At 39.7% G+C, this 270,944-nt stretch overlaps 6 protein-coding genes across 10 annotated transcripts; 3 read left to right on the top strand and 3 right to left on the bottom strand.

The window, feature by feature from the left end:
* The first annotated feature begins 31,005 nt into the window (after positions 1-31,005).
* On the top strand, positions 31,006-91,567 carry LOC149323136 (DNA polymerase theta-like). 2 transcript variants are annotated; one of them, XM_089487768.1, is made up of 30 exons: positions 31,006-31,165; positions 33,230-33,412; positions 34,461-34,591; positions 36,513-36,669; positions 38,761-38,866; positions 41,844-42,063; positions 45,191-45,332; positions 45,414-45,560; positions 46,145-46,357; positions 47,759-47,901; positions 50,050-50,248; positions 50,582-50,721; positions 54,377-54,570; positions 56,793-56,917; positions 58,757-59,000; positions 61,361-63,789; positions 65,266-65,412; positions 65,992-66,185; positions 67,419-67,659; positions 69,032-69,225; positions 71,399-71,536; positions 72,761-72,935; positions 73,783-73,912; positions 75,174-75,289; positions 75,900-76,084; positions 76,733-76,844; positions 85,752-85,876; positions 87,675-87,828; positions 89,442-89,557; positions 90,148-91,567. In XM_089487768.1, the coding sequence occupies exons 1-30, from the start codon at positions 31,018-31,020 to the stop codon at positions 90,259-90,261; spliced, it is 7,062 nt and encodes a 2,353-aa protein (XP_089343894.1). In that variant the 5' UTR covers positions 31,006-31,017; the 3' UTR covers positions 90,262-91,567. The 2 variants fall into 2 exon arrangements, with proteins under 2 accessions (XP_089343894.1, XP_089343904.1); XM_089487778.1 differs by lacking the exons at positions 73,783-73,912; positions 75,174-75,289; positions 75,900-76,084; ... (3 more) ...; positions 89,442-89,557; positions 90,148-91,567 and having other exon boundaries at positions 71,399-71,552; positions 72,761-72,911.
* Positions 91,568-94,400: 2,833 nt separating this feature from the next.
* LOC149323135 (syntaxin-binding protein 5-like) lies at positions 94,401-182,068 on the bottom strand. 2 transcript variants are annotated; one of them, XM_089487736.1, is made up of 27 exons: positions 180,390-182,068; positions 166,822-166,919; positions 163,350-163,431; positions 160,635-160,735; positions 154,415-154,549; positions 150,666-150,729; positions 147,967-148,050; positions 146,179-146,302; positions 143,849-143,927; positions 141,204-141,358; positions 138,696-138,768; positions 137,334-137,481; positions 134,808-134,875; positions 133,715-133,755; positions 131,261-131,475; positions 126,434-126,606; positions 125,006-125,131; positions 116,531-116,682; positions 113,439-113,510; positions 110,209-110,277; positions 108,198-108,368; positions 103,803-104,042; positions 102,332-102,689; positions 100,222-100,387; positions 96,815-96,926; positions 95,868-96,088; positions 94,401-95,357 (listed from the first exon to the last, which is right to left on the bottom strand). In XM_089487736.1, the coding sequence occupies exons 1-27, from the start codon at positions 180,555-180,557 to the stop codon at positions 95,316-95,318; spliced, it is 3,537 nt and encodes a 1,178-aa protein (XP_089343862.1). In that variant the 5' UTR covers positions 180,558-182,068; the 3' UTR covers positions 94,401-95,315. The 2 variants fall into 2 exon arrangements, with proteins under 2 accessions (XP_089343862.1, XP_089343870.1); XM_089487744.1 differs by lacking the exon at positions 113,439-113,510 and having other exon boundaries at positions 94,402-95,357; positions 180,390-182,067.
* An 8,496-nt stretch (positions 182,069-190,564) lies between these two features.
* On the bottom strand, positions 190,565-205,860 carry LOC149323134 (general transcription factor IIE subunit 1-like). 2 transcript variants are annotated; one of them, XM_089487712.1, is made up of 5 exons: positions 205,740-205,860; positions 201,058-201,515; positions 195,634-195,835; positions 193,270-193,511; positions 190,565-192,522 (listed from the first exon to the last, which is right to left on the bottom strand). In XM_089487712.1, the coding sequence occupies exons 2-5, from the start codon at positions 201,503-201,505 to the stop codon at positions 192,089-192,091; spliced, it is 1,326 nt and encodes a 441-aa protein (XP_089343838.1). In that variant the 5' UTR covers positions 201,506-201,515; positions 205,740-205,860; the 3' UTR covers positions 190,565-192,088. The 2 variants fall into 2 exon arrangements, with proteins under 2 accessions (XP_089343838.1, XP_089343846.1); XM_089487720.1 differs by lacking the exon at positions 205,740-205,860 and adding an exon at positions 205,604-205,727.
* A 120-nt stretch (positions 205,861-205,980) lies between these two features.
* LOC149323133 (rab-like protein 3) lies at positions 205,981-230,960 on the top strand. The gene is made up of 8 exons (XM_089487699.1): positions 205,981-206,070; positions 211,705-211,796; positions 217,648-217,777; positions 220,209-220,323; positions 223,586-223,736; positions 225,076-225,147; positions 227,931-227,969; positions 228,621-230,960. Exons 1-8 carry the CDS (start codon positions 206,025-206,027, stop codon positions 228,684-228,686), a joined length of 711 nt encoding a protein of 236 aa, XP_089343825.1. The 5' UTR covers positions 205,981-206,024; the 3' UTR covers positions 228,687-230,960.
* Positions 230,961-234,801: 3,841 nt separating this feature from the next.
* Positions 234,802-258,256, top strand: LOC149323132 (homogentisate 1,2-dioxygenase-like). Of its 2 annotated transcripts, none has more exons than XM_089487689.1 (14): positions 234,802-235,949; positions 242,180-242,251; positions 242,797-242,885; positions 244,492-244,597; positions 246,331-246,390; positions 246,989-247,080; positions 248,088-248,122; positions 249,346-249,425; positions 250,449-250,548; positions 251,744-251,868; positions 253,965-254,069; positions 254,376-254,502; positions 256,970-257,151; positions 257,975-258,256. In XM_089487689.1, exons 1-14 carry the CDS (start codon positions 235,926-235,928, stop codon positions 258,098-258,100), a joined length of 1,323 nt encoding a protein of 440 aa, XP_089343815.1. In that variant the 5' UTR covers positions 234,802-235,925; the 3' UTR covers positions 258,101-258,256. The 2 variants fall into 2 exon arrangements, with proteins under 2 accessions (XP_089343815.1, XP_089343807.1); XM_089487681.1 differs by lacking the exon at positions 234,802-235,949 and adding an exon at positions 240,792-240,930.
* Positions 258,257-261,423: 3,167 nt separating this feature from the next.
* NDUFB4 (NADH:ubiquinone oxidoreductase subunit B4) lies at positions 261,424-266,387 on the bottom strand. Its single transcript, XM_089487672.1, has 3 exons — positions 266,145-266,387; positions 263,326-263,472; positions 261,424-261,580 (listed from the first exon to the last, which is right to left on the bottom strand). The coding sequence occupies exons 1-3, from the start codon at positions 266,337-266,339 to the stop codon at positions 261,518-261,520; spliced, it is 405 nt and encodes a 134-aa protein (XP_089343798.1). The 5' UTR covers positions 266,340-266,387; the 3' UTR covers positions 261,424-261,517.
* Between the last annotated feature and the right edge of the window lie 4,557 nt (positions 266,388-270,944).

The following is a 270,944-nucleotide window of genomic DNA, read 5'->3' as shown; positions in this document are numbered from 1 at the left end:
TAACAAGTGGTTTAAGACTTTAATTACAGAAGGAAAGAAGAAAGAAAGAAAGAAAGAAAGAAAGAAAGAAAGAAAGGTAAAAGACAATGCTTTGGTTTTTTTGAAAGGAAAATGTGATTTCTGCTGTTGTTTGGTTTCCCAAGTGTCTGTTGATTTCTGCTATAGTTAGTATTATCTACTACAATTAGGATTAACAAGTGTTTCAAGACTTATTACAGAAGGAAAGGAAGGAAGGAAGAACGAGAGAAAGAAAGAAAGAAAGAAAGAAAGGTAGAACACTTTGGTTTTTTTGAAAGGGAAATGTGATTTCTGCTGTTGTTTGGTTTCCCAAGTGTCTGTTGATTTCTGCTCTGATTAGTATTATCTACTACAGTTAGGATTAACAAGTGGTTTAAGACTTTAATTACAGAAGGAAGGAGAGAAAGAAATATATGTAAGAGGTAACACTTTGGTCTTTAGAAAGGGAAATGTGATTTCTGCTGTTGTTTGGTTTCCCAAGTGTCTGTTGATTTCTGCTATGGTTAGTATTATCTACTACAATTAGGATTAACAAATGGTTTAAGACTTTAATTACAGAAGGAAGGAAGGAAGGAAGGAAGGAAGGAAGGTAAAAGACAACACTGTTTTTTTTTAAAGGGAAATGTGATTTCTGCTGTTGTTTGGTTTCCCAAGTGTCTGTTGATTTCTGCTATGGTAAACATTATCTACTACAATTAGGATTAACAAGTGTTTCAAGACTTTAATTACAGAAGGAAAGAAATGAAGGAAGAACGAGAGAAAGAAAGAAAGAAAGAAAGAAAGAAAGAAAGGTAAAACACTTTGGTTTTTTGAAAGGGAAATATGATTTCTGCTGTGGTTTGCTTTCCCAAGTGTCTGTTGATTTCTGCTATGATTAGTACTATCTACTACAGTTAGGATTAAGAAGTGGTTTAAGACTTTAATTACAGAAGGAAAGAAGAAAGAAAGAAAGAAAGAAAGAAAGGTAAAACACTTTGGTTTTTTGAAAGGGAAATGTGATTTCTGCTGTGCTTTGGTTTCCTAAGTGTTTGTTGATTTCTGCTATGATTAGTACTATCTACTACAGTTAGGATTAACAAGTGTTTTAACACTTTAATTACAGAAGGGAAGGAAGGAAGGAAGGAAGGAAGGAAGGAAGGAAGGAAGGTAAAAGGCAAAACTTTGGTATTTTGAAAGGGAAATGTGATTTCTGCTGTTTGGTTTCCCAAGTGTCTGTTGATTTCTGCTATGATTAGTATTATCTACAACAATTAGGATTTACAAGCTTTTTAAGAGTTTGATTACAGAAGGAAAGAAGAAAGAAAGAAAGAAAGGAAGGAAGGAAGAAAGAAAGGTAAAAGACAATCCTTTGGTTTTTTGAAAGGAAAATGTGATTTCTGCTGTTGTTTGGTTTCCCAAGTGTCTGTTGATTTCTGCTATGGTTAGTATTATCTACTACAATTAGGATTAAGAAGTGGCTTAAGACTTTAATTACAGAAGGAAAGAAGAAAGAAATAATGAGAGAAAGAAAGAAAGAAAGAAAGGTAAAACACTTTGGTTTTTTAAAAGGGAAATGTGATTTCTGCTGTTTGGTTTCCCAAGTGTCTGTTGATTTCTGCTATGATTAGTATTATCTACTAATAAGATTAACAAGTGGTTTAAGACTTTAATTACAGAAGGAAAGAAGAAAGAAAGAAAGAACAAGAGAAAGAAAGAAAGGTAAAAGACAACGCTTTGGGTTTTTTGAAAGGGAAATGTGATTTCTGCTGTTGTTTGGTTTCCCAAATGTCTGTTGATTTCTGCTATGATTAGTATTATCTACTACAATTAGGAGTAACAAGTGGTTTAAGACTTTAATTACAGAAGGAAAGGAAGGAAGGAAGGAAGGAAGGAAGGACGGAAGGAAGGAAGGTAAAAGACAACACTGGTTTTTTGAAAAGGAAATGTGATTTCTGCCGTTGTTTGGTTTCCCAAGCGTCTGTTGATTTCTGCTATGATTAGTATTATCTAGTACAGTTAGGATTAAGAAGTGGTTTAAGACTTTAATTACAGAAGGAAAGAAAGGAAGGAAGAATGAGAGAACGAAAGAAAGAAAGGTAAAACACTTTGTTTTTTTGAAAGGGAAATGTGATTTCTGCTGTGATTTGGTTTCCCAAGGGTCTGTTGATTTCTGCTATGATTAGTACTATCTACTACAGTTAGGATTAACAAGTGTTTTAAGACTTTAATTACAGAAGGAAAGGAAAGAAGGAAGGAACGAAGGAAGGAAGGTAAAAGACAGCACTTTGGTTTTTTGAAAGGAAAATGTGATTTCTGCTTTTGTTTGGTTTCCCAAGTGTCTGTTGATTTCTGCTATGGTTAGTATTATCTACTACAATTAGGATTAAGAAGTGGCTTAAGACTTTAATTACAGAAGGAAAGAAGAAAGAAAGAATGAGAGAAAGAAAGAAAGAAAGGTAAAACACTTTGGTTTTTTAAAAGGGAAATGTGATTTCTGCTGTTTGGTTTCCCAAGTGTCTGTTGATTTCTGCTATGATTAGTATTATCTACTAATTAGGATTAACAAGTGGTTTAAGACTTTAATTACAGAAGGAAAGAAGAAAGAAAGAATGAGAGAAAGAAAGAAAGGTAAGAGATAACACTTTGGTCTTTAGAAAGGAAAATGTGATTTCTGCTGTTTGGTTTCCCAAGTGTCTGTTGATTTCTGCTATGATTAGTATTATCCACTAATTAGGATTAACAAGTGGTTTAAGACTTTAATTACAGAAGGAAAGAAGAAAGAAAGAAAGAACAAAAGAAAGAAAGAAAGGTAAAAGACAACGCTTTGGTTTTTTTGAAAGGGAAATGTGATTTCTGCTGTTGTTTGGTTTCCCAAATGTCTGTTGATTTCTGCTATGATTAGTATTATCTACTACAATTAGGATTAACAAGTGTTTCAAGACTTATTACAGAAGGAAAGAAAGGAAGGAAGAACGAGAGAAAGAAAGAAAGAAAGAAAGAAAGAAAGGTAAAATACAATCCTTTGGTTTTTTGAAAGGGAAATGTGATTTCTGCTGTTGTTTGGTTTCCCAAGTGTCTGTTGATTTCTGCTATGGTTAGTATTATCTACTACAATTAGGATTAAGAAGTGGCTTAAGACTTTAATTACAGAAGGAAAGAAGAAAGAAATAATGAGAGAAAGAAAGAAAGAAAGGTAAAACACTTTGGTTTTTTAAAAGGGAAATGTGATTTCTGCTGTTTGGTTTCCCAAGTGTCTGTTGATTTCTGCTATGATTAGTATTATCTACTAATAAGATTAACAAGTGGTTTAAGACTTTAATTACAGAAGGAAAGAAGAAAGAAAGAAAGAACAAGAGAAAGAAAGAAAGGTAAAAGACAACGCTTTGGTTTTTTTGAAAGGGAAATGTGATTTCTGCTGTTGTTTGGTTTCCCAAATGTCTGTTGATTTCTGCTATGATTAGTATTATCTACTACAATTAGGAGTAACAAGTGGTTTAAGACTTTAATTACAGAAGGAAAGGAAGGAAGGAAGGAAGGAAGGACGGAAGGAAGGAAGGTAAAAGACAACACTGGTTTTTTGAAAAGGAAATGTGATTTCTGCTGTTGTTTGGTTTCCCAAGCGTCTGTTGATTTCTGCTATGATTAGTATTAGGTAGTACAGTTAGGATTAAGAAGTGGTTTAAGACTTTAATTACAGAAGGAAAGAAAGGAAGGAAGAATGAGAGAACGAAAGAAAGAAAGGTAAAACACTTTGTTCTTTTGAAAGGGAAATGTGATTTCTGCTGTGGTTTGGTTTCTCAAGTGTCTGTTGATTTCTGCTATGGTTAGAATTATCTACTACAATTAGGATTAACAAGTGTTTCAAGACTTATTACAGAAGGAAAGAAAGGAAGGAAGAACGAGAGAAAGAAAGAAAGAAAGAAAAAAACACTTTGGTTTTTTGAAAGGGAAATGTGATTTCTGCTGTGTTTGGTTTCCGAAGTGTCTGTTGATTTCTGCTATGGTTAGTATTATCTACTACAATTAGGATTAACAAGTGGTAAAAGACTTTAATTACAGAAGGAAAGAAGAAAGAAAGAACGAGAGAAAGAAAGAAAGGTAAGAGATAACACTTTGGTCTTTAGAAAGGAAAATGTGATTTTTGCTGTTTGGTTTCACAAGTGTCTGTTGATTTCTGCTATGATTAGTATTATCTACTAATTAAGATTAACAAGTGGTTTAAGACTTTAATTACAGAAGGAAAGAAGAAAGAAAGAACAAGAGAAAGAAAGAAAGAAAGAAAGAAAGAAAGAAAGAAAGGTAAAAGACAATGCTTTGGTTTTTTTGATAGGGAAATGTGATTTCTGCTGTTGTTTGGTTTCCCAAATGTCTGTTGCTTTCTGCTATGACTAGTATTATCTACTACATTTAGGAGTAACAAGTGGTTTAAGACTTTAATTACAGAAGGAAAGGAAGGAAGGAAGGAAGGTAAAAGACAACACTGGTTTTTTGAAAGGGAAATGTGATTTCTGCTGTTTGGTTTCCCAAGTGTCTGTTGATTTCTGCTATGATTAGTATTATCTACTACATTTAGGATTAACAAGTGGTTTAAGACTTTAATTACAGAAGGAAAGAAGAAAGAAAGAAAGAAAGAAAGAAAGAAAGAAAGGTAAAAGACAATGCTTTGGTTTTTTTGAAAGGAAAATGTGATTTCTGCTGTTGTTTGGTTTCCCAAGTGTCTGTTGATTTCTGCTATAGTTAGTATTATCTACTACAATTAGGATTAACAAGTGTTTCAAGACTTATTACAGAAGGAAAGAAAGGAAGGAAGAACGAGAGAAAGAAAGAAAGAAAGAAAGAAAGGTAGAACACTTTGGTTTTTTTGAAAGGGAAATGTGATTTCTGCTGTTGTTTGGTTTCCCAAGTGTCTGTTGATTTCTGCTCTGATTAGTATTATCTACTACAGTTAGGATTAACAAGTGGTTTAAGACTTTATTTACAGAAGGAAGGAGAGAAAGAAATATATGTAAGAGGTAACACTTTGGTCTTTAGAAAGGGAAATGTGATTTCTGCTGTTGTTTGGTTTCCCAAGTGTCTGTTGATTTCTGCTATGGTTAGTATTATCTACTACAATTAGGATTAACAAATGGTTTAAGACTTTAATTACAGAAGGAAGGAAGGAAGGAAGGAAGGAAGGTAAAAGACAACACTGTTTTTTTTTAAAGCGAAATGTGATTTCTGCTGTTGTTTGGTTTCCCAAGTGTCTGTTGATTTCTGCTATGGTTAACATTATCTACTACAATTAGGATTAACAAGTGTTTCAAGACTTTAATTACAGAAGGAAAGAAATCAAGGAAGAACGAGAGAAAGAAAGAAAGAAAGAAAGGTAAAACACTTTGGTTTTTTGAAAGGGAAATGTGATTTCTGCTGTGGTTTGCTTTCCCAAGTGTCTGTTGATTTCTGCTATGATTAGTACTATCTACTACAGTTAGGATTAAGAAGTGGTTTAAGACTTTAATTACAGAAGGAAAGAAGAAAGAAGAAAGAAAGAAAGAAAGAAAGAAAGAAAGAAACACTTTGGTTTTTTGAAAGGGAAATGTGATTTCTGCTGTGCTTTGGTTTCCTAAGTGTTTGTTGATTTCTGCTATGATTAGTACTATCTACTACAGTTAGGATTAACAAGTGTTTTAACACTTTAATTACAGAAGGGAAGGAAGGAAGGAAGGAAGGAAGGAAGGAAGGAAGGAAGGAAGGAAGGAAGGTAAAAGGCAAAACTTTGGTATTTTGAAAGGGAAATGTGATTTCTGCTCTTTGGTTTCCCAAGTGTCTGTTGATTTCTGCTATGATTAGTATTATCTACAACAATTAGGATTTACAAGTGGTTTAAGAGTTTGATTACAGAAGGAAAGAAGAAAGAAAGAAAGAAAGAAAGAAAGAAAGAAAGAAAGAAAAAGAAAGAAAGGTAAAAGACAATCCTTTGGTTTTTTTGAAAGGAAAATGTGATTTCTGCCGTTGTTTGGTTTCCTAAGTGTCTGTTGATTTCTGCTATGGTTAGTATTATCTACTACAATTAGGATTAAGAAGTGGCTTAAGACTTTAATTACAGAAGGAAAGAAGAAAGAAAGAAAGAAAGAAAGAAAGAAAGAAAGAAAGGTAAAACACTTTGGTTTTTTGAAAGGGAAATGTGATTTCTGCTGTGCTTTGGTTTCCTAAGTGTTTGTTGATTTCTGCTATGATTAGTACTATCTACTACAGTTAGGATTAACAAGTGTTTTAAGACTTTAATTACAGAAGGGAAGGAAGGAAGGAAGGAAGGAAGGAAGGAAGGTAAAAGGCAAAACTTTGGTATTTTGAAAGGGAAATGTGATTTCTGCTGTTGTTTGGTTTCCCAAGTGTCTGTTGATTTCTGCTATGATTAGTATTATCTACTACAATTAGGAGTAACAAGTGGTTTAAGACTTTAATTATAGAAGGAAAGGAAGGAAGGAAGGAAGGAAGGAGGGAAGGAAGGAAGGAAGGAAGAAAGGAATGTAAAAGACAACACTGGTTTTTTGAAAGGGAAATGTGATTTCTGCTGTTGTTTGGTTTCCCAAGTGTCTGTTGATTTCTGCTATGATTAGTATTATCTACTACAATTAGGAGTAACAAGTGGTTTAAGACTTTAATTATAGAAGGAAAGGAAGGAAGGAAGGAAGGAAGGAGGGAAGGAAGGAAGGAAGGAAGAAAGGAATGTAAAAGACAACACTGGTTTTTTGAAAAGGAAATGTGATTTCTGCTGTTGTTTGGTTTCCCAAATGTCTGTTGATTTCTGTTATGGTTAGTATTATCTACTACAATTAGGAATAACAAGTGTTTCAAGACTTTAATTACAGAAGGAAAGAAATGAAGGAAGGAAGGAAGGAAGGAAGGAAGGAAGGAAGGAAGGAAGGTAAAAGACAACCCTTTGGTTTTTTGAAAGGAAAATGTGATTTCTGCTGTTGTTTGCTTTCCCAAGTGTCTGTTGATTTCTGCTATGATTAGTATTATCTACTACAATTAGGAGTAACAAGTGGTTTAAGACTTTAATTACAGAAGGAAAGAAGTAAGAAAGAACAAAAGAAAGAAAGAAAGAAAGAAAGAAAGGTAAAAGACAATCCTTTGGTTTTTTGAAAGGAAAATGTGATTAGTACTATCTACTACAGTTAGGATTAACAAGTGTTTTAAGACTTTAATTACAGAAGGAAAAGAAGGAAGGAAGGAAGGAAGGAAGGAAAGAAGGAAGGAAGGTAAAAGGCAAAACTTTGGTATTTTGAAAGGGAAATGTGATTTCTGCTGTTGTTTGGTTTCCCAAGTGTCTGTTGATTTCTGCTATGATTAGTATTATCTACAACAATTAGGATTTACAAGGGTTTTAAGAGTTTGATTACAGAAGGAAAGAAGAAAGAAAGAAAGAAAGGAAGGAAGGAAGGAAGGAAGAAAGAAAGGTAAAAGACAATCCTTTGGTTTTTTGAAAGGAAAATGTGATTTCTGCTGTTGTTTGGTTTCCCAAGTGTCTGTTGATTTCTGCTATGGTTAGTATTATCTACTACAATTAGGATTAAGAAGTGGCTTAAGACTTTAATTACAGAAGGAAAGAAGAAAGAAATAATGAGAGAAAGAAAGAAAGAAAGGTAAAACACTTTGGTTTTTTGAAAGGGAAATGTGATTTCTGCTGTGCTTTGGTTTCCTAAGTGTTTGTTGATTTCTGCTATGATTAGTACTATCTACTACAGTTAGGATTAACAAGTGTTTTAACACTTTAATTACAGAAGGGAAGGAAGGAAGGAAGGAAGGAAGGAAGGAAGGAAGGTAAAAGGCAAAACTTTGGTATTTTGAAAGGGAAATGTGATTTCTGCTGTTTGGTTTCCCAAGTGTCTGTTGATTTCTGCTATGATTAGTATTATCTACAACAATTAGGATTTACAAGCGGTTTAAGAGTTTGATTACAGAAGGAAAGAAGAAAGAAAGAAAGAAAGAAAGAAAGAAAGAAAGAAAAAGAAAGAAAGGTAAAAGACAATCCTTTGGTTTTTTTGAAAGGAAAATGTGATTTCTGCTGTTGTTTGGTTTCCTAAGTGTCTGTTGATTTCTGCTATGGTTAGTATTATCTACTACAATTAGGATTAAGAAGTGGCTTAAGACTTTAATTACAGAAGGAAATAAGAAAGAAAGAAAGAAAGAAAGAAAGAAAGAAAGGTAAAACACTTTGGTTTTTTGAAAGGGAAATGTGATTTCTGCTGTGCTTTGGTTTCCTAAGTGTTTGTTGATTTCTGCTATGATTAGTACTATCTACTACAGTTAGGATTAACAAGTGTTTTAACACTTTAACTACAGAAGGGAAGGAAGGAAGGAAGGAAGGAAGGTAAAAGGCAAAACTTTGGTATTTTGAAAGGGAAATGTGATTTCTGCTGTTGTTTGGTTTCCCAAGTGTCTGTTGATTTCTGCTATGATTAGTATTATCTACTACAATTAGGAGTAACAAGTGGTTTAAGACTTTAATTATAGAAGGAAAGGAAGGAAGGAAGGAGGGAAGGAAGGAAGGAAGGAAGAAAGGAATGTAAAAGACAACACTGGTTTTTTGAAAAGGAAATGTGATTTCTGCTGTTGTTTGGTTTCCCAAATGTCTGTTGATTTCTGTTATGGTTAGTATTATCTACTACAATTAGGAATAACAAGTGTTTCAAGACTTTAATTACAGAAGGAAAGAAATGAAGGAAGGAAGGAAGGAAGGAAGGAAGGAAGGAAGGTAAAAGACAATCCTTTGGTTTTTTGAAAGGAAAATGTGATTTCTGCTGTTGTTTGGTTTCCCAAGTGTCTGTTGATTTCTGCTATGATTAGTATTATCTACTACAATTAGGAGTAACAAGTGGTTTAAGACTTTAATTACAGAAGGAAAGAAGTAAGAAAGAACAAAAGAAAGAAAGAAAGAAAGAAAGAAAGAAAGGTAAAAGACAATCCTTTGGTTTTTTGAAAGGAAAATGTGATTAGTACTATCTACTACAGTTAGGATTAACAAGTGTTTTAAGACTTTAATTACAGAAGGAAAAGAAGGAAGGAAGGAAGGAAGGAAGGAAGGAAAGAAGGAAGGAAGGTAAAAGGCAAAACTTTGGTATTTTGAAAGGGAAATGTGATTTCTGCTGTTGTTTGGTTTCCCAAGTGTCTGTTGATTTCTGCTATGATTAGTATTATCTACAACAATTAGGATTTACAAGGGTTTTAAGAGTTTGATTACAGAAGGAAAGAAGAAAGAAAGAAAGAAAGGAAGGAAGGAAGGAAGGAAGAAAGAAAGGTAAAAGACAATCCTTTGGTTTTTTGAAAGGAAAATGTGATTTCTGCTGTTGTTTGGTTTCCCAAGTGTCTGTTGATTTCTGCTATGGTTAGTATTATCTACTACAATTAGGATTAAGAAGTGGCTTAAGACTTTAATTACAGAAGGAAAGAAGAAAGAAATAATGAGAGAAAGAAAGAAAGAAAGGTAAAACACTTTGGTTTTTTGAAAGGGAAATGTGATTTCTGCTGTGCTTTGGTTTCCTAAGTGTTTGTTGATTTCTGCTATGATTAGTACTATCTACTACAGTTAGGATTAACAAGTGTTTTAACACTTTAATTACAGAAGGGAAGGAAGGAAGGAAGGAAGGAAGGAAGGTAAAAGGCAAAACTTTGGTATTTTGAAAGGGAAATGTGATTTCTGCTGTTTGGTTTCCCAAGTGTCTGTTGATTTCTGCTATGATTAGTATTATCTACAACAATTAGGATTTACAAGCGGTTTAAGAGTTTGATTACAGAAGGAAAGAAGAAAGAAAGAAAGAAAGAAAGAAAGAAAGAAAGAAAGAAAAAGAAAGAAAGGTAAAAGACAATCCTTTGGTTTTTTTGAAAGGAAAATGTGATTTCTGCTGTTGTTTGGTTTCCTAAGTGTCTGTTGATTTCTGCTATGGTTAGTATTATCTACTACAATTAGGATTAAGAAGTGGCTTAAGACTTTAATTACAGAAGGAAATAAGAAAGAAAGAAAGAAAGAAAGAAAGAAAGAAAGGTAAAACACTTTGGTTTTTTGAAAGGGAAATGTGATTTCTGCTGTGCTTTGGTTTCCTAAGTGTTTGTTGATTTCTGCTATGATTAGTACTATCTACTACAGTTAGGATTAACAAGTGTTTTAACACTTTAACTACAGAAGGGAAGGAAGGAAGGAAGGAAGGAAGGTAAAAGGCAAAACTTTGGTATTTTGAAAGGGAAATGTGATTTCTGCTGTTGTTTGGTTTCCCAAGTGTCTGTTGATTTCTGCTATGATTAGTATTATCTACTACAATTAGGAGTAACAAGTGGTTTAAGACTTTAATTATAGAAGGAAAGGAAGGAAGGAAGGAGGGAAGGAAGGAAGGAAGGAAGAAAGGAATGTAAAAGACAACACTGGTTTTTTGAAAAGGAAATGTGATTTCTGCTGTTGTTTGGTTTCCCAAATGTCTGTTGATTTCTGTTATGGTTAGTATTATCTACTACAATTAGGAATAACAAGTGTTTCAAGACTTTAATTACAGAAGGAAGGAAGGAAGGAAGGAAGGAAGGTAAAAGACAATCCTTTGGTTTTTTGAAAGGAAAATGTGATTTCTGCTGTTGTTTGGTTTCCCAAGTGTCTGTTGATTTCTGCTATGATTAGTATTATCTACTACAATTAGGAGTAACAAGTGGTTTAAGACTTTAATTACAGAAGGAAAGAAGTAAGAAAGAACAAAAGAAAGAAAGAAAGAAAGAAAGAAAGAAAGAAAGAAAGAAAGGTAAAAGACAATCCTTTGGTTTTTTGAAAGGAAAATGTGATTAGTACTATCTACTACAGTTAGGATTAACAAGTGTTTTAAGACTTTAATTACAGAAGGAAAAGAAGGAAGGAAGGAAGGAAGGAAGGAAGGAAGGAAAGAAGGAAGGAAGGTAAAAGGCAAAACTTTGGTATTTTGAAAGGGAAATGTGATTTCTGCTGTTGTTTGGTTTCCCAAGTGTCTGTTGATTTCTGCTATGGTTAGTATTATCTACTACAATTAGGATTAAGAAGTGGCTTAAGACTTTAATTACAGAAGGAAAGAAGAAAGAAATAATGAGAGAAAGAAAGAAAGAAAGAAAGAAAGGTAAAACACTTTGGTTTTTTAAAAGGGAAATGTGATTTCTGCTGTTTGGTTTCCCAAGTGTCTGTTGATTTCTGCTATGATTAGTATTATCTACTAATAAGATTAACAAGTGGTTTAAGACTTTAATTACAGAAGGAAAGAAGAAAGAAAGAAAGAACAAGAGAAAGAAGGAAAGGTAAAAGACAACGCTTTGGTTTTTTTGAAAGGGAAATGTGATTTCTGCTGTTGTTTGGTTTCCCAAATGTCTGTTGATCTCTGCTATGATTAGTATTATCTACTACAATTAGGAGTAACAAGTGGTTTAAGACTTTAATTACAGAAGGAAAGGAAGGAAGGAAGGAAGGAAGGACGGAAGGAAGGAAGGTAAAAGACAACACTGGTTTTTTGAAAAGGAAATGTGATTTCTGCTGTTGTTTGGTTTCCCAAGCGTCTGTTGATTTCTGCTATGATTAGTATTATCTAGTACAGTTAGGATTAAGAAGTGGTTTAAGACTTTAATTACAGAAGGAAAGAAAGGAAGGAAGAATGAGAGAACGAAAGAAAGAAAGGTAAAACACTTTGTTCTTTTGAAAGGGAAATGTGATTTCTGCTGTGGTTTGGTTTCTCAAGTGTCTGTTGATTTCTGCTATGGTTAGTATTATCTACTACAATTAGGATTAACAAGTGTTTCAAGACTTATTACAGAAGGAAAGAAAGGAAGGAAGAACGAGAGAAAGAAAGAAAGAAAGAAAAAAACACTTTGGTTTTTTGAAAGGGAAATGTGATTTCTGCTGTGTTTGGTTTCCGAAGTGTCTGTTGATTTCTGCTATGGTTAGTATTATCTACTACAATTAGGATTAACAAGTGGTAAAAGACTTTAATTACAGAAGGAAAGAAGAAATAAAGAACGAGAGAAAGAAAGAAAGGTAAGAGATAACACTTTGGTCTTTAGAAAGGAAAATGTGATTTTTGCTGTTTGGTTTCACAAGTGTCTGTTGATTTCTGCTATGATTAGTATTATCTACTAATTAAGATTAACAAGTGGTTTAAGACTTTAATTACAGAAGGAAAGAAGAAAGAAAGAACAAGAGAAAGAAAGAAAGAAAGAAAGAAAGAAAGAAAGAAAGAAAGGTAAAAGACAATGCTTTGGTTTTTTTGATAGGGAAATGTGATTTCTGCTGTTGTTTGGTTTCCCAAATGTCTGTTGCTTTCTGCTATGACTAGTATTATCTACTACATTTAGGAGTAACAAGTGGTTTAAGACTTTAATTACAGAAGGAAAGGAAGGAAGGAAGGAAGGTAAAAGACAACACTGGTTTTTTGAAAAGGAAATGTGATTTCTGCTGTTGTTTGGTTTCCCAAGCGTCTGTTGATTTCTGCTATGATTAGTATTATCTACTACAGTTAGGATTAACAAGTGGTTTAAGACTTTAATTACAGAAGTAAAGAAAGGAAGGAAGAATGAGAGAACGAAAGAAAGAAAGGTAAAATCCTTTGTTTTTTTGAAAGGGAAATGCGATTTCTGCTGTTTGGTTTCCCAAGTGTCTGTTGATTTCTGCTATGATTAGTATTATCTACTACATTTAGGATTAACAAGTGGTTTAAGACTTTAATTACAGAAGGAAAGAAAGAAAGAAAGAAAGAAAGAAAGAAAGAAAGAAAGGTAAAAGACAATGCTTTGGTTTTTTTTGAAAGGAAAATGTGATTTCTGCTGTTGTTTGGTTTCTCAAGTGTCTGTTGATTTCTGCTATAGTTAGTATTATCTACTACAATTAGGATTAACAAGTGTTTCAAGACTTATTACAGAAGGAAAGAAAGGAAGGAAGAACGAGAGAAAGAAAGAAAGAAATAAAGAAAGGTAGAACACTTTGGTTTTTTGAAAGGGAAATGTGATTTCTTCTGTGGTTTGGTTTCCCAAGTGTCTGTTGATTTCTGCTATGATTAGTATTATCTAGTACAGTTAGGATTAAGAAGTGGTTTAAGACTTTAATTACAGAAGGAAAGAAAGGAAGGAAGAATGAGAGAACGAAAGAAAGAAAGGTAAAACACTTTGTTCTTTTGAAAGGGAAATGTGATTTCTGCTGTGGTTTGGTTTCTCAAGTGTCTGTTGATTTCTGCTATGGTTAGTATTATCTACTACAATTAGGATTAACAAGTGTTTCAAGACTTATTACAGAAGGAAAGAAAGGAAGGAAGAACGAGAGAAAGAAAGAAAGAAAGAAAAAAACACTTTGGTTTTTTGAAAGGGAAATGTGATTTCTGCTGTGTTTGGTTTCCGAAGTGTCTGTTGATTTCTGCTATGGTTAGTATTATCTACTACAATTAGGATTAACAAGTGGTAAAAGACTTTAATTACAGAAGGAAAGAAGAAAGAAAGAACGAGAGAAAGAAAGAAAGGTAAGAGATAACACTTTGGTCTTTAGAAAGGAAAATGTGATTTTTGCTGTTTGGTTTCACAAGTGTCTGTTGATTTCTGCTATGATTAGTATTATCTACTAATTAAGATTAACAAGTGGTTTAAGACTTTAATTACAGAAGGAAAGAAGAAAGAAAGAACAAGAGAAAGAAAGAAAGAAAGAAAGAAAGAAAGAAAGAAAGAAAGGTAAAAGACAATGCTTTGGTTTTTTTGATAGGGAAATGTGATTTCTGCTGTTGTTTGGTTTCCCAAATGTCTGTTGCTTTCTGCTATGACTAGTATTATCTACTACATTTAGGAGTAACAAGTGGTTTAAGACTTTAATTACAGAAGGAAAGGAAGGAAGGAAGGAAGGTAAAAGACAACACTGGTTTTTTGAAAAGGAAATGTGATTTCTGCTGTTGTTTGGTTTCCCAAATGTCTGTTGATTTCTGTTATGGTTAGTATTATCTACTACAATTAGGATTAACAAGTGTTTCAAGACTTATTACAGAAGGAAAGAAAGGAAGGATGGAAGGAAGGAAGGAAGGAAGGAAGGAAGGAAGGAAGGTAAAAGACAACATTTTGGTATTTTGAAAGGGAAATGTGATTTCTGCTGTTTGGTTTCCCAAGTGTCTGTTGATTTCTGCTATGATTAGTATTATCTACTACAGTTAGGATTAACAAGTGGTTTAAGACTTTAATTACAGAAGGAAAGAAGAAAGAAAGAACGAGAGAAAGAAAGAAAGGTAAAAGAAAATACTTTGGGGTTTTTTAAAGGAAAATGTGATTTCTGCTATGATTAGTATTGTCTACTACACTTAGGATTAACAAGTGGTTTAAGAGTTTGATTATACAAGGAAAGAAGAAAGAAAGAACGAGAGAGAGAAAGATAAAAGACAGCACTGGTTTTTTGAAAGGGAAATGTGATTTCTGCTGTGATTTGGTTTCCCAAGGGTCTGTTGATTTCTGCTATGATTAGTATTATCTACTACAGCTAGGATTAACAAGTGTTTTAAGACTTTAATTACAGAAGGAAAGGAAGGAAGGAAGGAACGAAGGAAGGAAGGTAAAAGACAGCACTTTGGTATTTTGAAAGGGAAATGTGATTTCTGCTGTTTGGTTTCCCAAGTGTCTGTTGATTTCTGCTATGATTAGTATTATCTACTACAATTAGGATTTACAAGCGGTTTAAGAGTTTGATTACAGAAGGAAAGAAGAAAGAAAGAAAGAAAGAAAGAAAGAAAGAAAGAAAGGTAAAAGACAATCCTTTGGTTTTTTTGAAAGGAAAATGTGATTTCTGCTGTTGTTTGGTTTCCTAAGTGTCTGTTGATTTCTGCTATGGTTAGTATTATCTACTACAATTAGGATTAAGAAGTGGCTTAAGACTTTAATTACAGAAGGAAAGAAGAAAGAAAGAAAGAAAGAAAGACAGAAAGAAAGGTAAAACACTTTGGTTTTTTGAAAGGGAAATGTGATTTCTGCTGTGCTTTGGTTTCCTAAGTGTTTGTTGATTTCTGCTATGATTAGTACTATCTACTACAGTTAGGATTAACAAGTGTTTTTACACTTTAATTACAGAAGGGAAGGAAGGAAGGAAGGAAGGAAGGAAGGAAGGAAGGAAGCAAGGAAAGAAGGAAGCAAGGAAGGTAAAAGGCAAAACTTTGGTATTTTGAAAGGGAAATGTGATTTCTGCTGTTGTTTGGTTTCCCAAGTGTCTGTTGATTTCTGCTATGATTAGTATTATCTACTACAATTAGGAGTAACATGTGGTTTAAGACTTTAATTATAGAAAGAAAGGAAGGAAGGAAGGAGGGAAGGAAGGAAGGAAGGAAGAAAGGAATGTAAAAGACAACACTGGTTTTTTTAAAAGGAAATGTGATTTCTGCTGTTGTTTGGTTTCCCAAATGTCTGTTGATTTCTGTTATGGTTAGTATTATCTACTACAATTAGGAATAACAAGTGTTTCAAGACTTTAATTACAGAAGGAAAGAAATGAAGGAAGGAAGGAAGGAAGGAAGGAAGGAAGGAAGGAAGGAAGGAAGGCAGGCAGGTAAAAGACAATCCTTTGGTTTTTTGAAAGGAAAATGTGATTTCTGCTGTTGTTTGGTTTCCCAAGTGTCTGTTGATTTCTGCTATGATTAGTATTATCTACTATAATTAGGAGTAACAAGTGGTTTAAGACTTTAATTACAGAAGGAAAGAAGTAAGAAAGAACAAAAGAAAGAAAGAAAGAAAGAAAGAAAGAAAGAAAGAAAGGTAAAAGACAATCCTTTGGTTTTTTGAAAGGAAAATGTGATTTCTGCTGTGCTTTGGTTTCCTAAGTGTTTGTTGATTTCTGCTATGATTAGTACTATCTACTACAGTTAGGATTAACAAGTGTTTTAAGACTTTAATTACAGAAGGAAAGGAAGGAAGGAAGGAAGGAAGGAAGGAAGGAAAGAAGGAAGGAAGGTAAAAGGCAAAACTTTGGTATTTTGAAAGGGAAATGTGATTTCTGCTGTTGTTTGGTTTCCCAAGTGTCTGTTGATTTCTGCTATGATTAGTATTATCTACTACAATTAGGAGTAACAAGTGGTTTAAGACTTTAATTATAGAAGGAAAGGAAGGAAGGAAGGAAGGAAGGAAGAAAGGAAGGAAGGAAGGAAGAAAGGAAGGTAAAACAAAACACTGGTTTTTTGAAAAGGAAATGTGATTTCTGCTGTTGTTTGGTTTCCCAAATGTCTGTTGATTTCTGTTATGGTTAGTATTATCTACTACAATTAGGATTAACAAGTGTTTCAAGACTTATTACAGAAGGAAAGGAAGGAAGGAAGGAAGGAAGGAAGGAAGGAAGGTAAAAGACAACACTTTGGTATTTTGAAAGGGAAATGTGATTTCTGCTGTTGTTTGGTTTCCTAAGTGTCTGTTGATTTCTGCTATGATTAGTACTATCTACTACAGTTAGGATTAACAAGTGTTTTAAGACTTCAATTACAGAAGGGAAGGAAGGAAGGAAGGAAGGAAGGAAGGAAGGAAGGAAGGTAAAAGACAACATTTTGGTATTTTGAAAGGGAAATGTGATTTCTGCTGTTTGGTTTCCCAAGTGTCTGTTGATTTCTGCTATGATTAGTACTATCTACTACAGTTAGGATTAACAAGTGGTTTAAGACTTTAATTACAGAAGGAAAGAAGAAAGAAAGAACGAGAGAAAGAAAGAAAGTTAAAAGAAAATACTTTGGGGTTTTTTAATGGAAAATGTGTTTTCTGCTATGATTAGTATTGTCTACTACACTTAGGATTAACAAGTGGTTTAAGAGTTTGATTATAGAAGGAAAGAAGAAAGAAAGAACGAGAGAAAGAAAGGTAAAAGACAGCACTGGTTTTTTGAAAGGGAAATGTGATTTCTGCTGTTGTTTGGATTCCCAAGTGTCTGTTGATTTCTGCTATGATTAGTATTATCTACTACAATTAGGAGTAACAAGTGGTTTAAGACTTTAATTACAGAAGGGAAGGAAGGAAGGAAGGAGAGAAAGAAAGAAACGTAAGAGGTAACACTTTGGTCTTTAGAAAGGAAAATGTGATTTCTGCTGTTGTTTGGTTTCCCAAGTGTCTTCTGATTTCTGCTTTGATTAGTATTATCTACTACAGTTAGGATTAACAAGTGTTTCAAGACTTTAATTGCTTAAGGAAAGAAGAAAGAAAGAACGAGAGAAAAAAGAAAGGTAAGAGATAACACTTTGGACTTTTGAAAGGGAAATGTGATTTTTGCTGTTGTTTGGTTTTCCAAGTGTCTGCTGATTTCTGCTATGATCAGTATTATCTACTACAGTTAGGATTAACAAGTGGTTTAATAGTTTGATTACAGAAGGAAAGAAGAAAGAAAGAATGAGAGAAAGAAAGGTAAAAGACAACAATTTGGTCTTTTGAAAGGGAAATGTGATTTCTGCTGTTGTTTGGTTTCCCAAGTGTCTGTTGATTTCTGCTATGATTAGTACTATCTACTACAGTTAGGATTAACAAGTGGTTTAAGACTTTATTTACAGAAGGAAAGAAGAAAGAAAGAAGGAGCGAAAGAAACAAAGGTAAAAGAATGTACTTTGGTTTTTTTGAAAGGAAAATTTGATTTCTGCTATGATTAGTATTCTCTACTACAATTAGGATTAACAAGTGGTTTAAGACTTTAATTACAGAAGGAAAGAAAGGAACGAAGGAAGGAAGGTAAAAGACAACAGTGGTTTTTTTGAAAAGAAGAAAGAAAGTAGGAGAGAAAGAAATATATGTAAGAGGTAACACTTTGGTCTTTAGAAAGGGAAATGTGATTTCTTCTGTGGTTTGGTTTCCCAAGTGTCTGTTCATTTCCGCGATGATTAGTATTGTTTACTACAGTTAGGATTAACAAGTGGTTTAAGACTTTAATTACGGCTTCCGGGCTGGAGCGGTGGCAATGGCGTCCCGTCTCTGAAAGTCTCTCGGAGACGAGATCGCCGCGCGGCTTTCCCCCCCTAGATCTGACACCCCAGAGTCTTTTAAATTGGGAATCCGACGTGGGAAAAGGGGGCACCCCCATTCTTAGTGTAAAAAAGAAGGGGAAATCAGGCTCACAGAGAGCACCGAGAGCCTGCTTGTCAGGCGGAGAATGGAGACGGAGAAGCCGCCTCCGCCGCCTGTGCAGGGAGGGTGACAGAGCCGAAGGGAGCCGCGCGGTTTGAAGCCGAGGAGAGCGACCGGCACAAAACCACCACCAGCAAGAAAAGCAACAAAGTAAGCTAACAATTTAATTTAAACTCTGTGTTCGTGAGGGGACTTAAAGGGGAAAGATTCCTACATAATAGCTACGAAACAAAAGAAAGAGCGACAGAAGTACTAAAAATCCCCAAGAAGAAACAATAGAGGAAAGAGAAAGAGAACTACTGGGAAAAAGAAAAAAAATTGACTACTGGATACAAGACAGTTAACCTCTAACACACTGCCACAAAAGGATATAAAATATCACCTTGTAACAATGATGAGAGCTGCCTAAACTAAAAATTTACTGGATTAACTGGAGAAAATAGAAGCAGCTTTGGAAACTGGAAAGTACCCCTGCTGGAAACTTTTGCAACAAAACTGAAATATAAAATTTGACTCTTTATACAGCATTTTCCACAGGCATACACAGACTTTATATACATTGATTTTATACTTATTTAGGGATACTGGCAGATACTAATATAAGACTTTCTAAAATTGTGGCTGTTGCAACGTAAGGGACTACATAAAGATACAGAAATACAGCTGTTAAATATTAAGATCAATAATAATAAATATATATATATATATACATATACATTTAAAAAAAAGCTGTATAGTAATTAAAAAGCTGTATAAAAACCAAAAAAAAAAAAAAAACTGTTGAGAAATCCCACAGTGAAATAAAAATTTGTAACCCTATTGCTTGCTTATCTGCCAAAGCAAAGTAAACACCTCTTGGAAGGCTTATAGCGTAAAGGAGAAACAGCTGTGTAATTTCTTTCTTTGGTCCAATATCTCAAGGCCATAAGAAAAGGAAGACAAAATAAAACACAAACTAAGTAAACATTTCAAACTGGTACTTATAAAGCGACTCCTGCTGGAGAAAGCAACGAAATAGACACAACCCAATACAATTAAAAAGTAAAGGACTTTGGCGACGACTAGTGGTGGCTGATGATACAAACTTTCTTAAAGAAATAAAAAGTAAGAATTACTATGGCAATGTCTCTTAGAAAATATACTACATCCCAACTACCGCAATCTAGCACCCAAAATAGAAGACCATCTCTAGAATATGCTACTAAACAAACAGAACAATCTATGATATTAGAAGAAATAAAAAAACTAAGTCAACAACAACAACAGATGTTTCAAGGAATGCAGGATATGAAACAAGAAATGAAGGAGATGAGGACAGATTTGAAGAGGGAATTCAAATCTGAAATGAAAGGATTGAAACAGACGATTGAGAAAGTGACGAAAGATTTGAAAGAAACCAACACAAGGGTGGAAATATTGGAAACACAAACTAAAGAATTGGAAGATAAAACAATACATCTGTCTCTAGAACAAGAAAAAGAGCGTGACCAAAGAGCGATTGCCGATCTAAAGGCCAGGGAACGTTGCCTCAAGATAAGAGGCCTTAAAGAACTTCCAAGTGAAGATCTTTATCAATACTTGATTCCCATACTGGCTGATTTTGCGGAAATACCATGCTCTGAGTTACTGAAAGAGGTGGACAAAACCTTCAGAATAAATTCGAAAACAGCAAGAGAACGAAATTTACCGAGGGATATTTCTATTTATTTTATAAGAACTAGAACTAAAGAATTGATCTTGGAAAAAAGCTATCAAAAAAGACTTGTTGTTGACAAAGAGGAGTTAATGATATTGAAAGACATCCCCGCGAGGATTCTTAAAAGGAGAGCAGAATACAGACTTCTGACATCATCCCTTAAAAGACATAACATCCCATATAGGTGGGAGGTCCCGGAGGGGGTTTCTTTCACCTATAAGAAGAAAAGACTACGAATTAATTCACAGGGAAAAGCAAGAGACTTCTTAAGAACTCTAAAGAAAGGTTCTCCACCAGAAGAGACAAGTGAATCAAACCAAAATTTAGACCAGTTAGAAGAAGGAGAGCGAAGGAGTGACCAAGAAGAAGAAAGAAGTGAAGAAGAAGGAGAAGATAGAGAAGACGGAACAACGTTGGACTAACGAATAGATAAGCAGTATCCTTTTTCTATTTTGTATATCTGGGTGAGTAATATATTTGGGTGGGTCCCTCTTATCTCTTAAACTTAATTAAAGAAAAGTAGAAATGAAACTAAAGATAATTTCTCTGAACATCAAGGGGCTAAATGCCCCTACCAAGAGGAAAAAAACTTTTCACTTTTTAAAAAAAGGAAACTGGGACATAATATGCCTTCAGGAATCTCATATAAAAAAATCAGAGACAAACCTACTAAAAAACAAAAGACTCGGCAAAGAGTTTGTATCGGCAAATGAAGAAAAAAAGAAGGGCGTAGTCTTGTATATAAAACCACATATACCGGCTAAGGAGGTGATGAAAGATAGTGAACGTAGCTATATTGGAATAGAAACAAAGATAGGAACTCAAAAAACGCTAATAGTGGGAGTATATGGTCCGCTTTTTAAAAAAGAAAAATTTTATCTAGATCTAATGAACGAAATTTTGGACCTAAATTATAACGATATAATCATGATGGGAGACTGGAATGGGGTAATTAAACCAAAATTGGATAGGAAATCAGGCAAAACAATCAAAAACAACCAAGGTAAACTTCCCAAAGCGTTTATGAATATGATAGACAATTTAGGATTAATAGATGTATGGAGATTTAAATACGGTTTGAAGGAAGATTATACGTTTTTTTCACATAGACATAAATCTCTATCTAGGATAGACATGATCTTTATCTCTAAAAATTGGGCAAAAAATATAACAAATATGAAAACTATGGTAAGATCTATATCAGACCACAATCCCATTGTAATAGAACTGAATATAGGAAAAAAGAACTTTTCATGGCGCTTAGACAATAATTTACTAAAAAAGAAACAAATACTTGAAAAAACGAAAAATGCACTAGGAAATTATTTTAAAGAAAACTCAACAAAGGATATAAATCCGAATATAATATGGGATGCCAGTAAGGCAGTTATAAGAGGGATACTTATACAAGAGGATATACAGGAAAGAAGAAAGAAAAATCAAAAAATTGACAAAATTTCTGGAGAAATTAAAAAGAGGGAAGAGACCCTTAAAAATGACCCTGATAATGAAGAAATAGAAAAAGAAATAAAAATCTTACAAAAACAGATATCTATATGCTTAGTGGAGGAAGCTGATAAGAAATTAAGATATTCAAAACAATATTATTTTGAAAACGCGAATAAAATAGGTAGATGGCTGTCTTATAAGACTAAAAAAGAAAGGGAAAAAAATTTAATAACACAAATTAAATGGAAAGAGGACTTAGTAACAGACCAAGAAAAAATAAAAACAATTTTTTATGACTATTTTAAAAAATTATATGAAGAACAAAAAGTAGATACATTCCAGATTAAAAACTATATTGATAAAATAGATCTCCCACGAATTGATGAAGAGCAAATAGATTATTTGGAGAAACCAATAACTATAGAAGAAATTAAATCAGTTATAAGAGAACAGAAAAATGGGAAAGCCCCAGGACCTGATGGCTTTCCAGCAGAGTATTATAAAGAATTAGAAGATCAATTGATAGAACCATTATGCAAATTAATTAATGGAATAGAGGCAAATAATATACCCCAAACTTGGAAAGAAGCGAACATCACGCTTATCCTAAAACCAAACAAAGACCCACAGGATTTAAAAAGCTACAGACCAATCTCACTGATAAACTCTGACTACAAAATTTTTGCTACAATATTAGCTAAAAGACTAAAAAACATTTTACAAAATTGGATAGGGGAAGAACAAAATGGTTTCCTACCTCATAGACAATTAAAGAAAAATATAAGAATGATGATTAACATAATTGAACATTTTAAAGATAAAAGAGACAAAGGATTGGCCATCATATTAATAGACATGGAAAAGGCTTTTGACAAAGTACACTGGAATATAATATTTGAAGTTCTAGAAAAGGTAGGATTTAAAACTAAGTTCATTAATTGGATAAAAGCCATTTATAAAAATCAAGAAGCCTGCCTTATAATTAATGGAGAAAAAACAAAACCGGTAAATATTATGCAAGGTACTAGACAAGGCTGCCCATTATCCCCACTACTATTTATTATGGTAATCGAACTATTAGTTAGGAAAGTAAATCAAAACAAATCAATTCAAGGAATTTTTAATAAGGGCCTAAATATTAAAACATTGGCCTTCGCAGATGATTTAGCGTTTTTCTTAGAAAATCCACAAACAAGTATTAATGAATTACATAACGAATTAGATGAATTCGGAAAAATATCTGGATTAAAAATAAATGTAGGTAAAACGAATATTTTAACTAAAAACCTAAACAAAGGTGAGGAAAAAGAAATAATAAAGGTGACAGGATATAAAATAGTAAAAAAAGTAAGATATCTAGGAATAGAGATTACTACAAATAATGCGGACCTATTTAAAAATAATTATAACAAATTATGGACACAAATTAAAAAAGATATAGAAAATTGGAAATCTATAAAATTATCCCTTTTAGGAAGAATTGCCTGTATAAAAATGAACATCTTACCAAAAATATTATTTTTATATCAAACAATTCCAATAATAATAAAAGACAAAATAATTCAAAATTGGCAGAAAGATTTGACAAAATTTATCTGGATGGGCAAAAAACCTAGAGTACGGATGAAAATACTTCAGGACGCGAAAGAAAGAGGTGGACTAGATGTCCCAGATTTAAAACTTTACTACCAGGCGACTTGTCTAGTTTGGATTAAAGAATGGTGGGAACTAAATGACAAAAAACTCTTAAAGTTGGAAGGTGGAAACATAGCATTTGGTTGGCACGCTTATCTATACTATAACAAAGAATCAGTAGACAGAGAATTTAATAATCATTGTATAAGAAGGCCTCTTCTCTGGATCTGGAAAAGAACTAGGAAAAAAACTGGGGAAAAAATTACGTTGGAAACTTCTCCTCAAGAAGCTTTCCTTTGGCGTGAAAAAGGATCTGTAAAAAATTGGTTAAGATACAAAGATTTATTAACTAAGGATAAGAACGAACTAAGGTTCAAAACTGAGGAAGAATTCAATAAACAAAACCACAAAATCCACTGGTACTTAAGATGGCAACTAAGAGAGAGATTTAAAATGGACCAAAAAGAAAAATCCATTGTTACAGAGGAAACCCAACTAGAGAAACTGTTAAAATCAGGCAACAAAGGATTATTATCAAAGCTTTATAAATATCTTTTAAAAATTGAATTAGAAACTGAAATTATTAAGGCTAATATGACAATTTGGGCCCAGAACATTGGTCATAATATTGAATTAAAACAATGGGAGTATACATGGAATAAGAGGTTAAAATATACAAGAAGCCAAAATATCAAAGAAAACTATTATAAGATGTTTTACAGGTGGTATATGACTCCTGATAAATTGGCAAAGATATATGGGACCAAAAACCAATGTTGGAAGTGTCAAAAAGAGACAGGAACTTTTTACCATAGCTGGTGGACATGCTCAAGAGTAAAAAAATTCTGGCAGGAAATTCATAGGATAATACGTGATTTGTTCGGATCTAAAGTGAAATTTAGGCCGGAAACCTACTTGTTAAATATATTAGACTTTGATTTAGAAAAGGAACATGGCAGAATTATTTTCCTTTTAATTACGGCGGCAAGATTAACGTTGGCTCGCAGGTGGAAAGAGGAGAATATACCAGAGATGAACGAATGGATCACAAAGCTATACGAACTGGCAGAAATCGACAAACTATCACGCTTACTGAAGAATGAAAATCTGGACGAATTTTATAGAGACTGGAAAGATGTGTTAAGTTACTTACAGCAAGGAAGAAGTGATGTGTTTGTAGAGGGTTTAAAAAACTGAATAATCTAGATAAGTAAATTACAATTTTTGTTTAATTTGTAATAAGATGTACTTTATGACTTCCCTTATAACTGCCTCTATAAATATATAGTAACTAATTGTAAAAAATAAACTTCAAAACAACTGCCTAAAAAACATAACAAAATTGGGGTTATTTTTAGAATTGCAAATAATTGATAAGTAGCTAACATATTTTGGTTTTTTTTTTAATATTTACTACATTATTAGTAATAAGGAAACAAAGGAAATATTGAATAAAACTCTCATGCACAGAGTAGGAAGAACAGTCTTGTCTTAGTCTAATATTGTCATAGTCGTGTTTTAGATTTATGTTTAGAAATATAAAAATAGAGTAATATAGTAGCAAATAGATATTATTTTAGAAAATGATAGTATGTAGTTTGTATTTTGATAGTCTTGTTGAAATAGATACCTGAACATCTGTAAGAAAATGGACTATGTAAGAAGTATGGTAAATTAATATCTTTGTACAAGCTTTGGTTACGGAAATAATTTGTACTTCAAAGAAAATCTTTTCTCAATTTTAGTATTTTTATGTATGTGTTGTTATGTGTTTATGTGTGATTCAATAAAAATTTTTTTTAAAAAAAGACTTTAATTACAGAAGGAAAGAAGAAAGAAAGACAGACAGACAGACAGAAAGACAGACAGACAGAAAGGTAAAAGACAATATTTTGGTTTTTTGAAAGGAAAATGTTATTTCTGCTGTGGTTTCGTTTCCCAAGTGTCTGTTGATTTCTGCTATGATTAGTATTATCTACTACAGTTAGGATTAACAAGTGGTTTAAGACTTTAATTACAGAAGGAAAGAAGAAAGGAAGAAAGAAAGAAAGAAAGAAAGAGAGAGAGAGAGAGAGAGAGAGAGAAATGCTTTGTTTTTTTTGAAAGGAAAATTTGATTTCTGCTGTTGTATGGTTTCCGAAATGTCTGTTGATTTCTGCTATGATTAGTATTATCTACTACATTTATCATTAACAAGTGGTTTAACATTTTAATTACAGAAGGAAAGAAAGAAAGAAAGAAAGAAAGAAAGAAAGAAAGAAAGAAAAGTAAAAGGCAATGCTTGGGTTTTTGAAAGGAAAATGTGATTTCTGCTATTGTTTGGTTTCCCAAATGTCTGTTGATTTCTGCTATGATTAGTATTATCTACTACAGTTAGGATTAACAAGTGGTTTAAGACTTTAATTACAGAAGGAAAGAAAGAAAGAAAAGTAAAAGGCAATGCTTTGGTTTTTTGAACGGAAAATTTGATTTCTGCTGTTGTTTGGTTTCCCAAATGTCTGTTGATTTCTGCTGTGGTCAATATCATCTACTACAGTTGGGATTAGCAAGGGGTTTAAGACTTTATTTATATATCTATTTCTGATGTTCTTGGAAAGAGGGGAAAGTCCCTTATCTAGTAGGTCTTGCTGGCTTGCCCTTAAGTTCTGGAGGAAGTTTATAGTATTTGAGGAGGGCTTAGATCTCCTTAAATATCTGGCACAAGAGAAATATGTTCGTTTCTGGTCCAGGTGGGTTGCAAAGAAAGCTGCATCTCTTGACCTCACCTCATCTCTTCTGTCACATCTGGGATTGAATCTTGCTCCTAGGTCTGTCATACATACTAAGGCTAATGGAGATAGCTTTCTGTGAATTGTGTTTGCGTTCTTAGCTCTCTCATTCTCCCAGTATTTCATTTATTTATTTATTTATTTAATTTATATCCTGCCTTTCTCCCCAGAAGAACCCAATGTTGCTCACAGATAAAACCTTTAAAATCGTTATAAAATTCAAACAATGAAAACATAAATATTTAAAATCGTCAAAAATGCACACAATTGAACCTGCTGAAGTTTCTGGACAGTTTCCAATGGCAGCCCCACATAGGGTGCCTTGCAGTAGTCCAAATTGGATATAATCAAGCCATCTGTCACTGTACCCACTTCTGACATCTCAAGGAACGGGCGCAGCTGGCACACAGGTTTAAGCTGTGCAAATGCACTCCAGGCCACTGCTGAGACCTGGGCATTCAGGCTCAGTCCAGTCAGATCTGACGTCTCAAGGAATGGGCACAGCTGATGCACAAGTTTAAGCTCTGCAAATACACTCCTGGCTACTGCTGAGACCAGGGCATCCAGGCTCAGAGTGGAGTCCAGGCAGATCTTACGTCTCAAGGAATGAGCACAGCTGACGCACAAGTTTAAGCTGTGCAAATGCAACCCTGGCCAGTGCTTAGACCTGCGAGCCTGAGATTTCAGGGGGAGAGTGACTCCATCCAGCACAGGCAAAGCCCCAATTCCCTGACCTGCCTTACGACTGACCAGGAGCACTTCTGTCTTGTCTGGATTAAGCTTCCATTTCTTTGCCCTCATCCAGTCCATTACTGACAGCAGACACTGGTTCAGTACAGTGACAGATTCCTTGGAATCATATGGAAAGGAGAGGGAGTTTCACATACTGGTGAAACCGCATGCCAAAACTCCAGATGTCCTCTCCCAGCGTTTTCATGTAGATGTTGAACAACATGGGGCACAACACAGAACCCTGAGGGACCCCATAGGGCAGCGGCCAAGGTGTCGAATAGAAGTCCCCCAACACCACCTTCTGAGTCCGTCCCCAAGTCCCATCCCAGAAAGGCAGCCCAGAAGAATACCATGGTTGATGGTACCTAAAACCGCTGAGAGATCCAGCAGGACCAACAGGAACATACTCTCCCTGTCCAGGTCCCTGTGGATGTCATCCATCAAGGTGACCAAAGCTGTCTCCGTCCCATAGCAAGGTCTGAAGCCAGGTTTAAATGGATCTAGATAACCCATTTTGTCCAGAAACCCCTGAAGCTGGGAGGCCACCACTTGCTCCAGAACCTTGTCCAAGAATGGAATATTAGAGACTGGCCTATAGTTATCCAAAACCGTGGGATCAAGGATCGTCTTTTTCAGCAACCGTCTCACTGCAGCCTCCCTGAGACAAGATAGAAATCTGTCTTACTGAAGTGAGGCATTTGTCACACCCCTTACCCACTCGGCCTGCCTTCAGAAGCCACAAAGGGCACAGATCCAGTATTCAAGTAGTGGCCCTCATTTGTCCAAGGATCCTGGCCCCTCAGAATAGCTACACTGGACGACATTGTGCAAACACAATGATGGCAGAGAAGTATCATTTCTTCACTGCCTCTGTTGCCTTGGCATAGGCCTTCCAATGGGTCTTAGCCCATTTTCAGTCGGATTCACTCCGAGTCTTCTGCCATCGTTGCTCTAGTCTCCATCCCACTGGTTTTGTCACCACCAGCTCCCTAGTGAACCAGACAACATGTTTGGCTCCGCTTCATGGGAGGGGACGGTTCGAAGCACTCATGTCCACTCTCCTGGCCATTTCCCTATTCCACAGATGTGCCAGGGCTTCGACAGGATCACCTGCCAAGGCAAACTCCCCAAGAGCCATCAGGAATCCATCCGGACCCCCAGCCCTGCAGAGGTTCTGAGTCCCAGTGAGTCTAAACTCTCCTAGGTAGTGACCAGTCCATGACAAGGGAACTACCAAGAGTTCCTCCACTCCCAGATCACTGTCATCCTCCCCAAAACAGAAGACCAGGTCCAGAGTGTGCCCTGATGGCTGCTTCCCCTCACTTGCCCTACCTGTAGCCCATATTGCTATTACTGGCTGGCCTATTGTTTCAAACACAACAACCCAGCATACCCTCTCCTACCACCCAAAAGGACTGGCCCTCACCCTCGCTCCCCCCAAAGCGGCTCCCCCAAAGGAGCGACCCCACCAGCAGCATATCCAGTGCAGCAGGCACCCAGATTTTACCTCCCTCCCAAGGGGAAGAAGTTTTACTGGCTGGGTACCTGGGGCCTCGGCCTGGCAGGAGGCAGTCTCTGAGGCTAGTAGTCCACCGGGTGAGATGAGTCAAGCAGCACACAGGCCCTTTCCATATTGCCAATTATTTGATCAGCCTGTCTCTAGGCAAGTATCGCTGTATGCAAGTATACATTGCAAGGTGCAATGTATATTCTATACAACTACTTCATGGCAGACTTGCCGGTGTTCTTTATGCTGAAAGAAGATGCCCATGTAATAACTTCAAAGTAGAGTCTATGGAGTTTATCGCAGACATATCGTATAAGGTTCTCTGATTTGAATGAAGACAGAATGGAACGGATTTTATCTCAAAACCTTGTTTCCATAACGTTCCCCTCCAGGGCTCTTTCAGTCCCGTTCGCGTCATCTTGCTCCAATGATAGAATTTCATCTTTCCTTCCCAGAAAACGTTATGAGGCCGTTAGTCATGCTGTGTGCAATATTTCTGGCGTCCCAGTTGCATCCCCATCTCAAACTTTGCATTATGACATGGCGTGAAACCCCTCTTCCTGTCTTATCTTCTCCTTTTCTTTACTACTGTTCCTGTCAAGACGGGATGGTCAATTCCCATTGTTCCCCTTAATAGTACTGAAGGTTTTTGATTAATGTCATTCTGTCCTTAACAGCTTTTGATGTATCCAGAGTGGAAATGCTTCCTCTATGGCCAAACTGCCGCTTTTATTTTTCTTATCAAGAAAGCAGGATTCATTTGAGGACATAATGATAGCAAGTGGATGTAAGGAAATCACTATGTGAAGATTGACCTTTGTTTAAAAAACATATCTGTATTTTTACTGCTTTTCTGTTTATTTTACTGTTTCGTATATGGAATAATAACACTGTGAAGAAGCAATAAAGAAAATCCATAAAATGCTGGTGTTAAATACAGAATATAAGGTAAGTGTATAAGAATGTTACAGGTAATGCTATCATATGTTCATAATGAAATATTCCCAGTATGTTTACATACAATGCGGTAACATTAGCCTTCATCTCGTTTCACGACCTGTCCCCTTTAGGAACCTGAACGGAACGGGGGAAAGTGAGTGTGATAAGCTGCTATGATACATATTTTATTGCACTGTTGTCTTTATAATCTGATTTTATTTTGGGGGATTTGATTACATATGTACTCTGATTGCATGCTTAAATTTTGGGTCTGTAATAAATTATGGCTGGCTGACTATTTATATTTCAGACAAAAGGATGAAGGAATTTCATGTGAACTGCTCTTGCAAATGCCAGAAGCCTCTGGGGATTCTGCTGTGACCACTAGGCATTTGCTACCAGCCAGCAGCTTTTTGCTTCCATGCAAGTAAGTGCAGCAGCTTCTCCCCTTCCATTTTCTCTCTCTTTATCTGTGGGAGGGACCAGGAGACCAAGGCTGCATCTATACTGTAGAATTGATGCAGTTTGGCACTGCTTTGACTGCCATGGCTCCGTTATGGAGTTCTGGGATTTGTAGTTCTGTGAAATGTTTAGCCTTCTCTGCCAGAGAGCTCTGGGGGCCACAGCAAACTACACATCTCAGGCTTTCATGCGGCATTAATCCTGCAGTGTTGCAACTACCCAAGAGCGAGGGTTCTGTGATTCCTTGGCAGCGCCAGAGTGATGGGCATCCTTTGTTGGCCTTGCAAGACCCTTTCTGTGGAGCAACTGCTGCCTCTTTGGGACGGATGCTCCTTGTGCCAATCTCTGGGTGCTCCTCTGGATTTCCACAGGCGAAGGCAACTGAACAGTGAGTGACCCTCCGACGCATTGCCGCGACTGTGCTTTGAATGCATTTGGGGACCTTGTTCTAGTGCCTTCCTTTGCAGAGATGTCATAGCAACAATTGTGCGGGAAATGTGTCACTTCAAATGCTGTGTTTTTGGTAAAATGCTCTTTTTCTGGTGCCTCTTTGGCAATAGTGGGAGGGGGGCACTGAAGTCTTTAGTGTCTTGTTTCACATGCCTCTTGAGATCACATACATACAAGAAAGCAAACCTTCAAGGAAAATAATCAGGATTTGATCCCTTAGTGAGCTTCTTTAGTGCATTGCTTTTGTATTGTAGTTGTGGTGGTGGTTTCCTCCCTTTCCTATTTCAAGTTGCAACCAAGAACACATGACCCTCAAAAGAAAGCCAGAGAAAGTCCCAACAAATACCAACAACAGTGTGTTAGGAAGAGATTCCCCAAGAAAACCAATCTCTAGGATGCATATTAAAAGCAGTAATGATGCTAATAAGCAAGTTTCTACAACATCTTATTGACTGTTTTTAGGTTGCAAAAAGTGAATACCTGAAACAGCTGAAGCTTTACGGCACAAATGTTCTTGTTCTAACTCTGTCAGGTTTTGCTTTTCCCCTTGTAGCATTGCCAGAAAAATCAAAAGGCGCTGGTGGTTGGCGCTCCTGGTTTCCTGGATGGGGTTCAAGTACCTACAGTGCCCTAGCTTTGCTCCCCAATGCAGCTCTATGAGGGTTTATATCTCATCTCCTCTTTCTACCTTTTCCTAGTTCACATATATTTGCATTGAGGCGGTTTAAGGGATAGTCAAAGAATCATTGGAGAACACTTGCCCATAGGGATAGGGGAGCCCTTGCCCATAGTGAAAGATAGGAGAACACTTGCCCATAGGGGATCATTGGGGAATAACTGACCATAGGGAAACATAGGGGAAGACTTGCCCATAGGGGATCATTGGGGAATAACTGACCATAGGGAAGCATAGGGGAAGACTTGCCCATAGGGGATCATTGGGGAATAACTGACCATAGGGAAACATAGGGGAAGACTTGCCCATAGGGGATCATTGGGGAATAACTGACCATAGGGAAGCATAGGGGAAGACTTGCCCATAGGGGATCGTAGGGGAAGACTTGCCCATTCCCTATAGATCCTGTCCTTTGTTTCAGTGCGTCCTAATGAACCCCTATATTCTCCTTCATAGGGGGAACCCCCACTGGCCTAGCCTCCTCAGAATCGGGGCGGGAAGGGAAGGAGGGCCAGCTCCTCCGGAAGAGAAGGGAGTCCCCGCCTCTCTTTCTCCCTCAGCGGCGCCTGAGAGGCCCAGGGCCCAGGCCGCCCTCCCTCCCTCCCTCTTTGAACGCCTGGGCGGGAAAATGGCGTCGTCTGAGGCGCCTCCGTGGGCCCCTTCTTCTTCTCCTTCTTCCCTTGCTCGGGGAGCGGGCCAGAGGAGCCCCGTGTTGAGCCCCCCTCCGGGGCTGACCCACCCCCGCCACTGGCGCCTCAGCAGCCCCGCCGCCTCAGGTGAGGAAGGACTGGGCCTCACTGAGGGGGAACTGGGCCCCGAGGCCGTGACTGTCAGGCTGCATTATCCGCCACCTTAACCGCCATGGCTCGGGAGCTATAGGATTCTGGGAAGTGTAGTTTTCCGAGACATTGAGCCTTCTCTGTTAGAGAGAGAGAGAGAGAGAGCTCTGGTGCCACAATAAACTACACTTCCCAGGATTCCCTAGCACTGAGCCAGGGAAGTTAAAGCGGTCTCAGACTGGATTTATTACTTCTGCAGTGTGTTTTGGACCTATAGCTGCATCCACAGCGCAGAAATCATCTGGTTTGACGATACCACTTTGGTTGCAGCCGCACTGCAGAAATAATCCGGTTTGATACTGCTTTGGTTGCATTCGCAGTGCTAAATCCGTGCAGTTTGACACTGCTTTAACTGCCATGGCTCAAGGCTAGGGAATACTGGGATTTGCAGTTTGTTGTGGCACCAGAGCCCTCTGACAGAGAAGGCTCAATGTCTCACAAAACTACAGTTCCCAGAATTCCATAGCTTTAAAGCAGTTAAAGCATTGACAAACTGCTTCATTTCTGCAGTACAGACGCAGCCTTTAACCACCGTGGCTCAATGGCATTGAGTCCTGGGGATTGTGGTTTGTTGCTGGTGCCACAACAGGCACAAATTCCATAGCATTGAGCCAGGGCAGTTAAGGAGGTGTCAAACCAGATTATTTCTGCAGTGCAGATGCAGCCCTGGTTGCCTGAGGTTGCTTAAATCCCCTGGCCTTCGTTGCTGTGCGCCTTCAAGTCATTTCTGATTTAAGGCAACTCTCAGGTGACCCTATCATGGGGTTTCCTTGGCATGTTTCTTCAGAGGGGGTTTGCCATGGCCATCCCCTGAGAGAGTGTGACTTGCCCATTAGATTTCCATGGCTGAGCTGGAATTCAAACCCTGGTCTGCAGAGTCCTAGTCTAGCCCTCAAACCACTGGTCCCCTTGACTCTTGCAGGTCTTAAGACCTCCTCCTGTTGACACCTGGGTCCTTGCAAGGTGCCCTCAGACCCCTTGGTGCCTCTGTTGTGGTCAATCCAGCTCATTTAGAAGATGCCAGCTCTTAAATCCTTGGCATGGTATGGCTTTGGAGGCATTTCATGGTGTGGTTTCCCCTGCTGCTTTAGTTTTTCAATTAGTGTAGTTGAATTGCCATAATTGCCATGACCTTGGGCAAGTCACACTCTCTCAGCCTCAAGGGAAGGCAATGGCAAACTCCCTCTGAACAAACCTTGCCAAGAAAAGCCCATGATAAGTTTGCCTTTTGTGTTTGTGTGTGTATCTTGTGTGCTTTCAAGTCATTTCTGACTTATGGTAGCTTGTCTGATCAAACCTATCATGTGGCTTTCTTGGCACGATTTGTTCAGAGGGGGTTTGCCTTTCCCTTCCCTTGAGGCTGAGAGAGTGTGACATGCCCAAGGTCACCCAGTGGGTTTTGTGGCTGAGCAAGGAATTAAACCCTGGTCTCCAGAGTCATAGTCCAACACTCAAACTACCACGGCATAAGTCAGAAATGACTTGAAGGCACACAACGATAGCATGGGTCCAAAACACACTGCAGAAATAATCTAGTTTGACACCGCTTTAACTGCCTTCGCTGAATGCTAGGGAATTCTGGGAACTGTAGTTTTGTGAGACATTTACCCATCTGTGTCAGAGAGCTACAATTCTCAGGATTCCCTAGCATTGAGCCAGGGCAGTTAAAGCAGTCTCAAACTGGTTTATTTCTGGAGTGTTTTGGGCCATAGGGGCATCCACTTGTGCTTTCTAGATTTGAGCATGAAATGCCAGAAATTACCTTTTTATTGTTTTCTAGTAGCACTTTGGTTCTGTGCCAGTGTCTGTGCCTGCATGTATCTGAGAGCTGGAACTAAGACCATGCATTTGAGGAAGTGGGGTCTAACCAGTGGTGGTTTGGGCTACTTTTATTTCAGTCTTTTAAAGTCTCATGCAGAGTCTGGGGTTTGGGAGCCTTGTCAACGACAATATTTCTCCTCCCATGGAGAAGTTGCTAACAGATGCCGAATTTTCACCTAGGACAACTCCCATATGTGGGTCTTCCAGATGACTTAGCCGACAAACTTCTTTTAGCAAACTGGGGTCTTCCCAAAGCCGTCCTGGAGAAATACCATAGCTTGGGAGTAACTCAAATGTTCCAGTGGCAAGCGGAGTGTCTGATGGTTGGACAAGTCCTAGAAGGGAAAAACTTGGTCTACTCAGGTAAGCCAGTACAGTGGGCCCTCTGCATTCTCTGGGGTTAGGGGCACAGGAGCCCCGTGAAAGTGGAAAACCCACAAATAAAGATACACAGTTTATCTTACTTGAGAGAACACTTCTCTAGAAATCACTAGGTCCTCCTGTGCAACTCTGTGCTCAGCATCTGTCAGACATTGACCATAGAAATGCAAAGGAGGATGTATGTCTAGAGAAACATTCTCTCTCAGAATCTCTAGGTTCTCCAGCATAACATCTGGCAGATGTTGACCACAGAGTCATGCTGGAAGACCTAGAGATGATTCCTAGAGATAAGTTAGGGTTACTTTTCATTTTGACAAAAGGCTAATTTGTAAGTTTAGAAAAAGCACAGCTCATAACGAGTAAGTGGCAACGCTAATGTTTCTTATTCACCTTATGCAAAAGTGTTCACAGTCAGGAACTGCTGCATGCTTTGATTCCAGTTAATGAATGATTATCATAACTATAGTTTTTTGGTGGGTTTTTTGGGCTATGTAGTCATGTTCTGAAAGAGTTTATTCCTGACATTTTGCCAGCAGCTTTTTAGGTTCAAAACACACTGCAGAAATAATCCAGTGTGAGACCACTTTAATTGCCCTGCTTCAGTGTTAGGGAATTCTGGGAATTGCAGTTTATTGTGGCACCAGAGCTCTGACAGAGAAGGCTAAATGTCTCACATAACTACAGCTCCCAGAATTCCCTAGATTGAGCCAGAGCAGTTAAAGCGGTCTTAAAGTTGATTATTTAGTAGTATGTTTTGGATCATAGATAACAAAAAAACCAAAACTAAATTGTTCATATTTTAGTATGCCCATTATTATTATTATTTATCATATTTCACCACAGTTTTGCCCAAAGCAGGTTTATCTTATCTAAGGTATGCATACTTGCCCTGCTGTGACATGTCAGGTTCTTTATTGTTTATATTGATTTATATATTGAAAATCCTCAGTAATCAAGCTTATATCTGTAGTCTTGCTTTGTTTAAACTTGAGTCATTCCAGGTTAACATCTTTCTTTCAATGACTTTCAGCTCCTACAAGTGCTGGGAAAACGCTCGTTGCTGAATTGCTTATACTGAAAAGAGTTCTAGAAACTCGCAAAAAAGCTTTATTCATTCTACCTTTTATCTCTGTGGCAAAAGAAAAAAAATATTACCTTCAGGTAAGTAGTTTTCGTAGAGTAAGGTTATAGTTCAGAAATAAGACTGGGTCTAGTATGTTGGGGTTACAGTCTAAGAGGGTCAGAGTTTCCAAGAATATAGCTCCTCTCTTTCTCTCTCCTCCTGTCTCTCTGCCGCCCTTCATGAAATTAAGATGAAGGTGACAGGTTCCCCATCTAGACTTAGGGCATTGAAACTTTTATTTGGATTACTAGTAAGAGAATTGGATAAATTACAAATGTTTTCTTCTGTCTCAAAGACTCCAGAATTTAGTCCCTCCAAGAAGGTTTACAGCAGGAGTGGACAAAATGTAGCTCTAAAACCATATGTATCCCCTTAATCTGTTTTTCCAGTTCCTTTTTCTGTCCTTCCTCAACAGGATGAATTGATTTTCCTGGAAGCATCTAGGAATGATGATTCATCTTCTAAATAGGTTGTTTGTCCCCCCCTCCCTAGTGCTGTTTAACATTATACAGTTGGCTCTTTTTCCTCAGTGGTGGCATGTGAATCGTCTAACTAAAAGATTGTATGTACAGCGCTGTGTAAATTTACAGCGCTTCATAAATAAAGGTTAATAATAATAATAATAATGTGCACACAGCCATGTCAATGCTGTTGTGCACATGTTGCAGATTGAGGTCCTGCAAAATTTGCTATCTCATGGTGTGTGTGTGTGGAATGGAAACCCCGTGGATATGGAGGGCCAGATGTATAAAGACTGCCTTTTAGAATGGGAAATTGACTCCCCCTGTTGCTTTTGGCATTCCCTGTGATTCCTGGGGCAGAAAATTAGCTCCATAACCCTCTACAGTTGCCCACTCCTGGTTTACAGACAATCAGGGGTGTCGTTAAGAGAGGTATGGGAAATGTATCCCAGGGGTGGTGCTGTGCAGCCACTGGGGCAGTATAACCGGTGGGACTGGCGTAGTTGCTGGGCAAACAGGAAAATGCATCGCCTCTCTTTCTTGCTCGCGCCACAGCTGCACCAGACCCTGAACAGGCTGTCCAGAGGCAGCAGTATCATACCTCTAGTAGTGGTTTGGCTGGTGGCCAGCGGCCCGGCCAAGAAGCAGGTGAATGAATCAGAGGGAAGAGCAGTTCACATAACAAGCTTTCATATAAATGGAATAGTTCCTCTCGCCAGGTCTAATAACATAGGCTCATGAAATTTTTTTAGTTAGGAGTATTTTGACTTTTTTTGTCTGTATTTTTGAGTTTTCTTATAGGATTTGTATGCCTCAGAGCCACTCACTTTTTGACAATCTGTGAAATAAATCCACATGAAAAGAGGCTTCATTGAGCCCCAGTCAACTTTTAATTTAAGAGTTAGGGCCAGAACAGACAGGCCAAAATAAAGCGTCTTCAGGTCACTTTGGAGGTATGCTGTTTAAATGACATACACATCTTAAGAGGCCAGAAGCTGTGCCAAAGCTACGCTCCAGCCCATATGCAGAATTTAAACAGCATACTTCCAAAGTGACTTGAAACAGCTTTATTTTGGACAGTCTGTTCAGGCCCTCAGTTATTAAACTATCTATGATATCTCTTTTGTGTTTTAACCATTTTATTATCTCTCTTTTTAGCTTCTTAACTGTGACCCATTAATCATTTTTTATATAAAAACTTGTACTGGTTGGAAAGAATTGAGCTGGAAATGTTTCACTGGTCTTTCCACTAATCACAATATGCGGAATATGTGACACCTGGTTCTGGCTCCTTTCTAGCGATTAGTTAAAATGTTCTTTAGTAAGTTTTTGTCTTAGTGGGCTGACATCCAATCAGATGAAAACTGTGTTGATTTTTATCTCTTGATTCTATCTTTATGCTTCATGTATTTATATGTTTTTCACTTTATATTTTATGACTGTAATATTTTAATGTAAATCTGTGACAGTGAATATGTATCTTATCTCTGGCAAATAGGCTATCTTCCGAGAAGCAGGTGTGCAAGTAGAAGCTTATGTAGGAAGTATCTCTCCTGCTGTCCGCTTTTCTGCCCTGGATGTTGCTGTCTGTACCATTGAGAGAGCCAATGGTCTGATCAACAGACTCATAGAAGAGAAAGCACTGGACTCACTAGGTAAGCTATGAGAACAATTCAATAATGTCAGCAAGTGAGAAACTAAATGGTTTACTACTTGACCACCTGTTGTTGCTGTTGTGTGCCCACTTGTACAGTTTATATTTCAATAACAATTGGGATTGTATTCAAATAATCTGATTTAAAAATTATATGCTAGAACATATAACCTCAAAGGAACGAGTGTGGCATACTGGCTTGAGTGTTGCACTATGACACTGGGGACCTGGGTTTTATTTCCTGCTTGGCATTGGAAATCCACTGGGTGGCCTTGGGTGCATCAACACACTCAGCCACAGAAAACCCCAAGATGGGGGCACCTTAGGGTCTCCATAAGTCAGAAATGACTTGAAGGCACACAACAATAACATATCTCTCAAATTTGAATATGTTAGTCCTGGATACATGACAAAATTTTATGTTTAAATCTATTGACATGTCTACATTTGATTATTTAGCATAGCTAGGCTACCAGCTTTCAGTTCCAAAGAATTATGTTAGGAAATAACCTGTGGATTTAAATGGTTTTGCAGGCTTTCCATGTTTTTACATGGAAGTAAAGTAAAGTGGTGCCTACTCCACTATTGTAGCCTTATGCATACAAATGTATTTTGGAAGAGCCTATGGACATGATACCTGCATAAAGACACATAAAATAGTATTTATGTCTTAGAGAAACATGATTTCTAAGAAGAATTCAGTAACATACAACGAAAAGGGAAATGAAATGTTCAGACTGCATAGTCATGTTAGAATGCATAATTTATAGAAGTATGCAAAATATGGAAAGGATTAATAAAAATGTTTTTTATCCATTAAAAACATACAACAGCACCTGTTTTCAGAGGTAGAAAAAGAAGGGCAGAATACAACTATGAAGAAATTAGAATGAACATTGATCTGTTTATCTGCTCAGAAAAACATTCCGCATTGCAAGGATACACTCTACTTGTTTGCCAAATATTCTGTGAAGGAGTAAATACTGTACATTAATTTGCTACATTAAGGAGTCACACTTCAACATAATACATCAATTTATAACAGTTCTTCTTTTGAACTTCAAACACCTGCTTTACAGACTATTTGCAAATTGGTAATAGAAATAAAAAACAAATTGTAGTTTAGCATATACCCTGAAGGATGATTGGAATGAATTGTAGAATGTGTTTGGTGAACCTAAGTCTCTCTCTCACAGACACATACACACACTCCCCCCCCCACTTTTTTTGGATGTAACTATCAGTTTATTAATGCAGCTCTTCCTTTTTAGATATCTTAATGTTACGTTGCTTTTCTGACCTATAGGAAACTTCTCAGCTGTCACATATGCAGATTGATGTGAGAGGTTCATAACCAGAATAGAAAAACTGCCCTAAAATTTTCACATATTCAATATTGAGAAAAATAAAAGGTTCCCTTATCCTACTTGTCTATTAAATATGAAGGTGTCCCATCCCCAGATCAAATTATTCTTGTTTAGCAATCCAACCCTGGTATATAAGTTTGTTTTTGATATTTCTTTCGGCTGTCCAGTGTACTCTGGAGGATTTACTAAACATAACAATAATGCAAATGGCAACACAAAACTGATCAAGTTTGTAATTTTCCTAATACGTTCTTTCAACTGGGGATATTTTAAGAAACTTATATTTTCTTTGTATCTGAAATTAGATATTTTAATATTTTAGACAGTATAGAAACTAAAATACAGTCGTCCCTCCCAGTTCACTGGGGATCCGTTCTGAAACCCCCCCCCCCTGCGAAATAGAAAAAATCAATGATATTCAAGTCCCATTCCGTATAATAGTGGCACGCTCCCTCCTGGTTTCCCGTCTGTGGAAATTCAAAATGCAAATGGGAAGTCCACGAACAAGGAAGGACAAGTGTATTTTGAATGATTGTCAAAATTCAAAAGTATAGTTAACTGGGGTGGGGCTTTATTCAGTTTCAGTCTAGTTAGTTTCTCTTGTCTCTGTGCAAATTATAATAAACTTTTTTTAAACGTATGTGTGCTTTAGAATGTGCTTTGAACAACAGTTTTAAAAGGATAATAAATGAAATGCCTGTAAACCTCTTCCCTCTGTTTAATAGGAATAGTGGTTGTGGATGAGTTGCACATGTTGGGAGATTCTCAAAGAGGCTATCTCCTGGAGCTCCTGCTGACAAAAATTAGCTTTTTGGCTGAAAGAATGAACAAGTGAGTAAAAATTATTAAGGCGAACATTCATCTCTTTAAGATCTGAAACCTTTTCATTTTAAAACAAAATATAAATTCTGTGTCAGATTAAAATGTTTAAAAGGCTCCTTTGGCAATGAGATTTTGGATGTGTCATCCCTTTCAGTGTACTGACCTGCTAACACGATAGCCTTGTATTGCATACCGGCTGCCTGTCATCTTGACTTCTGTTAAATTACCAGTTCCATTTAGTTATCTTTTCTAGGTGGATCATTTTGGCATGGATTCAGGCCAAGTGAACTGACTTGGATAAAGAATTCAAAGACGTAGTCTGGAATATCCCTTTGCATGCTGATTTAGGTGAACTCTCCAACAGGAATGTGACATAGTTCTGTTTTTAAAAGCTCACTTTAAAATCAACTTTTAGGACATTTCACTTTAATTTCATTTCTCCAGTCCTCAGGTTTTTAGTAGGAAATCTGATTTGTCAACATTTCTCTTCAGCCACAAGCATCATATCTAACAGAAAAGATGAAAATATTCGGATCACTTTAGAGATTACTGCAGAGTGTTGAAATTCAGGATATTCTGTGGGAATGTCCAAGATCATGGTATACCTTCTCTCTTTGGACTAACACTTTCAGACTGTACAGTAATGTTACCATGTTTGAAGAGGCTCTGGACAAGAATAAAATGCACAGATGTAGGATGGATGACACCTGGCTTGATGGCAGTACATATGAAAGGAGCCTAAGAGTCTTAGTAGACCTCAAGTTGAACATGAGTCAGCAACATGGTGCGGCAGCTAAGAAAGCAAATGTAATTCTAGGCTACATCAATAGGAGTATAGTATTTAGATCAGTGGTTCCCCATACGTTGGTTGTCCAAGTGATTTGGACTTCAGATTCCAGAATTCCTGACCATTGGACGAGATGGCTGGGGCTTCTGGGAGCTGAAGTCCAAAACTATCTGGAGGATCAAAGTTTGGGAACCACTGGTCTAGATCAAGGGAAGTAATAATGCCAATCTATTCTGCTTTGGTCAAACCTCACCTGGAATATTGTGTCTAGTTTTGGTTACCATAGTTCAAGAAGGATCTCGACAAGCTGGGATGTGTCCAGAGGAGGGCAACCAAATGGGTCTGGAAACCACCAAACCCTGTGAAGCGCAGTTTAGGGAGCCAGGAATGTTTAGCCTGGGGAAAAGAAGGTTAACGGATGGCATAATAGCCATGTGTTTGAAAGGATGTCATACTGAAGATGAAACAAGCTTCTTTTCTTCTGCTCCAGAGTCTGGGACACAGAGCAAAGGGTTCAAACTACAGGAAATTAGATTCCAGTTCAACATTAGGAGGAACCTCCTGACAGTAAGAGCTGTTTGACAGTGGAAAACACTTCCTCATAGTGTAGTAGAGTCCCCTTCTTTGGAGGTTTTTAAACAGAGCATGGATGGCCGTCTGTCAGGGGTGCTTTGATTGTGTATTCCTGCATGGCAGGGAGTTCAACTGAGTGGCCTTGTGGTCTCTTCCAATTCTATGATTTTATGCAGATGCCTTCTGCCCCTCTCCCTAGCCACCAATGGGTCCTTCTTTACAGAAAACATGCAGAAGCTCTTGCTTTTCACACTTGGTATACCTGACAAGCTGTATAAAAATATTTGTAAAGGAAGAAAAGAGTACTTGTTGGTTGTCTGAGAAGCAGCATGACAGAATGAATGACCAGACATCAGATGCCATGCCAGGGGGAGAATTTTCTTTTTCCAGTTTTTTTTTTTTCATAGAAGAATTTGGTGAATATTCCTGGGCAGTGAAACTCCAGTTGCTTTGGTTGTCCAGTTCCTCTGGCAGTGACCTTTGTAAAAAGGTAAAGAAACAATAAGGAAGAACAGAGATGTACATATCTGTAACAACTGGCTTCCTATTACTATGAATTATTGTCAGAAGTGGCAGATGAACACCAGAAGACTTGTTAGTGAAAGTTATGTCGATGCTCATGTGATGCTTGCTGACCAATATAGGAGAATCCTGTAAGTGGAGATAGAAGTTGAGGAAGGGAGAGAGTACATGTAGAAGGGAAAGGGGCTGTTCTGTACCTTAATTGCATCCAACTCTGCTTTTTGCTTTTGTTTAGTAACAAAAGCCCAGATTGATCTTGCAGGTAGTTGAGCTTCTTTTGGCTAAACAGCAGAAATTTTTGATGCCTGAGTAAAGGGCAACAAGAGGCAGTTCCAAGAATGACTAGCCAGTGGTCTGTGATGATGAAAGCAGTAGCCAGACAATATCTGGAGAGTCATAGGCCTGTTACAGACTGCCAAAATAAAGCTGCTTCGGGTCTCTTTGGAGGTATGCTATTTAAATGATGCATGGGTCCTAAGAGTCTGGAGGTCGTGCCAAAGCCACACTCCATTCCTAAGCACTGGAGTGCAGCTTTGGTGCAGCTTCCGGAGTCTTAGGTTGCATGCATCATTTAAACAGCATACCTCCAAAGAGACCTGAAGCAGCTTTATTTTGGCAGTCTGTAACAGGCCATTGTTTACCTGCCTTTGCTGTATTAGAAAGTAACAAGTATATTAAAGTAAAGTCCGTGTTCATTTGCACCACAGTACTCTATTTTTCAGTAGTGGTTGGTTGGCTGTTTCCTGGAAACCTGCAAGCAGAATATGATGTAAATAAACTGAATATTTGAATATTTCTCCAACTGGCATCCCTTTAAGCTGTGGGGTAGCCAACTCTTTTGCCCTCCAGATGGACCTTATCTTCTACAAACCCAAGACACAATGGCCAGTAGTCCAGGATTAAAGGAGCTGAAGTCTAACAGAGATTGAGGATAGCATGTTGCAAATCCCTGATTTAGAAAATACTGGTTTGTCTTTTAGAAGTTTGTGTAGATCCCTTTTAAACTCACTGATCATCATGCATGAGTCTCCGTGGTTATACAATGGGTTGACTTTGTTCAGTATTCAAATATGTTTTGGCTGTGTGTTTCCCTCCCTCTTATAGACAAACAAGCATGGGCACCCCTCTCTCTAATGTGATACAAATTGTTGGTATGAGTGCTACCATTCCTAATCTGGGTCTGCTGGCCTCCTGGTTAAATGCAGAGCTATATCACACAGACTTCCGTCCAGTGCCACTTATGGAACAGGTGAAAATTGGCAGCAAGATTTATGATGATTCAATTAAAGCTTTGAGAGAAATTCAGCCTTTGATTCATATAAAGGTAAGCTTATAGCACAAAGAATCAGCCTATTTAGAAAAATACTGCTTTACATAGATATAAGATGAGATATTTTATTAATAGATATGTAAGGTTTTAAGACAGCTAGCATGGCATAGTAGTTTGAATAGTTTGGACTACAATTCTGGAGACTAGGTTTCAACGCCTGGGTCAGCCGTGGAAATCTACTAGGTGACCTTAGGCAGCCATGGAAATCCACTAAGTGGCCTCACATTTTTTCAGTCTCAGAGGAAGGCAAATGCAAACTTCCTCTGAACAAATCTTGCCAAGAAACCCCTGTAATAGAGTCATTTAATGGTTACCATGTCGGAAGTGTCTTGAAGGCATACCACGAAAACAACAAAAATTGTGTTTAAGATTGAAACTGAAGCTTTGATTGGGCAACACATCACCCAACCTTAAAAATGCTTATTCAACCAAAATAAACTACAGTATTCCTACTTTATTCAGAAAATTTCAAATAGTGGACTGGAGAGGTACACAGGACACTAGACATTTCTGGCTGGCTTCAGGCACAATTCTGTCAGACTGGCATTATTCTGTTACTGATCATCTAAGTCCATAATGGTGAACCTATGGCACGTGTGCCAAGGATGGCATACAATGCTGTTTGACCCGGCACCCAGCGGAGAGAAACGCTGTTCTTCCTCCTTTTATACCCCAAAGGCTGCTGGAAACCGGGAAAGGCACGGGGAGAAGAAGGAAGGCCTGTTGCTCCCCCTCCCAGACCTTTCCTGGCCTCTCTGGAGGCAGCTGGAGGCTGGGAAAGGTACGGGAGGAGAAGGAGGAACAGGTGTGGGCCTGTTCCTCAACCTCCCAGACTGCATCTGTGGAGACAGAAGGAGGCTGAGAAAGGCACAGGGGAGAGGTCCCACCCTGGATGTTCTGCCCCCAGCATTGGGTAACATCTGGTGCTGGAAAAACTTAATTGGGGCACTCGGCTGCAAAAAGGTTTGCCATCACTGATCTAAGTTGATAAAACTGGAGGTAGGGGCGAAGCAGGCCACGTCTTTGCGCCAGTGTCTGGGCTGCTTCAGAGTGTGGTGTTTTGACACCGCATGCTCTGAAGCCACATGGAAGCTGGCTGCCAGCTGCCTGGCTGCCCACACGTGAACCGGCTTTCAGGCACTCTGGTGGTGTGGCGTTTACCACCAGAGCACCATAAAAGGAGAAACATTATTTTCAACTGAGGGAGTTAGACAGGGTGAAACTGTTCAAAAACTTTTAAAAGCCTTTCATTCTACTTCCACTATGAATTTATTTTTTAATGAAAGAGGCAGATTTTACTTTTTGTATGAATGGAAAACATGTTTGTGATTAATGGGATTAGTTCACTATTTGTAAGTTGGCCCTTGAGGAAATTTTACAGCATGAATAGCTTCTATTAAGTGTTGTAAACCCTCCTTGTCATTCTAGATGTGGATCATTGTGGATGAGGTACAGAGAGCTATTCTTTTTCTCCATCCAAAAACCTCCTGACCCAGTAGCATCAAGCCCCAGATCTGGCTGCTCTGAGCTACTGGGGAAAAGGTGGTTGCACTCCATTTGAGAGATCCACCTCATTTTTACCCCAGTCGAGTTGAGACCAGCAGCTTCTTTATCATTTGAATTGTATCTCTCCTTCCTTACTAGTTAGTGACAGCACTGGGGTCCCTCTTAGGGCTTGATGGTGCTGGGAAATGTGAAGATGTAGAACTAGATATGTCAGCTACATATAGGATCTCAGTCTCAGTGTCAACTAGGAAGTGACCTACTTAGGAACAATAACAGCAACAATAATAATTGTTATTATTTCTTACCCGCCTCTCTTCATGAATTGAGGCGAGGAACAAAAACAGACAAATACGCATCAGTTAAAAACACAATTCAGTTAAAAATACATTGGTTTAAAAGAACAAACAAGACACATGTACTGTATTTAAAAAAATCTACATTTATAATTCATCATTTAAAATTTACAGTTTTAGAAATAGTCTGGATAGGCCTGGCAGAAGAGATTAGTCTTCAATACTGTTTTAAATTCAGATAGCATATTCAGCTATTGAATTTCTTCTGGCCAGTCTAGGTGGCTGAAGTTAAAACATGTCAGCTTAAAAGAACAAACAGGACACATACGTATTAAAACAATTTATGTTTAAACAGTCTAGGGGTGGCTGAAGAAAATGTCCTCTGTCTGACAGTCACCAGCCTAGTCCTGGCTGACTGGAGTAAATGTCCCCCAGAGACCCTGAGTGTATGGGGAGGACTATATGGGAAGAGGTGATCCTGTAGGTAACCTGGACTCTATGTAGGGTTTTAAACATGGAATGGTAATGGAAAAAAATAAAGTTAAAAGCTGACAGCCTTTGAAAGTAAGCTGGGTTAAATTCAGTAAGCTGAATTAGTCCACTTGTGGTTAATTAAAAGGTTATTGGATTGGTGAGAAATGTGCAAAGTGTGACAAATTGCCTGTTAGCAGAATGTATGTTGTGTGGTGGTGGGGATTCAAGACTAGGTTCCCTGAGACAAGAATAGGCATAGAAAAATTATAGTGCAATTCTAAATTCAGCCTATTGAGTTCAGTGGTGTCTTTTGTGATTGTGAGTGAATATGAGATAGCAACTTTAATAATTACTTTTTACTGGGAGTGTAAACACAAATGGACACTTGTATGTCATGCAAAAAGGCACTACTAACATTTTTAATATGCATATTTATTTCAGTTAAGAAATATTGTGATGTGTGTATTTTAATAATATTTATTATTAAAATATTATTATTATTATTAAATATTATTAATAATACATTATTATTTCAAAAATAATTCTAAAATGTTATTACAGAATCTTACTAACTTAAATTTCTGATCGATTTATAAACCTATAGATCAACTTTTACATTTTTCCAGTTAAATATTTGTACTTTACCCAGTCTCAGGTTTCCCATAGTCTTCTCAATACCTCCCACCTATGAGCTGGTGGTGCAGATTGGCCTACATAGCAGTAGCACCCATCCTTACAAGTTGGAAGTCTGTGAAGAAGTCCATGAAGGGGCTGAACAGGCTGCAAGAGCATCACTTCCACACAAATACAAAACTCGCTTGCTAAAAATATTGTCTGTTTCTTTTTAGAACGATGAGGATCACGTGGTGACTCTGTGTTATGAGACAGTTCAAGATGGCCATTCTGTTCTTGTTTTCTGCCCATCAAAGAACTGGTGTGAGAAACTAGCAGACATCATTGCCAGGGAGTTTTATAATCTCCAGCAGAATTGTAAGTTAAAGAAGGGGTTGAAAAAAAGAAAACAATTAGAGTCCATAGTCAAAATTTTAAGGTCTTTTTCCCTATCCAAAGATCTTCAGAAGATTTCTACGCTTGCTCCAGTTACACTAGACATGCCGAGGATAGATCTGTTGATGAGTCAGCTAAAGAATTCTCCTTCTGGCTTGGACTGTGTGCTTCAGCGAACAATAAAATGGGGCGTTGCTTTTCACCATGCAGGTATATTTTTTGTTATCATATATTACTGTATATAACTATGCTCATCAGTATACATATATCTGAGAGGGCATATGCATGCACTCCCATGACTCATGTGAGTAACTGACACATTCATGATTTCCCTCAATGATGTCATTACTGAGTGAATTATGCATCATGAATTAAACACTGTAGAATTTTGTATTGCTTCAGATGTGGTGCTTGTCTATGTAGAAGTTCATACATGCAGACTGCATCCTGCTGATAAATGTCAGTTCATCAGGGCAAAGGTCTAGCAATATACTCTGTCAAGTAGGAACATTAAAGTTGTATATAGATAGAATGGCTTTAATTATACTGTAAATCAATGTTCAGTTTTGTTGTTTAGTTATGTTTTGTTGCAAGAAAATGGCAGATCTAAATAACACTGTTTCTATTATATTATCTTTAAAAAATTAGCCAGGAAGAGTTTGACTGAATTTGGGTTTGAATCCTGTTCCAAGATGTATAACTCTCTGGATGAAATTATATCACTGGTTTTTCTGTTATTAGTATTGGTGGATACTGCCAATGTTTAATGAGTATTAATTTTAATTGCATTTCAGGTCTTACATTTGATGAACGAGATATAATTGAAGTAGCTTTTCGTCAAGGAGTGCTTCGAGTATTAGTAGCAACTTCTACTCTTTCTTCTGGAGTGAATCTGCCAGCCCGTCGTGTAATTATCCGAACTCCTATGTTTGGTAACAGATTGTTGGATGTCTTGACATACAAACAGATGGCTGGGAGAGCTGGAAGGAAAGGAGTAGATACCATAGGTAAGTGCAATGAAAGACTCAACAAATTATGCCATAAGATTTCTAATTCCCATTTTATCAGAAGGTTGATATTGATTGAGAGGAATACTCAAAAGTCTTAAAAAACGAGCAAAATAATAGTAGATATGCCACTGTTTGTCAAACATGGAACGGAAGATTCCCTGCCTCCAAATACAATAAGGGAAATTCTAATGGTTCCTTAAAATAGAAATATTAGATAGAAAAGTTCAAAAGTTTCCCAGCAACACATTCTGAGGCAAAAAGTGAATGCGTATCAAACTATATATAATGTAAAGCTGTTTTCTCTAGCCATTTTGTATCATAAAATCTGAAAGGAATACTTTAAGTTTATTTTATCTTAAACTCCATCAGATTTTATCACATTTTTGCATACATTGCTTGTTTTTCTTGGATCTTTTGTAGGATTTGCATTCCACGCTTTCCCTACCAACACCTTGGCCAGTTTGTCATGTGTGTAAGCATTAATTCATTAGAATAATAACAAAAAAGCATTCAGAAACATAGCTCTGTTAATATGGAATACTAGTATTCCAGTATCGGTATTAGATCTCTTTGCAAACAAAAAAGGAGTTACATTAATAATTCCAAGAAGATGTCAGAATCTAGTTTTATTCAGAAGTTGTACAGTTTGAAACTGCTTCTTCTTACCACAAACAGAATTGATTAAATAGTCTTAATTCCTGAACAGTTTTGATCGATGCCATTGTTATGACTGCTTGTTTTCCATCCTCCAACTTCTGACTGACATTGGCCCTGTTTTGAAATGCCTAGAAGTGCAGTAGATATTTGGCAGAAGAATCTGGGCTGTATGTCTTAACTGAGCAGGCAGAAACTATTTGATGGGAGTAGCTGGTATACAGGGACATGACCCTGACTCCTATGAAGGGAAGGCAGAAAGCAAATATAATAAAAGAGGAAAAAGATAGCATATTTGATCATGGTTAAACAAAAGGAGGTCAGTAGAACAAGCCATTGACAATGTTAGATTTGTTCCTTTTCTAGTTTCCATATTCTCATTTTGTGCTGCAATTGTATGCAAAGTAAGATGAAGTGAATATCCAGTCAGTACTAGTGTGCCTGTTACCTATTATAGTTGAAGACTACAAGTTGTGCTCAACCTATAATTCCAAATGATAAATCTGCCAAGGCTTTACCACATGTTACTTGCTTTGCAAATGGTATCTGTAGGAGTCAAGTTTTCTTATGAGACAAAATACACAAACTGTAGCAGTCCTTTAGACCCTTATGATCCTTTCTAACATTAATTTGGTAGTGAGGCTGCTTAGTTGTTAAAAATGCACATTATGATCTCTGCATGCACTTGTTATTAAATCAATACAAATTTCCTCTGTCATAGTTTCAAATGATATGTGTTGCTAGGTGAAAGCATTCTGGTTTGCAAGGCTGCTGAGAAATCAAAAGGCATTACTCTTCTTCAGGGTCAACTCAAGCCAGTGCGCAGCTGTTTGTTCAGCCATGAAGGAGAGGGGATTACTTCCAGTATGTTACGGGCAATCCTTGAGGTATGTAATAGAAATGACAAGAGAATAAGCCTCTACTCACAGAACACACATGAATAGTTAATTGCTTTTAATTTTTTTGGTTGTGGGACCACTGAATGTTTTTGGAAATCCTCCCTCTTCTCCAGATCCACAGTCAATATAAAGTTTTACTGCTGCTGTAAATTAGGGCTGGTACAAACTGCTGGAAAGCGGCAGTCTGGGGCTGATTTTAGGGCTCGGGAGTGCGGAGCGTCCACATGCTCCCGAGCCCTACCGCACACTGTTGGCGCCATCATGGTATGGCACTGTCCACATAGGGACCACCATGATGGCGCGAGCGTGCCACAGTGCACAAACAGCGGTGGCAGTTTCACAACTCTTTTAAAGTAATTTGGGGCTCAACAGACCACCCCAAAGGATGGGGCCGCAGCAACCTCACACTGTGACCCCGATCCAGCCTTTCGAGGGTGCAAAAAGGAGCTGCAAAAGCAGCTATATGGGGCTCCTTTGAAGCTGAGTTGTATGGATGCAGCGCCAGAGGAGTGTCATGACCATATGCTGTGTAGAGCAGTGCGCGGCATCATGGCACCCTGGGGGCAGAGTTAGGGGGAGCGTCATCTGGACATGACACCCCAACTCAGACCCCAGGCTGGCCTTTCAGGCCGGTCTGTACAGAGCCTTAATGACTTTAATGAGGTGTACTGGTTTATGACTTCCCATTCTGGTATATTGTTATCAGGCAGAGCTGCCAAATGGATTTTTAAATTGCTGATATGATTTATTGCCTTTGTCCTGATGATGCTATCTCCACATTAGAAGGACAAGTAAATGCTATTCCTTATGTAGTAAAAGCTTGCTTTTTGTAATTAAGGTCATATCATTTGATCTACAATTGTCTTAGAGAAATCTTACAGTTACATTCCCTTAATGCATAGCTGGCTCAGAATGCTCAAGAACCTTAGGACAGGGTTGAGTGGTTTAAACCTGGGTTTAAACTAAAGACTTTAAAAAAACCACTCCCGTTTTTTTTAAAAAAATGATTATTCATTTTAAAAAATATTTGGCTATTATTTCTATTTTCCAATCCTCTTAACGGAACAATGACTGATTTTTTTTATAGTGCAAGAAATGCCATTTAGAAACAAATACCCAATTAACATAAGTTCAACCAAAACATCTTGCTTTAAAAAAGCACTTTATAAAGAACAATTATTATTTTAGTGATCATAATATTGGAAAGGCGTCTAAACTAGTATTTTTATTCAAAGTGTTTAATACCAGTGCTAATGATTAAATTCTTTTTTTGTGTGTGTTTCTCTGAAAATGCTTTTGCATTTGTGTATTACTATTTGTTCAGATTTAATTATAAGTAGTAAGTAGGACTAATGCTTAATGTTAACATTCCTGTTTTCATCTATCTCTGAGAATACTTTGTATGTTTTATTATATATAGTCTACATATACTCAGGTTTAATAGGAATAATAAGCAGTAAAATTGGTGTTTTATTGAGATATAAATCATATCAAAGTCTAAACTTTGGATTGTTAATATTAGAAAGCATTAAAGCATGGTTGATCAAGCTTGGTAGTACATAAAATAATGTTTCACAGTATTAATATAATAAGCAGGATTCAGTTTTTTTCATTTAAACATAAAGGCAAAAACCTAGTTTAATCCAAAAAAACCTCCAGTTAAACCAAAAAGCCTAGAGGTTTTGGTTTTTTGGGGTGTGTTTTCTTCCAACCTACCTTAGACATATGTGACAATGTGAAACAACTGTCCCCCGCTGATATTCACTGGTATGCTACTTCTGAAATTGAAATTTACATTTAATTATCGTTGCTAATAGTTGATAAACCATGTTATCTTATATATCCTGTTTCTAAAGCAAAGATCCAGCAAACTCTGTAACTGTTTTAAGATAAGTTATCTGTTATTCACTATTCTGGAAAAATAAATAATGGGGAGCCGTTACTCCATGGGTGTAAAAGTATGAGCGTATGAGTGAATGTCACAGCAGCTGCATTATTCACAAATATTATTGGTGCATCAATAATTTTTAGAAGGGCACTGTGTCTGTCATCCCTGTCCCAAAAGAGTCCCACTTCAATTTGACTGCAGTATCATTTTACAAGTATGATTATTATTTTAAATTCTTATTCTAACAGATCATAGTAAATGGTGTAGCTAACTCTCCAGATGACATCAAGCATTATGCTTCCTGTACACTTCTTGGAGCTACTTTGAAAGATTTCCAGGATACTGAGAGAGAGCAAGAGGGAACTTGTCTTGGGTCTATCAATGCTTGTGTGAAGTGGCTACTTGACAATGAATTCATCTTTATTTCAGTCTCTGATGTTGGCAAAGGTAAATGCTGATTTGCATTTGAATCACATGCTCTTGTTTTTACTGCAAATATGTAGATTAAGCATATTTGTGGCGAATTAAGTTCCTGATTCATATTACATTGCTGTGTTTGTCTCTTGAGAAGCCATGTGTATGACAACACATTTCATTGGGCTCACTTCAGCCTTCAGTTTGTTGTTCATCCTACTGTCATAGTTTTCTATTATGAAAATTTAGAAAAATTTGGTATTCAAAGGGTTGCTATATTAGTCTGTTGCAGAAAAACACAAATTAATATTTTAATCAAATGAACAGTGAAACATTTAAATATGACAAATATATTTCTCTTGACAGAAATTTATTCTGCAACACAGCTTGGCCGTGCTACTCTGTTCTCCTCATTTTCACCCACAGCAGCACTAGAAATTTTTGCTGATCTTCAGAGAGCGATGAAGAGCTTTGTCCTAGAGAATGATCTGCACAGTCTCTATTTGGTAAGTTTTTTGTTATAAAGTCTGAAGCTTAACAAGACAACTCCTTCCTGACATCAGTGGTTCTTTCAATTTACTCCAGTCTGGAAGTTAAGTATTTACTTCTGTAGCCAGCCCAGATATACTGGTGTACAGCCTTAGCTAAAGTTAGTTATAGTTTATCCTCAATTATGTTCGAATGCTACATGTACAGAGAAACTAAATGCTGAGTGAAATTCTGCCCTGGTGCTTGTGGATATTTTTTCTACAAATAGTCCCAGAGAGGCCTTTCTTGGATATATTGGCTAGGGGATTCTGGGATTGTATCCCAAAGTATTGTAGTAACTTTTCCAAACTCCTGATTTTTATCATGGTGGCAAAGATGACTGGGAAGTTAATTCATAAGAACTATGCTTGGACATGATACTGCTATTTCGGAACTCCTCTTTGTTGCAATAAGGATTGTGCAAGACACTTTCTCTATTACAAGTGCATCTGAAGGATTATTTTTTGCGTTTTTTGTCTTAGGCATCAACATTCCTTGGGCTATGCTTTTACATAGATGCTTTTGTTCTGTCTCTCTGTCTAGCTATCTAGCTATTATTTTTATTTTACACCTAAATACTATTATGCCAAACACACACACACACACAGAGAGAGAGAGAGAGAGATTTAAATAGTCATTGCAATGTATTGGATTACAATGTATTAGAAAAAGTGTCTGATTGGATTACTGTATATACTCATATATAAGTCAACCTCATGTGTAAATTGAAGGCAGGTTTTGGGCCCAAAATTATGGATTTTGATATGAGTTGTGGATGTTGCGGTTAAAACCTGGGGGCATGTAACAAAGGTAAACTATGTCAAAGAACTTACACAGTTCATCAGGCATAACTGTTTGTGTTCACCCTAAAGACTGGATGGATGAGGCACAGGCAAGACTACAAAAAAACACACAAGTAAAAAAGGATGTAAAGGCAAAGTAGATTTTATTTTAATGTGTTAACTTTGCTGAAGGTTTAAGCCAGCAAAGCTGACAAACATACACAGATATCTTATTCAGATCCTTTGAAATCCAGTTACACTCGTCCCTCCACATTTGCGGCTTTGACTTTTGTAGATTTGATTATTCGTGGATTTTACTAATATGTTCTCTCAAAGAATATCTAGGTCCTCCAGCTCAACTTTATGATCAACTTTAACCAAATGTCGCACTGAAAGACCTAGAAATTCCTAGAGAGAACACTCCACTAGGCATTTGTAGCTCCTCCATGTAGCATTTGTAACTCCTTCTATGGTCAATGTCTGGCAGATGTTGACACAGAATTGCACTGGAGGACCTAGAGATTCCTAAAGAGGTGTTTTCTCAGGTAAATAAACATAGTGGTTTTTTGTTATTTGAGGTTTTTCCACATTCTTGGGGGTTCTGTGCCCATAACACTAGCAAATGTGGAGGGATGAGTGTATTCTCAAGCTCATTTGAGGGGAAACACTAAAGATTTGCTACCGCCACCACCATTTTCCCACCTAGGAATTCAGAAAGCCCAGAAGCGGCACTGTGGCAGAGAAAGCAGAGAGGGGGGTGGTGGTGTTTTATTTTAGGTTCCCTGGGATGGGCTAAGCTCCTGCCTTTTGCCACTCTACTGAGAGAAGTGGATGGTTCTTTTGTCATGTACTATACTGGCTCATGTCAGGTCATAGACACAAGGTTCAATAAAACCAAAAGCTTATTCTAGAAACAAGGTGTACACAGCATGGCACTGTTGTCAGGACTGAGGTACTTTTGGTTGCAGGATATATAAAAAGCAATTAGCAATTCAAAGCTTTTTGCAGAGCTCGCCACCCATTCATCTTTAAACCAAAATATTTCCATTCCCAGAGCTAGCCCTCCTTTCCCCTCCGTACTGTGTTCCCATCAAATTGACCTTAGCAGTTCTAAGCACATTCTTCTATCCCTCACATCTGCTCATTAGCCAGCTTCAAGAAAAGCGAACATTCTTTTCATATAGCATCACCATTTTTATAGCATAACCCATCATCCAGTATTACAAGTGAATCATTTGCGTAATATCTAGCCAGCAATCATGGCAAGACCTATGATCCTGACAGCCTTGGAGGGTGGCGGACTCTCCATTTTTAGCAATAGCAAGTACATTTTTACACCTCTTACCATTGTACTAAGTGATTTACAAAATGTAAGCTAAATGCCCCCAACAAACTGAGTACTCATTTTAGTGACCTACAGAAGGATGCCAGGCTGAGTCGACCTGGATCCCCTGGCTGGTACTGAATTCACAATCTTGTGGTTTGTGAGTGAGTGGCTGCAGTACAGGCATTTAACCACTGCGCCACCTAGGCTCCAAGATGCATATCCAGCCACTGTTTACAGATCTCCATTTTTCAAGGTCTTTAAACAGTGGTTGGATATGCATCTTTCAGGAGTATTTTACTAGTGTCTTCCTGCATGGCGGGGTTGAACTAGAGGGACCTTGTAGCCCCTCCCAACTCTAAGGTTATTTGATTCTAGAAAAATTCTCATTTGTCTTGTTCTTGTGTGTAAGAACAAAAATGCAGAGGATATTTTTCTCTTTGCAAGTTATTCCGTTTGCATAAACCATTTTTGTGAGTTTGTTAGCTAAACTATGATAGCTGTCGCCTTGTTGCATGGACTTTTCACATCGCTAAACAAGTATTTTTCACATCCCTAAGCAATGGGAGCCCGTGTGGCATTGAGTGTTGGACTACGACTCTGGAGATGAGAGTTCGAATCTTGGCTCAGCCATAAAACCCATTGGATGACCTTAAGAAAGTCACACCCTCTCAGCCCCAGAGGATGGCAATGGCAAACCCCTTTTGCAGAAACAAGTCAAGAAAAACCCATGATAGCTTTGCCTTAGGGTTGCTATAACTTGGAAACGACTTGAAGGCACACAACAACAACAAAGCAATGGAGTATGCATTGATTAATTCTCTTACCTACTCCCAGGATATTGTTATCAGCAGTAACTGATTTGCAGATAGATAACATTAATAATGTAATTTTTGCTGTTAGTAGTTTGTTCATTTTAATTTCTCTCTGACTTCACTTGCATGCAGTCCCCTGTATAGTGTATGTACAGGATGATTGCAAAATAATGGTACAAAACTGAATAAGACCAGTTTTACTTTTGCACCATTCATTCTGTATATGTGCAATTCTGGTAATTCTTTGTGCTCAGAACTCTTCTCTAGTGAAGTCTACAAAAGCTTATGTCTTAAAGATATTTGGTTGTTAAGGACTTGTTATTGTTTTTATCACAGAATCATAGAATAATAGAGTTGGAAGAGACCACAAAGTCCATCCAGTCCAACCCTCTGCCATGCAGGAAATCCAAATCAAAGCATCCCCGACAGATGGCCATCCAGCCTCTGTTATATGTTTGTATGTTTTAATGCATTTATTCTGATAGCACCACTGTTGTGCAAAAAAGTGGTGTAGTTGTCATCCATTGCAACCACTGGATATTCTGCTCTTCATTAGGACTTGTGCTAGTAGACATCAATTTTATGTAAACAGAAGGAAAGCCAATCTTTGGGGTACTTGGCCTGGAAAAGCTTGTGTTGAGAAAAGAACTACTGTATATTTTAAACAGTGTGCAGAAATAATTTTTGTGTTTCTTTGTTCATGTTTCTTTAGGTTACTCCTCTTTATGATGATTGGGCTAAAATAGATTGGTATCGATTCTTTTGCTTATGGGAGAAGTTGCCTTCCTCAATGAGGAGAGTAGCAGAGTTGGTTGGGATTGAAGAAAGCTTTTTAGCCTGCTCTGTGAAAGGCAAAGTTATTGCTAAAACTGAGAAACAGCACAGGCAAATGGCCATCCATAAAAGGTAATGAGTGACCAGGTAAAAGTGTAAGCTATGTGATAATGGACTGTCAGATAGCCAGCTCTGCCTGCATGACCTGATTCCTCAACTCTGAGTGATATCCAAGTAATGGGATCATGTTTAATAACATGTATCCGCATAGAATATTTTTATAAGATTTGTTTGTCAGTACAAAATGAAGGAAGAGTACCATTTAAAATTATGTATTATTTATAATGCCCATTATAAATTTATTTATATTATTATACATTTATTTAAAGCCCTCATGATCAGATTTTTCAAACTCTTTGGAAAATGTTCCTACCACTTGCTGTGAAGTGCAATCCATCCCTTGCCAGAGGTTCATCTTCATGACACTACAGAACAAGAAGCCAAATCATTCCCAGCAGTACAATTTGTGGAGCCAATTGTTCACTTACACAATTATTCTTTCCCTTCCTGGGCTGTGCCTTTCTACTTGTAGGATAGATAAAATGAGAACCTGTGGTTCCATGTCCTTCAGTTTCCTACCTAGAGCCTTGTAATCCCTTATGATATCCTGAAGGTTATTCCTTGCAGTGTCGTTGTTTCTCACTGAACCAAAAGGAAATGGTCAGCTTGATGAATTTTGTCAGCTTCTTTGTTCCAGCATGACTTTTTGCCCAAGGGAGATAGTACACCACTGGTACAGTTTAATAATAATAATAATAATAATAATAATAATAATAATAATAATAATAATTTATTTATATGCTGCCTCTCCTGCAGGATTTTAACTGCATCCCATTAATTCCCTCCCCCCATCCATACTATAATAAAATATCATTAAACAATCCAAAAATTAAGAAAAGAATTACAATAGTAAATAATCAGTCCAGTTAGAGGCAAGGGGATGGGCAGTTTGGGTGTTCTCTTTTGTGGTCTGTATCCATGGGAGACTGAGTGGGTTGTTCAGGGAAGGCCTGTGGGAAGAGATCTGTTTTGACAGCCCTTTTAAAGCTGTCAAGGTTGGTAATATTCTGGATCTCTTCCGACAGACCATTCCACATGGGAGCGGCCGATGAGAAGGCCCCCTGGGTAACCACGGTCAACCTGGTCTTTATTGGCTGAAGGAGATTCTTCCCAGAGGATCTGGGTGGATTATATGGAAGGAGGTGATCCTGCAAATAAGTTGGACCCAAGCCATGTAGGGCTTTAAAGGTGATAGTTTGAAACAAAAATAAAAAATTTGGTGAAATATATGCCTTTCTAGCAATGACATCTTTAAAATTCAACCATTCTTTAATTGTTTGCTTCATAAATAAGAGAATTTATTTATAATTACAGTTAAATAATTGTTCAGGGTTTGTTTGTGTTTTGTTTTGTTTTTGCCAATATTACACTTAGCTATTTTACACACCCCAAAATCATAGGGCAAATTTTGACTCAACTTTTATAGTGTGCAGTTTATTGAGGGACATTTATACACATTAATTTAGATATTTTTGTAATTTATTGTCAAACTTGTATTTTGACAAAATTTTTCTAGTATGCTCTTTAAGGGCTGTATACTATTTATTGGATCAAAACGCAATAGCAATACAGCCTTTGCATGTTAATTAGTTTAATGAGTTTTTTTCTTTTTAAAGTTATACTTTGGCTGTCCTGGTGCCTTCTGATTACCTCTGTGGGGTGGCTGCATTGATATCAGAAATAGGAGAGGTGCATCTCTGTCTGGTGCTTCTATATACAGTAAATTATTTTTTCCTGGTCCTGATATAACAGTGTTGATGGCCTAAATGCTGACTCTTGGGTAGTATCATCGCATTAACAAAAATTTTGTTCAGTTTCATTTTTACTGTTAGTTAACAGTTAAAAAATCTTATTGCTTTCATCATTGCTTTTATTAGACATCCCATAGCTGTGTCAAGTGCCCCTAGTTCTGCTCTTATCACAGCTAACTCTTCCCCTACTTTCCCCCCTATTTCCTTTGATTTGCTGCATGTGCTTGTAGAGAGTTACCGTCTGATAGTGTTCTTAGTGCAATAAAAAGTTCTATTTCTTTTGCAAGCCACAGAATTTTTTGTCCCTTCATCTGGGTTTGTCAGGTGAAATAAAAGACAGGGCTCCTGCCCTGTTAATGGTGTTGTACAAGAGGGAATATCAGTAAGTGTTGCTTGTCATGAAACCGAAGAACAACGAACACGTGCTTTTCTACATCACCTGGCAACCTTATGTTCACCTTATATTAATTTGTATTTATACAGGTTTTTTACAAGTCTGGCTCTCTTGGATTTAATAAGTGAGGTTCCTTTAAAGGATGTTGCTACAAAATATAGTTGTAATCGTGGACAGCTTCAATCTTTACAACAATCTGCTGCTACTTACGCAGGTGAGAAACTACTGATACATGATTTAAATGCTATTAGTCAATACTGTACAGCAGTTAGGGCGCCAGATCAGTTGATATGTTTCTAAATTAATCATTATGTTTTTGCCAATTTAATCTATTGAATGATAACCTGCAAATTATTTTAGGCATATCTTTTTTCTCTAACAAGCAAGATTGACATTTTCACGTGATTACTGTTTCTAAAACTAGTAAATATAATGTACTGCACCAGCACATTTTAAAAGGGAACCAGTGTTTAATTTCCAAAGGTAAGTGTGACAAAAGAATCTAAAGAAATTATAGGAATACAAGTAAAACAAATAATATGAGTTAAGTTCTGTGAAAACAAGACTTGGCTTTTAAAATGTACATAAAGCTTCACCACTGCACTATTGGGGTTGCATATTGTTCCAATTTATATGTAGTCTCTGTCAGGGATGATGGGAGTTGTAGCTCTTCACCTCTGGCTCAAACTCACCACCTTGTTACGCACCGGCGCTGACCAGTTTTGGTCAGTGGTTAAAGCTTTGCTCTAAAGCAGCAGAGTTACAGAGAATAGGCTGAAGACCCTGACAAACTCTCCAAGCCGTCTCACTCTTGCTTCCACAGAAGTCTTCCCACTTCTTCAGGATCCAGCTGGCTCTTGTATCTTCACTCAAGACACCAGACAACTCAGTAGTCTTATATAAAAGATCTACTTTATTCTACTATATACAGCTCCAAAACTATCCAATACAACAATACTCTTCACTGCTACTACCCACAAAATACATTAGGATTCATAGCCATTATTATAGTCATTGGAAAATACCACCCACTGTTGTCTGTTTCCACCCAGTGGGCGTGTACATCCACTCTCATTGGTTCTCTTGGTTCATCCCACAATTAATGATTTCATCATCTCAGCCTTGACCACTTAACAATTCTCAGGTGTGTTCAATTATCCACTTTGCATTTCTGTCCTTGGCATTTAGGACTTGTTAATTGCATTACCTTTTACACCTGTGTGGTTTCTTAATTGCTTCTGCTGAGTCACCCTGACTCTCACATACAAGTTTTATTTCTTTCACTGTATATCCCATGTTGCTTTTTCCTTAACAGTCTCAACTAATAATATATATGAGAGCCAACATGGTCTAGTGGTTTGACTATGACTCTGGAGGGCTAGATTCAAATCCCAGCTCCGCCATGGAAACCCACTGGGCAACCTGGGGAAAGTCACTCTCTGCCTCACAGGATGGCAATGGTAATTCCCTCTGATGAAAACTTGCCAAAAAACTCTGTAAGGGTCACCATAAGTCAGAAAATGAGTAAAGCACACAAGAACAACAACTAGAGAGAGAGAGAGAGAGAGAGAGAGAGAGCACACATAGCATTAAAATAAGGGCTCCAGGCAGTGTCCTCATGCTACTTTGTTTTATACAACATACAGAGTGGGCTCCTGATATAACAAAGTTTACACACACACACACACACACACACACACACACCCCTACGTGGCCCTGTGTATCCATGGATTGTGTGTCCACAGATTCAACCATCCACAACTTGAAAATATTTTAAGAAGTAACAAATTCCAAAAAAGCAAAACCAGATTTTGCCACTTTAAATAAGAAACACCATTTTACCATGCCATTGTGTTTAATGGGACTTGCACATCCACAGATTTTAGTATCCAGGGAGCAAGCCCCAGCAGATACCAAGGGCCACTGTATCTGTGTGTAACAAAGTAGTATGAAGAAAGTGCTTGCATCCTTTGTTTAATGATTTTTCAAAATGTGGCTTTGTGATATTTCAGCTTTTTGGACAGAAATATTTAATCATTGTTCTCTTTTCCAGGGATGATTACTATTTTCTGTAACCGCCTGGGGTGGCACAATATGGAACAACTGCTCTCTCAGTTTCAGAGTCGCCTGACTTTTGGAATTCAGAGAGAGCTCTGTGATCTTATCCATATATCTCTGCTAAATGCACAGTGTGCCAGAGCACTTTATGATGCTGGTTTCAACACAGTAGCTGATGTGGCTAATGGGAAAGTCACTGAGGTGGAAAATGCCATCAGGAATGCAGCACCGTTCAGAAGGTTGGCACCCATACCAGTATGGTTGAAAGTCAGATTTCTGAAACAGTGTTGTTGAGTTTGTGTTTGATAAAAAGAAACTAACTTTCCGAGGATTCTAATAATGCTTAGATATAACAGTTGACAATACTGAATCTTATTTTCATAGAACATTCCCTATGATTTATCTAGTTAAAATTTAAGATGCAATCTGAACATTTTAAAATTCCATGGTGCTGACCTATGAATAGCCACACTAATGCAGTGGTGTATTGATCTACAGTGTGCCTAAGATATTCCAAAGCAGTCTTCTGCTTGCTCTCTCACCTGAAATAAGGTGACTACATAAATTGTCATCTTGCTCAAAAATTATGTCATATAATTTTATCTGGGAGGTTCATCTGGAACTGATGTTGTCGCTCTTTGGTGACAGGATGATCTTCATTTAGTTATTTTAGACAGCTGTTGCACTTCTTTTCTTACTAATTATTTTATTCCTTTCTTTTTATGTATTTTAGCCCCTCTGGAACTGCTGCTGAAAAATGTTTGAAAGCTAGTGGTTTTTGTTTTTGTTTTTGTTTTTAAATAAAGATGTGTTTCATCTCTGGATACAAAATTGTTAAAGAGTAACCTCTTATGTGGGCAGTTATCTATGTTTTCTCAGACTTTTCTATTTCTCTTAAGGAGAACTCCTACTGGGAAAGAAGGTTTTTGTTCTGTGCTTCAGTCCATTCCTCCCATTCTTTCTCTTTTGTAGTTGTGCAGCCTTCTTATGACCTAGTTTCCTCCCAGACTAAAACAAATTCTGAACCAATTTAGGCTGTCACTCCTGCTCTATTTCTCTCCTCCTTCTTCCCCCTCCTTGCCAGTTACATGCTACTATCTTTAGGTAATCTTAACTGTTCGTATGGGTTTCAATATCACCTTTATGTTGATGATACTCAACTGTATCTGTCCACTCCTGAACTTTCTTCAGATAGTGAACATCTCATCACAGCATGTCTTTCCAGTATCTCAGCAGCAATGCTTTCTTGCCACCTTAAATTTAATATGGCAAAGGCCAAACTACTCATTTTCTCCCCAAAACCTTCTTTACATTATACATTTTCCATCACTGTCAGTAATGTTCCCATCTATCTGATCAAGGATGTGCAGAGTCTTTGCAGAGTCTTTGCTTTGTCTTTGACTCTTCTTTGTCCTTTGTTCCTCATATTGAGATTGTAGCAAAGTCATGTAATTTTTCCTTTGTAGCTTCACTTAAATTAGACCTTTCCTCTCTCCCTCCTCCAAGACTTTAGTCCATGCTTTAGTTATTTCCTGCCTCAGTTATTGCAGTCTTCTATTGACTGGTCTTCCATTATCTTATCTTAGTCTTTTGATTCCCATTCTTCATTCTGCTACTAAGATTATCTTTTTGGCGCATCATTTTGATCATATTACTCCACTCTTGTCATCCCTTCATTGGCCACCTGTTCCCTGTAGGATTCAGTATAAGCTGCTTGTTCTGACTTTCAAGGCCCTGCATAACCTAGTTCCTCCGTATCTTGCAGCTCTCATCTCCTCTTACCCATCTTGTTAGAAATCTATGCTCTGGGAATACTGGACTCCTCACCCAGCCAAGGATTTCTTCCTCCTTGGCTCGGCTTTCTCCTTTTTCTCTTACTGCCCCTTATTCCTGGAATCACCTCCCTGCAAACTTGTGGGCTGCTCCTTTCCTCTCTGTTTTTAAATCCAAATTGAAAACTTTTTTGTTTTCTAAAACTTTTGGAATTTCAGATTAACATTTTCTGTCTTTACTATGTTCAGTTATTAGCACAGCCTGTTTTGTTTTCTTGCATTATGTCTGTGAATGTTTTCACAGTTTTTTTCTCATTGTATTTTAATATTGTATTATAGCATTTTATATTACTGAATAGTTATAAATGTTTTATTTTGTAACTGTAAAGTGCCATGTACATGGGTGATGCTATATATATAAACAATACTGCAGTTGGCTCTCCTTATCCATGGATTTTTGTATCCATGGATTCAAGCATCCACAGCTTAAAATGATTTTTAAAAAGTGTAAATTCCAAATAGCAAACCTTGATTTTGCCATTTTATATAAGGGACACCACTTTGTTGTGCCATTTTATTTAACGGGGCTTGAGCATCCATGGATTTTATTATTCACATGGGGTCCTGGAACCAAACCTCAGCGGATAACAAGGGCCCACTGTACTACTACTACTAATGATACTACAAAAACTATTGTTAAACCGTTCATGTTGTTTACCTTCTGTGTTAGTTGACAGCAGAAATGACAGGCTATCACTTTCTCAATTTGAAAAAAAAACCCTTAAGCATAATTACTGGTTAATTTTGATTTGTGTACCTTGTTTTAGTGCTCGTAAGGCAGTGGATGAAGATGAAGAAGCTGCTCAGGAACGGCTTAGTACCCGCTGTATCTGGATGCCTGGACTGAAGGGCTTAACCGAGAGCGAAGCAGCTCAACTGGTTGTGGAGGAAGCCAAAACTCTCTTGAAGCAGGATTTGGCTGTTTGGGGAGTGCAGTGGAAGCCCAATACCTCTCTTTTATCAGATGCATCTGACATATCATCCATAATAGAAGGTGCCCTTGAAGAAGAAATCCACGGATTGAATCACAAACCGGTATTAAGAACAAGCCACAGAATAACTTCATCTGGCAACTGTGTTAATTCTCAACCTGCATCATGTGTAAAACAACAAAAAAAGAGACTTTTAGATGTTAGTCCCAAAGATCAAGAGAAAACTCTGGGAGTTGGGAATAAAACAAAAACAGGAAATGCTGATATTTATTCTAGTGCAAGTAAACGACTTAATCTGGACAGCGATAGCAAAAATATAAATGATGCCTCTGTGAAACAAAAGTTGGATGACACAGAAGCCAAGACAAGCACTGAACAGACGACAAAGCCTGAACTGAACTCTACTTCTAAAAGGGCTCACATAGGGACTAAATTTAAGAGAAAAGTTGAAGTTAACTTGAAACAAAGTAGGGATCAAAGTAGCATTGCAAAATCAAATGGGATGTCACAAGCTGCAAACATAAGTGAAGCACATAATCATGCTGATAATGCTGTGAAGTATTTTGAACATATTGAAAACTGTCACTGCCCAGAATTTGAAGAAAGTTTCCAGCTGGATACGCAAACAGATAAGATATTGCAACAGCAGATGGGCGGTGAAATTCCTAATGAACAAAGGATCAGAGAGAGAGAGTTGGTAGCAAAACCAACAGGGACAGATTTTATTTATACAAGGTCTGCCAGCATTTCAGAACCAGCAGGGAAGGATTTTATTTGTACAAGTTCTACTAGTACTTCAGGAACTGATATTTCAGATGTTAAGGACAACCTAGTGTGCAGAAAAGCACATATAAATACAAAAAGTATCGCAGGAAGCACAAATGAATTGCATTGGATAGAGTCTAACAAATCCCAAATAAAGCCTGCTGAAAAAAACCCAGAAACATTAGAATGCCTTGAAAAAAACAGTTTTTATGTCCTGGACTCCCAGTTAGATAGTTTTTTACAACAGTATCAAACTCCAGATCTAGTAAAAGAAAGTGTATCTGCTGTTCTAAAGAAGGATTCTTTGGATGTTAATGAACAAAATCTGAATAACAGTGATAGTTTGCTGTTTGATGAAAGCTTTAGTGACATTAATGTCCCTCAGGCTGTTCACACTGGTGAAGCTGTTGCCATGGAGGATTTTCCACCACAGCAGGTTATTCCTTCTCCTTTCAAATGTACTTCAGAATATGATTTCTTAGGTGAACAGGACATGTTGTCACATGAGGATGTATTAAATGCCACTATAAACCAGAGAAGGTCAGCAGGATGTAACAAGGAAAATTCTGTAGTGTTGGATAATGATGTTTTCCACATTGTAGAAAGGTTAGACACAATGGCTGTGCCTCCTTTCCTTACAAATACTAGCAAACTGAAAAATTCAAATGGCATAGTTAATTTCAGAACTGATACAATTGGAAATGGTGCGGGGGGAAATCTACTAAAAGGTGGTGTACAAAATTATAGTAACCTAGCAGGCAAGTGCGATACTCTATTTGATTTAAGCCCAGGAATGAAAGAACTTTTAGATGGATGGCCAAGTCCATCAGGAGGTGAACCAGAAATGGGTAAAAAAAATCCTACAAAAGTAATGTTGTCCATGAATAATGATTTAGGTACAATCTCTGCCCCTTGCCACGGTAAATGTGAATTATCCTTTTGCAAGGCTTTTGAGAGTAACCACATACCTACAGAGATAGATGATGAGGCTAAGACTTGTTCGTCTTTGGTAATCAACAGAAATGGAGCATCTGCCTTTTTGACAGTTGAGAACAGGAGGCCTCCTTCTCCAGTGAACCTCAATAAGCCTGCTTTAGCATGTTTGGAGCAGTCCTTCGTGATACAAGGAAGACATTTGAATCCTATGAAGAAAGGTCCATGTCTTCAGCTTGTACAGAATGCTACACTTGAGTCACACCTGCAGGCAGAAATCTTGCAGCAAAAAACTGAAGTTGGAGAACACATTGAGATTTTACCTGAGGAGGATAACTCAATTGTAGCTGAAGATTTTTCACTGCAGTTATCTCAAGATAAAGTTCTGCCACCGTCATGCAGTGCTGACAACTTCACTATAATTGATGTGGCAAATAATAAGACTCTCTTCCAAACTTTCATTAAAGAATGGAAAACAAAGAAAAGATTTGCTATCTCGGTAGCTTGTGAAAGAACCAACGGGTCCCAATCTCACAGATCAGGTATTGGTGCCAAGTTTAAAGCAGGTAAGTGTGTTCCTCCTCTGTTGTCTAAATTACATGAACAGGCATGGGAGAAGAATATCCTATATTTTTTCTTAGGATTTGTGTTAATGTAGCAAGTAGTGGCAGCTGTTTAAAGAAGTATAAGTTACTGATTACTCAGAATTTTGGAAAGAAACACATTCGGAGTTTGTATTTTTCTGTATATAATATGGTGATGAATAGAAAATGTGTGTGTGAGAGAGATTTTAGTATAATACTTTCTTCCAGTAAAATCTATTCAGAATGTTGAGTAAGATGTCAAATGGACAATATTTTGTTCAATTTGTGTAATTATTTTTTTCTACCTGGTCTGTTCCATACCAGCAATCTCATTGGCAGGCCTTTGTTTCTTTAGCACAAGCACTAGTTGGTTATCATCATATATCCCTTGAAAGACCCATTCAGTAGTGAATGCAGGGGAAAGCCAAATCAATTTTAAAAAGACAAGACAGGTGGAAGACCGAAACTCCAAAAGAGCAATCACATTGTGAAGTCGAAGGCTTTCATGGCCGGCATCCATAGCTTTTTGTGGGTTTTTGGGGCTCTGTGGCCATGTTCTAGAAGAGTTTATTCCTGACGTTTCGCCAGCATCTGTGGCTGGCATTCAGATGCCAGCCACAGATGCTGGCGAAACATCAGGAATAAACTCTTCTAGAACATAGTAGCAATCACATTCTTCCATACTCCTAACACATCCTTCCCATTCTCAGCTTCATACTAGCCCACTCATATAATATTTAAAAACCTGAATATATAAAATAAAATGTTCAATCTGTAATTAATAGTTGCTCTGTATACCAAAGTGTACCAAACTGATGGTAGCAATAATTCAAGTCCAATTAAGGCTTGAGTTGTGAGCTACCAGCAACAAATAGGCAGATTTATTTGGGATAGCTTCTAGCAGTTGTAACTTGCAGAAACATCTAGTTGACATCAAAGACAAGAAACTAAACTCGCAGGTCAAGCCATCCAGCATTCCTTTTGTGGTGGCACAACTTTCTGGAAGGCAGGAGGAGCTTAAGTTAAGCTAAATAGAAGGCTCTCCCTGCTTTAAAGATAGGTAACAAAAGGACAGGCAACAATCTTCATATTGGCACATCAAGAGGCTTCCCTTGATCTTAGCACAGGTAAGCATACATGCTAGTAATTGAATTAAACAGTATCCTGTGTTTGGTTGTGTGTGTGAGAGAGAGATCCAGGACTCCCTGTAATTCTACAAGTCAATTAGCCAAAAGGGCTAAACACAAATACTTTAAAAAGGCAGGCAACAATTATTAACAGCATAAATTCCTCTGGAGTTCTGGAAAAAAGAAATTCACAGTAAAAATCTCCCTTTCATTTATGTCCGAAGGACATTAAATGAAACAGATAAAGAAAGTTTGCTTTCTATGTTAATTGCATAGATGGCTGGAACTTAAAGGGCCACACAGATTCTAATCTTTATATGTGTCTTTGCAGAAAGCACTTTAAAGAAAAGTGTCCACAAAGATGATGGATTTCCCATTAAACCCCATGAAGACACATTGGTAGTTGGATTAGCTGTATGTTGGGGTGGAAAGGACGCTTACTATATCTCATTGCAGGAAAAACTCAAAGAAGAGATGGGTAAGGAAATATTTGCTAAAGAAATTCATTTTAGAGCAGGCTAAGCTTATATTATTCTACTGCATTATTAAGTACACAGTAACTAAATTGAAAAGTAGCATTTGTATAGGTAAAGAGTTACAATTATGTTATATGGACAGCAGCTAAGGATGGTGACAACTAGTGTAAAATATTTGGAAAACAGCCTGTGTAGGGATATAGAGAAAAGAAGTGCAAAATTATTTGAGAGGCATTGATTGAAGTGTCACAGACAGGTATATGGGCTGAGAACTGTAAGCCACCAGAAATACTAGGATAATGTAAGGAAAGAACTGAAAACCACAAATGGATCATTGGAGAACTTAGAGAAAGGAGGCGGAATAAAGCGAATGGGTATGAGATGGGACTTTTGATTTGTGAATAGGGTGATACAGTACACTTACTGAGAAGGGCTGCAAAATACACAGGAGACCAGTGGGACATGTAGTGTGAATTCAAGAGGCAAAGTTGAGTGCCTTCTCTGTAGAAGGAAGCATACTACACATATAGACATAGACTCTCACACTAACACATTTCTCTCTCTCCCTCTCTCTCCCTTAGAAATTAGTGCCAGCTTGGCACCACCTCCACTGGATCAGAATTTGACTGTAGCAGAGAGGTTAGAGCACCTTCAGTCGTGTCTGCAGAATCCCAAGAGAGAACTTTCACTTGCTGTGTATGAATTCATTCAGCACTACAAGACGCTCCTGAAAGCCTGTGGTATCTCTTTGGCAGGATGTTTTGAAGACCCAAAGGTTTAATAATTTTTAAAATCATTCTCTTGGTAGAGTAGGGATGATTTATGCTTAAATGTGGGGTGAGGAAGCAAGATTGAAGAAAAATGTCCAAGGTCAAAACAATCTACATCAACTGCAGATGAGGAGTGCACAGTCTTGCTACCCTTACACTGTTAAAACATTCTTTAACAGTAGGAGGCAGAATTATGAAGGAGATTGCCCTGACAGTGTGACTGTCTGTTTTCTTCTGCCTGGAACTTAAAAGAATAGGGAGAAACTCAAAGAGAAAGTCCCCCCTTTATTGATGCTGGGGGGGGGGGGGAGTCCAATTGCTGCTAATTTTTGGTGTTGTTACTTTTTTTTGTTTTCTTATGTTCTTTGGGGCACTAAGTTCAGTTGCTTTCCTTGGGGGTAATTACTTGTGACCATGTTTATTTCTTTATTGTCCTCTTATTTGTTTGAGGCCCATATTTACTTGCTGCATTTTGTTTGCTAGATTAGTAGATTTAGAATAAAGTTCTTTTTTTTTTTTAGAATAGTTTATTTTTTAGAGTAGTTCTTGTTGGTCCACCAGATGTTTTGACTTCAACTCTCAGGAGCCCCGGCTAGCATAGCCAATGGTAAAAGATTCTTAAAGTTGAAGTCTAGAACATCTGAGGACTAAAGTGTGAGGGCTATGTGTTTCTGACAGCATCTCTTTTACATTGTGCCTAACATACTTTTATATAAAATTTATTTAAAATATGATTTACTAATTTATATCCAAAATGTAAACATAGAATCGATAGTTAATAAATGCAAAGAACTGCAAAATGGTGATTATGCACCTACTTCCCTGCAATGAAGAAAGCAAGCTACATTGCTCATCTCATGGCCTATTCCTTCAGACAACCTTTGTACTGTGCTTGGTGAGATTTGGAATAGTTTTTAGGCAACTCTTCTAGAATCTGCTTCAAGGAACTCAATTCTTCTGTATACCAAGATGAGGGTGCAAAAATGAAGCAGAAACAGGGATGAATACTGGCCAAGATCAGCCTCTCATTCCAGAGCCCAGCCAATCAAAAGGATCATTGAGCCTGATGGAACACCAGTGTGTTCTGGAATACAATTAAATCCACACATCACTCCAATAAAATAAGTTGGGTGTGAACACCTGCCCTCTGTTCAAGGACTCTTGTTCCAAAATCTTCTTGTATTCCTGAGGAAAATGTGCCTTTTGTCTTACATGTTCTTGTATTTCCATCATTCTAGGTGGCTTGCTGGTTGCTGGATCCTGGATCTAATGAGCGCTCCCTTCATAGCATGGTTGCCAGTTTCCTTCCTGAGGAATTGTTCTTGTTGGACAAAATTGGAACAGGCCAGGGCAATCAGAGCCTAGGGCTCAATGCCACTGCAAATCCTTCTGGGCGGTACAGAGCAGCTGTAGAGTCTGTTCTGGTTTTCCATCTCATGGATAGACTCCGTATTCTATTGCATAAGGATAACTTACAAGGTAACAATGCAAAAGTAACTTGCAAAGTAAAGACACAAAGATGGTCAATCTTTTATTGGCACAGGCCTAAATCAAAAAATGGCCAAAATAAGTTGTGGGGGGCACAGTAACCCGATGTCGTTGTGGATATTTTGCTACTAATCATATGAAGCACAGCTCAGTTCTCTGAATCAGACCCACTGCAATACCTTTCATGTCTACAAAGCACATCTCACTTCTGTGCAGGAGACCCTAAGTTAAAATATCCTCTTATGGAACTCTAATCACTCTATTAGAGTTAATAGTGGAGGAAAGTTATAGGAGGAACAGTGAAGACAGAAGTTCCTAATTTTGTGCTAAACCTGTATAGGCTGTATGTACACTGCAGAATGAATGCAGTTTGATACCGCTTTAACTGTCATGCATCAGTGCTGTGGAATTCTGGGATTTGTAGTTTTGTGAGATAATAATAATAATAATAATAATAATAATAATAATAATAGCAGCAACAATAGCCTGCTGTGTCAAAGCGCCCTGGTGCCACAGCAAACTACAAATCTCAGGAGTTCATAGGATGGAGCCATGAAAGTTAAAGCACTGTCAAATTGCATCAATTCTGCTGTGTGGAGCAGATTTAATGTATGACATGGAGGTTTATACTGTATTACTATCCTAGTTCAGTTTCAAATGGACAGCAGAAAAACTGTATGCAAATGTTGCCTGTTTGACTTTAAAACTCTGTATTTTACAGTAATTATGTTTGTGAGCTGCAGTGATTTCCAAACAAGATGCTGCAACAAAGCAGAGATTTTACTGTTAAGTCTGTTTATTTCAAACAGGATGCCTCTTCTTGCATTCAGTTGTGCTATGATAGTAATCCTAACTTTATGGATTTTTAAGTACTTATTGGCTTTTAAAATCCTTTCTAATTCAAATATATTTCTATTTGTATTACTTTTCATTCTTTTGACCATAACATCTGTTCATCACTCAGCACTTTACATACGGTACGCTCCCTGTGTAGTATGTTATTAGGGGTGGAGTGCAGATAAGATATGTGTGGATGGGACTAAGCAACATCTTTTTTACTTTCTTTTAATGAAGTAACTTACAATTTTATTTATATTTTACATGGGTTTTTTGGGCAATGTGGCCATGTTCTAGGAGAGTTTCTTCCTGACATTTCGCCAGTATCTGTGGCTGGCATCTTCACATGCTGGTGAAACGTCAGGAAGAAACTCTTCTAGAACATGGCCACATAGCCTGAAAACCTCACAAAAAATTATGGACACCGGCCACAAAAGCCTTCGCCTCCACAATTTTGTTTATACTTTGTGTTTTGTGACATTGAACTAATATTGAGTTTTGTTTTACTTATCATTCTTTATTGCAGATATTTTTCATAAAGTAGAGATGCCAAATCAATATTGTTTGGCCTTGCTGGAACTCAATGGTATAGGTTTTAGTACTGCAGAGTGTGAGACACAGAAACATGTTATGGAAGCGAAACTGAGTGAGATTGAAAATCGAATATACCAGCTGGCGGGCCACAGTTTCTCTTTGACCTGTCCTGATGATATTGCTGAGGTATTGCACTTGCAACTCCTTTCAGTAGAGCAAATCCTATGAGCTTGTTGTAATTACTATAGAAAACTGGAACTAGAAGTTTCCATATAGAAGGCATCAACAAAACTAATTGGGATATAGCAATAGCAAGTACATTTCTATACTGCTTATCAGTGCACTTAAGCACTCTCTAAGCTGTTTACAAAGTGTAAGCTAATAGTATTTGTCCCTTTTCAACTGCCAAGGATAATTTTTCTGATGGAAGACTTTTTCAACATAGGGTTATATCTGAGGATGTTGAACACTAGATTAGGCTTTTAGATGTAAAACGTTGTTTTTGTATATTTGTAATTTCAGCTCTTAATGTTTGTGGGCAATGTGTAGAGAGAGAGAATTGGGAAAAACTTCAAAGTTAAATATAATTTGGCTGGAGGTAAAAAAATTACATTTACTTTACTGTATTTTGCAGTGATTAATCATGTTTGGATGCTGCTCCAAATATGGCTTCCAGCATTCAGAGAATCATGGCAAAATTACAGCGCCAGAGAGGGCCTTGCAAAGCATCTACCTTGATACAAGGAAGTCAAGACCTAGGGCATTCCCAAGAGTTGAAGATTTCTACAAAGGAAAAGCCTACCATTCCCTAGATAATTGTTTTCGTTGATGTATTACTTGGTATATGCAGATGTTTCTCCTGATATTCAGCCAAAATATACCTGACTGTACATTAAATCCATTATATCTACTTATGTCCTCAGGGTCAGTTGTTGTTATTAACTGCCCTTGAGTCATGGCAGGGGGCTTGACTTGGCCCTTGAGGTCTTTTCCAACTCTGTGATTCTATGAGTTGTTCATGCCTAATAGTGACCCTATGGATGAGACATCTCCAAGCTCCCCTGTCCTCCCCTGCTCTACTTAAATCTTGTAGATTCATGTTTGTGACTTCCCTAATTGAGTCTAGCCATTTGGTGTGTGGTCTTCCTCTCTTTCTACTGCCCCCAATTTTTTGTCACATGTCAAAAATTGTGTCACAGCATTTCACAGAGAAACTATATGTGGTCGCAGCTCCAGTCGATCATAGTTTCTTTTCATGATGCATAGTATTTCATTTACACAACTTTCAGACTAGCAAAATCTGCAGCCACAATGTCAAGCCCTTCACTGCAATGTTTGCATAGGGGTATGATGTGAAATTTAGTTTTGCATTTTGTGCACTTTTCCCAAGAACATAGCAGAAAACAATGGAAAGGAGTGAGTTTTTTTTCCTTAGGAACTTGAAGTTTTCTGTGTGTATTTTTTTAAAAGAATGTAGGTTTTTACTGCAGAACTATGTAGTTTCTCAAACTCATGCTTAGCTCTCAAAAATTGTGCAGTTTATGTCATGCTGGGAACAGTTTGCAGGAACTTTTAACATGCCATTTTTTGTTCCTAAATTTCTCAAGGGGTTAAGAACTCCAAATTCAATCCCAGTCAGGAAATTGACAAATTTCCATTCCATCTCTAATTTATAGTTATGCTTGGCTGTTCAATCCACTGATATTCTTTCCTTGTTTGGGTGAGACAGAGTTTTGCACTTTTCTTGTTAACCATGTTTTGAAAATACTTTCCCTCTTTCTTGATACAGTAAAATTATTAGTCAGAATATCTGTATCACAGTAATCAAAGCAGATTGTAGTGCTTTCTATAGGTTCAGAATGAAAGGACAGGCTCTGTCTAACTGTTGATTGTTACTTAATGTAATACTAGTGCATCTTGTTAATTCACTTTTTAATTTTTTTGTCTCAAAAATGCCAGTATTAATAACCTGTGTCAATAAAATATGATATAGGTTGCCCTTTACATAAGAGAGAAAATGCTGCTTGCTAAATCACAGTTGAATTAGAATTGGGATGGTCCTACTTTATCTTGAGAGCCAGCTTGGTGTAGTGGTTTGAGTGTTGGACTATGACTGTGGAGATCAGGGTTCACTTCCCTGCTGAACTATGGAAACCCACTGGGTGACCTTGGGTAAGTCACACTCTCTCAGCCCCAGAAAACCCCTCAAGGTCACCATATGTCAGAAACAACTTGAAGACACATAACAGCAACACATCATATTTGGATGAGGGGCTGGGGAAGAGAAGTGTCTGATAGGTTAGTTCTTTGTTGTACAGTAAAATAGCCTGAAACTAACTGAAGTTATAACCTCTTTCAGGTCTTATTTTTGGAGCAAAAGCTTCCATCAGATGTAGAACCAAAAATGCAAAGAGGCAAGAAAACTTTAGGTTATACTGGAAGAGCAGCAGCAAATGGAAACAGGGTCAGATTGAGCAAGCAGTTCAGTACAACCAAGGTACAAAAATACCAAGGTATTTTTTCATCTATGTGCTTTCAGTCAGAAGAAACATCAGAATATTACTTTGTGTTTGTTTCAGTGATGGCACCTAATATGAGTTTTTGACATCTGCCAGAACTTTGTGAAGGAAGACATGTACAGTGCTGAAATTTTGGTTCATACTTCTCAGTTTTGAACACCTGATTTGCATGAAAAATCCCATTGCTTTCTTGAATTTTGGTGGATAACAGTTGTGTGTTACTTGATTCATTGTTATCAGTCCCATCCTGAAAGGCACCAAATGATTTAATACTTGAATGTTTAGTTCTCTGGCTCCACTCTCTTTCCAATATGTCACTTCAGGAGGGAGAGAGGGTTGTAAATTTAGCAAAGTTTCAGCATGTTTAACATGCCTTCCTACTCAGTTTTTAACTTTAAACACAAACACAGGTTTACATAAGGCTGTGAGCCTATAAAACAAAGGGTCTAGGGACAAAATATGTATTTTATTACCAATATTATTATATTGCCTTTCAGGACTAGAGTTTCATGGCATCTTTCATGCAAAATTAAACATAAAATACAATACAGTTTGCTATATTTTTTTTGTAATTTTTCCCAAATTACAAGAGGAGAAACTTTTCAAATTATTCCCTCCAAAAAAGTAAAAGAACACTGAGAGAATAACCAGTGACTAACCCACCCAGCACATCTCCAACAGCACCTGCCTGTGTCTCAGGGAAGAACTGGAGCTGTTTCCCCCCCATCCATAACAACAGTTGCTTCTCCTGCCCATTCTGGACCCTAGTCAAAGTAACATGCCAGGATAAAAATATAATTTATTTGTTTGTTTATATCTATTTATTTATTGCAGTTAAGTCCTCCCTTTTCTCCATCACAGAACCTGAAGTGACTTGTAATACTTTAAAACAAAATTGAGCTCAAATCTTATTTTATGAAAATTAAATAGAAAATTAATTCTATTTAAAAAGCACACTGTTAAGAAAAGAAAAACTGTGTGCTTTTTAAATCGAATTATTTTTTTAACTTTCATAAAATAAGATTTTAGCACAGTTTGGCTCCACATACGCATATAACAGAATTCTTGACACTATACTAGTCTGGCTAAATGTCTAGAATATTCTTCAGGGGTTGACCCCAGGGTATGGCAGTGAAAAATCTACATAGGAGTAATGTGAACAAAAACAGCTAATTTGTTTTTTCCCTTGGTAATTCTTACAGGATGTTCTAGAGAAACTGAAGGTGTTGCATCCATTACCAGGCCTGATTTTAGAATGGAGAAAGATCACTAATGCAATAACCAAGGTGGTATTTCCACTGCAGAGAGAGAAGCTTTTGAACCCTGTACTTGGAATGGAGAGGATCTATCCTATTTCTCAGATTTACAGTGCTACAGGTAGTAGGGCTTTTTAATACAAAAATATTTCTGCTAGTTTATGAAAATTTGGATCAAAAAGGAACTAAGTAGGTTCGACACACACATTTTTGTGGTTGCTGCTGACTGCACTGCTATAGAAAAAGTTCCGTTCTGCTTCTTTCGTTTTCATATAATTACCTTTATTTTTCAACTAGACTTGAAGACTTATACTCATGTATAAAAATAAGATTTCCCCTTTTCTCCAGAAGACTTTTTTCGATTCACACCTTATCTCATGTCTTCAAGATTAATTTATTTAAAGTTTGGTTTCTTTCATATTAGTTCTGCAGTGGTTTTAATTGATTAGGCAACCACAGCAGATGAATCCAGTCATTCAGGAATGACCATGAATGATAATTTTCAATCTCTCATTCTTACCATGGTGGGATTAGGAGAATAGAGCATGGACTGACACAATAAGATGTGCCAGCTATCTCATGCCACCTAGGATTATAAATATTTTATGGTATCAAAAGATAGGCTAAGATACAAGAGAAAAACCTTTTATAATATTTTCCCATTACTTCCTCTTCTTGAAAGGAATTACCATTAGGAATGAATATGCCATCTAGAAAGTGCAATTTTGTAACATGAACAGATTGAATTTCTCCCCCCCATTTAGATAAGATTATTACTGTATTTTAAGATTTCAACAGTTTTTCTTTATTTTAATTATCTCAGAAATCTTATATTTCAAGAACAACAAGTCAAGTCTACTTTGTTTCTAACTTTTAAAAACGTTTTGTGCTTTAATTTACTTTTAATCTTCATTCAGAGGCATGCTGTGTGTGTCCTGCCTTTAGCCATATGCCATGCTTGCTTTTAGGTCGCATAAGCTTCAGAGAACCAAATATACAGAATGTGCCTAAAGATTTTGAAATTGAAATGCCAAGCCTGGTTGAAGAAAGCCCACCTTCCCAAAAACAACATAATATGTTCAGTGTTCCAAAAAACAGGTAAAAATTATTGATTTTTTTTTTAGTTCTAGTCACTCATCTTAGTTTTAGTTCTGCTCTTTAATCTACTGGTCATATTTCAAAAAAGACACAGGGATATCAAATATTTCATATGTCATGATATTTGAAACAATGCCATGAGTCAACAGTGCGATGCAGCAGCTAAAAAGGCCAATGCGATTTTAGGCTGCATCAATAGAAGTATAGTGTCTAGATCAAGGGAAGTAATAGTGGCACTGTATTCTGCTTTGGTCAAGCCCCACCTGGAATACTGTGTCCAGTTCTGGGCACCACAATTAAAAAAGGACATTGAGAAACTGGAGCGTGTCCAAAGGAGGGCGACTAAAATGCTGAAGGGTCTGGAAACTGTGCCCTATGAGGAAAGACTTAGGGAGCTGGGGATGTTTAGCCTGGAGAAGAGAAGGTTAAGAGGTGATATGATAGCCCTGTTTAAATATTTGAAGGGATGTCATATTGAGGAGGGATCAAGCTTGTTTTCTGCTGCTCCAGAGACTGGAACACGAAATAATGGATGCAAACTGCAGGAAAAGAGATTCCATCTCAACATTAGGAGGAACTTCCTGACAGTAAGGGCTGTTGGACAGTAGAATTCACTCACTCAGAGTGTGGTGGAGTCTCCTTCCTTGGAGCTCTTTAAATAGAGGCTGGATGGCCATCTGTTGGGGATGCTTTGATTGAGAGTTCCTACATGGCAGGGGTTGGACTGGATGGCCCTTGTGGTCTCTTCCAACTCTATGATTTACGGTATATAATACCTTTATATCCTACCTTTTCTCCCTGTCACAGAACTGAAGGTGGAGTACATGAGGTCTCTTAATTGTAGGTGGGCACCTTCTATGATTCTGAGGTCCATCTCCTCTATCCCAGATACCTGTGGGCAACTGTACTACATTACTGGAACTATCACTGGTTTGGCCACCAAAATTCAGCAACACAAAAAGCAGTGCTTTACATCTAAAGGGCCATTTTACTGTGGAACAAGGCACATATTCTAGTTGAATCTTGTTCCACAGCAAAATAGTTTAGTCCTTCCAGGAGCATGGGTCAGGCATAAGCAAGATAGGTACTGGTTAGAGGCAAGACACCACTTCAATCCCAAGTACATCTAAACTGCAGCAATAATCAATAACAAACAGGAACCTTTATATTTAATCACTACAGATATTGTATTTAATTACTCCATCTTGTTTAATTGATGTAAAAATCAACTGAATGTCTAATTTTCCATTTTATTTTGCAGAAGTAGAAAGCATTCTGTACTACCATGTGAACCTAAAAGTCTGACTGAAACAGTATCCAGTGGGAAAAGAATTCCATTCGCTGTTAGCATGAGACATGCCTTTGTACCATTTCCAGGTACAGCATTATTTTATTACAAGATTTGTTTTGTTGCTATCACTTCCTTAGATATGTGGTTGGTGAAAATCTAGTTGGAAGGTGACAGCTTGTATTACCCAGAGAAGTTTGTGTGGGAAACAAAAAAATGTAATTGCATCATAACTAAAAGGGAGGAGTGGAGTGGACTGTGCTGAATTATGCCACTAAACTGTGCTAACACAATTCTTTCTTTTAGACTCAAGGCTAAACCTAGGATTTGGAGTTAAATAGGAGTTTTAGCTTCATGAAATGCTATCCCCTCTTCTCCTTGTCTCCACAGCTTTTAGTCCTTGTGTGTAACATATCCTAATTTACTTCTATATAAGCAGCTGTAGTTTGAATTTTCCCAAAACTAGGATCTCAGACATGAGCCATGGTTTTGTGCATTGAAATGAACTGGCAAAGTTTTGTAGCAAAAAGGGCCCTTGGGCTCATTCACTGCCCAGTGTTTTTAAACTGTATCCAGTCACCCACACAGACATACAGGATTGTTTTTGAATCAGCTGGATGAGCCATCATTAAAAGAAACAAAGCACTGAATTATTATGTAATGCATACTTTAGAAATTTATCTTTATTACTGGCTGTAGGTGGTTTGATCTTGGCAGCAGATTACTCCCAACTTGAATTGCGGATCCTTGCTCATTTGTGTTGTGATCGGCGGCTTCTACAGGCATTGAATGAAGGTGCCGATGTATTCAGAAGCATTGCAGCTGAGTGGAAGATGATTGACCCTGAAGCAGTTGGAGACAATTTAAGGCAACAAGCCAAGCAGGTAGTCTTGAACGAATGGGGCCTTTGGGGACATTTAACACAGTTGAACTTTTGATAGAAAAGTGAGTGTGATCTCACTATCCTCCTTGGAAAATAAATTAATTGCAATAAATCTTCCTGTTCAAAGTAATTTTGATTTCCACATATATGTTTCTTTTTACAAACTGGCAAAAGCGGTTTGTCTGCTCTTATTGTCTTTCTTAATTTGTGTCTATAGACTATAATACCACTCCACTGTTTGTTCTCTGCATCCAGTGGTTTGCTTCACCTTTTCCTTTGATTTTTTTTTACTGTACCTTCACGTCGAATCTGACTTATGCCATCTTGACAAGATCCATTCAGAGAATGGACTATTCAAAGAGAAAGTGTCCCATTGCGTTTGCCAAAGGCTGGGAGGGTGTGACTTGCCCAAGGTCAACCAGTACGTTTCCATGGCTGACTGGGGATTCAACCCCTGCACTTTCTGTCCTAGTGTGATGCTCAGACCACTACATCACACTGTCTCATTGGTATCATGGTGCAAATTCTAGACCCAACTAAAGTGACTAAACATTTTCTAATTCGCATGGATTCAGTGGCTCTGCAACCTGTCCTTTGTATGCTTGAATCTCATTGAATGCAACAAATTATGATGTCCTTGTTTTTCTAGATTTGCTATGGAATGATCTATGGAATAGGAGCTAAATCCTTGGGGGAACAGATGGGTGTTGAGGAAACAGATGCTTCCCACTACATTGAATCTTTCAAATCAAGATATCCAGGTAAAAATTACTAATATTGATGGCCATGACTTTCCCCCCCACAATTTGGTGTTTTAACTATTATTCATATGTCAGTTCGCTAATATCCTATCTTTGCAGTCCTTTTGGTGTGTGTTTTCAGAACTTGAAAATTAGATACATGTATACCTTGATTAACAAAGTAAATGTGTTCTTGGACATTACATCTTTAACAGAAAATTTGGTACCAGAGGCAAAAATAATATCCAGTTGAGATAGGTTCCTACATCACAAAAGGAGAAGACCAGTTTCAGTAAACATTAAATTCAAAATATGTACATATGAAATGAAAAAAATAAACAAACAGGCAAGGTATGCCTTGCATGTTGTTGCTTGCCTTCAATGTTTCCAGCGATGGAGGTGGAAACATCCTATAATGTGGGTTGATGCCATCTCTTGCTCCGAAATAGGCAGGAAAAACAGACTTGAAGGAGTCGATGCCACCAGAGGGAGCAACCCCCTCCATCCCTCAGTCTTTTTCCTGCCTCGCTCCGAGTAGGCTGTGTTTTTTCTTTTCTCCTCCTTCTTTGACTTTGTCTTAAAGACTTTAATATTTCTTCTAATATTTCTTCTATTCTTCTTATATTCATGATCTGTTCTCTCCTGCAAAAAACAGCAATGTTTTTCTTTAGTCTTTCTCTATCCCTTTGCCTCTCTAATGGCTGAAACAAAGCCAGGCAGGGAGAGACAGTTCAGAAGCTGCTGTGCTGTGAGGCAACAAGGCCCAACTCCAGCATTAAAGAAGAACAAGACAGCCCAGCCATGTCTGGCCGAAGGGGCTGAAAGGCCAGAGAGCCCAGGTGCGGCCAGAGGAGGGAGATCCCTCTGTCCTGGACCAGATGCACTCTGCTGCAATCTCCAACCCCAGGAAGGCGTCTGTGCAGTGAGATGGACATCCCGAAAGGAATTGGCGCGGTGGAGGAGGGAATATTCCCTGTCCTTAACCAAAAGGCGCCACACCGCAGTCACCATCCCCAGAAGGGGTTTGGGCGGTGAGATTGACAACTAGAGAGGCCTTGGCGTGGCCAGAGGAGAGAACCACCTGTCCTTGGCCAGATTGTGCCCACTGCAGACATCAAACCTGGCAAGAGGTTTGGGCAGTGAGAGAGAGAGAGTGGAAGCAGACTTCAAGAGGTGAGTCATGATCCTACTTCTAATCCTATGTTTGTGGGTTAAGATTTACCCCAGAAGTTTGTTACTGCCTTCCATTGCCAGTTTTCAAGGAGATTTCATTTACCTCAATAGTGTGATTAGAGAGTTTGTCTCTGGCTTACATTGCCAGTTTTAAAAAAGTTTCTGGCTTGCATTGCCAGTTTAAAACAGACCTCAACACAAAATTACAAATGGAGAGTTTGTCTCTGGCTTGCATTGCCAGTTTAAAAGAGACCTCAGTTGCACAGAAGTGCAAATGGAGAGTTTCCCTCCAAAACCAACTGCCGCCGCCTCCTCCTCTCCTTCCTCCATGATCCACTTGGACTGAAGGGATCAGAGAGGGTTAACAAAAGGATCTGCCAGGTACATCATCCCCTAGTTGGATTTTTCAGTCACTCCTTTGGATAAATTTGCCTAAACAATTTATTTATTGTTCTCCCCTTGTTAAAAGAAGAGGCAAAGCTACAACTTAAGGTGTGGCAGCCATTTTGTTTAAGGACCCCAAGTCAAGTCAAAAGAAGAAAGGCCTGCTGCTTCTGCTCCAGTCTGCCTCTCTTAAAACAAAATATTAACCAGAGTTCATTCCTCAGAAGAGGAATCTGATCTGAAATATATATATATATATATATATATATATATATATATGTATGTATGTATGTATGTATATATGAAATACAAATAAAAATGAGGGCCCTTCAGTAGCTCCTGAAATCTCTTAGACTTTGCGGGTCTGATGATCTTTTATTATTGCTATATTTGTTTTTATGTTATTATTGTATAAGACAATTAATATATTACAATTTAATGACACCTCGGTGCAATTAAAGCTGTAAGATCCTGATCTTTCTCAAGGGAAAAATGTTCTCCCCGTCCAAACCTGGGCCTTCAACACCAAATACTCCATTTTCATACAGATTTTATGAAGGTCATAAGGCCTCCATAGATTGTTATTGTGAGACCAAATCCAATAGCTCTGTGTGTGTCTATAGTTACAGCTCACCTCGTTATGGGAATCAGCAGTTCCCACTTGTGATTGCCATAGTTTATGCTCAATGAAAGTTGTTTCTCCTGTTTTCATTTTTTCTAGAGCTATGTGTGGCCTACAGCGCTTGTTAAAAACAAACAAACAAAAAACACTTGAGGTCAAAATAAAGTTCTGCCAGAACATTAAAAAATGGTTTAGGATAGTGGCTATTTCAGGAGACACTAGCCTAAATGGGATTTGATACAATCCAAGACCACAACTGGCTTAGTTCCAGTACAACAACAGATTTGATCAAAGAAATTGACACATAGATGTCCATTACAAACAAAATCTGACATTTCTACCTCTTACTGGGGACAAATTGTTTAGAATAAAGTCTCTTGGCTGAGTCTAAGGACAACAAAAAGACCTTACCATCTTTTTTTTTTTAAAAAAGGTTCTTTCCTATAATACATTCCTCAAATGAAGAATGAAAACAAGGCCCTGACTTTCCTATATTGTCTAAATATGATAATGGAGAGCCTTTAGAGATCAAGATCGCTCCATCTTTGTGACTGAGCATTTTGCAGTGTTACTACACAATGGTTAAGATTTTTAAATAACATTTTTGAGGCCACGCCTCCACTCCAATTAGTCTACAATAAACGGTGTTGATTTGCCACAAGACAAAGGTGACTTTTCTTAGACCAGGGCCTTCAATCCTAGAGACACTCTTCAGAGCTGTCTTCACAAAGGTATCAGGTAAGAGTGGGATAAACCTGCCACATTACACCTAAGTTCTGTGTCTGTTAATAAGCCTTATCATTTACCTTGACAGGTAATGGCAAAACTGCAATTCTAACCAATGTATAACTCATTATAAGTCCTGGGTTTTTCCCATTTATACTCAAGCTTTACGAGACACACATTCCCTCTCTCTTTCACACACATACATATACAATATACATGTATATATACATACCCTAATGAAATGACAGATAAACGATCATAAACAGCATCCTCCTTGGCAATTAGGGCTGCTTCAACTATGTCATTTTTTCAAGGGCTGACCTTATGTGTGCTAAAGATTTTATGAGATCCCTCATAATCAGGTGAACATAAAATTATATCAAGACAACCTACAAATTACTCAGTATGGCTGCTTTCTCAGCTTATGCCAGGCCAGATGTAATACAATTTGACAAAAGGCCACAGGCAGCCTCTATATTGGTCAAGAGGCAGATTTTAAATAAAATCAAACAAATAAACAAAACCGCAGTCATATGGATGCCTGTTCTAAACAAAATTTGATAATTGATTGGTGATATACTCTTTCAACAATCACTGGATCCAATATTGATAAAAAATTAATGATAAGGGAAAATCATTTGCTTTTTCACATAAAAATAAAAAATGAGGTCCCTTCATCAGGGACAATCCTCCTTTTCCCCCCATAGATACTTATTTTACAAGAGTCAATAGGTTGGGCAGACAGTGGTCTGAGCTTAGTTATCAACCTTACCATTGGTCCCAGGCGCTGCTTCACCTGAACTTACAACAACAATGTTCAGTGACAATTCTTGTCAAACAATGACACAAATAGCCTCAGTCCTGGCTGACTGGTGCTAAAGGGTGAGAGGAAGACTGCAGTCTTTCTTTCATCTTTCATAACAAATTCAGCCAGACCTATGGGTCCTCCCAACTCTAAAAATTTGCTCACATATACATATACCATTCTCATCACTATTTCATTGCTTCCTCAAGATACAGGAAAGCAAAGATTCATTGGCTGATACCAAAAGCCACAAGACGTCTGATCAATATTGGGACAATTAAAAAACTATAAAAACAAAGAGGCTTGTTCCAATCTTCTTTAATTCTACATTTAAAACAATCAAAAACAAATTTAGAGTGTGGTGCTAGAACTAAAAAATGGGTCGATTGGTTTATTAAAAAACAAAACAAATAAACAAACAAACAAAAAAAACAGGGTCAGACTGGAGATTCTCCAGAAAACCCTGGAGGCACTTCAGCTCCATGATTTTGTGTGTCCCTGTTCTTAGTTGTAGTTGTTTCTGCATCCCAATCCACCTACCTCATCACAATTATCTACACACTGCTTACCAGGGAAAGCTTTTTCCATACAAGGCTCTACCATTCAGTCTGTTGTTTTATTCAGTGACATTCACTACACTGATAGGGACACATTAAAACAGTGAGATCTTCATGTATACCCGTTACTTCACAATGGCCTGATCAGATCTGTTTCTCTTCCATAAGATGTAACAGATGTCGAGTTGTGCTTTCCTTCCTATCCAGAAAAGGTTTTCTGCTAACTCATGAAAAGGACAACCTAGTTCCATTTCAGAAGGTATAATACTTTGGAGTGGTTGTAGATGCGTTGCTGACCAGAGTCTACCTGACCAAACAAAGGGTAAGATCCACGAAAAACACCTTCAGGCAGGTAGGTTGTTCTCAGTTATCTGACCTAGTGTTACTGGCGCACCTACAGTGCCCGATCTGCTTCAATTAATAGTTTGTCATGAACACGAGGAGCCTAGAGTGGTTCCTCTAGCTATTTCAACAATAAATGGCACAGATAAATCACTTGTTCTGACATATACCAAATAAGTTCAAATCCCTTTGAACGGTGGTTGTGCTGCCAGTCGAGAAGGATTGTCTGATTTGGCCCCTGATGGAGTTCCAAATAATGGTAGATGCCAGCTTAGGGCGATGCAAATCATTTTGTTACTCCCGATAAGCAAAATGAATATGACCAACAATCTCTACTCCACAATATAAATTGGCTTCAATTAAAACCAATAGTGTTTGTTTTCAACTACAACTACTAACAGCTCAATTCTGATTCAAATTGACAAGTTTACATTAAGGGTTCATATACACCAAATGACTGACCCAATCCAGGTCACTGATGACAAAATCAACATTTCTAATAACTTGATTCAAGAAATGATTTCAACATCTTTTTGTCACAATTAAATTGTAGCTTGTCTTGGATGCATTTTAACATACTACAAGAAGATTGAGATATCTCTGTTGTGATCAGTTGCTGATCACTCCATTTACAGTGCAGCTACTTCCTCTGCACTACCAACAATCACATCCATCTAAGATAAATGTAGGACATGACATGGCCTTCATCTTCCACATTTACATGCCACCTCTGTTGAGTTGCCTTGAATCAAGACGAGGCTTCCTTTGGAAGACACATCTGGTGGTTCTCACATAAGTGATATGCCTCAGTTCACCCACCCATTGGTTTGGGGAGCTTTGGTAAGTCCCACGTTATAGGATGTTTCCACCTCCATCGCTGGAAAAAGGAACATTGGGTCTTACCTGTGAGATGTTCGTTTTCAGCGATGTAGGTGGAAATATCCTCCCCACCCAGAACTGAGGAAGCTGTTTTCCCTTGACTTTGCAAGGGTGGTTGTTAGTTATTTTTAGTTTGACTTTATGATAGTTTCCATTGATTATACTTAGATTTGCATTAAATGCTCTCTGAGTTTGTTTTCTATCCTTGGCTGTAATATTGACTGAGGGATGGAGGGGGTTGCTCCCTCTGGTGGCGACTCCTTCAAGTCTGTTTTTCCTGCCTATTTCGGAGCAAGAGATGAAATCAACCCACGTTATAGGATGTTTCCACCTACATCGCTGAAAACGAACATCTCACAGGTAAGACCCAATGTTCCTTTCAGTAAACATTAAATTCAAAATATGTACATATGAAATGAAAAAAATAAACAAACAGGCAAGGTATGCCTTGCATGTTGTTGCTTGCCTTCAGATCATTTCCAACTTACAGTGACACTAAGGCAAACCTATCACAGAGTTTTCCAAGGGCTGGGAATGTGTGACTCACCCATGGTCTCCCAGTGGGTTTCCGTGTCCAAGCAGGAGTCAAACCCTGATCTCCAGAGTTATAGTCCAATACTCAAAGCACTACTCCACATTGGCTCTCGTGCCTTGCATATATAAACAAAAAACATGTTGACCACTTGAAAACCTTTTTCAAAATTGAACAAAGGGTGATTAAAAAAGAACAGAAGGTATTTATAGTTATAGATCCATTTTTAAATGCTTGGGGTTGCTGGTGAGGCAGGCTTATCTACTGTACCTGTTTCTGTCTGTTTTCTGTTCACACGTGTTCAGTAAGGGATTCTGGAGGCAGCTGCTGTTTACCTTGCCTATTGTAGACAAGAACAGACAGCCACAGTAGAATTGCCTGGAGTAGAATTCCATTCTTTTTCAGTGTTCACTGCAGACACACTGTTGGAACCCAACAATAAAAGTCTATGTTTCTACATCCCCTTTTCATCATCCTCCCAGTGCTGATGGTGCTAAAAACCATCCAGCTAGACAGGGAACAAGGAGCAAAGTCCACCCCCCCTCCTGTTCTGTATCAGGCTAGGTAGCTGTGAAAAAGACTTGTAAAAAGAAGCTTCTTTGTCAGAGGCTTTTAAAACTTGAAAATATACCAGTATTTCATAAATCATTGTTTAGTAGCTATGTGATTATTGGTTGAAGAAACTTTCATGTATTTGTGTTTAGAAACAAAAATATTTGCAATTCTGTATCATAAGTTATTAAAACTTTAACAGATAGGTAACGTAAGGTCTCTCTTTCCTTCCAATAATCATCCCATCAGTATATACCTTATGTGTATTCAAGAGGGATCCAGTACTTGGTGATTTGTTCTAGTATCTGAAATATTTGTAATGTTTCCCTTAGGGATTTCTCTGGATTTATGTTGGGAGAATATTACATTCGTTTGATTGATTCTTCTCTTGATAAAAAACATAGTAACCTCTTGCAATCACTAGGCCAGAGATGTAAAATTTCTGGACATTTTGAAGCCATGGGGGAGGGGAGACTGTAGAGGAAAGATGGGAAGGATCACAGACTGTATTTGCTTCCTACAGTCCTCTACTGCAAGAGCAGGTCTAATGCCCAGGATCTTCACTTAGCCAGGCAGACTTACCAGACCCTATTGTAGTGTTCCACAGAAATGGGGTTTGTTTTTGAAATATTGAAATGATACACAAGTTGCAGGTGTAGTGTTTGTTAACGTTAAAGAAGAAAGCCCATTTGGCCCTGGCCACTTGTGCAATATTTTTCTGACATCAATTCTTTATCTGCTTTTCAACTCCTATCATTCAAGTTTCTGATTATGTAGTGTTCAGTCTCTGTGGAATGTGTTTACTTCAGCTTATTTGGGTTTAGGATTTAAATAATATAATAAATTGGAAGAGATTCCATGTATCTTCTTATTTAACATGCAAGAAATGGCTGATGGTACAGGGGAACCTGACATAAAATCTTAATTGTGGCCCGCTGCCTTCATCGAGCCTGCTGTTGGTCCTTGTTAAGCTTAGGATATGCCCCTTTGAACCAGTAGCATCTGGTGATTTTCACCTGCTCTCTTGAAGACAGCATTCCTTGTTGTCTGTTGTAATGTATAAGCTAACTCCACTCCAGGAATGTTAGCCTTCAGCAGATTCAGAAAAGCTTTATTCAGTAAGCAGAGTTAATCACAATACATAGTTGTCAGGACTGAAAAGTTTCCCCCCCAGTTACACCATATATTTGGAGTTCAAACAATTCACCCATTACAAAAGTCTTCATCCCATTTGTCTGCAACTCAAAACATACTGTCTTCCCAGATCTCAACCCTTCTTTCCATCCATCCCCAACTGACAGTTTCTCACAAGAATGACCATGGTATTTGCTGCACATACTTCCTCCCCACACATCTACTCATTATCCCAGGCCACTACTCTGACATAAACTTTTCTTCTTCCAGCATCACCAATAGCATAGCATAACCTGTCATCCCAATTAATACACATATGCCCAAACACAGCAATTAAGCATGGGAGGACCATGTCTGGACCATGATCCTGACATCTGTAAGGCAAATGAACAGGCAGCACTCAGAATGGATCCACCTTACTTGTCCTATTATAAGGACAAGGTGGTCCCCTCCACAGATATCTTTCTTCTCCCAAAAGTGTTTTCTGCTTTCCATCTTAACCAGCCACTGAAGCTTTCCACTTATGAAAGCCTCATCTTCTTGAGTTACACCCTTCACACCTTAGATATTAGGTTGGTGCTTCTGTTCTTGTCTCTTCCTACCTTCTCATTGTTAGGAAACTTCTTCCACAAGGGAGTCAAAGTTCACTCTACTCAAGCAGGGGGACATCATCAACATATTTCAAAGAGGTTCTTCTACGGAAACTCTGCTAAGCAGCTACATGGTCGCAAACATCTGTATTTCTGTCTCATTACAGACTGGATGCTTGGTCCCAAGCTGATGCTGCATATAGTATGGTGCTGCTGTTGTCGGTCCTGGCGTGACCCATTGTCCTTAGTGAGTTTAGCTTGCTATTGTCCCATATGTGCCACAGAGGCCACGAAGAAGAGCAGGTTGCCTGTCCATAACTGGTTCTTCAGGTGGTCATCTGTTAACTCACACAACCCACCCTCTTCCTGTCTTCCCTGTCTCCAGGTCTTTCAATGGCAGACCTGGAACTGGTTTTTGGTGAGAATGCATGGCTTATATGTGTGCGGCTGAGGAGGTAATATTACTGCCAAAATGCAGCTCTAGAAGCTTCAAAATATCTGTGTGTGAATTCACATATTCATGACCACTCTAAGAACCATATTTACAGGTAGTTAACCTGTTCATTTTTGTTTGGAAATTAAGACTTGACTACTGAATTGGTAATTGTGCAGCATCATTTCGTGTTTTATAGGTATTCAGAAATTCCTAAGAGAGACAGTAAAGAAATGCAGCCAAGATGGATTTGTGCAGACAATCATGGGACGGCGTAGATACCTCCCATCAATTAGAGAATCAAACCCATACAAGAAGGCACAGGTATGCTGGGAAGCATTTTGTAAAATTGCTAAAATATAGTTGAGGAGAAACACATGCTTTGTTCTCTTGCTCCCTCCATGTATTGACCTTGTTAGATTAATGTGCCTATTCATCCTCTATTGGGACATTTTGTTCAACATTTAGTTTGCAATTAATTCTGTCTGGAGCTTCCATTTCTTGTACATATTGGATCCTTTTTTGTACTGCACTGGCTGGACAACTATGCCTTAACCACCGTTTCCAGACTGCAAGCAATAGCATACGAAAAACTTCTAACATTTCCAGTTGAACTGTTCAAACACTCTGCTTGGGCTCTGTATTTGTGTCACTATCGCACCATGGAGATTTTGTTTTGGAACGAGATTTCATGCTTTTTAAAACATGCATTTTGGGGGACATAGAAGCCATCAGTTTGCTTATGGTAATATACAGTGGGCCCTTGATATCTCCTGTAGCTTGACTTCAGGACACCCCCCCCTCCCCCCGGACACCAAAATTTATGGATGCTGAAGTCCCATTAAATACAGTGGCATTGTAAAATGGTGTCCCTTATATGAAATGGCAAAATCAAGGTTTGCTTTTTGGAATTTATATAGTTTTTAAATATTTTCACACCATGGATGCTTGAATCTATGATTAAAATAACCCATAGATTTGGAGGGCTGACTGTACTACAAACCCTCCAGCCATTTTAACTTGACAGTTTTTCTTCCCAGACATTCTACTCCTGACACATCTGAAAATACCTCCTTCTTCTTACCTGAACATTTGCTCAATCCGCCAAGGAATTCTTCCCTCCACCTTCCATGCAGCCACAGTTCCATAACATAGTTTATTACCAGGGTATCTTCATGTTCCTTGCTTTCTACAAAGCCTTTCTTCCCTTCTCATGTCTTGTCCTGCTAACCCAGGTTTGAAGTCCAGAGGGAAGGCTACACAGCTATGATTTCTCTGCACCCAAATATTATTTAAGTATACTTTCAGAAAGCGAGAAAGACTTTGTGTTGTTCCCTTCTGTTCCTGGAGCAAAATAAGCATTTCTAATTTTAAAAGTTGATTGTGCTGCAGGTTTGGCAGCAAACTAGTCTGTACTCTTTCTTCTCTGTTTTTTGTAAGTATCAGGCAGAGAGATCTTGTGGCACCTTTGAGACTAACTGAAAGAAAGAAGTTGGTAGCATGAGCTTTCATAGACTTGAGCCTGCTTCCTTAGAAACAGGGTTAATCAGGTAAATGTGCATCTTGCAGCACCTTTGAGACTAACTGAAAAGAGAGAAGTTGGCAGCAGGAGCTTTTTTTGGACTTCAGTCTACTCCCTCAGATGTATGTTTGGAGGGTAGAATCCAGAGACAGACCTATATAAGCCATTTGTGTGTCAGAATGTATTCCAATTCAAAACCTTGTGGATATGGAAATGAAGTGACAAATTCAGTTTTAATTATGGTTTTTGCAGGACAAAAGCAGGAGGAAGGCTGTTGCATAAAGTCAAGGAGAGTAAATAACTCAAGGGCGCCTTCATGTTTTTCTCTCCAGTCTTCCTTTGTAGTTCTTTTGTTGAAGGACCACTGTTCTGAGGTCTGAGATGGAATGCCCAGGGAGATTGAAATGTTCTGCCACTGTTTTTTGTGTATTCCCATTCCTAATGCCTGATCTATGTCCATTTATCCTCTAGTGCAGGGACTGGCTTGTTTGCTCAATGTTAAGTGCTGAAGGGCATTACTTTCAGTTAGTCTCAAAAGTCCTACAAAATCCCTTTCCATGCTGATTTTCCAGACTAACATGGCTGTGTCTTTGAAATCAGGCAGAGAGGCAGGCTGTGAACACTGTGGTACAGGGATCTGCAGCAGATATTGTTAAAACAGCCACAGTGAATATCCAGAAACAGCTAGAAGCTTTACCTGCAGCAGTAAAGTCTTTTGGACACTTGGACAGCTCCTTCCAGAAAAAATGGTCAGGTATGTATTTTTTTTCTGTCTAGTTTTATATTTGATGGCAAAATGTTCCAAATCCAAAAACGTTTAGGAGTACAAAATGTACTAACACAACTGAAATTTATGCCAGAGAATTCATAGCTATTCTGAGCAAGTTATTCCCAAATTACCATATATATTTGCCTATAAGTCAACCTCATGTATAAGTTGAGGGCAGGTTTTGGAGCCAAAATTATGGCTTTTGATGTGGTCCATGGATAAGTTGAGGGCAAAACTCGAAGGCATGTAACAAATGACGTAGAGGACAAACCAAAAGAAAATGGTGTCAAAGAACTTCCAAAATTCCAGCAGGCATATTTTTGTGCTCATCCTGGATGGATGAGGAGGGAACTATGGTGAATAGTGACTGGGTGATGTGTGGGATAGGCAACCAGGCACGGCAGAGCTAAGAAAATGTGCACATGTCAAAAAGGGTGAAAAGGCAAAGCAAAGAAAATGGTAACCTCAACTTTAATATGATTTTAATCCAGAAAAGCTGACAAACACACAAATGTCTTATTCAGATCCTTCAAATCCTGATTACTCTTGCTACTCTTTTGAGAGCTGCTATCACTGCCATTTTCCTGTCCTGGCATTTAAAAAGGTCACAAGTGGCAGAGAGAGTAAAGCAGGTCAGTGCTTCTAGGATAGATTAAACTCTCGCCTATCACCACTCTACTCAGAGGGGAATGGTTCTTTTTTTTTTAAGCGTTAAAGAACAGTAAAGTCCACCCAGGCTATTGTGATCAATTAAAAAAATCTAGATTTATATGCAGACAACACTATAATATTAGCAGAAAACCTTGAAGACCTGGCACAATTACTAAGAAAGATCAAGGAAAGAAGTGCAAAGGTAGGCTTACTGTTGAATATAAAGAAAACAAAAATAATGACCATGGAGAACCTACACAAATTTGAACTAGAGAATGAGGAAATAGAAATAATAAAAGAGTTCTTATACCTGGGATCAAATATTGATAGGAATGGGGATTGCAGCCAGGAAATTAGAAGAAGATTAAGAATGGGGATGGCAGCTATGAAAGAACTAGAAAAGATCCCAAAATGCAAATATGTACAACTGAGCACAAAAGTTAGAATCATACCGGTCATTGTATTCCCTATTACCATGTATGGATGTGAGAACTGGACAGTTAAGAAAGAAGATAGGAAGAAAATCAATGCATTTGAAATGTGATGCTGGAGAAGAGGGATGAGGATTCCATGGACAGCTAAGAAGACAAATGTCTAGTTAGGTACTGTGCATTAGTACCAGATGTTCCTTGTTCGTCTTTTGTGACATTTAAAACTCTAAATTGTCTGAGGGCTAGGTTACTGCCATGGATGGATGGATAGATAGAATTAAGGGAAGACCTGAGGGAAGACGTTCTGGTGGGAATTTAGCTTGGGTTTGAGATGCTCAGACTGCCTAGGACTGTTCAGATAAGTTTGCTTTCAATGACTAGAATCTATGCAATAATAATAATAATAATAGTAATTGTTTTTAAACACTTGGGTGACCTCAAAGCTCTTCTCTGGGCATTATTGGTCTCTGTTGTGATGGTTTCAAAGATGCACTGCTTGGGTTTTATTCCCTATAGGAAAATCAGTGAGGGCAGAAAAAAGGCAGATAACCTATCCAAGACATGGAGGGTTCTTCATACTCCAGCTGCATGATGAACTTCTTTATGAGGTTGCGGAAGACAGCATGATTCAGGTATGAGGATGCAGTTCTTCTGAAATAATTTAAATTATGGGTAGTGTTTTGGCTTGCCAGTGTTGCCTGTATGAAAGGGAAGATATCTGCTGCTTAGATACATTGGGGCACTTGAATCCACAGTATCCCATTGTGTTTAGATGTAGTTCTCCCATTCTTGCTTTATACCAGAATTAGCCTCCCTGAAGTAACCATGTGAAGTGGCACCTTTTTTAAAACTCAGCTTGAAGGGTGGAATTTACTTTGGTCTTGTATACAGGCTTACACTATTGATCATAAGTTGCCAAGACACAGTGAATACATGTTTTATTGGAGTCACTTGCTCAAGTACAGTTACTAAGTAGAGAGGCATGTGAAAGACTTTGCTGAACGTTTTGAGTCCCCAAACAGAGTGTAGTTATCTGCTTAGCTTCTCTGGGTATTTATGTTCCCTTAGGACTATTATTATCCTCTTGGCTTAGGGACATACTGGCCAATTTCAGTGACCTGAAATGTGTAGCCAATAGAAATTCTACATGTTTGAACAGCCAAACAAAACTGGGAGGCCATTGTTGCTCTACTGATTTTTCCTTGTTTGTATTGTCTTGTAGGTAGCACAGATTGTTAAGCACGAAATGGAAAATGCTGTGAAACTTTCAGTGAAACTCTCAGTAAAAGTGAAAGCCGGGTCAAGCTGGGGAGACTTGCAAGAGCTGTACTTGTGAATGAACCCGAAACAGAAATTTGTGCTGTTAGTACCCAAGTCTACAGGACAATTCATGGCTTCTGCCACCAGATTCAACACCTGAGCAACTGGATGCATTTTAAAAGGCTGATACAATTTATTTCCCAGCTGAATCTGAATCTATAAATGGAATTATTAAAGGAGCATTCAACTGTTGCCACTGCACATCTAGAAATGACAATAACATTCTTAAAGCAAAATATAATTCCTCCTGAAATCTACAATGAATTTAAAGTCTAGTAATGTATTGTTTCTTAATGGACTTGTCAAAAAATGCCTCTAAGTGCTTTTAATGAAATTAATATAATGGCAGGTTTTTGTATATAATACAGCTGCCATCCTCAGAGAGGAAAAGTCTTAATTTGTCACCATAAATGCCTCTTTCCTGGCATATGATGGTATTTATTTTTCAGAAATGTTACAATGTGTGTTGAATATATGATACGGGGTTATGATTTGTGGAGGCGTTGTTAGCAGTACATGGACATGACTCCTCACGTTGCACTACAGGCACAGTGAATTGTGCAGTACTTGTGTAGCAAGAGTGTGAAATAATCCTTTACTAGTTCTCCTTGCCTGCTGTAGGGTGGAATGAGATGGGTCTCTTGATCTTATAGTGAATGTTCACTACCTGGAATCCTGTTAGGAGCATACACACATTTTCCTTGCACTGTGTAAGGAAATTTACAATTTCCCTTATACTGCTTATGTTGGATTTTGGGTGGTGTGGAGGTTGGTATTCTCTTCCTGCCTCTGTGGCACTAAAGCCCTCCTGACTTATCCTACAGTGCTTGAAGCCACCCACGTCACACGAGCATTCGGTGTCTCATGAGGAGTTGACAGTATTGGGGAAGAATTTAGCTATGTCCTCATAGTCAATGAAGAAAATTTTACAGCCATACTGAGACCTCCAGAGGACCCAACAGATCTCAGCACTGATGTAAATTATTTTACATCTCACTATGGGGACATAGCCAGATGCTTCTCTGATCCTACCCATTTCCTATGAGGCATGGGATGGTCATGTGGGGGGGGGGGGGGTGACGGGATTTGGAGGTTGTAGGGTAAGTTGAGGACAGCTTAGATCCTCATGTACCATTACTATGCTATGCTGAAACATACAGTACTGTAGCCTTTGTCATGTTGGACTACAACTCTCTGTAAGGTGCTCTAATTAGGTCTGGTTTTGTGCCTCAATACTTGATGTAAGAAAATGAAGATCAGCTTTGATGTATTTTTGCTACTGGCTTTTAAACCAATGAATTAAGCTGTTTGCATTGTGAATAGTCAGACGAGAATTTAATTCATAACTATTTGTGTAATAAAAATATTTGTCTATCACATTTCTGCTCCTGTGCTGCCTTTGAAAAGTGCTGACTTGACGAAGAAATAATCTAATCAAGCTGTGGGTTTGAAACGTTAACTTTGAATGTCAAAGGTGAATCTGGAACTTTTAGGAAACCTGTACACAACTGCTTCCTAGAGGTTCAGTGTCCTAGCTGCAAATGCAACATTTGAAAGAAATGCAGATGTCTTTTTTCTCCGCTTCCCATTTCTTCCGGTTCAGCTTTCTTAGAACTTGCACTGAACCTGTTATTTTTTCACACAGCTCAGGAAAGCCAAGTCTGGATACTCAAGCACTTAGTATGAACAGAGGCAACTCTGCCGGCAAACTGGAGGAGATGGCCAAGCACCAGGGAGTAGCCGAGTCCTCCTCCACACCCCATGCTTGAAAAAGTAATGCCTGAATGGCCAGCTGCTTTCCCTGTCTCCGCCACAAAAAAAAATCTTAATAATATCTGGCACAGGTGCAGTACATATTTCCCTCTGTCATCCCCTCTAGCTTGATGCTCTTGAGATTATTGCTGCATTTTAAACAGCAGTGCTACCTCTTCCTGGAGGCAGAGCCCAAGCTGCAACTGGCACTTGCAGGTGTCTTCCCTCGCCTGCCTCGGAGGGTGGCGGAGTCTCTTCCTTGGGAGGTTTTTAAGCAGAGGCTGGGTGGTCATCTGTTATTAGGAGTGCTTGGATTGTGTCTTCCTGCATGGCAAAATGGGGTTGGATTGGGTGGCCCTTGAGGTCTCTTCCAACTCTAGGAGTGTATGATTCCCCTGCCTGCCTGCCTGCCTGCCTGCCTATGGCTACCTAGCTTGGCAGTGACTCCTTACTCGCACTCATGGAGGCAGGCTAGCTTTCCTCCTTTTGTTCCACCCTTCCTTCCTTGCTGAGTGACTGTGCTGGGTGTGCGCAAGGTGCATTCTTGATGCTGCCACTGCCATCTCCTGCTACTGCTTGGGTCTCAGCCAGGATTGTCCCACTCCTGGCAAGGAACAGCTTCCCTCCACTATACTTCTATTAATGCAGCCTAGAATTGCATTAGGCTTTTTTAGCTGCCCCGTCATACTGTTGACTCATAAACTTGCTCCTGCTCCTGCATATCATAGCCAGCATTGCAGAGCAGGTTCCTGGACTTTCCTGCCATGAAGCCTTGTTGGAGTGACCCATTTCCAAGTCTCCATCTCCTGACCCCCACTTGAAATCCTTACCAGTACTTTTATTCAGACAGAAGGTAGGGTGCCATTACCACTCTACCTGGCATCTTGGACTCTGTCTCCCAAAATGGAAGACATTGAAATAAACAAATCAGAGTGGGGGGAAATTCTGAAAACAGGAAATAAAAAAAATTGAAACTATATAAAATACTTCCTAAAGGGGAAACTGAAGAAGAATTAATAAAACCCAGCATGATAAAATGGGCCCAAAATATAGGTGAGGTAATAAATTTAGATCAGTGGGAAAGAATGGAAGCAATGAATGAAATATACATGTAGGCAGGATCTAAAAATAATTATAAAATGTTTTTAAGATGGCACTTGACTTCACATAGAATAGTAAAGAGATATAGAGGTGTGAAAAGTAAATGTTGGAAATATATACAAGCGCCAGAAACATATTATTATGTTCGGTGGACATGCTGTCAAGCTAAAAAATATTGGATTTCTTTATACAATGTGACAGAGGAAGAGTTAAACAAAAAACGATGTTATTGGGGATGATTGAGGACAAAGTGGAAAAAAATATGGCAGACTTATTTCCATTTTTATTCTAAACCATTTTTTTAATTTAAGAAATTGTATTCTATTGATTAATTCTCTAGGGAACATTTCTGATGACAGCTACATCCAAGAATGGTAGAAGCATATACACAAAAAGATTTTCAAAAGACCAGAAGTCTTAAATAAATAATTGTCAATGTGCTTGAAGGATAAGTTTTTCCTTTAAAAAATAAGCACAGGAAACTAAAAGTATAGTAAATTTTCCTCTTGTTGCTAGAGTGTTGTTGAAACAGGTGGAATGACAGAAGATCATCACAGGAAAAGATGGCAGATCTGACAGCAATAAGACTGTGTTTTATAAAATGATGTCTTATTGGTATTTGATACCAGAAAAGATTGCTAAAATGTATAAAAGCTCTTTGAACTTGTGTTAGAAATGTAAAAAAGAAAAATAATAAGAAAAAAGCAGGAACTTTTTACCGCATTTGGTGGACCTGTGAAAGAGCTCAAAACTTTTGGACTCAAATTCCTAAACCGATGGGAGATAGTTTGAAAAATAAACTCCAGTTAGATCCTGCAATATTTCTGTTAGGACTCTTAGATGACCAACTAAAAAAAAACAAAACACCATGGAACAATATCATGATATTGGACAACAGTAGCAAAACTGTTTTATGCAAGAGATGGAAAGACCCAAAAACACTTTCATGTAAACATTGGTTGTTAAAATTATATGACACAGCTGAAGTGGGTAAGATTACTATGTTAATATATGAAAAGATTTTTGAGAGCTTTAAGAAAGAGTGGAGGATGTTGATGAAATACATGGTTTTATTATGACTTGAGGATTGTAAGAGTGATTTAATAAGTAGAGGCATTGGTTTTTTCCCTTTTTATAAAATGTTTTAGAGCTTTATTAGGTCCTAGATAAGGGCTTTTACTTCACGTACAATAGATGAATTAAAATTATTTTAGTTACAGTTTTAACTTTTGAATAAACTTGAGTTAGACAAGTAATTGTAAAGCACTGTTTTTAGGCAGACTGGAAGCCCCATATTTTGCGTTCTGTGTATATTTTAATATAATATTCTGTGTATATTTCATTAGGTTTTTTTAGGTGTTAATTATTCTCTCTCTCTCTCTCTCTCTCACGCACACACACCCCATATTTTTTTTAACCTATGGGAATGTTATATGTATTTGTTCAACTCTTTTAATAAAAATACCTATTTTTAGAAATGTTCCTTTGTTTCTGGTCCCATTGACTTCGCTTTTGTCTAGACCTTTCTCAAGTGGAAATTTAGCTCTACTGCCAAAAAGGGTTCCCCACCATCAGCCTCCTGACCATCTAGCTCAAGAGCTACAACACAAAGAAAGTACCAGAATGTAGATTTTAATGTTATTTTATTTTTCTACTAATGAAATGCATGAGTGTTTTAAACCTAAGATTGTCTACAGAAAGGAATGTCAGATGTGAGAAATGCAGCTCATCCGTCGAAGGCAACATGCTTGAGATGTACCAACTTATTTTAAAAACACAAATATTTTCCTGTTTTTGTTTTTTCCTTTGTGGACCTTGAAATCCCTTTCCCTCAATCACAGCATGCTTTGCTTTTGTCTTTGTCATATAAGAAGTCAGTTAGTCATGCACAGTTTTGCTCATTTTAAATGCATTGACAGTCTAGTTTGTACAGTATATTTTAAACCAGGAGAAATCTTCCCCAGAGTTCATACCTAAAGCCAGTGAAATTACCTGTTGACGACAATTGTTCATTGGAAAATATTCAACATAAATTAATTGTAATGGTCCACCAGATGCAAAAATCTGAAAACCTTCTTCCTTGATCAACTGGTGTGCTGAAAGAGGGAAAGTTTTCCAAAGGTATCGACTGCTTCTGTCCTGGACCTGATTTTTGAGAATAAGGCCTCCTTTACCTTCTGTTCTTGAGACTCTAAGGTGCAACTTCATACTTAAAAGTCAAAACTGATACCATTTCTTGTCCTTGTATTTCAGCATTACCTGCAGGGGAAGATAAATAACATTATTTAAGTGACATAGTGGGAGGCACCTCACACTAAAAGGATGAGGGAGGCACTCCCATGAGCCTCCTATGAACAAAGGGAACTACAGCCAGCCCTCCTTATCCACAGATTTTTTATCATCCACGGAGGGTCCTGGAACTAAACTCCAGTGGATACCAATGGTCCACTGTATTGCATTTATAAAAATATGGGGGGGGGGTGTGGTGTGTGTTGTGTGTGTTCTTACCTCTTCCAGCATGGTCTCTCATGCACAAGCTATTACGGGCCAGGACTCTGGCTTCAAGAAAAGTTACTTCATACATGCATCTGAGGAAGTCAACTGAAGTCCACAAAAGCTCATGCTACCAAGTTCTTTCTTTCAGTTAGTCTCATAGGTGCTACAAGATCCCTTTGCATGCTGATTTTTCAGACTAACACAGCTATATCTTTGAATTCACTTCATACAGTAAGCCCCATGTCCTGTTGCCTGCCTGAGGCCAATACCCACCTCGTGTGCATGTTTGGAGAAAGCTTCTGCGCTGGCCATCATTCGTGCTGTCCTCTCATCGAGTTCTCCCAGCTTCTGTCCCCTTTCATCAAGAGCAAGACGTGCGCGAGCCAAATCTCCGATAGCCCCCCCTGCAGCTCCTTTCACGCCCTCAACACCACCAGATCCAGGGATATGCTGAGCAAGGCTGCGAGATGCTTTTCCTGCTGTAGCCTCACCAACTGGAATTGGAAACCAGAATGAAATTAGAAATGTTTTTTTATATGTGTGTGTGCTTCCTGGTCCCCCACCCAGCATCTAACAATTTTGGTAATGGAGCTATCATAGTTAATATTTAGAAGGATTTCCCATCCAGACATCTATTCAATGCAGATAGCAAAGTGTGATTTCACATGCTTTCACTGAAAGGCAAAGGGGAATATATAACATTTAAGCCTGGCTACCATGTGATAGAAGACCCGTCATAGGAAATGATAATTCAGAATTCTCAACAGGCAGAGTATTCCACCAAGAGAGCTTTTTCCTCTTAGAACAGCAGTCTTCAAACTATGCTCTTGAAGAGATTTTGGACTTCAGCCCCCAGAATCCCAGATGGTTGGCCAACATGGCTGAGACTTCTGGGAGCTGAAGTCCAAAATCTCTTAAAGGGCGCAGTTTCCCATTCCTAGGGGAAATTGTTAACAGACAGAAAAGATCAACAAGAGAAGGAAGAAAGCAGCCACCAGCATATTATCATTAACATTTAGTGTGCATTATCTTGGTGGGACCAATGCAGGGAAAGTCACTGCCTTTGCCTGCCTATCCAGGACCTCCACCATAGTTGATATTGTACATACAAATGCCTAACTTTTAATGGTGTTAAATATAGAATAATTGAAAGTATATATTTCATTAATATTGTCCTTATTCTCCTTAACAGTCAGAGTCCCTACTGAAAGATGACTTACAGAGCTCTTCTCTGTCGAGTGTTCCACCACTCCCGCCAAACAGCCCCTTCAGAAACCCTCGGTATTGAGCCTCAGGGGGTTCTATAGGCGTGAACAGCTCCCCGAGCATGTCCTGGCCAAAAGTAAAGTGGAACAAAATCATTATCAGCAAGATGATATAAGATATACAGATAGGTAGATTGATTTTATCTGTGATATACTTCCATGCAGAATGGGATGGTTTCCCCCTCTAATATATTTTACATACTGATCTTACACTTTTACAGTCACTCCTTTTTGTACTGAAGGCTTACTTGAAAATGGGATACCTTTTCCTCCAAATATAATGTATTAGCCACTGGGCAGTGTGCGCATGTGTTGTGGGGAGAGATTGGCCATCTGATTTTATGTGGAACAACATTTATTGTTACCCTCAGTTTAAATTAAGTATTTTCCAGAATTAAATGTAGCTGCATGGGTGTGTTTGTAACTAAGATGGCCACCACCAGAAAACACAGCTATTGTCTCCAGGACACAGATTCAACAGAGATCAAGCAAGGGAAAGAAGAATGGCCACACCAAAATAAAATGATCCTAATGATTAACTAGAGTAATACTGCTAAAGCGCTTTACATTTTGACAGCTGGCTCGCCATATCCACAGATTCTGCATCCATGGATTCAACCATCCATGGGCTTGAAGTATTTTTAAAAAATCCAAAAAGACAAGCATGATTTTGCCATTTTATATAAGGGATATAATTTTACTATGCCATTATATATAATGGGACTTGAGCATTCATGGATTTTGGTATCCACATGGGGGTGGGGTGGGTGCTGAATACCACAGTGGATACTAAGAGCTCACTGTAACTCCTGTATAATAATAATGAAGGCTCAGTGGAAATTGGTGAAAATCCATTTCTGGAATCTTGCACATGTCTTGATATAACACATGATCAGCAGGAAAGGGAAGAGGAAGAACATAAGGGAAGGGAGAGTGAGGGAAACCCAAGGTATTTCAAGGAGGAGTTTGGACACAAACCTAGGAACATCCGTGTAAAATCAAACGAAAAAGCGTTGGAAACTCTTGATATTTCCGGAGACTTTCCCCTGTTCTGTATGAGTGCAATGATGCTCCACACTGGCAAAATAATTTCTAACATGCCATGAAGGGATGCCTTTCATCACTATATGCTGATTTGTTAAAAAATTTTTTTTTACCCAAATAAAGGATGGGTGAACTGAGAGCCCCTACCTAAACATGATGATACTTTAATTGTTGGGGAAATTAGCTTTTGCAAGAAGCTGGATAACCTATGAGAGTTTTAGTTAGAAAAATGTAGAGTGTGATCACACATACACACAATAATTCACACAGACACACCATTCAGAACTAACTGAAATGTAAATATGGAAACTGGATGGCAGTGTTTGAGGGGTTTGCAGTGGATTACCTGATCAAAGAGTAGACCTTGGAAAGCTGGAGTGACTCAGACTGAGAAGTCTCAGGGAGATGCATTTTCATACATGGAGTGCAGCCTGGGACAACTGTATGTGTACTGTGAGTGTGCAGAGACTTGGTACCTGAAATCTAGCTCCAGGCAGTGGGCTATCTTTTCAGGTAACAAAGACTGGATGTCCCATCCCAGAAATCGACAATGGGATTTGGGACTTGTTGATGGTTTTAATGTTAGTATGAGAAAAACAGTAATTGGATCAGGATAGCCCCAAGATGGGCAGGAAAGTTTTTCTGGAAACACAACAAGGGTGGGCACAGAGTTTGGCTTGCTGCTTTGGATGTGAAGAGATTCTTTGTCTCAAGGTGCAAGAGGAAATGCATATGACTTGAGGAAAGGAAGAAGCACTAAGCAGCTTTGGTTGTATTATTACCTGGATCATTCAAATGCCTTGGCTCTCACTCCTTTTCTCCTGGTCATCTGATCTAGTGTTACTATAGGTCAACATGACCTCTCAAGAATATGCTGACTCCAGATATGAAATATGGGGAATTCAAATACATTATGGGGCATGCAGAATGCACACACAGCATAGCTATCTGTTAAGGTAGGGCGGCTATAGGATGAAAACTGTGCATGTATCTCCTTGGCTCCTAAGAGGTTGCCACCCCAGTTGTGCAATCTCCAAAAGTGTCATGAAACTGAGATGTTGTATCATTTGCAGAAAATGGTACAGAAACCTGTCTGGCTAGCTGCTTCTTTAACACTTTGCTGCCAAATCAATTAATCAACTTGGAATGACAACTAGCAATCTAGCAGCAACACCTGAATCTTCTCCAGTCCCGGTTTTTGTTGACTATCATGTGGGCTGCTCTAATCTTATCTCACTTTCCTAATCATGTTTTCATTGAACACACAGAATAGGAGCAAAGAAGAATGTATCTGTACTACCACCTTTCATTCAGCAGAAAGTGAGAACAAGCTTTATGCACAAAAACTGTACACATGAAGCCCATACTTACAAACTGAAAGCCATAGTGCTCCAGTAGGACAGGTTCTGGGTGGACAACCAAGTTATTCTCTTGCTCCAGAAGAGTCTTGTGCACCTTAAAAACTTATAGAGTTTATTCACATAGGATTTTATGGACTCCAGCCCACCTCCTCAGATGCATGAAGCACTCCCTCAGTTGACAATTATACACACACACATACACATATGAGTGGGGTCAGAGGGAACTGAAAGACAAAAAAGTAATAATAATTGACTTTGCAACTATTAAGGTAATTAAAACCTTTCATATTTCAATTCCCCCTGACCCCAACTGATTTAATCAGTGGGACCCATCTATGTGTATAACAGTCTACCAACTGGGCTAACATGTCGAGCTGCACTTCATGCAGTAGGTGGCCTGCAGTCCATAAAAGCATAATAAAAGTCTATTAAGGTGCCATTAATACTCTCTGTTGTTGTGGTACATGTGTAGAACATGTTCACTGTTCTGATTCCAAGTACAGACTTAAGAGTGGTACTACACTACAGCCCTATTTACATGTATGAAGGATTAAATTAACATGACAAAAACAACCTTTGTTACTAGAGTCACAGTTCTGCAGAGAAGAGCCCCTGCTATCTATGGAGGTTCTCCCTGTGAGCCAGAACTTGGACATTCTAGGTTCTGGTTCATATGAAGACACTTCACTCAAAGAAGAGGCTCTCCTATTCAGAACTGACACCTTTCCATGTTATCAATGTGATAGTGGTGGGGGCTAGCTTATATGATGATTTAACACCCTTTCCCGTGCTTGAAAAATGCTAAAGTCAAGAAGCTACAGCATGTCCTCATGGTTTTCAGATTATGTTGCTGGGATGTTCCAATGTAGTATATTAAGATCGGTAAAAACAGACAATTTTTATTGAAAAAAATTAACAGCATGAGAGAAGAATGTTTGACAGTGTTTCAAGACTCACCTGCAGACTGTCAAACATTTCCTGGCTGTAGTTCAGTCGCTGAATTTCTGTGGGAGAGCCAAGATACAAAGCTTGTCCTTCGTTGGTAAAACAAAAGGTCCGGGCAATCCTCATGTCTGCTACAGGCAAATAATTAATGTCGAGCAATGGGCGTAGGCTTGGTACACTAAAGAAAAATAGTCATATTTTATACATCTGAAATAAAAACATGGTATTGTATACAGTATGCATTGTCATCTGCACCCTCAAAACTATTGCATTTGAATGCAACCAAAATGATCAAGGCTGCTTTTCTGTGTATAGCTACTTTAGAATAAGTCCTACTCAATGCACCAGAATTGACTTGTGGGTATCATTAACCATACACTGGTGCCATTCAGCTGCTACAGTGGAATTTCATCTATTGATCAATATTTTTCATGATGGTGCCCAAACGGTATAAAGCATTGTATGGCAATGCGGAATGCTATAATCTGTAAGAATGTAAAACTGCATATATAGTGCACCCCGTGAAACAGAATAAGACAAGGAACTATGCTGGGGCACTGTTGCTACTTCACAGCAGCTTTTGATTTTTCACAAATTCAAATACTTTAAAATTTACATTTGTAGCCATCAGTATATCAATAACTATCTACATGTCTGTTCTCTTACTATAGGCTAAGTCGGCTGGGGCTTATAGCAGCTCAAGTCCAAAACCATAAAAAGGGGAACTGACATAAAGACTAGATTTTTCTGCCTCCCCAATGCCACCTTTTTTTTTTCATATGTTGAGAACAATGCGGGAAGGCCATAAGTTTGCCATGGCTGTAATAGAGTAAATAACTATGAGGCAATGGTAGTTTGTCTGCCACAGTACACGAAGGTGTTGTATGCAACATACAAAACATACCCCTTGATCTTATGAGCTAAAGCAAAGAGAGAGACAGCCTCAATCTCTCAAAGATTGAGGGCACACTTAGGCACAATCATAAAAAACGGACTGTCTATTTTGCCTGCCAGCACCACACAAGTCAAGTATAGAAATATGGCCTCCAAATTCAATGCGGGCAGATTAATTTGGGCATAACAGTGGTGAACCAAGGTGCAAACGATCTGCTATCCACTTTGAACAGCTCTGATGCCTGAACACTGTGCAGACGCAACAGCAGCAAAGAAGTAAGCCATTGTCACAGAATAGCCCTCAGAATGAGATTTTGCCTGTGTGCAATTAGACTTGCTTCACACTTTCCACCATCTGCAACCCAGTCATCTTTCCAAGTGGTCTATTGCTTCCATGTAGAAACTATGATTTAATGAGGTTCTGTTTCAGAGAGATCATAGGGCCAAAGCAGAAGGCCCAGAAGGAGCGGCCATAAGCCACTCAAGCCCTGAATGGGCTTGGGACTGCAGCAACCGCACAGGCACTCCTGAAATGAGCTGCCACTGCAGTCCCAAATGGGCCGCTGGCAGGAGCAGATTTAATCTGCTCCTGAAAAGTCTAGCTCCTGCCACTTAGGCACAACCTCAGAGCGACTTCAAGCTGGTTTGGGGGCATGTGCCATGTAAACACCACACCCCCAAAGTTGCCCGAAGCTACTTCTTTTGGCTTGTCTGTTTTGGGCCACGGACAGACAGACAGACAGACAGACAGACAGACAGACAGCTGTTGTATGCTTTCAAGTTATTTCCAGCTTATGGCTACCCTAAGGCCCTATTTTCTTGACATGTTTCTTCAGAGAGGGTTTGCCATTACCACCCCTACCCTTACCCCCACATATATATAAGCAACAGACAGACACACACAACACTACCATTTCCTGAGTCTGACAAGCAAGTAAGTAAGCAAGCAAATTAACAAAGGATGTAATTCACAGTGACACCAAAATATTGAAAGACTCCCTTGATGGGCTGTAAATTTGAGTAAAGACCAAATAAGCAAAATACTTTTAAACAAAATCCCATATGCATATCTGCTGAAAAGAAGGAGGATTAAGATTTTTATTGGACTCCTTGCTCAGAGGTTTGTTTGATAAGCAAATGCACTCTAAAACTTCCTTGTCTAGCAATGAATCTTCCCTTGGAGGTCCTTCAGATGTTTTGTTTGGGACTGGGGAAGGGTGGCAAATACCTCAGGATCATGATGCGCCCACTGGCACAGAAGCACGCCAGGCATGCACTATTACACAGAGTCACCACGTCTGCTCGCAATAAGAAGGGTGTGTCTGTGATGTTGTGAACATAGAGGCATATTTGGGAAGGCAGTGAAAATACTTTGGCTTGTTTTTCTGAGCAGATAATGGCAAACTGGTGGTCTCCCGTGTCCTGGGAACATGAAGAATGCAGGACAAGTTTCCTTTTCTTTGTTTTTTCACTCTCCTCGGTGCTGTTTGGATCACTCCATGCTTCATACGGAGGGTGTATTAATGTCCCCGAGCAATCCAAACAAGCAAAAGTTAACACTGCTCCCTTCAATGATAGAAATGTACCTATAAAATAAAATTTGCTCATGTTATATTTTTCAGTTCTCATTGTTGATAGCTCCAATAAATACATAAAATAAACTAACCTCTCCAAACCACCCATCATGGTGCCCTACACACATTATCTATGTTACACAGTGACAAGATAAGTTGTTAAATAATGGTGTCTCTTTCTTTTCTGTCCACTTATGACACTGATAAATCGTATGATATAAATAATGCTGTGCTGGCTAAAACTTTGTGTCTAGAGACACTCCCACCCCACTCACCAAATTCTCTGAATATTCTCCCCCTTAACATCATCTTTTCAAACGCAGTGTTGCCATTTCCAAGTTGGACAAAATGATAGAACTGATGGTATTAACATTCCCTGGGCTAAAAGAAATAGGGATAGATCCTAAGTTACTTCCAGATTTAATAACTCGAATTCATTACTCTTGTGGCATCACTGAACAGAATTCTATGTTTTTGCTTTCTTTCTTGAGATAATCATATCAATTGAAGGCTCAAAATAAGAAGATACACTGAAAATCAATGTGCTGCATATGATAAGTTTATTAAAAACATGTGCAAAATGACAAGAAGAAATAAGCTCAGTTAAATCTAATAAAAGGATAAAAGTGTTCTTTATGTTTTAAAGAATGGTTACTCACCCCAATTTTTAAAAAATTGTTAGCTATCGTATACATGGATATTAGCCTACAGAGGTATTATCTTAGCAGTTACACTTCGCCTTCATGTACATATGTGCAAGTGAATATAAATAACTCTCAGCCCACCAGGCATCACATGTAGCCCTTGGGGTAAAAAGATTGTCCATACTTGCTTCAGCCAAATGTATGTGTGCACAGAAGCAAAATCATGTATTGATAAAGAGATGTAAGTGATTTTCAGACTGTGGCTCATTATTTCCAGGTTTTGGTCTGACCACGCTGAACAGTATTCTAAACCAGAATAATTCAGTTCCTCTTTTACTAATTTTTGTTAATAATTGTATAACCATAATCCTATCTTGCAAGTCAGCAAGGAGCCTGGGAAGACACATCCTGAGCAAAACAAGCTTAGTGGCATATTTCTACATTTTAAAAAGAAGACATTAAGGAAATCAAGTATTCTTACCACTTGGAGAAGCTGTTACTGGCTCAGTGTGTCTTAATTCATCTGCACTGGGCAGATTAAGGGACACAGTTAAGACCAACCCCAGGCCTGTACCAACCCAAAGGCAAGGAGATACTGTTGTGTCATTTTTCCGTGCAAATGATTCTGTGAAATATAAAGCTGTAATTGTTTCCTTTGTCTCCTTATCAATACTGGAAACACTAGAGCTTCGAGAATGACTTAGGGAATTTTCTCTGTTATCTGTTTAAAGAAAGCAAGAAATAGTTCGTTCATTCATTCATTCATTCATTCATTAAATTTATATGCCGCCTTTCTCCTGAAAAGGGATCCAAGGCAGCTCATAGATAAAACAGTTAGAAAACTTTACAATAAACATTTTAAAAACAATTAAAATTAAATATCAACATGTAAACTGGCCTTGATTAGCAACAACTCTGGTTTACTACTGGAGATCATTGTAAATGAAGATGCCTTTCAAACCAAGGATGGCTCCCGCTTCTGTCAAAACCTCTGCTCAGGCAAGCTATAGATACTATCTATAGCTAAAACATTCCTGAGAGGCAGCCATTCAAATTCTGCCAGTGAAGGTGAGCCTTCTGAGGCAGCAGATTTCACTGTCAAAAACTCTTTTTACTGTGAAGATACAGTTCAGTTCAAAGATACAGTTCAGCACCCTAGATAGTTCCTTTAAAGTTTAAACATAAATCCACATGTTCTGCCCTATATCATAAGCTCTCTGGGCAGTATACAGTAAAATCATTTAAAACAATTTAAGATTTCAGATAATAAATACTTTCTGTATTCTAAAAACAATTATGTTTTAGAACAACGATGTTTGCAGAACACTGAACAATGATGTAATTTATAAGCTGAATTATTTTAACAATTAAAACTATCTAAAATTGCATATGCATCTCAATTTGGGTGTTAGGCTTTAACAAAAAGTCAGGTTTCAACATGGTACTGAAAAGAAACCAACACTGACACCACCTGGGCCTAAAAAAAGGAGGACATTCTGCTTCCATGATGTTCTTCCCCATGTCCTCCTGCAGTGCGCTGTTCCCATCAGAGGGACACAAAGCGGGGACAGCCCTGCAAGTTTGGGCAGCTACACTAAAGTGGTGGAAATCCTTGAGGTATAGAGGTCCCAAGCTATTTAGGATTTTGAATGCCATCAGCACCTTCAATTCAGACAGGATGTACACTGGCAACCAGTGCAATTCTTTTAAAACTGGAGTTATATGCTTTTCATAAATTGCATTTTGCACCAGCTGCAGCATTCAAGTCGTATTCAAGGGCAGTCCCACATGGAGCACATTACAGTAGTCTAATTGGTAAATTACCAGCATATGAATTACTGTGGTCAAGTTTTTCTTGTCCAGGAAATCTGAAGCTGGCCCCAAGCATTTAAGCCACAAAGTCCACTTGAGCCCCCAGTGACAGAGGTGGGTGATCCAGGAGTAGTCTGAAGCTTGGCAGATGCTCCAAGAAGTGTGGAACCCTGTGCAACACAGACTCCTTACTCAGTTCCCAGAACCAGGAACAACAACACACAGTGTAGAGTGATCTTGTAGCACCTTTAAGACTAACTGAGAGAAAGAAGTTGGCAGCATGAGCTTTCGTAGAATAAAGTCCACTTCCTTGTAGATGTGCTACAAGATCTCACTACAAACTGATTCTACAGACTAACATAGCTTTATCTTTGAGTCTACAATACACAAAGTATCCATCTTAATGGGATTCAGCTTCAATTCACTGGGACCCATTCAGCCCATTACATTCCCCTGGTACTAATCCAGCACCTGCACAACTCCGATGATAAAGAGACACACTATCATCAGCATGCTGAGACCACCCAACCACAAAACTGCCAGTGATCTCACGAAGTGGCTTCAAACAGATATTAAATAACACTGGGGATAAAATAGAACCCTACAACACCCCAGATAGCCAAAATACCAATGCAACTTTCTGGAACCAGGCCTGTATAGACAGGAATGGCATCAGTATAATACACTGCTTCCTACTCCAGACCTGAAGGTCAGTGGTATCAATAGTCACCGAGAGATCCAGGACAACCAACAGAGGAACACTTTTTTCACTTGGAGTAGATCATCAAGGGTTGTGCTGCAGGATTCTCCCCAGGGGACTTTACTCTTCAATATTTTTATCAATGGATGACGGGGTGGAGGGAATCCTTATCAAGTTTGTGAAAGACACAAAATTGGGAGCAGTAGCTAATACATTGGAAGATAGGAACAAAATTCAAAAGGACCTTCATAAACTAGAAAATTGTGCTGAAACTAACAGAATGAAATTCAACAAAGATAAATGCACAATTCTTCATGTAGGCCACAAAAAACAAATGCACAGGTATAAGATGGGGGATACTTGGCTCAGCAGTATTATATGTGAAAAGGGGGCTGGAATTATGATTGATCATAAGATGAACATGACATAGCAGTATGATACTGTAGCAAAGAAGGTAAATACTATTTTAGTCCGTATTGATAGAACCATAGTTTCCAAGTCAAGGGAAGTAATAGTTCCACTATATTCTGCATGAGTCAGACGTCATCTGGAGTTGTCTGTTCTGCACGCATCATTTTCAGAGGAGTATGTACAAGTTGGAGCAGATTCAGAGAAGGGCTACAAGGATGATACAAAATATGAAGAATAAAATATATGAGGAAAGGTTGAAGGAGCTGTGCATGTTCAGCTTGATGAAGAGAGGACTGAGGGGTGACATAACCAAACTTTTTAAATACCTCAAAGACTGCCACAGAGAGGAGGGAACAGGTCTCTTCTCTGCTGTCCCAGAGGGGCACTTCCCTACGGCCACTTCCAGCTCTGTGACTCACAGAAGTGGGAACCACCTCTGATCTGAAAGTTATGTCCAGTTAGACCATTCAACCAGGTCTAATTATTTGAAGTTATAGGAGAATAGATTTTGATTGAGCATTGGAAGGAAGGTCTTGACAGTAAGAGCGGTTTGGCAAGGGAACCAATTGCTTAGAGAGGTGGTGGTGTCTCCTTCCTTGGACATCTTCAGAATGGGAAAGCTTTAGCTGGAGATCCTTCATTGAGCAGGGGGTTGAATTCAATGGCCAATGAGACCCCTTCCAATTCTATAACCCTCTGGAATGCCACACTGTTGTTCTCAGTCCATAAAACCAGGTGGATTTTAGGTGGATTTAGAACTGGTTGACAGATCAAAGTGATTAATGGGGTGCCACAGGATTTTGTCCTGATTCTGATATTGTTCAGCATCTTTACAAATGGCTTGGATGACTGAATACAAGATATGCTTATCAAATTTACAAATAACACCAAATTAAGCAGAGGAATTCATAATCCAAAGTATAGAAACAGGATTCAAAATGGCTTTGACAGATCGGAGAACTGAGCCAAAGCTAAAAAAATGAATTGCAACAGGGATAAAGATAAGCACTACTGTTCGGCAAGAAAAAGTGAAATGCACAGATATAGGATGGGAGGCACCTGGCTTGAAAACAGTTCTTGTGAAAAGTATCTAAGGGGTCTTAGTAGACCCAGAAGCTAAGTATGCGTCAATAGTGTGATGCAGCAGCCAAGACAACCAATGCATTTCTAGGCTGCATAGACAGAAATATAATGTTAAGATGAAAGGAAGTAACAATCCCACTCTCTTTTGCTTCACTTGGAATCCATGGAATGAAGTTCAGGGCATCACTGCTCAAGGTTACTGACAAACTAGATCATGTCTGCGGGAGGGTCCAGAAGATGGTAAAAGACCTGGAATCCAAATCCTATGAGGATATTTGAGATGGCCGTGTATGTTTAACCTAGAGAAGACAGGTGGCAGGATAGCTATCTTTAGCTAAGACAGAGATGGAGCAGGCTTATTTACTGCTGCTGCAGAGAGCAGAACCCAAAGGAATGGATTCAAAGTACAAGATAATAAGAACTGACTTAAACATTAGAAAGAATTTATTGGCAGTAACAGCTGTTCAATAATACAATAGCCTACCTTGGAAGGTGATAGACCCCACTTCATTGGATATTTTTAAACAGTCATTAGATGACAACCTCTTAGGTGTATTGTAACAATGGATTCCTTGGAACAGATCACCCTTGTGGTTCCCTCCAATTGATTCTAAGTCTTCTTTGCACTTATCTTCTCCCTTTGCCTACTTTTTCTAATATATATGACTGATGACTTGAACTCAAAGGTTTACACACATTTTTGAGTCTTCTTGATTAGAAAGTATTGATTTCAGAATTACCAGAGTATGAATAGAGATAAATAGTACATAGATTGCTCTTTTTGAAATGTGAGTAACAGCAGATCCCATTGTTCTTTTTGAAATGTAAGTAACAGCCGATCCCAAACATATATATCCCAAGGACACTCACCTTCTGTTGTGACAGGCAAAGAAACTTCCATGCATGCTGCAGATTGTGCTTTCCTAAATGGAGGCTTTCCAGGACCCCAGCGATTGATTTTTGTAATATCTGCACTGGATAGCCGTTTTCCAGAGCTGCAGCTGTGAGAAGTAGGACTTGTACAGTGCCCATTTACAGGATCTGTAATAAGACATTTAAAAAAATTAAAATAGGAATGTGCGTTCAGATCACACACTGTTGTTAAACCTGCAACCATTTAACAATATCCCCCAAGATTCTACAATTATTTTCTGCATAAAAATTATGCATACAAATTATTCATACTGCCACCTGGAGAAAGGTAGCTTCTTCCTGTAAATACTTGTTTTCTGTATCTTATGGGGCAGGGAGCATTCCAAAATCTTTGGGATGTACAAGAAGTAATACTATTACTTGATTTTCTAGAAATGTGTCTGCCTTAGCGGATTCTATTCTACAGATGAATAAGTTATGACATGCATATCTCTGGCAGCATCCCCAGTAGAAAATGATATTCATCTTATGGTGCAGGGGTAGTAAAATCTCTGCTTGGTCATGAAAGACCCTGGGCACATCACACTCTCTCATCCTGAGAGGATGGTAAAGACAAAGCCCCTCTGAACAAATCTTGCCAAGAAAACCCTGTGATAGGATCTGATCACCATAAGTCAGAAATGACTTGAAGGCACACAACAACAAGAAGTAGTTGTTTGAGACCGAAACTCCCAGCCAGGGTGGCTAATGATCAGAGATAGTGGGCAATGTCATCCAAAATATATGGAGTGTGCCAAGTGATCCATAAAAGTTACAGTGCTTTGTGACATTGCACAAAGGAAAGTTCCAGGTTTCCTTTAGAGGACTACCACTCAAAAAAGGCAGAAGTACTAGCTCCCCTCTGAGGGAATCTGCTATGATCACTGAAGGGAAGGATTTTTCTACACACCAGTACACCAGTCTCTTAACTATTGAGATCATGTAGGAGCAGAAACCTTCCTGTTCAGGGTACTATCCTACTATGATCTGGGTAAAAGTTAAGTGCTTTCCTAACATGTAATTTATGCCAAGCTTCTTCCTAAGAAGCCTTGCTTAGAGAAAAGGACAATATTGACCAAGGTCTTGCACTGAAAATGCAGGTGTCTCACATAGCTATGCCTCTGCAGCTACATCTCCTTCTGCTAGCCTCCTTGTAACAACTCACCTCATAAACCACACAGCCCCCCTCCCCAACATGGCCACTTCTGGGTTGTCAGAGAGTGAGAAGATCAGCAGCAAACGATCCTGCTATTTTTTTTTTTTTTTTTTTTTTTTGGTGGGTTTTTCGGGCTATGTGGCCAAGTTCTAGTAGAGTTTATTCCTGAGGTTCGCCAACATCTGTGGCTGGCATCCTGCTATTTTTCTTTAACTGGATGCACTTCAACAGGTGCTTGCAGTGACCCCTGAGAGTCCCTGGGATGTCCCTGCAGATGATGTCCTTGCAGTGCATTCTGCTACAGGAAAATAGCTGGATTTTCCACCAAAGGAAAATAGAATTTCAACCTACATGATGATAGAAACAGTGATTTGTGTTGTCCTAAGGAAGACTTATCAAAGCTTACTAACAGGAAGTCAGCCATTGTACCCTGTGGGCAATGAATAACAAAATTAATTTTGGGTGCAAAAGAGATCTCTGTTCTAAAAACCACCTTATTCAGACAAAAGCCCCAGATGACAGCACTCTCAACTACAAAACCCATCTGGCCTAAGTTATGGCAAGACAAATCTGTTTGGATTTGTTAGTAATGATGCTAAGGGGAACATGTTGTTAATGGTTCAGAGGATGTATCACAAAAATAGTAATGGATACAATAATAACCACAATACAGTTAAGTTATATTATTCCCTAACAAATAAAATGTCTCACGTTCAAACACTGAAGATGGCCTTTATTGGAAACCCTCCTACCTGAAGAATCTAAAAAACAAAACAATTCCTCCAAACTGTTGACATCCTGAATTATATTTACCTGAAGTTGTGGGGGACTTGCACCGCTCCAACTCCAATGAAACTGGACCATCTGATAGCTCAGTTAGGCCTGAAAAAGTGGAATAGGAAAAAAATCAGTTTCAGTTTGGACTTTATTTCAAAAACCCAATCACTTCAAATATTATGCAGTACAATAAATTCTCCTAAATTATGAATACATGATTTTACCCATAGAGATCTTTCTCAGTAAGGAACATCCTTCTGTTGGGTGGAAGAGGGAGCTGGATTCTAAGTAATCCAGGATGGTGTCCTTGTCATCTTTCCCCTCCCCCCGACAAGGCTGTGGTATCAGACTTCTCCTGCATTCAGCCCTGCCTCTTATGTGATTGCAGCTGCTACAAAACCAGGTGTGTGTGTGTGTGTGTGTGTGTGCGTGCGTGCGCGCGCACGCGCTCTAGGAATGTATGATGGATCCACAGGTTCAGAAAAGAACCTTACAGATTCTGCACTCTGGGCTGGCTGGAGTTGTCAGAAGTAAGAGAAAGATTCTGCATCATTCTCATGAATCAATATAGGCAACAGAAACCAGATATTTTATGCCGTGCCAGTGCCTAATGACCAGTTATCATTTCCTCTCATTTACTGCTTGTGCAGAATTAAAGATGGGCTGAAGCTACTTCCTTTTGGGGTGGGGTGGGGTGGGGTGGGGGGTTGTGCTCTGGAGAAAAAATGCAGCAGGATGCTACATGAAAATCTCAGAATCAGACGGCAAGGTTCTTTTCTGATCTCCTTTATCAGCAGTTAGTTTTATTTTCTTGGTTGAGATCCAAATGCCGTTGACATTAGGGGAATGAAAAGTATCACAAAGATCTCTAAGTCTATCTTGGTTTGACCTTCTTCTCTGAGACTCAACAGTGAAAAAGTAAAAGAGAATATACAATATATTGTCCTGCACATCAGAGATATTTAGACAAACAACACCATCACAGCAAAAAGTCAGAGGCAAGGTATGTCTAAAGCTTTGCTTTCTGAGGTGCTCTTCCATGTTTACTTATTATCTGTTAAATGTTAACAAAGAGCCCGTACAGACAGGCCAAAATAAAGCTGCTTCTGGTCACTTTGGAGGTATGCTGTTTAAATGACACACACAGAAACTAGAAGCTGCACTCCAGTCCTTAGGATTGGAGTGTGGCTTTGGTTTGGCTTCTGGCCTCTTATGACGCATACATAATTTAAACAGTATACCTCTAAAGTGACCCGAAGCAGCTTTATTTTGGCCTGTCTGTACAGGCTCAAATTTTTCTTGTTAGCATTGGTTGTCTACCAGACTTCCCCTCCTCCCCTGCCTCCACTCTTTTCTTCTTAATTTTTCCTTCCTGTCTCTCCCCATTTTTGACAGTTTTGACTTTCTAAGCAAAGTTCCTGATGGAAATTTTGAATTTCTGTCTGCAGGCAAAGGGACCTTGTTTAGCTTCTGAAGATGGCTGTCTCATGTAAATATCATCATCCTCACCATCAGCATACCATCACTGCCATCCTACTTACTTCCAGCCCCCTTCTTCACATCCCTGCAGTTAAGGTTAATGTGCTCATATCCCAAACATTGGGTCCTCGTTAGTAGAAACTAATACTGTCCTGTCACCATCACACCCACTCGCTCCATCTCACTGCACACTCTTCTGCAGATGGACTCTCAAAGCTTTCATACACTCCTTTCCTCTTTCTGTGACACTGGCTGATACCTTCTATGTTGTTTCAAGAATAGTATTGCCACTATAATTTCATGATTATTCTATGAGCACCCTCTGAATAGTTTCTAAACATGCCCTTAAAGTTGCTGTGCCTCAGTTTCCACTTTTGCTAAGGCTTGTGGCCTTAAAGAAGAGGTTTTAGAAATTCCTCATCCCAACCCTCTCTTGACAGGGTCTTAGATTTAGGTGGCCACACCTTGCATTCCTACTGCGGATAACAAAGACTGAGGATCAAATGAGAGCATTAATGTTACAGCAACTAGGCTAAACTGTGATCAATGGTACCAAAGGCTAAGGCAGCATAAGGGACCAGAGAAATGAACTGAATTATCAGAAGTCTTATTAGAGGACAAAAGCCACAGAGACCTTTGAAGGGGGTTATTTTATCTTTATCACCCATATCAGTATATCAGACTCTCCTAGAAATCCTACTCAAACACACAGACAAACACACAAAGAACTGAACAGATGTTAATCTTTGTCACACACAGGCTGCCAAGGATTCACAGAAATCCTGGAACTCTGCTAAAAGCCACTTCAGTATGTTCTAATTACCCTTCATTACTCATTAAAAGCTATGAAATTATATACTTTCAATTCTACTTTATGTTGATGCTGTACTTTCAAAATAAATGGCTGGTCAGTCAGTGCTATGCAAATACAGTTTCTGAAGAACCATTTTTCCTGGATTTGAGTGATCTTATCTGAGTGGTAAGATGGTATATTGTGGTAAATGTGCATCCACAATGGGCTAACCTCCCAAATTATATACATCGTTTCTGTATTTTTTTTTACTGCTTTCCATTTTGTGGTTTGCAAACCACAGCTTTTGCAGTTCATGTGTAACAGCAAACAATGGTTTATCCTTCATTTGGCAATGAAGGGAAGGTGTCCGAACATCACAGAGGGGGGAGAGAGGAGACAGCAAACACAAGGCTCTTCACATTGTACCAAACACACATGAACAGACCCAAAGTGTGGAAAACATGCACAAACATTTTAAACATCCATGTAAACATGTCCTGGAACCATGGATTGGGCTAGTGCTCTCAGGCACATGTCCATACATGTATGTTTAATTTTAAAAAAATATTAAGGATGGTCCCACACTTTATGCAGTAGCCCAAGGCTATGTCTGTGGCATGGAGGATTATTTGCTGGTTTCCATACCCTTGCAAATGCCCAGTTTTTATAGCTTCTGACACTTACCATGAAACAGGTAGTAGAATATCCATTGTTTTTATATTAATTTAAATATGCTTCAGCTAATATAGTGTGGTGGAATAATCTACTCCATATTCTCATGGTAGTCCACTTTTTCTTCATTATGTTAAAAGGAAACACAACCAGAGATGAAGATGATGTAATGAACACCACTACCACAACAAAATGTGTTTCACATTTCATCCCAAAGGGGAAAGACAGCATGCAAGCTGAACAAAAACAGATTCACATCACTCACATACCAGTTTTGACCAGGCACCAATCTTGACAAGGCACCATCTTAACAGAAACTTACTCTGGTAGGAAGTACGGATCCGTTTCGTTAAATCAGGATAAAAGTTAGACAGGCCACGCATGCAAAAGTTGTCTGTGGAACATGCCAGAACATCAGCAGCAGGCAGAAGAAAGAGAAAAAATATAAAATAATCTAAAGTGGAAGAAAATGATATTGCAACCAGCATCTATTTAGGCCCGGGTGAAGGAGCCTTCACATATGCTTGTGACTTCTGACCTCCTAGTCAGAAGACAAATTGAATAAAGTATGTTAAAGACCAAAAAAAGTGGGATGAATTAGAAAGAAATGACAAGAGAGTGTGAGCATGTTAAAAGTAATATATTTTTAAAGAATAATTTGGAGAGGTTTTTTATTTTAAGTATATATAATTGTGTTACCTTTTTTCAGCAGTCAAAATGTTGCTCTAAAGAGTCACTCAAGATTTTCAACCAAGTAATCTGGCTTAATTTAGGATACTTTAAAGCGTTTCTTCAACTGTTGTTGTTATGTGTCTTCAAGTTGACTCTATGTAATTTTATCAGAGAGAATGTGACTTGCTCAAGATCACCCAGTGAGTTTTTATGGCTGAACAAGGATTCAAACCCTGGCCTCATAGATTCCTAGTCCAACACCCAAATTACACCACACTGGCCCACCCTATCTTCTACAGTATCTTCTAAATCTATCTTCCATATCTCTTGAATTTTTTCTGCATAACGTTCTAACATTTCATAGATGAAAGCAAATAGAGACAGCTGAACAACCTCTCTGTGTGATCAAAAGAGTATGGCAGGCAATAAGTGGGCAAATGACATTAAAGAAGAAGAATGAATTAAAATTAGGAGCCCTGGTGGCGCAGTGGTTAAATGCCTGTACTGCAGCCATTCACTCAAGACCACAAGGTTGCGAGTTCAAGACCAGCAAAAGGGCCCAAGCTCGACTCAGGCTTGCATCCTTCCGAGGTCGCTAAAATGAGTACCCAGACTGTTGGGGGCAAATTAGCTTATTTGCTAATTAGCTTACTTGCTGTTCACCGCTATGATCTTTGGAATAGCGGTATATAAATAAAAAAAATATTATTTCAAACAAAGAAACATTGGAATTTAGGTTCGGTGTTTAGAAAAGTGTGAAAAATGAGAAATAGCCAAATCAATAAATATCCTGTGTGTGTATGCATGTAGCATGATTAAAAAGAAACCTAATGTTTTATAACACATTATTTAAAAATTTAATTCCTTTATCAGACTCTGCTTAAAATCATCACTTTCTCTCGGATCCACAGCTGTGTACTCTGTACCCTCTGCCCAATGTACATTATATATTGCAAGAAATCCCAGTTTCCCCAGAACACTCATGTAAGCCAATAGGCTCTCTGTCCAACCTACTTAGGATGTTGTTAGGACACAAATGAGGGTGTGGGGAAAAATACAATGCAAGGAGATAAAGGGAGGAATTAGTGAATAAAGATACTGCCAGAAAAACAAGATTGGTATAAAGTAAACCTTGCATTCCAGTGGCATCCTATAATGTCTTACTAAGGCTACAATCCTGTTCATACAAACCTAGAAATAAGTCTCTCTGAATTCATTGGGGATTATTTTTAGTAGATACATGCATGATTACTTTGGGGGCATTCACACAAAAAAAAAATTGTCACAAGGAGATGCAGATCTCCACACTGATGCATATTGAGTTTATTGTTCCCATCTTGTTTTGGGTTCACGAATCTCTTCTGAGTCATTGTAACCCCTTTGTAATTCACACATGCCATCGTTTCAGTTTCAAATGGAGTTGCCTCCATTCCTCTGAACGATACAGAGTGATCTGAATTGATTCAGAAGCTTATTCATACTGCTGAAGATACGGATTGATGTTTTCAGGAAAACTCAGAAAAAACGTGGTATCAAATACCCTGGTTAAGTGGATGTTTGCCGACACCCCCAGATGATTACAACAAATGGACGACAAAGACCTATGAAAATGGCAGGAAAGATCAGCAAAAGAGCAAATGCATTTCAAATCTAAGTAGATGTAAAGTGAGGCACATTAGAGAGGGGAAAGTATCAACTTCATATATACGGTACATTGATGGGGTCTGAGATGCCAGCAGAAGATCCAGGTAAGGGTTCTTGTGTTTGTGGCAGATAGCTCACTGAAAATGTCAACCCAAAGTACAACTGCTGTGAAAAAAGCAAATTCCATGTTGGAAATCATTAGAAAGGGAATGCCTTTACAAGGACCTATAGTAGAACTACACTTGGAAAAATGCACAGTTGTGGTCACCATATTTGAAAAAGATTATTGTAGAGCTGGCAGAGGTGCAGAAAAGGAGAAAACAAAGGAATCCAGAGAGTCAGTTAACTTTCCTATGAGGAAAGCTGAAAACATATTGAGCTTTTGAGATTGAGAGGGAAAAGCAATTGGCAGGGGGAAATAACAGAAGAATATACAGTTCTGCAAGATATGGAGAAAACAGCTGGGAGAAATTTCTCTTCCTCTCATGATAGTATTATGAACACAGGATCACCCACTGAAATTGAATGGTGGGAGGAGATTCAGAACAGACAAAACGAGATACTTCTTTATATAGTACACGGTTAAACTTGAATTCCCACAAGATGTAGTGATGGCTGTCAACTGGACTAGTTTTTATAAGGTGAGTAGATAATTTAATGCAAAGAAGGCCACAAATGACTTCTAGTTGGGATGGCTATTTATCACCTCCAGCATCAGAAGAAGTGTATCACTTGCTACGGAACATGAAGTGGAGAACGCAATTGCAGTCATGTCCTCTTTGTGGGCTTTCGATAGGTAGACAGTTGGGCACTGTAGGAACAGAGGCTAGATATAGATAAGCCTTTTGTCTGATACAACAAAGCTCTTACATTTTTATTATAGAAAGTTTAAGAAGCAACCTTTCACCAGACACCAAACCGATCTGTCGCAATCTTTTGCTACTACCAAAGCATCAATATTTGGCAAGCAGTCAGATATCTATCACATAGTTTTCTCCCAGATAGCATTCAGACATGCATTTCAAACCCATTCCAAAAGCTGCAGGCATTAAGAGGAAAGGCTGTCAAAGATTATTCCAACCATATTTTATTTCCTACCTGCAGTAAATTGTTTGCTTCTACGGGGAGAACGAGGCTGGTGTTGATGCAAATCACTTGATCCATAAAGTTCAAAGCTTCCCATGCTTAGCAGTGTAGTCTTCTGTATAAAATCCACAACAACCAAACCATTGCAGTTTCCAAATGCAACTCTGTGAAAAGAAGCATTCCTCAAGGGCATTGTCTTTTGGTATTATCTCTCCAAAATGGAAATGTGGCAAGAATTGGAACATATTACAATCAAGATGGGATCTCTATTCTCCCTGTTTACATCAGGGGAAGAACTGTTTACCCCTCCAGATGCAGTTGGACTACAACTCCCAATATTCCTCATCCATGCATTCCTAACTATGGTGGCTAGGGCAGCTGTAAGGGACAGTCCAACACTGTCCACAAAATTTTCACCCTCCCTTCATCTCATTTACAGTGATTCCTAGTCATTTGTTCCTCAGCACAACACTTCACATCTCATTCAGTTCACACAGCAATGTTACCAGTCATGTAGTTCACATGACCTGTTTTATACATACGTGGACACAAGCTCATGCAGACTGATTAATTCATGATTACAGGGGAACAAATTCCAACATGCGGTGCCACTGTATTTCAGCATACAATAAAAGACTAAACACACACACACACACACACATATACACACAATATCTTACTGCCATGGGCACATCACTACAACAGGGTATAAATGTCATGGCCTATTTAAATTTGTGGGTGTGACCTTTAGTTCTGGAGAGGGGGTGGATGGTGGAAGGCTGAGAGACATCACCCCAAATTATCTCAGCAAGGTTTGGATTAAAGGGACACTTTGAAAACAGTGAAGAGGTCCTGACACTGGAGACAGCTTGTATAAATTTAAGTACTCAAATGGCTCTTTTTACTATGTGTAGTGGGAACTACTGGGTGCATATTCAGGGCAAAATCCTGATGTGGAAAATTAACTTTCATGTGTAAGACAAATTCTTTCATAATTAGTCTGGAAACATTCGAGACTTCTTCCTCAGATGAATGTGAGGTGCATCTGATGAAAGAGATTCAAGTCCATGAAAGCTCACGCTACTAACAGCTCTTTCTCAAAGAGGCTGCAAAACCTCTTTCGTAAAAAATATTGCTCTGCAGATCTGCAAGTTTTATGACAGCTTCAAACCTGAATCAATCATCTCATCATCATTTGCATCTTTGCAGAGATACGACCACTTCAAGATCAGTGTATATATAATTAATCCCATACTCATCCAAGACAAGTGTGGACTTGGATGAGTATGGGTCAGGGATGAGAGAAATTCTGGCCAGTATCTTGTTCATGACCTCTGGAGGATGGTGCACAAGAAGGTATATAGTACCAGGTGTAGCTTTGTTCCCTCCCCACAACACAGTGGAGATATGCCTGTGCTGCATTCAACCAACACAACCGAGGATGAAGGAGCAGCCCTTGTTCTTGTCAATAGGGCAAAAATGGACACAAAAATGCACCTTGGCTGCACAGCAGAAGATGGTGATTTGGACCACCACTGCAACTAGCAGTGGTCATGGAACAGAACTACACTCAAGACCTAGAAAATATATTCAGTTCTCTAAACATAGGGGTAAGGATCCTAGTAGACTATTAAAGAAGACAACTTCTTCTTCCCCAGTTGTACAAGGGTAGCCAGATGACCAATGATATAATAATAATAATAATAATAATAATAAATATTTATTTATATCCCGCCTCTTCTGATTGAGGATCGAGGCGGGTAACAAGGAAAATACAATATACAACAATAAAAACAAGCCCCACAAAACCCCGACCCAACCCTCCCTCCCAACTATAAAATTAAACAGTAAAAAAAAGTTTAAAAAATACATAACAATACATCAAAGTTAAAAACAAATCACAAGTAAGAAAAATAATAAAAGGAGGGGGATTCAATTGGTTCTGGACATCAATTGGGGAAGGCCTGTCGGAAGAGAAAGGTTTTTGTCGCCTTTTTAAAAGCCTTGAGTGAAGATAATTGGCGAATCTCTTCCGGCAGGTCATTCCAAGTTTTTGGAGCAGTGACAGTAAAGGACCTCCGGGAGGTCACCACCAGTCTGGTCTTTCTAGATTGTAAAAGGTTTTTCATGGAGGATCGGAGTGTACGAGAAGGATTGCATGGGAGGAGGCGTTCCTTCAAGTAGACTGGACCCAGGCCATGTAGGGCTTTATAGGTGATTACCAACACCTTGTACTGTGCCCAGAAGCTAATAGGCAGCCAATGTTGTGATTTTAAAATAGGTGTAATAAGGTCGAACTTGGATTTTCTGGCAACCAATCTGGCTGCCATGTTTTCTATCAATTGGAGCTTCCAGATCTGGCACAAAGGTTGCCCCATGTAGAGCGCATTGCAAAAATAAAGACGAGAGGTTAGTAGACCTCTCTCTCTACAGGCTCCTTCCCGTCGGACTTCAAACATGCTCTCATTTCCATTCTGAAAAAACCTTCTCTTGACCCCTCCTCTTTGTCTAGCTATCGTCCGATTTCTCTTCTTCCCTTTCTTTCTATAGTTTTGGAACGGGTTGTTTATTCTCGCTGTCTTGAGTTTCTTGAAGCCAACTCCATTCTTGATCCCTTTCAGTTTGGTTTCCGCCCTAGGCATTCCACAGAGACAGCTCTCACTAAGATCTCCAATGACCTTTTACAGGCCGAGGCTAATGGCCTTTACTCTGTTCTCATCCTTCTTGATCTGTCTGCAGCCTTTGACACCGTTGATCACTGTCTCCTAGTTGACATACTTTCTGACCTTGGGTTCTCAGACTCTGTTCTTGACTGGTTTAGATCTTATTTGTCTGGCAGATCTTTTGCAGTGGTCACAGGTGGTCAGACTTCGTCCTCTGTTCCCTTATCTGTTGGAGTTTCCCAGGGCTCTGTTCTGGGCCCCCTTCTGTTTTCTCTCTACACACTGTCCTTAGGTAAACTCATTAGCTCTTTTGGTTTTTCTTACCATCTGTATGCTGATGACACCCAGTTGTATCTTTCCACCCCTGATCTTTCTCCAAGGCTTGAACAGCAAGTTTTGTCTTCTCTCACAGCTGTCTCTCAGTGGATGCGCCATCGGCGTTTGAAGCTCAATATGTCCAAGACGGAGCTTCTTGTCTTTTCTCCTAAGTCCACCCTTCAACACTTCTTTTCTGTCTCTGTGGACAACATTTCTATTCAACCAGTCCAGCAAGCCCGCAGTCTTGGTTTCATCTTTGATTATTCTCTGTCGTGTATCCCTCAGATCCAGACCACAGCCAAGGCTTGTAGATTCTTTTTGTACAACATTGCCAAAATCCGACCATATCTCTCCACCTCTACTGCCAAGATCCTGGTCCATGCCCTAGTGATCTCACAACTTGATTACTGTAACATCCTCCTGGCTGGGCTTCCTCTTTCTCACCTCCATCCTCTAATTTCTGTCCAGCATTCAGCTGCACACATTATCACATCCACCCACCGCTCTGATCACATCTCTCCTGTGTTGGCATCCCTTCACTGGCTCCCCCTTCCTTTCCTCATTCAGTATAAGCTCCTGCTGTCAATGTTTAAAGCCCTCCATGGGCTGGCCCCTCCTTACTTATCAGACCTTATTTCTCCTCACCTTCCCACTAGGGCCCTCCGTTCTGGTAGTCAAGGTCTGCTGTCCCAGCCCAGGATTTCCTCTGCCCCATCTAGGATTCACCCCTTTTCACTCGCTGCCCCTCACTCCTGGAACCTTCTTCCCCCGCGAGCAAGAGCCATCACTTCTTTAACCAGCTTCAAAAAGGAGTTGAAGACCATCTTGTTCAGAGAAGCATTCCCAGGCATTGCATAACTGTCACTTGCTATTTGATGTTTCTTTGTTGTCTGTTTTATTGAATTATTTCCTGCATTGCTATGTATTTTATATGTATTATCCTACTAGAAAGGCCCCTTCCCCTCCACCACTCCCTTCTCCTTTTGTGTCGTGTCTTTTTAGATTGTAATCCTGAGGGCAGGGAACCGTCCAATTAAAAAGATTGTAAATTTACAGCGCTTTATAAATAAAGGTTAATAATAATAATAATAATAATAATAATAATAGAGCATGTACGACCATTTCTAAGTCCCGCTGCTCCAGATAGGGGCGCAACTGGCGTATCAGCCAAAGCTGATAACAGACACTCCTGGCTGTTGCATCAATCTGAGAAGACAGTTGAAGTGACGAATCCAGGAGCATTTGCAAGCTGCGGACGCAGTCTTTCAAGGGAAGTGTAACCTCATCTAGAACTGGCGAACTTATCTCCATAACCGGATTGGGGTTACCTATTACGAGTACCTCCATTTTATTTGGATTTGGATATGCTACAGAGGTGCACCCAAGTGCCATCTAGCTTCCATAGTGCAGCTGGGGATGCAGGAATAATGTTCTCCATTAGGCTAGTGGAATCTTAATCCATCTTTGGAGACCTGAAAATATTTTCTAGCAATCCCTCCTTCAGTGTTGGTTTATGTCATGTTAATTACATACTTTCAAGTGTTGTGCTTAATTCAAATTATGTTTAATGTATCTTGCCTAGTTTTGAATTCTCATGAAACGTTTCAGTTGCCTAAATGGTGCATTAAATATTTTTAAAATACACCATCTACCTTAATATAAAAACAAAAATAAAGTATAAAATAAGGATATAAGCTACATTATTGCAGCCCTACATTGCCACACTAATGAAACAATTCAAGAATGAAATCTGATTCTTGCCACTTCTACAAAAGATAAAGCTGTGCTGGCTCACATAACTTGGACAGGGAAAGAATGGTATGATATTGCATAAGGCTTTGATGAGAACTAGCTCTGTAAAAGAAAGTAATGTAACCACTACCTTCAATTCCTATAAAATTCATCACCACACTCTTGGGTTCTCATTTAGTATTCTACTTTGAAGCTTACAGATTGAGATAAAGTTTATTTTTTCATACAGAGAGACAAGGGACTCCCCTCCCCTCAAAAAATTCAATGTTTTAATGGTCCTGGGATTCTTACATAGGTGTATGGAAAACTTTCACCTGCAACAAACAAACAAAGAAACGACAACAACAACAATAAAAAATTCCCATCAAGGGAAATACAAAATTATAGGGATTTACTTGAACTACATTTTTTTTAGTTTTTTAAAATCTCTGTCCAGTCAATGATAAATTAAATATTATGACAGTAAGAGGCCCTGTGTACAACTGTTTGTTATACTCAGCGTCAGTTTAAACACCATACAATCAACTGTTTTCTACTTCTCGAAAAAGAAGCTTCCTACTCTTTTCCAGTTTTTAATATATTTACCCTAGAAGAATAGCTTAGAAATAATGCATTAAAATTATTATGCTACTTTGAAGAGTAACATCAAACACTGCTTTTCCAAAGTAATGTCACTCAATCATGCTGGAAATGAAAATGCTGAGAAAGGGCATTTTGAAGGGATTTGTTTCCTGCAAATTTTAGGCCTTTTAAAAATATTTTTTAAAGGAAAAATTAAAAATAGCTTAAAAGCCATGTATAATATACAGAGAAAAACAGCAATGAGGGAAATAACTCTAATGATTTCTTTGAAAAAATAATTTTCTAATTTTCCGCAAGCCTGTGCAAATAAACTTATAATTAAGATCATAAAATTATAGAATCATACAGTTGGAAGAGACCACAAGGACTATCCAGTCCAACCTCCTGCCATGCAGGAACTCACAATCAAAGCATCCCTGACAGATGGCCATCCAGCCTCTGCTTAAAGACCTCCAAGGAAGGAGACTCCACTATATATTGAGGGAGTGTGTCCACTGTCAAACAGCCCTTACTGTTAGGAAGTTCCTCCTAATGTTGAGATGGAATCTCTTTTCCTTTAGCTTGCATCCATTGTTCCATGTTCTAGTTTCTGGAGCAACAGAAAACAGGCTTGCTCTCTCCTCAATATGACATCCATTCAAATATTTAAACAGGACTATCATATCACCTCTTAGCATTCTGTTCTCCAGGCTAAACATCCCCAGCTCCCTAAGTCTTTCCTCATAGGGCATGGTTTCCAGACGCTTCACCATTTTAGTCACTCTCCTTTGGACCCGCTCCAGTTTCTCAACATCCTTCTTGAATTGTGGTGCCCAGAACTGGACACAGTATTCCAGGTGGGGCCTGACCAAAGCAGAATAGAGTGGCACTATTACTTCCCTTGATTTAGACACTATACTTCTATTGATGCGGTCTAAAATTGCATTGACCTTTTTAGCTGCCACATCGCACCGTTGACTTATGCTTAACTTAGACTCCTAGATCCCTTTCACATGTAGTTTCCTTAAGCCAGGTGTCCCCCATCCTGTATCTATGCATTTTGTTTTTCTGCTCTAAGTGCAGTACCTTACGTTTTTCTTTGTTGAGTATCATTTTGTTAGCTTTGGCCCAGATGTTTTTATATGCATTATTCAGGGACACTATGAATCAATACTGTCACTGCGGGTGTGTAGACTGCACCGGGAGACACCCCAGAAGGGGGGTGACATGTGGTCAACGCTCCCACCATTCTCCCGCTTTGTCCACTGCATGCACCACGCAATCCTGAGTGTGTGCACCTCTCTCCCCACTCGCATACATGCCTCTGTCTACAAACCTGTGCGCAGCTCTTTTGTCCCTGCACATGAGAGGGAGCATGTGCTGTCCCTGGAAGCCCTGCCCCCAGAAGTCCCACCCAGAAGCCCTGCTCCTAGAAGTCCCACCCCCTACACAAGGTGACACGCGGTGCAGAAATGCTATGGCTATGAATACTAGAAAAGTCTAAATACAAAATATTTTAATTTGGTGCTCAAACATTAAACAAATATGAACAATTAACTTATAATAACCACCAGCACAGTTAATGGTTAGGATGTTTTACTAGTTTCCCCTTGAACTGTTGCAAATGCTCACAGAATGTAAGCTGAATTTACTTATACTGCTGTAATACTTCTTGCTGTACAGCTTTTAAAACTTATTAGTTCAGAGCCCACTATCTCTTTGTATAAATGTTGCTCCTTCATGAGCAGAATAAGTTCCCCCCCTAATATCCTCAGATTCTTTATCCAGAAAGTCAACCATCCATGGCTTGAAAATATTCCAAAAATATATATATCCTCAAAAGCAAACCTTGATTTTGCCATTTTATATAAGGCAAACAATTTTACTATGCCATTATGTTTAATGGGACTTGAGCATCTATGGATTTTGTTATCCATGGGGGTCCTGGAACCAAATCCCAGCAGATAGCAAGGGCCCACTGTATTTGAATGAGACTGGAACCTGGCTTGTATGTGACCACTTATTAATAATGCAAGTAATGCATAACTCACCTGTCAGAAAAGTAAAAGTAGAACCCACTAAGGAAGAAGGGTACTGCAGCACAACTAAGGGAAGATGCAGAACCTCGGTTCCCAACTGTTAATGCTACTTTTAATCAGCGAACACATCCAGTTACTCATCCTAAGACTAATTACCATATATACTCGACTATAAGTCGACTTCATGTATAAGTCGAGGACAGGTTTAGGGGCCAAATTTATGGATTTTGATGTGATCTGTGCATAATTCAAGGGTAAAACTTAGGCTCATGTAACGAAGGATGTAAAGGACAAAGAGGAAAACAATGTCAAAGGATTTACAAAATTCCAGCAGGGATAACTGTGCTCACACTAAAGGCTGGATGGATGAGAGAGCAGAAGGGGGTCAATGATTCCAGGAGAGGATTACACTCTTGCTTTTCATCAGGGTATGGGTCCTTTTTAAATAAGAGTTAAAGTACAGTACTTATATTGACCCATGGATAAGCTGACTCAGGCTTTTTAGGTCAATGTTTGACTACAATTTCTAGACTTATATATGAGTATATACAGTTTCTGATTTTGTATCCCATTCAGAGACTTTCTCTCAATAATTCTTCTGCTTTGTAGGAATATGTTGCATCTTGATTCTTTTATCAGGAGCTTTCATTCCCATAAGCCATCATCATTTTGGGTAATGCCAGGAATATGTCCCCCAATAACCCTTGATAAATGCAAATATACATAGGCTTGCCACCTATGTGATACTTTTGCATTCATTAGTTATGAGCTTTGGATACACAATAAGAATGTACTGGACAATCACTTTAATCTTGGAATCGGGTATTTCCTTGGATTGATTTATTTCCTTGGGTTAATTATTTCTGGTTTTACATATATTGTGTTCTTTGACTGGTACTGTAATTATCAATGGCTACAAACAAGCAAAGAGAACTGGATGGATTACTTTACAGTCATTTTTTATTCTCACATGCCTGGCTGGGTGTAATAAGGGTGGATTAGAAACATACACACATCCATGAGTGATGCACTGAAAAAGACATGGGGATCTTTCATGTCAGTCTTTAAGTGTAAGTAAGGTACCCCAACCATACTGGCACAAATTTTTCGATGCAATGTAACCTATTACCTGAAAATATATTGGTTTAACTTACAATCCATATGCTGAGTTTGCAGCTAGGCTGGTTATTTGCTGGGGAGGATCTCCATCAGTCCACACCAACTGAATAACAAGGTCTGCTTGGTAACCAGGAGGCATCCTCACAGGACGTGTCTTAACACTAAGGATTAAAAGGGAAATTGAAATCAGTATGACTAGGCAATTAAAGTAGAAACGATTTCATGCATGATAAAACAATCTGGAGAGAAGTAGATGTTACATAACTGCAAGAGAAGGGAAGAAACCTTAGAGGGTAACTAGGAGTGGGGGGGAGGAGGAATTATGGTCCTGTCTTCTACACTGATGTTCTGATCTGCAGCTACTCTCCCTCTCCACCTCAGAAACAACTTTTCCTGTTTAAATAGAGCCCTCATAGTAACAATACATGTAAGACAATAGTACATCGTCTAGTTTGATACTTAAGACAAGGTTTAAATAGAATGACTGGACTCTTAAATATGACCTATATGCATCCACAGAAGTGTCCTTTTCTCTCAAAGCATACCCATGTTACGAGTTACTGTATGCAAGACTGAACCTGAACTGATCTCTAGAGAAATCAGATTGATGTTTTCTGTATTTGATCCATTATAAAAGATTATATGACTACATGAATCTCTGTGCTCTCATCTAAAAGCACAAAGATTTTGTAAGGTTGAATACAGTCAGTGTTATTTTGTAATCAAGTTAATTTCAGGACAATGTACGTTTTGTTTCTTTCACCTACACATATGTAAGATCGTTTTATGCCTTTGTTTTAATCCTTTTTATAAATTGGACATAAAATATTCCAGCAATTTTACTCTGACTTTTATATTGTTTCTGTTCATCATTTAGGGATGGCTACATTTTAAGAACTTGTGAGTAAGATCTGAACTAGGTTTTATAAGAAAGATTTAGCTACATCAAGCACTCTGTTTCTTGATCTTTATTGTTATCTGCTATATATCCCATTTTTTTGTTTCTTTATAATAATCTACGGTAAAACAGAGTTCCTATAGTTTCCATTTCAGTAATGTTCAAGTAATGTTGACATTGGGACACTGATTTAAGTTATATCACTAAGCTACATAGAAATACTGAGCATAATTTATTTGGATATTATTCATATGGAACTATCAAAGGAAGTGAGAAGTTTTGCAGCCTAAGTAGAAAGTATAGTTTTTTGTGGGTTTTTCAGGCTATGTGGCCATGTTCTAGAAGAGTTTATTCCTGATGTTTTGCCAGCATCTGTGGCTGGCATCTTCTCGTTCACATAGCCCGAAAAACCCACAAAAAACTATGGATGCTGGCCATGAAAGCCTTCGACTTCATGTAAGTAGAAAGGTTTCTGCTTACCTTGAGGTTTCTCTATCCTATGCTTTAACAGAGAAAAGACTAAAGAGGGAAAAACAAGATTTTCAAAAAAGCTAAAATTCCTTACCTGAGACATGGGATACTATCCTTCACCATTCCTTCAGATGCTACAGTATTTGTACTGCCTGAGAGGTCTTTTAAAGATGAAAGGTGAGAGGAGGCATTTGAAAATGGAAGAATCACTTCTGCCTCAGGACTAATGTTATCTTCTATGTCACTTTGAAGTTGCACCTCTAAAGACTTGAGAGAAAGAGGTTTAAAACCAAGGTTATTTTGTGAAATAAGAATAAAAATAAATAGGAATCAAATTCAGTAGTTCTAGGAAACAGGTTTACAGGCTGTTTCCCTTATTCAAACCACTTGGAACTAGATGTGTTCTGGATTTTGGATTTTTCAGATTCTGGAATATTTGCATATTCTTAATGAGGTATCTTGGAGATGGGACCCATACCTAAATATAAATTCATTTATGTTTCATATCCTGGTGATAATTTTATACACAATATTTTAAACAAAGTTTCTGTACACTGAACTCTAAGAAAGCAAAGGTGTCACTATCTCAGCCACCCATTTAATAATTTTGGATTTTGGCGCATTTTGGATTTTGAAATTCTAACCTGCACACGCAAAGCAAGAAGTAGTACAGGTACAGTTTGACCCTATATATGCTTACTCAGAAGCAAGACCCAGTGAGTTCAGTGAAAATTTCTTCTAAGTAACAATAAGATTGCAGCTTTAGAAACTCAATGCCCAGAAAGGGCTCATTAAGGGGAAGAATAAGGAGGATGAAGGAATGGGGAAAAACAATTAAGATAAGATTAGATAAAATTCAAAATAATAAAAATATAAATGATGGGAAGAAAATCTTGAAATGTAGATCAGATTTGACTTCATAAACATAAACCTGAGATTCATAATGTATTTGAAACTTTTTATCAAGATACGTAATTCAGATAATTTGTTTCTTGGAAGTTTTCTACCAGCAATGCTATAAATCTCAGGAACAGAACAGACATGTAACCTACTTCTGTCTATAGTTTGTTGTCTGATCCTTTGTGCAGTGACACATACAGGCTCTTTACCTTTGCAAAGAACTATTCAGGAAACTTCTCCATCTAGGATAAAGTTTTGACTGAAGCCACTTTTAAGCCTGTCATTCTTATGCTCAAGAGTTATGGTTCCCATCTTCCCTTTCTCTTCAAACTTCCCATCAACATGATAACCAACATGACAATGTTTTTGTTTCCCAAATATTCTTTCTGTCTCTACTGAAGTACAGTAGCTGAGTAGCTTCTGTAGATCACACCTGAAGAACTGCTGTTAGAAGCAAGCAATCAAGCAGTCTTCACAATCTGTCTGCAGTTTCCCATATGGAATAGGCCAGCAGTTTTACTTACTGGAGCTGGAGCAGTTGTCAACATGAAGCCAACACATGCATAATAGTTATCCCAGAACAAAGCAGATGGAGAAGCATCAGTCCCGATTCAGTCATGGAGACAATACTAGCAGATAAAAATTGAGGACCAAGACTACATGGGACCTCCTCAGGGGTTGGTCACCACCACTTCTGTACTGTCTCTAGGATGGGAAACTTTGCCAGCTTGAAGCAACAATAGCGTGTCCAGAGGAGGACAACCAAAATGGTGAAGGGTCTGGAAACCTTGCCCTACAACTTAGGGAGCTGGGTATGTTTAGTCTGGAAAAGAGAAGGTTAAGAAGTGATAGAATAGCCCTGTTTAAGTATTTGATGAGGTATCATACTGAGGATGGAGCAAGCTTGTTTTTTGCTGCTTCAGAGAATAGGACCCGTAACAATAGATTAAAACCACAGGAAAAGAGATTCCACCTCAACATTAGGAGGAACGTCCTGACAGTGAGAGCTGTTCGACAGTGGAACACATTCCCTCGGAGTGTGGTGGAATCTCCTTTTTTGGAGATCTTTAAACAGAGGCTGGATGACCATCTGTCGGGGGTGCTTTGATTATGAATTCCTGCATGGCAGGGGGGTTGGACTGGACGGCCCTTGTGGTCTCTTCCAACTCTATGATTCTATGATAATATTAACACACAACATGATAAATGAAGAGTTTGTGACTGCCCATGCTTTCTATGGAACCCTCCATAGGAAAGCCTCATGATCTTTCTGAAGCTCACAGATCTGTCCAAGTAGAACCCCTGTTCCTGGTGAACATTTAAGGTACATGGTGAAGAGTCCATGCAACTGACAGGCTAAGGAAGAAACCAGAATAGCAATAACTTGATCAAAATAAAACAAACAGACTATATAAGAGAGAAGTAAAATGTCAAGTCTGAAGACATGTACTGGCACAAGGATGTTGAATCATGCTGAGCATACTCCATTTGCTTTCTCTCTTATTAAAGGTAAAAGCTAACAGAAACAAGATCTTCCAGGACAAAAGCTTTAAAAAAAGTGTTGCAAGTGTATGAATTGTGCTACTACAATATATAAATTCCATGAAGGGGACAGGGGATACATTTGGGTTAGTTGTTTTATGAAGTGTTTAATTTTGGGAGGCAATATCTTGGAACAACTATCAACTTCCATAGCAGAAATCACACCTAAAATTGTATTAAATGATAGAGTTTGCGAACTCCTGCTTTGAAAAGAGACTAACTCCAAAAAAAAATGAGCAGGTCCTTCTATGTTAGTGCATGACTGTGTAATACATTTGCCAAAGTTTTTTCATTTTGCTATATAGGATGTCCTTATTGATATTTTGTGGGTGACCTGCAGAACTACTTTAGAAAATAAGCATGGCATGACTCCAATTCTAAGTAAGCTGACAACCCTGCCCTACTGAAGTAGCTCCTGCATTTTCTATTCTTGCTTTTCCAATTATATTCACTAAAGGGAGTATCCCAACAGTAGCAAGGAGGCTTACTGCACACACCACCAGGAAATATTTATAGATGCTCTGAGGACCTCTGCTTAAAATATCAATCAAAACACTGTTTTATCCCACAAGGTAGAAAGCAATAGACCTCACTCTACACATGATATTCCACTTCAAGCACTACAGTATTAGGCTCAGTTCAGGGAGGTATTCCTCATTTGCTCAAATAATAGGCCACAACAAGTCTGTGGCGATATGTGACAACATTCTGTCATGTACATGATGGTAAAAAGTGTTTAGCACAGAGTGAGCAGTTCCAAGGAACTGATATGGAGGTTTATCACCATAGGAGAGTGGGGCACCACTGTGGATATGTTTGTAGGAGCCACCTAGATGTATCATTTATAACCATGACCAAAGGACTAAAGGGAAGAAATGAAAGAAAGTTGTGAAGATCCACCCACTTCAGTGATCAAGCAATCCTGGAAGCAAAGTTAACAGTTTGGACTGAGGAGCTGGAACTTTGGGGAAACTCTGAACAAAGAAGTGCTACAACAGTTTCATGCATAAATATGTGGGTGAAGTGGCTGCCATATGTCTGTAAATCTCTGCACTTGAAGCACCTTCATACTTTGAACACTCAAAAACAATGATGTAAACAGCCTGAAATAAGTGTCAAGAAAGAGTGTCTGGCTGATGACTGATTGTTGTTGTTATCCACCCTTGAGTCGATCTCGATCCATGGAGACCCTGTAGGTGAGACATCTCCAAGACTCCCTATGCTCCACTGCTCTGCTCATGTCCTGAAAATTCATACCCATGACCTCCTTAATAGAGTACATCCATCTAGCATGTGGCCTTCCTCTCTTACTGCTTCCCTCTACTTTTCCTAGTATTATTATTTTTTCCAGTGAGTCATGCCTCCTCATGATGTGGCCAAAGTACAACAGCCTCAGTATGGTCATCTTGGCTTCCAGAGCGATTACTGGTTTGATCTGCTCTTGGACCCATTACTGCCCCAATAAACTAAAATTTGTGGTATAGGTTTTTCTCTGGTCTAAAGCAAATTTCCCCTGAAGCTACTTCTCAGACAACTGACTGGGAAGGTGGAATCACACCATAGAATTAGAGCAAGTTTCTCATTCTGAAAGGAGCTCTGCAGAATCCATGTGTGAAATTGCACAGAAAAACATGAAGAAGAGCAGAAAATCCAGGAAGTGTATATTTGTCACAAGTGCTCTGTGGCTTAGATCTTGGAAATGAGCATTATTTTGTAGCATCAAATTAATCAAACTGGTTCGAAACCAGTTTGTACTGAGATCTTTCTCACACAGCTAGTTAATTTGATTGGCATGAAGTAGGTTTATCACGTTTCAGTTTAAGAAACAAGAAAATGATCATCTATGGCCTGAAACGGGCCAAAAAGAGCGGCTTCCAGCTGTTTCGGGGATGTAGCATCCAGATGACGCACTCTCCTGGATTGGTGAAAGTTTGCTCCTTGCCAGCGGCCTGTTTGGGACAGCCTCCGTGGCCCGCTTTCAGAGCAGGCCATGTGGTTGCTGTGGTCCATGGCAGATTGGGGTTGGAGTGACCAGAGGCCACTCCAAACTGCCTGTCTGCTTCACCCCTATTTTAGTGTTTTGTTTCAAATGATAAGGCTTAGCTGCTTATCTAATGTAACCATTATCATTACTTGATTGGAACATACTTTTCACTTTTTCTGTTAAATCTATTTATATGCTAATTTGGAATTTTAACCACATTTAAAAAGTAGAATTTTAGAGAAAGAAAGAAAAAATATAGAAAAATAAAATAGAATTATTTTTTCTTATACACTATTTCGTTATTTTATTATGATCTCAAAAATGTGATTTTGATATAAGATAATTTATATATAATTATATGTACTTTCTTATTACTGTATTTTATTCTGTAAACTTTGTTCTATTCAATAAAGCAAAATTTAAAAAGCAGAATTTTAGTTAAGTACATCAAGACATCAAAACAGCTAATCAATAATAAAACAAAGGCAAACTTACTGATATTTCAGTATTAACTTCATGTTTGCTGAATCTATAAACAATAACATATGCGGAGACTCCTGCTACACAAAATATTCTACTTTCAGGACACCAGTACATCAGCTGGATGGCAAAAGGATCCTCTTCTACAATTTCTCCTGTTGGTTTTCCTTCCAACTTCTGTTTTTCAAACACCTTTGAGGTTTTCAACTTGTACAACATCTGCAATGTAACTAGAAAATATTGAAGTCACCTACCATATGTCTTCAGAAAAAATAAATTCGTAATAATTTGTAAAGACATAGTTCCTGTTTTTCTCAGCATGGGAAAATAGCAAGGTGAAATATTGCACTTTGCAATAAAACAGAGTATATCACTAGGATTAGCTGTTCTCTGATTTGGAGGATGTTCAAAGGCTGACTTAAATAATAATAGCAGGACAGACCCCTGATGCCCATGGTTTATTTTGTGGCGCATGGAGAAATACGCTCTTTTGTTTTTAATAGTTGGGTTTATTGCAGCATTTAAAACAAACAAAAACAAAAAACCCACCCACTGCTAGTATCGGGAACTGATGCTGAAGGACAAGGAATTCACCATTAAGATAGCCAATACAAAAGCACAATATCCCTATGCAAACAAGCCTCTTTCCTTCATATGGTTTCCTCCTTTTTGTATATTCCTATTTTCAAGGGAAGCAGGAGGCCAGTCAATATCCTTCAAGAATATCCCTTAATCTCCCCTTAAATCAATAGGCAAGACGAAATGCTGACTTGACTCTGCCAGGAAAAGGATGTCCTCCAATGTGGAAGAAAGAAAGATCCCTAAAAACTAGGCAAGATGAGTGACCATGCAGTAAAGATTGGAAATATGAAACTCAGGCAAATAGAGGAGGAACATCTCAAGAGATTGTGCTATGGAGCATATGGTTATGGAAACAACCAGAGGACAAGTAACCTAGGGCAACCATTCTAAATCAGGTATGGATAAAGAGTTGCTGCAGCCCTTTCTAGAGTGCTTGTCTCAAATTCTTTGGCAGGATTATTACATTATTATTCAAGCTCAGCAGAAATACCCTCAGCCCAGAGAGTCCTCCTTCCAAATACACCAGGGTAGGGTGAGGTTCCACATAATCTTTTAGATCTTATGCAAAATGTAGAATTAAGGTAGAGAATGCTTTTTAATCTGAGGGCTGACTCCTTCATAGGTGACCTTCCAAGGACAGCATGCCAGCAGTAAACTGGGCTGTAATCCATTATAGTTAGGGTCACCCCATTTCTCTTCTCACTCCTCTGCCACATGCTTTTCAATCTGCTATATTTACACCTTGCTTGCCTATATTAATCCACATATCTACACATCACCCATACAAATACATCCACATGCACACACCCCATTTACACACAGTCCTCCAAACATATCTCTTTCCCCTTAATTTTCACTTCCTTGTTCTCTTCTCTCTTCCCCATCCCTTCTCCATTCTCTCTTGCTTTATCTCCCCTTCACTTCCAGACACATGCCAAACAGGTTTAGAACCAAAATGCTAACAAGTTTCCTACCATATTTACACCCCTTAGCCCATTTTGAAAAGCCTATATAACACTTTTTATTCCTTTTTTGCACTCTATAAGCTATGGTAAGGTCATTAATGAAAAACTGTATCTAACTCTATGAGAACTCTATTCTATGCAAGCTATCATAAACTGCCTAAACACTGATTTGGTCTGTACTGCCAGATAGTTAAGCATTAAAGAAAGAATTTCTTTTTCCACTTTTCCACTTTTTTCTTTCACAGATTTGATTATTTACACTTTTGATTCATATGTTCTCTGTAGGAATCCCTAGGTCCTCCAGCAGAACTCTGGCAGAAGCTGACCATAGAGTTGTGCTGGAGAACCTAGAAATTCCTAGAGAAAACATTTCTCTAGGCATTTGTAGGTCTTCCAGCATGAGTCTATGATCAACTTCTGGCAAAAGTTGACCAACCTGGAGATTATTGAAGAGGTGTTCTCTTAGGTAAAAAGTATAGTGTTGTTTTTATCTGCAGTTTTTCCACATTGATGGGGTCCTTCACCCTATCCCCAGCGAATGTGGTGGGACCACTGTATGTGGTTAATCCTTCAAGAGGTCACTGCATCACAATGATACATTCTGGGACAAAGATAACTGATCACATAAAGACAAGAACAAGAATGATGTGCTCATTGGTTCTTATTTTAGCATATTTTTCAGACACGTCAGTTCTATCTTTTCATTTATTAATGTATATTCTACTATCAATTTTCCCCCCTTTGGATAGTTTTCTATACAATAATTATTATTACAGAAACTTATTTCATGGTATAAGTACACTAATCCATACATTTCAAAAATTATTCATACATTTTAACAATTGTAATTAATTGTGTCTCTTTAAATATACAACATGTAATTATTTTTCTTTAACATTAAAAATTACATTTAGAAACTTACTGGCAGAAGCATCCCAAAATTTTACTGATCCATCTGCATGACTTGAAAAAAATAAATAAAAGTAAATTTAAAAATGGAAGTATATTGTCGTTATTGTGAACAATCTCAAATGTTTTATTTGTGAGTCTGTAGAATTCCAATATGCGCCTAATAATTTGAACACACAAAGAAGAACAGTCCAAATTTGTAAAATACAGATGTGAGATAGGAACTGGACCCATTCAAATGACCATTTGAACAAATCTTCATAGACAGGGAAGGTGTCTAGCAAATAAAGTGTTTTTAGTGGGAGAAAGGAAAGGTGGGGAGGACATCAATGCTAGCTACCCCAGAATACACCCCTGCGCAGGGCTTAGCTACCTTCTGTTGGAAGTAGGTTTGTATGTGTGTATTTTAGTACATCAATAGTGGGCTGGGGTCTAAGCCTTAAGAACCTCAAGCAAAGAAGGCACAGATTAGCAGCTTGACTGAAAGCTTGGTCTGAGAAGAACAGAAGTGCTTATGCAACCTCTCCAAGGCACACAAAACTTGGAGGGAGCCGTAATGTACCAAAGAAAACAGGGAACTGGAATATTGTATGGGGCTGGGAAGCGATTTCTTCCCCTGTTTATTTAATCACTTGAAAAATATATAATTTTGCCAATGCCCATTTGCTGCTTCACATATTACACAAATTACACTATATAAATCAGAAAGTATAGATAAAACAGCCTTGTTATGTACTAACCATTATGTACTAAATTTAATATTATTTTTGATGTTGTTGGACCACAACTCCCATCAGCTATAGCAGCAAGGGCTCATGGGATTTGCAGTCTGCCAATTCTGAGAGTTGTAGCATTGTGAGACATGTAGCCTTCTCTGTCAGAGAGCTCTGATATCCCAACAAACTACAGTTCCCAGAATTCCACAGCTTTCAACTGTGGCAGTTAAAGTGATGTCAACTTGGATTACTTGTGTATTGCAGATGCAGCCTATGTTTCAAATGAGAGCCAGCAAGAGAAGTTTGCACAATAAATTTCCAGGGGTGGGCCATCTTAATAGATTGATCACTGCCAAAATAACTAGTGTTTTATAATAATACTTTCCTTACCCTGTAATAATTATTTCAGGATATGTCTGTGCACCCAGGTTCCATGCTCCACCACTGACTGGCCACTCCTAAATAAAAGGGGAACAGTTACATTATGTAAGTTATATTATACAGTTACATAATACAAGTAGCATACTGAAATACATTTTATTTTTATAAATTCTTCTCAGCTCCATAGATATGACAGAAACACAGACAAAATATTATGTATATATTAAGCAATGAAAATAGATATTGGCATCCTATATAGCACCAACCTGCAGAGTAAATTCTCTACATCTCAGGTTAATAGAGTATCCTTGCCACAATGTTTCAATTTCCAACACAGTAGCCCTGTATTCTAGTCTAGAGCCAATCGCCGTCAACATTTTTATTAACGTCTTAGTTGACACGGTGGAGGGAAACCTTATCAAGTTTGCAGATGACAAAGAACTGCAAGAGGAGGCTAGCACATAGGAAGATAGGGACAGAATTCAAAAAGACCTAGTTGAACTAGAAAATTGAGCAGAAATTAATATATTGAAATTCAGTAGAGACAAATGAAAAATTCTACATTTAGGCCACAAAAAACAAATACACAGGCATAGGATGGGGAATATTTGGCTCAGCAGTATTACATGTGAAAAGGATCTTGGGATTATTGTTGACGATAAGCTAAACATAACACAGCAGTATAATGCTGCAGCAAAGAAGGCAAGTTCTATTTTAGCCTGTATTGATAAAACCATAGTTTCCAGATCAAAGGAAGTAATAGTTCTGCTATATTCTGCACAAGTCAGAACTCATCTGGTGTGGTCAGCTCTCAGCTCCTCCTTTTAAGAAAGATACATGCAAGTTAGAATGGGTTCTGGGAATGTCAAATACAAGAGGAAAGGTTCAAGGAGTTAGTCATCTTCAGCTTGGTGAAGAGAAGAGTGAGGTGGGAAAATAATCCCACTCTTTAAATACCTCAAGGGCTGCCACAGAAAGGAGGAGGCAGGCCTGTTCCCTGCTGCCACAGAAGGGAAGACCAGGTCTAATTGTTTGAAGTTACAGGAGAGCAGATTTCAACTGAACATTAGAAGGAACATCTTGATCGAAAGAGTGATTTGGCAAGGGAACTAACTGCGCAGAGGTGGTGGGGTGTCTTTCTCTGGATGTCTTCAAAAAGAGACTGAACAGCTACCTGCTGCGATGCTTTAACTGAAGATCCTGCATTAAGCAGGAGGTTAGACTCAATGACCCATGAGGGCTCTTTCAACACTATAATTCCATGACTCTCTGGAATGTCACACCGTTGTTCTCTATCTAAGAAGGCATGTCTCCACTCACAAAGTTTCCAGTTCTATCAAATAAGAACACAATAAATGTGAAGATGGGTATTAATTATCTGTGATCCAAAGCTCCCTTTCCCAGCCAATGGGGAAAATGGCATGTAGAAAAACAGCAATATCAGGAATCAGGGAACAGTAAGTGGGATTCTGCCAGCTTCAGAGGCTGCACAGGAAACAGCTGAGCGGAAGATCTTGTGCATTACAGCAGAGAATGGAAACTGTTATGGGACTGGGAGGCAATTTTGGGAATTCTCTGCAGCTGCACAGACTGCCAGAAAGGCATAAATGTGAGTGAGGGGACCCCAAGGTGGCTAGATGTCTATTTCTGTTTTTGGGAGAGACTTTAGTTATTCAATTTCATCTTGAAGGTCATTACTAGCATTTTCAAAAAAATGTTTTTGTCCTAAAGCAAGCTTCATTGTCTGAAGTAGCCTTTAAATGACAAACTATGCCCCTGGAGTTTTCTGAAGTGTACTTGATTATTTTAAGGAAATCTGGGGAGTTAAGGAGGTGGGAAAGGATAGGGTTCGGGGGGGGGGGTATGCTGTCCACAAACTGCAAAGTTCTAATCCTTGCTCAACACCAAAAAGGAACATACAGTACTCCTTGATCTGATAGTCTGTCATCGTCCAGCCTGGAGGGAGTGAGGGGGCAGGCCCAACGCCATCGGGACTGCCCTCAAGAGAAAGAGCCCTCCCTCCATGGCAACTGCCATCGTCCAGCCTGGAGGGAGTGAGGGGGTGGGAAGGGGCTAATTCTGAATTTTTATTGCTGTAACCCGCCCAGATTCCTTGTGATTAGGCAGGCTATAACTAAACAAAGTAGTATACAGCAAGCCCTTGTTATCCGCTGAGGTTTGGTTCCAGATATCTCTCATGGATACCAAAATCTGTGGATGCTCAAGTCCCATTAAATACAATGAATAGTAAAATGGTGACACTTATATCAAAATCAATGTTTGCTTTTGGAATATATATTATGCATGCTTGAATCCATGGAAATCCAAGTATAAGTTACAGCTAGAGTAAACCCACTAAATCAATGGGAATTTCATAAGCATTAACTTACCAGGTTTCCACTGATTCAAAGTGTCTACTCTAGCTGAGACTAACAATTGGATTTAGCACATTAAGAATAAACAATAAATAAACCATTAATAATCTTACTACTTCTGATTCAATGAATGTTTCCTAACTGTTTTTTTTTTTTTTACCTTACTGCTGTATCCTTGCTTCTTATGTTTAGCGCCTACAGAATACAGCACAGGAATCAATTCTGGAGGACAGTCAGCAAAATATTGTGTGCAGGTAACTGGCGATTCATGAATGTCCATGGGATAAGGATTTTCAAAAATTGGAAAACTAATTGAGAAAGATATTTTGTGGTATTAGCATATTACTGTATTTATATAGACATTTATGCAACAAATCAAGTTAAAATATAACTTACCACAAGCAATGAGTGTTATTAATATTCTTGAAATTCTTGAAATATATATTCTTGGAATTTATATTCTTGATAGTTTTAAAAATTTCAGGTGTACCACTTTTGTTTGAAACAAACCCCATAATATAAAATAGAAAACCCATAGTTTCAAATACTTCCAATTTAAAAATGATTTCACATGAGAAGTGTAAATGGTGTCCAAGCTAGTGCAATAGTCATACTTTTTTTTATTGTGCTCTGTGAATAATGATTTCTGGGGAATGATGTCAGTTCTCTGTTAATTATTTCAACTCTTGCCAGTTCTTAAAGATGACATAAACCTGTTCACATTGGGAAAAGGCCAACCAGACTTTGTTTAAATGTCTCCAGCAATTGAGATGATGGAAGGTTAATTTGTACAAAAAATCCCTGCACACAAATTTCAAGGAGAAGGATTCTACATAGTTGTTTTATAGGTGCAGAGAGGTAGGTTTTTGTTGTTGCTATTGTTGCTTGCTGGAACATTCCATCATGTAAGACTTCCCCAGGGAGTCTCAAGTTGTATAGCCCACACACAGGCTTACCACTTCAGTAAGAGCTAGGCCCTCTGATCACTTTGATTACTTCAACTTTATGAGTGTTTTAATATTTTAAGCGGATTGTACTGGTATTTTTTTGTAATTCATCTTGTAAACCGTCTTAGGTTTGGACCAAATAACAGGGTGTAATTACTGATGAACTAAATAATTTCTGCCGCATAACTATAATCCCTTGGTGTCTTGAGATCCATAAAAATTAATCAGATTTTAAAGTGGTGGGTAGAACTGAATCAGTACATTAATCTTCTGAAACTTTAATCCCCAAATAACATTTCCTCCCTACCATAATCTATTTCAGTCAGTAAAAATGAAAACAAAAGAAAAAAAAGCCACCGGAAGAGTGTGCTAATCCCAGGCAGCTAAAGCTATACTACAAGTTTAAACATGGATTTTACTCTGCACTGATGGTCATTAAATATACTTATTTTTAATAGATTTTGGATTTGATTTGTTCATGATATTCTATACACCCCAATTTGATTAAAAGGGGGGAAAATTGGTCTCCCCCCCCTAATTATTAAGTGGTAATGCCATAAGGAATTTATACTTACTGGCTTTGAGTCAGGTCAACGACAATGAGATCTTTTTCCAACAGTATAACTACTGCATAGGGTTCTTGAATCTCTAGGAATCGAGAATAAGGACCAATATTACTGAACTAGACCATTAAATAAAAACATATTATATAGTAGGGGTGTGCAGTTTGATATTATTTGTTTGCAGAGAAGTGAACAAGTAATTTAATCAACTTTTGCCTGATGCAAGGCCATTTTGAAAAGTGAAGAATTTTTAAAGAGTTCTCCCTCTCATCTTTTTCCTGTCCTCCCCACCATACAGAGTCCTGGGACTGGGGAGTGAGGATTATGGAGGCTGTTGCCTTTGACAATCTTTTTTTGGGTTTTTTTGCTACTTCTTCTTCTCTATGGACTGCGAGGAAGATGCTGGACAGCAGAGCAAGGATTGTGGAGGCTATAGCCTTTGATAATCCTTGCTCAGATCCCCTCTACCAACTTTCCACATGACATGGGAGAGCAAGTGAGGTTCATGGAGATGATAGCCTTTGATGAGCCTTGCTCAATTCCCCATGGAGGGGAGGGAATTATTTATTTTTTTATACCCTGCTTTCCCCCCAAACCAGAATTCAAAGTGGCTTACAGTAGAAAACATATAAAGGTGATACATTAAAGTAGCATTAAATTATTACAATATTAAAACAGATGGCTCGTTAAAAGAATAAAATACAGTTTAAAAAGTGTACATTTAAAAGTGTACACTGTACACTTTAAAACAATACAACACCTCAGCCCATTCTTGAAAGATGTTCTGTTTTAAAAGCCTGTCTGAATAAAAAGGTTTTCGCCTGTCGATGGAAAGGTAACAAGGAGGAAACCATCCTGGCCTCCCTGGGAACGAAACTCCAGAGCCTATGGGGCAGGCGCAAAGAAGGCCCTCTCTTGTGTCTCCAACATCTGTGTTTGCAATGGTGACAGGACTGAGAGAAGGGTCTCTCAAGATGATCTCAGAGCCCAGGCTGGTTCACACAGGGAGATATGGTCTGCCAAACAGCCTGGACCTGAGCCAGGTTTGGAAGCCAAGCAAAGTGGATTTTGGAGGCTATAGCCTTCCACAATCCAGGCTCGGCTCCCCATTCTGATGTTGTGGGGGAGAACAGGACAGCCTAGAGAGAATTGTCCTGCTATCTGCAACAATCCTTCTTGATCAGGTACCACTATGCTGACCACTGGATCTTGCTGCGGGGGGAGATAGGAAATGGGCTGGGGATGGATGGAGTATCCTTGAGTCTATTTGAGGACTGTGGGGGGAAATGATAAAAATGTTTGAAGAGGATTCTCCTTGAGAAGTCCCTTTCTTGGATTTTTTGCCATCCACTTTTCAGATATCTTTTTATCCCTATTAGATAACCGTAGTTCTGAATAGTCTCAAAAGGAAAGACTTTGAGCAGAAACCTGAACAGTAACCTTCTAAACTGGGAAACATCATGTTTAATTGCATTTCTACCGATATGGACAGGCGTCTGCAGCAACAAGCTTAAAGACTGCTGCTTGAGATTTAAAAAAAGAAATCAATTTCCTGCCTATCTTGTTATTAGAAAGATGAAGTAGTTCAAGCTGTTAAGCCTGCCTGGAACACTGATGAAACTGCCTGGAACTTGTGTCATTTTGATAATACAGTACATTTAATGCCATGTTCCACAAGAGTGTCTTCTTATAAATATAGCTTTAACCTTTAATTAGTATGAGAATGTACAATCTGTTCTGGGACCAGGGATGACATAGAAATTCACTGGGCTCATATTCCTTATGAAAATATCCATTTCACACTTCTCAACACTGGCAGTAAGATGAAGCTTACCTTCCTTTCGAAATCTATTTCTGAGACTTATAAAGCATTTTGGTGACAATAAAGGTATACAAAACCATCATTTGAAAACATAAATAAAAATGTATGCAGACCTGATTTAGTCAATGAAACATTGATTGCTTCTTTGGAAGTGGGTTTATATCCATGAAAGCTCATGCCAAAATAAAAATACATCCCTTCTCCTCCCACTTCTGATCCCTTCCTCCTTTCAATGGAACACATGCAAAACTGCGGAGTTTAGAAAAATGTACAAAAATTGTACTATATAGACACAAATTTCCATATAGGAAGAAAAAAACAGGCCCAAAACCAAGTCAAGAATTTAGATGGGAACAGAATTCCTTTGGGATTCTGAAAAACATAATCAAAATAAGCCTGAAAGATTTTCACATCGCTGTCTGAGAATATGGTGCTGCAACAGCATTTACAAAACAATCAACAAAAATGAGAAACACTTCTGCTTGGAATATACATCCTGCTATGGTATGTATGAAACAGAGATGTTGTTGTTGTTATTGTTGTTGTTCATAACCTCTCCATTCCACAAAGAGGCATAGCTTAGTGCTCAGGGGACCAAATGCAAGCAGAGCACAATACTTTGGTCTGCTTGTTACATTAGGAGTACAAATGCAGCATTTGGTGTCAAACCAGTGACTCAGGTTTTAACACTCACTCACCATTTGGGTATGGAGTTTCACAGAGTGTTAAAAAGTCAACAATGGGGTGATCCATTTCAAGCACTGTAATTGCTTTTCCATGCATGATCGTCAGACTTGGTCTCCGCCAAGGTTTGTCATAAGAAAGTCCACCAGAAAAAATTATAAAAGGTTCACTGTATTGGAAAAATAATAACAAAGAGGATGTATTTACTTTCACTCCAAAGATGTTTGCAAGCTGGAAAAAAAAAGGGAAACTACTATATTTGAAAGACTTTCATTGACATTCATAGTATCTTGAACTGAAAACACTGAATTCCTATTTAAATAGGAATTAAAGAAGTTGCATGAATCAGATTACTGAATAAATCTTTTCCTTCCATGGCTGGGAATTAATGGGATATATAAATTCATGGGATAAAGAGTCCACGGAATAAAGGTTAACAACCTTTGTCTGAGAAAGTATCATGTCAGGGTGATCTTATCACTTGTTCTTTCATTCATTCACTAGAGCTTTTTCTTCCCAGAGACAAATATTTCTCCAAAATACAGCAATAGAAGCTGACATTATAAACATTCACAAAAATTACAAAACATACTATTAATAGCAATAAGATCCACAGCAAATAAGAAAAAGCTGGGAACCACCATTGGTGTGATCCTCTTCAGCAACTAAATGTTGTATCTCAGAAGATAAGGGAATCAGAACAATCTCAGACCGGTATTGAAGAGTACAGTTAACAAATATCTGGGCAATCTAGAAAAGCCAGTCAGTTTCCCTTAACAAATCAGTTTTCTAAGAGTAAGAAGTTGGTTTGTACTGTTGTTCTCATGAGCCACATCCTCACTCTAAAGTGGTATAATCCAGATATAGTTTCACAACCTCAAGGATGGTGTAGATGATGATGATGATAATACTTATCATCATCCTGCCTTTGACTTACAGCATGTTTTTAAACGTAGTTAAAAATTCACAAAATGCAAATATTAAAATGTGATTAAATTATTTTTAAAAATAAAATAAAACCAGTTAAAAAGATGAGCAATTTTAAAAAATCCCAGCACAACCAAGTAGCAAATCCAACACATTATACAAGCTTTCTACCATCTAAACAATCAGTTCTCAAACACCTGTCAAAGCAAGCTTTTCTTCTCCCATTTATAGAAAGAAAATAGGGAGGGTGCCAGTCTAACTTCTTTGGAAAGATAATGCCAGAGCCTGGGGCCACCTGCTGAGAAGGCCCTGTTTACCATGTTCCCACCAGATGTACCAGTCAGTGTGGTGGGACAGAGAGAAGGGCCTACCAGGAGGTTTATAAGGGAGAATATGGTCCTTCAAATAACCTGGACTTGAGCCACAAAGGGCTTCATAAGTCAAAACCAGCACTATGAATTGTGCCCAGAAATGGACCAGCAGCCAGTGGAGCTGCATGTTCCCTATTGCCAGAGACTACAGAACTAGGCTAGTGAGAGCCCAGAGCCCCTAGTTGAAGCCTATGCCTCCTTCCACTACACCATAGAAACCTAGTCATTTTCACTAATATGTGTGGGCTCCTCTTTTTAAAAACTAGCAGTCCCCTCCCCCCTATACCCTTTTCTTGTGGGCTCTGAGTGAAAAATACTCTTTTGACCTACTAATTAAAAGTATCATAAAAATTTTGAACAGACAAATGCCTTGTCTGCACTGGCCAGGGCAGCTGCCCCAACCTGCCCCTATTACCGTATATACTCAACTATAAGTCAACCTCATGTACACGTTGAGGTCAGGTTTGGGGGCCAAATTTATGGATTCTGCCATGACCCATGAATAGGTCGAGGGTAAAACTTGGAGGCTCCTTCAGTGTGTGTATGTGTGCATATGGCAAGAGAGATTCTCATTGAGGCTTTTTGCTTCATTGTTTCAGGTTTTGTTTCAGCCAGACACACAGGCGGGAGAGGACTCTTAAACAAACAGCAGTATCTTAAACAAACAGCAGTATCAATCAATCACCCAGGACTCTTTCTGCTTGGTTCTAGAAAGAAATAAACTCCTCTCTGCACTGCATGGGGAAATCTGAAAGAGCTGCTATTACCATATTACCACATTACCATAGTGACCCATAAATAAGTCGACCTGGAATTTTGGCATCAATTTTTGGGCATAAATGTTTAGACTTATAGATGAGTGTGTGTGTGCGTGTGTGTGTGTGTGTGTGTGTGCGTGTGTGTGTGTGTGCGTGTGTGTGTGTATACTCACACTCACCCTCCATTTCCGTACTGCACCACAGCAGCTGTTAACACACTTCTGAGGTCAGAGGAGGTGCCTGGCAATGGTCATGTGCTGAGTGCCTCATTCTGACCTCAGAACACATTACCAGCATTAGCGGTGGATGCACTGGGCGGCCCATGGGACACCCATGCAGACAGCTACTGGGGCATGGAAACGGAGGGCTCTGAATCTACCCAGAATATCATTGTTTTAACTTTGTTATGCCCTGGTTCTAGTGTGGAACAGGACGACACCAGAATGGCGGAGTGGGGGAATGGACCTTTTGGGCTGTGCAGACAAGGCCAGGGAGAGAGTGATTAACATAATGATAAAAACATATCTACACAAATTTTACAGAAACTAGGCAGCATAGAGTGATTATTTTCATTGCTTTCATATGGCAAATAAAGCAACCTACCTGTTTTTACAGGTCTTGTACTCCACTTTAAGAATTGGCTTACAAGATTCTGTTTTTTTCCCATCTCGTTGAATCTTACCTGTGGAAAGATAGACCTAAACATTTATATAGAAAAGACAATCTTATTCTCCTTTAAGGCTGGTGCTTTTGAAAATAATATACTGTACACACCCATATAGAAGTCTAGAAATTTTTGGATCAAAAAATTGCCCCAAAACCCTGGGTCGACTTATCCATGGGTTAATCTAAGTACTGTACTTTAACACTTATTTAAAGAAGAAGAAGAAGAAGAAGAAGAAGAAGAAGAAGAAGAAGAAGAAGAAGAAGAAGAAGAGTGGCAAAAGGAAAAAGTTTAGTCCATTCTGGGAACAACTAAAAGCAGCACCAACCCCCTCTATTCTCTCTGCCACAGTGTTGTATTTGACCTTTTTGAATGCCTGGATGGGAAAATGGCAGTGGTGGCAGTAAGAGCACTAAAAGGGATCAGGTTTTGAAGGGTATGAATGTCATTTATGCATGATTGTCAGCTTTTTTGAGATAAAATCAGCCAAAGTTATCACATTAAAGTGAAAGGTTATAATCACTGCTAATGTCGTTGCTATCTTTCTTGCTTTGCCTTTTCATTCTTTTTGACATGTGCATATTTTCTTAACCCTGCCCACACCTGGTTGCATACTGCATAGTCACCATATTCCCTCCTCATCCATCCAGCCTTTAGGGTGAGCACAAACAGTTATGTCTGTTAGGATTTTGTACATTTTTAGCATCGTTTTCCTTTGCTTCATCTTTTACATCCTTTGGTATATGCTCCTACGTTTCACTCTCAACTTATCCAGTGGTCATATCAAAAGAAATAATTTTAGTCCCCAAACCTACTCTTGATTTATATAAGGGATCAACTTATAGTTGAGTATATATGGTAATTAGTTCAGTGATCAAGAACCACAGAGAAAACAAATTTTTAGCTATTATATGTAATGGCAGTAATCTTTTGCACTACACATTATCTATAGATTTGAACCATTCAGTAAAACAATCTTATCTTCCTCTTGTAACCCAAGGGAAACCTAGGGAAGAACTGATCATTATGTCACTACAGCCACTGTGTTGCTGGAGGCGACAGCCATCTCTCTAAAGCAACTATAGCCACTTCAAAAGTCACTTTTACTCTCAACTTTTACTCTCACTTTTGTTTTTAACTATGGCAGTAAACTGCATGTTTCCTAGAGTGTGTAGGTGCAATGTATTTCTCAACAGTTTTCATCAAATCACCAAATGATTCTTTACAGTCAATTAGTTTCTTATTCTTCTCCTTAGCCAAAGGGGATTCCAGTATCTGACCAACATCAGAGCCCTGGATCTTGCAGTACCTAGCATCCTTTAGGGAGAGGAACCTCATCCACAAAACAATGGCCATTCACATGGCAACAATCTCCTTATTTAACAAGGCCTATGGATTTCCAAATCCCTTTCTGACTTGGAAGGTCTTAGAGGGCTGGTGTAGGCCCTTCGTCAGTCAAACCCCAAGGAGCTAATTTAGTTTCATTCACTGTCCAGAATTATTAGAATTCTGCCCAAGGTTGTCTGCTATTTTGTTGTGGGGTTAGAAGCTATGCTGTTCTCGGGTTGGTATTCTTCGGAGGAGTTTAAGGGTAAATGAATTGACTGTGGCTGAATCTACGCTACAGAATTAATGCAATTTGATGTCACTTTGTCATGGCTCTATTGTATGGAATCCTGAGCTTTGTAGTTTGTTGTGGCACCACAGAACTCTGACAGGGAATGGTAAATATCTCACAAAACTACAAATCCCAGAATACCATAGCACTGAGCCATAGCAGTTAGTGGTGCAAAACTTCATTATTTCTGTATTGCAGATTGAGCCTGTGTCACAGGCTCAATCTGCAATACAGAAATAATGAATGTGATCACTCTTGGTGAGCAATAAATTTGTGCAATGTTTTGCTATGACCCTTAAAGGTCCACCTCATTGCCAGGTAGTCATAGAATGATCAAAGCAGTTGGCATGTCTACATTCACTTCAAGGCCTACCTGTGCCCAATTTGAACTTTCATAATTGTATGCCTTGGCTGGTTCCTTTCTAATGAATATGACTTGCGTGCCAGATAAGTCTCTCAGGCAGCATGGTTCAATGGAACAGAGAACAGTTAACTCAGTTAACTCCTTCCTAAACAAAACACCACCAGACAATCAAATTCCCTAGGGTGAAACTGAGGGGAATTGAAGTCATAATTAAGGGACAAACACTGCAGCCTGGCCTGCACTCTCATTGACTGTAATGGGTATGAGCAACACTTTATGCATCTTACCATGTGGAATGATTATCTGGAAAGGCCTACTGGGACTTTTTAGATTCCAAAAAGTCAAACTTCCATCAGAATGGCTGCACATAAACTGCTTCCCTTCATTGTGCCATCCAATAGAATGAATAGCCTAAAAGAAATTGTAGTAATAAATGAAGCACACTTTATGTAAGTGACACTTGGCTAACATTTAATAAATCAATAAAGCTATTATCTCTTGTGTCTCTTACTATCTTTCTGAGAGTAAGCAAAGCTAAGAACATTTTCCTCTGTCCTTTAAACTTATCATCTAGCTCTAAAGCAGAGGAAGGCAGCTTCCAGGAGCCTGTGTTGTATCGCCCAGAACTCCTAGGAAGCCCTCCTTAAGAGACTGGATCTGCTGTTGCATTAACAGCAAAACTTGCCACATTTTTACAGGTAAACAACACACACAGTGTACCTAGTTTTGTAAGATGGATTGTACTTCCTGGAAGCTTTCAGTAATATGATTCCCCTTCAGAAAAGTGCACAGCTCCCATGCGCCTGGTTTATAGTGTGAAGACTGCTGATATTGACTATTCTACCATGGTAAATGCCTATTCTAGAACTCTTGCTTATGAGAATATGTATTAATTTCATTTTTAATATTCCACTTCAAACTAATTTTTTGAAGTGATTTTCATTGAAAATAAAAATACTATAACAATGTAATAGCCCTGTGAAATAGCCCCTTCCATTTCTAATTGTTGATCCAGCACTCCATGATACTTAGAGGGTCACATTTCCCCTGCTCCCTGCCTAACCTTTTAGCTAAAAAATGCCCACATGCTTTCCAGGGGATGTGGGAAGCAATTCCACTTTTTACCTGTCTTGGGCCATATTAGGTGCAGGACAACTTTTGAAAAAACACATCATAAATCCAGTTCTCTTCCTGTTTTTTTTAAAGCTCTGCCTACATTAGCCCAAGTGAACAAAAGTGTGGCCATTTTGAAGCATGCTTAATCTCCCCCTCCCAAAAAAAAGTTGCTATGGGTTATGAGGATCTTAGAAAGAATCTTGTGGATCATATGCAGCCTATGAGCCAATCTTTGCTCACCCCTGCTTTAAGATAATAGACCAACTTTAACAACACCTCCCTCTATACCAGCGATTCCCAAAGTGGGTGGTACTCCCCCAGGGCAATGGAAAGATCCAGGGGGCAGTGAGGAAAAAAGGGATGGAGTGGGCCTTCCAAGTATTAGCACACAAGAAAGACATGGGGAATGAGTGGCCTTTCGGACCATGGAGGAGATGAGGGTTGCATGAAACATCTCTTTTAAGGTCCGTGAAAACCACTGCACAGCCTTGTTGATTGCTTTGTGCGAAGATATCTTCCACTCTTCATCTGCCTGAGCAAGTTACTACAGCCTAGCACAAGTGCCATGGATGGTTGATGTGACCCTGGTTTGTTTCTAGGGTGACCCATATTCTGTAACTACCTCAAATGGCATATCTGAGACAACCCCCCCCCCCATTGTTTTATACATTGCTCTCTTCCCTTACGTGGGGGGATCCGTTCCACCGCCTGCCCCCTGCATAAGGGGGAAATTGTGTATACTCACACCTCATTGAAAATAATGGGGATGCATGCACGTGGTGCATGTGCCATTCATTAAGATTGTCCCGCAGCTTCAGCGTATGCTGAAAGCCGCAGAAGTGAAGCCCACATATGGTGTGGGCTCACTGTATATGGTAGAAACCAGACATTGTTAACCACATGTAATTTTCAAAACATCTACGTGAATCATACTTTTAGAGAAAGCAGAAGTAGCTTACCTCATCGTAGTATACTCTTAAATCTGCTCTTTTAGATCTCAAGTCCCAGAGTACTACAGTCCCATTTTCATAGCCCATTAACAGCTGAGGACAAAAAAAAGCCAAACGGACCAGGTTATTACATCTGGGTCTTTTTTAAACATTCTTTTAAACATGTATGCCTGAATCCGTGTATTAAAAATCCGTGTATAAGAAGGGCTGACTCTATTTGCAAAGAAAATCAGTCAGCATTTAAGCAGAGGTTTAGACAACAGTTTAAACTACTGTAATCCATTTAAAACATCTAGTAGAAATATTTACTGTGTCATTTTCTTCCATAAAATTCAACAGAAGCTTAGTACTTGACTTCAACTGGAGTAATATGGCACATATTGTACACTCGTCCCCCGGGTTACGAAATTAATTCGTTCCGGCGCCATTTTCGTAACCCGGAAGTCTTTCGTTAGCCGAATCCCCATAGGCGCTAATGGGGAAAGCCGCGTTTTGGTGCGAAATAGCGCCGAAAAGCACCAAAACTTTTTTCGCAAGCCGGGGAAACGTTCGTAACCCGGAAATAATTAATTAATGTTTTTTTCTTCGTAACCCGAAAAATTCGCAACGCGGCGCGTTCGTATCCCGGGGGACGAGTGTATATCTTTTAGATATATATAAGCTGTATACAAGTAGTGCATGTTCTGGTCCTGGTGCACGCTTAGGTTATGCATATGTATTTATATTGTATGGAGATTTATTGCACCTAGTGCACTACATTTACATTTTACATATAGCTGTGTGATACTGTTTTTTATTATGTTACTAGCATTTTGAAACGGCCCTTGGGCTACTCAATAAATTGTTGTTGTTGTTGTTGGCTTCCTATGCTAATATAATTTGCTTGAGTTTTCCTTTACTTCTTATTCTGTTTTTCAAAAGTCCTGTGATACTTTCTTGCTTATTTTTCTCTTATTATAGTGTTTGCACAAGATGGCTCTGGAGACAAACAATACGGTTTTTCTCAGGGAGAGGAAGACAGCATTGTACAGCCCTTTCCCCATGTACTTAACACTGACGCTTTCCTTTCCTTTTCCACTCTTACTGTCTTCCTCAGCCTGATGCCCCTCCAGATGTGCCAGACAGCAATTCTCAGCATTATTACCAACATGGCCATTGTAGTCCAACACATCTAGAGGGCTCTGGTTTGGGGAAACAGCACTATTGTTACTTGCCTAATCTAGACCTGATATTAAGTGTGTCTACATTTAATATGAAGGATTTTTTTTTTTAAAAAAAATAATCCTTTCATTTCTTGCTTCAGTCCCATGGAAAATACTACCCCTGAAGCCAGGATATGCTTTGGGAAGAAATACCCCATTGGCACAAATAAAGATTTCCTCCCAATAAAAATAGCATATTCTTTAGAGAACAGATATTCCTCAGAGGTGAAGCAGAGAAAGAAGCAGTTAAATCTCCTCCAGCAACAACTGCTGCAGATCTTTCTGTTTCTGTGGAAATTTAAGTTGGTCCCTGAGAGGACAATTATATTTTGATGCAGACTTTCTTAGAGGCTTTTAAGTTTCAATAACTTTTAAAAAGTAAGAAAAGACAGGGGAGAATATGTTCTGACTTACACCCTACAGTTAAATCCTCTGAACACCTTCAGATTGATTAATTGTTACCACTGCAAGAACTGGTAGGTGACTTCTCTGATTCTGACTCCTCTAACAAAAATAAGACCCTAAAAAGTGACCTAGAAGCTAACTTAGAAACTGATCTAGAAATTCATTCTATTGATGATCAACATCTTCCTATAACCAGTCAGTTTAGTGAAGGAAATTAGCTGTCTAGCTCTCGATCAGGTTTTCCATCTGGTTCTGAAGGAATGATTCAAGCCTTGTCTTCAATGCATGTTTAGATAAAGCTAAGCCCATGTGTAAGTCATATGATCATCTAAATAATTTTAGAGATTAATACAATTAACTTAATTGATATTTGGTGACACCTCCACACTAGTAGCAAATATTTTTTTTTAAATTATGCTAGACACAAGTCTTGAACTGATCATTTCCTAATTTCTATTGAATTGGTTAATGAAGTTAATTCCACAGAGACTAAACAAACTTTTAACAATGATTACACACCACTTCGGTGGCCATTTTTCAAAGCCAGAAAGCTCCCAACTTTGAAAAATGGCTGCTGAAGCGCGTTAAGGGATGCAGGCTGCAGCAGGGCTGCACTCGGATGGCGGATTGGGAGATAAATGCCATGCGATAGGACCAGAATACAGCCCTAATTAGACTTCAATTTGGGAGCGGTAAGTTACGTTATAAAGCTCTGCAATAAGTCCCATAATTTCGAAAATAAACATGAAAGGAGAAAATTCAAGAAGATGCACTAACATCTTTTTATACAGAACTTATATTGGCAAAGCAAACAATAGGAAATATATTGGTCAAAAACAACATATTTATAAAGTATAAACACAAAGCTAAATCCACAAATATTTGTTGTATTTGCATTTTACAACTCAATAAAAGATTCAATTTAAACAAGATTGTGTTTTACCGCAAAAATTAGGAGAATGGATGGTTTATTCTATATACTGCATACAACTATTCACTAATTTGTGGAGAAGGCATATTTGAGTAACACTGTTATCTGGAGCAAAAGTACAAACGTCTAACAGAAGCATATAGAGGATTTTAAAAGCTCTTTTTACTCACTTTCCCTTCATCTCTTGGGCTGTCACTTAGGTGCACAACAGGTCCAGGGTGCGTCTTGGTGGACCTGCAAATTAAAAGCAAAAGTGTATGGATTTTTTGAAGCCAACCAGGTAATATTAGAGAAAATCACCCCAAAACCTACATATATGTTATGTAACGGATATGAATGTCATTTGCCTAGTAAAGGGTAGTGGGAAATGTGCTAACAATTGCTAAAATCAGGTCAAAGAACATGAAAATAATCAATATAACACTGTTTTTAAAAACTGGCCATGGGGCATGGCAAGGATTGTTACAGGCTTTATTAAACATACAGAAAAGAAATCCCTGTTAAGAAAGAATTAGCATGGCTTCTGCAAAGAGAAATAATCTCACCAAGCATTACAGAATTCACTGTAAAGTATCAACATTTGTCTCACAGACAAACTAATTTAATCACAGGCATATGTATCAATTATTTATATAGCTAATATATCTTAAGTGTGACTTTCTCAAATCAATAGGTGTTTATTTGAAAGAACTGGTTTTTGTATATCAATTCTATGAAATTTTGTTTTAACTGATTATATTCAGGTTTTGATTACAGTATATTTTATTGAATTTATGAAGATCCTTGGATTTAGGTTTTGTTTTAATTACTAAGGTGTGTGCTGCTGAGCCACAATCTCAAACTCTCAGTCTAAAGACAAGGAAAGACAATCTAGTTTCAACTATCTATTGGTGTAAAGAAAAAAGGTAAATTGTGATTTAATTAAAATATAGAGCATTACCCTAATTTTACATTGAAATTCCTCCTCCTCGTATCTAATCTAAGCCTGCCTGTTCTTCCCAGTTAAGAAAATGTTTTAACTGGCTAATTGAAACAACATTTGGATGCAGAGGCTTTATGGTATAAAGTGTACCATTGGCATCAACACTTCGGGTTCCTTTCTTTCTTTCTTTGCCTCTTTTCTCTTGGCATGGGACCTAAGGTGGCTTACAAAGCTGAAAATCATGTTTAGGTAAAAACTTGCTACTAAAATTAAAACACAGTTAAAGAAATCATCAAATGAAAACAATTAAAAATTTGAAAGTTTTAAATAGTGATGATGGAAGGTTTGGGCACTGGTTGCTGTTGTTCTGTTTTTGGTTTGTTCTATTTTTTAGTCTTCACATAATATTTCGTTGTCCAGAAAATTCTGTTTTCTGGCAATTCCGAGCATCAGCTATGATGTTTTATCCTCATTCAAGCAGGTTTCTTTTTAACGCAGATACATATTCTTCTTTCTGTTTTAAAGATTCTGTTAAAGAATTATAGTGCTTCGGTGAAATAGCACTTTTGCACTATTATTGTGAAAACCACCACAGATCTTCTCAATAATGCAACCAGGACTTCTGCTCTCTTCCTGACTCTCCCTTAACCTTGCCTCCCTGCTTTATGGCCTACCTAGCATGCATTTAGGTTTTTGTTTGTATTTTTATTATTCCACGTCTTCGCACAATTCTGGAACTCTGCTACCACAACTGAAGCAAAAAGAAAGAAAAGAATTTGAAAAACTGCAGTGCTGCAATTAAAAACCTGTGCTAAGAACACCTCCCAAACCAGTATGTATGCATTTCATAGAATCATATAACTGCACAGTTGGAAGAGACCTCAAGGGTCATCCAGTCCAACCCCATTATGCCATGCAGGAAGACACAAATCACTCCTGACAGATGGCCATCCAGCCTCTGTTTAAAAACCTCCAAGGAAGGAGATCCCACTACACTTTGAGGCAGTAGCGTATTCCACTGTCGAACTGCTCTTACCATGAGGACGTTCTTCCTAATACTGAGATGTAATTTCTTTTCCTGTAGTTTAAATCCATTCCTCCAGGCCCTATTCTCTAGAGCTGTAGAAAACAAGCTTGCCCCATCCTCAGTATGATATCCCATCAAATATTTAAACATGACTATTGCCTTAACCTTCCCTTCTCCAGGCTAAACATAACCCAGCTCCTTAAGCCACTCCTCATAGGGCTGTATTGGTTTCCAGACCCTTCACCAGTTTGGTTGCCCTTCTCTGAACACATTTCCTATCATTAACATGACTGCAGCAAGAATGGGGGCTCATGTGATAGAGTCCCAAGTTGCCCCCTTGTCCCAGCTTTGTTGCAGATATTAGAAGATGAATGACAAGCATCCATTTGCAGTTTTAAACAAACCATACCTTTTCTTGTATTCCTAGAACCCCACTCCCACCAAAAGCATTATTCTGTTCAAAATCCATCCTCTTGCCTCAGTTTTCAAGTTTAAAAGTGCTCCTCTGGGAATACTTGAGCCTCAAAACAAGCCCCCACCTCATTTGTTTTAAAGGAGAAATGTCACTTCCTGTCACTGTCAAATTTAAGAGCAAATCTGGCATAAGAGTGGGGTGATCATCACAAAAACATGGGCCAGCTATGTATTGAGCTAAAAGGACTTAAAAGAAGGCTTCATCGTGTGCAAGGAAAGGAACCATGCAACTAAAGATCTGAGAGAGGCTAGGGAGACTGTGTGGAGAATGACCGAAAGCTCCATCCAGAGAAGAGAGTGGGGAAAATTTACGGGCCTTTTCTCTCACACATCAGCCATTCAACATCAACTCTACAAACAAACAAGCTTCATTTATATACCGCTTCATACTGCCTAAGCAATGTCTAAGCGGTTTACAACTGTAAGCTAATTTGCCCCCAACAATCTGGGTACTCATTTTAGTGAAGGATGCAAGCCTGAGTCAAGCTTGAGCCCTTTTGCTGGTCTTGAACTCGCAACCTTGTGTTTTGAGTGGGTGTGGGTGGCTACAGTACAGGCATTTAACCACTGTGCCACCAGGGCTCCCAAGGATTGCTTCTAATGTTAATATTTTGCCTCTCATAGGATCTATGTTGCTTTTCTTCTAATGTGCTTTCAAATCTACAGTGCAGTAGAACTTGTCAAATGTAAATACCCCTTTAAATAATCATAATAATAATCATAATAATAAAAGTTTATTTATATTTCCCGCCTCTCCCTACGGATCGAGGCGGGCTTACAATAATAAAAATGGAACACCAATTTCCATATATAAAATACATCTTAAAATCAGGACAACACATTAAAATCCATATATCAACATATCACTCACGTATTCAGAGTGGGATGTCCCTCCAGTTTTATAAAACATCAGGGAGATAAGCCCACCGGAAAAGGTCCGTTTTAATCGCTTTCTTAAAAGCTTCTAGTATAGTAATCAGTCAGATCTCTACCGGTAAAGCATTCCATAGTTTAGGGGCCATGAATAAAATGCTTTGTGGGAAGTTAACAATAATCTGGTATTTGGATAATCCAAAAGATTCTTCCCGGATGTTCTGAGAGTGCGGGGAGGATTGTGTAAGGAGAGGCGTTCCCTCAAGTAACTCAGGCCCAAGCCTTATAGGGCTTTAAAGGTTATGACCAACACTTTGTACTGTGCCCAGAAGCTGATTGACAACCAGTGAAGGGATTTTAATACAGGTGTTATATGGTCAGATCTAGGTGTTCCAGTGACCAATCTAGCAACTGCATTTTGAACCAACTGAAGCTTCCGAACTTGGTACAAAGGTAGCCCCATGTAGAGCGTGTTGCAGAAAGTGCAAGTACATTTGATCTGGGATAAGAATAATTAAAATTGAATCCCAAACTATTGTTTACAATGAAGACCTGGTTTTCATTTTTAAAAAGAATGAAAAATATTAACAATATATACAATTAACATTCAATAATAAACTTACAGTTCTATTGCCTTGTTCCACATGATAACATATCCAGAAAGTATGAAGGATTCTATATTTACAATGTGAGTGTTCCCTCTCTCTGTACCAACGTAGAGCCATTTGCTTTGGAAAGGTAAGTGACAGAAGGTAATCCTGTATGAAGGAAATATACAATCAGGTTATACACACACAATGACAAGAGTTATACTTTCTCATGCATCAGTCACACCCAACAATAGTTGTTAACTTCAGCTTTTTCAGTCAATGTAGAAACAACTGACATTATCATTGTGGACAACCTGGAGAGTCAACGGTTATTCAACATTTCCTGCCTATTAGAAGACATTAATTTAAATTGTCAGTGGAACCTCTACATCTTTAGTTAATAAACTAAACCACCTGTGTTCAACTAACTACTAATAGGCTCCTTCAGATGGGCAATTGTGGCAAAACCCAAGGAAGTATATTGTGACAACTTGCACTTCATTTGATGAATTAGTAAGAACTCAGTATGGGTGCAATTAAAAACTGATATGGGAACCTCAAAATATAAAGCACAGAAATGGATGGAAGGCAAGGGTAAGAGTGATGGGAGCAATTAGACTAATATGATTATATAATCATGACACTTCTCAGGAGCTCAAGATAACTAACATAGCATTCTCACTTAATCTTTATAATAAGCCCACAAAATAAATCAGGTAGAGAGAGTAGTCACTAAAACTGGCTTCATAGCGGATAAAGGATTTAAACTCCTCTCTTCCTGAGGTAAGCCCAAAAGTCTTTCAGCTAAAACAGGTATCCATGAATTTTCAATACCCCTTTAAATTACAGACTACAACATGGGACCAATCCTCTTTATTTTGTCATTTTAACCACATAACCCTCCTTTTTTAGAGTGACCTAATACAGATGAGATGCTGTGATTTTAATAGTTAAGTTAAAGATTTAGACATTCTTCCCAACTATTCGATATGCAATTTGAAGAATTATGACTGAATTTCTTAATAGTTTTAAAATCTTTTCACATGAGTAAGGGCTCTAAAGTAATGCTGCCCTAAAGTTTCTCTTTCCTGCTCCTCTCCCTTTGTCCTCAGATTATTTATATTGCTGAAAACTGAGTTCAAATTGAAAAAAGTTATTCTCACTCACTGAGCCGGGAGGGGGGAATTTCGCCTTTTCCTGTTGACTTAAGCAAAAGCAACTGCTGCAACATTTCCTAACTTGTTCCTATGTGTTCTTCATTAATAACATCCATCATCCTGAACACATTCTGATGCTGCTTGGCCATGCTGTCTTGGGCAGGATATAGACCGCCATATAGTACGTATTCTATACGTACTAGGGTTAGGAAGGGGTGGTGCTTCCGCACCCCCCTAACCCTAGTACGTATAGAATACGTACAACATGGCGGCGCCCCTTCCACATGGGGGCCACCATGTTTACGTACTGGACGCATAATGTCCAGACGTGTTGCGACGCCTATGACGTCGTGAATGTGCCAGCGGCGCCTCGCGATGTCATAAAGGCACCGCAAAAAGAAGCTCCAAAATGGAGCTTCTTTTTTGCTCCGCGCAAAATGGCACCGGCGGGGGACCGCCGCAAAGCGGCGGTCTATATCCCGCCTTGGTTTTCATCTGTGAAATGTTGGAGGGTATGTGATGGTGGTTAGTTATCTGTATTGTGGCTGCCTTTTTTCCAGTGGTGGATCTTAAAACAGTTCATGGGGAATTGGTCCAAGGGTAGAAAGACAAAACAACTCCAGGCCTAAACCAATACTGTGCCACTAAGAACTGGCCACTCTCTACACATGAAAAAATTTTGAGTTTAAAGGGCGGGAAGAGGTAGTCACATACCTCACACATAAACCATCATTTGCTTCTGTGTCTCTCTGTGTGAGTTATTGTCAAACTGTCTGCTTTTTGTAATGTATTGGCTGATGACAAGATTGCCTAATCTCAAAAGCTTGCCCAAAATTTGGTCTATAGTTCATTGGTCCTAATGAACAACATGGGACCAATCCTATAGTTCATCCTATAGTCTATAGTTCATTGGTCCTAATGAATGCTAGGTACTTGTAGATTTGGGATTTTCTTTCTTTTATGTTGTCAAAGTCACACAAAAAGCAAAGGTTCTTGTGCTGGCCATTAGATTAATTCCAAAAATCTTGTTGATGTAAAACTCTGGGTAACCTGTTAAATAATGTGTTTCATTAAAAGCAAAAAGAACGCAAATGAAATTTCTCCATATCACCTGAAGAAGTTTCTTTGTCTCCAGCCACAATGTATTCACATCCAGTTTTGCTTCTAATGCCTTTTTAGGTAACTATCCAAAATTAATCTTCTGTTTTGCCAGAACAAAGTTGTGCTTTATTTTTCTTACCTGGCTTGTAAGGAACTTGCATGTTTTTGTATTATGTTATAGATAAACCTGAGCCAACCCCTTTTGATTTTATGTTTTCAGAAGTGGGGAACTCACCCACTATTTATCTGACCATCATGCCTACTCCCACATCATGGAGCCAAATCCATGCCTGTGCTTCTTCCTCTTCTCTCTTTCAAGACTCCGTTTCCACAACTCAATATTGTCAGCCTTTCTTTTGCTCCAACCTTCCCACATCTGCTTTTTGGAACATCTGACCTGACGAAGAGATCTGGGCCTCTTACACTCTAACCAATTATAGTACTATTATTCCACTTAAACTGCCATGGTTCCCTTCTATGGATTCCTGAGACTGGCAGTTTAGGGGGACACATTTAAAATTCTCATCAAGAGAGTTCCCCTAGAGCTTCATCAAACTACAAACCCTAGGATTTCACTGGATAATTAAAGTGGAATAATAGCACTATAATTGTGTAGTGTGAATGGGCCTCTGAACAGCTTCCCCATAATTCTGTACACATTTGATTTGTTTTAATAAAGCTGTATATTTTAGGCATGGATTTTTGAACTTCTAGAAAAGGAAATGCAAACAGATACAAGTAATTGGATTAGATTCTTCTGTTTTAAATTATACTATTAAATCTCCCTCTCTGTCTTGGCTTTTAAGCACGCATGCAGCTTCAGCATCTAATTCTAAGAAATGTACACAACATCCTGGTCAACATCAACATCAACTCCCTTGGAGGCAATTAACTGAAAAATCTCCACAACCATTTTTAATGGTTTTGCACAACTAAATGAAAGAGAAAGAGATGAAATGGGCAAAAGAAGGGATGTGAAGGAAAATTTTCAGACTGAGAAGTCTGCATAAAAAGATGAGCCTGATATTAACCAACTTGATGTGTGGAGGGATCGGATGGAGACTTGATGCTTTTTCATGAACTATAAGATTAACAAATGACCAAGTAATAGATAACTTCTGCACTGATTGCAGTTACTGAAATAAACATCCAAAAATTAGATTTTGTAAATATGCAAAGATGAAGTGATAATCATTTTGATATTTTTGTAATGCTTGGTTTTTTAATATATGTGAATTGAAAAGGTGGTTGAGAGCCAGCCAGCTGAATAGTGGGAGCCAATGTGATGTAGTAACTTAAACGTTGGGTCTAAGATTCTGGAGTCCAATGTTTGAATCCCTGCTTAGCCATAGCAACCCACTGGGTGACCTTGAGCAAGTCACATTTTCTCAGCCTCAGAAGCAGGCAAACACAAAACCCTCTCTAACCAAATATTGCCAAGAAAACTCCATGACAGGGTCACCTTAGGGTCGTACGTGAGAAACAACTTGACAACAACAAGCTATTTGAGGGCAAAATAGGCTGGGAGTGAGTGGACTATCCTTTGTAGGATGTTTTTAAGCAGAGGCATTATGGCCATTGGTCAGGGACAAATTTAGTTATACAGCAGACCCTGAGGATCATATTCCTCCTATAACCTTTTCCTTCAGGACATTTCTATTTCTTTACTTTTCTGATTCTACTTTTTTCATTTTGCTTCTTCAAGATTAGAACACTGCTTATGCACCTGCAGAGCAAGCATATTATATGCTCTTGCAGGCCAAGCAATATACATTCTGGTCTTTATTGCCAACCCCAACAGGCCCCTTTCCTATCTAATTGGCTTCTCTCACCTTTTTATCTTCTAATTAGGTATTAGCTTTCTTCTTCCATTCCTTCAAATAATTTGCATCTTGTTTTATTGCTTTGTCAGTCTCTGGTTGTATCTGCGCTGCAGAATTAATACAGTATAACACAGCTTTAGCTGCCATGGCTCCATGCTATGGAATTCTGGGACTTGCAGTTTTATGCCTCCTTTGTCACAGTGCTCTGGTATCACTACAAATCCTAGGATTCCATAGGATGGAGACATGACAGCTGAAGTGGTGTCAAATTGTATTGATTTTGTAGCAGCCAGAAGTCTCTGTCACAGTCTCTATTAACGATTTCAGTTTGTTTCCATTCTCATTTCAATGCTGCTCATATTATTATATATATTTTTAAATAAACTATCTATTTTGAGTTCTCGGCTTCTGATTTTTACGTTTTTACTTTTTACATGTGTATGCCCTAATTCCTTCTCCAGGACATCATAGTTTGTTTGTTTTTTAAATTAAGATCCTAACAGATCCGCTTGGATACCTGTGCATAATTAGACATATATGCATGAGGACATATGGTAACAGTGGCTACTAAATGATATGAACTGCAATCCCTTTATTATCCTCCTAGATATGTTAAGTGCCACATATAAACCTTTAGCTAAATCTGCAGGCAAGAAGACATTGTCCTTCTTTGAGATTCTGTTGATATGCAACTAATTCATTGCCTTGGTAACTCAAGGCAGAATGAGCAGGAAATGGGTTATGTGGGTGTGAGTCTTCTAACAGCATAGGAGCTCATCATTGTCACTAAAACTCAGAAAATACCTTGCCTGGCTTAATAGAAATATTAACAAATGTGTGGAACAAACTGCTGAATATTAGAGGGGGGGAAAGAACACAAATTTTACAGTGTCATTATGTACTCTCACAAATTATAAATTCTTGCTGGCAGTGAAGAGGGTGGAAAATTAAAAGGAACAGAACTGAGCATGGCTTATATTTTTATGATGGAAATTTGACTGGCTCACCAACTCCTGTTGCTAACCAGTGCCTGTCACTGAACACTGAGGGTAAATGAGATGTGACAGTAGCCTTTGGCAGAAAGTGGCTTGTGCTAACCTCCCTATAATGGAAGGAAATGGGTGAGAAAGAGATGGAGTATGTGTGCCCACCAGAGGTTCTTAGACTGCACCTGTCATCAGCCACAGCTGATGAGGGAGTAAGGTCAACAACCTCTGGAGGGCCATAAGTTCCCCATCTCTGTTTGTGTTTTCCTTTCTCTTGAAAATAGGATTATTCGGGGGGGGGGGGGATTTCCCCATCAAAGCCAGTAGGCCAGCAGCTAGGTGGGGAGTCAGAAAGAAGGAGGTTCAGCACCTGTTCTTGCAGAGGCAAGCTTCAGGGATGAGACAGCGAAGTCCCATTGTCTCCAACGATGGTGCAGGAGGAGGAGGAAGATGAAGAGGAGGATGAAGAGGCAGCCCCCTGCCACAGTGAGAGTGGCAAGGCAGGCTTCAGGGAGGATGGGACAGTGATGTCCCATTATCTCCAACAACGGCACAGCTGCATGGCTGCACCACCACTGAAGACAATGGGACTTGAGCATCCACGGATTGTGATATCTGCAGGGGGATCCTCCAATCTGGTGGGAACACATAAGGGGGTCTTTTTGGTGGCTGCTCCCAGGTTTCAGAACCTCCTCCCTAGGACAAGACAATTTTTTTGCTGACAAGAATGTATTTCAAATGGAGATGGAGAGAAGGAGAGACAGAGATAAGAACAATTCAGATAACTATACAATTTATGTCTCAAAAGAAAAGAAAAAGCAGGAGTTAATGAAGGTCAAATAAAAGTCTAATAAATATAATAAATAAAACTTAGGGTCTCAGGCCTATCTTCCGATACTATACTATTCTGGGCTGGGATGAAGCTTTAAGTCTCATTTTCTGACCTCAAAACTATTGCTGAATGACTATTTTGAATGTGTGTACATAACAATTTGAAAACACAAAGTGTTTAATAAGTAAACATTCCTGTACAGAAATGGTGTCATTTCACCTAGCAGTATCTACTGCCTCCTTTCTGTATGGGAACTCCTCAGATTTTTTTGCATAACAAGCAGATTAAAACACCCAACAGAGAAGGCAACAGCAAAATCTGTATGATTAAATCTGAAAATTTGTCCTGCCTTACCGTTCTCGGTTAAATTTCAGAGAATGAAGAATTGCTGGGCGTTTCTGTCTTAGATTCCATAAATGGAGCATGTCATCTGAACCTGCACTGACCAAAGCACCCTATGGGAATGACAAAATAAAATAACAAGTATTATAACATTAGTGATTTTGTTGGGAAATGACTATTTATAACATTGATTTGAATCTCAGTGTCCTACTGTGCTATGATACTCCATCTCAGAACACTGTGGGTTCCACACTTGTAGAGAACCTCATTTCAGAAATGTCTACAGTGAGGCCCGCTCACATTTTGGGGGACAGTACATCCAACAGGCTATATGTGTGAATTTGAGAGTCTTAGGTCTTGTCTGCATGTCCAGTTCTGGTGTAGTCAGTCTGGGTGACATGTGGCACGCCTCACACATGTCACACCAGAACTGGGGTAAAACAAAGTGAATATGAACTTTAAAAACTTACCTGATGCTCTACCAAGAAGATCCGAACCCCTTCGTTTCTGCATCATGGTGGCAGTCTGGATGGGCACCCAGTGAATCTGCCACTGCCGCAGGCCACTCATTCTGACCTTAGAACAATGCGCCCTGCATGTGACCATCTCAAGGAAACTTGTTTTGACCTCTGACATGAGTGCCCCATGGCAGCAGTGGATGCACCAGGTTGCCAGTGGGATGCCTGTGCAGACAGTCACTGCAGCACAGGAATGGAGGCCAAGGTAATGGGGTCAGGATAGTCTAGGTTGCCCCTGGAGTATCCTGGCCAGTGTGGACAAGGCCTGAATTGCTTTTGACCACCACAGAAGCAGCCTCACTATGGATATTCTCCTCATTAATTTTCAGAGCTCAACAATGCAAAAACAGAACAACTTCTCTTATCATACTGGTTTATCTGTTACAGCTGAATGCTACAGAATCCTGGGATTTATAATTCTGTGAGATATTTGTCCTTCCCTGTCAGAAAGCTTTGGTGCCACAACAAACTACAAATCCCATGATTCCACAGCATTGGGCCAGGACAGTTAAACTGTTGTCAAACTGTATTATTTCTGCAGTGCAGATGCAGCCTATGCATTCTTAAATATTTGTAAGATTTCTAAAAGTCAAGTGACAGGCCATCTAAACTTCTAGTGCATTACAGCACTTTGATAGCCCTTTAGCTGCTTTGGCTATGTCCTATGAAATAATGGAATTTATAGTGTGATAACAGTTATCTGGGAGTGACATCCAATGCTGCAGTTATAGAAAGTGAGTACGAGCTCCCTCACTGAGAATTCTGAGTACCTCAGCAAACTACATGTCTCATAACTCTGTAAAATGGAGACATGGCAGTTAGAGACAGCTTTGGCCATCTTTGTAGATGACTTATGCTGGGAACTGAAACAGGGAGAGTGTCTCATCAACCACGGTATCCTTCTGGGTTGCATCATTGGCATGAGATTTGGGGGCACCGTTTTACAGCAGCTCTGTTCCTTCCTGGAGAGGAAGATGGTGCTGGGGGACTCCTATTCAACCCCATGGCCTAAGAGACCCCTCAGGGCTATCTAATATATAGAAGAAACCACTGGAATAGGTCATCTAGAGTTTGCACCCCAATCCAAGCAAACTGTCTTGGTCTTAAAGCAGTGTTTGTCATTGGTAATAGATTAAATGAGGGCAAATAAACTGAAACTTAATCCAGATACAACAGAGCTGTGCCTGGTAAATTGAAAGGCAGATCAGCCTGTGTTAGATGGGGTTACACTCCCTGTGAAGACTCAGGTTCTCAGTTTGGGGGTACTCTTGGAACCAGCCTTGAACCTGGAAGCTCAGGTTTCTGCAGTAACCAAGACTGCTGCTGCACATTTAAAGACTGGTGCCAACTGTTCCTTGTGACACTTGATCCGGCCAAAGAGGTACATGCCTTAGTTACATCCCATGTAGACTACATGGGGCTACCTTTCAAGAGTGTTCAGAAATTTCAGTCAGTACAAGATACTGCAGCTGCAAGAAGGATGCAAGTCTGCCACTTAAAGTATGTACTAGTGGTACATACTGCCACCTGGGTGGAAGAGGAGGAGAACTTTAAGACCACCAATTTCAAATTTCTAACTCCATCACTGGGAGTACTCTACATAACAGTCTGTGGAAATGACCCATGATAAGAAACACTATTTTGAGGAGAGAAGAAATTTCTGGATTTAAAAAAAACATTAAATGAAAAATAAATGTATACAGTTGAATTTAAATGCAGAAATTTAAAGACACAAAAATTATTTCAAATTCAGTGGTATCTAGGATTCCTAGATCTTATGGCCTTCAACTTCTTCTTTAGCTCTCAGGGTGAAGAGGAGCCTCAGGGCACGTGCACGTGTATGTGTTCTTCACGTGTAAGACTTGGTGTTTTTGTCTGAATGATGCCCTGTGCAATTGTGACATCGCAACTCACGTGACATCGCAAAGGGCTGTCCCAAGGTCTCAGGTTTGGCAATGTAGGAGATTATCACACAAGGCTAAAAAGGGGGAAGAATAAAAGTGGTTTTGGCCAGTACAAATCACATAATGTCCTGCATAAGGTATGTTTTTTCTGTGGCAGCTCCAAATCCCAGGGAGTTACGTGGTGTGATGGGAGTGAATCTGCTCCTCTCCTCCAATTTTCCCTCCTCCTTGCAGTGATTGAGATTGCAAGGCAGACAGCCATCCTGCCTATAATGCCCTATGGATTTGTGTAAATAGAACTTTACCTCATTAATTAAAAACTGAAGCTGCAGAACTGCAGCACCACTTTCATGTTCGCAGTAACAGTCAACACCCGGTCTACCCAATCTGTTAAGAGTAAAAGTCAAGGATCAGTTTGCTCAGCTTGATAGCTGGAATAAGAGCAAAATAAAATTGATGACAGTTAAACATTTTTTCACACTTTGAGAAAACAACACACAAAAGCAATCCATTGAAACATGTAAACAAACTTTAATCATTTCTGAAGTTAAGTGAAGGTGTTCTCACCCTAAGAAGTTAAGTTGTGGGGTGACTAACAAATATATAACAACAGCTACAGATACTGCAAACCAAACACACATTCAGTTTTTTTCTGAAATATTTTCCTTGAAGTTCCTAATTGCCTTCCATATCTTCCAATATGTCTGATGATATATTTTACTATAGACTTCTGGTTTGAACTTTATTTGTTTTCTTTTATTTTACACTTGAAGACCTGTTGGCATTCCTTGAAATTAAAAAAAAAGACCTTCTAAAGATGATGCAGGAATAGAAAATGAGACTATAGCATCATCTTCATGTTATGATCTTTACCTTCTGTGCTTTTACAAAAGAGCAATGTAATGATGCCACAGTATAATTCATCTGCTAATTATTATGTATTATCACTCCTTGATAAATATTCCATCCATTCTAAGCAAAGTTGAGAAGAAAATGAGACAACCCACTCCACTCATACCACCAAAATATGGAAGCAGTAGCAAATATTCTGTGAATAATCAAATCCACAAAAATCAAAAACGCAAATGTGGAGGGTCAACCATATATCTTAGGGCCTGCACATGCCTAGAGCCTTATGGAACCAGGCAGGGAAATTGGAACTAAAGCAATGTAAGTGCATCCTTGGTTGGGGCTTCCCACATGGTGCTGTTGCTCTCCTGCTATTCTCCCATCCAGAACCATCTTGAATATGTTTCTTTTTATTGACACATAAAAATCAATTAATGGCCTGCTTTCCCACAACTTTCCTGCTAAGTTTTGCAGTGAAAAGTTAAATTATCCTTTAGTGGCAATTTTGGGTGATCAGAAGTGGTTAGTGGGTGTGCTGTGAGTGGTGAAATGTGATCAGGGGAGATTGATTTCCTTTCAATTGGCAAAGTTAACTGCGAGAAACTTTGAAACTGAAGAAGTTGAAACTTTGCTCAACCTCCCCCCAACTCCTTTCTCAGCCCCGTTCTGTTGTTACGATACTATAATGCCATGGTGTGCTAATGGTGCCCTCATTTTCTCTCACACAGACACATACTGTCAGAATCGACCCTCCTTTTACCATGTTAACGTTAGGCCTGCTTAGCCATTCTGTAGCCATGTTGGGAGCTTGTGCGTGAGGGGAGGGAGATAAACATCTGCAGGGAATTGTTGTGCGTGAACTAAGGTTGTATAGTGCCTCGCTTTTCATGGGAATCAAGTATGAAAGGGGAGGATGGAGGTAAATCTGGAGAGGGACTAGAAGTGATACCAGGATTCTTAATAAACTGACAAAGATGTGCTACTGTTCTGATCTTTTTCAATAAACTTTTTCTGGTTTCATACATGAAGTATACAGTACTCACTGAGATAGACAGGACATTGCACACTTACACACATACACTCACACACTTCGAAATGTAAGGAAAAACCAAAAGTGTCTTTGTTACTATTGTGGTTGTTGAAAAAGTTGTTTCTGATTTATGGCGACCCTAAGGCAAACCTATCATGGGGGTTTCTTGGCCAGATTTCTTCAGAGGAGGTTTGCCATTGCCATCCTCTGAGGCTGAGAGAGTATGACTTGCCCAAGGTCACCCAGTGGGTTTCCATGGCTGAGCCAGGATCTGAACTCTGGTCTCCAGAGTCATAGTTCAGTGCTCAAACTACTAACCACGATGGCTCTCAGTTTAATAAAATAATTTATTTTCTTGTCTCTTTAAGGCTGTTTCTTCCTTCCCTATGAATCATCACATGGGGATGGATCAGAGAGACAGATCAGAACCTGCTGACTTTCATCTGCTATTAATTTAAATTGCTGAGGTTTAATGTATTCTGATTTGAGAGGCAGGGTTGGTGGCAGACATACAACACACACCCAAACACCTGGAAATGTAAGGGGGGGATGCCTTTTTAAAGGTAAGACTGATTTTGATTTACATTTCCATGGATCTCTGTGTGTTTGTGTGCATGCTAAACTAGAAGCAGGGATGGTACTTGGTGGGCAATGCCAAATGCTGTGGGTGATAAGATTTTTAGCGCAAATGCAGGCTGGAATATTGGGAAGATACTCAAAATTGGTTTAAAGGGCTCCTTTTGGAGTTGAGTACAAATGATTACCTGGTCTTGGTTTGGATGTGAAGGTGGCAAGGCTCACTGCATGAAATCGGAGGGCTACCTTGAAGACATTTGGGGCAACTGATAAGCGTGGAGGCATGGTGGGAGGAACCTCCATTCCCACAAGACCACACAGACACAACAGCAAATACCTGCACTTCTGTTGCATTGGTGAATGAATTAATTCTGGAAGCAAGACTAAAGCATGGAAGATTAAAAGTAAGTTAGTTGCAGATGTGTTAGTAACTATTATAGTTCTGATTTTTTTAATGCACTTCCTCATCATTGGAAAGTAATGGTTGCTTTAAAAATACAAACACACACAGCAGGTTGGACTAGGACAGTGAGAAACCAAGGTTTAAAATTTCTTTAAAAACATTACATTTTAACCAAATCTTCACTATGTGTATGTAAATACATTTCAGTTATGCATATGATATTGTAAGTTGAAGGTATAATTTTTAATTTTGCTAGTTGTTTATGTCACAACTATGAACATTACATTCAGTGGTATATGGCAATTATGATTTACGAGTAACATTAGTTTAAAAAAATGACTAAGGATTCTATATGGTGTGAAAAGGGAGGAGGAGATCAATGAGGGGGGAGTCACCATGAGTGACCTCACCGGGTGATACCAACCCTAGGAACGCCAGTGTTCTATACACATTCTATACACATTATCTCTATGATCAAGTATTTCACTGAATTGTTAATTCTAAGTCAAATTTATAATGTGACGTGAATGGGTTTTCACTGTTTTAAGATATTGTTTTAATACTGTATACATATATGATGTATTTTAACTTACTATAGAAATTTTAGTGTATTTTAATGTATTGCAATACTTTTCTTGTCTGCTTTCTTCATGTACTAAAACAATAAAATTAAAAATTGAATTGAACTGATAAATTACAATAACAGCAACTGAAGAACAGGAGAACCATTGAAGAAAAGGAAAACAAACAAAATTGGGTGATAACTGGGCTTTTCCTGATGCAAAGAAGGAATGCAAAGTGTATAAAACATTTGAAGGTGCATTTTATTTGAACAGAGGTATAAGATAACAAATGCACAGAACAAAATTTAAAATGCAGATATAGCTGCAACCCTGTTTTGCACAATAGTAAAGGATACATGCGAATGGCACCTGTTCTTGTCCCAATAGCCAGAATCTTCTGAACTGGGTCAAAAGCTAAGGCAGTGGGTAGATATGGAAACCCGTGGCGAACTGTCTGCAACAGAAAAAAATAAACCTGATTAAGAAAAAATAGTTGCAGTGTTTCTGCCAACAGAAATGCCTTTAATAGTTTGATTAACTTTACTTCTCTGGATTCATCTGGGTAATAGGCGACCAACCAAGTCCAAATATTTAAAGCAATTAACAGTCTAGCTTTTGACAGATTAACCAGATAAATGCAAGCACAGTTAAACACCTAAATACAGATGGAAACTCATGGTAGATTCTCTTGAACAACAGAAATTAAGATCAAGATAAAATAAAACCCACAGGCAGTAGAAAGTTTGAATGAAAGAGAAAAAAGTAAGAGACCTCTTGACAGCAAGCCTTTGAGCAGAGTTACCATAAGTGGGGTTACTGTGGCACTGTTTGGACCAGCTCTGCTCCTACTCAACATTAGTCATAATTGGGCCTCACTGAAATCAGAAGAACAAAGTAGTCATTACCTAACAGTGTACTGCATTCAATAACACTTAACAGCTATCTATAGTTGTAGGATGGCTAATGTTTTCACTGGGATTTGGTAGATCCCGAGTTCAGGCTGTACTACCTGAGTGGAACAGGGAGAGACAGAACACCTAAGCTCAGTTTCAACCCATGGCAACATTAGTTAAAATAGGTGTGGGGCACACATGGGAATTTACATGTTGCGGGAGTATGTTTCCCTCCATCTCTGGCCAACATAGCTATTGATAAAGGATTATATCTTCCCCATCCCTGATTTTGTAGAATCTCAGATAGTGGGGCTGCCAGCTAGAGTAGGTACTACTGAACTACGTAATACTCTCTGTGTATCCCTTGGGAAAATTTCATAATCATGGATTTGCAAAGTAGAAACACTAGCTACATATTTATGGTTAAAGTTTTATACAACATTTTTAATTGTAAAATCTTTCATGGCAATTTGTAAAGTCTCAAAAAATACACTCTTAACAAAGATGATTTCAAATACTTGTAACAGCACATTTGGTTTGGGTACAAAACACACTGCAGAAATATTCCAGTTTGAGACAACTTTAACTGCCCTGGCTCAATGCTAGGGAATTCTGGGAACTGTAGTTCTGGGAGACATTTAGCCTTCTCTGTCAGAGCTCTGGTGCCGCAATAAACTAGTTCCCAGGATTCCATAGCAATGAGCCAGGGCAGTTAAAGCGGTCTCAGACTAGATTATTTTTTCAGTCTGTTTTGGACCTTGGAGAATGTATCAAATAATCAATGGAACCTTATAGTCATCAACATCAACAGTGAGAAAAAAAGAGGACCAAAAACAACTATAAAAGCCAAACACCAAAATGAGGAAGACAGCTGCACCAATCTAACTCCCAACACATTTCTAAATATGCCTCTTCATCAGACACATCTTGAAATGAAGTAAAAACATATTTTAAAAACTAAAAAGCATACTAATTAGAATAAATTAGGTTATAAATTGTTGGACATTTACTAACAAAACCAATTTGCTATTCCATTTATTTGTTGTTGTTTTTAACTAACATGATTGACTTAAATTGTATTTTCAACATAGCACCATAGAAGTGCCATCTGCTCCTACCTTGTGTCAGTGCAGGAATCTACTGCTAAAGTACTGTATTCCTGATAGGTGACCATCTGCTTAAAGCCATCCAGTGAAGCAGAGCCGAACACCCACTGAGGTAGTCTGTTCTATGGTGAATTAAGCCTTAGTCTATTCCTAATGTTTAGCTGGAATCTCTTTGCTTCTAATTTTGCTCACTTGTGTCCTAGTCTCTGGAGCAGCAGAAAACAGCTTGCTCCATCTTCAGCATATTTGAAGAATATTTTCTTTATCAATATTTTGAATCTCATTGTGGGAGAAAGGCAAGATATAAATCATTGAAAGAAAGAAAGAAATATTCCCACCAGTTTCTGAAGAAACCATTCCACTGCTGAACAGCTCTTACATTAAAGAAGTACTTTCTCTTTCTGATGTTTAGTTGGAATCTTTTTTCTTGTAATCTGAAAACATTGACTTGTTTTCTAGTCTCTGGAACAGCAAGCAGAACACAAGCTCGTGCCATCTTCTACTTGAGATTCTTTTAGATCTTTTAAGATGGCTTCACTTCTCCCGACTAAACCAACCCAAATCCTCTGCTGTTCCTCGTAGGACTTGGTTTGCAAACTCTTTATCCTCCTCTAAACACTGTCCAACTTGTTAATATTCTTCTTAAAGTGTTGTGCTCAGAACTAGACATAGTATTCCAGGTGATGTCTGAGTCTGCCTGAAATAGGGGTACTATTACTTCTACTAATCTGGATACAACAGTTTCAGTTGGTTCTTTAGCTACAGTATAGTTAGGAGATTTTAAGCAAACAAGAAGTGAGAGCAGTTTGGCATGGGGTGGCCTTCTTTGTAGCTGGATGGGTCTACTGCATTCTACTCCAGATACTGTTCAAAGGCTTCTGATCTATCCCAGGGAAATTAATTTTGAAGCTGGGACTTTTGCTGAGACTTTTACACCAGACATCTCAGCACTGGGACTTAGACCAAAGTCTCAGGACTCAGTACTTTTTCACCAAAAGTCTCAGCACTGGGACTTTGCTGAGAATCGTTGCGGGGATCAGTAATACCAAGAAAGAGGGCTTGTAGTGGTAAAAGAAGAGATTATGAGGTAGAGACAAAATAAAAGCAGTAGAAGGATTTTTGGTAGGGTGGATAAGAAATTAGATTTCCAAATTTTGCTGCTGCTATTTCCTTGTCTCCAATGCTCTAAACCAGGGCAGTGGTGGGGAGGAGGAGCAAATTCATGAATAACAACAACAACAACAACAATAATAATAACAACAACACCCTTCCACCAAAGGGCAGGACATTAAATATATATATAAAATAAATAAATAAATAAATAAAGCACAGACAATAAAAATGCTGAAATAACATGCTAATAATAATAATAATAATAATAATAATAATAAAATAATTTATTTCCCACCTCTCTCTACAGATCGAGGCAGGTTACAAAACACAATAATATACATGATAAAATTACATAACAAAACATAACTTACATAACGTCAACAAAACATAATCCCAGTCCCCATCCAAAGCAAAAGCTATAACAATGAAATCTGAGTTAAAAATGGATTTGGAGAGAGAACATCAGTGGGAAGGAGGAGTAGCTGATGTCAAATAACAAGTGGTGGGGTAGTGGGAGTCAGTCTGGGAAGGCCCACCAAAAGAGATATAGTGTCTAGATCAAGGGAAGTAATAGTGCCACTGTATTCTGCTTTGGTCAGGCCTCACCTGGAATACTGTGTCCAGTTCTGGGCACCACAATTTAAAAAAGATGTGGAGAAACTGGAGCATCTCCAAAGGAGAGCGACTAAAATGGTGGAGGGTCTGGAAGCCATGCCCTATGAGGAACCGCAAATAAACCTTTGTCTGCAGATCTTAAATTTCTAGATGGGACGTATCATGCTAGCTAACCTGGATGGAACTTTTCACCTCCATTCTAGTAGGCATATAAACATTCTGACAGGTGTATAATAATGTAACATAAATTTAAATGCCAATTTAAAATGAATTTAATCCTTTCAATGTAACTGTCGTTGAATTACATTTTATAGTATTAAAGATTAACTCAATGGGTTAGTCCCATTCTACTAATTGTCCAGACTGTCCAGGTTTATATTTTCTAAAAAGCAATGACACTACTAGGCAATAATAGTTTCTGCACATCACAATAAATCTGTCATAATTCAATGGGAGAGGATAAAAGCTGCAGGGGTGATTAGCAATCAAGAGCTCAAGAAGTGTGTGCAAAAGAAAGACAGTGTCCAGCTGAAAGGGTCTAGAAAGCAGGGAAGAGTCTCTGAGCTTGCACAGATAACTTTTCCACAGAATGAGAAACAAGACTTTGCTTCCAACAGATTACCAAAGTTTGCTACCTTCTTTATCTAGGCAGACTGATTGTTCAGTGAGAATGGCTAAGGCAGCACTACATAAACTATAAATTCTATGAGTGGATATTGTCCCTTCAGTTTATTATTCTAAAACCTTCAATATCATCAAAATAATTCTATTCGAGATCTTAAAGTAAAATCTTGTTTCTTTGGCTTCTGAAAATTTCTGAAAGAGCTGATCAGAACAGTTTCTCATTGATTATGTTGTTGTTGTATGACTTCAAGTTGTTATATATTCATTTATAATTATTCTTTTCAAATATATGTAGAGTTCTCTCTTGGTCAGTTGTTTCTAACCAAAGTATTTAAGTGAAATTTCTGTATATCAACTTTTAAGGAGACAGACAGATGTTAAAAAAACAGTCATATTAAAACGTACAGCAGCAAAATGTATGTCTTATATGAATGTCACACCTCTGTAACAACAATTTAGCAAACAATTGGTGGGAAATGTAAAATTGATTTCCCTAAGTTCTTTAATGCCTCAAACAAGACCTTAATGCACAATTATTAATTATGTATTATAATATTATAGTGGTGTCCCATAGTGTAGAGAGCCTACTTGGTGTAGTGGCTTGGGTGTTGGGACTACAACTCTGGAGACCAGGAACCTTATCGCATCAGTGCCTGAAACGTTTCTATTCTGTTCCCAAAACGTTTCAAGAGGTAACGTTATGGGAACTGATATTATCGCATTCGAAAATGTAAAGCGTTCCGAGAACGCAATGGGAACACAATTTACCGCATTTGTCCTTATAGGAAGCGTGATAAGTATGAGAACGTTTCAATATTCGCGCATGCGTATTTATTTCGGAGGACCTTGTAATGATGACGTAATCACTCTACTGTTCCTTTTCACCCGGAACTGAATCGGGTGACCTTTTGTGGGGTGTAAAGATAGCGTCTAAGGAAGTGTTTTTGGAGCTACTGTGCAGTATTATAAAGATTGATGAAGAGCAAAGACGGAGGAGAAGAAGTCACACTGCAAAAACTCTATTTCTCTTGAAGCAACGAAAAGCTGCTTTAAGAAAATTGTTAATTTTAGCTGGCGGTGGAAATGTAAATATTACCGCTTGTCTCGCATGGATGTCCACCTGGCCACCTAAACATTGGGAGTAACTTCATGACAATAAGGGCTGTCATACTCCCATAAAGTGTGGTGGACTCTCCTTAGAGTTCTTCCCACAGAGACTGGATAGCCATGTGTCAGGGTTGCTTTGATTGTGATTTCCTGCATGGCATGGTGTTGGACTGGATGGCCCTTGTGGACTCTTCCTACTCCACGATGCTAGAAAATGCTTCATTATGGATGTGAAGAAAGAATTAAAAAGACACAAAATATAACGTCCCCATACAATTTTGTTGTAACCGGCCTCTGCTGGCTCATGTTTTTTCAACCTTACATTATTATATTCCCTCCTCGACATGCAAAAAACTCCATTTTTAAAATGAAAGCATAGTACTGTATTCTGATCCATGTCATCAGGGAATACCGTGGTCATGACCATCCATTAACACACAATTCATCTTGAGGATTGTTGTGATAAATTTAGTTAATTTCACTTTCCTAACAAAAAGCTCCATGTCAGGATCTTTTTAACTACTAAGATAAGGTTACATATTATGGATGACATGAAAATCTAAGAAAGGTGCAAGATAAGAAGTCAACAATCATCAACACTTTACGTATTTTACGCACCACGTACAACATACCAGTAATACAGCTTTTGATCGTATTGGACCTATTTGCTGCAGTACTAAGTTTTGGCCCATTGTTACTGAAATGATACCTCAACCACATTGTTTTATTTATTATCTCATCCATCATGTATTGTGACAACTAATCATTAATGCAAAAAAACTACTACAATCATCTTTATGACCATACATAAAGATGACATACAGTGTATTATTGTCCATGAGTACCACATGCACAGAAGGATTTCCCAGAAAAAAATTGTTTTCAAACACTGCCTTGATATTTATATACACATATAGACAAACACACACACACAAATATGTAATATATAAATAATATATATATTACACACACACACATATATATATTATATATATAATATATTACAGACACACATATATATCTATATGTAATATAGATATAATATATAAATATACATATATATTGCCAGTTATCTATATATACAAACACTGATATAATTTAATAATCTATATAGATGTCATGTATATATAGGGTTGCCATATCCCGCCCCCCGGCGGGACAATCCTGGTTTGGGCGGTGCCATCCCGGTCCCGGTCCGGTTTGGCGCCCAAACCGGGACGGCCCCGCCCACCGCGGCCACCTCCGCCGCCACGGCGGCTCCAAGGCCTTTCTGAGGCCTGGGAGGGCTCTCCGCGGTTGGAGCTCCAGCCGCGGAGACGCTCCCTCCCGGGCCCCAGCGAGGCCAGGGAGGAGGAGGAGGAGGCGGCCGCTTCCCACCGCGGCGATCACCGCGATGAGGGGCGGCCTCCGCCTCCTTCCTGGCCTGGGAGCCGGCCGAGGCTTGCTCCCAGACCGAGAGGAGGAGGAGGCCGCTTGCCACCGCGGCAATCACCGCGATGAGGGGCGGCCTCCGCCTCCTTCCCGGCCTGGGAGCAGGCCGAGGCTTCCTCCCAGGCCAGGAAGGAGGGGGAGGCCGTTTGCCACCGCGGCGATCGCCGCGATGACAGGCGGCCCTGGCCCTCCTTCCCGGCCTCTATGGAGGCTTGGGCCTCCACAGAGGCCGGAAAAGGGAGTGGGGGCCGCCCGCAATCGCGGGCGCTCTCCTCCCTCCTTCCCGGCCCCTATGGAGGCCCAAGCCTTCACAGAGGCCGGGAAAGGGAGTGGGGGCCGCCCGCGATCGCGGCGATCGCGGGCGCTCTCCTCCCTCCTTCCCGGCCTCTATGGAGGCCCAAGCCTTCACAGAGGCCGGGAAAGGGAGTGGGGGCCAGGAGGAGGCTGCTTCCCACCGCGGTGATCGCCGCGATGAGGAGCAGCCCTTGCATCCTTCCCGGCCTGAGAGGAGGCCGAGGCTTCCTCCCAAGCCAGGAAGGAGGAGGAGGACAAGGTTTTAAAATGTAGGACCTTTAAAAAAAATGGTCCTACATTTTTAAGCCTTGTCCTACATTTGTCCCGGTTCAGAGCTCCTCATTTATGGCAACCCTATGTATATATGTGTGTGTGTGTGTGTGTGTGTGTGTATAAAACATGTTTTCTATTTATTACATATTTCACATATGTTTCTTATATATATATATATATATATGTTGTATATACGTATGTATGTATATGTATATATAGAGAGATAGAGACAGAGCGAGAGAGAGAGAGTTTTCCATATACATATATATAATACCATAATTATACACACATCTATCTACACATAGCCCTCACAAATGGTGGGGCTTGATTTTTTTTCTCTATTTATTTTACTTGATGAGTCCCAGGGAGAGCAAGAAAACCGATGCTCTAGGAATGGGGAGGAATGCAGGGAGGGAAGTCCGTTCAGCCAATCAAAACAAGGCAGATCATGAGAACGGAAGTGAGAACGGATTACATTACCGCTCTCACATTTCTTGGACCGTTTTAAAAACGTTTCCACAAGCTTGGATCACTTTCTCATCCGTTCCCTCCGAGGAACACATATGGAACGCTTTGAGGGGTATGTAGAACGCGATGGGAACCCGATGGGGACATAAACGTGCGGTAAAGTTGAAAGTGTTCTGTTCCAATCGGGTTCCAAAAACGTTCTCGGAACGCGATGCGATAATCTTCCAGGGTTCGATTCCCTGCTTGCCCATGAAACCCATTGGGTGGCCTTGTGCAAGTCATATGCTCTCAGCCTCAGAGGAAGTTAATGGCAAACCTCCTATGAACAAATCTTGCCAAGAAAACCCCATGATAGGTTCAACTTAGGGTCATCATAGGCATACAACAACAGAAGTGTCCCATGGTACATAATCTGTAAACCAATCTCCATGGCAGAATTATGTATACAGTTCCATAAACAGAACTGAACACATCCTAATTCAAAAGAGTCACTGTTTCCTTAACAAAGGCTGAAGCCTTGGGAAACTTGAATTGCCCAACAGTGACTGCCCAAGAAATGGAAATGTAGCGGGAGGCACTTACCACAGGGAAAGCCATAATGGAAAAGCAGCGCAATTGAGAGACACTGACAGATTTTACTCTTCAAAGAAAATGAATGCTCCAGAAACGGATGGAATGTACAGCACCAGCACGATAGACACTACATTATGTTATAAGTACTGGCCAAAAATGGTTTGTCAGCCTCATGTGAATTTCATGTGAAATTCTGCTTTGTCGGCTTCATGTGATGAAGTCCAATATTAGCATTTAACTCTTTGGCAGGTAAAAATTAAAATGTATGTTGTTCTTTCTAATTAGTTTCTTTGTTAAAGCAGTATGTTTTATGCCCTAAAACATGATGCCTCTTTCTTTATACCTATTCTGTACCTAATTTTAACTAGGGATTCTGTTTCAATGTGAAGTTAAAGGCTTTCATGGCCGGCATCCATGGTTTTCTGTGGGTTTTTCGGCCTATGTGGCCATGTTCTAGAAACACGTCAGGAAGAAAATTTTCTAGAACATGGCCACATAGCCCGAAAAACCCACCAAAAAAACAGCAATTCTGTTTCACATTTTTTTATACTAATATAATGTTCTCCAGTTTTTATCTTCAATTTGCAGATAAAGATTCCCTATATATGTTCAATCCATGCCTTAGCTAGCTTGAGTGGTACCAAAATTTGTAAACAGAACTTGTAAGCAACACTCTCAATAATTATTTGGATCACAAAAAGGGCAGCAGGTTGGCCTGCATCCAGCTCTAGCTCCAGCATAAGTAGGCCTTCTTAATCAATGGAATTTACATTGTCTATTAGTCACTCATTTAAAGCATTTGGCCTTGCCTTTAAACCAAAAAGACTTTCAAAGTATCTTATAAAGAAAGAGTTAAACTGACATTTCCTGCCCTCAGGCTTATGATCTAAATAAGACAATATGTAGAAAGTCCATAGTGATGATAGGTTGGGTTATACTTAGTAAAATTCTGGCAACTGTCTCCCTTCTGTCCCTCATTTTGATACCACTGGCATTCCACATTGTATATTTTATATTATTAGTACTTTTATAAGCAATAATTAGTTTCCCCTGAAAGTAGACTTATCTCCTACCACACAATAGTATTTTATGTACTTCTTTTATGCATTTAGTTACTTTATAAAATACTAAAATATGTATTTGTGTATTGCTCTGTACTAATTACATGTCTTAGTATCTGTCATAGTTAGTGTTGCAAACATCAAAATAGTACATAGTCATAATGATAAGATAACACACACACTGATTATTAATAATCTGTATTTTTTTCAATAAAATATTGTTCTCATACTATCTAGATCACTAACTGTATGCAAAATCTCATTTTTGGTGCTCCTGGGAGCTTTGAGGAAACCATTGCTGGAAGGCGAGACTGAGGGGAAAGAAAAGCTTTTAGGCCTGGTGAGGATTAATCCCCCCTGGAGTTGGGTGACCCAGTGGCTTTTCAGGTTCAGAGTCTCCTTGGATTAATACTGGGTGTCCAAGACAAAGTAATGACAGATGGCTTCAGTGTGCAATAACGAACAGCAAATGCCTCAGTTTCAGGAACCAGATCAAGAATCTTTAACATCTGCAGTCTGTAGGGGTGGATCCTGAAGGACTGAAGCTGTCCAATCCACTTAAGCCCTTAATGGCTGAAAGCCTTTTTCTGTGACATGTCTATGTTTTCCTCTAAGATAGATGTATATGCTTGCATATTTATGACTATATATAATAAACAGCTTAAATATTACTATAGGGCCAGCTCATTATCCCATCATAAATCTTGAGATTCCAATACTTATGCCTAAGTGGAATGTTGATGTTAATTCTGTCAGTCTGGTTTTCACCACTATTATGAGTTGGATCCCTAGGTGGCCAAAAGGTAATAATGGAGGACCACTCCACTGTATATTTGTTTTTGTTTTAATCTTCACAATCAAAGGCCCTAATTGCCATACAAGTCCAGAGCTTAGTCAATTGTTCTGCAAAAGTTATACCAGTGCCCAAGCTAATTGGTAGAAAATCTGTCTAGATTTTGGGAGCTCTTGGTCAAGTGTCCCCCCTTTCTATCTCTCATACTTGAATCTTATTCCAGAGGAAAATGTATTCATCAAGTGAGAAAGGTACCCTGACTTTGAGCACTTTTTCTCTGCACTCCCACTTGATGTGAACTCCACCCAGTAAAGCCTTGCTGTGTCTCAGGGAAAGCCGCTCTTATTTACCTTTGTTGGGTTCTTGCTCATGATAATTGGGGTTTGTCATTGTGGTCTCTATAAATCACACAAATCAGTTATTCTATGCAGGTGCAGGATAGCCCATTTGTGTGAATTCACAGATGACCACTCAAAGAACTACAGTAAACAACCTGTCCTTCTTCATCATAGTCTCTGTGAATCACACAAATGGGTTATCCTATGCCTGTGCAGAATAACCCATTTGAGTGAATTCACAAATGACCACTCAAAGAACTACAGTTACAGGTAAGCAACCTGTCCTTCTTGCTCCTCCTCCCTTTGTTTTGATCACAACAAAAGAATCTTCCCCTGCATTTGTGCTGGTAAAAAGCTAATGATGTTAGAAATCCCAAATGGGGTAAGGAAAAGTTGGCTTTGGATCCATGTCCATTTGGGCACCTCATCAATGCCAGCCTGGAATGGCTGTCAGACACCTGCTTTTTGCACCAATAGGCTGGAAAGCTGAATGCATCCTCACCTTCTGTCCCAATTGGCACCGCTCAGCAGAACAACAGATGGGACAGCAGATCCAATTTGATGCTCTCCCTCCCACTGGACCCCTCCTTAAGCGTCTCCTGACTGTCTGCATCCAACCCATGCAGAGGACCAAAGCCACAGCCAGCAGTAAATCCAAAAATCCTACCAGTGTTATCTCAGAGACGACCCTTTATGCTTAGGAAGAAATCCATTCAGAATGAGTCTATTCTTCACCCATTCTGTGGCTTAGCGGGTAATGTGGATTGAAATACACTGAAAAAATCCCTTCTGTCTCTTACATAATAGCTGTACAAATGTGCCATTAAGCTGCTGGTTAATCTTGAAGCTTCTTTCAATAAATATTGGTAACTCAGTGATGTTTTCCATTTCTGTTCCACATTAGTGAAAAAAATCAACAGAGAAAAGTCAGTGTTTTGGCCTCAGGTCTGTTACTGTTACAATGGCCAGCTAGACCATCTTTTACCATAGTATCATCTAAGGATAAATTAACTAGAATCAGAACAGCCGTTAAAATATCCAAATGTCCACAAAAATCTCCAAATCAAATGAAGAGATGCTTTTCTTCCCAGCATGTGCCGAATGGATGTTCTGGCTAACAAGTATGGAAAGACGACAAATTGGGTGCTTGATTTGTTGTTGTTGTGTGCACCTTCAAATCATTTTTGGCTTAACGGTGACCCTAAGACAAACCTCTCACAGGGTCTTTGTGGCAAAATTTGGGCTGAGAGGGTTTGCCTTTGCCTTCCTCTGAGTCTGACAGAGAGTGACTTTCCACATTTCAAAGGCTGATATTACTGCAACATTTGTACACAGTAAATGGAATTTTGTGTTTAACCTTAACAATTTAAAAATCTTATAGCACAAATGTTTCATATTGTGGGGGAAGCTGCAATAATACTACTCAGTTTTGTTCATTTCACCGCTATTAAAATGAACTCAGCAGACAATATCGAATAATATTTTTTATGTTCACTTTTAAAATTTGATTTTAAACTTGAACTATATTTTTATAAGCTTAAAGACTATTTTTGATTTCAAAATGAGGTCTTTTTAAAATGTAAGATTTTGTGAGAATCTTTAACTATGCTAAAATCAATTTATGGGGTGAAGCTTACCAAGTATTAAAACATACAAAGCTGAAAAAATGAGCAACTTTCCCCCACCTCATATATCTGCACCTGAATGTTTAATGTAAAGCCATATAAATCTGCTATCCACTCTCAAATAAAATTGAAAGAAAATTGACAATTCATGTGCAGCAAGTTTAACATGGATCCCTGTTGTTCAGCATTAAAGTCCCCAGTGCAAATAGTAAGTGTCTTATTGTTATATGACTACTCATAAGTACTGGGTTTCTGACTTCATTATACAAAGATTGAAGGAGTTTTTACAAAAGGAAGTAGATGAAATAAAAGGACACTCTCTTCTCTGTAACAACTCAGTAATATTTCTAATAAATTATCATGTTTATATGCAAGATAATATGGAGCCTTCTTGTTGGCAATATTAGCTGTTCAAGTAGCCCAAAGCCAACAAAGAAGGAAGCCAGTGTTTAGAAAATTAACAAACAGATTAATTATGATAAAAATATATGTGACCTAATACCTTTAAATGTGTTATGTTCAAATCACTATGCTCCTGAGTGTTGGACTACAACTCTGGAGATCCAAGTACGAATCCCTGCTCAGCCATGGGTGGCCTTAGACACTCTCTCAGCCTCAGATCAGGCAAATCTCTGAACAAATTCTTGTCAAGAAAACCCTGTGAAAGGTTTGCCTTAGGGTCGCCATAAGTCAGAAACAATGCGAAGGCACAAAACAAATGCAATGCTCCTGCTAACAATTATTTTCTCAAAACTGTTATATATGATTGTATCCTTAATGATGAGATCTTTAAAATTTAAGATTTTTGTAATTCTGCACATGGAAGAGTAACAAGGTTTGGATGCAATAGCTAATGGAATAATAATCACTGAGTGAAAGGTGCTTTGATGCTCTCTCATTGAAACCTCTTGACTCAGGGCTAGCCCATTACAGTACCACTTACAGTGCTGGACCACAACAAGTAAAAGCTTTGCCTGCATCAGCACCACAGAAATAAATCGTTTTGACACCACTTGAACTGCCATAGCTCAATGCTATGGAATTCCAGGAAGCGTAGTTTGTTGCTGCACCAGAGTCAGACAAAGCTAACCAGCTTTCCAAAATGTTCAAGGAAGAAAAGCCTAATTGTACAAGTCATTGGACCACATGGCAAAGTTCAGCTGGATGAGCACATGCAGCATATTCAGATTCAGACTTCAGCAGAGAAATATAAACCATCATTCTCATGGAAGAGACCTTTATGTGGTCTCCAAGGGATGTTTAGCTGGCTCCACTTGGGTCCAAAACACACTGCAGAAATAATCCATTTTGAGATTGCTTTAACTGCCCTGGCTCAGTGCTAGGGAATCCTTGGGATTGTAGTTCATTGTGACACTAGAACTCTCTGACAGAGAAGGCTAAATGTCTCACAAAACTGAAGTTCCTAGAATTCCCTAGGAACTGTAGTTTTGTAAGTTATTTAGCTTTCTCAGCCAGAGAGCTCTGGGGCCACAACAAACTTCAGTGTCCAGAATCCCATAGCACTGAGCCATGGCAGTTCAAGTGGTGTCAAAGTGGATTATTCCTGCAGTGCAGATACAGCCCTAGTTTTCAAAGCTGCCTTCTCTTACCTTGCACAGCTGAAAATAGTCTGAAGTGAGTCTCTCTTGGACCTCCTCTCTTGGGGTCCCGGGGGTCCCTCCGGCAAGCCCAGAGCCACTTCCAGGCCCAGCACTGCTGTTGCCGCTTGTGGATGACGTTAAGCCATCTAAAACTTTGTGAAAAGGAAATTTCTTCATTTTGAAGAAGTGTCTTGGGAAAGCTCTTGCAGGTGAGGAAAACTTTTGGGCTGTGACAGGGTCACATGCAGCACAAATAAAGGACTTCTTAGGTTTCCCAGTGAGGTGGCAAAAGTGTCCTTTGCATTAACTGGAATGAAGTATATGAAGAAGGCTCCATTTCGTGTTTGAAAGAAGAGGAGGCATCTTGGAAGGAGATGCTGCAAAAGGAAACCTTGGGTGGGGAAGAAGGATCCCACAGTCAGGATTCACGTCTCATAAATACGCTCCTTGTCAGAAGTCAAGCAGACAGAGTTGGTGTGCTGTTGTTTCTGAACACGTCTGCCGACAAAAAATATTCATATATCACTGTGATGGAAATCCAGCTACCTCCTGGAAAAGGAGTTTTCTCTTTGAGTCTCCATTTTGCTTCTACTGTTGTTCTTCTTTAAACCCCTATATGCTGACAGAGGGTCTTCTTTCCTTTTTCCCTGTTTGTTCTCAGTCTATTCGCTGTTAATGTTTTTATTCTTTAAAGCTCCACTTTCAGCTCCACTGACTGCTCTGTCCTTACAGATTAACTGAGGAACTTCTTTCCTTTTCCTCCCGCTCAGGTCTATTTACTTTTGGACTTCTTTAACGCTCCAGTTTTTTGCTCCAACAATCTGGTCTGTCCTTATAGATTAACTGAGGACCTTCTTTCTTTTTCCCCCTAGGCCTGTTTGCTGTTACTGTTTTTTATTCTTTAAAGCCCTAAATGCTAACTGTGGGGTTTCTTTCCCCTTTTTCTCCTTAGGTCTCTTAGCTGTGACTGTTGTTCTTCTTTAAATCCCTATATGCTGAGGCTCTTCCTTCCTTTTTCTCCTCAAGTCTATCTGTTGTTACTGTTTTTATTCTTCAAATCTCCACTTTTGGCTCCACCAACTGGTCTGCCCTTTTGCATTAACCGAGGACCTTCTTTCCTTTCCCCCTTTTTCTCCTCAGCACTGTTTGCTGTTACTGCTTTTATTCTTTAAAGCCCTATATACTGACTGTGGGTTTTCTTTCCCTTCCCCCTTTTCTCCTCAGGTCTATTTGCTGTTACTGATTTTATTCTTTAAAGCCCTATACGCTGACTGAGAGTCTTCTTCCCTTTTCCTCCTTAGCTCTCTTTGCTGTTACTGTTCTTCTTCTTTAAATCTCTATATGCTGATTGTGGGTTTTCTCTCCCTTTCTACTCAGGTTTCTGCTCTTATTGTTCTTCTTCTTTAAAGCTCCATTTTGCGGCTCCACTAATCTAATATGCCCTTATCATTAACTGAGGACCTTCTTTCCTTTCCCCCCTTTTTTCCTGCTCAGGTCTCTTTGCTGTTACTGTTTAAATCCCTATACACTGACTTTGTGACTTCTTTCCCTTTCCCTCCTCTTTTGGCTCCACTTTGTCTGTCCTTATACATTAACTGAGGGTCTTCTTTCCTTTCCCCCTTTTTTCTCCTCAGGTCTTTTTGCTGTGCCTGTTGTTCTTCTTCAAATCCCTATATGCTGACTGAGGGTCTTCTTTACTCCCCCCCCCCCTTTTCCTCCTCAGCTCTCTCAGCTGTGGCTGTTCTTCTTCCTGAAAGCCCTGTGTGCTGACTGAGGAGGGTCTTCTTTCCCCTTTCCTCCTCAGCTGCTGCTCTTCTTCCAGGCTCCACTGTGGGCTCCACCGCCCCAGCTGTCCTTAGAGGCCAAGGGTGGCTCTTCTTCCCTTGCCCCCCTTCGGTCTATTCGGACTTTGCAGGGCGGGTATCCAGCTCTCCCTCAGCAGCAGCAGCAGCGGCGGCGTGGTGGCCCCTCTTTTCCCAGCCTGGGATGGTCTCCACAGCCGCTGGGTCTCCCTTCCAGGGAGTGTCCCCAGGGCGGGCTTGGAGGCTGAAGCGAGGCCGGCCTTTATTCCCGGGGAGGCGAAGGGGGCTCCCTCTTCCCTCTCCCTCTCCGGGAATCCCTTGGGAGAGCCGCCTCCTCCTCCTCCTCCTCGAGGGAGGGAGGGAAGCAGGGAGGCCTCTAGAGGCCCGGGCCCCTTCCTCTCCCTCCGCTGCAGCCCTTCCGCCGCTCTCCCAGGTCCTGAAGAACCCGCCCCTGCCGCCGCCTCCTGCTTCCTTCAGGGACTCAATGGAGGCTCCAAGGGGCCCCTCAGGACAAGCCGCAGGAGAGGGAGAGCAGCAGGAGGAGGCCTCACTGCAGCCTGGGACTTCCGGCCGGCGGCTAAAAGGAAGGAAGGAAGGAAGGAAAGGTAGGAAGGAAAGGAAGTAGGCGCTGCGGCGACGGCGGCGCTCTACAAAATGGCCGCAGGAAGAGAAGTGGGGGGCGCGCGCCGCCCAGAGCGCATGCGCAGATACCCCCCCCCCGACTTCACTCCACTCAGGTGTGGCGGTGCTCCAGGCCTAGGACAGGAAGAGTTAAGTGTGACTTTTCACCCCTTCCAGGGCCCTGGATGGAGCCCCTGTCAGAATCACAGAACTGTGGAATCATAGAAGCCTAGAGTTGGAAGAGACCCAAGGGCCATCCACTCCAACCCCATTCTGCCATGCAGGAACTCTCAAGCTGCCATGCAGGGACTCACTATCTGCCATGCAGGAAATCTCAATCAAAGCATCCCCATTGACAGATGGCCATCCAGCCTCTGCTTAAAGACCTCCAAGGAGGGAGATTCCATTACACTCAGAGGAAGAGTGTTCCACTGTCAAACAGCCCTTACTCTCAGGAAGTTCCTCCTAATGTTGAGGTGGAATCTCTTTTCCTGGAGCTTGCATCCATTGCTCCATTGGGTCCTGTTCTCTGGAGCAGCAGAAAACAAGCTTGCTCCCTCCTCAATATGACATCCCTTCAAGTATTTAAACAGGGCTATCATTTCACCTCTTAAGCTTCTCTTCTCCAGGCTAAACATCCCCAGCTCCCTGAGTTGTTCCTCATAGGGCAAGGTTTCCAGGCCCTTCACCATTTTGGTTGCCCAGCGGGAGTCCAAGGCAAAGAGAGAGGAGACCAGGGAGGACAAGGGAGTCAGTCTGGAACCTTAAGACAGTGAAGCAGCACTGCTCCTCAAATTCTGGCCTTCCAGTTTAGGGTTTGGACTTCAGCTCCCAGAAGCCCAGGCCATTGGACAAGATGGCTGAGGCTTCTGGGAACTGAAGTCCCCAAAACCCTGGTGAGCCAGAGTTTGGGGATCACTGCCTGAAGCAAAGGAAGGAAGGAAAGCAGGCTGAACTCAGTGGTCTAACCAGGTGACCTCAAGCCATTTCTGACTTATGGCAACCCTATCATGGGGTTTTCTTGGCAAGGTTACTCAGAGAGGGGTTTGGCATTGCCTTCCCCTGAGGCTGAGAGAGTGTGACTTGCCCAAGGTTACCCAGCAGGTTTCATGGCCAAGGTGGAAATCGAACCATGGTCTCCGGAGGCACAAAAGATTGCAAACAAAACTCCATCAGTGATACTTTTACTGGCCAATCAAAATGCACAATATACAGCCTGCCCGCATCATACGCGGGCGCGCTCAAGCCGCAGGGAGCGCACGGGGCAGAAGGGACGGCACGTCCCATTCAATTGAATGGGCACGCGTGCCCATGGCGCCCACGCACTACCACGCACGAGCCCCATTGTTTCCAATGGGGCTTGAGCATAGGCGGAATTTGCCTTACGCAGAGGGATCCAGAACGGATCCCCCATGTAAGGAGAGGGCCGACTGTACTTGTTGCAAACTTTTGAAGCTCCATGGGCTTCTTCACCAGGCAAGATTTTACAAACTAAACAGGAAAAAAAACAATTGGAGATGTTAGTCAGATGCCTGCACATTGATTCAGTCCTTAGTAAAGATGGTATGCTGGGGAGGATATCTCCTTCAGGCAGGCTTCTCCTCCTTCTGGCCATGTGGCAATAGGGAGATTTTCAAAGGGACTTTTTCAAATTTAAAGCCCATTTGCACCTCAGCATGGGCCCTTATTTTGCAAAGATTGCAGTAACTTGAGAGAGAAGACCAGGGAGACCGAAGAGGGAGGACGAGGGACTCCTCTTAGGGACTCAGGCTGGAACCCTGAACCAACTCTCTAGAGCAAAAGAAGGCAGAGTGAGCCTTCTTGGGTCTCAGTGGCCAACCAAGTTTGTTGTGTGCCTTATAAGCTATTCCTGACTAATGGCGACCCTAAGGAGAGCCTATCATGGGTTTTCTGGCCATGGTTTGTTCAGAGCAGGTTTGCCATGGCCTTATGAGGCTGAGAGAAAATGACTTGCTCAAAATTACCCAGTGGGTTTCCATTGCTGAGCTAGGATTCAAACCGTGGTCTCCAGAGATGCAAAAGATTGCAGTATCTACAGGACCGACACACTAATTTCCTATGCAAGCAAAATGATGCCTAAAATCCCGCAGGAAAGATTCCTACCATACCTGGAATGAGAAATCCCAGAGGTACAAGCATGGTTCAGGAAAGGAAGAGGCACCAGGGATCATACTGCAAACATAGTATGGCTAATGGAGCACACCAGGGAATTCCAAAAGAAAATCAGCATATGCTTTATTGACTACAGCAAAGCCTTTGCATAGATCATAAAAAGACTATGGAACATTTTCAAAGACTTAAGAGTGCAAATATACTTGATTGTCCTGGTGAATAACCTGTACTCAGGACAAGAGGTTGCTGTCAGGACTGAATACAAAGAAAGGGAATGGTTCCCAACCAGCAAAGGGACCAGGCTTCGACTCAGAGGCAGAAGGTGTGAAGATGGAAGGAAGGAACATTAAGAACCTAAGATACACAGACAATACAATGCTACTAGCAGAAACCAACAAAGACTTGGAGCAAGTATTGAAGAGGAGGAAAGAGGAAAGTGCCAGGGTAGGCTTAATGCTAAACATCAAACAAAAATAATGGCCACAGAAGATCTACAAGAATTCAACCTAGATAATGAGAAAATTGAAATAGTCAAAGAGGTCTCATATCTTGGATCAAATATTGATAGAACAATGACTGCAGTCAAGAAATTAGAAGAAGAGTAGGATTGGGAAGGGCAGCTATGAAAAGGCCTGATAAGATACTAAAATATAAAGATATAAATCGGAACATTAAAAGGAGGATTGTCCAGTCCATTGTATTCCCCATTGCCACATACAGCTGTGAGAGCTTGACAGTTAAGAAAGATGATAGGAGGAAAATCAATTCATTTGAGATGTGGTGCTGGAAGAGAATGCTGAAGGTACCCTGGACAGCCAAAAAGACAAACAAATGGGTCCTTGAACAGATCAAGCCAGAACTCTCACTAGAGACAAAAGATGAACAAGTTGAGGCTGTCGTACGTTGACCACATCACAAGAAGACACAACTCATTGGAAAAGACAATGATGCTAGGAAAGGTGGCGGGAAATAGGAAGAGAGAAAGACCCTACACTAGAGGGATAGAGTCATTTAGGGAGGTCATGGAAATGGATTTGCAGGACCTGAGCAGAGCAGTTCCTCAAGGACAAGAGGTCTTGGAGATGTCTCATCCATAGGGTAACCATGAGTCAAGACCATCTACCAACGACGACTCCAGAGTCATAGTCCAGTGCTCTAAATTGAATGTAAGGTTCAACAAATTATGTACATGCCTTGCTGACAATCTAATTGTCCCGAAAGCAAAGGAGGCAACAAGTCTCTTGAACTTGATCTTAACCAATAGGAAGGAACTGGTCAATGCAGTGTCCTAGTCCACTGACCAGGTGGCGAGTTCCAGTTCAAAAGGACGGGCCAAGGGGGGGCCAACTGGGAAACAGGAAGGTGTCCACATAATCCTGGAATCCCAAAAGCCTGCAAAAGTGAAGTATGATTTTGGAGAGGAAAATCCCCCAGAGGCAACTCTCTACCCAAACCAGACAAGTAACGGCTGAGCATGCTGGGTAGCCAAAGAATGTTGGGGTCAACTGGAATGGAAAAATGAAAAACAACTTAACATTTGTTATTAATGCTATTGTTGTGCTGAGAGTGTTCTCTCTACTCTACCTGTATCTTTTGGTCTTCCAGGATACAGTATTCTATCCTATCTGCCCTCCTACCTGGTGTTTGCCCGTGTGTATGTGTGTGTTTACATTTTAAATCCTTCTCATTCATTGAGCATTCTGTGACCACTGAGCGTGCTGACTCCTCACTTTCTCCCTTAAAGTGGTCTCCCCCCCCCCTTTTAAAAACATCATACAGTGGACCCTTGGTGTCCGCTGGGGTTTGGTTCCAGGACCCCCCTGTGGATATCAAAATCCATGGATGCTCAAGTCCCATTATATACAATGGTATAGTAAAATGGTGTCCCTTATATATGAAATGAAAAAAATCAAGGTTTGCTATTGGGAATTTATATATATTTGGAATATTTTCAAGCTGTGGATGCTTGAATCCAAGGATATAGAATCACTGGATACAGAAGGCTGACGGTACTTTGAAAACAAGAGGGTATCCCAAACCTGAAAGTGATTCCCTGTTCAATACATGTGGTGCCACTTTGCCAGAATAAGGATGGACTTTCACAAAGCGGAGATCACGATCCATGTAAATGAGTGGAACATGAAATATTGAGTGTTCTTGCTCTGCTATGCTCCCCTTCCAAGGTTGCTCCCTTCCATTCCAAATTTTCCTCCCCTGCCATTTCGAATCCTCCTGAGTTCCCAGCCCATGCAGTCAGCTTTCTGTTCCCACTGAAAATGCTCTGTCCTAGCTGAGGCTGCAGCCTCGCTGCAGAAATAATTCAGTTTAACACCACTTTAACTGCCATGGCTCAATGCTATGGAATTCTAGGACTTGTAGTTTGGTGAGACATTGGCCTGTTACAGACTGCCAAAATAAAGCTGCTTCGGGTCTCTTTGGAGGTATGCTATTTAAATGATGCACCAAAGCCACACTCTGTTCCTAAGCACCAGAGTGCAGCTTTTGGATTCTTAGGATGCATGCATCATTTAAACAGCATACCTCCAAAGAGACCCAAAGCAGCTTTATTTTGGCAGTCTGTAACAGGCCATTCAGTCTTCTCCGTCAGATAGGTCTGGTGCCACAACAAACTACAGATCCCAGAATTCCATTGCATTGAGCCTTGGCAGTTAAAGTGGGGTCAAACCAGATTAATAAATAATATATTTCTGCAGTGTAGATGCAGCCTCAGCTAGACTTTCCCCCTCCCTGACTTACTTTTTCTAAAGATCTTTTGCACTCCTGCTTGTAAGAGGAGGAGCTAGGTAAGCCTGGGCAGAGCCAGACAGTCACAGCCCATGAATGCTGTTGTGGGGCCTATGGGGAAAATTATATGAAACAGAAAGTAGTTTGTCGAACAGTCAACTGAACCAGTTAGGAGGAGTAAAATTTGTAGGGTTTTGGTGTGCTGACACTACTGAGAGGTTGTGGAATTAATTGTTACCTTTCATGTTATACAATCAGAAGACTAAAAATGAGGAGGGCAGCCATGAAAGAACGAGAAACGATCCTAAAGTGTGAAGATATGCAAATCCTCATACAGATCTTCTAAAACTTCAGTGTTCATTACTCAAGAAACCTGATACCATATTGGAAAAATGGATTGAGAAATGGACCTTGTTCTTCCCCTGTTAGGTCAATAACTTTCACCCAAGACGACTGACTGACACAGACATGATCTGAATTATTTTGGTTTTCACAGCATTAGTTGGAAAGATATGGTAGAAAGGCATTTTCATTAGGAAACAGAATGTGGCCCTTCTGGGATACAGGCATTACTCTCAACTATTGTGGAGTGTTCAGAGGCAGATGTGAGTCCACCAGGCTGGATTTCACTAACAGACACGACAGGGTCTCTTTTAGACCAAGATAGGCTCTGGCCAAACCACCACAAAACAATAAGTGTCACATGAGATTCTAATCTAGTAAAAGTTAGGATTCAGAAGGAACTTCTTGTTTCAACGACATCATCAGTAGATAATTCACCAGTTGGTGTTCCCAGTTTTCCTGAGGTTTTCCTTTATTACTATAGTTTTGTGTGTATAATATCCAACACACAACTGTTTCTTCCAGAGCATGAAGTAGGCCCTGGACACTGTTAACAATAAAATGTTATCACAGCCTTGGTTTCACCCAGTACCCAAAAGCAAATATAAAATCTAGTAGTGTGTATGTGTGTGTGTGGCAAAAGAAAGTCTTTTTATACAGTAAAATCTTTTGTTGTATTCTATAAAGCACATAGGATGGCCAGCATAGTGTAGTGCCTTGAGCGTTGGTTGCACCTCTGGACACTAGGGGTTGAATACCCGCTTGAGCATAAAAACCCACCAGGTGACTGCACAAATCACACTTTCTCGGCCTCAGAGGATGGCAATGGCAACGTCCCCCAAAGAAAATTGCCAAGAAAACCCTATGATGGGTTCACCATAAGTGTTGTCATAAAAGTAAAAAATGAGGTACACAATAACAATAAAGCACATGCTGCTTTTTTTCTGAAATTCCTTGGTACATTCCATTAGCCATCATATGTTTGCAATGTAGTCCCTAGTGCATCTTCCTTTTCTGAACCCTGCTTGCACTCTGGGATTTCTCTCTTCATGTATGATTGGAGTTTATTTTGGAGAATTTTCAGCATAATTTTGTTTGCAAGGAAGATTAATGCTATCGTCCTATAGTGGCTGCAGTCTTTTGTGTCTCTTTTTTGTTGACTAGGGGCGTATATTGATTGTTTCCAATGTGTTGTTCACCATTTTTTCCCCTTATTTGTTGATATATATTAGCACTAGAGTTGTTTGTGTGGAATGTAGCAGTTCAGTTGGAATTATCATCTGTTCCTGATTTATTTTTCCCATTTTTCCATCTTGTTTTTTAAAATTTAGGGTTCATCTTCATATGGATTTTCACTCCATGCGTCATTCATTTTTTTCCTTCTCATTTATGTAACTCTTCTGTGTATTGCATCCAACATATTTTTATTTCTTCTTGATCTTATAGTATGTTCTTTTTTGTTGTTGTTATAGAGCATCCCATCCTTTGGTTTAAACTTCCCTTTGAGTTCCCAGATTTGTGGAAGAAGTCTCTTGTTCTTCCTTTTTGTTGCTTTGTTTCTCTACATTGATCATTATAATTGTTCTCTTTATCCTTGTCCATTAATCATTGTACACTTGTATTCATGGTGTTGGTTTTGTTCCTATTTCCCTTTTCTTTTGCCTCTCTTCTTTCCTTTTCTACTTGAGGTGTTTAATCTGTTATCGTTTTCTTTTTGGCCATTATTAGTATCTTTCTGCATTCTTCCTTAATTATGTCCTTGAATTGTGCCCGTTTCCTTCAGGTTCTTGGTCAATTATACTTAATAGCAGAAATCTATTTCATACATTGTCAGTAAATTCTACTGGGATATTATTCAAATGATATTTTGATATAATGACTTTTTTGTTTTCTTCATCAGCTTTACTCTCATTTTTTATATAAGTAGTTCATGAACTATGCCACAATCAAGCTTGGTGTCGTTTTGGCTGCAAGAATAGAGCTTCTCCATTTTCTGCTTCCAATTATGAAGTCTATCTGCTTTTTTATACTGACCATCTGGAGGTTATATTGGCCTCACAAAATTCTATCAGTCGCTGTCCTGCTTTATTTCTTATACCTAGTCCAAATCCTTCTAGTGTTTTTTATTCTTCTTTGTCACCTACTTTAGCTTTTTCCTTGGGCTTGCTTATTTATTTTTCCACATCCAAGGTATGGGGACAAAGCTTACAAATTGTGGAATGTTTGTTTGCCCGATCATGGTTTAGCAAGACATTTCAACAGAACTTAACTAAGCTGTTCAGGATATCCAAGTCAACGCTGGTACTGAATCCAGTGTTTATCATCACCCACTGGCCCTTTGGGCCTTTAATGTACAGAATGAGATAGTGTTTCAAGCAAATAAGTAATGGAGACAGACCTTAGCATTGTGTGATGATAGCTTTGAACACTGGGGGGAAAAAAGGAAGCCAAGAGTTCTTCACAAGCATCATCCATCAAGTTAAATAAAAATGGCCATTTAAACTTACTCATTTATAAATAAAAAATGAATGGTATTCAATGGAAGCATCATATTCTCAGTTATTTTTTATTTTAGACTTTATCTGTGAGAGTCTCTGAAAACAAATTCATAAGAAACCTCACAGGCACAGCAAAACATACATGGTCAATATACAATAGTTTTACAATTTAGAGGCTTGATAACTTGTACCATTCCTGGAAAATAAATCAAGAATTTGTAACAGATGCTAGACCTTTGAAATACATAACCAAGTTGCTCCACTGTAATGATAAAGAAGGAAAACACAATGATTTTTAAAGGTTATATTGTAACCTTTTTAAATGTAAAAATTATAAAATTGAGTTTGCTTGTAGAGGCACTGCTGGAAATAATAAAATAGACTGTGCCATGCTAAATACTGGCATCCCCAAAATTCTGCATAATCTTTTTTTAAATGCTAAAATAAAATATTCCCATCCTCTTTAGTGACTGGGATGAGACTCCTAATCCATGGCAAATGAACTCTGCAAGTCTGAATAAGAAAAGGTAGCTATTCTGCATTCCTAGTACTTTCATGGTAGATCAGTCAAGAAGACACAACAGTTTGCTCAGTTAGCACAGACTATGTAGCTTGGGGAAAAATGTGTCTTTGAAAGTTTGGATCAACTCTCTATTACAACTAATTCAATGCTGATTCTAACATCCTGCTCATCCACCAATGAGATGTATATGGGAATCTCTAGGATAGACAGGAGAACTACAGTCACATTTTGAAAGTCAAATTCCCTCATTTGAAAAGTATAATACTGCGCAATTTGCTCACACTGGCAAAGAAAATAGTGTTTCTGACCTACAAAAGAAATCTGGAAAAGGGCAAGATTAGCAAGACTGTTTTACCAGGACTCTACCAAAAGACATTCTGATGTCTGTCCCTTGTGCATATTTTTCTCAAAGCAACTATTTTTAAACATTGATGACAAATACCCACTTGTTAACATGATAGTACAAATACAGATACAGATTACACAGAAAAGAGAACATGGGGGGACTATGTTTGTATGTATATATGTATGTGTGTTGTCCCCACACATGTTTATATCCCTATGTATGTGTATCCATATCTTGTTTGCAAAACAACTAACTATTTACAAATGGATCATATGTTATTTCAAAGCAGCAATTTCTTGATGAAATCTGAAAAGTGCTGCTCTCAGTTGCTCTCAGAAGCTAATACATTCTAGGTAATGGCTTAACAATAATCTTCTAAAACAAGCAACCAGAAAGAAAAACAGGTTCCCTAGGTCAAAACGAAAATAAATTATAATGTAATGAAGAGGATATGGAAACCTGTAAATAAGATACAGGTTTGAGTCAGCTGGCTCCCTCTTTACTTATCACTGATAGTTCATCTGGGATTCTCTGAGTGACTCTAAAGAATCAATTTGAAGCAATCGTTTCTTGTTTTTGTTTAGCTCTAAAGAGTGTCTGAATTAAATGAAAAGGCAGAAGATTTAATTCAGACTTGTTCTCTGTTGCAAAATTTCCAGGTCAGGATCATCTGTAAATGCTGCCCAGGCAGAGGGAAGCTAATCAAACATGTCCTCAAACATACGTTGGCCCATAGCGATATACTGCTCCTTCTCCTCCAGAGTCATTTGAGCCACGAGCTCAGGCCGCTGGTTTACTTGACTGTAAGAAAATGGACGTCCTGCCACCATGACAGTGGGGTCCTCTGTCACGACCTCAAATTCATCATCATCGTCATCTTCCTCTATTAGCCCACTGACTCTTGTTGCAGCAGTGGCTGCATGGGGAGGGGAGTCCTCATCTGATTCACTTGTTTCACTTTCAGAATCACTGGCATTGGGATTAGACAATGGAGCAAATCCTCCCATGCCACCCACAGAGGCAGAAGAGGTTTTCTTTTCATGGATGAGCAGAGCACGCATTACTTCCTCATTACTGTCTAGAGCAGCCTGACCCTCTTCCCCTTCTTGTAACATTTCCATGCCTTGACCACCTGCAAGAAAGGAATGGATGTTATGAGAAACAGAAGGAATAATTTAACAGCTATTATTGGATATCCTATTCATAAAAACATCAAAGAATTTATATAATAAGCTCATAAAGGAGAGCCTAATACCCATTAAATTGGTCAGTTTTGTGTCTGGGATATATTACTTCAACCTGCAGATGCGGACATCTGATGGAATATCCATACATATAAAAAGAGGGCAAACCCTACTACACAGGATGCCCAGACTCCCATTGCTTCTCCAATATTCTAGCTTTATACCTATGAGTAGTGTTTTGAAATGGAGGAGCATTCAGCTATGCAAGTCTCGGGTTGAAAAGACACAGTGAGAACTACACCCAGGTATCAGCTGGAAGTAATATACTTCTCATTTTCAATCTGAACTGCCTTTGGTAGCCAAGAATAGCACAGTTTTAAAAACTTAAGGACTTCACACTATGATAGGGAGCCCTGGTTGTGCAGTTGTTAAATGCTTGTACTGCAGCTATTCACAGCCACAAGGTTGTGAGTTTGATCCCAGGGCTCCAGGGTTGACTCAGCTTGGCATCCTTCTGTAGGTTGCTAAAATGAGTACCCAGCTTGTTGGGGCAATTAGCTTACAAATTGTAAACCACTCAGGGAGTGCTTAAGTACACTGATAAGCGGTATAGAAATGTACTTGCTATTACTGTTGCTAAATTCCAAGAGCTCTTGAAATTACAAAACCCATCTCTTCCCCTTTAACTTTCTTACCTTCTTTATTCTCATCAGGATCATAAGCACCTTGCACTGTGCTCTCCCGCAGCCAAACTGGCCTCTCTCTGGGTGGCTTCCCTTCACTGGCTGGCTGATGCAGATCCTCCTGGTCCTCCATGCTGATGATTACATTCTGGGTGTACAAATCCTCATAAGAAGGTCCCTTCACAGCCCAGGCTTCCCTGTGCTGTCCACTTGGTAGGCCACTGCTTCCCAATGCACCAGTAGTCCGCTCCTTGCTGCATTCAATCATACAACAGTACATATGTTGCTAATCACCATCATGACAACACTAAAATGATTTTGCATTTGTGTAGTAATCAAATCTAGAACGGCAAGACTGCTTGGGGTTTGCCCAGTCTTGTAATTTTTGTATTCATAAGACATATGGCCAAATCATACTTTCTACTTATTGCAGACAAGGTTCTCAAAACATGAAAAAGCTGTAATAGAGAGTTAGCAGCTCTAAGTTTGTATTTTTAAATGAAAATAGGTTCCATGTAAAGAAAATAAGAGCCTGGCTAGATGTGTGCATGTGAAAGAGAATGAAATGGAGTGGGGAAGAGGCAGTAAGAGAATGAAGGGAAAGGCAGAAATATACCCTTAACATTATTTTCTTACTTTCTTTCTAGACATAAGTAGAGACACAGATAAAACACAGTACAAGAGGGAAGAAACTTCCTCTCACAATAAGGCAAGGCAATACATGTTACTCATGCCCTAATACTTTATTAGGTCAATGTCTTGGAGAATAGACTTGCCTTGCCCAATAACTCAGTAAAGAGCAGGCTATAGTTTGGTCCACTGAGTGAATACTAATGTTTGAAATAGAAAGCCAAAGAACATGGCATCACACCAAACTTGAGCCTAAATACATATCTGATGTTAAACATAATAGGTTATGAAAATACACAAACCCAGGCTTTGGCAGGTCAACGTAATTAGGATGACAGTCCTCCCTTCTCTGGTGGATGAAAAAGGTGGGGATAAAGGTTGTTTGAGATTAGCTCACATTTGAAAGTCAGTGAGACAGAGGAAGCTGAATCTGTCACTCTGTACCACAAAGAATGTGCAATCTATAGGTTTTTAAAAAATGTGGCTCATGCCACTTCTGCCCAATGAGACCAGCGTGACTGGCAAAGGGTAGTAAAGCCTTCCTTGCCTAGGTGTTCCCCTTCCCACCTAAGCAGGGAAAGCAGCTTTGGGAAGTATTGTTCCAGTTGCACCTGCTATAATCAAACCCTTTCCTACATTTGTATCAGCTATGAACCTGTTAAGATAACAAAAGGGTTACTGTGAATAAGTGTTGCAATGTATAAGAGATGAAGCATGACAGAGAGAGAGAGAGAGAGACAGCCATAGATTCATTACCACCACCATCCACACTATCCCCCTCCAATCTTGAGAAGATAAAGAGACAAAAGAATTTAAGAAAGAGAAAGGTAGGGTAGCTCTCATTGCCAGCACACATCTCACCCCAACCCAACCATCCCCCACAGAAGATGAGAATGAAAAGAGGCACTCCATTCTTTTAATCTCCAACCCATGCATCAATTCACTAAAAGAAATGAAAGTATTTTACTCATTCAAGCTGTTCAAGCAGCAGAACTTTTTTTTTAAAAAAATTGCATTTCTAACTAAAAACTAAAGGTTTCACTTTAGCTGAAAAAAAGCTTACCCTTTATAAAAGCTTGCTACACTTAGTGTTTGATTTAAATTCAGGAAAAAAAACCATACTGATTTTTTTTCCATAGAATTTTCACAGAACTGCAATCATACCATTAAAAAAAAGTTTAGATTTTGAGATGTCAGAAGAATCTTTTGGGAAAATCAGAGTCATTCTTCCCTTAAATTTCTAGTAAAATTTCTTAAACAAAATCCACAGATTCACATATATTATGGTTTGTATAAGGGAATATCAATATAAATAGTGTGTAATGTTTCAGGTTATATAAATTATGTAAGTACTGAGATAATGGAGAAAGGGGGAAAGGTTATCAAGATACATGGAACGAAACACAGATCAAAAGATACCATGCATTCATCAACCTATATAACACATGGCAAGGCAGTCCTGTGCATTTCTACTCAGAAGCCCCATTAAATTAAATATTTGTGTACAGAATGGAAATCTGGTTTATATAACTTTATCAGGAAGCATCTGTATTATAAACACATGGTGGGATTTCACTTCACAGCTGGTGCACAGAACCCTTGGCTATCAAACCTAGCCATAGTCTCTATATCCCAGGACAAATCATGCAATTCATCAAAAAACATCCAGCAGCACATCTTAAACATATTTGCCAAGACTACCAACTTTTCAGGACCAGATGCAAAGATTTCAATATCCTAACCCACCTTTGCTTCAGTGCAAGAATTTCCATTGGCTCAGGCTCAAGTAGTTCATAGGCTAAGTTAACATCCTCAGTCTCACGCAACAATGCATAGATAGGTTCTATCTGTTCATTAAATCGTGCCACAAGTGTCCGAGCATCCTTTTTGGGCATTGCTGACTCATCTTCTTCCACCTCAGTTTCACAAAAGGTACAGCGAAAAATTCCTGATTAAAAGAGAAACAGCTAACAACTGAAAGACACCCAGCATTTTAAATACTGTATAACGACTTATGGTAAAAATACTACTTTTTCCTCAGATTACTGACTTCTGTGCAACAACAACGGAAATTGAATGGATTTGATATTTAAGCCTTATGTCATCTACACAACCTAGGCAACAGGGTGACATTAATCAAAGGTTTATTATACAAAGGTTCCACAAGCCAAATTGTGTTTTAACAAAACCACATTCCCCAAATGGCTATCTCTACAGTGACACCAGTCAAATATCTTAGGTGTTTTCTCTTCTGTCAGGTAGAGTTTGTTTTCTGCATTATGATCAATCTGACCATTTCTGGCATAAATACTTATCTTTTACTCTAGAAACCATATCTTGTTTTTTTAATTGCATTGTACCTAAAATGGCATTAACAGGCATCTTCTCTTAGACCACCTGCTATGATTTTAACTAGAGAGACACAAAATGGCTTATTCTTCACTTGCCACCATTATGTGTCACCATCAGATAGTATTCAAATGTCAAAAGGAATTGATGCCTGTGTGACATCAGAAGACGTAGAAAAACCTCTCCTCAGCATTGTTACATCTGCTCCAAATTTATTCTCTAAAATATTTCTATCCCAGATACAAGCTGAGCTTTTATACATCCAGAACCTCGCAGTGAGGTGCAAACAATGAAAATCACTTAAAATAACTGCAATGAAATTTAAAATAAATTTAAGCTATCTAAATAATTTCAAAATTTGCTGAAAAAATATTTTTATTCAAATAGCTCTCACAAATACAGTGATTAAAGGAAAAACATGGAATTCAGAAGTTGTTTCAGTACAAATAAGTGATTGATACCTGCTCAGAATGATTATTCTTGGGAGGCTGAAGGAAAAATCCACAACACATGGGTTATCCCTCATGCCAACCAAGTCACGCAGGATCTTCAAAATTCAAAGATGTTATAACCATTGCTTCTAACCCAGCTTTCGTCAGTTTTATTTTCTAGTCTTGTCAATGGTTCCAACAACATTTTGGGATCATATTATTTATTTATTCTTTTCCCTTTCTTTCCTAGGTGGGGATGGACCTCACCAAGAGTGACCATTCTCAGTAAGCATCAACCACTCATTCACAGTGAGATCGAAGGAACAGTATACAACACATGGGATATGGCCAAGTCACCATTAACAGGGAGGCCACATTCAGTATAATAATTCACAACAGCCTGAACTACTGTTCCATCAAAGGCTGCCTGACTAGCTCTGAATTTGTCAACTTTATAGTACTTCACAAAAGCCAATGGCACTTTTCATCATTGTCATGGATCAGGTGGAATATGCTCGAACATGTTTAGGTCTAGGAACATTTGCCAACTCATAACACTGATAGATACAGCCTTTCAACCACCTAGACAGTATTTTCTTAGATGCTTTTTGGCCCAAAGACCTTGAACTGAAAGATACGAATAGTGCTTCTGTTCTTCTATATCACTTTATTCTTTTAACGTAGATTCTTACAGCTCATTTCATTGCTGTCTAATGATGAATTAACTTCTGCTTGGACTTTTATTCTAATTAAGTCTCATAAAACATTTGATGAATCCCAGCAATGTTGATTACTGCTCCTTTGAAAGTTTTGCTATGGTAAAGACGAATGCATTGATAAATCGCTATAGTGTTTGGAGTGAAGCAATTTCACATGCTGAATTTTAAGATACCTTTATCACACACACTAGATAATTTAGAAACTGGTTCAGAATGCTGCAGTTTAAAGCATCTCTATTCATTCCTGTAGCTTGCTGCTCCTGTCAGTGTGCCTCATTAATACCATTAATTTCGGCCCCTTGCTGCCCTGTGCTTACACCAGATTGACTATCACCTTTCTTAGTATCCCTCCATTTCTTCTGAGCAGAATTTCCACTTTCGAAATGGCAACCGGAAGTTAGTTCTGTGTTTTTGCTCTCTGATTCACCTATGCCACTCTTAACTGACTCACAAGGTAAGGTTTTTGCTTTAATCTTCACTGTGGCCTGTTACAGACTGCCAAAATAAAGCTGCTTCGGGTCTCTTTGGAGGTATGCTATTTAAATGATGCATGGGTCCTAAGAGTCCGGAGGTCGCGCCAAAGCCACACTCCATTCCTAAGCACTGGAGTGCAGCTTTGGTGCAGCTTCCGGATTCTTAGGATGCATGCATCATTTAAACAGCATACCTCCAAAGAGACCCGAAGCAGCTTTATTCTGGCAGTCTGTAACAGGCCTGTGCTTTTATCCTTCTTTACCTTCCTGCCTTGTGATGACTCATTACCTGTTGCTGCGGAGACTGGTTTTCTGCATCACTCTCACTTGATGAGAGAAATATTTTCTTTAGTAGCGATTCCAATCGTTCACTAACCTGCTAGCTCATAATTTTGATTTCATGAGCTGCTTCCTCGCAGTCTTGGGATAGGTAAAGCCATGTAGCCCCTTTCTGCCTGATGCCATCACTTCTTGAAAAGTAACCAGTCACCTTTGAAGGCGTCCTCTAACTCTTTTTGCTTTTTCTCCTTATGTCCCAATTCTGATGCCATTATCACCCTAGTATTGTTTTAATTAATTGATTTCTTAACTGATAATTTGGTGAGAGCGAGTAATTGACTGCTTGGCAAGGCAGGAAATTAAAAAATGAGAAGAGAGGGGTTGGAAGCAACTGTTATAATGTCTAACAATTTTGAGGATCCTGCCTGAGTTGGTTGGCATTAGGGATAAGCCCATGTGTTGTGAAATGTTCCTTCAACCTCACTGAGAATGACCTGTATCCAACTGGATACTTCTGCTGGTGGAAGCTTCCTCTATTAATAGAGAAAGATTGCCTTCTCTCCTGCATCTCAATATATTTTAAAAACCTGCTATAGAGGGACATGAAACCCTCTGGAGCAGGTTTTGGCATGATAGAGGGCAGGAGAGTGGTGGATCCTGACTCTACTTCTAAAAACAGTGCTAGATTTCAGTCTCTGACTTTGCAATCACTTTTCTTTCTTTCCTTCAGCCACAGTCAACTTCAGTAGTGCCTTAACTGTGCTCAGCTGCTTCCTCTGTTTGTTTCAACTGTTCAGTCTGTTGTTTAAGATCTTTTCTATTCCACCAACGTATTTATTGTGCAACACTCAGAATGGCATTCATCTAGAAATAAACTGTATTTTTAACAAATAGAAGTGCTAGCAAAGTAACAGAAATGTTTTTGTGAAGCACAAAGGACTGAGCTTGAATGTCAAGGATGCCAGTTGAATGCATACTGATGTGAAGCACAGAATGGGAGAAAGGCTGAAAGAGAAGCTTAGTTATAGTTCAAGGCGCTGTGGCTAACAGACATTCTCTGGAATATAATCAGCTCTTTCATGAGTATAGATTACTGTGCTCTTTAAATTACTTTCCCAAGCAGGTGAAAAATAATCTGCCCACACTAACTATTACTATGTGCTCACCACTATTATCATGGAATATATATGGGCCAGAGCACTTCAAGAGACTTACTCCCTACTTCTCTCACTATACAATGGAACCATGGAGGATATAATGGCAGTTTTCAAAGGCTTAAGGGAATCAGCCAATACAATAAAATGGTTAAGAGAGGAAAGTGCATAAATGGCAGGAGCTCTTGGAGAAGAAAATAGTGGGACTCTGATTCAGATCTGTAAATTACACATAACTTTTAGGATTAGAAATTGAAAACCCAGGTCTATATGTAATGTTTGGAATAAAAAACTTGACTTATGAAGAATACACATTAAATATGTATTAGATTTAAGAAATATCATGTCCCTAAGTTTCACAACTAATACACAATGGTATGATAGAGACTGCAGTTCATCTTACAACACATATGGGCTTGTAGCCCACATATAACTCTTAGGAGTCTTCAGTGAGGTCCACACAAGTGCTCACGATGCCACTGTCAAATTCTGCCCTCACCTCTTAAAGAGTTTTCCTGTATGCCTTGTAGAAACTGGGCTTCCCTCATCCAACTGAATAGAACTCTGGCTGTGGGAGTGAGACTGTGACCAGTGAGATGGCATGTTTGAAAGGTCGTTCCTGTGTACTGTCTTCCCAATGAAAATACTTTGCACTATACCCTGCAAAACAACTGTTTTTGTAGGCTGTATGGAGTGCAAATGTCATGGAGAGAACACAGTCTATTTGGGGAGAATCCACCAAGAAAATAGCAGGTTTACTTTGCTAATGCACATTACTCAGGTAAGCACTACTGTATCAACTTGCCCCCCTTCCTATGGATGAATAAAAAGGAGAATGTGTGAAAGAGACTAGAGTGAACACTGTGTAAGTGGAGGAGACAGTTCTATCTGTGTAAACATAAGCATGTAGGGGGGTGGAAAAAAGCTGCTCACCCCATCTCATATGACAAATTGGCAATGTAGCCCACTCTTGACAGGACTACAGACAGTCTACCTCAACAAAACTATGCCAAGGATACTCTCTGAGGTCTGTCACGTACAGAAACAATTGAGTTCAGAAATCCAAGCTTTCGGTTGCAAAACTTTCCCTCCTCTTTCCATGGTGCCCCTCCTTTTGCTTTCACTCCATCCATTCTCAAGAGGTTGAACTCAGATCTTCCCCACAGCCTCAACTCCCTTCCCACCCGGTTGTTAACAGTCAGGGAATGTAGACAACAGTATTAGCAACTCACAAACTACTACTTGTCCCACCATGCAGTAAAAGTACTCTATAATACTTTGTGAGCAAGCAAAGCAAAGCTATGGCCAACAAATCCAACTCTCGTAACCAAGAGAGGCAAACCGAAGGAATCAACTCCTGACAACAGTTTATGCAGAAATAATACAGTTTGATACCGTTTTAACTGCAATAGCTCAATGCTATTGAATTCTGGGATTTGTAGTTTTGAGATATTCAGTCTTCTCTGTCAGAGAACTCTGGTGCCACTACAAACTACAAATCCCAGGATTCCACAACATTGAGCCATGGCATTTCAAGCTGTGTAAAACTGCGTTCTTTCTACAGTGCAGATTAGACCAAGATCTTCCCTCTGCTATAATTTTAAAGTTTCCTGCCTCTTAGCTCCTCTGTGTTCTGGTCCCTTCAGAACATCTGTTAGGAGAAGACAACCAAGTTATTGTTCCCTTACCAATATTGACCCTTTTTGAGAAAGAACTAAACAATCTGTCTATTTGGGTTGTTCAAGGGTGAACACTTGTACTGTACCTCTTTTAATATCAAACAGTTGATTTGCCTCTAAGTCTGTGAAAGTGCTGAAGCAAATGGGACATCTGAAGGAGGCTCGGTTGGTAGAGTCTCTCTCATCTGTTTCAATCCTCCTCCTCATATGGTCCAGCTTATACTTCACCACATTGACCAGTAAACGATAATTGATAAAATAGAAGTTATGCCGTGTAGTCTTGCCATCTGGGGCTGTCTCCACTCTCATTCTACATTTGATGAACTTGTCACCTTTAAGAGTGTTGAGAATAGCTCGCAGCTGCTTCCGGTCAAACTTCAGCAACTCCAGCATGTCCTCCTCTTTTACACATGTGTTCCGAATTAGTATGTCCAGGGCCAAAGCATGTTCAGTACCATAGAAGCCACGTACCACATACTTGGCAAGACGCTTCAGAGCAGCTGGGACTTCAGTGAGAACATCTGGGTCTGTCATATCAAGTGTACTAAAAAACAAACATAAAGGAAAAAAGAGTGAACAATAATTTTAATTATTGCAACTATGTTTCTCCTTTCCCCTACCCCTATCACTTTATTCCAGTTAAACCACTATCACTCCAATTAGCATTATTATCAAATAAGAATTCTTAATTGTTTATCAAACATTGATCAGAATGGGAGCTGCAGTCAAGAAATCAGAAGAAGACTATGAATAGGAAGGGCAACCAGAAAAGAACTAGAAAAGATCTTAAAGAGCAAAGATGTACAATTGAGTTTGTATAAGTCATCATATTCCCCATCACCACATACAGATGTGAGAGCTAAGCAGAGAAGAAAGTAGGTAGGAAGAAAATCAATTCATTTGAGATGTGGTGCTGGAGAGAACAATGAGGATTCCATGGACAGCCAAAAAACCAAACAAATGGGTCCTTGAACAGATCAAGCCAGAACTCTCCCTAGGAGCCAAGATGATCAAATGAGGCTGCCATACTTTAGACACATCATGAGAAAGCAGGACTCAGTAGAAAAGATTATAATGTTGGGAAAGGTGGAGGATAAAACCATACAGTTGGAAGGGACCACAAAGGCTACCCAGTCCAACCCCATTCTGACATGAAGGAAATCACAATCAAAGCACCCCTGACAGATAGCCATCCAGCCTCTGTCTAAAAACCTTCAGAAAAGAAGACTCTACCACTCTCTGAGGGAATGTGTTTCACTGTTTAACAGCTTTTACTGTCGGTAAGTTCTTCCTAATGTTGAGGTGGAATCTCTTTTCCTCTAGTTTGAATCTACTACTCCGTATCCTATTCTTTGGAGCTGCAGAAAACAAGTTTTCTTGATCCTCATTATGACACTCCATCAAATACTTAAACAAGACTATCATATCACCTCTTAACCATCTCTTCTCCAGGATAAACGTACCCAGCTCTCTAAGTCTCTCCTTCTTAGGATTTTATGGTTTCCAAACCCTTCACATAAAAAGGGAAGAGGACCCCATGCTATAGTTTGGGAATCACTGTGCTAGATGGACAGAGTCATTTCGGGAGATCACAGGCCTGTGTCTACAAGGCTTAGGCAGAGTAGTGCAGAACAGGGGGACTTGCAGGTGTCTCATCCACAGGATCCCCATGAGGTCAACTTCAAGATCCACTTGAAGGTGGTTAACAACTACAAACAATCCTTAAATGTCCATATGCAGCTCCCTCAGTGGAAAAAGTGCTTGATTGCTTCCTTCCTCGGGTGAGTCCGTATCCCACTATCTCTTCAGAGGGGAACACCTGGTGTCTGTGTGTGTGTTGTGTGTCCAAGACATTTCTGGAACCCCTCATGGTTTGTTTGTTTTGCCAAGGTTTGTTCACAGGAAGTTTGCTACTGCCATCCCTCTGAGGCTGAGAGAGTGTGACTTGCCCAAGGTTAGCCAGTGTGTTTCACGGCTGAGCTGGGAATCGAACCCTGGTTTCCAAAGTCCTATTCCAAAACTCAAACCACACCACCACATGAGCTGGAAGTTACTGGTTGCTGTCTGGCTTGTTCTTGTGTGCCTCCAGTCGATTCGGGCTTATGGCAACTGTAAAGAGACGAACCTATACTGGGCTTTTCTGGACAAGATTTTGTCAGAGGGAGTTTGCCTATGCCTTCCCCTGAGGAGGCTGAGAGTGTGACTTGCCCAAGGTCTCCTATTAGATTTCCATGGACATACACAGCAGGATATATACACACAGCAGGATACACACACACACACACACACACACACACACACACACACACACACATATATCACCTAGTACATCACACCACACCTAGTACATCACACATATGAACTTAGTGTGTGATGAACTAGGACTCCTATTAGATTCCCATGGCCATACACAACACACACACACACACACACACACACACACACACATATATATATATATAGAGAGAGAGAGCGCAAGCAGGATATATATATAGTATATCACATACTAAGTTCTGGAACGCCTGAGAGAACTGGGTATCAGGGGCACTGCGCTCCAGTGGTACCGGTCCTATCTCTCGGGAAGGTTCCACATGGTGAGGCTGGGGGACAGTTGCTCTCGTAAAAGAGAGCTTACATTGGGCGTCCCTCAGGGCGCCATTCTGTCCCCCACGCTATTCAACATTTACATGAAGCCGCTGGGAGAGATCATCCGGAGCCATGGGGCGCAGTGTTATCAGTACGCTGATGACACCCAAATCTATCTCTCCATGTCTCCGACTGATACAGTGACTAAGGATGGCATCTCTCCTCTGGACGCCTGCCTGGGGGCAGTAATGGGCTGGATGAGGAAAAACAAACTCAGACTGAATCCAGAGAAAACAGAGGTACTCATGATAGGTTCCCCAAGTCCGGGCAGGGAAATTTGTCATCCTGTCCTAGACGGGGTTAAACTTCCCCTAAAGGACACAGTTCGTAGTTTGGGAGTACTCCTGGATCCATCTCTGCAGTTATCATCTCAAGTAGATGTGATGGCCAGGAGTGCTTGGTATCAGCTTCGGCTGATACGCCAACTACGTCCCTGTCTGGACCAAAAGGACCTTGAAAATGTAGTACACGCACTGTTAACCTCTTGTTTGGATTTCTGCAACGTGCTCTACATGGGGCTACCTTTGTATCAGGTTTGGAAACTTCAATTGATTCAAAACGCAGCAGCCAGGCTAATTATGGGGACATCGAGGTCCGAACATATAACACCTATTTTAAAATCTCTACATTGGCTGCCAATTCGTTTCCGGTCCCAGTACAAAGTGTTGGTTATGACCTTTAAAGCCCTAAATGGCTGGGGCCCAGATTACCTGAAGGAACGCCTCTCTCTGCATAATCCTCCCCGCATACTCAGGACAACAGGTAAATTATTACTCGGTCATCCTAAGGTGAGATTGGCGACTACCCAGCAAAGGGCTTTTACAGCTGTAGCGCCTTCTCTCTGGAATGCTTTACCAGATGAGATCCGCCTCAGTGGAACGGTGGAAGCCTTTAAAAAGGCACTAAAACCTACCTCTTCCTTCAAGCGTACCCTCCTAACTCCTTGTAATAAGTTTTTCCCCACAATTGTTTATGTTGTATATATACCGGAATCTTAATCATTGCCGAATTGTATGTTGTAAATATTTGATTTTAGACTGTAAACTATTTTAATATTTCCCAAATTTTTAAATATGTCATTGCTTGTTATGTATTTATCTTACATGTTGTACACCGCTTTGATCTTGGGAAAAGCGGTCAATAAATAAACCATTTATTATTTATTATTATTATTATATGCTACATCACACCTAGTATGTCACACATATGAACTTAGAGTGTGATGTACTAGGTCTCTCATTAGATTCCCATGGCCATACACAGCAGGATGTGTGCGCGCGCTGTATGCCTTCAAGTCATTACCGATTTATGGTGACCCTGAGGCAAACCTATCCTAGGGTTTTATTGGCAAGATCTGCTCAGATGTTTGCCCTTGCCTTCTTCCCCTGAGGAGGCTGAGAGAGGAAACCAATATGGTCAAGTAGGGAATCTAACCCCACAGGGATAAACACTCAAAACTACTATGCCATGCTATCTCTGAAGGCAAGATTTGTCCTGAGGCTGAGAGAGTGTGACTTGGCCAGGGTCACCCCAGTAGGTTTCTTAACTTTTTAAAATACTGTTGTTGTTCTTGTTGTTGCTGTTGTGTGCCTCTAAGTCATTTCTGATTTATGGTCACCCTAAGGCAAGCCTATGATGGGGTTTTCTTGGCAAGGTCTGTTCAGAGGTTTGCCCTTGCCTTCCCCTGAGGAGGCTGGGAGAGTGTGGCTTCTTGCCCAAGGTACATTATACAAACACACGTGTTGTTGTTCTGAGCCTTAGGGCCGGCCCTTATGGTATCCCAAAGGTAAGCCTATCGTGGGGTTTTCTTGGCAAGGTCTGTTCTGAGGCTGAGAGAGTGTGCCTTGGCCAGGGTCACCCCAGTGGGTTTCTATGGCTGAGCTGGGATTTGAACCCTGGTCTCCAGAGTCATAGTCCAACATTGAAACCACTGTGCCCTTCCTTGGTGGCTCTCTGCTGCTCTGCTTAGGCCCTGCAAATTCATACCTCTTGCCCAAGTCCTATCATCCTCTAACGCTCAGCCCACTGGGGACAGGAGCCAGGGCTGGGAAAGGCCCAGAGGCAGCCTGGGGTCGGCGCCTTGGCCCTCCTCCCCCGCCGAGAAGAGCCCCTTTGGACCGACCTGCGACGAACTCCTTCCTCCGCAGAGAAGCTTTTCTTCACACTTCCTTCGCGGAGGCTCCAAACAAGACTCGCGCCGTCGCTCTGACGTCACGCCGCGCGACGCCTTTCTCCGCTTCGCCCCGCCCCTCCCGTTCTAACCACCAATCGCTGAGCGGCATCGTGGGGAATGGCATGCACCTGTGCCAATAGAAACGAAGACAACCGTCCTGGCTCGCCAGTGATTGGTCCGAGGGCGGAAAGGTGGGACGAGTGAGTGAGGAGGATCCCTCCGAGGCGAGACAAAATGGCCGCCTTGGAGCGGGTGAAGGTGCTGGTCCTGGGAGACTCAGGTGAGGCCCGGGGCGCGGTGTGGCCGGGGCTCCGTCCCAAGAAACGGGAGTTTGTCTTTAAGAAACACATTTGCTGGGGCCGGGGGCCTCACCGGAAGTGGCAACGTTGCAATAAAAAATAACGTCATTTTTTTAGCCTCATAGGACTCCCCTCTAGGAATTTCCTCCAACACAACTCTATGGTTAGTTTAGAAGCCCAGAGAAGTGTCCTCTCTAGGAATCGCTAGGTCCTCCTGTGCAACTCTATGGTCAACATATACTATAAGCTGACCATAGAGTTGTGCTGGAGGACCATAACTTGAACATGGGTCAGCTACCCAAAAGGTGGACAGCAATGGCTCCTCTTCTTCTTCCTGGAGAGAAGTGACCAGTGGGGTCCCACAGGGCTTTGTCCTGGGCCCAGTGCTGTTCAACATCTTCATCAGTGACTTGGAGAACAGAATTGGAGGCATACTTACAAATTTGCAGATGACACCAAATTAGGAGGAGTAGCTAATACCCCAGAGGACAGGATCAAGATTCAAAATGACCTGAATAGACTAGAAAGCTGGGCCAAAGCTAACAAAATGAAATTCAACACAGAGAAATGTAAGGTACTGCACTTAAGGTGGAAAAATGAAATGCACAGATAAAGGATGGGTGACACCTGGCTGAATGAAACTACGTGTGAAAGGGATCTAGGAGTCCAAATAGACCACAAATTGAACATGAGTGAACAGTGCGATGCGGCAGCTAAAAAGGCCAATGCTATTTTAGGCTGCATCAATAGAAGTATAGTGTCTAGATCAAGAGAAGTAATAGTGCTACTGTATTCTGCTTTGCTCAGGCCCCACCTAGAATATTGTGTCCAGTTCTTGGCACCACAATTTTTAAAAGACATTGAGAAACTGGAGCGTGTCCAAAAGGAGAGCAACTAAAATGGTGAAGGGTCTGGAAATCATGCCCTATGAGGAACGACTTAGGGAGCTGGGGATGTTTAGCCTGGAGAAGAGAAGGTTAAGAGGTGATATGATAGCCCTGTTTAAATATTTGAAGGGATGTCATATTGAGGAGGGAGCAAGCTTGTTTTCTGCTGCTCCAGAGACTGGAACACGAAATAATGGATGCAAACTGCAGGAAAAGAGATTCCATCTCAACATTAGGAGGAACTTCCTGACAATAAGGGCTGTCCGACCGTGGAACACACTCCCTCAATGGAGAGTGGTGGAGTCTCCTTCCTTAGAGGTCTTTAAACAGAGGCTGGATGGACATCTGTCAGGGGTGCTTTGATTGTGTGTTCTGCATGGCAGAATGGGGTCAGACTGGATGGCCTTTTCTTCCAGCTCTAGGATTTCATTACTCTATGGTCATCTTCCAGCACAGTGTCACTGGAGGACCTAAAGCAGACATGCATAACTTGGCTGTAGATAGGGGTCAAAATTAAAATAGACTAAACTTCTTCAGGTCACAGATTTAAATTAATTAATAACTAATTAAAAGTTAATGATTAATAATTGATATTATTAATATTAATTCCATCCTCCTCCACCTGGCTTTTTCCTCAGAAAAAGGCTGAGCAGCAGAGCAGCCTTGAAGTCATTCCACATCCTGGTGGGCCCCCAAAATCCTTTGGCAGGCCACAGTGGCCCGCAGGCCATATGTTCTTCAGGTCTGACCTACAGAGACAATATTAATCAAATCCATAAATAAAATCTGCATAGCTCTAGGCCACAAATGTGGAAGTCTCATTGCACTTCCTTTTGCCAAGATGGTTGAGTGCTCAAGAAACGTGATCCCTACTTCGGAAATGATGTTTTTGAGTCCTTTTGAGATTTTACATCCTTCCTTTGTTGCATGCGTAAGACACCCTTTTTAAAACTGGTATGTTAATGGCAGCAAGTGCAGCATTCCACTGCGTAAATATTCCATACATTACGTTTCACTGTGTAATTTGCTGACGTATTACATTATATATGCAGTTGGCCCTCTACATTTGTGACTTTGATTTTTGCAATTTGATTATTTGCATTTTTGATTACCCGTATACACCCAACAATAAGTCAACCTGAGTCCCAGTCCTGGGTTCCAATCCTGGGAATAGAGTGGAATACATAACCTCATGTATAAATTGAGGTCAAATTTTGGTGTCAAAATTATTGATTTTGCCATGACCCGTAGATGTGCCGAGAATAAAACTTGGAGGCTTCTTCAGTGTGTGTGTGTGTGTGTGTGTGTGTGTGTGTGTGTGTGTGTGTGCATGCAGCAAGAAATATTTTAATTGAGGCTTTTTGCTTCATCGTTTCAGCTTTCATTTCAACCAGATGCACGGGCGGGAGAGGGACTCTTAAACAGCAATATCAGTTAGTCAGACTCTTTCTTCTTTACTCCAGAGAGAAATAAACTCTGCACCACATGGGGAAATCTGAAAGAGTTGCTATCACATTACCATAGTGACCCGTAAATAAGTTGACCTGGGATTTTGGGGTCAAGTTTTGGACATACATTTTTAGATTTATAGATGAGTATATATATGTTAATGTGTCCTCTCTAAGAATCTCTAGGTCCTCCAGCACAATTCTGTCAGAAGTTGACCATTGAGTTGTGGTGGAGAACCTAGAAGTTCTTAGAGAAAATACTTCTCTAGTCATGTCCTCCAACATGGTTCTCTGTTCAACATCTGGCAGGTGTTGTCCATAGAGTTGCACTGAAGGACCTGGAGATTCCTAGAGAGGTGTTCTCTTATGTACAAAGAATGGTGTTTTTTTTCATTTGTGGTTTTTCCACATTCACAGGGGTCCTTCACCCCAAATCCCAGCGAATGTGGAGGGGCCACTGTAAAATGTTCTCACCTTAACATACTCTTGGGCAGTGGTGTCCCTAGTGTTAGTGTCACGCAGTTTGGGTGTCTGGCACTGCTGAGGAAGGGCGCCAGCTGCCCAAATTCCCACCCAGGGTGGCCAGGAGGGACAACCAGGCAAGTGAGGCACCAGGAAGGGTGCAAGCATGTGCAGTCACTCCTCCTTCTCCATTGCCTTGGCATGCTGGGCCCAGAGCACCAGGGCAATGGGGAAGGAAGGAAGAGCATGTGCTCGCCCTTCTTTCTCCGCCTCCTTGGCTCCCTCAAGAGCTACTGCAGCAAAGAAGTGGCAGGGCTGCAGTCCCCACACACACACAGCAGGAGGGACCAATTGGGTGTCAGCCCTCTTCTGAGATATCATCCAGTGCAGTCTGCACACACGATGATGCCACTGTTCTTGGACAAGATTAGCATGATTACATATTAGCTGCTGAGGCCATTGGGATGCTAATGCTGCATATGCCTATCAAAGTTTGTGTGATATGTATATTTTTATGGGATGCATTTGTATTTGAAGGAGTGCTATCTATTAAGAGAATTTGTATGTACAATTTCTATCTTGATCACTTTTTAAAAAATATATAAAATTGATCCAGTACTAATGGTACAGAGCCTCTTAACTAAGGGATGTGTTCAGTGACTGCTTCAACCTGAATGCCTGGTCGCATCATCAAAATATATAGTTGCCCCAACAAATCCATGGACTTGAAATCCACGGACTTGAAAAATCTGCGGAGGGGTGATCAGCATTAACCTTAATGGGGCACGCACCTGCAGCGCACACCCCGCATTCACACATCCCATTCAAGCCCATGGGGCTTAAATATGCACAAGATTTGGAACTTGGGGAGGGGGGGTCCGGAACGGATCCCCGCAAGTTCCAAGGGGCAACTGTGTATGATAACCTGCCTCTTCATTCTTTAACTTCTGATTGCTTTGTGACTTCTCCTTCCAGAGTGAGTATTTAGTAATTATTTAATACACATTCAACATGAATCTGAAAAGTCAATACTCACAATCCAATATCAGTATGAAAATCAGGTTTTACAGATGTATAAGTTGAAATATATGGCTTCATACATAGAATCACTAAGCATAGATAGAATTGCAAAGTAAGTCCCACTGAGTCAACTAAGAGTGGGAAGTAAGGTCCACTGAGCTTGACAGGATTTAGTGTTTAAGAAGCTACCTCCTAGTTATATCTGCTCAGATACATTTAAAATTTCACATAAAAGGCTGCACCCAGGTAGCATATTTCTGGGAAAATATATTGTGTGAAGTGTTGTAAAGAGACTACTTGTGAATGTTGAAAATTAGTTAATTTCCCCAGCTGCAACCCTAACAGGATTGTCTCTAATGCTAGCATAAGACAAGTAGAAAACAGATAAGCTGAGACATTTGATTTTCATACCTCCCCTTCTGTATTGTTCTGGAAGATTTCCCAAACCTCAAGAAAAGCTTTTTATTTGTAATTATTGTGGGATGATGGTGGACTTCATTGTATATGAGTGACTACAGAAAACTGAGTGCATTACTTTGAAGTTGAAGTACTTTCCACAACCATAGAACCACTCTGGGATGTATCCCATCAATTTTAGATAGTAAATTATGTGCCTTAACTTTATACAGATATTTATGTACAGTTAATATGTTTTATATACTTAAAATGTTCTTTAAAACTACATTTTTTCACAAAATAGTTATATAATCTGTTATATTTAGTAGAATTTTTTCCCTATGTAGTGCTATATTGTTCTAAGAGTTAGATTCAAAAGTTAGACAAATAGAAGGATGCTTTTGCAAGACGTTAGCCCCAGACCTTTTCCTTCTGTAGTCGTTCTGTTCCCCACCAGTTCCACTTCTTTGGTACTCTGTGTGTATGATAAATTATGGTAACATTTGCTTTAAATGCCCTCATTTTTTCTCTTAAAATCTAAATAATGCAAAGGAATAATAGAATCTTAGAACTGGGCCATCCAGTCCAATAGGGATGCCATGCAGGAATACTACTAACACACTCCTGAAAGATGTCCATCTAACTTCTGTTGGAGATGAAGAGTCTACCACTCTCTAAGCCAGTCTATTTCACTGTTAAACAGCTCTTACAGTAAAAAGGGTTTTCCTAATGTTTAGGTGGAATCTTTTTTCTTGTAATTTGAATCCATTGGTTTGTGTTCTAGCCTCTAGTGCAGCAGAAAAGAAGTTCGCTTTATCTTCTACATGAAATCCCATCAGAATTTAAAGATATGTCATGTCTGTGTCTTTCCAAACAACATATGTAGCTTCTTCAGTCATTTCTCATATTAGTATGTTAAAGAAGCTGGTGGTATTAATTTGTCGCATCTTAAAATATCTACAAATATTTGATAAAATAATATACAGATAAGGATTTGTTTTCAAACCACATTGAGTGTGCATTATCAAAGTTATTTTCCTAATTATATATTTTAGTTCAATTCTTCTTAGCTATTGGAAAATTTTGGGGAATATTTGAGAATCTTGGAAATTATCATGACATATTTTTTCTCTGTTCACCGAATAAAAGTCATGCATATTCAATCAAATTGCAGTCAGTTTTGGAAAATGCAAAATGTTACCCTTTAAAATTTTCCTGTAAATCAGCATGATTGCCCAAGATACATGTCTTTTTCTGAGCCTATGCATTTGGATTGTTTACCCCTTTTCTAAAGACTGTCTGTTTATCTCTCTTAATTAAAATATGCAATACAGATGCAATGAGAGCAAATACTTTGTTATTTTCATTTACTCTGAAGGTTTAGTTTGTGATTGTCTTGCAGGTGTGGGGAAGTCATCACTTGTTCACTTGTTGTGTCACAATCAAATGTTGGGAAATCCATCTTGGACTGTGGGGTGCTCCGTTGATGTTCGAGTAGGTGAAAATAAGTTCCTAATGCTGGTTATTACTGTATTTCATGGAACATAGGACAGGGTGACCAGATGTCATAATCTCAAAGGAGGACATGACACCGTAAAATGTAGGACATTTACACAATAAAAGTTTAAAAAAACCCACCAATATAGATATAAATGCATGCTTCTTCGTCATGCTCAAAATAGAGGACATTTTGGAATTCCTCCTGGACAGAAGGTTGAAATGTAGGATATGTCCGGGAAAAGGAGGACATCTGGTCACCCTGCCATAAGATTTTTTTAAAGTAGATATTACTGGAGAAAAATAGCAAACTGTCATTTAGTCATGAAGCTCAGTTTGTGGGACCTTGACCTAATGTCTCACACACTCTCCCTATGCATAGTCCCACTGGGTATGTGGTTTCACAAAAGAAGAAGGCATCAGCACATTCTCTTGTATGGCAGGTACAATTTATGTGTATCTCCTGTATAATAGTTGCAAATTAAGGTGCTGGGTCTTATCCATAGAATCTTTGGCCTGTTACAGACAGGCCAAAATAAAGCTGCTTCGAGTCACTTTGGAGGTATGGTATTTCAATGATGCATGAGTCCTAAGAGTCCAAAAGCCACACCAAAGCTGCACTCCAGTCCTTAGGACTGGAGTGTGGCTTTGGTGTGGCTTTTGGACTCTTAGGGCGCATGCATCATTGAAATACCATACCTCCAAAGTGACTCGAAGCAGCTTTATTTTGGCCTGTCTGTAACAGGCCATGGAATCGTAGAGTTGGAAGAGACCAAGGGCCATCCAGTCCAACCCCCCTGACATGCAGGAAATCTCAATCAAAGCATCCCTGACAGGTGGCCATGCAGCCTTTGCTTAAAGACCTCCAAAGAAGGAGACTCCACCACACTCCAAGGGAGTTTGTCCCACTGTCGAACAGCCCTTACTGTCAGGAAGTTTCTCCTAATGTTGAGGTGGAATCTCTTTTCCTGTAGCTTGCATCCATTGCTCCATTGTGTCCTGTTCTCTAGAGCAGCAGAAGACAAGCTTGCTCCCTCCTCAATATGACATCCCTTCAAATACTTAAACAGGGCTATCATTTCACCTCTTAACCTTCTCTTCTCCAGGCTAAACATCCCCAGCTCCCTAAGTCATTCCTCATAGGACATGGTTTCCAGACCCTTATTTGTCAGGTTTTTGCAAACCTTAGGGTAGGAGTGAGGAAAATGTGGTCAATGGACTGCAGGTGGCCCTCAGTTCCACCAAAAACTGAAAAAATGTAATATGGCCATAGGTGCTCTCCAAAGGAGCACTTTTGCAATGTTTTTGACATTCCTTGTTTTATGCATAGCAGGCAGCAGTTTAACAGGAAGTTGATTGGAAGTTGAATTTTTGTTTACTTCCTATTGTAAAGAAGACCTCTCCTGGGCCTAAAATGTCCTGGGAGATAGGGGGAAAGGCAGAATTTCCCTTCATGCCCCCTACAGTGCAGTGGGGGAGCATTTTTCCCTTGGGCTGAGCTACCTCAAGGACTCCATACGGCTTAGTAAAACTTTATAGCACCTGACAGTTGTCCATCCCTGCCTTACCCCATACATCACTTTGAACAAAAGCAGTCATCCTTTAAAGTAGGAATCCCTAAACTTTTTGGGACATGGACACACTTGACATTTTGAGAGAGTGGTGTGAGTACCAATTGTAAAATGGCAGGTTTTTTTATAGGAGAAGCCTGGCCAGTCACAAAATGACAAGAAATTAAAATATTGTGACTAATGTTGTAAAATGTTTGTCTGCCATCAAATGAAAACCAACTTTGGCCTAAATCCAGTTGCTAATCTCAGCTAATGTAGACCCATTGAAACAGTGCCCAGATGCGAAGTGAGCACTTATGTAAATCATGGGTCTATTTCTGGACTTTGCAGAAGAGTTGTTGAGGAGTGTTAATTCTCGCATAAATCCTATACGCATATTTTATATACTTAAGGCTGTATACATAGGTTGATTATCCCTTATCCCGAATCCTAAATATTCCAGAATTGTCCACATGAGTGGCTGAGATAATGACACTTTATCTTTCTGATGGTTCAGTGTCCACAAACTTTGTTTCATGCCCAAAATTATTTAAAATATTGGGTATAAAATTACCTTCAGGCTATCTTTATAAGGTGCATACAAAATGTATTTCACATTTAGACTCGGGTCCCATCTCTAAGGTATCTCATTATGTATATGCAAATATTCCAAAGTCTGAAATCCCGAACACTTCTGGTCCCAAGCATTTCAGATAAGGGAAACTCAACCTGTAATAGTCACTGGGCATTTACTAGTTAATCAATCAGGCCTGTAACAAAAATGATAATGCTGCTTTCAGTGCTTGCAGTTTCTCTAGCAGGCTGTGCAAAAGGTCAGCTCATGCTGTAGAAATAAATAAAAATGTTCTTATCTTAGAATGTGTGGGAGACTGTTCCTTCATTAGGATGGTTGATTTTGCCCCCCTTTGCCTAGGAAAGTGTCAACACTTTCTAGAACAAGAGAGAAAGATATTTAAAGGTCAGGAACAATCAGATTCTTTGGTCTTGTCCTGAGGGCTGTGCTCCAGGCCAGGAAACTGGTCCACTGAGGTGGTATCTATTTTATCATGGGGACCCTGGCAAACAGCAGCTTTGGCAAAGAACTCTTTCGATCAACTGAAAGGATGTGAGTTAACATGTAATCAATAAATCATTGTTTTGTATACTTGTGGTTCAATTTCATTTTCACAGCCGTTTGAACCTTAGTTGTCCTGAGAATCAGGGCTATGAATTATTACACTAATGGTAGCATTTATTTATTTATTGGGTTTATATCCCACCTTTCTTCCAAAATGGAAGTCAGGCCATGGATACGATACTATGGATATATAAATAAAACAAACAGATTTAGCACTTGTTAGTGGTGCTGTTCTACATGGAAAACCAGCAAAAGCACTGTTGAATCAGAGCATGCTTTTGTGGAAAAATACCTGTGACAAACCTATGTTTTTGTACCTCTGGCCTTACAAACTAAGAAAGTCTGCAAGACACCCTTTGTCTGGTAGCACACCGATATTGAATGATGAATAGCAATTGTTAAACTCTTTGTCAACCAGATGAGTGTGACCAGCCCATGGGTGATGCCAACCCTCAGATGAGGCGAGATAGTCAAAGCTGCTCCAGGTTTCAGTTCAATGCATTTATTAGCCCTCTTATTCCACAGTTTGAGTTGGAACAGGCTACCCCAGAACTTCTTTTAGCATTGAAAAGTGACATATATTATTATTATAAGACAAGCTATGTTGGTGTGAAATGATGGCGTGGGTGGCTTCCACATTTGTTCCCTAACTGCTCTTAACAACCATCTGAAACTGATTTTGTCATCCATCATCTTGCGGGCCTGTTTTGCATTTCTATTGCTATTCATGCTCCCTCCCCCTGCCCATTTGTTGGTAAAAATGTCTGTCCACCAGTGCATCACTCCATGCACCTGATCCTATGCTGCCAATATTTTTTCTGTTAGTTTTAAAGGTGCTGCAAGATCCCTTTGTAAGCAGAGAAAATGTCACAGTCCTTAAGGGGTCTGGCATTGCCTTACAGCAAGCGGTAAAACTGGACCCCAAACAACTAATTCTATCCCATGGCTGACATTCACTGTCTCCATGGCTGGTTATGGCTTCCCTGAGCTGGGGCGCATTCCTTTCCAGGACAAAGCCAATGGGAGATAGATTCAGAGTAGCTATAAAACCTATAAGCAGGTTGCAAACAGGAAAATTTATTCCCACACTCTGTAGCCAGTTGCAGATCTTTTCTCAGCCTTGCACTGCCAAGCTAAAGTAAAGATATCTAGCAGGATCCATTAAATACAAGTTAACCCTTTCTTTGTCACTGGGGGGCTGTTAACATGTGACCATGATGCTAACAAGACCCTAAAACCCATGTGACTTATGGCAAAGGTCCAACTCATTACTGTTTAGGATTTTTTTAAAAAATTGCATTGTATTAAGCTGTGGAGTATTTATTGACCCCAGTGAGAACTGCAGTGTAGTGGAGAGTTTCATAGAATCATATAGGTGGAAGAGACCACGAGGGCCATTTAGTCCAACCCCTGACATGCAGGAATACATAATCAAAGCACTCCAGCAGATGGCTATCCAGCTTCTGTTTAAAAACCTCCAAAGAAGGAAACTCCACTATTTTCTGAGGTAGCATCTTCCATTATTGAACAGCTCTTACTGTCACAAAGTTCCTCCTAATGTTTAGGTGGAATTGCTTTTCCTGTAGTTTGAATCCATTTCTCTGGGTTCTATTCTCTGGAGCAGCAGAAAACAAGCTTGCTCCATCCTCAGTATGACATCCCTTCAAATATTTAAACAGGGCTATTCTATCACCTCTTAACCTCTTCTCCAGGCTAAATATACCCAGCTCCCTAAGTCTCTCCTCAAAGGGCTTGATGGTTTCTAGACCTTTTGCCATTTTGATGGCCCTCCTCTGGACACGCTCCAGCTTGTCCACATCCTTTTTGACTTGAGGCGCACAAAACTGGACATGGTATTTTAAGTGAGGCCTGACCAAAGCAGAGTGGTAGTATCAGTTCCCTCGAACTATATGCTATATTTCCATTGATGCATCCTAGAATCGCATTGGCTTTTTAAGCTGATGCATCACACTGTTCACTCATGTTCAGAACACTCCATGTCCAAAGGACTGGTTGTGTATGCAATCAAGCATCTTCTATTCCAAATCAGAGAACAAAAGATGGAATAAAAGTAAAATTAAATCATATACATAAAATAAAATAAAATATACACTCTTTGGATTATGGGTGTTTCCTGACTCCAAAGAATTTCTATCTTGCCCCAGCAGAAGGAAATTTGACATGTGTAAATGCATATCCAACACACTCTGTGCATGTCACTTCTGCTGCAATGTGTCATAGTTTGTGTAAAAGTGGCAGGGGAACATGACCTAAAATGACTAAAAGGTTCCAGTCATTTTGCCTTGGAATTAAAGAATCAAGGAAACAGAAACAAACTGTAGCTTTAAAAAAATGACCCCAAGGAAAAACTCACCAAAGTAGCTTTTCAGGGAAGGAGACCCTGGTCTTCCTTGCCCTGGCTTTAGATCAGTCTTGCAGCTTCACTAACTTACCCCTCACACACACACACAAAAGGAGATCAAATGTTCCTATGAGTCTGACCAACTCAATAATAATAATAATAATAATAATAATAATAATAATAATAATAATAATAAAGTTTATTTCTATCCCGCTTTTCCATTCAGACATTCAGTCTGACCAGTCCATAGCCTTGGATGATCTGCAAACAACCACATGGGCCCTTTTCCACTACACAGTTATGGAGCTGTTGTCCCACCTTAAATGTCATGGTGACATCCTCTGGAATCCTGGGACTTGCACTTGAGGGAGGGGCCTTTAAACTCCTCAGCCAGGAAGGTCCTCTGGTCCCTCTGACCAAACTACAAACCCAGGGATGCATGGAGTACAGCCATGGTAGTTGAGATGGCATCATAGTGCTATAATTGTGTAGTGTGGAAAGATCCCAAGTGTCTTCTGTGAGACTAACCTGCCTAAACTGTGCGTAGAAGTACAAACTTTGCTCCTTCTGATCACAATGCCCACCCACCTACCCACTCCCCAAAACCCCTTTTCTGTGGCGCTTCCTGGGGTAGCACTTGGTTGTTCAGTTGATTGTACTTTGTATAGTGCGTGGAACTCTATAAAGAAGTTATGTGTAGCATTGTAAAATATGGGTTGCCTGTTTGCAACTAGAGTACATTCCCTTCAGGTAGTTTCTTGTTTTTATTTACTTGCTACTTTGGGTTTCTTTTGTTAGATTCATGACTACAAGGAAGGAACTCCAGAAGAAAAAACATATTACATTGAATTGTGGGATGTTGGCGGCTCAGTGGGTAGTGCCAGCAGCGTGAAAAGCACACGCGTAATGTTCTACAACTCAGTTAATGGTAATGTATGCCTGTAGTAAGACCTTTTTCTGTTCAATTCTACAGGATCCAGCTTGGGGAAAATGAGTTCCCAGACTCGAACAGCAGTTGCAGGAGTGCTCCTGAAACCAGCAAGGACACTTTGCCCTCCCTGCACATTCCCCCCATCAGAGAGGATGTGGAAGGGTTAAGCCTCATGCTGTTATTTCCAACTAGTGACTGGAGCTAAGGGGCCAATACGTTGTGTGTCACTGGCCTTCCCAGTTGGGAGGGTGAGTTGCATGAGGAGAATTCCCAGTGCTTTCTCCAATCTGGGGCTGGAGATAATTGGATAATGTTCCAATTTTGGGGAGGGGTAAAGGGATCCTTAGTGGGCAGAGTTTGCAGGGTGGGAAAGTTATCCCCTCCACTGACCCAAGCCTTTGTAAGCTTGGTTAGGCTCATTGTCCAGAGATTCTGCTCTCCTGAGACTTGGAAGTTCTCAGAGTGAAGAGTCAAAGATACAATTTGGCACATGGAAGATTTGGAATCAGTGCAGCACAATAATTTTTAAAAATAAGAAGCCAGCATCTACTCAAAAATGCTTCTAGAAGTATGTTTTAGCATAAATCTCAATCTTTGTAGCCTGTAGCCATATTTTTAATGCTGTCCAAGGTAGCGCTAAGAGCCAAAATAATTAAGTGGATTGCACTCTCGTGATGTTTTCCTTGGCGGAGGACATCTTTCTGGGTGAGCAAGATCATCTTGGTGCCAAAACCAGGTCTGAAATAAAATTGGAATTCAGTTCTAGAATTTCAAATTAATGTTTTCTCAGCTGTTCTAGTGTTTTCTCAGCTGTTCTATTCAATGAAGAAGGCTTGCTATGTTTTTTTAATTTAATTTTTTAAAAATATTCTTTTAGTGTGCCATCATTTTCAAATGTTTCTTTAGTAATCCTTTTTTTTAAAGGCTTTCCCAGCATCCTCTTTTAGCAGATTAAATAACTGTTCATTCACTTCTTATATTTTAAACATTGAAAGATTTTTCTCTAGACAGTACACTGAAATACTCTTAGGCATCATACCATTTGAAAGCCTGTACTAATGGCAGTCATGATCCAGAGCAAATTGTATTCCCAAATGTGTCAGCCAGGCAGAACCACTTCTTCTGTGGTATTCAATTAGTAATTGCACTTGTCTTTTCCTGCCTACACCTTAATCCTGTTGTTAGTGCAAGAGACTTGGTGAATGGCCTCACTGTCAGCAAGGGTTGGCCCTTGCTTTTCTGCAATGCAGCTGACAACCGCGTTGCCTTAGCAGAAGACCTTGCACCAGTCAAAACTCAGCTTGGGAGAGTTGGCACACTCAATAATTTGTGCAGCATGGCAAAGTGCCAGTCTTGCAGAAGCCAAACAGTCATAGTTTACTTGCTGTTTGCAAAGCTGGATAGCTTATTTGCCATTTCAGTAAATACAGTAATATGAATTCTGAAAAACTAGGATATAGTATTTCTTTAGAAAAAGTCACAATTTGTTTTTTCAGGCATTAGCTTTACTCCAAAGTACTTACAACTTCCTTTGAAATTATATGTTCCTCAAGGGAGTAATGCCAGGGGTGAAATGAATAATTTTATACCCCTTGATGTTAGAGCATTGTTTGAGCTATGCAGATGTCAGCCTTTAATGGGAAACTAAACACTTCATATCTTTAAAAAACAGGGGCTATGAGTTATATTGTGTACACATATAGTTGTGAGTGGTATTTTCAAGTGGCTTAAAGTTATACACTACATTCTTCAGTCTCATGTAAAACTCACTGCCCTCTAATATTGCTATAGGAAGTAAATGATATTCTGTTATTGTAAAAGGTAAATAGATCTATTTGTTTGCATATCAGACAGATCTGTTCATACTTAAACTTGACTCTGCTTTAAGAATGTGGTCAAATTCTCTGTATATCTCTTCCTACTGCTCCTGCTTCCCCCAATAATGTGTGCAATGGAAAAGTTTCTGCTAAGTTGTGACTGAAACCATTGTACATTGAACAATTGAAATAACTTGCCTCACACAGATGGAAATTATTTTCACTTCAGTGTAGATAGAAATCACTAAATTGCTTATGAAGATTCATTTTTCTTCTAAGAAGAAATTCATATACTGTTGCCAAAAATGTAGAGTGAAGCCTTGCAATCAGGAATACAAGAAACCATTTCATGGCTGCCCAATGAATCTGCCATGTCAAAAACTGACTGAAAAGTCCTCGGAAAAGATTTCAAAAGATTGACTGAAAAAGATTTCAAAATCATGTTGCTTGAGCTTGGGGCAAGCTCTTCTTTGAGAAAGATAAGATGCAAGCTCCCTTGGCTGCATAGAACAAATTATGCTTATGTACTCAGTCTAATGTATCTTTCCCTTTGATGTTGGTGATGTTAAGAAGAAGTCATTTTATCCATGAGTGGTCTTTTACTTACCTAGGCATAATTTTAGTACATGACCTAACCAACAAGAAGTCCTCCCAGAACTTGTATAGATGGTCTTTGGAAGCTCTCAACAGGGATACAGCTCCATCTGGAGTCCTTGTGACAAATGGGTAAGTTACAGAAGACCCAATTGATCACTATTTTTTGTGGTGGCTCTTTCTTTTTTCATCATCAGGTATATGTGAGCACTTAGAAGAATGAAATAGAAGCAGGTGTGAGGCAAAAGAATGGGAGGAAAGAATGTGTTATTACCACTGAAAATAAGGGACTTCTTTTGTGCCTCTGCATTGTTAATCGGCAAATTCTCCACTTTCCAGAGTCAACAAACAACTAGTAAAATTGTCATTTGGGAGACTCCTAGATCCTCATCTAGGATCTTCAATGAATGGGTGAAATTCATACAGTTCCTACATGAATAATACAATGAATAATGGAGGTAACCCACAATTGGGAGAACAGAATTGGCAACATACAGAACTCTCACAGTGAGGTTTATCACACGAAGGCCTATGTCCCCCCTACATGCCCCCTATCCAAACTTGGTCAAAGTGCTGGCATTCCAGAAAAACAAATCCGATTGAGGATGGTTATCATATACAAGCACAACAAGAATAAAAATGAACAGTACAGAGGGCTCAATTCGTATTTTGTTATCAAATTGGGGAGGACAGATCCCCATTGCTACCTTGACAAATACCTTTTCTGCGCATGTGCTCGCTGCAGCTGTCATTTCTCCAAGGCTGAGAGAGTGTGACTGCAGCAGCCGTGAAAGGGGGAGCCAGGCAATGTGAGCAGTGGTAGATCACCACTGGCTGCGTGGGGCTTGGGGGTCCCTTGGCTGGAGGAGGAGAAGGAGGAGGGCGGCGGGGGGATGGATTCCTCCTGCATGGCCACTTGCCCCGCTCCTCTGGGGGTCTCTTTATGGCTCCTCTCTTCCGCCTCCTCCTGGGGCTTGCCAGTTCAGCAGGGCCAGGGCTAGTCCCAGGAGCAGGAGGAAGGTGGCAATGAGGGAGGGAAGAGAGGAGCCAGAAAGAGACCCCGGGAGGAGTGGGCAATGGCCGTGCCAGAGGAATCTATCCCCCCGCCACCCTCCTCCGCTTGCTTTCCTGGCCTCTGGGAACTCTCAGCCGAGGAGGAGGAGGCAGGTGCTGGGAGCCAGGGCGCACGGCGTGCAGCCAACTGCATGAGGCTCAGGGGTCCCTTGGCCAGAGAAGGAGGAGGAGGTGGTGGCTCTGGGGCTGTCTCCTGCCGGAGAGGCAATGCAAGCCCCAGCCCCGATCCTGGGTGGAGAGAGAGGGGAGGTGAGAGGAGTGAGCGATTGGCTGAGGTTGGGTGGCCGGGAGGCTTTTGCCAGCACTGGGGACGGCTGGGAAGGGCTGGTGATGGTGCTGCTGGAGTAAGAGGAGGAGGCTTGGGAGGAACATGGAATCATGGGAATCAAAGGGAATCCATGGCCGATCAAGAAACGTATTCCACACCTACCAAATGCGTATTTACTTTAGATACACAATCTAACAGGCTTTTAAAATTTGGTAGTTTAGCGAATTTACCCATTTCCAGGATTACTCGCCATTGCATTCAGGTAGGGCCTGGATTCCATTCGATGTAGTATGAAAACCTCATGCAAAATAACATGAAACCCAAGGATAGGCTCTGCAGTGCATTCAGTGTGTGTTTGATGATCTCATGCGCATTAACGTTAAACACCATGATTGCATCTTCATTGCTACTGGGATAACCTTCCAATTTCATCAGTGTGATAACCTATAGTGTTTACTTGATCTCTATCCTGTCAGTAGATGAGTTGAAGGAATGGGATCTTGTCTGTGACCTTATATTGGGTCACTCCTCCAAGATCTAGCAAAACTGCAGAGAGAGGCCCACACCCCATTCCTAGTTCTAAATTTGGTAATGGGGCAGCGGTCTCTTCTTGAGGCTCCAGAAAGAAATTGGGACAGTTGTCAGTGGTGTTTTTTTTTTTAATGCAGCAGATACACTTATGCATTGTAAAAGTTGTGATTGTCGCTTTTCTGTAGAAACCACAAGCCTTTCACCAGTATTACTGAAAATGGTATACACTTGCTTGAATTTTCAAATACAGCCCATAAAGAATGGATGGATTTGTCTGTCCACCTTTAGCAACTGAGACATTTGTTTACTATGGCAGGAAATGCATCTGTCTTCTGTAGTTGTCATTAACTCTGTTTTGTTTGTACTTGTTTTCCATAGCCTTAAGTGTACTTAAGAGAATTATAGAACTTGAGAGGCTGTTATCCTTCTGGTCCCACCTCTACTCAGTGCAGAACATCTAGAGCTACAGCGTTTTCAGCAGATTAATTAACCATCTGCTGGAAAAAAGGAAGTATTTACAAATGTATGAAGTATTACAAATTTTAAAAAAGGAACTTTATGTTAGGATAACTTAGGACCCAAACAAACAGGCCAAAATAAAGCTGCTTCAGGTCACTTTGGAGGTATGTTGTTTAAATGATGCATATGTCTTAAGAGGCTGGAAGCCATGCCAAAGCCATGCTCCAGTCCTAAGGACTGGAGCACAGCTTTGACGCAACTTCTAGCCTCTTAAGATGTGTGTGTCATTTAAATAGCATACCTCCAAGTTGACCCGAAGCAGCTTTATTTTGGCCTGTCTGTTCAGGCCCTGAGTATACTGTAAATAACAATGTTTATATTTTATGTGAAATTTCCCCCCACGTGTGCATTCCCCCTCACCATGTACCTCTCCATCCCTCCCCACGTATCAACATGTTCCCAAGAGCACCCCTTTACATGTACACACACAAAGTTATGTACTGACGACTTCAAGAAAGGAGCTTTGAGCAGCATACATAGTTCCTGCTTCCTCCACATTTTGTCCTAACTGCAACACTGTCAGGTAGAAACAAAAACTTACCACAGTTGCTCCCTAATTTTGGTGGCAATTGAAGCAAGCAAAGAATGCAGCCCCAAAAGTTTAGGGTAGGGCCAGTGTGCCTGCAACAACGTGCCCCCTCCTGGATTACAGCTCATTTCATCAGATGCAATCATCTACTGTCAGGTAGTTTACACTGAGAGGTAATGCCTGGCTTATCCGGAGAGATCCATATGAGCTGAGTTGAGATTTGAATCCATTATTCTTAGTCATTTATGATCTTTACTCCTTCATTAGTCCTTTTTTCTTCTCATGAGCATTTCAAGTTTACCTTAAAATTTCCTCAGTATCTTCCACACTTACAGAAATAGCCTTACATACATTTTAGATGACTTTTGGGATGCTTCCTTCCAGGTAAGTTTTAATGTCATAGAAAATATTACTTACTGACGCAAACAACCTTATATTACTTACTGACACAAACAGCCTCTTTCACTTCATAGGGACTATGATCGTGAACAGTTTGCTGATAACCAGATTCCACTGCTTGTCATAGGAACAAAACTAGACCAGATTCCAGAGATGAAACGTAATGATGTCTTGACCAGAACTGCTTTTCTTGCGGAGGATTTTGGTGCAGAAGAAATTAATCTTGTGTGTACTTGCTTATACCTTATTTTGTCAATTTGGGTTAAGTTTGTTTTTACTGAATATGAACATCATAAAGACCTAGATGTTGTGTATCAATAAGTAGAACAATGCCTTCCCGCTCAGTCCCTGGTATCCTCCTGTTGAGCCAGCTGGCCTAAAGGGGGCTTCTACTTGCATTCTGCCTGCAATCATGAACCTTGATAATCTAGAGCAATGGTCCCCAAACTGTGCCCTTTAAGAGATTTTTGACTTCAGCTCCCAGAAGCCTCAGCCATGTTGACCAATAGTCTGGGATTCTGGGAGCTGAAGCTCAAAATCTCTTACAGAGTACAGTTTGGGGACCACTGATCTAAAGCCTTTTATTAATATGCATGGCACCAGTTCTTTCTGCTCAACATGGGTAAGTCAGCAAGACCAGATGTTTGGGAGAGGGAGCCTATGATTTCCAGGTAAATAAGATTGAAAGACTTAAGTCCAAAACAAACTACAGAAATAATCCAGTTTGACACCACTTTCACTGCCTTGGCTTAATGCTAGGGAATCCGGGAACTGTAGTTTTGTGAGACATTTTGCCTTCTCTGTCAGAGAGCTCTGGTGCCAGTTCCCAGGATTCAGAACACTTAAAGCGGTTTCAAACTGGATTGTGTTTGTAGTGTGTTTTGGATCTTTGTCATCTTAGAGACATGTAGTAGAGTTTGATTTATAAAAATTATTGTGCAGGGATTCAGACTTGTGGAGAAGTAATGCCAAACTTTAATAAAATTCTTCATCTTGGTTGTTCATGAGAGAGGCAAGTTTATGTTTGTTCAAAGTACAAAGGAAAGGCATGCTGCACAGGCATTCTTTTGTTGTATTCTTACTAGCTAGTAAAAATAATTGTTGCATAGTAATCTAGACACAGAAGAGCCAGCATGTTTGAAGTGCTGGACTACAACTCTGGAGACCAGGATTCGATTCCCATTTCAGCCATGGAAACCCACTGGATGACCTTAGACAAGTCACACTGTCAGCCTCCAAGGAAGGCAATGGCAAACATCCTCTGAACAAATCTTGCCAAGAAATCTTGCCTTGATAGGGGTTGCCTTAGGGTTGCCATAAGCTGGAAACAACTTGAAGGTACACATCAACAACCACCTAGACACAATGTATTGACTCTTGCCTTTCTTACATGACAGTGGAGGCTCATATAGAAAACCTGCTTTGTTTGAAGTGGCCCTAGTATTCAGCCGTTACAGCTGTGACCAATTTGAACCTGGTTTGTCTTGAACTTCAGAACTGCTGAGTTTCTTAGGGAATATGATTTGAGTGGGTCCCAACAGAACATTACCTTTTGGTGTTTCAGGATTGCACCAGCCCTCGGTACCTAGCTGCAGGCTCCTCCAATGCTGTCAAGCTGAGTAGATTCTTTGATAAGGTAAGTTTTTCATTTAAGTTTATTTTTGATTTCTCATTGTTTGGAGCATTGAACCAGAGAAACTGAAGGGTATTTTATCTTAATTGCCCAAGCAAATTCTCCTGGTTGCTCATGCACAGTTCAAGCAGACTCCAAAAGCAAATGGCCTTTGGCTTAAGCATTAATAAAATGGATTGATTGATTGATTGACTCCAAAAGCTGTAGATGAGCTAAATGGTAAATGCTCAGGCAGAAGTCAGGATTTGTGTGTGTGTGAGAGAGAGGGAGAGATCAATGCAAACAAACTGGGTAGGTGATAAATAGACAGGTTGGCAGGCCTGGAGAGGAAGAGAGATCAAGCAGTGTCTGAAAATAAAGCAGGAGACAATGAGTGCAGAGCAGGAGCACACTCACAGTGTTTTGCTACACAAACAAGAGCTGAAGGGAGGTAGGAAGAAGTTACATGTACAAGGAGTCAGAGACCATTTCTGTTTAAATCTGCTTCTGGTTTTCAGTTCAGGCTGAGATTATTCCATCTGTGTGGCTATGTGACAGCTGTACGTAGGAGGCCCTGAGGAACATGCTGTGCTTTTTCATTACTGGCTGGCAGCATCATGCCCTCTTCTGTCACTCCAAAAAAGCAGAAACAAACCGAGAAATTAATACATCTTCAAACTAAGGCCCTTTGCTATTTGACACTTTGTTACATACAATCAGAAGCTGATGCCAGCATTAGTTTTGTTAGTTTTAATTTTGGAAATCTTTGAAACTTACCTTGTAATGTTTCTCAAGCTTGCAGTGGAGAAACTGTGGACCCGAACAGACAGGCCAAAGTAAAGCAGTGTTGGGCCACTTTGGAGGTGTGTGTTTAAACGATGCACACGTCCTAAGAGGCTGGAAGATGCACTAAAGCTGTGCTTCAGTCCTAAGGACCAGAACACAGTTTCAACATGGCTTCTGGCCTCTTAGGATGTGTGCATCACTTAAACAGCAGATTGCCAAAGTGCCCCTAAGCTGCTTTATTTTGGCCTGTCTTTTTGGGCCCCATGTTACCTTTTAGTTTTGTCAGCTATTTATTGTTCTTAAATGGGACTCTATGGTTATACACAAGCCTGTGCATGCATATTTACATATTTGTATGTAGATAGCAGTGTTCCTGTATTACTATATTCACTGCTTACAAAAAATAGCATTTCTATTGAAACATGTCAAGTTGAAAGCCCTAACTGACATTGTGTTTCAAGAATGAGCTCTCCTTTGGCAGTCCTGAGGAGAAGATCCTCAGTTTTTACAAGAGTCAGTTACTTGGTCTGTATGAATGTAAAATACTATTGAAGGTGTACATACAGAATAGCCCTTATCCCGGGTTATAACCATAACTGAACTTTATACTCTTCTCTAGTCCTGAGGTAGTTTCACAGACAGAGTAGCATTCTCATCTTGATCAGTGGGCTGCTGTCATGTTATATAAAGACCAATAAGAAGAGTTGCATTTCCTAAAGTGACCCTGACCAGTTAGCTATAGGCCCAAACAGACAGGCCAAAATAAAGCTGCTTCGGATCACTTTGGAAGTATGCTGTTTAAATGACCCATGCATCTTACGAGGCCAAAAACTACACCAAAGCTAAGCTGCAGTCCTTAGGACTAGAGCATGGCTTTGCCATGGCTTCCAGCCTCTTAGGACACATGCATCATTTAAACAGCATACCTCCAAAGTGAACCAAAGCAGCTTTATTTTGGTCTGTCTGTTCGGGCCCAAAGTCTTGCTTGACTCATCTTCAGAAACATCAAGTCTCTTTGCCCCACATCGTTGTCCTTGTCTCCCATGCTAGATGGGGCTTAAACTGGGTACAAAGAGACCCTGGCAACAAAACTGAGGATGTTAGGGAGAGGAATGGGGCCATTGACAGGGTCACTTTGTCCACCAGTTCAAATCTGATGGGATTATGTTCTGTCCTATCTTAATCAAGTTTTCTCTTCCAGCAATACATCAGTTTTTGCTTTTGACTTTCCTGGCATGGTCTGGGAGTCAAGGGGAAACCTTTCTCTTGGTGTCTTTCTGCATGAGAGCCTTGACTGTTGATAAAGAGAAGATGCAGTTCCAACAGTCATGCTTGTCCCATCCCAGAATCACTGGAAACTAAAATTAATAGCTGCTACTCACCCCACTACTTCAGAATCTCAAATCTCAGTGCTTTCTTGCATGTTGTACTCCAGTCTTGCCTAGGATACTTCACTCATAACCAAAAGAAAGCTGAGAGGGAGCAATGAATGATTCATGATTTGTTTTTGTCTTCTACTTGAGCAGTAACTTGTCATAGGGGGAAGTTAAGCAATGCAAGTAGGCAGTAGTGGCACAGATGGTGGCAAATGGGACCAGCCCAATTTCCAGACTTGCTACAGCTGGCAATCCTGCCATATTACCATGGGACATTTCTCTGCAGCTGCAGCCCCAAGCTTTCAGGGTCACAGGAATTCCTTGCATGTAAGCAACCACCACAAGAAATGACCACACACTTACTTGACTTGAGACAAAATGTATTGATATTATCAGTAATTACCAGTGTCCTAAAAGGTATTGTAGAAGCAGGGGCCCCAAAGATATCAGCCAAATGAGATGAGAGAGTGGCCTTTGTTTGCAAAAAGGCATATTGGCATTTCAGACTGTATTACCTTTGTCCTAGGGAGCTGTTGGTTCAGAAAGATTGCTGTGTAACTGGTGGTGAATTTTAGAATTGTTGCATGAAAACAAGATTTGTACACATGCTACACTTATTGTGCTCTTCCCTTTTATTTTTTTCAGGTCATAGAAAAAAGATACTCTTTAAGAGATGGTAATCAGGTATGTGTCCCTTCTTTTTTAAAAAAAAATCTTGAATAATTTAGGTTCAATTTACTTTTAAGACTCTTTGAATAGATTTTAAACTTTAACCTTTTCTATTTATCATTTAATACCCAAAATCTGATAGCAGATGTCATAGCCTCCTATTTGCAGTAAGATACTTCATAATTTTTACCTTCTGTCCCACATATACACTGTAGAATTACTTTCTTTTTGAACTGTTGAGCCATTAAGGCTCAACTAAAAGAACTGTATTTCTTTTTCCTTGGGCACACTTCCCACACAAATCTTTTGTGCTGTTTTATGTCTTCTGGAGCTGTGGTGAGTCAGGCAGCAATATCTCTCTCTGACCTGGGAGGCAATTGGCTGAATATGGTCCTCTGCTACTTGTACATGACTTCAATTGCGTCTTTTACAACCATTGTTTCTATTTCTACTAATGACGTGGACATGAAGAGGTTGCTACAGTAGCATCCTAGTTAGCCTTCTGCTGTTGTGGAGTGGTTTGCTATAAGAGAAACAGGAAAGAGGTTTTTGAAATCATGCATTGCTTTGCACTTACTAAATGAGAAGAGGCAATAAATGCTTCTCAAGTGAGCTACTTTTGCCAAAGCTAATGACGTGTATGTGTGTTTTTTTGTCTATTCACAGATTCCTAGCTTTTCAGAGAGAAAGAGAATTGGCGGTGGCTTTGTCAAGAGTCTCCACTATGACTGACCATCATTTGTCATCCAGAGGCTATGGAAAATTAGTTATATTGCCTTTACTGCAATATTCCTTTTGTGTTAAACTAAATCAGGTTCTCCAGTACATAAATCAACAGGACGCTTCAAATACAAAGTTGTTTGAATGTATACAGAAATGCATCTTCCTAGATCTTTTTGAAAAGAATCTTTTGGACACAGCAGAATGAGATAATTATATTATGAATTTCACTGTGTGATGCATTGTCTCATACCAACAGGTTTTTGATGTTTTAAAGGTGTTTTAAAGATCTGTAAACCCATACCATGGCCCTTCAAAGAATGGTGATGCTAAAAATAATTCAGAAATCAGAGATAGTCAATTAGTTGAAACAGCATTCCCTTTTACGATTTAATATACCATCAGATAATATATCGCTGATTGCAACCTATAGCTAAGGGACCATAAATAATTATGAACAAGAAAGGAAACTGGATAGTGATTGTGGAGAGGGAGATTGAAAGTATGTGTCACTAGTTAATCTTATTTTGAATCAGTTATCTGGATCCTGTTGCTTTTGCAACCAAGGCAGCACAAGAGACCTGGCATAAGGTAGAAGAACTGGTAGATTTGCAGTATGGAAGAGGAATACAGGTCTTCAGAAGTAATCTTAATGGACCCCAATCCACTCCTCCAAAACATAAATGCTTCTAGAGTGAGCTATAAACATTAAATCCTTAATGGTCATGGAATGCTGACTACTGAATAGATTACTAAAAAGGAGAGATGGAGGCAAAGGGACTTAGATATTGAAGACCAGAGAGAACCACTTCACTTTGAGTAATTCATATCACAGTTCCAAATGAGAAGATTTATTTTTAAATGTCCTTAGAGATCTGTCCTTAAAAACCTCAGGGAGCTCAAGAAATCTTAACATTTTAATGAGACCAGAGGTGGGTTTCAATCCCTCCCTGGCTTCTTAACTCCCTCCGATTCTAGCAACAATGAATTTGTGCTCTTTGTAACTTGGTTTTTGTTTGGTGTGAAACCTTTTTTAACATCCTACTGATACAAGTTCCAGAGTGAACATGGTTCTCTCTCCATAGTGCAAACTAGGAGGGGCTGTGGCATTTTGACAGCTTTTTGCTATATTTCATGCTTAATACACTGAGTGGTCCACAGCAGTCTTGCCTATCCCAATTGCAGGTTAAGGATTGTGCTGAAACTGAAAGAGTAGCTTACAGCAGCCCCACAATGTTACCTACTGCTTTTATTCCTTTTTAAAAAAAATCATTTTTATTAATAATAAAATACAACCACACACATATTTTATCTATATATCTGAAACATACAGGCATAAACAACAATAAAATTATAAACACTACTAAACAACAAAACAAAAATAAAAAACGCAAAACCAACACTAGTGACTTCCTATCCGCTAACTGATGAATATATTTCCATATGTACTGTACTTCTTTAAATAATAATATATTTATGCTTCTATATCATACAAACTCAGCAATTTACAAAATCTAAACTGTTATATGGCCCCAATGAGACTGTAAAAAAGTAATAAACAATTCCCAGTTTTTCTTTAAAATATTCAATGCTTTCTCCTTAATTAACATTGTCTGTATGTCCATCTCAGCAAGTTCAGTTATCTCCACCAACCAATCTTCTTTTGTTGGAATGACAGTATCCTTCCATTTGGGGGGCATAAACAATTCTTGCTGCAGTTACCATATATTGTAAAGTCCTCCATATTTCTTCTCAGTTTGTTCATCTAACATGCCCAATGAAAACATTTCTGGTTTCAACTGTATTTTAATTTTTAAAATGTCCTCCAACATTACATGTTTTTGAGTCCTGTAGTTCTGTGCTTCAACACATGTCTACCACGTATGGTAGTAGGTCCCTATATTCTGTTTATATTTCCAACACTGAACTATTTTTCAACATTTTGATAACCTTTCTGGTGACAGAAAGGTTATCAAAATATCATCTTACAGAAATTTCACTTAAATCATAACTTTTAAACTCTTTGTCAATATTTTTTCCTATTGTTCCATTAAAACTACAAACTGATATTTTGAGCCCATTTCACCATACAGTCTTACCTGTTCCCCTATCCCTTGCTTTTATTCCTACATTGGATGTTGAACTACTAGAATTATAACAGTGAACAGTAATGAAGTATACAAAACAACAATTTTATATAGTTCACTCTTTTTTTAACCTATACAATCAGTCCTCCATATCCACAGATCCAACCATCCATGGCTTGAAAATACCCCCCCACACACACACACAAAAAAATCCAAAAAACAAACCTTGATTTGGCAATTTTATATAAGGAACACCATATTACTATGCCATTATACAACAGGACTTGGGCACTTGTGAATTTTGGTATCCATAAAGGGCCCTGGAACCAAACCCCCGCAGATACCAAAGGCCTACTGTAATAGCAAGTTTGAGGCCAGTGCAGAAAGATAATTGTTTACAGCAGCCCTGTAGTATAATCTGTTGTTAATATTAGAGGCTGAAGGTGTATCACAAGCTGATTTGGATATTGAGTAAAAATGTTATGTACTCCTGACCAATCTATTTAAAATGCATTCCCCAACTCTTACCAGGCCAAATCAAGAATTCAGGCGCATGCAGAAGTCTCGTACTCATACTGAAGATTTGTATGCAGACTGCTTATACTTTTAAATGTTCAAACCCCCTTTTAATTGAACTTGATAAGACCTAAGAATTGGAACCCCAATCTTTCTGGCTGCTCTCTGATGTCAGGAAATGCCCTGGTAGGATGCAGCTGGTCCAGCTTTCTGGATTTAGGAAATGGCAGACCAGAGAGTTGCACCACTTGCTTTCCTCAGCCACTAATGCTGCTGCACAGAAACAGTTGGCCCAGAGCCCTCCAAAGCTGCCCAGACCCCAGATACCTGACTTTGGGAAGGAGGAAGGCATTTTGGGCACAGCAGTGGCAGCTGTGTTGTGTGGCTGAGGTGCTGCTCAGTGCAGAGCTTCCCTGCCCTCTGGCTCAAACTAATTAAATCAAATTAAGAGTAGCTAATACCCAGAGAACAGGATCAAAATTCAAAATGACCTCAATAAATTAGAAAGCTCCTCCAAAACTAACAAAATGAACTTCAACAGGGAGAAATGTAAAGTATTGCACTTAGGCAGAAAAAATGAAAGGCACAGATAAGGATGGGAGACACCAGGCTTAACAAGACAACATATGAAAGAGATCTAGAAGTCCTAGTAGACCACAAGTTGAACATGAGTCAACAGTGTGATGCTGCAGCTAAAAAAGCCAGTGCAATTCTGGGCTGCATCAACAGAAATATAGTGTCTAGATTGATAGTGCCACTGTATTCTGCTTTGGTCAGGTCTCACCTGGAATACTGAGTCCTGTTCTGGGCACCACAATTCAAAAAGGATATTGACAACCTGGAGGGTGACCAACATGGTTAAAGGTCTGAGAACCATAAATCCCTATGAAGAGGGACTTAGGGAGCTGGATATGTTTAGCCTGGAGAATAGAAGGTTAAGAGGTGATATGATCACCCTATTTAAGTACTTGTTCCACATTGAGTATGGAACAAGCTTGTTTTCTGGAGCTCCTGAGCCTAGAAGACAGAGCAGTGGATGCAAACTATAGAAAAAGAGATTCCACCTCAACATTAGGAAGAACTTCCTAATAGTAAGAGCTATTTGACAGTGGAAGACACTCTCTCAGAGTGTAGTGGAGTCTCCTGTGGAGGTTTTTCAACGGAGGCTGGATGGCCATCTGTCAGGGATGATTCGATTGTGTGTTCCTGCATGGCAAGGGGTTGGACTGGATGACTTGGTGTCTCTTCCAGCTCTAGGATTCTAGGAGGGAGTGTGAGTGGCTGTAATAGGAGCTGTGGTGGATTCTAGGAGACAGCATGGTGATGCTTTTCCACCAGCATCAGGCAGTGGGAGAACTGAGGCAGCCATAGCACTGGGGAATAACTCTTATGGTCACCAGTTTTTTATTGTCTAAAAATCCCAGAACAAACAAAAGCATGTAGACTCCAAGAGCTGTAAGGGGCCTTGTAGATTTATCTCATCCAACCCAGAGGAACTTTAGATGGAAAATTATTTGTTATCTCAGTTGTCATATTTGATTCAATGAGTTAACAATAGTGGGGTGTGTTTTTATGTTAATCATCAAGTTGAACATAAGGATCTTAATCAGGAATAGGCATGGAGTGGTCTTCCAGATGATGCTGGACTGCACCTCCCAATATTCTTCCCCATTTGCAGTTTTGGGTAGGGCTAGTGGGAGTTGCAGTCCAACAACATCTTGATGGTCCAGCTGAATCAGTCACTGGATGGTGAATCAACTGTTGTTCCATTGAGGCAATGGCTCCATCCTAATTGGCATTAGCAAATGGATTTCTCCCTATATTATTTTTTAATTATTAAAAGAAGCCATAGGATTAATAGGAAATGTTAGACATTCAGTTTTTTGACCTCAGTGGATGTTCCACTGTTGGTTCCTTCAAAAGTAATACTGTATTTTGATAGTTACCTTTGCCAGCCTGGAACAAGTTGCCTTTGCCAACCTGGTACTTTCCAGATCCATTTAGCTACAAATACCACAGTGCAGTTCCTGGCAGACAGAGGATGTTGGGATGGGTAGTCAAATGCATCTGGTACCACAACAAACTACAATTCCCCAAATTCCATAGCATTGAGCAGTGGCAGAACTGGTGTCAAGCTGGATTATTTCTGCAGTGCAGATGCAGCCTAACACTCTCGAAAGTAAGAATCTGGGGTCATACAAAGCTTAGAATATGTAGAGTTTATTTTATAGCTCCTTCCATGCCTATAACCACAGGGAAACTCCCTATGTCATTCTAATGTGAATCTTGGGGGTAACTACCAAGGAAGTTCTGAAAATCTGGTACAAACATTTTAAGATCTGCTTCTTCAAATCTCAGCGTTACAGTGTAAGGTGAATGAGATAAAGTAATGTTTACACGCTTTCACTTTGCTTGTGCTTCTTCACATGACACATGTTAAACGTTTGCAGCAAAGGAATTGGGAAGGAATTGAAATGAAGCAAATGCATGATTATTAAAACAGCTCAAAACACAAAAGAACATATTTATGCTGACACAAACTAATGGGATAAAGTGATGTTTACACTCTTTTCATTTTGTTTGTGCTTCTTCACATGATGCATATTATTATTATTATTAACCTTTATTTATAAAGCACTGTAAATTAAATGTTTGCACCAAAAGTCTGGAGAAGGAATTGAAGCATCCCAGGGATTTATGAATGCATGATCATTTTTTAAAAAGCTCAAAACACCTTACCTAGCATATTTGTAATACCAAAATTTATATGGAGCAGCATGGGTAACATATTTATGGTAAAAACATTCCTGGATTAATTTTCTTTGGGCTAATAATAATAATAATAATAAATTTTATTTATATACCGCTTAAGTTCTGGATTGTAAACAGAGGGAAATGCGGGGGGGGGGGGGGCAGAAAAAATATATAATGAAACCTGACCATTTAAAACAATGTTGTTCTTCATAATAGAGGCATCCCAGCACTTCATCTCTTGAGTGTGTGCCCTGCATCTGGGCAAAACAAGTAGCACCTGTTGAATGTATGTCTTATGAAGGGGATTAAAAGAACTGGAGGGCAGCAAGAAGAGAAATGCAAATGCAAACTCATTCAGCACTAACACCTTGAATTGTAAGGAGATGCACAGGCATTGTCGAATGTCTTACCATGGGCTATGCTGGCTAGGACCAATGGGAATTGCAGTCCAACAATGACTATAGGGCTGCATATTCACACCCCTGACCTAGGATGCTGCCACACTGCAGAAATATCGCAGTTTGACACTGCTTAAACTGTCGTGGCTCCATGCTATCAAATTCTGGGATGGACAATTTTGTGACTTAGGCCCTGTACAGACAGGCCAAAATAAAGCTGCTTCGGGCCACTTTAGAAGTATGCTGTTTAAATGATGCATGCATCCTAACAGTCTGGAAGCCGCGTCAAAGCCACACTGCAGGCCTAAGAACTAGAGCATGGCTTTGGTGCAGCTTCTGGCTTAGGATGCATGCATCATTTAAACAGCATACTTCCAAAGTGACCCGAAGCAGCTTTGTTCTGGCCTGTCTGTTTAGGCCCTGCTATTCTTTTTCTACCTCTTTTCTCCCAGCTCTCCCCTAGAGCTAGATCAGTGGTTCCCAACCTTCCCAATGCCGTGGCCCTTTAATACAGTTCCTCATGTTGTGATAACCCAAACTGATGAAATTATTTTCGTTGCTACTTCATAACTGTAATTAAATAGGTGTTTTCCAATGGTCTTAGATGACCCCCCCATGAAAGGGTCATTTGACCCCCAAAGGGGTCCCGACCCACATGTTGGAAACCATTGAGCTAGATGAAGTTAGATTAGATTAGCACCCTGAGCAACTTTCTTATTTCATTGGTGGTCTCCTCTCCAAATACTAACCAGGGCTGACCCTGCTTTGCTTCCAGGATCAGACAGGATTTGGTGACTTTAGGGTATTTAACACAACTAGAAAACATTAGTCATTGCACCAGTAGTGTCCTTCCATTCCCACTCCTTATTTTTACTTAAGAAATGGAGCTTCATCACAATCTGGCCGCTTTCTAAAAGTAACTCACTACAGGTAACACAGTTACTTGTCACTCATTCCATCCAATTTCTGGTTGGAATGGATCATGTACTTATTTGTTGGCACAGCGTGGCCATGTTTCAGCCCAGAGATGAGGAAAGTTTGTCTCTGTAAACAAAATTCTCTTTGTAAAATTTCATGGGCAAGAAATCTGAAAGCATCCCTTTAAAACTGAGGCAAATTAGGATTTTTATGCACATCTGGCTTAATTCTAAATGCTCCCTTTTATGTTAAAATGCTATTAAAAACTAATTTATTTGAACTTAAGAGTTAATTTTTCTGAAATTAGACCTAAAACTGCTGAACAATTGGCCCATGGCCCCAGCCTTTTTTGGTTGTTCATCAACCCTTCTGTAGCTTCCAGATAAGAAGCCTGTTGTTGATTAAACCCAGGCTCACTTGTGCAAACAGTGAGAAGTTTCCCTTGGACTTTCTCACTCGCGGGGCTCAGAGTCTGCAATCCCACTGGCTTCGTTGTCTCCACAAGAACCCTTGAAAAATCACATTTTTTTAATTCTGGAGAAAAGATCTTGCTTGGTTTTTGCAACTACCCCACCGACATGGAAAGAGCAGAAGAACTGAAGGTAAGATCTCCATGAGAGGTTGGAGCCTCTGGTTCAAAATTACCTACGAAAATTCCTCCCAATGGATTTCAAACAGTCTTTCTGACTATTGGAGTATTAGAAGGATTTTTCCTGGGGTATATGGAGGAGGGGAAACCTTTCTTATTTTGAAGACTGGCTCCAAAATGCTTTCAGTGTGTGGATGGAAACCAGCACCAGATGATTTTCCCGGAGCCCTGAATGCTGGCATATGTGGAAGTGAGGAGGGAAGTCTTTTGGGGCCAGGGAAAACCTATTATTTGTCTTAGAGTGAGAGTCCCTTTTTATTTTTTTATTTTTTTAGTTTTACTCTATTCTCTGTTTATTTTTAATGTATATAAATTACTCTTCTTCTGTGAGCCAGTGTGGTGCAGTGGTTTGAGTACTGGACTACAGTGGAGATCAGGGTCTGATTTCCAACTAAAAAATGAAACCCTTGGGTGGCCTTGAGCAAGTCACACTGTCTCAGCCTCAGGGCAAGGCAATGGCAAACCTCCTCTGAACAAATCTTGCCAAGAAAACCCCAGGATAGTTTTGCCTTAGAGTCACTGTAGGTCGGAAACAACGTGAAGGCACACAACACACACACACACCCTTGCACCCACATGCACGCTCCTTTTTTAAAAACATAAATGTGGTATAAATTTTGGAATATACTGACAAATTTAGAGACATGAAAACTCTGAAAGCAGCCAATAACACTTATCAATTTAAAAAGTCAAAATTGATGTTATAATGTAAAATGTATTGACATCTTGATCATTTGTATTGTACTTCCTGTTGTACATCGCTTTGATCTAATTTGGAAAAGCGGTATATAAATAAAAATTATTATTATTATTATTATTATTATTATTATTTAATTGCAGGGTTTTGTTTTTTAAAGTGTTTTAAATGTTCCCTCCTGATCACCATTTAAAATGTCAGACTTTATTTTGAACTGATGGCTTCTGCAGATTCAGATTGTGGAGATTATTTTGAGGCCAGAGTTGAGTGTAGAGAGCCATAGTGGTTTGAGTGCTGGGACTACAGCTCTGAAGAACAAAGTTCGATTCCCACTTTGCTATGAAACCCACTGGGTGACCTTGAGCAAGTCACACCCTCTCAGCCTCAGGGGAAGGCAATGCCAAATCCCCTCTGAACAAATCTTGCTAAGACATCTCCATGATAGGTTCACCTTAGGGTGGCCATAAGTTGGGAACAATTTGAAGTAACAGAGGCGTGTTCCTTTCCGGATGCCCCTAACCCTAGTACGTGCCAAGCACGTACAAAATGGTGGCACCCATTCTACATGGGTGCCGCTTTTTGCGGGTTCTTTTTGCTGTGCCAGGGAATCGTGTGGTTTGTCAGCTGCGGTTCCCTGGCGCAGCAACCATGGGCGCTGGCAGAGCGCCCTTTTTGGGTGCTCTGTAAAGCGCCAGAGTTAAGTTTTTTAAAAATCCTTTAAGTGCAGATCTGAACCCCACAAATTTCAGGATAAAGCCAGGAGAGTTTTACAGGAAAAGAGATTCCACATAAATATTCAGAAGAACCTCTTGGCAGTAAGAACTGTTTGACAGTGGAAGATGTTCCCTCGGAGAATGGTGGGGTCTCCTTCTTTGGAGGTCTTTAAACAGAGGCTGGATGGCCATCTGTCGGGTATGGTTGATTGTGTATTTATGCATGACAGGGTGTTCGACTGGATGGCCCTTGAGGTCTCTTCCAACTCTAAGATTCATTGAGTCCAATACAGAGTGGCCTGGCACCTTCCCAGCAGTGACCTTTTTTTGCGGCTGCAACTCTTCTCCATTTGGCCCTACAAACTACAACTAACATCTCCCTGGCTATGCGAAGGAGGGGGTGTTCCTCAGTTAGCCAATCACACTGATGGTCTGCTTTGCTCTTGCATAGTTTTTCTGAGTTAACTCTAAAGGTCCCAAACAAAATCTTTCCAGCCAGGGTTTGGGTTCCCCCCACCCGCCCCATAGTACTGTAAAAAATTGCATAGCACCGGACCCTTGGAACACTTTTATTTTTGGTTGCTGCTGCCTCACTTTATTGAAATTGGAGAGGAGAGGAAGCGGTTCAGTTTCTGTGTTTCACAGTTGTTGTTGTTAGCCGTCCTTGAGTTGATCTTGTCTCATGGCGACCCTGTGAATGAGAAATCTCCAAGACTCCCTATCTTCCATTACTCTGCTTAGTTCCTGCACATTCATACCCATTACCTCCTTAATAGAGTCAATCCATCTGGCTTGCATTCTTCCTCTCTTTCTATATCCCTACCTTTCCCAGCATTATTGTCTTTTCCAATGAGCTGTGCCTTTTCATGGTGTTACTAAAGTACAACAGTCTCAGTTTAATCATCTTGGCTTCTAGGGGTATTTCAGGCTCGATCTGTTCAAGGACCATTTTTCTGATCTTCTTAGTTATCCATGGCTAGAGAGACATGTAGCACCTTTGAGACTAACTTTATGGCTAAACAGACAGGCAAAAAGAGATGTTTTCAAGCCGACTTGAAGGTGTGGTGTTTAGATGACACATGCCTTGAAGCCAGCAGGAAAGTGCCTTCTAGGGGCCTTATGCAGAGAAAAGCCGTTTCAAAAAAAAAGAAGCTTTTTCTGCTTCTTCCTGGCTTGAAGCCATATCATGTGGTCATGACATGAGCATGCCAGCTGCCTTGGGAGCTGGCGGTGCGGTTGGTGGGGTATCAGTGTGGCTTCAGAAAAGGCAGCTTCAAGCCACTTTTCCCTGCCCATCTGTTTTGCCCCTAAGAAACAAATTGGCAGCATGAATTTTTGTAGACTTCAGTCGTTGGTGTCTTGAGCACTCTTCTCCAGCACCACATCTCAAATGAGTTGATTTTCTTTCTATGTGCTCCCTTCACTGTCCAGCTGTCACATAAATACATGGTGATGGGGAACACCATGGCTTGGATAATTCTAACTTCAGTTGTATATCTTTATTCTTTAGGATCCTGTCTAGTTTCACAGTACTCTGCACAAAAGGTTGCTTTCTATTACAAGGTGCCAGGCCTCCAGATGCACAAGACTTGCCTGGAAAATAATTTAAAAATTGTGAGCATTGAAACTGGTGTGTCCTCATCCAGCCCTTTCTGTAGTTCATGCTATGGTTTTGAGGCATATAGCACCTTCCTCACAAATAAACTGCAGGCTCACACTGAAAATCCACGCAGAAGGCAAGAGGTGCCATTTCAAGCAGGAAAACAGCACAGGGGAAACCTCTTATCTTTGTATGAAACCTTCTGTTCCCTGTTATAAAATAACACAAGTATCCTGGACATCAGCAGGGAATTACAGCTAATCATGACTCCCCTCTGCGAGCACCTGAATCATAAATACATTAATTTATTTTTAAAAATCACTAGCATCCCTGCCTCAGTTTTTATATTAACATGTTGAGTGTACACTTTAAAATGTGTGGTGTGTCTAAAAGACCTTGGGTAGGTTGACAGGAGACTGTTCTGGAGGACCGTGCGCATGAAACACAGCTAATTTTAATTCCAATATGCTTTGTCATGGGGGGGGGGGTCTCAAAAGTCAGCTATTCAGATTGAAACACTTTATAGAGATAGCAATGCGATTCAGGAGAATCTGTGGACATCCTTCTCAGGGGATGTTACTTAGGGGGCGTTCATACTACAGAAATAAACTGGTGTGGAACCGGCTTATTTCTGTGAAGTTCACATTTGCCCCAACTGCAATGGGTGCAGTTTGCGGTGTGTATGTGTGAACAAAAAGCCCACTTAAACCAGTGTATTTAGCACCAGGTCCCTTAGCAGGTTTTTAAAAGAGCCGCAACGATTTGCAGCTTCAGTAATGTGGACGCACTACAGAATTTATTCACATTGTGCTGCATCATTCCTGGAGATGGAGGTGCCTCCATTTTAAGGGCCCATTATATGTTTAGGTTAAAAGTTCCTTATCTAGTTTCCCTAAGTAAGTGAAAAGCAATCATTCCCCAATTTCACCTTGATCCACTAACAGCCCATATAGCTAAGATTGTTGTCTTTATTTCAAAGCAGGAAAAATAGGTTCTGCATGTGTGTGTATGTGTTTGAATGACAAGCTGTGGGCAACAGTGGTTGATTTTTAATGAATAATGCTTAGGTCCCTGATCATAACCCTAGGTCTCTCAGTCTTAGGTTTTGGCCGGGAAAGTTCAGGACTGGGAATGATTCTAAACTAGCCATCCTAGCTTTATGCCTCACTAATTTTATAAGTGAATAATAAAATAGTTTTTCAAAGCTAGACATCACCAGGGTGGCTTGCAGAAAATGTATTATGCAGAACCTTGAGGAGCAATGCTATTTATATTCCATTTTATGAATTCTAACTTCAAAAGTATTTATCCGGTCATGCTGTCTAATCTCTTCAGTTAAAGGTCATGATCTGTTTGTCAGCATTAAGCCTCCAATGAGAACATTTAACTTTATATACCATTTCTCCAGCCTGTGAACATTGTTTTGGTGTTTTTCAATATAACCAAAAGATGAAAGCCCAGTGCAGCATTAAAAAATTAAAAGATTAAATGTTACTAAATGAAATTTTGTGTAGAGTTAATATTATTCACTGCAGGAACGTAAACAAGCAAAATAAAAACTAGAAGAAGTGATGGTTTTTCTTTTCACAAAGGAACACCCTTCTCAGTTTTCCAATATCATGCAATCAATTCCAGAGAACTTTAGAAATTCCCTAAACAAAAAATCTTACAGCTGTAGAATGTGAGAATTATGAATGCACAACACCATATGAATCCCCTTTAAAATTCAGTGAATGACGTAACAGAAGACATTAACCCCTCTTAAAGACTGTCTTGGCTGCATTATTTCAAACTCATTCCAGACATCTGACATGCACGTAACCAGCCTTTAACTGATTTATCTGCCAGGACATGTAGAAATCTTCTGCTGCAATGATGCTTCAAGTAGTGGTGCATGGACTGGTGCTGGTCCAGGAACCATCAGGTGACAATCCTTGGACAGTTTTCATAAATACCAACAGCTAGCATGGTGCAGTGGTTTCAGCATTGGACTATGACCCTGGAATCCAGGGTTCGATTCCCCGCTCTGCCATGGAAACCTGTGGAGTGATCTTGGGCAAGTTGCACTCCCTTAACCCTGTGATAGGTTAGGGTTGCCACATGTCAGAAACTACTTGAAGGCACACAACAACAATAATGCCATCAATGGGCACAAATATGTTATTAGTCCCTGGTACAGTAAGGGGGGACTGCTGGTCCCCCACATCAGTGAGCAAGAAAAATGCTTTGATCACAGGGCAATGATAGCTGCTCACATCTTGTAAGTCCAGTGTAAAAAGCAGAGAACATGCCCAAATTCAGGTGCAGAAAGGACATCCTAAAGCATCCACTGCCATTGATGGCTAGCCCCATTTTGTCCACCCACTATTTCATCCCTGATTGTGAGGCCAATTCTTTTCCTGAGTCTGTAGGATTCATTTTTTCCCCACTTAAAATGACCAGTGATGGGCAATGTAACTACCGAGATTGGAAACTCTACCCCATTAGTCTGCCATTAATACAACAATTTCATTTGCTTTGATATGCTGCTTTGTTGATCTTGTTGTTAACTGCCCCCAAGTCAACTTCAACTGCATTATCTATTTATTTATTATTCTTTTACCCACAACTTTTTCTGATCCTAAAAATTTCACCTGAATTTGAGTTATTGTTTTTCCTTTTAGATTTCCTAGGCCCAAAGAACACTCTTCCACATAGCAGACACTTCACACAGGCAGGGAGTCCAGTCTAGATTTACCTTACATTGACTAGGAAATATCAACTGCCCTGAAGGTGGGATCCTCCTGGAGGTCTAAAGTTAAATGCAAGTATGGCCCCCAGATGTTGGACTGTGACTCTCACCGGACATAGCCAGCACAGACAGTGATGGAAAATGATGGGAATTACAGTCTAACAATACCTGAAGGGCTGTACTTTTACGACTCTTGGTCTAGTGGGAGATGCCAGCTATAGACTAGAATGGCAATGCTGACCTTCCTATAGGAAGTGTGCTGGAAATACATGGAGCTCTCTCAGCCCCAGAGGGAGACATGTCTTGCCAAGAAAAACCCATAATAGGTTCACCTTAGAGTTAACATATGTCAGAAATGTGAAGGAACACAACAACAACATTTTGACTAGAGTCACAGCCTATCTCCATAATTCAGCATATGCAATGTCCTTTTGTTTTGCAGTACATGTCAGGATTTGGTAATGAGCATAGCTCTGAAGACCCACGCTGCCCTGGAGCCTTGCCAGAAGGACAGGTATTGGTGCCATTTTTGGAATATGAGGAGGGATGGCTAACCTTCATTAGAGCTATTCCAGATGGTCCTGGGAACAGAGGATTGCTTAGGGAGGCAGGAAATAAGCTTTCCTTTCCTAATCTCCCCTTCCAAAAATACTTTTGTTCAAAAAGCATAACTATTGGGTTTCATGTGCATAACATGTAGTTAGCCTCTTCAATGCGCCTTGAATCCCATTGTGGGAGAAAATCGGGATATAAATATTTGAAATAAATAAAATAAATAAATTCCCTTTCCATAAGACAAAAGTGTATGTTTACAAAAGACATCTACACACTATGTTTTTTTTATTATAAAAACAAAATTTGGGGAAATGAATTTGTAAGGAAATGTTCAATTGTTGTTTAAAAACTGGTAAATGGAAAGATAATAAACTCACTGTTTACATAAGTATTGGGAAATAATCTCATCTGCATTTCTCTCTATGTGTTTATGTGTTAAGGAAATAACACGACAAAAGAAAATATGATTCATTTAATCCATGGTCTGTTTCTGTTTTGGTTTAGAATAACCCCCAAGTTTGCCCATATAATCTGTATGCTGAACAGATCTCAGGCTCGGCATTCACCTGCCCACGATCCACAAACAGGAGAAGGTATGCACTGATGGAGAAGGGGGAATTAGTTACAGATGGAGGCTTATAGGAAGATTTGCGGGGATGGTGGAGCGGGAGAACAGCAAAATGCCATGGGCAATTGATACATGGCTCTTCTTATGCCTATGGAAAGAGCACCATCAGGACACACAAGAATCTGCACTGTCAGTCTCACACACCTTCTCTTACAAAGATGTATTTCTTCTGATACTAGAGATGATATGTAGCTAATCTGCCAAGTGTATCTGCTGTTTGAGATGTCTCACACAGGAGATTATCACACAAAAGGCTTTCAGATCACAGTGCTATTGTCCCATCATTGAAGTGGCATTGCATTAACGGAAACTCTTGTTAATGCAAAATGCCAGGCAATGATGCTTCAATGATGGGACAATGATGGGATCTGCACAACATTGTTTGAAAGTCTTTTGCGTGATCGTGGTCAATCACACTTTCCAGATGGGATAATGTCTGGATAAGCCTGATGTCACATGAAAATCTCCTTAAGATCATGCTATGAGAATGGGAAAAGGACAGGACAAGGACCTTTCATCCCCCATCTGATAACATGTACCTTGATTTTGTTCCAGACAGACTAGTATACATGAGACTACCTATGAAAAGTGTTTGAAAACTATAGCTGGTCCCAAATGCTGCAGTCTGACTGCTGACTGGATCAATTACCAGGAACCCACAGTTCCTTTCTTACAACACCTTCGAGAGCTGGTCCTTGCCCTTCAATAAGGCTGTATTGTTGTGCTAACTTTGTTTAATCTATTTGTAAATGAGCTTGAAGATGTCTTAATAGACCCCAATAGTCATGGAAACAGGACTTGGAGACAGGAAAATATTTTATGCGGATGATGCACACATAATCCAGTAAAGCAATTTTGATAGGGTTCATGAGTTGAGAGTGACATAAAGATAGCCATTCTTGCAATCAGTGTGTTACATAACGTAAGAGCCATATTTTCCCAACAGTAAAGTATTTTAGTGTTGCAAAAATGTGTTCTAAACTACAAACAACAGTACTACTGTGAATGAAGATGCCTGGACCCTTGCCACAGACATATAATGAATTTATGGGTATTTATGGGGGAGGGGGAAGACTGATGTCAAAAAGTAACTTCAGGTAGAAGTTACACAAGGTATATGTATGCAACTGTTCCATCCAATGTAGAAAGGGGAAAACTCACTTTCCACCAGCCTTGCTCCCAAGACTTTCTATGTAACCTTCATTGCTGGGACTGGACAAACTGGCTAGCACTCAGTGTGCATGGAAGCCTTGACGTTTTCCTTCAATGGCATCTTATATTAGTATCCACTGCCAGGCCCTTGGAGTTAATACACCAGTATTCCTGGAATCCTGGAAACATAACTCACAAATAAACCAATACAGTTAGGATGGACCAGTGATGATTTAGTATTTTGAGTCAGGGCCATATATTAATTCCCCCCTGTCTTCTATTTGGACTGGGGATCCAGCTATAACCAGGAAGTTCCTTTATATGTAGACATGACAGAAGAGGCCAATAAAGCAATATATGTTACAGGAATATTTGGTTAGCAAATATTTTATATCACTTTTTGGTGTGTTTTCTCTCAGCTGGCTGTATAGAATTCTGCCTTCTGTTTGCCACAAGCCCTTTCAACCCATGGGTCAGGGTTATCTGACACATAACTGGGATGAAGCTGAGCCTGAGCCCAATCAGGTAATGATATATGATGCAAAAGTACAAGAATGAATGATAATATTGGACAGAAAACCCTTGGTTCTGTTTTAGGGAAAAGCCAGTGCTTAAGGGGCCATGGATGGAAGCTCTGTTTTTTGGGGCAGAATGCCTTCACTAATGCTTCTTTGCTTTCTTTGTATCACACAAACAACAACATGTATGGATAGCCAGAGAAGGGAAAGAAATGTTTTGCTGTTGGCTGGTCCAGGGGCACACAAACCAGAGAACAAATTTGATAGGAGCAAAGCCAACGCAGACCAGCCCTAGGCTACAACCAGTGGTCCAGTGGGCAAGAGCACTGTTGGCAGTTCTGAATGGGGAAGGGGTAAGCATTAGGGATAGGTTAAGGGTCTGTGCAGTCACTGGTGAGATGTGTGTATGAGGGAAACTTTTCTATGAATATACACCAGCACAACAGACCAATACGTGAAAGCTTGAGAGTTCTTAGATCCATAAAGATAGAAGTAGGCAGAACCCTCTAGAATCACAGAATCATCAAATCTTTGATGACTGAATTCAAAGGGACCATAAGGGCCACATAGTGCAATCTCCTGCCCTGCACCAGCTTTGTAGACAATTTCATTTTACAGAAGGTGGAGGAAGCAACAAGGGAATAGTCTATTTTAGATTAGGGTTGGAAGGGACCACAATGGCCACCTAGTCCAACCTCCTGCCTTGCAGGAAAACACAACTAAAGCACTCCTGAATTATGGTCATCCAACCTCTGTTTAAAGATCTCCAGTGAGGGAGAGTCCTCTATTCCCCGGGGCAATCTATTCCACTATTTAACAGAATTTAACAGTGAAAAATTATTCTTAACCTTTAGGTGGAATCTCTTTTTTCTAATTTGCATCCATTGGTTTATGCTCTAGTTTCTGGAACAACAGAAAACAAGTTTACTCCATCTTCTATATGACATCTCTTCATATATTTAAAGACAGTTGTCACATCTTTATTATTCCAAGGCTTCATGAAAGGAACTCTATTCTAAAACAGGAAAGTTGCTCAGGGTGCTAATCTAATCTAGCTTCATCTAGCTCTAGGGGAGAGCTGGGAGAAAAGAGGTAGAAAAAGAGCAGCAGAACCTAAACAGACAGGCCAGAATAAAGCTGCTTCGGGTCACTTTGGAGGTATGCTGTTTAAATGGCACATGCATCTTAAGAGACCAGAAGCTGCACCAAAGCTGTGTTCCAGTCTTTAGGAGCGCAGCTTTGATGCAGCATTGGTACAACTTCTGGTCTCTTAGGATGCATGCATCATTTAAACAGCATACCTCCAAAGTGGCCTGAAACAGCTTTATTTTGGCCTGTCTGTTTGGGCTCTCAGTTTACTTTACAGAGGGGTCAGGATGACATTTTATGCACTGAGTTGAAAGATTTTGTTAGGTTCAATTTGTTCACCTTCAGCATTGTATGCGGTTCAATTTGTGATTCAAAATTTAGAAGTCAGTCTTCATCATCTTCATATGTGATATTATTTTTGTAGTGGGTGCAGACATTGATTAACCATTACTTAGCGGTGCGGGGCATAGAAAAGGTTGGGCACCACTGCCTTAAAAGCCGCTGGAGTCTCATAGGTTCATTCTAATGGCGGCTGCATTTCCTTTCTACTTGTACTGGTCCTAATGGGAGAAGCAAGATTGAATGTAAAAGCCCTATTCTTATGGTGATGTACTTGCATATTTAAAATTATGTTTCTCTGTTTTGTTCCAGTTGAGATGGAAACCTTTTGAGATCCCTGCAACTTCTCAGAGAAAAGTGGACTTTGTAACTGTAAGTTAGAAGCTTACAGTTAGAAGCATTTCAAGAGCTTCTTGCTAGATCTCACTGTAAAGGTGCTGTGCAGTTTGAAAGATGATTTGCCCCAAATCATGCTTAATTTTTGTTTGTAAATGATTCTGAATGGCACACATTTCTATTTATTTAAAGTATTTATATCCCGCTCTTCAGCCAAAAGGCTATCAGAGCGGGTTACATTTTTTAAATTCTATCTTTCCATCTGACAGAACTGGGGAGGAAGAAACGATATAAAAATAATCCATGTAGATTGGCTTTTGAATAATGAAGCAAGAGGTGGCTGCCTCAACCCCAAAACCATTTAAAACAAGTAGTATCTGACCATCTGGAAAAGTAATTACCCTAACTATCTGATCTCTGCAACAACAACAACAACAACAACACAGTCTGACACTGCTTCTGTGTTGAAACATGCATGGTTTTAAATGCCCCTGATTAGTTTTAATTGAAAAAGAAGAACAAAGTGTTTCTCTAAGAGTGAAAGTGTTTTGTTGATGGCATGAAGACCAATCAAAGGGACTTCTGTGAAAGCGGCAGCTATTTATTCTGAACCTCTGGTGATTCTTTGCCATAGGGATTGCACACTGTGTGTGGCGCTGGTGATGCCAGGTCTCGGAATGGGCTTGCAATCCACGTCTTCACCTGTAACACCTCCATGACCAACAGGTTTGTGAGTCATGTGCAGACAGTCAAAGGCTCTCAAGGATTCTGCACACAGTTCTGAATACCATCAAATATTATTTAGCTGTATTTTATTCTGTGAATCCTAGGAGAGGAGATACTGGGCTGGATGGCCATCTGTTGGGGGTGCTTTGATTGTGTACTCCTGCATGGCAGAAGTACTCCTGCATGGCAGAATGGGGTTGGATTGGATGGTCCTTGAGGTCTCTTCCAACTCTATGATTTTATGAACCCAACAGTAGACATGTATTGGCAGAGATTGATAAAGAATGGTGTCCAGGTGGGGCAGGCATAGAAGGAACTGGTCAGTTTAAATTGACAAGATTTTACAAATGTGCCCTATATAAATATTTTTTGCCACACCATAGTGCTATAGCCAGATGTGTCTAGTTATGTTTATTTAAGGAGCTAAATAAGTAGGAAGAGTGCATGTGTATAATTTGAAGCAGTGGTCCAAGCCCAAGCACAGGTGCAGAGAGAGGAAAACTGTGTCCTAGTACCCACAGCTTCAGAGGAATCTGGAACACAACATTATACCCACCTGTGATAAATGGGAGTCCAACACCAATGCAGGCCCTTCTATAACATCTGTAGGATCAGGGACGTAGCCAAGGGGGGGGGGGGTTCTTGGGGCCTGGACCCCCCCCCCTTCCATGAGAAAAATGAATGGTGTGTGCTGCTGCGCCGCCGTACTCAAGCCCCATTATAATGGTGGCACTTAGTCTGGACCCCCCCCCCCCCCTTCCTAAAATCCTAGCTACGTCCCTGGTAGGATCTCACTGTCTCTACCTACTTCATATATCCACAGAACACACTTTCATTTCTCATGTTCCTAGAGAAGAAGGGAAAGAGACTTTGCCCCAGCAGATAACTGGATGGCAGAACAAAAGAAACCTGATGGGGTTACAAAGACAGTGGGCTCTGGAATTCAATTTAAGGTACCAACTTTTTGTAAATTCAGGGATCCTTTGCTTGTTCTTCTTCCTCTACAGATGCTTTTACAATTCTGATGGAGACTTCCTGATTGGTAAGTTGCCATTTCATCCTTACCACTCTGAAGTCTTGTGCACTATACCGTTTGCTTTATTTAAAGTTGAAATATTAATCCCAAAGTGGCTGGAAGCAATTTGATGCCTTGTCACACATAGAGGGTAAAATTAAATATTAATAAAATAATAGCTCTGTACAGTAATCTCACATCATCTACTCCTGATGTAGTACAGGATCCTGTATATATCAGTCATCCCACATATTTATTCAGTGCAGGATCAGTGCCTTACATATTAATCCCTGAACTTTGGAGGGTGGTATATTAGTCATAATATTACCAATCTACACAAAAATAATTATATAAGGGGATGCTGAAAAGTTCTTATCCCGACCTAGAAGGAATGACCTAGAGCCATGAAACTTACATGCTATTTCACATATTCACTCCAAATTCAATGCACTTGGCACATTGTTCCAGTGACAGGATCTGGGAGACTCCAAAATGTATGGCCAGGAAGAGTACTTGGGAACACAGTAAGGAATAAAGGGGTGCGGTCTTGTTTGATCTGTTGAGAGAATCTGTTGTGCTTTCTGTTTTGGTGGGAAATGCCGAGCTTGTGGGGGATTGCCTCTTTTAGGAAACTCCTTTTATCCTTTGTGTCTAAGCTGTCTGCATGTCTCTGAACACATTCGGATACTACCTTTTGAGTCACTGCAACCTCCAAACAACATGCTGGTATCCAGCAGTGCAATATAAAGATACCAAAGTATCAAAAACACATTGTGGGGATATTGAATTGCTTACAATATGTAGTAAAGAGAATTCTGCTTTCCTAGGCAGAGGAGGCAGTGGGAGCAACCATCCAAAGGTTCTATCTTACCCTTGCAGGCTTGTAGCACTTTTTGAAAAGGTCCACAGAATGGATTTTTTTTTTTTAAAAAAAGACACAGAATCCAAGGAAGAGAAACAAAGAAAGGACTAACTAATGAATAATTTTTCAAAGAAGATTTGAGTGTGTGTGCTGGAAGTTTGGAAGTAAGATTCCCAGTAAAAGATACTCAGTTCTAGGGTTTTCCAGACATGGCTCTCATATGCATAAGATCCATATGAGTGAGTCACGGAAACCAAAATGTGCGGAGGATGGAAAAAATATAGACTACATTATAAAAAAATAACCACCACAATCATTTAACGCCTGTTGTCTATGCCAGGGGCTGCTATAATCTTTCAACGTAACTGGTTTTGTTTTCTTTCTTCAGTACCACAGCAAGGGGAATTGCTCATCACTACAGAGTTTGGCAGGTTGTTGGTAGAGCCCAATGAAATCTGTGTCATTCAGGTGAGCATTGGATCCTACTACAGAAGTCACTAATCCTCATCTGCCATCCTTGGCCTTCTAGTTCCAAATGTCAGTTATTGCATAATCAGAGTCTCTTTTCCTACAGCCATAGCAAATGGGCAACCCATGTCCATGTAGTAGAAATACATACCTGAGATACACTGAATGCCTACTATTCACTATACTATTATTCACTGCATGTAGTGGCTCAAGTGGTTAAGACACTGACTCTGTGTATTGCAAGATCAGCAGGTTGGCAGTTTGAGGCCCGGATGCCGCATGGTGGAGTGAGCTCCCAACATTAGTCCCAGCTTCTGCCAACCTAACAGTTCGAAAGCATGCAAAATGCAAACAGATAAATAAGTACCACTCCAGTGGGAAGGTAAACAGCATTCTGTGCAATCATGCTGGCCACATGATCACAGAGTAGTCTTTGACAATGCTGGCTCTGTGGCTTAGTAACAGATGAGCACTACTCCTTACAGTCAGACACAGCTTGACAACTTTGTCAACGGGGAATACCTTTACATTACCTACTATTCATATGTGGAGATTATGTCCCTTATTTTTGCTGTTAACTACTGGCTCTAGAGGCAGTAGTTAACAGCCAAAAGGATGTGGCTCATGTGAACTCTGCAGTGTGCATCCACATCTCCATTAGTCTCCAGTCAATAGGGCATATATCTCCATTACTGAATTCGGGCATGATTCTATGAGAGAGGGGAAATCTGTTGTTTCCAGTATTCATATCAGCTGAGTCTCTCAAGAGCATATATAGGGAAATAGAGAATATAGAGAAATAGATCAGTTTGCCATTGGGAAGGGGGTAAGGCAAGGCTGCATTTTATCACCCTATCAAATTTATATGCTAAATACATCATACAGAAAGTTGGACATTGGGGAAGGAGACGTGAAAATTGGAGGTAGGAAGGTCTAGATATGCAGAGGAAACCATACTACTAGCAAAAAATAATTCACTATTATTATTATTATTATTATTATTGTCCTCTCTCTCCCTTCCAGCAAGGGATGCGTTTTAGTGTGGAAGTATTTGGGGAAACCCGGGGCTATGTCTTGGAGGTATACGGTGTACATTTTGAGCTACCTGATTTGGGACCTATTGGTAAATATTCATTTCTATTCTCACACCCCAAAACAATAGGAATGTAGTAGTTTAGTTTCTTAGACCTATCAGAAACATTATAGAATATGAAACATGCTTTTGAATTCTGAGTTCACCGCAAAAGTCAGTCTTGATGTTCAAGAGCAACAAAACATATGTGGTGTGGTGAGATATGTTTCAGTGCTGTAATAATATTTCAGACTGTGCCAAAAGATAGAAGTGGAGTAAATTATTAATCTGAGAGCTGGCTCATACATTGATCTCAGGATTATTCCCCATGTTATCCAGTGAGTTTGAGTAGCAAAATACAGAAAAGAGAATGTTTCTCTACACAATTAAATGAAGAAATTATCTACTAGATATTGTAACCACCAACTTAAGTTTTACAGAGATTGAGCAAAAATTAATTTGTTTTTTGTTTTTTTTTTATTTATATACCGCTATTCCAAAGATCATAGCGGTGAACAGCAAGTAAGCTAATTAGCAAGTAAGCTAATTGACGATAAATGGACGATAAATGTAACAGTACCCTTTGGCATAACAACTAAGCAGAATGTGTAGAGACAGTGTTTCTGTGCCGAACGTAAAAGAGAAGAAAAACTCACCTTTATGTTCAGGAATGCCCAGAAAAATTCTGGATGCAAACCAAACTAAATATTACATTTTAACATAGCAGGACAATTCTTACAACAAGCAGTCCTTTGCCAAATTCTAGCTACTTGAATTTATTGTTACAGTAGAAGTGTGCCTGATATTACTAGCTCCTATCAATATCACTGGTTTGCCTGCCGAGAGTTTTCTAGTGGACATGTAACTTAGTATGGGGCGGGAGTGAAGGTTTGGGAATGTATATTTTAATTTTGTAAGCTGCCCCGATTATGTTTCATAGAAGGGTGGGATATAAAAAAATTTATATTATTATTATTAGTAGTAGTATAGTATACAACTTTTCAAGTTCTGCCCAGCTATAAGAACTCTATCAACTCTATATTTCTGACTTGAGCTTTTCGTTCCTTAGAGCCCACCAGTTTCTATAACAAAAAGTAATAAAGATCTTCTAAATACAGATTATAACATAAAAACTTTAATGTAAAATACAGAGAAGCTTTGCAAGAGTAGACTGGTGTTTACTGCCTACAGTGTTCAAATATTCAATTGGTGGTGAAGACTTACCCATTGTTTCTTTCTCTGCTAGGAGCCAATGGGTTGGCTAATCCACGCGATTTCCTTGTGCCAGTGGCCTGGTATGAAGATCGCCAAGTAGCTGAGGGTTATACCGTTGTCAACAAGTACCAGGGGAAACTCTTTGCAGGACAGCAGGTTGGGAAATCAGAACTTTCATTTGGAAAGTGACACATTTCACAAAAGATCAGACATGAAGGCCAACAATCTTGTCACACGGCCCACAACAGAGACTTCTTTCTGTCTAAAAGTATATACAAGTTTAAGCATGTCAGCTTCAATCTAAGCTAAACTCTTCCAAAGTGACAAAGGGGAACCCTAATATTTAAGGTTTCATGTGGGGAGCAATAACATCAGACTCCCAGTATGGTTTGAGCGATAAGAAAAATCCAAAAGTGATGGTCTTCTTTTTCAAGAAAAATCACATGCCTATTCCTAAAACACAGGGATGCAGGGGAAATGCCAATCCAAATGGAAAACAAAAGCTGTGGGTACATGCATTAGCTAAGAGATGGATTGGCAAAGAGTAAGTGGCACAGACGACAAGTCACCAAAGCATGATTTTGGCTTGTTCTGGAGTTCTGCCTTCATTCAGATCTGTCACGTTAAATATATTTGGAACCATTTTGGTCACATCTCAAAAAACGAAGAATATGGTGGTGTGAGGGGAGGAACCAACCAAGAGAGTAATGAGGGACTGGAGCAACTGCTATATAATAAGAAATAGCAACATTTGAAGCTTCTTTGCTTAGAAAAAAGGTAAATAAAGGGACAATTATCCATGGCAGGGGAAAAGTAGATGGAGAAATTTCTCTCTGTATGAATCTCACTGTGGAATTTGATTATATGTATCTGCTTCAATGGGATCTCTTTTGGGATCCAAATAGACTTAGGCCCTGTACAGACCGGCACTTTGGGCCGGCTGGGGGGTGGAGTCAGGGTGTAGCGTCTCCACGATGCATGCCCTGGCTTTGCCCCCAGGGCGCCACGATGCCACACATTGCTTCACATGGCTCGCACCATCACAATGCTCCTCCAGCGTTGCACTCGGATGACGCAGTGCTAAAGGAGTGCCGTATAGCCACAGTGCCACAGCTATCATGCCCAATCAAGGGCACAAAAAGGAGTCACTTTTTGCGGCTCCTTTTCACACCCTGGAAAGGCCAGATTGGGGCAGTTGCCATGGCCCCGGTCTGGCTGAAAAAGGGGCACCTTGAGGCCACCCCTTTGGGGCAGTCTGCATAGCCCCTTCAGCATCTTAATCTTACATCATGAACTTATTATTATTATTATTATTATTATTATTATTATTATTATTTACGGTATTTATACCCCACCTTTCAGCCCTAAAGGCTCTCAGAGCGACTTACAGTTATTATTATTATTTTTAATTACACAGTTCTTTGTCCTCAGGCTTACAATCTAAAAAGACAGGACACAAAAGGAGAAGGGAATGGTGGTGGAGAAGGGGATCAGGTCCAGCAGTTCTTCTCTCCCTCTGAGGCCTGGACCAAGGCAGATGGACTGGAGGGAGGGCTGTGCTTCTTAATCTAGGCCAGGCTCAATAGAGTTGGGCCGGCATCTCTCCCTCCATGGCCAGACTTTACATCAGAAACTGGTTTCCTATTGTTCTACTGCATGTGTGAGCAACATTTGACCATGGTATCCATCAGAGGAAGTTTACCAGGATAGGTACACTATTTCCAGTTCTTTCTCAGTTCTTACATGCAAATCCATCAAGTTTCCATCTTCCCCCCATTTTTTTTACTTTGGGTATAAAACCACTGGTGGTAATCTGGGATTTAATAATTCATTGTCACCAATATGTGGATGGTATTGAACTCTTTGTCCATTCCGGATCATTCCCTAAATGCTCTAGGAACCTTTAAACTGTTGTTGGCAGCAGCAACAGACTAGATGTAGAAAACACATTTGATCAGACAGAAGAGCTTATGATCAATAGAACTGCCCTAGCAATTGAGATACAACCCGTTGAAATGACTGATTCAAAGTTTGTGGTTTCTTCTGGATGTGATACTATAATCCAAGGTTTTGGCTACTCTCAGGAGTAGCTTTGCCGACTGTTCATCTATTATTTTACCCTTGTTATCAGCTGCCTTGAGCAATCCAGAGGAAAGGAGGGGTGGAAGTGTGTTGAATAAGTAAATAATGTCTGTGGATATCAGACACTTTTCATAGACAAGACAGCTATTTTATTCTGCTTTATCTTACAGAACTGCTCTCCATTCAACGTTGTGGCTTGGCATGGAAACTACACACCATACAAGTACAACCTCAGCAATTTTATGGTTATAAATTCTGTGGCTTTTGACCATGCGGTAAGTTTTGACCTTGCTGAATTGGTCTAAAGGGCCCATTGTAGCATTCTGGTTGTTTGGTACTTTCTTAGTTCAGCCAAAGTCTACTGGAATCTATGTGGGAGGCACATGCAGTAAATTCAACAGCATATTTAGTTGCTTTAATGTAAAGTAATTAAAGACTTTTGAAGAGTCATCTTATTGCGGACTTGCACTGAAGTCAAGATGATCTTGGATTCTTAGTTTACAACTATCATAAAATACAGTAATTTTTTCAGTTTCATATTCAACTCTGTTTAAACAGTATGTCCTTTCTGGCATTTGTAGGATCCTTCTATCTTCACTGTCTTGACTGCAAAGTCAACCCGTCCTGGAGTGGCAGTTGCTGATTTTGTTATATTCCCGCCCCGCTGGGGAGTGGCCACCAACACTTTCCGTCCACCTTATTACCACAGTATGTGTGCCAGTCTTTCTTTTATACTTGGAAACCAAGTATTTCAGTTCTCCACCAGGTACTTAAGACACATTTAATAAAAGGTAGTTGCCAGTCCATAGATGAGAAAATGTACTTACAGTGACTATGTTACTAAGCACAATGTACTTCCAGGGACTATATTGCTAAGCACAGAAAATACAGCCTGCTGCTTATCCATATTTCAACACAGCTATGAAACACAGCTATGGGACTGGTGGGACTGATTGATGGCATATTTTTTAGAGAGGCCAGATTCCTGTGCAACTGTTGGGCTCCTCTTTAGATCACCACTCACTCAAAAGGCCTGGGGAAAACAATCTGCTTAAAAATCCCAATTTGGGGCGAAAACCATCAGTCACCTGATGACCTTGTCATCAGGGTTGAATGGGTTTGTGGAAGTCCTGTAGGAGTGCCTGAATGCTATAATGGGGCCGGATGAGGGTAAACTGATGCTGAATTTCAATAAGAAAGAGGTTTTGTGGATTGGTGGTCCTCGAGTCTGGCTACCTGCTCTGGATGGAATTGCACACCCCATGAAAGAGCAGGCGCATAGTCTGGGAACACTCCTAGATCCATCCTTGTCACTGAAGGCCCAGGCAGACTCAGTGGCTTGGAGTACTTGGGGACAGCTATGATCTTTCATAGAGACATGGTGGCTCAGGGGATAAGACGCTGACTCTGATGACTGCAAGATCAGCAGTTCAGCAGCCCAAGGGCCGCGTGACGGAGTGAGCTCCCATCACTAATCCCAACTTCTGCCAACCAGTAGTTCAAAAGCATGTACAAGTGCAAGTAGATATATAGGTACTACTTCAGTGGGAATGTAACAGTGTTCTGTGCAGTCGTGCTGGCCACATGACCACCGAGTTGTGTTTGACAACGCTGGCTCTATGGCTTAGTAATGGAGATGAGCCCCTACAGTTGGACACGGCTTGACAACCTTGTCAAAGGGAAAACCTCTACCTTTACTTTTTATTCTATATTGCTTTAACTAGTTTTAATGTGTCTATTTTTAAATTGAGAAACTATTTTAATATATATCTAATTTTTAAAAACTTTTATAAACTTTTAAACAACTTAAATTGTTTTAAGTTGATTTTATTGTAAGTCATCCTAAGATCTTCAGATAAAGGGTGGGATATAAATATTTTAATAAATAAAAATAATAACCTTTGTGGGCATGGCTTGGCCTTTAAATGCTGTATCAGCCCAACCTTGAAACAGCCAAGAATCCCCCTCATTTTTCAGAGAATCATAGAATCTTAGAGTTGGAAGAGACTACAAGGGTCATTCAGTCCAACCCCCTGCCATGTAAGAAGACAACTAAAGCCTTAATGGTAGTAGATACATGTAATAGATACATGGACATCAACTTTTTCTTCCAGCAGGGAAATCAGTGTGCACTTGCTGTGGTAGATCCTCTAACAAGGAAAAAAAAAAGAGCATGGCACAGATGTTGTAGGTCACTACAACAACTATGCTACCATCCATTTTTGTCATTCTATGTATGTAGTGGCACAGGTGTCCAGGCTGTCTCCTCACAGTCCCCAGCACAATGCCCACAAACATTCCTGTTTGCTGTGCTTCAGACATTGAGACAGCAGCTATATGGAGCTAGAAGCTATTCACTGCAATTCAAACCTAGTCAGTGACTCAGCAGAAGTCCTGCTACCTTTAGACCATGTGCTGAGGGACAGCACATGCATCCCAAACAAACAGAAACACCCACAAGTCTCCAAAGATCACAGCCAAACAATCAATGCTGGCCCTCAAAACACAGGCTCACTGAGCTCCAAAGACTGAGCTCCAAACACCGAGGCAGCAACTATGTAGAGCAAGCATCTAGGACCTCTGCTTGCAACTAAGTCAGTGACTCAGTAGAAGCCCTGCCATGTAAACCATGTGCTCAGGGACAATACATGCCTCCCAAACAAACAAAAACACCCATAAGTCTCCAAAGGTCGCAGAGACTGAGCTCCAAAGATCAAGGCAGTAGCTATATAGAGTTGTCATCTAAGAGCTTTGCTTGCAACCAAGTAAGTGACTCAACAGAAGTCCTGATATATAGACCATGTGCTCAGGGAGAGCACAGCACCCCAAAACTAACTCAAACATCTGTACAAGCATCCAAACAGTGTAGCCAAAAATAAATGCTGATCCCCAAAACACAAGCTCACCTTCTCTCTGCTCAGAGAGGATATGATGGGTATGTTTCTGCAAGGGGTCAGAAGGACCTGAAAATGGTCCTCCAGTCCTTCATGTGTATGAACCCTTGGGCTCACTACATATTAAGAAACATCACAAGTCATAGAATCTGTGAAGTGGTTCAGACATCTTTAATCCCACACTGGGACTAGACTAGAGCACTGGAGCATAACTTATCTATTCCCATGATATCATGTTGGAGTTGCAGAATGACTGAATTTATTTCCATTTATTTCCATAGGAAACTGCATGAGCGAGTTTATGGGCTTAATTAAAGGAACATATGAAGCAAAGGAACAAGGATTTCTACCTGGAGGAGCCACTCTACACAGTATGATGACACCCCATGGGCCAGATGCTGAATGTTTTGAGAAAGCAAGCACAAGCAAGCTGAAGCCCGAGAGAGTTGCAGAAGGAACTATGGTAAGAGTCTCAGGAATCCAAGCTGAGCAGCCAGTTATGGAGAGCTCCTGTTTTTATCTTGACCTTGTTTTCAGGCTAAAGATGTAAAACAGAAGCAAATGAGAGCTGCATATATTTGTTCTAAGAGTCATCCCTAGATTTGAACAGGGAATGATCCAAAGGAAATGGAGGGGAAGAGATAATCAGCTTATAACTCCTTGTAAGTAAGTGGAAATCCAGGACTGGAAAATAACATTTTCAACATAGTTTAAGTCATGAGAATGACCTTATTAGGGTTTTGCTCCCCAAATCAGAGTAAGATTTGCAAATGTATGCAAGTTTGCAAATTTCTGTAATAGGAAATAAACTTTTAAAGTGAAAAATTATTCATCATTCATATAAGTCAAGAGCAGTAAATTGGAGTGTAGGCAAAGGATACGAAGGTCAATATTATTGTTGTGTGCCTTCAAGTCATTTCCGAATTGTGATGCTCCCAAGGTCATGAGGTTTTCTTGGGCAAAATTTTCAGAGAGGGGTTTGCCTTTGCCTTTCACTGAGACAGAGAGATTGTGGCTTAAGTTGGCCAGTGGGTTTCCATGGCCAAGCGGAGATTTGAAACCTTGTCAACCCAGAGTCGTAGTCCAATGCTTAAATAGTATACCAGGCTGGCTCTCAATAAGAGTTAATGACATAGAGGGCCCACTGTGTGTGCTGCTCTAGACCAAATGCTGTTGCCCACCCTTGAGTGAAAAACACGTTAAAGCAATTTGTATTATGTAATTAATATAAAGTATGTAATCAGATTCTTCCCTTTCTGAATGAACCTCTCTTCATCTTCCAACAGGCATTCATGTTTGAGACATCTTTTAGCTTGGCTGTCACCAAGTGGGCTCTGAAAGCCAGCCTAGACAAGAACTACTACAAATGCTGGGAATCCCTGAAGAGCCATTTTAATGCCAAACACAAGTGAAGAGTTTAGATATGCGTATGCTCAGACGTTTCTTGACAGACTAACTAAAGCATGTCAAGGGAACTGTGCCTTGATCAATCTTACATGCAGATACTCATGAGCAGCTGAAAGGATGAGTGATTAGTAACTGTTACACAATAAACAAAACTAATGGTCTTAATTGCTCAACTGTTTTATATGTGGTATTAGAAAAGCCTAAATATTTTCAATAATGTAGTCCAGTGCAACAAAATACTCATCAGCTGCATTTCCAAAACCACTTATTTTTAAATAGGAAACAAAACATAAATATATGTTCCATAAAAAAAAAAAAGGTGGGGTTGGATGGCTTTATTGGATTGCTAAAAATGTTACAAGCATGGCTAGAGTTCCTCAGAACTCTTTATCAGGTTTTGATGGCACAATATTTAGAAGATGAGACTCTCCTAGGTCTAAACAACTTGATGTCTAACAAGGAGTGATTTCTAAAATAAATCAACTCTTTGCTACTGTACAACCTGCAATCCTAACAATTTCTATAGCAAGGGCTTTAATCTCCAGATGTTTGGGACCATCAGTTCTCTCTGTCATAGACAATGATAAGAATTTTCAACTCTGACTGGCATTAGCTCTCTACAATTTCAGACAACATTCAAGTCCTACCTTAGGCTCCTGAAGCCCCTTAAACCTAATTTGTTTTTTTTAAATGTGCATTTTTGGGCACTTCTCCTTCCAAAAATATTCCCACCCTACCCACAGAAGCACCCCATAATCTCATACTAGATTCATACAGAATCTCGGAATGGGGACAGAAAATACAACACCATATGCTGCCACCATTGTGAGGGACTGCAAAGGAAAAAAGGTATTTGGGCTTGCTCTGGGTATGGCTCACAGGAGTTCAGGGAGAAACTGGCCCCCGGCCCCCAATAGTTGCTCATCCCTGCCCCAGATGTGGATCGCTGGTGGTCTCTCATCCAAGTATTAACCAGGCCCTATCCTGCAGATTTTATGAATTCAGATAAGACTGAATGTGTTCAGGGTGTTACGTTTCCAACTGGTGCTCTTTAAACCGGGCAAGTTGAATAGTCATATTAATGCTGCTTAATTATTGGTTTAAATATATGTATCCTCCTTGATAATTGCAGCTTTAGAAACACAAAAAATATAGTTTTTAACTGTGAATATTTAAAATAAACATTAGATCAAGTTACCATAAAACTGACTTCATCAAATATTAAAAGTAAAAGTCTAAATCTAATTGTTATTCTCAGCTGCACTAGTCTCACTGAATCAGTTGCTGAATGCTAACTCACTTATGTAAATACCACCGACTCAGTAAGTCTACTCTAGCTAGTACTACCAACAGGATTTAGGTCTGCAAGGTCAAGAAAGATAAAAAATGACCTCGTGCTGGAAATACAACCAGGTAGGTACCCAAAGAGTTTCACTGGAAAGAGCATTCAGCAATTGAGGCACAGCCAATAATTCCCCCACACACACAATAATTAGAAATAACATATTAAAACATTTGGAATTTATCTTATGACAAAAATATTATGGGTTAGGTGCTGGGTTAACTTCTTTAGGGGCAGTATTCCTTAGAGTACTATCTTCCAGTAGTAAAATCAGGCAGAAGCTCAGTACTGCTACTGCCCCGTCTGAGGTGGATGAACAGACAACATTAGATGCCCTAATTCATGATCAACTAACTCAATTATTTTATGTAGAATCATAGAATAGAATAGAATCATAGAATCATAAGGAGCCAGAACGGAGCCCCATGGCACTTCATAGCACACAATGTCAAGAAGCTGAATAGTCTCCCTGAACCAGTTTCCAGTAGTACATCAGTATCCAATCCACCTACCCAGAAAAATACCAGTATCCAATCCACCTACCCAGAAAAATGCCAACTCTCCTTGTACAGATAATTATTCTCATTCAAGAGAGAAGAACTGAGTTCTTGTCGTGGAAGAGAATATTAAGCCATAGAACAGCTGTTTCTTCCAGGGCCATGGAGGGTGTTATCAAGAGTAGCCTCACAGGCTTCTCCTTCAACATGTTTCATCAAGTGGCTGAAGTAAATGAAGGTGGTAGTGTTTGTCTATAGACAATGGTCAGAATCCAAGATACAAATGCTAAAGTCTTGTTGAAATCAGGAATCATTAAGTAACAAACAGCAAGCACATAAATTAGAAACAGATATTTTGAAATTTCACATATTCTTCCATAGATAAGGGGTGGGAACTATGGAAGGCTTGGAGTGGGGATCATTAGCTTCCTAGGAGATATTTGGCCTCAGCTGCTCCTGCAATATAAATAAATAATCAAATTGCCCTCAAATGGTTCTAGGCAGTATATGGACATTTTCACCATGTTTGAGGTTTCATAAAAGGCCTCTCCTGCCCCATATTCCACAAAATGTGATGGTAGGCACCCCACAGTCCTTATTAGACATTTTGAAAAATATTGGAAATATTTTGCAAAAATTGTTTTTGACACTTGGGGGGGGGGGGGCTTCAAACATGGTGGATATGCCTTCTACATCCCCTAGAATGTATTTAAGGTATTCTGGAGCAAAACAGATTTGGGCAAAAAAAGGTATCTTTGCCCCCTGGAGGTCACAAAACCCCCAAGGGCTGCATTAGAGAATCTGACACATTAGTAAGGTGAAAATGAAAGGTTTTGTAATTCTGTGCCTTCTTTTGAACAGAGGCAACTTAAAAATCAGAGGTGAGAACTAAATTATCCTTTCACCTGTTCTCAAAATACTTTCCATAAATTTAGTGACATCAAAATGCTGAGATTTCAAGTACTGTACATTCTTCAGTGTAGTCTGCACTGTTAAGTTCTTTGCAAGTGAAAATGAAGGTAGTCCCTATATAGGAGAAGCAATGAAATCATCTAACAAGGCAGCAAAAAACAAGACAGCAATGTTAGGACTCTTACATTTATTTCTATATGCTTATTTACAAGACATCATGAAACCCTAAAGACATTTTGCATCAAAGTTAGCTCTGAGAGTGGGGTATAAATACTTTAAATAAATAAATTAAAATGAATAAAAAGTCCCCAAATTTTACCATGTTAATTTCTGAGGACCTGAAACAATTGTTTTTGTTACTACCCCTTGTTTGCATGAAGAGACTGAGCTCTCATTTGCTTCTCTTTATCCTTTGTCTTTTCCTTTCCATCTCCCCTCCTGTCAATAATTTGTGAGAGTATTCTAATGTCTCAGAACCCAGATGGCAGTAAAACATTTTTAACTTAAATGTTATATGTCTCACCATCAAAGCCAACAGCATTATAGGTGCTACTCTTGAAAGACAAGGACTATTAACCAGTTTCAAATCAATAAGATTTATTTTGAAAGAAGAACAGTTCTTAGAGAGAGTAAGCAGAGCAGCAGCATTTTCACCACACAGTTGTTGGGGCTTAATAGGCAAGACGAAATGGTCGCTCATACTTGCCTTCCTGTATGAGCTTCTCTTTATAATCCTGCAGAGGAACAAAAGCATTAAAAATTAATCTGAAAAAATAATGAATGCTGCAATTACAATAGTTCATGTCAGTTATAACCAAGGTAAGACTGCAATCGTTATTTTGGAAGAAGCTCACAGAACAGGTTTAAAATAATTTATACCATCCTGCAATTTTAAAAAAAACCAAAACCAAATACAAGGGCAATTTACAATAACCTGTTGTTAACTGTGGTCAAGTCAACTTCTATTTATGGCAATCCCATGAATGAGAGACCTCCTAGTCACCCTATCATCGATTGCCCGGGTCTTTAAGACTGAAGACTGTGGCTTCCTTGATTGAGTTCATCCATCTGGAATGTGGTCTTCCTCTTTTCCTCCTGCCTTCTGACTTACCAAGCATTATTGTCTTTTCTAGTGAGTTGTGCCTTCTCATGATATGGCCAAAGTATGACAGTCCAGTTTAGTCATCTTGGCTTCTGGGGAGAATTCAGCTTTCACAATCATACACAGAAATGGGAAATACAATGGCATAGATAATCCTCTTTCAATGTCTTCATCACCTACTTTAAAGTTATTTATTAACAATTTACAGTAAGTTATGCAAATAACACGATACCATTAACTGAAAATAGGAAAGACTTGGAACCATTATTCGAGAAGGTCAAGGAAGAAAGTGCAAAGGCAGGTTGTGCTGCAGCAGAGTGAGGGGAAAAAATAACCACAGATGACGTATATGGCTTTAAAGTAGACAATGAAGACATGAAAATAGTTCAAGATCTTCCACACCTTGGTTCAGTCATTAATCAGAATGGAGACTGCAGTCAAGAAATCAGGAGACTAGAACTTGGAAGGGCAACTACAAAGGACGTAGATAAGATCCTGAAGTGTAAAGAAGATGATGATGATGATGATGATGATGATTTCTTACCCACCTCTCCCCATGGACTGAGGCAGGGATCAACAACAAATCAACGGTTAACAATATCAATAAAATAACATTAATTAAAACATGCAACAGTTAAAACACTCTACACTTAAAATATAATATCTTAATTCACAATTTAAGATTATCTGTATAAACCCATTGGAAGAGACTGGTCTTTAATACTGTTTTAAATTTGGAGAGCATATTCAGCTGTCAAATGTCTTCCAACAGCTCATTCCAGTCTGGGGACGGCAGAAGAAAATGTCCCCTGGCTGACAGTTGCCAACTGGCTGACTGGAGTAAATGTCTCCCAGAGGACCTGAACGTACTTAGAAGATTATATGGGAGAAGGCAATCCAGCAGGTAAACTAGACCTAAGATATGTAGGGCTTTAAAGGTAATAACCAAACATTTGTACCTTGCCTGGATCTTCTACTACTACTTCCTCTTCCTCTTCTGGCCCTGAGTCTGTAAGACCTGAGCAGGATTGCAGATGACAGAGAGACTAAGGTCCAAAACACAGTGCAGAAATAAGCCAGTTTGAGAACAGTTTAACTGACCTGGCTCAGTGCTAGGGAATCCTAGGGATTATAGTTTCTTGTGGCGCCAGAACTCTCTGAAAGAGAAGGCTAAATGTCTCACAAAACTACACTTCCCAGAATTCTCTAGCACTGAGCCAGGGCAGTTAAAGTGATCTCAAACTTGGTTATTGCTGCAGTGCTTTTTGGACCTAAGGCTTTCATTCTGGCGGTCATCATAAGTAGAAGTCAACTGGATGGCAGTTAACAACAACAACAAATAATTACTTAAAATTGTATAGTTATACTTAGTCTTACCCTTTCCTTTTTGATGACATACCACCAGAAAAAAATGGGTCCTAAACCAAAAAGAGCACCCATCAGGGAAGTTTTGGGTGTGGGACGGAAATTGGGATAGATATTGTGTGTTCGGGCATAAGTCCAGCGAGTCATGGCAGGGTCATCCTAAAGCAAAGAAAGAGAAGAGCAAGCATTTCCCAACTGTACATTATAGCAAACACAACCTAAGCGGTAATAGTAACAGTAATAAAATTTTATTCGGTCATTGACCAGTATAAAAACAAATCACACAAGCAACATATCAATATAACAATAACAAATTAAAATATAAACTGATAGTAGACTGTACATGTACAGTATCAAACAGTTCTTTCTACACGGTAATAAAATGACCATTTGACAGTTGAGGGCGCAGTTTACAAACAATATAACAGAATTTAGCCACCTTAAGGGATACTGTAGGATCATTGTTGTCCAATAGGAGGCGTAAATAAAAGGAGTCAGGTTTGCCTGGGAATTTACACAGTAGTGGGCTAATCAGTTGGTGACGAATGTCTCTATAGTATTGACAATAAAGGAAAACATGCTCATTGGTTTCAACAGTGCCCGAGCCACATGGGCAAAAATGGATTTCAAAAGGTGTTTTTTTAAATCTACCTTCCAACATGGCTGTGGGCAACACATTGAAACGTGCCAGAGTTAGAGCCCTTCTGAACTTCGGGAGGGTAACATGGAACAGATAAGGAGCTGGGGAGGGGACCAAAACTTGAGCACTGAACATGACAACCTAAGCGGTAACAAATGCTACCAGAATAAACGACTTAATCTCACACTGACACTTGCATATATTTTATGCTTTAAAGACATGTGAAAAAGGTGGTGGTGATGGTGAGCAATACAACCAGATCTTGTGGAATCTCTTCCCCTCAATTACACCATTTCAGCCTAAAAAGAAAAGACAAAGGTGGAAAAGGGGGGGGGGGGGGGGGGAGGGAATGTAGCCAGGCCTGGTTTTTACTTTAGCATGAGCTTTCGTGGGTACAACTCCACTTCTTTGGATGCAGTGCTGCATCTGAAGAAGCAGGTTTATATCCCTGTAACCACAGTCTGCAAAATGTTGCTACTCCCCTGCCCTTTCCTCCTTTTTTGGCTTCCAGAGATTAACAGGGCTCCTTCTTTGAAAACTACTACATATTTCTCAGCCTGTGACTAGAGAGGGCCGTCGGAAGCAGGGTGACCAGATGTCCTCCTCACAAAGGAGAACCAGGCATTGCAAAATGTAGGGCATTCAAGACAAATGGACGACACGATCACTTAGAAGCTAAGAACATTCACAGAAATGTAAATTCATGCATCTTAGTGATGCTCCAAATGGAGGACATTGTCCTCCTAGACATAAGGTTGAAATGGAGGATGTCGTCCTGGGAAAGGAGGACATACTTGGTCCCAACTCTCTTATTCCAGGACACAAACTCCACTCACTCTAGCTGCTAATCTCTCTGTCTCTCTCAGGAACACTAATCCTCCTTCCTCTCCCCAACGTCTCTCTTCAGGTTTGCCTCAGTTTCAGGAGACTGAAGGCCTCCCTAACTTGTCCCAATTGCTTTCTGCAGCCCTCCCTTCCTATACCATGAGAGCCCCATAGGCACAGCTAGACCAATTTATAGTTCTCTGGCTCCCCTGCAATGGCCCTGATTGCCTCCTGTGGAGTCCTGGGATTTGTAGTTTGGCCAGAAGCACCAGAGAAGGACTCTCTGACCAAGGAGCCTGAAATGTAAGGCATTCAAGAAAGAATGAGGGATATTACCAAATCAAAGTTCAAAGCATTCCTATAAAAGCAAACGCAGGCTTCATAGTCCTGCTCAAAACAGGACGTTTTGAAATTCCTCTTGGACAGAAGGCTGAAATGTAGGACTCATCCTGGAAAAGGAGGATGCTGGTTTTATTCCAGGACACAAAGCCCACTCATCCCACTCACTTCTGTCTCTCTCTTTCAGGAACCCCAACCCCGCATCCCCCCATCTCTCCTCAGTTTTGGGAGACTGAAGGCCCCCCTAACTGGTTCCCTGTAGCACCACTAGGCTGACTGACAGCCCTCTGGCTCCCCTGCAAGGGCTCTGGCTGTCTCTCGTGGAGTTTGGCCTGAAGGCCCAGAGGAGGAGATCCTGGAAGTCCAGGGGTCCCAATGACCACCAGGGAGGAGGACGAGGCACTGCAAATTGGAGGACCTTCAAGAGAAACGTAAGACATGACCAAATAAAAAGCTCAAAACACTAATGCAAATATACATTCACTTCATATGGTTTATTTATTTACTTGTGGTGACACTCCCACCCGCCACTGGCAGGCTGACCAGGTGTCCTCCTCACTGCAAAGGAGGACAAGGCACCACAGAAAATGCAGGACCTTCAAGAAAAATGGGGACAATTCCCAAATAAAAGCTAAAAAGCACTCACATAAAACTGAACTCCTGCTTCTTTGTCCTGCTCAAAATGGAGGACATTTGGGAATTCCTCCTGGCTGAAATGTAGGACGTGCCTGGCCCAAGTACTGCCTCCTATTGGGCATAATATTTTAAACCAGGCATCCCCAAACACGTATTTTGGACTTCAACTCCCAGAAGCCCTTGCCAGTTTGGTCAATGGACAGCCATTCGGGGAGCTGAAGTCCAAAATACCTGGAGGAACAAATGCCTGGGGATCACGTGACGTCACAGCCCTCCAGGTGTCTTGGACTTCAGCTCCCAGAATCCCTGCCCGTTGGCCAAGATGGCAAGGGCTTCTGGGAGTTGGAGTCCAAAGCCCTACATCCGGGGACTTAAAAGGCCCACCACTCACGATCAGCTGGGTCCGGCGGGGGTCGTTGAGCTGGAGGAGGTAGTGGCGCTTAAGGCGGGCGCGGAGGGCCAGGCGCTCGGCCTCGGCGCGGCGCTGTTCCGGCGAGACGTCGTACTGGGCCGGGTCCAGCTGCGGCGGCAACGAGGCCAACGGCGCCGGGCGATATTCGTGCCCCGAGGACGAGGACGACGCCATCTTGAAGGGCAAAGAGACGCCGTCTGAATCACTCGCCCCGTCCCTTCCGGTCACGGAGGGACAAGCCGGCCGCGCGGCACCGGAAAAAGTTCTTCGATCCTCAACATAGACATAGGGAAAAAGTAGAGGAGGAGAGAGAAAGAGGATGGGGAGTTTCCGGGTTCATATCTGTATAGTGAAAGTTAAGATTAAGAATCCAAAACACACTGCAGAAATCATCAGTTTGAGACCACTTTAACTGCTCTGGCTCAATGCTAGAGAATTCTGGGAACTGTAGTTTTGTGAGACATTTAGCCTTCTCTGTCAGAGAGCTCTGGTGCCACAATAAACTATAATTCCCAGGATCCCCTAATGATAAAAACAATAAACAAACAAATTAATAAAGAAATAAATTATTTTACCCCGCCTCCCCCACTGGGTCAATGTGGCTTACAGTCAGAATAAAATACAATATAAAATATACAGTTATAAAAATATATCCCAATATTCCCTCCCTCCCTCCCACCATACCATAAAACTATAGAAACATGGGATCATAGAGTTGGAAGAGACCCCAAGGGCCCTGATCCAGTCCAACTCCATTCTGCCACGCAGGGACTCACAATCAAACCATCCCCATTGACAGATGGCCATCCAGCCTCTGTTTAAAGACCTCCAAAGAAGGAGACTCTACTGCCCTCTGAGGGAGTTTGTTAGACTGTTGAACAGCCCTTACTCTCAGGAAGTTCCTCCTAATGTTCAGTTGGAATCTCTTTTCCTGCAGTTTGCATCCATTGCTCCATTAGGTCCTGTTCTCTGGAGCAGCAGAAAACAAGCTTGCTCCCTCCTCAACATGACATCCCTTCAAATACTCAAACAGGGCTATCATATCACCTCTTAACCTTCTCTTCTCCAGGCTAAACATCCCCAGCTCCCTATGTCTTTCCTCATAGGGCATGGTTTCCAGACCCTTCACCATTTTAGTCACCCTCCTTTGGACAAGCTCCAGTTTCTCAATGTCCTTTTTGAATTGTGGTGCCCAGAACTGAATAGAGTGACACTATTACTTCTCTTGATCTAGACACTATACTTCTGTTGATGCAGCCTAAGATTGAATTGGCCGCTTTATTAATCAGAACAATCAGACAACAAATAATCAAAAAAATGAAGAAGAGATGGGTCGTTTTTGGGGTGTTCTACACAACAATCCATATTCAAGAGATCAAGTGGGTTAATCATGAAAGACCTGTCAGAAGAGATCTGTCTTGACAGCCTTCTTAAAACTGTCAAGATTATTAATATTTCAGATCTCTTTTGATAGGCCATTCCAAAGTTTGGGAGTACTGAGCCAGGGCAGTTGAAGCAGTCTCAAACTGGATTTTTATTTCTTCACTGTGGCCCGGCTGCAATGCATACTATTGCCTTCACAGTCTGTGGCTGCATCCACACTGCAGAAATAACCCAGTTTGACACCACTGCAAGTTAAGTCAGGAGAGGTGTTAGGTAGGTCTTCCAATGTTACTGAGACTATAAAGAGTCTATCTAGGTTGCCTGACCGACCCAAAGAGAAGTGATTAATGGAGTCCCTCAGAGCTCCCTCCTGAGCCTCATTGTTGTTCAACATCTGTATAAATGACTATGGCGGGATACAGACAGCCCAAAAAGGGCGGTCTCCCGCCACCCTGGTTTGCTCCATGGGGAAGCCACAGTCTCCAGACCACGGAGCTTCCCTGCAGAGCAAAAAGAACCCTTAAAAAGCGGGTTCTTAATGCAGCGCGTTTGTGACACCGCAATGCGCCAATGGTGCACATGCCAGGCCGTGCGGACGCTAAGCGTCCATCGTGTCAAAATGGCGGTGCCCGTGTGTACAGGGCACCGCCATTTTGACGCCCCCGTCATCTGCTAGGGGTGAGGCCAATATGGACGGTGCGCCCTCGGCCAACCCCTAGCATGTGACGGGGGCGCCCTATAGGGAGGTATTTATAGCGCCCATGGGCCTGAACAGACAGGCCAAAATAAAGCTGCTTCAGGTCACTTTGGAGGTATGCTATTTAAATGACACATGCATCTTAAGAGGCCAGGAGCTGCGCCAAAGCTGGACTAGTGATGAGTTGAGATGGGAGAGGATTGGAGTATGCTCCCCATGTATTCCTCTGAGTGTGTGTGTGTGTGTGTGTGTGTGTGTATAGTTGTATATACATCTGGTTTTTTTTGTTAGAGACCAACAAGATTGTTACATGGGGCTTCTAAATCATGATTACAGCCAGAAAAAAAAGTGGCTTTGACTATACTTATCACACAATGATGCCTCTGACCCATAGTGCTGTGTTCCTGAAACACAGTGAGTGCATCCCTTTTCATTGATAGGGAAATCTATCAATGATCTCCCAGTCACATTAGTCCCTGGGTACAAAATGAGATGCGCTCAGTGCCAGGGCATTTGTGATACTGACAGTCATGTGGGTTCAGGGTCCCTTCCACTCCCTCTGTCCCCCCTCTGCTTCACTATAAGCACCAGCTTATGTAGAATGGGGAAAGTTATAGAGAAAGTTGAAAGGAATTCAGGTTATAGGAACGAATAATCAACCTAAGCATTTTTTCCAGTAGTGTTTATGAAGTCGCACTCTCTCAGCCTCAGGAAGGCAATGGTAAACCTCTTCTAAACAAATTTTGCCAAGAAAACCACACAATATGGTTGTCAGAAGTTGGAGATGACTTGAAGGCAGACAACAAGAACAGTATATGTTTCTTTGTGATGTATGTGGACACTAGTGACTGATATACTTCTTGTGAAAATAACTGAGTGCTTGCATGAATATCAATGTTCTAAAATACAGAACAGTGGCATCAATGGCTCTTTAGGCTGAACCTACCTAAGGTTTATACTTTTCTCCAGAGACTTCTCCAGCAACTTTCCTTGGAATGTATCTTGATGCCTCCTATGTCTTTAATGAGCTGGAGGTAAAGAATTGTGAAGAAAGAAGTAATATGAGTACTGACTGAGCAAGTCTTGTGCTGACTAAGGGCCCATACAGACAGTCCAAAATAAAGCTGCTTCGGGTCACTTTAGAGGTATGCTGTTTAAATGACACACGCATCTTAAATGACACACATCTATTATCCTCTCTGTTGTAAGCCGCCCGGATTCCCAGTGATTGGCCGGCATATAAATAAATCCTATTATTATTACTATTATTATTAAGAGGCCGGAAGCTGCACCAAAGCTGCGCTCCAGTCCTGTATGTTCTTTATTTTTACTTTGATTCTAAGTGGTTATTCTGGATCCAGATCTAAAAGATTTGAGACTGAAAAGTATAAGTTTTGCAGGTTCAGATCAGGGAGCACCTAATGTAGTGATTCTCAGCCTTTATTCCTCCAAATGTTTTGGATCTGAGTTCTGAGAATCCCTGGTCATTCGGTTGAGAATCACCGATCTAGTGCTTTATGGTCCGCCATTTTTCTTAAATGTCCTACATTTTGGGCTGAGTTTTGATCTGCAGTTTTGATCTCAGCTAAACCCGCACCAGGTTCCTCTCCCCTTCATTTTCTCACCCCCAGGTCTCAAACATTTAATGAGGTTTTAGGTCAATAAAGATGGCCCTTGTTTAACTACAAATGCTGTGTCTGGCCTCATTATTCCATGGTTGGTCAACAAAGAGCTTTCTTGGTGGCTGCTCCTAAGCCATGGACCTCCTTCCCAGGAGCTCCTCCATTGGCCCCTCTCTGCTCTCTTTCTGCTGACAGAGCAACACTTTAAAAAAAATTTAAACAGACCTTCAGCTTTTAACACATCAAGACAGAGGCATATTCAATGGGCGTGCTATATTTTTAAAAGTGTGTCGAATATTTAAAAATTATTTAATATTTTAATGTTATGCATTGTTTAACAGTTTTTAAACCTTTGTACTGTACAAGCTGAGTCTCCCTTATCCTAAATGCTTTGAACCAGGATGACTTGAATTTTGGATTTTGTTTGGATTCTGGAATACCTGTATTTGCATATAGGTAAATAATGAGATATCTTGGAGATGAGACCCAAGTCTACACATAAAATCAACTTATGTTTCATATACACCCTACACAGATAGCCCAGACGTACTCTGATACAGTATTACAAATAAATTTGTGTATGAACAAGTTTGTTAGTGTAAACAACAAACTGAGTCATTAGAGAGTAAAGGTGTATTTATCTTAGCCACACATGAAAAAACGTTTTGGTTTCTGGAATATTTAGGAATGCCACACATGGAAGTCTTGATCTGTATATTATTGTACCTATTTTGTTTTAATGTATGTTGTAAGCCATTTGGATCCCATATTTGGAAGAGGCAGGATATTAAAAATAAAATAAGTAAATAAATAACCTATGCTTAGTCTCTCCTGCCCCCACACTTTCCCATTTGTACATCGTGATTATGATGAAATTTGTGATGTTTCTGCTGTGACGCACTCATAAAGCTTTTAGTGATGCATCAAGCTTAGTAGAAAGCAAGGGGAAGGAGGAAGGGAGCTTTCAGGGGAGACACTTGACATTTCTTGGGAGCCACTTTTCTGTTAAAGGAGGAGGAGATTCAGCACAAAATAAGAGAAGATATTGTGTACATTTGTGTTAGATACTAAAAAGGG

Source organism: Sceloporus occidentalis, unplaced genomic scaffold, assembly GCF_023333645.1.
Source record: "Sceloporus occidentalis isolate IW3139 unplaced genomic scaffold, rSceOcc1.0.p SCAF_1, whole genome shotgun sequence".
Lineage (NCBI taxonomy): Eukaryota > Metazoa > Chordata > Lepidosauria > Squamata > Phrynosomatidae > Sceloporus > Sceloporus occidentalis.
The sequence above is the reverse complement of the archived record's forward strand: the minus strand, read 5'-3'. Positions and strand labels throughout refer to the sequence as shown.

What these genes read in the sequence shown, in the direction of transcription:
- LOC149323136 (XM_089487768.1), top strand. Translation starts at nt 31,018, where the DNA reads ATGGCGTCGTCTGAGGCGCCTCCGTGGGCCCCTTCTTCTTCTCCTTCT. An exon ending in GAAAGGAGTAGATACCATAG is followed by an intron (nt 46,358 to 47,758) that starts GTAAGTGCAATG and finishes ATGTGTTGCTAG; the next exon opens with GTGAAAGCATTCTGGTTTGC. An exon ending in AAAACTCAAAGAAGAGATGG is followed by an intron (nt 65,413 to 65,991) that starts GTAAGGAAATAT and finishes TCTCTCCCTTAG; the next exon opens with AAATTAGTGCCAGCTTGGCA.
- LOC149323135 (XM_089487736.1), bottom strand. Translation starts at nt 180,557, where the DNA reads ATGAAGAAATTTCCTTTTCACAAAGTTTTAGATGGCTTAACGTCATCC. An exon ending in GCCCAAGAGATGAAGGGAAA is followed by an intron (nt 148,051 to 150,665) that starts GTGAGTAAAAAG and finishes TTTTGTCCTCAG; the next exon opens with CTGTTAATGGGCTATGAAAA. An exon ending in AAGCAAACAATTTACTGCAG is followed by an intron (nt 113,511 to 116,530) that starts GTAGGAAATAAA and finishes CATGTTCCACAG; the next exon opens with ACAACTTTTGCATGCGTGGC.
- LOC149323134 (XM_089487712.1), bottom strand. Translation starts at nt 201,505, where the DNA reads ATGACAGACCCAGATGTTCTCACTGAAGTCCCAGCTGCTCTGAAGCGT. An exon ending in ATTCTTGCACTGAAGCAAAG is followed by an intron (nt 193,512 to 195,633) that starts GTGGGTTAGGAT and finishes GATTGAATGCAG; the next exon opens with CAAGGAGCGGACTACTGGTG. An exon ending in TCCTGATGAGAATAAAGAAG is followed by an intron (nt 192,523 to 193,269) that starts GTAAGAAAGTTA and finishes CCTTTCTTGCAG; the next exon opens with GTGGTCAAGGCATGGAAATG.
- LOC149323133 (XM_089487699.1), top strand. Translation starts at nt 206,025, where the DNA reads ATGGCCGCCTTGGAGCGGGTGAAGGTGCTGGTCCTGGGAGACTCAG. An exon ending in TGAGTAGATTCTTTGATAAG is followed by an intron (nt 225,148 to 227,930) that starts GTAAGTTTTTCA and finishes TATTTTTTTCAG; the next exon opens with GTCATAGAAAAAAGATACTC. An exon ending in CTTTAAGAGATGGTAATCAG is followed by an intron (nt 227,970 to 228,620) that starts GTATGTGTCCCT and finishes GTCTATTCACAG; the next exon opens with ATTCCTAGCTTTTCAGAGAG.
- LOC149323132 (XM_089487681.1), top strand. Translation starts at nt 240,901, where the DNA reads ATGGACTGGTGCTGGTCCAGGAACCATCAG. An exon ending in CGATCCACAAACAGGAGAAG is followed by an intron (nt 242,886 to 244,491) that starts GTATGCACTGAT and finishes GTTTTCTCTCAG; the next exon opens with CTGGCTGTATAGAATTCTGC. An exon ending in ACCTGATTTGGGACCTATTG is followed by an intron (nt 250,549 to 251,743) that starts GTAAATATTCAT and finishes TTTCTCTGCTAG; the next exon opens with GAGCCAATGGGTTGGCTAAT.
- NDUFB4 (XM_089487672.1), bottom strand. Translation starts at nt 266,339, where the DNA reads ATGGCGTCGTCCTCGTCCTCGGGGCACGAATATCGCCCGGCGCCGTTG. An exon ending in CCCGCCGGACCCAGCTGATC is followed by an intron (nt 263,473 to 266,144) that starts GTGAGTGGTGGG and finishes TCTTTGCTTTAG; the next exon opens with GATGACCCTGCCATGACTCG. An exon ending in ATGTCATCAAAAAGGAAAGG is followed by an intron (nt 261,581 to 263,325) that starts GTAAGACTAAGT and finishes GTTCCTCTGCAG; the next exon opens with GATTATAAAGAGAAGCTCAT.